Here is a 288,358-nt window from a genome sequence, read left to right on the forward strand (position 1 = left end):
CTTCCACGGTCACTCCACCCTTCTCTTCACAACCCAGCATTATCCCTGTCCACCCACCTTTCCTCTCTGTGATCCAGGCCCATATCCCTTTGCAAGACCATCAACTTGCCTGTTTGAGGGAAGAGACCTTTTGTGTTTCCCTCCCAAAGTGGCCCCTTTCTGGGTTACACATTTGTGGGTTTCATCATTCAAATAGAAGAGACCAGAGTCATACTCTAGAAGGTGTACCTTCTCTTCGTTAACACCAGTACATAGATACCATGGAAAATGATCATACATTCAAGGTTAAGGGCCCAATTGCTCCCATTGATTTCAATGGGAGTTTTGCCACTGACTTATTGGTAACAGGTTGAGGACCCAAATTTTCACAAAGAAGTGGAAGCCCATGTGTCAGATGTACATCTGCAACTCTACATGTTTGCTACAAGCTCAGCAATCATCCCCCAGAAGAAAATCAAGAAGCGCCTCACCATATATTGGAATTACTATCCCGATAGTATATATATTGGAATTACTATCCCGACCATCCCGATGAGTCGAAAGAATAGTAAATATGGCAGGCGACCAGCTTGGCTTAATGGTGAAATCCTAGCGGATCTTAAACATAAAAAAGAAGCTTACAAGAAGTGGAAGGTTGGACATATGACCAGGGAAGAGTATAAAAATATTGCTCGGGCATGTAGGAAAGATATCAGGAGGGCCAAATCGCACCTGGAGCTGCAGCTAGCAAGAGATGTCAAGAGTAACAAGAAGGGTTTCTTCAGGTATGTTGGCAACAAGAAGAAAGCCAAGGAAAGTGTGGGCCCCTTACTGAATGAGGGAGGCAAGCTAGTGACAGAGGATGTGGAAAAAGCTAATGTACTCAATGCTTTTTTTGCCTCTGTTTTCACTAACAAGGTCAGCTCCCAGACTGCTGTGCTGGGCAACACAAAACGGGGAAGAGATGGCCAGCCCTCTGTAGAGATAGAGGTGGTTAGGGACTATTTAGAAAAGCTGGACGTGCACAAGTCCATGGGGCCGGACGAATTGCATCCGAGAGTGCTGAAGGAATTGGCGGCTGTGATTGCAGAGCCCTTGGCCATTATCTTTGAAAACTCGTGGCGAACGGGGGAAGTCCCGGATGACTGGAAAAAGGCTAATGTAGTGCCCATCTTTAAAAAAGGGAAGAAGGAGGATCCTGGGAACTACAGGCCGGTCAGCCTCACCTCAGTCCCTGGAAAAATCATGGAGCAGGTCCTCAAAGAATCAATCCTGAAGCACTTAGAGGAGAGGAAAGTGATCAGGAACAGTCAGCATGGATTCACCAAGGGAAGGTCATGTCTGACTAATCTAATCGCCTTTTATGATGAGATTACTGGTTCTGTGGATGAAGGGAAAGCAGTGGATGTATTGTTCCTTGACTTTAGCAAAGCTTTTGACACGGTCTCCCACAGCATTCTTGTCAGCAAGTTAAGGAAGTATGGGCTGGATGAATGCACTATAAGGTGGGTAGAAAGCTGGCTAGATTGTCGGGCTCAACGGGTAGTGATCAATGGCTCCATGTCTAGTTGGCAGCCGGTGTCAAGTGGAGTGCCCCAGGGGTCGGTCCTGGGGCCCGTTTTGTTCAATATCTTCATAAATGATCTGGAGGATGGTGTGGATTGCACTCTCAGCAAATTTGCGGATGATACTAAACTGGGAGGAGTGGTAGATACGCTGGAGGGGAGGGATAGGATACAGAAGGACCTAGACAAATTGGAGGATTGGGCCAAAAGAAATCTAATGAGGTTCAATAAGGATAAATGCAGGGTCCTGCACTTAGGATGGAAGAATCCAATGCACCGCTACAGACGAGGGACCGAATGGCTCGGCAGCAGTTCTGCGGAAAAGGACCTAGGGGTGACAGTGGACGAGAAGCTGGATATGAGTCAGCAGTGTGCCCTTGTTGCCAAGAAGGCCAATGGCATTTTGGGATGTATAAGTAGGGGCATAGCGAGCAGATCGAGGGACGTGATCGTTCCCCTCTATTCGACACTGGTGAGGCCTCATCTGGAGTACTGTGTCCAGTTTTGGGCCCCACACTACAGGAAGGATGTGGATAAATTGGAAAGAGTACAGCGAAGGGCAACAAAAATGATTAGGGGTCTAGAGCACATGACTTATGAGGAGAGGCTGAGGGAGCTGGGATTGTTTAGTCTGCAGAAGAGAAGAATGAGGGGGGATTTGATAGCTGCTTTCAACTACCTGAAAGGGGGTTTCAAAGAGGATGGCTCTAGACTGTTCTCAATGGTAGCAGATGACAGAACGAGGAGTAATGGTCTCAAGTTGCAATGGGGGAGGTTTAGATTGGATATTAGGAAAAACTTTTTCACTAAGAGGGTGGTGAAACACTGGAATGCGTTACCTAGGGAGGTGGTAGAATCTCCTTCCTTAGAGGTTTTTAAGGTCAGGCTTGACAAAGCCCTGGCTGGGATGATTTAACTGGGACTTGGTCCTGCTTTGAGCAGGGGGTTGGACTAGATGACCTTCTGGGGTCCCTTCCAACCCTGATATTCTATGATTCTATGATTCTATGATACTATGACATTTGCAGTATTTCCACTTCCAGTGGTTAATTTGTTTGTAAAACTTCAGAAAATGTAGAAAGGCAGTTGGAAGTTGGCATGCACATTGTCTGTTTGTACAGTAGGTCTGTACTTTTTTAAAAATGTAGTCCTTAGCAATAAGACTACTTCTACAAGGCATTTCCTTGAGTCAGTGCTTATTAACAATCATGACTGTAGTATGATGTTATCAAAAATTAGGAATTAAATTCACCTTTTTATTAAAACTGGACTGTAATGTCATGTGAGAAACAGCTATCACAGCCTGAGTTTAACTACTAAGAAACTACTTTAAAAGCCCTTTAAAAAAAGTATAATTGCAAAACAGACACTGATTTCCCTTCACTGAGCTCCCGTTTGGAAACAAGAACTCTGGCAAGTCAGACCAGCTTGCTTTTCAGGTTGAAATCTGCCTCATCGGTATGAGATTTGGTGAAACCTAGAAAAAAGGAGAGGAAAAAAAAATAAGTTGGCAAACACACAAACTAGGTGCAAATTAGGTTATTGTAAGCATGTCCCCATTCCCTGATTTCCAACTATGAAACATTGCCGCAGCAGAAGTCCCATTAACAACTTGCTTTTAATATATAAACACAGTTGAGATCTTCCAATGGTTATTGCACTGCCATTACAATATTAACACAAGACTGCCAAGGAATCCTTAGCTAATAAACCCCATTATCCGAAAATACCTCAGCTTGTCCATCAATCCGTCTCAAACAGCTGACAAAACAGAAGTGTCCTGTAATGATGGGCCCATGTAGAACAATTCAAAGATTGGGTTTAAGAAAAATGGTATCCGTGGCTGTGCAGACTGTTTGAATGGGATGTAGTCAGGAAAGACAGAGTATTTTCAGCTAGCATTAATACAGTGCAAGGTTATTTATACTTTCTTACCCTCCATCTCCCAACTTATTCGTCACAAGGATATTTTTATTTGATTGTTTTCTAAGTCATTCATTCCCAGCATATACGGTACTGTACAAAAATTAAAACCAATTAGTAATATAGACTGAGACAGAGCAGCCATCCTAGCCAAACAGAATGGGCAACAGAAAAATAACCCAAAAGGGAGAGTTGATGAAAAAAAGAACGCATGTGTGTGATGGGAAGGGGGGTGAGGAAATTTGCTGGGGGTGGAGAGCAGAAACCGTGCACAAATGACTGATCCAAATTAGTATGGCTATAACTAAGCCCTGAGTACAGAGATAGAGGGACACTGCTGGATAGTCGCAGGAAGGGATCGCCTTCTATTCCCAGCCTCATGAAAAGCAAAGGCAACCTGGATGACATCAGCTATCCTGGAGGAAAGAGAATACCTCCAGTACCTCAGGTCTAGATGATTAATCGGTCTCCGTAAAATCTCACCCACTACATTTCTTCTGCCTCCTTATCCCACCCATTTCACAGTGCTGAACATGCTCACATATTATGTCTTTGCAACTATTAGTGGCCTGTTGCTTTTAGAGGTGCAGGTCTTTATTTCCTAAAGATAATGCGCAGTTTAATTTCTTGAATTATTCTTCCTTGAACCACAATAAATCATCTAATCTCTTGTGGAAGTAGCAGCTGAGAAACCAGGCTTAGTTCACACAGAGTGTATTTTTTGTGCTGGATGTTAATGAGACATCTTGGTGGAATGAGACACTGTACATTGATTTTTCAAAGCTCCATGTAAACTGGGATAATAAATTGCTGCAAGCATGTGCATTGAGCAGTGGGAGAAACTCTCTCAGTGTATGGACCCCTTGGGACTGGTTCCAGGAGGCTTACATTTTCACATCTTAAAATGCATATGCACTGTATTTAGCATGGCGCAATTCTACCAGCCTTGAGCAGTACTTCATTCCATTAGTGGTTCCACTGAAATAAATACAAACACTTGAGTAAGGAACTATTGAAAGTGAGTGAGAATGGCAGACTCTAGCTCTGTATTTTCTGACAACAGTGACAAAATTCAATTATGGTGAGTGGATACTGTTTGTCTGTTGTCATGGTTTTCAGTACCAGTGTGGCTTGGAGTCAGGGCTGGCTCTAGGCACCAGCAAAACAAGCAGGTGCTTGGGGTTGCACATTTCTAGGGGCGGCATTCCGGCGCCGGCCATGCTGACCCTAGAAATGTGCCCCCGCCACCCCAGGTCACGTCCGCTCCATCTCCGCCTGCTTCCCTGAGCATGCCGCTGCTGCTCTGCTTCTCCTCCCTCCCTCCCAGGAAGGGAGGGAGGAGAAGCCGAGCGGTGGCACACTCGGGGGAGGTGGCAGTGGTGGAGCAGAGGTGAGCTGGGGTGGGGAGCGGTTTCTCTACCACCTGTTACTTCCTGCGCTCCCCCCCCCACCCTTGCTCACCTCCACTCTGCCTGCTCCCTTGAACGCGCTGCCTCTCCCTTGCCTGACAGGGAGGGGGGGAGAAGCGGAGCAGCGGCGTGTTCCGGGAGCAGGCGGAGCAGAGGTGAGCTAGGGAGGGGGGTTGCGGGGCGGGGGGAGCCGCAGGAAGCAATGGGAGGGGGAAAAATGCGGCACGCCCGGGGAGGAGGTGGGGCCTGGGATTTGGGGAAGGGATTAGGAAGGGGCGGAGTTGGCGTGGAGCCAGGGGTAGGGCACGAAAAAAAAGCAGGGGCGGCCAAAAATTTTTTTGCTTGGGGCAGCAAAAATCTTAGAGCCAGCCCTGCTTGGAGCGTTTTACATTTGAATGAGTACATTATGTTAAATCTCACGTTTCTCTCATTTGTATTTGCACATCTGACACTACAGCTGTCCCTTGTGTCCTCAGCATCCGCTCCCTCCAAGGGTCTGATCCACTGAAAGTCAACGGGGTTGCACATCCTCAGCACTTTTCAGAATCAGGCCTAGATATAACTGTTTGCTATGAATAAATAAAATTAAATAAGCAGAAAAATGCTTGAGCAGTCCAAGGATGGCTTGTAGCTTAAAATCAGGGAATCATCAAGTTTACAATGCATAGACTCTCCACGGGTCTAAATCCCAACGGGATCCACTCAGTTCCATGTCCCTTTGAGGCACATAAATACCTAGGTTACAGAAAGAAAAGGAGTACTTGTGGCACCTTAGAGAGTAACAAATTTATTTGAGCATAAGCTTTCATGAGCTACAGCTCACTTCATCGGATGCATTCATTTACTTAAAGAGCATATTCTAGCCTCTTTGTACAAAACTCTGTTGGTCAATGCAAGTTCCATGTTGGGAGAGGGGTGACAAGGACAGGAAACAGGCTATGCATTTAAAACATTCTCCATCATATAAACAATCCATTGTTTTTATAAAAAGGAAAGACATCTCTTTGAAATAAAACCACAAGGAAATTGATGATATCCCATACTTCATATTATTTTTCATTCATTGGCTAGGACTTTGACAGTTCAATTTTTTTTTAACCAAACCAACAGCTGCTTGATAGTCAAACATGGGTTGTTTTTTTGGTCTGTTTTGAGCTCCATGTTAGCTTTTAATGTTTTTTTGTATCCCTGACCTAGAATTGAGCTTTCACAGGAAAAAACAAGAAGCTGAATCTTTATGTAGACAGAGTTGCCTTATCAATTTTTATAATGAAACACATCTACAAAAGAATGTTTTCTCATTCTGTTCTCTCATGGTCTCATCAAAACTATAAACTGGTACAAGCCAAAAGAGATTACTCTGCCAAGCTGATCTACAAGCCAGTACCAGATGAGATTTAAGTGTACAAGATAAGCCAATACTTTGTCTTCACAGCCTAGTGAAATCCAGGGTGAATTGTTTATTTTTGATACAATACCAGGTTCCTAATAAAGATTGGTGACTCTAAATCACTTGTCCCTTGGCATGTAGCTGCTGTGGATGTCCTCTGGGAGAGGCTTTTTCAAGCAAGTAACCCAACTGAAAATAACAATGTACAGCCAAATATCTCTCAAAGAAACCATAATATTTCTAAATGGCTTTCCTTGTATATTTTTCTTACAAGAAGCAGTATGGATCCAAAAGCATCTGCATTATGGGCAGCATCCTGTATGGCTCAGTATAAAATTAAGTACGAATTGCGCAGTCATGCATTAAACGTTAAATTGTAACAAACCCAAAAGACAGTTATGTTAGCTAACGTTTTCTGAAGCCATTGAAAAATATTATCAACAGAAATGTTCAACTCCATAATCTATTTTCTTTAGTTCTATACAAAATTGTACTCCTTCTCAGGCAAAAGTACTGTATAAGATGAGAGAATTCTGCTTTTCATTCCTATCGGCACAACGTTATTAAAGTCATTGTTATTGTTCTGGTGTAAACAGCAGCAAAACTTAACTCACTGAAAAGAAATAATAATTTAAGTACAGCAAATGGTATCTTCTAAGATAGACAGGGTCAGCATTTTGGTGTATGAGGAAAAGCAATCACAACGCAGCTCCTCAGGTATTATTCTACCACAGAGTTCAGGGCTTTAGCTGGGTGAAATTTTTTTGATGAATAAACTATTTGCTGAAAAATGCAGTTTCAGTCAACCGGAAACTATTCACAAATTTGTGTAAAGTTCTCCAAATAGTTTCGACTGAACCCAAAAACCCGAAATGTTTCAGTAGCATTGAAATGAAATGCTTCATTTTGACCCAACCCAATATTTTGTTTCAATATTGGACATTTTGACAAAAGTGGACTAAGTTTACAAAACACTGGACGGGGAGGAGGGGGCAAGACTCCTCACTTATAACCTTTAGGCAGTGGTTAGGGCACTCACCTAGGATAGAAGAGACCCAAGGTTCACGTGCCCCCTCTACCTGATAAGAAGGGTCTCCCAAGTTGAAGACAATGTCCCAAGCCACTGGGCTATGGGATATTCTGGGGTGATTCTCCCTCAATCTCCCCGCTTGAAGCTGTTCCAGTTTGTATAAACTATTAAATAGGGGTATCAACACTGGAAAAGAACAACAACAACAACAAAACAATCATGGCAGTGAGTTTTCAGCCCAGCTCAATTGACTTGGGCTCAAACTATGGGGCTAAAAATAGCAATATTGACGTTCCTACCTGGGCTGGAGCCCCCCAACAAAGGAGGAGGATCTGAGAGCCTGGACTCTAGCCTGTGTGGGAACATCTACATTGCTATTTTTAGCCCCATAGCATGATCCCTGTGAGCGCAAGTCAGTTGACTCAGGCTCTGAGTCTCACTGCCATGTTTTGTGGTGGGTTTTTTTTGCAGTGTTTATCTATCATAGTCATTGGAGTGGGTCTTAAACTTGGGTCTACCTAAACGAGTACCCTAGTCACCAGGCTATACAGTCATTCTCACTCTCTTCCCCTGGACCAATGACTATCAGTTGTCATTATGAATGACTGCTACCTGTGCTACTACAGTAGCTTCAGCCATTGGCTCTTTAAATGCTTATCACAAATGACCCATAAAAATATATTAAATACGTTGTGGCTTAATCCCCTTTTTAAACTTCCAGGATTAAAGCAGGGTGGGTACTGAATGCAAAAAAAAGATGAATCTACAAGGTCAATTTTCATATGCTTTAGCATTGACTTTACTGATTGCATGAGAGGCTCTGTCATTGGAGAAAAATAAATCCTGACATTATCAAAGTATGCAAAAAATCAACCCCTTTCCTTAAATCATTACTGGAAGGATGATCAAAACCAGTTCTTTTGTGTAAAGGACTGCTGAATACGGAGGGTTGTTTCAAAAGAGAAATTTTAAAACACAAGGTTAATAGAGTGACTTCAGTAAGGTGTTATGTGGACAATGAATTATGCAGTCAAGCTGTTTTATAGCAATGTGTTATACTCTGCCAGTTGCAGGTCATTTCAACATTAAAAATAGAATTCCTCCCAATTAGCTGAATCTATTTTCAGACGTGACCTGCCTCCTATCTGTCTCTCATTTATTTAAAAAAAATGCAGAACAATAAAACTAACACACAATATTTTGGCACTGTTTAGCAAAATATATTTCTACAGATGCAGATACTGAAGCTTATGAAGTCAAAATATCTGGTTTTACAATTCTCAGCCCCACCCAGCAAGGACTCCACAGGCGGTTGTTGTCCACATTAGTGTATCCCATTGTAGAACTGGAGTCATTCTTTCTTTATTATTTCGTATTTTGGTAGTACAGAATGCACAGTGTACTAGGTACCGCCCTCGCCTGAAGGACAGCACCTGTCCTCACTGTCTCTGCCTCAAAAGGTTTTACCAAATAAGAGGACAAGCACCATATTGTGGATGTGGAAGGAGAATAGTGGGAGGGTGCTACCTCAGAGCACCCCCTTGTGGCACAGCAGTGTCCTGTAGGCACACTTTCCTCAGCTTCCTTTAGTGGGGTTCAGAAATCAATCACTTGCCTCCACAGTCTTTAAACAATATTTCCCTTCCCCTGGGATCTAATTCTCATACTGGGAGTCGGGACACCTCAGGGGATCGTGAGGTTATTACATGAGGGGGTCGCGAGCTGTCAGCCTCCACCCATTAACCTTGCTTTGCCTCTACCATTTATAATGGTGTTAAATATATAAAAAAGTGTTTTTAATTTATGGGGGGGGGTTGCACTCAGAGGCTTGGTATGTGAAAGGGGTCACCAGTACAGAAGTTTGAGAACCACTGATATAATTTATTTAGCTTGTACAACTTCCCTCAAAGAGCTCCCCTTTACATTCAGGAGGCCTTACCTGCCCTCTCTCTTGGGGACTTTGTTTTTTTGTTTTTTTTTAAATAGTCTCAGCCTTTCTGGTCTATAGATTCTACCCTTATGTTCAGGGGTCTTCCTAGCCTTCCTCTTTGGAGTTGGGGATGGGGGGGGGCTTTCTGTCAAACTTCTCCCTCCTTGGCACAGGAGACCCTTGTTGCGCTGTGATCTTTACCTCAGGCCAACTGTGACTTTCAGTCAGCTTCTCCGTGAGTAGACCCCTTTCCCCCTGGACTGGGAGAGGTCAGCAAGTATTAACCTTCCACTGCTGGTGTCTCTAGGCTCTGAGAGAAGAGGCAGCATATATACAGCCCTCTTTCCCAGAGCAGGTGAGGGTTGGTTGGGAGAGAAGAGAGCCCTACCCCACTCTCTGCCAAAGCTCTTGGTCTTGTCCCTTAAGGAAGAGCAGCACAGGTTGTCCCCAGACACAGACTGTTCCCTGGACTGCTTCCTGTCTTCCCATATCTGCCTTTGCCATTTTTCTAGATCCTTGAGTACCAAACCATAAAGGGGCCACGGCATGGTGCAGGGGAGGAAGGACCTGTAGGCCCTACTACTAATAAGCAGACAGATTATCTTGTCACAAGAATACATTCAAAATGTGTTCAATTGTTATATGCACCACATACGGCATCCGTTTTGTTAAATATACATCATTAGTTATACCCCAAAGCCCCTCAAGCCTTTCCACCTTTAATTGGCCCATTTCATGTATGCATCACTAAAGAACTGAGACTCTTGAGAAGGGATATGAAGGATGAGAAAGTAGTGGCCTTATGGATTAGTACAGAGAGAACGTTTCACACATATGGGGCAATTTTAAACTGTGTACTGGAAAATGTAGTAAGAAAAATCAGTACACAAAAGGGGTCTGGGTGAGCTAATTTTTACATCATTGAACAGGCTCTAATATTCGCCCACCATCCTAGTGAAGCTGACCTATCCCCTTCAATGCATTAGCTCAGTTTCACTCCCCAATTGTCCTTGCCAATCCAGTCCCCCTCTCCAGTTCTTCTACTGCACCCATCCAGTCCCCAATCCCAGGCCTGACACCCTCACTCGCTCTCACCTTAGTCAACCTACAGCTTCCTTCCCTGCTCTCATGGCAAGCATCCATATGATCTAAACTTCAGTATCACCCTCCGCCCCAACACAGTCACACACACACACTTTGAAAGGTGAAATCTACTGGATTACAAATAAAAGGCTTATGTGCTTTTCTTATCTGTTAAAATGGCTAGGTCTGGAACCCGATGACTACATTTGTTCATACAATGACTTACTGTAAAGTCACAGCCAGTGCTTTTCTTGATTTCATCTACTGACAGTCCTTCCCAGATTTCAATCAGGGTCAGTCCCTTTTTCTTGTCCACATCAAACACAGCCTGTCAGATTCAAATAAAATATGCGTCATTTTTAGTGTAAGAAGGGATAATAAGGAAATGACTATATATATAATAAAAAATGGTGAGCTGAAATATGTGCATTACCATTAGAATGGTAACAAATTATGCTGTTATTTACATGTGTCAATTTTCTTACGTATAACTGTCCAGTAAATATCAATGTAATATTCATTAGTACATGAAAGAATAAAAACAAACAGGGAGTTAATATTGTAAAAGTATGTATTTGTTATTCTTTGGATTAATTCAGCCATCTTAGACAAATTGGTAGGGATGGGATCTACACCTTACTGGGCAATTCCGGTTGGATTTTATGCTTGTCTGAGAGGTGACAACTGGTGGAGGAAGAGGGGATTGCTTGCTCTCTTTGTTTTTTAGGTTAGGGTCAGAAGTGAAATACATTTGATTGTTTGAAGGGTCCATGGGTGATTTTCTCCACTGTCAATTACACCATCCAATTTTGTCCAATTTGATTATTTTGGGAGTCCAGGGCTGCCAATGAAGCAGAGGTGTTGTTGTTTTTTACAGAACACCTGGGATAAAGTGGCAAAACCTGTGTAAGTGAGCAAGGACAGCACCTTCTGAAGCTTTTTCTGGCACTCTGGTTACTGCTTTGCATTTCCACAGCTCACAGCACATTTAATAATACATAAATACATAATAAAGGCTGTTTCTGTATTTCCACAAATGCAAAATATAGGAATGTGGGATTTAATGGGTGCCAGCCAGAGAGAGTTATACTGGTTGCACGCTAGTAGCCAATAAAACTCATAATATATCTAGACATTTTCCTAGAGAAAGTCAGTTGAAAAAGGTGAAGGTTTAACCTGGAATCAAAGGGAAGTCACAGATTTGACACAGGAGTGGACTGAAGCTCAGATTGAACACTTAATTATCCTTCCCTGTGGTATATCAGGCTACAAATTTGATTTATGAAATTACACAGGGATTTACATCCCTAAATCTGAAGACAGAAACTGGAGGTAAGAAACACCTAATTTAGGATGTTGATTTGGAGATGGTTAGAGTTTCCAGTTGAATTTAAGTGATATTCTGGTGTATACATAAGAGCCATTTCTTATAGGAATATATGATAGGTGCATATATGTACAAAGAAGGATCTGCCCAGGGCTGGTTCTTATAAAAATGCCTATAGGTTACTTGTTTTTTCCCAATCTTTGTTCAACTTTCCTTTTCAACTATACATTTGTATGTTGCCTGTTCCTAGAGTCAGACTTTAAGTAAGTTTCACCTTTCATTCGTTTTCTTCTACCTTGTGGAGAAAGATTTATTTAAGATAACAGTAATATACTCCTGGGAGAAAATGGCATCTAACATGACTGCCTTTGAAGCACACTACTTAGTATGATAAGAGGGCTCCCACAGAGACTACCCTTAGCCCTCAAAATGTAAGCACTTATAATAAAATAAAGGTGGTTCCTGCAATAACTTAATTTTCTCAACCTCTATTGAAAAGGTCCACTGAATTACTCTGTGCAGCAACTTACTGTTTGGGGCTCAGTTCTGCCTCCCTTCCTCACACTGAGTAGTAACTTACTTCACAAGTAGTCCCATGAAAGGCTGATAGCAGACACTCTTCATAATTTTATCACAGGTATTTGAATGTGTTTGAAAACGAGGTCAAGTATGTTTGGGTGCTAAAGGATCGCATTTTTCAATGGAAAACTGTGATCCATCCAAACTCCGTAATCCACCTCCAAGGGGATCTACCATTTTCATTGTTAAGTGATGCTGCACATCATTCATGCTTGCACTAAATTAAATTTAAATATGATCTGGTGACAGTTTCTAGAGTGAAAAAAGACTGGAAAAGGACTAAAGAAATGTACTTTACCTTCTCCGTAATGATACGATTTACACATTGTTTCCCAGTAAGTGGCAAATTACATTTTTCCATAATTTTGTGGACGTTGCCCTGCATTTAACAATAGACAAACATTAGCTTTCAAGAACCAATATTTCTTGTTCAGAATTCAGATAAGGACAAGAAAATAATACACTTAAAGCATCACAGGCATAAGAACTCTGCATGCATGAAACACACACTGTACTCAGACCTCTAACGCTGGAGTCCTTTCCGATGGCAGATTATATCTGATCCCAAACACTTTGTGCTACATCGTGTCTTGGATTACAGACTCATGCGGAGAAATAAAAGGGAATAAGAACTTCTTTACATCCTTATGTGGGCTACACAGACCCTATGCCCAGTGTATTTCTATTTACCGCTTCCTTCCTCCTGGAGCTGGGTGGGGAATGGGTGGAGACTTAGCCAATTAATGCAGCAGCTGATCTGATCTGGGGCTGTCATAATTGGCTGCTGGAATAAGGGGAAGGCAGGAAGGGAACTGTGCCTCAAAGAAATCTCTCTGGAAAACCATGCCTCCGGGGGTGGTGCAATTCATAGAGCTTGACTTGCTTGGGGTTGTGCCTAAAAGAACAATCTAGCTCTTTATTATTAAGGTGAAAGCCCAAATAGTGGTTACTTACTTGGGAGCTCATGGAAACTGTAGGGAACCTCCCATACCCATTCCTTTGTACACTCGGCAGGAAACCAGCTCACTTACGTGATATTTCTACGACATGCTTATCTATGCAGAGTACTTACAGAGAGTCTGATGCACACACGACTGATTCCACAGCCAGGAATAGCTATTCATATAATCAAGTTCAGCCCCTCTACCCAACAGAGACTTCATGCTCACCTAGTACACACCCCTTTCCCGGTGGCTACACACAGCAAAATCAAGAAATGATACTGGCTGGACACAACTGTATCATCCAAAAGTGTTATGTGGAAGCCACATGGTTTCTCTCCTAGACAGAGCATCAGCCTTCAAATATTATCAAAAGGAATCTATTTAATTTCCTTCAGGGACACTATGTGTCAGCTGAACTATGAGACTTCCTATTAAATGAATGTAGGCAGAAACTGCTCTGAATGAACATACAATGGACCGATCATTGCCCTTCGATTACTAGTTGTGAGTATTTTACAGATATAGCTGTAAACGTATACTTTGGTAATATACTCTTGTCATTTTATGTCTAATTATCAGTTTTCTTTTATACTTTTCAAAAAAGATCTAGAGTGTTGCAAGTCTAAATTAATCAGCTGAACTCACTGATGAATTTTCTGTGTTTTACCACTGTCAGCTCTCCTTAAGTCTAATATAGCTTGAGCAGCCAGACCTCAGCAAAATAAATTCCTGGATGCTGACAAAATGAGCAATCTGTGGGTTGTGAAAGAAATTTTTTCTGTGAGGAACTATTGCTTCATTCTAATTATATAAGCAAGATCCACATCTGGTATCAAGGCAACTACTCAGATAAAACTAACAAATTTATTTGAGCATAAGCTTTTGTGAGCTACAGCTCACTTTATCCGATGAAGTGAGCTGTAGCTCATGAAAGCTTATGCTCAAATAAATTTGTTAGTCTCTAAGGTGCCACAAGTACTCCTGTTCTTTTTGCGGATACAGACTAACACAGCTGCTACTCTGAAACCTCATATAAAACTGACTCAGTCTTAATGAAAATAATGACTTGAAACAGACAGCATTACTTTCAAATGATCAGCTTATGTCGTACCTTTCTCAAGGACCTTCTGGCATTCTGTTCTCATAACAGCCAAGATTGATCTGCGCTATTTTAAAAGTTTTCAGTAACACAGCAAGTACACTTTTAAGGTCAAGTAATATCTCCTCTTGGTATCCTGTGGAGACTGAAATGTACAGGCTTGCAGAGGTGATAGCTTGAAGAGAGCCTCAGTGACCCTGAGAACAGATGCATTTCAGCTTCTTGAACAATTCAACTGAAGATTATTTTATTGCTGCTTACTATTTGAGCTGGCTTTTGGAATCCACGTACCTCTACCTATATCTGCAGGGCCACACCAGATTGACAACTCAAATGAGACTGCGGGATCTCTTACCGTCTGTGTTTAAGAGGTGTTGATTGTGTAAAAGAGAGTGTAAGTGTGTGTGTTTGTATGTGTGTGGAGGGGGTGGGATCCAAAATCTGGTCCAACCTGTGCTAAAAATTGTTTTGTTGAGAAACACATTTTGTTATTTGAGAGTGAAAACATCATTAATCTACCACAATGCATCAAAATTAGAACTGTTCACAATGGAGGAGTGGATGACATAGGGTAATGGGATGAGCTTTTCAGCTCTTGATCATCTGGGTGGTTGAGATCAGTTACGATCTCTTTGTTCAATGGTCTGCACTGGAGGCCTCCATCCAACTCCAGCTTCACAAAGTCACTATTACACACTGCTATATACATATTTTTACTATTCTTAGCAAAAAAAAGTCCTCACACCCATTCAGTTCTTGGCCTAACTTGATTTTTATTACTCCTGGGCAAGGGTAGTGCATGTTTCACCAAACTGCCCAACACTGCATGTTCTGTGCCTATTTGGTGGATAAATAAAACATCATTCTCTAGCACTATTGCCTTCCTCGTCTTTATAAGGAAAAAACTCTCTTGGAAAAAATGATAAAAGAATTGCTGACAGCAGTTACTATCTAATCTATGGGAGGGCAAACTGCGGCCCGCGGGCCAGATCCAGTCCATCAGGGCTTTCATTCTGGTCTGCAGGATTGCCAGACCCGTGGCGCAGTGGGGCTAAGGCAGGCTCCCTGCCTGCCCTGGACCCATGCTGCTCCCGGAAGCAGCCAGCACCACGTCCCTGCAGCTCTGGGGGAGGGGCAAAGGGCTCTGTGCCCTGCCCTTGCCTGCAGGCACCGCCCCTGGTCCCATTGGCTGGGAATGGGGAATAGTGGCCAATGGGAGCTTTGGGGGTTGTACCCACAGGCAAGGGCAGTGCACAGCAGAGCCAACTGCCCTACCCCACCTCCAGGAGCCACTCCCAGACATGCTGGCCACTTCTGGGAGCAGTGCGTGGCCATGGTAGGCAGGGAGCCTGCCTTAGCCCTGCTGTCCGCCGCCCCTCAAGGTAAGCAGTGCCAGGCTGCAGCCTGGACTTCAAACCTCTCCTGCACCCCGCATCCCAACCCCCTGCTCCGTGACGCACCCCTCCTGCTCCCTAACCCCCTGCCCTGAGATCCTTCCTGCACTCTGCACCCCCTCCTGCACCCCAACCCCCTGACCTGAGCCCCCTCTCATGCCCCGCACTCCCTCCTGCACCCAACACCTGCCCCAGTCCTACATTCATGACCCTGGACACAATTTCCCCACCCAGATATGGCCCTCGGGCCAAAAAGTTTGCTCACCCTGACCTAATCAAACAGTAAAACATTGGTCTCAATTTTTAAAATATGTGCCCTGATACTGTAAATCAAAGCCCACAGGGAGAAAACCCCTAGCATTCAAGCACTTCTCAAAGTTTAAAGGAAGACGTACAAATAAACAATGGAAGTGCTTGTTGCAACTTCATAATTAACACTGAGTTCTCTCTTACACTTATTGTGGAGATTCAACTTCTTTGTCTGTATGAAAAATATAGCATATCGTCTTCAAAACTATAGCACTTACTCTTGAGTACAGAACAAATTTTCTGAGAATTTACGAGCATATCATAACAACCTGGAGGTTTTGTGAGTCATCACTGTAGCTGAAAATGTAAAAAAATTTAAACTGGTTATAAGATAAAAAGTTTCAAGACTGAGCTAAATAATGTAACAACCATAGAACATACCTGGTGACTCTGCTTGTAACAGATATTAGCATGGTAATGATGAGCCAAAACCACCACACTACATCTAAATCCCCTTGAATTTTGGGAAAGTTCAGACCCAGATGTGAACTCTTGGGCTGATCTCCAATATTAAAGGTTTGCCACTTCTTTCAAATAGAATTAGAAGAGACTATAGAACTAAAAATGATAGCTTCACCTGAAAAATAACTGGATCATCCTGACTCATACCATAATACAAAACGATGTACCTCACAAAAGCTTATGCTCAAATAAATTTGTTAATCTCTAAGGTGCCACTAGTACTCCTTTTCTTTTTGCGAATACAGACTAACACGGCTGCTACTCTGAAACCTACAAATGATGGTTTACCAAATCTCCCAGAATAAGTGTTGTGGTGGAACCGAGGTGATGCCTATTCATCCTAAACTTGCACTTATCACAGAGAGTGCAAACAGCACAAAAGTTATGGTACGAGTAAGTGTAAAGAAAACTACTTTGGTGTTTATGAAGACTGACAAATCCCAAATTCAATATTCTCTGCCAATGCTGAAGTTACTTTGACAGCTCTTGACATTGCAGTAACTTTGGCTGGTATCTAGTTCTTTCACCCTCTAGCTTTTCCCACACTTAATATTTCTTCTGTTTCCCCCTTCCCCCCGCCCTCGACTACTGGCATTCACAGACACCTCAGAAGCCTTAAAGGATCTGATGTCAATCAGTCTTTTTGTTGCAGCTAGATGTCATTTCTCTCTCCCCTGTAGCCTTTCACTACACGTCAATGTCTTACATCTTGATTTCTATTAATCCATCATCAGATCCTAACTCTTTCTGTGAATTATCTTATTACTGTTGTTTATTTTCAGTGCAATGTCTTTGGCTGTTTCTAAACCATTGACTTCTTATCAGTGCAGGTTTGTAATAAAATCCTCTTTTTCAAGAGCATGATTAATGTGTATTCATATATTTGTTTCAGTTGGTAGGAATGTTGGGTTCTGAGGGGGATGAAGGAGCACGCCTCTGTTGAGTTTGAAGTACTTCTTAGATGCAGATGAAACAACAGTTTGCTCTCAGAGAGAAACTCTTTAGAGTAAAGGAATAAGTAGGATTGAACAGAAAATCTGCTCTGGAACAACTAGCTACCCCAAGGGAATGCTACTTGCTTCAGAAGTGGCATTACTGGTGAGGGTTGTGTGCATTTTTGGTTTTGACAGAGCATCTAAAAATCATAACAGCAGCTTTCTATTTCTGAGTTTTAGATTTATATATTTGCAGTTTCTTCACTCTTGGAGCAGCAAGAGCAAAGCAGTATTGAGACCCAAAAGCGAGGGACAAGCTTCTAAAACGTAAGCTCTCCAGGGAGAGCAAAATTCTCAATTTAAAAATAAATTAGTTTGTGAGAATGCCATTTTTCCTGCCCAACTCAAAAATGACAAACAAATAATCACATAGCAGGTTATATGAGCTGCACATCTACCATACATTCTGAATATACAGTACAATAAACCATTCAAAGAGGAGACGATAATTATAGACAGCAATCAATGAAAATACATGTTTTTGGTGTCAGTCTTGACTTTTTTTCTCAGAGAAGATAAAGAAAAATCTGGAGTGGTAGCCCACAAACATCAGGCTCTGTGACCACAAATTTGCTGAAAAATGAAGAATGTACTTTACTTTTGGTAGTATCTTCCCATAGAAAGCAGAGACAGAATAATTAATACAGGGATATCCACAACAGGCTCTCCAAAAGAAATGCACATAGGGCATTTCTCGTTCCTAAAGGCCCAAATTATACATACATGTGCAAGCGCCAGCCCTAGGGAAAATGGCACCTTGGGGAGCTTGCTGCCTGCCCCCTACAGGAAACCCTCTATGACACCTTCCCCGAAGAAGAGCTCGTTCTCCGGGTAGGGCAGGTCGGCGAAGCGAACCCAGGTGGCCTGTTCCCTGCCTGGGCTTCCCGAACAGCACACACAGATTGGATTTTTGCTCATTTTTGCACTTTTGGTTATGTATTTGCACATGCACACACACATTATTTGGTCAACTTAGGGCTCTGTTTTTGAAAGTTTGCATCTTCAGTTCACTGTTTCAGATAAAACGTGAAACTTCTATATTTTTAAATAGGAGTCTTGTTGAACTCTTTATACATGGCGCTGAAAAGTAATCCCTGAAGGCAGGTTTTTAAAAAAAAACATTTAATTTACTTAACTTTCCTAATTACTGCTATTCAAATTCCCTAAGGCATTCCTAATTTTTATAGACCTAGCTATAAATTATAACAAATGGTTTGTATAATAAAAACATAGACGAGACTATAACTTTGTTTTGGTTTCTGCTATCCCAGAGATACAAAAGATTGGCTACAGTTGTAGAAAAAAAAAAGAAGGCAAGACTAATTAGATTATCTGGTCTACTTCCCTAAGAGGATTCTTTGAGTATCTGTACACTCTTGGTGTACATGCACTGGAGAGCTGAATCTTTTACCAGCGGTGTCCACTGGGGCCATGCATGCATCTTGCATGCCTTTGTGTCTTCCCAGTTCCTGAGGGAGGAGCAACCCCAGCTGCCACTCAGTTCCTTCTTACTGTCCATGGCAGTGAGACAGAGTAACTTCAGTGTTCACCCCAATACTGTAGTCTCTCTATTGTTTCATAGTTGTTAGTGAGGTTACTGTACTTGGTTTTTCTTAATTTTTCCAAATATACATATTTGTTGTTAGTCCACCGGCAACACAATACTAATTAAGAGCTTATAATCTAAGGGTTTGATTCTGCAAGTTGGTGAGTACTCCAATCAGATCTGAACCCTCAACTGTTTTCAATTTAAACACATGAGCTGTCTCACTGACATCAACTGAGTGTAAAGAGAAGTCTTCTCAGGCAGCCTGAAAGTATCACAAGGAAATGCATGAATGCAAGTACCAAACTGAGTCTGACGGCATGGTTACACTAGAAACTTTAAAGCGCTGCCGTAGGAGTGCTCCTGTAGCACTTTGAAGTGCAAGTGTGATCGCGCACGAGCGCTGGGAAAGAGTTCTCCCAACGCTCCTGGTAATCCAGCGTTTGGCGCTAAACTCCTTGTGGAGGTGGGAGAGCAACTCCCAGAGCTCGGTGCCCGTCCATACTAGTGCTTTAAAGTGCTCAGACTTGCTGCGCTCAGGGGGGTGATTTTTCACACTCTTGATCCAGCAAGTTAGAGCCAGTGGTGAACTGGAGCCGATTCGCACGAACCTGTTGTTAAATTTTGAAGCTGGTTTAAAACCGGTTGCTAAAGGGGTGGGCAAACTCCGGCCCACGGGACTGTCCTGTCTGAGCTCACAGCTGGGGAGGCTCCCCTGAGAATCCCTTTTTAGTTTTTACTCACACGGTGGCGCTCCAGGTCTTCAGCGACATGTCCCTCACTCGTTCCGGGTCTTTGGCGCCGTTTCGGCAGCGGGTCCCTCACTCGCTCCGGGTCTTTGGTGGCAATTCGGTGGCAGGCCCTTCAGTGCCGCCAAAGACCCGATGCGACTGAAGGACATGCTGCCGAAGTGCTGCCGAAGACTTGGACCGACTGAAGGAACCGGTTCTTCAGCTTTTGGCAGCTCATCACTGGTTAGAGCTATAAAATGTAAGTGTAGACAAGCCCTTACTATGACTACTCTCTTTTAAAGATCTATTGCAGAGCAGTGCAGTGCAGTATAAAACAGTTTATAACACTTTCTAAGATAAAATAAGATTTCTGTTTGTTAATACTTGATATAATTTTCATTGTAAAGCTGAAGTATTCTTTTGCACTATAAACAGCTTTTTCAAAACTACCAGTGCTTATTTTATTTCATTTGCTTGATATTTATGCACCACAATTCTCTTCAAAATATGTACCAGACACTTAAATGTGACATTAGCATAATCATGGGGCCCTCTACAGTACCACTTAGGTGGTCTCATACATAGCACTCATTAGGGAGTTTACAGATTTCAAACACTGAGCCTCTTCACTGGCTCCATGCAGTATGTACTACCTGTACAAAATCTTTTTCTCCCCCCACAAAATAACATTTCTAAGATTAGTTATTTTAGAACAAAATCAATATGAAGTACTTTCATATAGAATCATAGAATCATAGAATCACAGAATATCAGGGTTGGAAGGGACCCCAGAAGGTCATCTAGTCCAACCCCCTGCTCAAAGCAGGACCAAGTCCCAGTTAAATCATCCCAGCCAGGGCTTTGTCAAGCCTGACCTTAAAAACCTCTAAGGAAGGAGATTCTACCACCTCCCTAGGTAACGCATTCCAGTGTTTCACCACCCTCTTAGTGAAAAAGTTTTTCCTAATATCCAATCTAAACCTCCCCCATTGCAACTTGAGACCATTACTCCTCGTTCTGTCATCTGCTACCATTGAGAACAGTCTAGAGCCATCCTCTTTGAAACCCCCTTTCAGGTAGTTGAAAGCAGCTATCAAATCCCCCCTCATTCTTCTCTTCTGCAGACTAAACAATCCCAGCTCCCTCAGCCTCTCCTCATAAGTCATGTGCTCTAGACCCCTAATCATTTTTGTTGCCCTTCGTTGTACTCTTTCCAATTTATCCACATCCTTATATGCAAGATTATTACCTTATGCAATGTTCTTTTTGTTATTTACAAAGTGAAAGAACTCACACAGGTAATTTCTGTATTGAACCTGTTTTGCTGGTACAGTGAGAAAGAGCAACACCTTAATCTGAGTTCCAGGAATCTATTATTTTAGAAGTCTTCACTAGCAAAATATATAACTGACAGTTCATGAAAAATACAAGAAGAAACTCTGGATCTGGTAAATTAATATAAGCTTAATTAATCCCCTAAATACATGCTGTGACACTGCACCCATATTCTTCATAGTGATATTATTATGATATGGTTATAGCATAATTATGATGCATTTTATGCAAGATGGGTCATGTGAGAGGTTATTGAAAGGTTATGATTTTCTGAATATGATTATCCTATTTGCATGCATTTATCGATTTTTGTATCTGAAGTTATAAATACTATGTATCTGTACTTCAAATGTAATCATACTTGGGTAATGCTCACTAGATGAGATGCTTTCAGTCTAAATAGCTAGTTGTAAAGGGCATATTCAGGGTAATGGGCCATTAGAAAGAACAATGTTTTTTTGGAGAAGCTTATCTCCCACCTGGCGAGCCTTCCTGGGAGCACTCCAGACAGTCTGTAAGCAATAGCTGCTATGACTCTACAAGGACATGTGACCAGGCCATGTGATGCTGGACTCCAGCTTGGGATGTCAGTATTTTTCAACAGACTGGTCTGGGAACCAAGCTTTGGAACAAAAGGTTCCTGCCATATACAAAAGCTATATAAGGTAGGAAGTGACATCATCTGGGATTCTTCACTCCCCACACAAGAAGACTCCTGGAAACATCTGAGGAACAAAGACTGAACTGGGGGAAGTGCTGGACACAGGCTACAGGGTTTCTAGCCTGTGTATGTAACACCCGGGGATTCCAAGCTGTAAAGCAAGTGCAGCTTGCCCTTAAAAATCAGCAACCTGCTTGCATCATCTTTTAGGGTGAGAACCTGCTAATTCATATTCAATCTATCTAGAATATTGAGTTTTGTTTGCATTTTTGTTTATTTGCTAGGTAATCTGCTTTGACCTGTTTGCTATCCCTTATAATCACTTAAAATCTATCTTTTGTAGTTTATAAACTTGTTTTTGTTTTAATCTAAGCCAGTGAATTTTGACTGGAATACTTGGGGAAAATCTCAGCTTGGTTACCACAAGTGTGTATGATCTCTTCACATCGAGGGAGAAGTGGACAAGGTATTAAACCCATATACTAGCCAGATTTGACCAGGGCAGGACGGTACTGGTCTGGGGTCCCATACTGGGAAGCTGGTGGTTAGAGAGCCTGCGTGTAACTGGAGCTGGGTGTGTCCCTACCTGTGTGAATGCTGGTGAAAGTGCAGGCAGAAGGTCTTTGAAGCTTGTCACAGCAGTACAGTGTGAGAGAGAGCTCATGCTGGTGGGTCAGGAGGCTCAGTGATACCCAATTCCAGGTGGCACCCTGGGGGGAACCCGTCACACATGCTACTAATGTAAGGTTCAATATTACAAACACTCCCAGCACAGAACGCTCATATGTAAAGTGCTCACAGGTAAAGGCAACTGGGAGAGTTTGGCCCAAATTTTCTGCCAGTATAAATTAACACAGCTCTTTTGACTTCAAGGGAGGAGCACCAATTTATACCAGCAAAAGATTTGGTCTTTTATCCCTGTGACTTGAATAGAGATCATCGTCTTAGCATATTTGCAACATGGCTCAGATGAAACAGGACCAGGATTCATCACCAAATTTGGTCCGCTGGTTGGATCATTACCTTCCCCAGCCAAGACTGAGTACTACGGGGAATGTGACATGAATGCTGATCCACCATTCGTCTGCTTATTTTATACTGTAATGCCTTTAGAACTCATATAAATAACCCTGTAAAGCTTGCAGGGTTTGATACAATTTATTTTTCTTTTAATTAGTGCTTGAGGTGCCAGATTGCCAACTCTATCCTTATCTGAAGGACAGAGGCAACGTGGGCAATGGCTGTAAATGCTTCAGCAATCTGCTTCAACCATTCTGAGGAACAACCCCTGGTGATCGAGTGAGCACACCAACTCATTTCACATAAAGAAAAGGAGTACTTGTGGCACCTTAGAGACTAACAAATTTCACATAGACCCCTGAACTGCTCTGTGATGGTGGTGGTTTTCATTTACTACTGTCCTTCGTTACTTATGAACCAGTGAAAGATTCTATAAACCATTTTCCAGTGCCTTGTTAGTTTTCATTAAAACTACCATTGTTATTTTGTTATAGAGTTTAATGCCTGAAGGGTCCACCAGATCATCTAATCTGACCTCCCCAAACACCACCCAGCATCCGCGCACTAAATCCAACAACAGAAATTAGACCATAGTATTACAGTCCACAGAAGACTAGACAACTATGTGCCCTTGGCAGAGAATAGGAGGGACCAAGGTGCATCAGTGCTCAATGGAAGGGAAATGATTAAGTGAGATATACCCAGATAGTCCTGGCAAGTGACCTGCACTCATGTACTGCAAAGGAAGGTGAAAAAACCCCAAGGTCACTGCCAATCTAACTTGGGAAAAATTCTTTTCTGACCCTACATATGATGATCAGTTAGCATCTAAGCAAGAATTAGTCAGGAAAGCACATGAATGAGAAAACGATCAATGCCACATCAGAAGTTTGGCCCATACCGTCCAATGTGCCATCTTCAGCTGCAGCCATCCCTGATGCTTCTGACGAAGGAGATAAAGAAAACCATCCCAGAATACATTGTGGGGGGAGGGAAGGGGTGTGGAGAGGAGATCCCTTTGTTTTACCATACTTTGTTTTTTTGTTTTTTCTTTCTATATTCTACCACTATCTACAAGTTTAGTTCAAATGTGAATTTAAAAAGGTAGATTTTTAATATTTTAGCAGTTAAAAAACACCACACAACTCTCCTAAGCAATCAAAATGTCCAACCAATATTGCAATGTTTCCCAAAGTGCAGGGTTGCCACTTAGACCCCTGGATTGTTTACTCTAGAGTCTCAGCATTCATTGTTTACCAAAAATGAAAGTCTCTAACTTTGTATTTCTGATGCAGCAATATGAAACAGACTGTATGAAATCAAGCAGATAAGGTTTGTTTCATTGAGCTGTCACTATCAATTTGGACAGCAATTTCAATGGCAAATTTCTTTTCCTCACAGTGAAACGAATGTCCATGGAAAACTTTATTTTTCCAGTCTGCTGTAAGGTGAAGAACAAGTACCATCTATAGCATCTGCTGTAGATCCAGCACTTTGCACACACATTAAAATTATATAAAATCACTAAAGAATGTGTGTGATTTAAAAATACTAATTTTTTTAAGCCACAGATTTGTACCCAAGAAAGAAATAAATGTCTTAAACACCTTTTAGTACATTTATTGCAACTAACAGCAACAGTCTCAAGAATCTCCACAAGGTAGATAAAGTAACTGTTTGTTATAGTGCAAAATATTGGTTTAGATCTTAACATCTAGAAGGATGAGATAAAGCTTTACCTTGGCTGAGTGCTCCATGGTGACGACCACTTTGGTTTGTTCACTAGACACCAAGTCCATAGCACCGCCCATTCCTTTCACCATCTTACCCTAAAACAGAATTTTGAAAAGAAGAGTCAAATGCCTTGATATATTTACTACAAGAGGAACCAGTTTAAAATGAGACAAACATTTTGCTGCACTGAGATTAAATCTTTTCAGAAAGACAAGCATGCGTGCCAGTTTTCTATGCCAAAAAAAGCACTGTATATCGTATCATATTGCCATTGACAGAACAATTTTGTAAGGAAACATGCAGCCAGTTATATTCTGCTGCCCATTCTAAGAATCGACTGCGCTATCTAACGTGATTAGAAAGAAAGTCATGAAAGAAAACACATGGTTAATGTCATCATTGGTGTAACTCAACTGAAGACAAAGGAGATAGGTACCAATTCAGCAAAGGATTTAAGCCAGTGGTGGGCTGCATGCAGCCCATCAGGGTAAGCTGACTGCGAGCTGCAAGACATTTTGCTGAGGTTAAGTGTCTGCAGGCATGGCCCCCCGCAGCTCCCATTGGTCAAGCTGAGGGATGTGCTGGAAGTTTCCTTTTCTTTTGGCAAAAGAAAATTTTGTTAGCTAAAAATTTGCAACAAGAAGATCTGTGCTTGTGCTGATTTGAAAACCATGGGTTTAGCACCACGGCAGCTCAAGCTGCTGTCTCTATTTCACACCAGAGCTCTTTGTTATGTTGTTTTGGAAATAATTAAATAAATAAATATGGATCAATATTGATTTCTCTTTGTTCTTCAGCATGCAATGTTTCCTACTTTTATGATATGCATTATTCCTTTTAAAGTGTGACATAAATTCATAGGCCAGAAGAGACCATTGTGATCATCTGGTCTGATCTCCTGTGACTCAGGCCACAATACTTCCCCAAAATAATTCCTAGAGCATATCTTTTAGAAAAACAGCTAATCTTGGTTTAAAAATTGTCAGTGATGGAGAATCAACCACAACGCTTGGTCAATTGTTCAAATGGTTAATTACTCTCACTGTTAAAATTTTACGCCTTATTCCCAGTCTTATTCCCTTATTTGTCTAGCTTCACCTTTCAGCCGTTAGATCATGATATATCTTTCCCTATAGATTGATGAGCCCATTATTAAATATTCGTTCCCCATGTAGATAATTAAAACTGTAATCAAGTCACCTCTTAACATTCTCTTTCTTGTGCTAAACACATTGAGTTCCTAGAGTTTATCATTAAAAGGCATGTTTTCTAATCCTTTAATCATTTTTGTGGCTCTTCTCTGAACACTCTCCAACTAACCAACATCCTTCTTGAATTGTGGGCACTAGAACTGGACACAGTATTCCAGTAGTGGTCGCACCAGTGCCAAATACAGAGGCAAAATATCTTCTTTACTCCTACTTAAGATTCCCATATATGCATTCCAGGATCACATTAGCTCTTTTGCTCACAGCATCATACTGGGACTTCATGTTCAGCTGATTATCCACCATGACCCCCTAAAATTTTTCAGTCACTCTTTCCCAGAATAGGGTCCCTCATCCTGTAAGGATGGTCTACATTCTTTGTTCCTAAATGTATACATTTAACCACATTAAAACATACATTGTTTACTTTTGGCCAGTTAACCAAGGGATCCAGATTGCTCTGAATCAGTGACCTGTCCTCTTCATGATTTACAACACCCCCAATGTGTGTCTCATTTGAAAACTTTATCAGAGACAATTTTATGTTTGCTTCTAGGTCATTGACAAAAATGTTAAATAACCCAGGACAAAGAACCAATTCCTGTAGGATCCCACTGGAAACAGATCCACTTGATTATGACTCTCCATTTGCAATTAAATTCAGGTAGCTGGTTTTTAATCCATTTAATGTGTGCCATATTAACTTCATATTGTTCTAGCTTTTTTAAAATCAAAATGTTGTGCAGTACCAAGTCAAACACCTTCCAGAAGTCTTAATACATTATGAGCTGTAGCTCACGAAAGCTTATGCTCTAATAAATTTGTTAGTCTCTAAGGTGCCACAAGTACTCCTTTTCTTTTTGCGAATACAGACTAACACGGCTGCTACTCTGAAACCTATGTCAACACTATTACCTTTATCAACTAAACTTGTAATCTCAACAAAAAAAAATCAAATTAGTTTGACTGGATCTATTTTTCCATAAATCCATGTTAAATTTGCAAGAATTCCTTTACCTTCCTTTAGTTCTTTATTAATCGAGTCCCAGGTCAGCAGCTCCATTATCTTGTCGAGGATCTGTGTCATGTTGACAGGCCTATAATTACCAAGGTCATCCCATTTACCCTTTTTAAAAACTGGCACAATAGCTTTCTTTCAGTTTTCTGGAACTTTCCCAGTGCTCCAAGACTTCTTGAAAAATTAATGTTCCAGCAAGCTCCCGAACAAGCTGTTTTAGACCTCTTGGATAAAAGTTATCTGCTAATTTTAAAATGTCTAACTTCAGAAGCTTCTGTTTACATTGTCCTCAGATACTAGTGGAAGAAAAGATTGTTACCATCACCATAGAGCCTATATAATCTGTTTTCCCCCAAATACATAACTGCACGCAATGTTATATTGGATATAAGTGCTTGTAGTGTATATTTAGCTATGGTTTTCTGCCTGCTGCATCATTAAATTAAATGGCTTGTCAATCTCTGCCTCCCTGTGTGCTGTGGATAAGACTGTCAGGCAATTTGAGAGTAAGGGCCTAACAAAGTGAGAAGAGACTGCTTTCTGTCATGAAGGTTTTATCATTGTTCTTCCTTTGATTGGCTGTTTTCTTTTATCGAAAATAAGTAATCTTGACTGAAATACATGTTTTTCTTTTTGTGTATGGAAAACATAACAGTGTTAGGTCAAACAACCTGGAAAGAGACGTACATATGGGGAGCTTTCAAATGCAAAACTTTCCCCTGATAATTCTTTCTTTTCCACTTATTTCCTGCTGTCCCATACTTCAATAAGGCAACGCAGTGCTTACCTATGATCCATGACATAAAGCATACAGTGTATCATGTCATACAGAAAAGAAGCTTATTCTATTACCAATTTGGCCAGCAACTTCAGTGGAAATTTCTTTACCACAGAGAAACAAATATCCATGAAAAATTGCATTTTTCTGCATTTTTTTGTAAGGTGAAAAACAACTGCCAACTGTCAAAGCTTCCCCAGCTCTTTCTACCTACATTAAATAATTTAAAATATGTTCATTGGCCATATTAATAATTTGTATTAAATCAAGAGATTTTCATTCAAAACGTAAATAATTTACTAGCACTTGATTATGATTAGCATCTTTAGTAATTATAAGAAACATTTTGAACCCTCTCCAAAATAAAAAAAAAAAACTTGGGAGACTTTGCTTTAATGATACATTTCAAAATATTTGTTTGAAACTGCAATCCTAGAAGGAGTATCAACATTTACCTTGGGAGAGTGCTGCTCTGTGTCAGCCACTCAGATTTGTGCACTGGACATTAATTGACAGCACTATCCAAACTTTCCCCTGGAAACCCGGAAATACAGAGTTCTGCAGAGGCTGAATTGTCTTCTCAGCAACCTTGCACAGACACTTATCTAGGGCATGGTGCAGAGATAGCTAAATATGTGGCATTGTTTCCTCTTAACCCTGCAAAACTTTCATGGTGGAGTTATCATGGATTATGCCACCCTAGTCATTAACATGCCCACATGATAATGTTGAAGCTCCCTTATAGGGTCCCTGGGTAGTTTTGCTTCCTTTAGTTATCTGGAGAGCCATGTAGATTAAGACTCACTGAGAAAGGATGCTGATGGTGCAGCATGGCAAGTCTGCAGCTGGAGATATTCTCCTCTATGGCCCAGGCAGGAGGATATTGCATCCCTCCATGTATTTGGAGGGAATGTAAGTTGAGCACAGGGGCTTTTGGCCCTTTGCATCAAGCCTTCGCTGCTAATGGGATGCTCTTTTTTTTAATCAATGCTGCAACTGGGGATTTCTTTCCTTCCCTTCATTCACCAGTTTAAGATCCTGATCCAGCAAGGCACTTAAAAAGCATGTGCTAAATTCAAGCTCCTGAGCAGCTTAATGTTTAAATTGCATTTAGAGAAGCATATCATGCCTAAGGACCATATACTGCCCTCCATCCATGTGCAGAACTCCGATTGATTGGCTTTTCCCCACACACTAGTCACGTGGGAAGGGGAAGAAGAGCATTTTAAAGAGGTTGAATAGAAACTGACTGAAAAAACATCATACAACTATTTGAAGTTATATACTCTACAAGAGAAATAGGTTCATATTACTAAAATTGAACATCACTATTTGGGCCAGATACATGTTGCTGCCAATAGGAGTGTGGAAATCAGGTTGTGAATTTCCTCTCTGTGTGGTCCCTACTAGTATCAGATGGGGTCATGCGAGTCTGTATGTGCAAAGTAGGGTTAAGGGCTCCCAAACCCATGATTTCTCAGAAAGTCACTTTAGTTCCTTTATGCTGAAAATGGGCCCTCAGACCAAAGACAAATAAGCAGATCTTGGTCTGTTCTAAGTGAAAACAGAGCTCTCGGTCCCCAGTTATAACTCCTACTATCGCTGCACATTGACAAGGGATTTCTGTTACTTTTAAAGCTCAATGCTAGATTTAATTGCAGTCAACATATACCAGATTGTTCGTTAAATGATTTGAGTGCCTTGTGCGCAAAATTAAGCCTGTCTTAAAAATAAATATTTACTTTTCCTGGAAACTGCCTGCAACAGCAGCCAACAGTTACATGAAATTTCTGCTAAAAGCTAATTAAGGCTGATAGCAGTGGGCATTGAAGGAGGCATTGAGTTGAGAGGCAGAACTACACTGTTTCACTTAACACAGAAGTTAGAGTATTAATTGCTATCTAATTTTCTCTTAAATAGGATAAAATGCAGTAGGTACAATAGGTCACTCTCTGCAACTTGATTAAACACTCTTAATAGAAATGTTGTAATTAAATAACCTGCAGTAAGTAGAGAGACTAACTGCTTTAGTCAACTCCTTGGAAAAACCAAAATTATTTTAAAATTGGCAACAGATAGAAATACACCCTAAAGTTTATTTCAGAGTAGCAGCCGTGTTAGTCTGTATTCGCAAAAAGAAAAGCTGTAGCTCACGAAAGCTTATGCTCTAATAAATTTGTTAGTCTCTAAGGTGCCACAAGTACTCCTTTTCTTTTTGCTAAAGTTTATTATACCCCTTCCCCAGAAGCTTGTATAGGATTCAGGGTTTGTACTTTTTTAGGTGCTGTTTTTCTTTAAATGAGCATTGTAAGCTTCTAAGTACATTAATGGAACTTGTTTGGGAATCCGGAGGAAAGATTTATTTTAGTGCACTGGTTCAAATTCTCCCAAACAACATGCATTATAATAAGAACATTCTTTATCAATCAGAGTTGGGATTAGGAAGAAAGTTTTTCAAATCAGCTCTTCGCCTTCCCTAAAATAGGAATACTTACAAAAGAGGGGGTAGAAAGAGGCTTACTGTTGCTTTCCTTCTCCTTTGTGCCAGTATAACTGCTACAAAAGTGCACAGGGATGGAATGAATTCTCCCTCCTACTGCCACCTTTTCAGCAGTTCAGTTTGAATTTAAAGATACCTTGGGAAGTCACGGACACTATACAGATATTGTAAAGATGCCCTGCATATTTTGCTCCCTCTGAGGTTCATGGTGGCTTGCACCTGCCCAAAGGGACTTTCTAAGAATATCTGTATGGTACAGAGCAGAATCCTGTGCCAGTCATAGGAATAAAGAATACTCCAGAGGGATCCAATGGAAAGAGCTGGGGTTATTAAGCAAATGAAGGAACAGCTCTAATAATTCCCTGTGTGATCAAGAAATGAGGGTTTAAGTGAACACACACCATAACAGGAAACTGAGACCAATTGCTTAGTCCATGCTCATTGCTAGTCATATGCCTCAGGTTTAAACACACTGTAAGTAGTTTATCACCATTGGTGCTGGAACTAGGAGAGCTGGGCATGCGGCAGCACCCCCCGGTTTGAAGTGGTTTCCATCATTTACAGGGTTTACAGTTTAGTTTAATGGCTTTCAGCACCCCCATCTAAAAATTGTTCCAGCACCTAGGCTTATCACATCAGTCAGCTGGATACTATCAGGATATATTAAATCAATATGAAAAGGAGTACTTGTGGCACCTTAGAGACTAACAAATTTATTTGAGCATAAGCTTTCGTGAGCTACAGCTCACTTCATCGCTTATGCTCAAATGAATTTGTTAGTCTCTAAGAAAGAAAAGGAGTACCCGTGGCACCTTAGAGACTAACAAATTTATTAGAGCATAAGCTTTCGTGAGCTACAGCTGTAGCTCACGAAAGTGAGCTGTAGCTCACAAAAGCTTATGCTCTAATAAATTTGTTAGTCTCTAAGGTACCACGGGTACTCCTTTTCTTTTTGCGAATACAGACTAACACGGCTGCTACTCTGAAATTAGTCTCTAAGGTGCCACAAGTACTCCTTTTCTTTTTGCGAATACAGACTAACACGGCTGCTACTCTGAAATTAGTCTCTAAGGTGCCACAAGTACTCCTTTTCTTTTTGCGAATACAGACTAACACGGCTGCTACTCTGAAACCTGTCATTAAATCAATATGAATGTTGTCTGCCTTTCCTTTGTCAACTAGTGATAAGAAACCATATGCTTCACTCTGTGTTCTGGATTAATAAAAGGGTTGCTTCAGAAACTCTTGCATGCCATTGTGAATGCTGTTACTTTGAAGCTGTATCAGCTAAACCACAATTTTCACACCATCTGCACCTAGTGATGCAGGTAGCCATCAAATAACCAGAGTGACTGATTTAACTACTTAATAGTGTTTACAGTTCAAGTTGACCTTTTAAATGATTATCTGGAAGGATTTTGAACAAACTGCCTAGGATGGGGAAAGAAATGAGAATTTGGCATTAATGCTGATTAATTTCCAAGACTCGGATGCTTCTTTCGCCTTCATGACGTGGAGCTAAGGAAAACCTCACAAAACCAACCAGATGGAGAGTAGAGTCAGCATGACTCCCCTACCTTCCTACCCCTACACTTGAAGGAGATCCTGTTTTGGACTCAGCTGGCCTAGTGGAACATGTTGGAGGGCTGGGGGGAGGGGCAGATATGGGTATCAGTTGCTATTTCCAGCCTCCTTGCTAAGCAAAGGGGTTAGATCTTCCAGGAAATAGTGAATGAGAGTAACAGTGATTGGACTAACCTAACTCCTCTGTAGTGCTCTCTCTGCTGGGAGGCACGGGGCCACAAGGAATGGGTCTTGCTTAAAAGGTAAACCTGAAACCTGTACAGAGAGCTTTTTGCTCTGCCTGACTACTTAGTGAGCTTCAATGGTACTCATCGATCCCCAACCTACATTAGCCCTGGAGGCCCCTCCATCTTCCATAAGGCTGCTATCATCACTCGTGTATGTGAAGGATTCAAGTGAGACGCATACAACAAGGAACAATAAGAAAATATAATCTGCATTACATGTTTCTGTAGGAGTTGAAAAAAAATATCAGTATATCAGCAAGCTCCAGGGAAGCCCTGAATTACAATTATAAAGAAAAGCTCTCAGAGGATATAGAATGTTTTGTAAAGAAAATAATTATGTGCCTATATAAATAGTGTAAGTATAACATTGCACATCAATATACTCTGTTCACAAGTGAAATTATGTTTATAGTAGCTTGCTTCCAAAAAAGAAAATCACTCTTCTTCCAGTATTTTATTTTCCATTTCCCCAATGGAGGAAAGATTTTACTGGATAGAGCTTGAAGATGAATTGCTCTAGAATATACTTGCTTTCTCATTTTTTTCAGTAACTGCAGGGCCTCAAATGGCACAATTACAGAATTATTGTAATTATATTGTCATCCCTGACAGCTAGATTAGATTTTACTCAGAAAGACTAACTGAAGGAACATTAGCAAGGAATACTAGGAAGTCATTAATGGTATTTTTGTGGCAGTTGAGTGGGTGAAAGAAATAACGCAGAAGCAAACAGTTAAAGTCCTTGAATGTAATAATTGTGTATGTACATGCTATTAGATATACACATGGCAAAGATTTTTTTAAAAACTGATGTCTAAATTTAACTTCTAGATACATATTTAGCCATTAAATAGGTGGCCTTATTTTCAAAAGTGTTAAACACCCATTTCCCATTGAACTTCCACAACAAAACATGGAAATAAAAGACAGTAGATATAATTTTCAAAAGAGCCTTTCAATGGGATTTAGACACTTCTGAAAATGCAATTTAGGCTCCTAAGTAATTTATGAACTTTTGAAAATTTCACCAAATACCTTTTTCCTAAAATTTAGTATGCTTAAAAATGACTCTTCTGGGGATGTTAAATATTTATTTTCTATAACAGAAGTAATTTAAAATATGACATATGCCTAAAGGAAAGTTAGTCAATTTTTATGAAGTTAGTTTCCCATAAAACTCATTCAAAATGACTGTTGGCACTGAATTAAAACTGCAAAGTGAAATTCAAATGAATGAACTGAAAGTGCATCTCAAGAGCTACTTAAACCAATGTCTTAATGCTGTGCAGCATTCAAATACACGCACTATATGAAGATGTTAATTACTATGACAGGGTTAGAGAGCATAAAGTTAAGCTTTCCATTTAGCTGTACATGGCCCCACCAAAATGTAGTGCATGTTGTACAGTGATTATTAAATGTTAATTCCAAGAACTGCATACATAACATCCGTGCTCACCCAGTGATTATGGTTCCACAGTTAAGTTTGCAAGTGCCATTCCATTCTAGAACTAACTTGGGGATCAAGGATTTTTTGACATATCTTCTTGTCTTTGAAATAGGCAATGAATATTTTTAGTCTGAAAAAGCTGCTCATTGTAGGAAGCTGTGCAAGTCAGATTTCTCATTCCCCCCCAATAAAAATGTCTAGGACAGCACCCATAACCATCCCGATTATGAGCCCTATACTCCCACTACGCTATGAAGTGTGGCAAAGAGCAAATCAAAATAAAATAGGACAGAAAAGCCTCACCTGCAGTGGAAGGAGAAATGGAGCTAATACAACATGCTCTACTCTTCCTTTCACACTGCAGTGGCCTCTTTATGGCAGTAATTATGTGCTATAAGGCTCTGCAGGATTTCCAGGTGTGTATTTGTTGGGAGAGAGGCAGGTGGAACTAGAAAGCTGATCAACATTACATGCTTCATTTACAAAGCAGATGTCTGCAAGGAAGTTAATGCTTTTGCCTATAATTTAAATAATATCATTACTTGGAAACCGTAGAACTCAGATAAGCATGAGAATCCAGGTAACTGCAGGCTCCCCAGTCTTGAGTTAACAGATTGCCCCCACCATATTTTCTGCAACATGCCTAATTTGTTTTCATGCAATCTGGGGTAGCTGCTCGAAAATGCACTGGAAATTAGCAGCACAGCTCCCATGAACATTCAGAGATGTACAAATCTAATGAACGTAATTAGCCCGAATATTTTCTGTTTATATAGCACTTAGTTGCTTACTTGGTAGCAGTAGGTAATCATTCCACTACCTACAATAATGATGAAAGAAGAAGTATGCTTCTCATTGAATGTCTTGCATCTTAATGTATAATTTAAAAGCAAGAAATAAATGTGCAATGTTCGATATTCACAGAACACTAGAAATTATAAATGGGAGAGACTGATCAGGTATGTTATCAAGCCCACCCTCTGCCAGGGAAGGAATGGTCCTTACAACACAATTTCTTCATACTTTTTCCTAGTTTTAAATTTCTTTAAGTGTGGTAGCTTCTGTCACTTCACTTGGGAGGCTACTCTACACACTTGATGAATCTCACCATTGAGCTTTTTCTACAGATATTTCCCCAACTTAATCCCTGCTGTGATTTCACTGACTTCACTGGAGTTGCACCAAGAATGAATCTGTCCCATGATTTAAATGATAAAAGATAAGCCAGAAAGAAGAAAACTTTGAAACATTTTAGTGCTACAGCTAATTCATAAAAAGAAAAGGAGTACTTGTGGCACCTTAGAAACAAATGCATTTATTAGAGCATAAGCTTTCGTGAGCTATATATAGCTCATCGGATGCACACACACACACACACACACACTGTTCGATTTCATATTAAATCCCTGCTTTAACTCTGACAACAGCTTACGTTTCCAGGCAGACTGCAGAAAAATCCAAAATCTACAGGGAAACACAGTAGAATTGGCAGTGTCTCCTATTATTCTTACATTTTCAGTCACATCCTCCCTATCAGTAAGAAGGAGATTCACACTGACCTTGACTGACAGCTACAAAGCCAATGAGATCTGTGTGAAATCTTAATGTCAGCAGCAAAATGGTGGAAAAGTAACGGTTGTTGACTGGTTGAGACAAGAGCAACCTTTCAGAATTTCACTTAGAATTATTTACAGAGAGGAGTTTTGTGGGTGAAAACTACTGTTGTGCCAGGAAAATGGGCTGGTGACTGGTGAAAATAGTGAAGTTTTGTTCTTGGTTAAACAAACGCTTAGGAAAATCCCTGTTTCAAATGTGAACCATCTCAATGGGAAAAGAGTTTCTCTCAGCTCTACAGCGACGGACAGGTCTACACTTAAAACGCTGCATCAGCACAAGAGCACTGATGCAGCTAAGCCACAGTAGTGCTGCAGTGAATATGCTCCTGTGCTGACAGGAGAGACTTCCTGAGAGGTGGTAGCTATGCTGATGAGAGAAGCTCTCCCACTGACATAGCACGGGGGGAGGGAGGGTGCATGCATGTGTGTTAAGACTGGTATAACTACGCCACTCAGGGGTGTGGATTTTTTCACACCCCTGAGCGATGTAGTTATACCAACTTAGGTCCGTATCATAGACCTGGCCTAAGTAACTGTATTATTACTTTTTCGTGTGTGCTGGTAGTGGCTTGAACACTGACTCAAAATGAAGTCAGTTCCTGCTCTGAAAGCTTACAATCTAAGCTCCTGATCCTACAAAGATCTGAGCAGTCCTGGTAAAGGCAGTGGGACTACATACATGCTTAAAGTGAAGCATGTGCGTAAGTCCTTGTACGTTCAGGACCTAAGAGGCAAACATGGAGAAACTACTACATACTGGGAAATCCAAAGGAGGGATTCCCTTTATATTAAATTTTTTCTATTGTTTACTATTAGTGTATCAGCTCACTCAAGCTCTCATCCAAAGCCCACTGAAATAAATAGCAGTCTCTCCACTGACTTGAGTTAGCTTTGGGTCAGGTGCAAACGGAACAGCTATGTTGTTTTTCTAATGCACTGAAGACCAGATTTTCAACTGGTCTCAAAAAAGGATCCTCATTGAAAGCTGTGCACAAATGTTTAAGACTGGGTGAAAAATTACCACTTAATGTATAGCATTACTTTCCTAATGTCCTAGGTTAGACTGACCTCTATAGATAGCAAATTAAAATAAAATGTTATTAAATTGGAACTGGCCTTCTTCATAGCTTCCCTGCAAAGTTAATCTTTGGTAAGAGTCAGTATTTTTGTACTCTGGTTTTCTTTTCATTAGTTGGTTTTCTTTTCATTATTACCCCTTTAATCCTGGCTGTTCCAAGTTAGATCTGGGATTTGATGTACAGCATTAAGATTTTAGGCTGATATTTTAAAATGTCAAGCCAATTTTTTCCAAGTGACTCAGCCTTAGCTATTGGGTGCCCAATTTGAGACCCCATAGACAGGCCTGATTTTCAAAGTGTGTACTCAGCTTTCTGAAAATCAGGCTCCTTTTAGGTGCCTCAAGTTGGGAATCTAAAAAAATGGCATCCAAAATCGCTAGTCACTTTTGAAAATCTTGATCCAAATGTTTCAGATTAAAATCAGTTTTTTAAAAAATGAAAGTGAATTTTGATATTGATCCAATTTTTGTTACAAGCAACCTGCCTTGTCAGCTATATCAACAACGCCACAAGCAGGAGGGGTCAGGGACAAGAAACTCTGCAACATTGTTTGCTACTGCTCCATAAAAAGGAGCAATATGCATTCCCCACAGCACCTGTGTCTGAAGGCAGCATGTGTCTAAGGAGCTGAAGGTCTGATCCACCACTAAGATGGCTGAGCATGCTACCTTAGAGCCATAGAAGGTCTCTGGGTGCATTAGTCAGGCCTCCTCCCTAGTGCTCCAAGATAGTACTAGGTTTGTATCTTGGCCTGCTCTTGTACAGGGAGAGTCCAGAGAATTAAAGGTTCTTTCTGCCTTTTCCCTTTCCCTACCACGTACGCCTGCACAAGATAGCTTGGAATTGCCTACAGCTTGTGAAGCACTTTGGGATCTTTGGGAGCGAAAGGTGCTATAAGCACAACTAAAAATTAATAGCTATCGTGTATGTTTTTGTGTGTGTTAATGTATTCATTTACATGAGCCTTGTCCTCCTAACCCAAAACCCTAAGTGAACAGCTACCACAACATGAGACTTTAGATTACAGCAGAAGAATATGCAGACATAAAGTTAATTCTCTTAGTCATGAGTTGTAATTATTTAAAATTGACTATAGGGAAGACAGCTGCACATAGATATCTTTGATGGTTAGAAAACCTAGTGTTCTATCTCCAGAACTGGTGTGATGATACACAAAAGGAGACACAGCGCTTTTTAAATGCATTGCATCCAATTACTTGCATCCTTACTTAAAGTACCAATTGATAAGGTGTATAACTGGGACACAATATTCTGCATATTTATTAGCCATATTCTGTTGTTCTTATGTACTACAGATCTTCCAAAAGGGTATTTTATTAAATCAGAACCATTATGTAAGACAGAGCATGTTCCCTTCACAGTAGTGATGGTAATACAGCAGGGAAAAGTTTGGAAGAAATTTTTATCTATTGACATGGAACCCACAGAAGTTTTACAAAATTTACTCTATAAGATTTATCAACCTTTAGCCACAGGGCATCTCTGTCACTGGTTCAATGGTTTATTTGCTGTTACATCCTATCAGCAACACCAGTATTTATTATATTAATATTAATGAATCCCTTGGAAGCATAATCCATCACTTTTAATCTTTTTTTCCTCTCCTCTCTTAAAGCTTGATGTTTAATGGCTTGGGGCTATTTTAGCAATGCAAAAGTATCATCAGTCAAAGAAACCCCACCTGCAGGCAATATCAGATCACCTGCTACCTTTTTGTGAAAGGTGCTATAGCTTACTCCAAAACTTACTTCACTATATAGGGAACTTAGAAAAATAGAGAATTAGAAATACTGCAGAAACGTAATATGTCATTATTTTTAACATTCTACTGTGATCTGTAGGAAATGGAACACACACAGGTTTTGCAGCAACAGACTCTTAGACTGATCCGTGCTGTGGATGAGCGAGAGAGAGAGAGAAAGAAAGAACTGGGTGCTGGGCTGTTGAGGGACATGGATAGAGTGTTGCAAGGTGCTGGGCAGTGGAAGAGAGATGATTCCTGGAGGAGAGATAGAGACAGGGGAAAAAAAGGTTAAGAAGAAGGAATGAGATTAAAGCATAGGAAAGAAAAGGATGAGGATGGGGAAAATATTACTGGGCACAAGAAGATTAAGAGTGAGGAAAACAGACTCTGAAATACACAATAGAAAAAGATACACTGGCACAGGTAAAAACAATATGGAGACAAAGTGAAAGGAGACATAGTCCAGTCATTTTTTTATTATTATTTTAACAGAATATATAATCACAAAAGGTTAAAATTTGTGATTGGCGATCTGTCTACCTTCTACTGAGCGGGCAATGAGTTTCATTGAAATTCAATGAAACTTAAGCCCCTAAGTAACCTAGAGTATGTCTACACTACGAAATTAGGTCGAATTTATAGAAGTCGGTTTTGTAGAAAGCGTTTTTATACAGTCGAGTGTGTGTGTCCCCACACAAATGCTCTAAGTGCATGTAGATGAAACCCACCCCCCTTGGTTCACTCTACTTCCCTGTAAGCCAACCACCCTCCCCACGTCCCTTCGATCACCGCTTGCAGAGGCAATAAAGTCATTGTTGCTTCACATTCATGCATTCTTTATTAATTCATCACACAAATAGGGGGATAATTACCAGGGTAGCCCAGGAGGGGTGGTGGAGGAGGGAAGGACAAGGCCTCACAGCACTTTAAAAGTTTAAAACTTTAAAAATTATTGAATGCCAGCCTTTTGTTACTTGGCCAATCCTCTGGGGTGGAGTGGCTGGAGGCCCCCCCACCGCGTTCTTGGGCGTCTGTGTGAGGAGGCTATGGAACTTGGGGACAAGGGTGGTTGGTTACACAGGGGCTGTAGTGGCAGTCTGTGCTCCTGCTGCCTTTCCTGCAGCTCAACCATACGCTGGAGCATATTAGTTTGATCCTCCAGCAGCCTCAGCATTGAATCCTGCCTCCTCTCATCATGCTGCTACCACCTTTCAGCTTCAGCCCTCTCTTCAGCCCGCCACCACTCCTCCCGGTCATTTTGTGCTTTCCTGCACTCTGACATTGTCTGCCTCCACGCATTCGTCTGTGCTCTGTCAGTGTGGGAGGACAGCATGAGGTCAGAGAACATTTCATTGCGAGTGCATTTTTTTCACCTTCTAATCTTCGCTAGCCTCTGGGAAGGAGAAGATCCTGTGATCCTTGAAACACATGCAGCTGGTGGAGAAAAAAAAAGGGACAGTGGTATTTAAAAAGACACATTTTATAGAACAATGGGTACACTCTTTCACGGTAAACCTTGCTTTAACATTACATACATAGCACATGTGCTTTTGTTACAAGGTCGCATTTTGCCTCTCCCCACCGTGTGGCTAACAGTGGAGAACATTTCTGTTCAGCCATAGGCAAACAGCCCAGCACGAACGGGCACCTCTGAATGTCCCCTTAAGAAAAGCACCCTGTTTCAACCAGGTGACCATGAATGATATCACTCTCCTGAGGATAACAGAGAGATAAAGAACAGATGTTGTTTGAATGCCAGCAAACATACACTGCAATGGTTTGTTCTACAATGATTCCCGAGTACGTGCTGCTGGCCTGGAGTGGTAAAGTGTCCTACCATGGTGGATGGAGTAAGGCTGCCCTCCCCAGAAGCCTTTTGCAAAGGCTTTGGGAGTATATCCAGGAGAGCCATGAATGCCAGGGCAAATTAATCATTAAACATGCTGGCTTTTAAACCTTGTACAGTATTTTAAAAGGTATACTCACCAGAGGTCCCTTCTCCGCCTGGCGGGTCCGGGAGGCAGCCTTGGATGGGTTCGGGAGGCACTGGCTCCAGGTCCAGGGTAAGAAACAGTTCCTGGCTGTCGGGAAAACCGGTTTCTCCACCTGTTTGCTGTGAGCTATCTACAACCTCATCATCATCATCTTCCTCATCCCCAAAACCTGCTTCCGTGTTGCCTTCATCTCCATTGAAGGAGTCAAACAACACGGCTGGGGTAGTGGTGGCTGAACCCCCTAAAATGGCATGCAGCTCATCATAGAACCGGCATGTTTGGGGCTCTGCCCCGGAGCGGCCGTTTGCCTCTCTGGTTTTCTGGTAGGCTTGCCTCAACTCCTTAAGTTTCACGCGGCACTGCTTCGGGTCCCTGTTATGGCCTCTGTCCTTCATGCCCTGGGAGATTTTCACAAATGTTTTGGCATTTTGAAAACTGGAACGTAGTTCTGATAGCACGGATTCCTCTCCCCATACAGCGATCAGATCCCGTACCTCCCGTTCGGTCCATGCTGGAGCTCTTTTGCGATTCTGGGACTCCATCATGGTCACTTCTGCTGATGAGCTCTGCATGGTCACAGGCAGCTTGCCACACTGGCCAAACAGGAAACTGAAATTCAAAAGTTCGCGGGACTTTTCCTGTCTACCTGGTCAGTGCATCTGAGTTGAGAGTGCTGTCCAGAGCGGTCACAATGGAGCACTCTGGGATAGTTCACGGAGGCCAATACCATCTAATTGTGTCCACAGTACCTCAAATTCGACCCAGCAAAACCGATTTCAGCGCTAATCCCCCTTGTCGGGGTGGAGTAAGGAAATCGATTTTAAGAGCCCTTTAAGTCGAAAAAAAGGGCTTCATCATGTGGACAGGTGCAGGGTTAAATTGATTTAACGCTGCTAAATTCGACCTCAACCCCTAATGTAGACCAGGGCCTAAGCACTTTTGAAAAGTTTACCCTGAGCTCCTTAGAGGGAGAGGCATTTCCTTTTGTGGCATACAAAAGAAAAAAAACAATTAAAATGAACAAAGAGGGGATTGTGTCCCAGAGTAGGCCTTAAAGAAAGGTAAGTGCCCACTTGTGCCTGGCTTCCTCCCAGATTAGTGGAATTCTGAGGCTTGTGTTCCAGGGGCAAATAGAGTTGTAAGCTTGCCACCAAGGAAGTGAGATAAAGGCAATACATTTTTCCCAGTGAGAAGTAAGTGCTGAGAAGGTTGCAGTGCCAGGGTGTGAGCAAAGACCTCAATGAAGGTCCCAGCTCAGATGTGCTAGGGAAGGAGCCTGGGACGGTGTGAGCTGAAAAAGCTGGAGGAAGGGCTGAGGTGCAACCTTAAGAGGCAAGCAAAGATAGTCAGGGGCCCTGAGGGGAGAATGGAATCAATGTTCGCATGCAAAGGATATAAACATTCATGTTTTATGGAGTCAGCCTGTCATCAAGAACCTGTGATTAAGAACAAGGTCCCCCGCTTCCCAGGAGCAGACCAGTATCCCGAACCTCGCATTTTGTAGGATGTTTAGAATGACATACTGCTCTTCTTACCCCAAAACTCTCATGGGAGTACCACCTCCATTAAAAGTTAATGAAGAAGGGAAGGAGGAGAGGGCTACAATTATTTTAACAATCCTTCCCAGTGGATTTCCTCATTATGAATGTATGCAAATACAAATATAAGCATCAGTGCTTGAGTGATATCAAGCTATTAAGGGAGAGGAAGAATAGTTTCACTATGATACTTATTCAAAACTTGAAGGTTTAGGATTATTACTTGCCTCCAACTGATGGAAATACCACCAAACAGAGACTTATGGCATATAAAAATGATGAAACTATGAAAATAGAAAGCTAAGTGAAAAATGATACAATAAAATGGAACTTTAAGTTCCCCTGATTGTTAGCTTCTTGCAATAAAAAAGTATCTGTATATTATTCAACATAAATCTTGCAACAAAAAAGGATATATAAAGCTCAGTGAAGTCACCTAATAATGATGATATATTGTCTTATTTAAAACAGAAGATAGTAAAAGACTGTGAAACACTAAAATGCCTACTTTTTGGTTAACTTCTTCGGTCACAGCTACTACAGCAACATTTGATAATGTAATTGAAAATGCCTGTTTTTCAGAGGGGATGTACCAGGTACGTGAGGCAACACTGCATGTACATTTTTTGCGTGGGTTGAACAGTACTTTATACAGAGGGAGCAGTTTATCTTTTATTTATGTTTCCATTTATAAAATGTTTCTCTTTTCAACTCCAAGACATATTTACTATAAAAATAATAAAGCAAACAAAACAACAACTTCTAAACAACCACTTCAAACTCCTTTCTAGCAATCCTCTCACAAAAATCTTGAATAAACAAAGGTCTTGCAGTGTGTATGAGCATTAAACTCAGCTTTTTTTGGTCCTAAGGATTGGGGAAGAAGTGAACTCCAGAGAGTCAGGGGACCTCTAACTTGAAGGACATGCCCACAATCCACAGATATGTTAGTATACTGACTGCCCACTTGAAAAGCATCAATAAAGAACATTATTCTAAGATAGACTAATGCTTAGACTTAATTTGGCTAAGGACTCAAACCCTAAAGATGTCTAGATTAAAATCAAAACCTCAAATTGCACCTGCAGCAAAAGCACTATAGCTGGAAACATTGTTGGTCTCCTTGTACCATTACAACAATAGTGTAAGTGAGCAAAGAGAAAAGAATCCTTCCTATGTGGCAATTGTTTGAGTGATCAAATCCAAGCATGCTTTAGAGCATTAAGAAATGTTTGGACAGACTTCTGTTGATAGACTAGATATTGATATAGATATTGATATGTTTCAGAGTAGCAGCCGTGTTAGTCTGTATTCGCAAAAAGAAAAGGAGTACTTGTGGCACCTTAGAGACTAACAAATTTATTAGAGCATAAGCTTTCGTGAGCTACAGCTGTAGCTGTAGCTCACGAAAGTGAGCTGTAGCTCACGAAAGCTTATGCTCTAATAAATTTGTTAGTCTCTAAGGTGCCACAAGTACTCCTTTTCTTTTTTAGATATTGATATAGCTCAATAATAAATAATAAAAATAATAATACCACTACTGAGGTGGCATACGCTAGTAAAAATACTGGAAATATGACCTGGATCCATCATCAGGATTTGCAAGTGCAGAATTCTGTACTCATGGAGTTCTATGGAGTTCTCACTTCATTTGAACTCCATCTGTAACTGTAGTTTGAAGTGGAAACACTGTATATATGTTGCTGTCATTTCTATATACTACACTTTTAGAGCATTTCCGATTCAAATATATATGACCCATGCAATCTCCCATTCGAGGACTGTTTTTACTTAACACTCACACTAAAAAAAAACCACTTCAAAAATTCAGTTGAGCATATCTCCCCCAAGACAAGAAAAATCCCTAGCGTGTGTAACAAAAACTATTTTTTTCAATGATCGACACTGAGGAAAATATTTCAATAAGAAATATAACTTAGGTTTAAACCCCAGAAATTTAGATTGAAAAATGTCTATGTGTATGTCATTTAAACACATTTTGTGATCCAGAATGCAATGATTCAAAATAATTTTTGTAAACAGTAGGTAAGTAATTAGTTCATTCTGCATTATGTAATGAATAGTCACATCCTCTGCAAAACAAAGAAGATGAAGTCTTCTGACAGAACTGTATTAATTTAATCTGAAGAGAAAATAAAAGTGGTTCAAAGATGACATAAAGAGAAAGATATCTTACACAGTCCTCAGGAGACTTGCATCTACAGTATCAGACTGATAATCATTTGCCCATCTAACTGGTATAAGATTTAGATACTAAATTTATTTTAAAAGGAAATCTGAACTCTCTAAAACATAGCTGTAATAAATAAATCACCCATACTCTAATTTTAACTACATTGGGCTTCAGTCCATTAGCTCCTTGATTCTTTTTAGAAACATATTTGGTGACCTCATATTAATCTCATCTTGGTGCAGATCATAAATCATATGAGGGAGTAAAAATATAATTTGATTGTTTCCCTTTTTTCACAGTATTCTTCTCCTTTCCAAAAGAGGCAGAGTTTATTATTTATTTTGGATATTTGTAACTCAAGACACACAAAAAAATACAATATGTTCCAAATTAGGTTCAGTGGCAAGTTACATCAAGATCTAGTACTAATTGGCATCTTAAGAAATACACAGTTGACTTAATGTAAATATTAGGGTCCAAACATGAGAGGTATTGGCCCAACAGATACCTGACCATCCTCCGGGTTCCCTAAACTAGGTTAAGGTATAAAAGACGCCCAATCACCAGTGAAACATTACAGGTTCACAGAGAACGGATATTAATTCTTAGCTCCAATTTTTCATAATAATCAAAGAGTTTTCTGCCTGCAAAAATTTCATCAGATTGTCCTGAAAGCTATTCTTTTTATCCATATGGTACCACTGGAAATGGGTCAAACTCATGCTCCCCCCTCATGGATTAGAATTTCACCATTTTAGCTGTGAAAACCCATAGCTCTTATTGACAATGGCATCAAATTCAAGAAAAAAGTATGTGAATAAGTAACCGTAAATGAAGGCAAAATTGGTAGTTGTACCCATCTTTGCTCAGGGGTTTTTACCAATGAGTTCTGAAACCATCTAACTAGCAACATTAGTCCCTCACATGACAAGTGAATGACTATTAGAAAAAGACAAATGAGTTTAAAACAATCACAGGACAATCACTAGACTGTATTATTTTGGCTTCACTTATATGCAGCCAGAACCAGTGACCTTATATACTTCTGTAAACCTTCTTATGCTCCTCATAGCCCCTTACCAAAACATGTCCAACTTTCTTATTTTTTCAGCCAGGAACATCTTAGAATCTCCAGTTTCCCTACAAGAGGAATTTGCTTTGACTGTTGGTTGTAGGGCTGTCTTCTTTCCTACCAACTTCAAGCCCTATATCATCTCTCTATAGTTAGACATTCTTTGCTTCCTACTGGTATTGATGTTGTGTCGAGAGCTACTGAAAATTCATGCAACAAATCTCTAAACTGCAGGAAACTCAGAAAAGTTTGAAAATGGGAACCCAACAGCTCAAAAACTAGGAGGCAAATAAAAAGACCCCAACATTATTATTTTAAAAATCTCATTCTTTTCAATACAAATTCAGTTTTGCAGGCCTGGCTCAGGATTTATGAATGCTTGGAGCTGGTGATATTGAAGGAAAACAGTATTGACCTTAAAGCTGAACGTGTTCTCTCCTTTTCTCTGCCTCACAGCCCAGTTTCTGCCTAAATTCTTTCCTTTGTGCCTGTCTTCTTGCCACAGATTTAAAGAAACAGTACACATCTTACAATGAAAGTCTTCAGGAACTCAAGATGTTGAACAAAAATTCTATGTCTGGTGCAATGGTTCCACTATCAAATGTCTTCAAAGCTCCTTAAATCTCCAGTTTTTGAACGCTTATTAAAAATAACTAACTGAAGTTAGGCACCTGTGACTGTTCATTTAAAATGTATCCTCCCTTGTCTCAATCTCTCTCCCTCTCTGCTATCAGTTTAGGAACTGCAGTTTCGAAACACAGTTATGAAAGAAGCTAGGAAAAATACATTTGTATTGTTCTAAAGTAAGTGTATTCATGGTACAAGTGTTTACTTACAGGTATCATCCAGTTGGCCAGATCACCATATTTAGACACCTGCATTGCTCCAAGCATTGTCAAATCGACATGACCTCTGGTAAAAGATAGTGTGCAATTAGCATACTGTGTTAAAATAATAGCCCACAAATCCAACCAAGTTATTTGTTCACTGTCTTAATATATCATATAAAGCTCCTAAAAATGGTAGTAAACAACAGAGGAATTGAACAGTTTGTCACTTACACATGTACTTTTTTCCCCTACACATAGTACTAATCTGGATTTCTCTCTTCCTTCTGAGCCTCAAAAACATGATTATTTTTGTCTGGTTTTGGTTAATTGCATTCACAGTAAATCAGCTCTGAACTCACATTTTTAAATGCACTCCTTCACATATTACGTGCACTGATTATCTTTTCAGAGACATTATGGTTTAGTGTTTGTTTGTATCCAACTTCCTCTCCGAAAAAAAAAAACAAAAAACAGGTGCAGATGGTGAATTTCCATCAGGGAGGCAGAATCAGGATTGCAGACACAAGCTGAGTAAAGAGAATATACAGTGTGCAAGTACAGATTAGATTCCTCAGAAAGTGACTAAAAAGTAGCTGTTTAAAACACAGCTACAAATGTTTTAGATGCAGCCAAGTGGTGTTAGATGCAAACATCCTTATAGCATCCATCAGTCATAGTCAGTTGAATATTTCAGTTTCCAGTAGCCTGACCTAATCCTCCTGTAAATTTTCACTGAACATCCACAATAGTTTTATAGGTTGTTAAATGATAATCACATTTCAGAGCATTACTAATTAGTTTAGTTAGTGACTCATCCTATTCTGTTCAGCATTTTCACCAATTAGGAGTTCTGTTACATACCCTCTAATCATTGCAAATGATTCATCACTAGAGAAATAGGAGGAACCTGGAAGAACGGTGACTGTCTCTTTACCTGTAAAAGAAATGGGCTGTTATATTTACAGAACTAGTGTTCTTTACGAAAATCCAATAGGAAGGGATCTTTGTCATTTCAAACTCCACCAGACTCTATCAATATTTATTGGTGTAAGCTTTTTGGAATTATGGGAGCGGGAGGTTATTCTGGAAGAATGGCTTGAGGGAGTTGGGCAGGGGCTGAATTAGGCCATGAATTAAGGAGAGCTTCTCCCACCGACATAACTGTCACTGCTCGTTTAGGTGATTTTATGATGTTGATGGGAGAGCTCTCTCCCGTCAGCATAGAGTGGTTACATAAGCGATCTTACAGCGGCGCAGCTGTATCCGTACAGCTGTGCCAGTGTAAGTGTAGTGTAGACATGGCCTTAGACTGGCACCTGAGTCATACTGATACCATATCAACTGGAATGTGTCACTGGGTAGCGTGAGTAGCAGGAAGTATTTTATAGAATAAGCTGGAGTATGTAGTTCTAGGTGATCAGATAAATCCCACTGCCTCACTGGACTTAGCTTTTCATTCCATTTGTGGGAAAAGTGTGGGGCAATTTTTAGCAGAAAGAAAGTGTCTGGAGAAGAGACAGAAAATGTTACAAAAAGAGGAGGCCAGACTGGGAATTTACTCTAGTGGAAATGCATGACAGAGTTGGTTCACTCTCTTGTCTCCAAGGTGCATGTACAAGAAAATGAATGTTTATGAGCAGCCTCCATGTGCTAAGCAGTCGGTCCCTGAGCTGTTCCTGGTCCTGTGAGTGGAGCACACAAAGCCTTATCCAGCACTCATGTGACAAATCACATGGAAGGCCTGAAGGACCTTAACTCTAGACCTAGCACCGGACCACCTTCCTGCCTCCCAGCACCACTTCTGGTGAGGCACAAGAAGTACTGTTTTTCCTCTCTTACCTAGGAGGTATCTTTAATAGTTAGAGATTGATTTAAAACCTGAAGTATGAGGTTTAATATCCCTTGTAAAATGTGTTATAATTAATTATAACTATGGTACCCATATAAATATCCAATCCCATTTTCCATCTTGCAAGTTCTACCACGTTTTTGAAAGAACACTTCAAAATACCAGATGATCACTGCCAATTTAGGATAAATTATTTTTAAAGAGCAATTTTATGCCGTTTAATTAAAAAAAATTACATTAATCTCAAGGCTTAACTTGTGTGCACGCGCACACACACACACAGAGATTTTCAAAGGTAGATACTTAACTCCTTTTTGTGCCTTGGAAAATCTCCCCATATAAAATATTTCCACAGCCAGCTGTTGGTGAAACTTTGTTAGGTACTGAAATAATACATGAGTAATATTGCAGAGATGGCACTGTTCAAAGTGGGAAAAACAACACTGATAAGAGAAGCAATTAATTAAGCTACGCGGCAAATATTTTTACAAGTCAGAGAGCTGTTGCTGGAGAGTACAGCTAAATTAAATTGTAAACTTGGTTATATGTCAGTGCTTTATCTCATTTGGCTATTCAGTTTAGCTGTACTAGCTAACATGATCTGCTAAAGAGGAGATCTATATTATTATGAAATGCCCTTTCTAAAATACCAGATGTATATACCTGATCCTGCACTGGGATCCACTAGTGTGGGCCTGTGGCCATGCAGTGTCCTGTTAACACCAATGGGAGTCTATATGGGTGTAGGTCTCTGCACTAGCTGATCCCACTGCAGAAGCAAGGCCTGTGTTTAAACTGAATTGGATTAACTGCAAATATTTGCATAACTTTGTATTGTGAGACTAAACTAAAAACTCCTCCCAAACAAACAAAAATAAACAAACAAATCCTAACAAGCTAGTTTTCCCATTTCAAAGCTGTGAGACCACTTTTTCCTGCCAAAAGATGGGGAGGGGTTGTCTGAAGCTGAAATGGGTGAAATACAGGGGGAGGTATCCTAAATTCCCTCTAAGCTGCGCGGCCAGGCAGCCGCCCAGCAGGCTATCAAGTGCCATGGACTTCAGGTGCCCCTCCACCCACTGCCGCACTGTTCCTGCCCACTGCCTTGGAGCCCCTGGCCAGCGGTTCCCAAGAGCCTCCTGCTTACTGTGCAGAGTTGGGGAGGCGAAGGAAGAAGGAGGAGGTGCCATCAAGGTGTCCCTCTCCCCTCAATCCCCCCATCTCCACAGAGTGTGGAGGACGGAAACGACAGGGCTTAGGAGGGAAGGAGCTTGCTGGCAGCTGTTTCTGTGTCTGAACAAGCAGGCTTCAGACTGCTAAGTACAAGGTCAGTATACTTAAAGAGGCAGCGTGTATCTCTCGCTCTCTCTCTCTCACACACACACACACACACACACAGAGTCTATCATGCTTTAAAAAGTGGAAGTGAAATCCTAGTGAGGAAGATAGAAAGGAGCATAAGCTCTGGCAAATGAAGCATAGAATTATAATTAGGAAGGCCAAAAAAGAATTTGAAGAACAGTTAGTCAAAGACTCAAAAAGTAATAGCAAAAATTTTTTAAAGTACATCAGAAACAGGAAGTCTGCTAAACAACCAGTGGGGCCACTGGACGATCGAGATGCTAAAGGAGTACTCAAGGACGATAAGGCCATTGTGGAGAAACTAAATGAATTCTTTGCATCAGTCTTCACGGCTGAGAATGTGAGGGAGATTCCCAAACTTGAGCCATTCTTTTTAGGTGACAAATCTGAGGAACTGTCCCAGTTTGAGGTGTCATTAGAGGAGATTTTGGAACAAACCGATCAACTAAACAGTAATAAGTCACCAGGACCAGATGGTATTCACCCAAGAGTTCTGAAAGAACTCAAATGTGAAATTGCAGAACTACTAACTGTAGTCTGTAACCTATCATTTAAATCAGCTTCTGTACCAAATCACTAGAGGATAGCTAATGTGATGCCAATTTTTAAAAAGGGCTCCAGATGTGATCCCGGCGATTACAGGCCAGTAAGCCCTGACTTCAGTACTGGGCAAACTGGTTGAAACTATAGTAAAGAACAGAATTGTCAGACTCATAGATGAACATAATTTGTTGGGGAAGAGTCAACACAGTTTTTGTAAAGGGAAATCATGCCTCACCAATCTACTAGAATTCTTTGAGGGAGCCAACAAGCATGTGGACAAGGGGGATCCAGTGGATATAGTGTACTTAGATTTTCAGAAAACTTTTGACAAGGTCCCTCATCAAAGGCTCTTAAGCAAAGTAAGCTGTCATGGGATAAGAGGGACGGTCCTCTCATGGATTGGTAACTGGTTAAAAGATAGGAAACAAAGAGCAGGAATAAATGTTCAGTTTTCAGAATGGAGAGAGGTAAATAGTGGTGTCCTCCAGGGGTCTGTACTGGGACCAGTACTATTCAACATATTCATAAATGATCTGGAAAAAGGGGTAAAGAGTGAGGTGGCAAAATATTCAGATGATACAAAATCGCTCAAGATAGTTAAGTCCCAGGCAGAACACAAAGGACTACAAAGGGATCTCTCAAAACTGCATGACTGGGCAACAACATGTCTGATGAACTTCAATGTTGATAAATGCAAAGTAATGCACATTGGAAAACATAATCCCAACTATATAAATAAAATGATGGGATCTAAATTGGCAGTTACCATTCAAGAAAGATCTTAGAGTCATTGTGGATTGGTCTCTGAAAACATCCACTCAATATGCAGCAGTAGTCAAAAAAGTGAACAGAATATTGAGAATCATTAAGAAAGAGAGAGATAATAAAACAGAATATATCATATTGCCTCTATATAAATCCATGGTACGCCCACATCTTGAATAGTGCATGCAGGTGTAGTCGCCTGATCTCAAAAAGGTATATTAGAATTGGAAAAGGCTCAGAAAAGGGCAACAAAAATGATTAGGGGTGTGGAATGGGTGCTGGATGAGGAGAGTTAAATAAGAGTGGGAATTTTCAGCTTGGAAAAGAGACGACTAAGGGGGGATATGATAGACATCTATAAAACCATGACTGGTGTGGAGAAAGTAAATAATGAAGTGTTATTTACTCCTTCTCATAACACAAGAGCTATGGGTCACCAAATGAAATTAACAGGCACCAGGTTTAAAACAAACCAAAGGAAGTATTTTTTCACACAACAGTCAACCTGTGGAACTCCTTGCCAGAGGATGTTGTGAAGGCCAAGACTATATATAACAGGATTCAACAAAGAACTAGATAAATTAATGGAGGAAAGGTCCATCAATGTCTATTAGCCAGGATGGACAGGGATGGTGTCCCTAGCCTCTGTTTGCCAGAAGCTGGGAATGGGAGACAGGGGATGGATCACTTGGCGATGACCTGTTCTGTTCATTCCATCTTGGACACTTGGCATTGGCCACTGTCGGAAGACATGACAATGGGCTAGATGGACCTTAGGTCTAACCCAGTTTGGCCATTCTTATGTTCTTAACACCTCCCAATACATACTTGTATTGTTGTTGTTGTTACTTGATACTTCTTTCAAAGTGTTTTGTTTTAGTTTTTTGACTAGTCTATGCATTTCATAATTTTTATTTTTCTCTTACACATAAATTTAATTCTTTGAGTAGTGGGTTCTAAAATGCCTAACCTGTCATGGCTGGAGTAATTATCCCTTTGGTAACTTTTAAAAAATACATATTATATCTAGGTTTTTTGTTTCTAGTGGTGACACACATCTGCACATTACCTCGATATGGTGTACATAGCAAAATTCATTCCACACATGCATGGAAAAAATTAGGGGGAACACTGGAAGTATCCACTCCGAATATTCAAGTGAGATCTGTGAAAAGTTGCTTAAATTGTTCCTCCAAAGATATAATCCCTCAATAGTGAGAAGCGAAGATATTAAACACACAGTGACTGAAGTCCAGGAATTTTGCCAAACATGCCTGGGATAAGAGTCAATGGGGCCAATTTTTAGCACTTCCAGACATCCCAGGAAAAACAGTGGGAACAAATGCATGTGCGTATAGACATCACAGTGCAAATCTACATGCTGAATTGGGGAATAGGTCTAAGAATCTTTTGCTTAAAAAAAAGTAAAACACAAGCCTTCACTGCTTGAGGAAAAAAAACCCCTCCTTTAACTGTCACTACTAGAAAGTAGTGATGATACATATGCTGACTAGCTAGTATATTAATGGTCACTAATAATCAAAACTCATAGTGACTGAAAATATGTCAGTACTAAAAAAAGGCAAAACAACAAATATTTACAAATAACATTGCACCAGTGTTCTGGATTTAGTATTGAATCAAATGAAGTATGTTAAATCAGTTATGAACAATTTCCAGAAGTTAAGTATGTTAATGATTTTACCTGCATTAATCAGGTCTGGATCTACCTCGTTTTCAAGTGGATAAGGACCCTGATAACAAAACACAGTCTCAATATTTATTGATGATCCAGAATTACACAATATTTTCCTTTATTAATTCTAATGTTTGTGACTCAAAATAAATACATCATACATTTGGATTTTTCTGTGTGTTACACCTCTTTTATTTAGTATGTGCACTGAAACGTATACTAGTCCATGAACAGAGACTGTATGGTAAAGACATTGCTGAAGGCTATTATAATTATTAAACGTATATAGTTTTCCTTGAAGATACAGAATTCTTAAAGTTACAGGCATCCAGGTTCAATTTAAGAAAGCATCACTGTAGTAAAATATGCATACATATTATGTTAGCTTAAAATTATGTATGATGTCACAACTAAAAACCTCTTATAGAGCTTGATCCTGCAAGGTGCTGAGCATTCTGGCACCAATACAGCAAAGCCCTCTACCAAAGTACATGCTTAGCTTTAAGCTTGTTATCTGTCCCATAACTCCAATGGGACTACTAACATCTCTCTCAAGTAAGTATGTGCTTTAAATACATTCCTGGGCTTAAGCAAGAATACATAGCACCTTGCAACATGGCAGCTCTTTGAGCTCAAAGTATAAACAGCTTGTGGAAAAAACAACAAATTAATTTAAGTGCATTACATAAGCCTTCACTGTCTCTATACTTACCAAGCCCAGGACTCCATTTTCACTCTGCAGGTGAACTGAAATGTCTGGACTGATGAAGTTGCTGGCCAACAGTGGAATTCCTATGCCCAGATTAGCTGAAGTAAATTGGTCAAGGCACAACTAGATTATAATTACCGTAAATGAGTAAATTAACAAAATTATATTTTTGCTGTTATCACACACCTTACTTTTTTTTTTGTTTACAATCCGTTCGGCTTTTCAAATATATGCCTCAAAAGTTATGCTGAATTATTTTGTCATTTGGACTGCCTAGTTGCCTTCTCTCAGATGCTAACCCATTAATATAACTGTCCAAGCAAGCTTCATTTAATACAGAGGGTGCTTACAATTTTCAAGAAATATCAATTAATCACTTGACTGCCAATGAACATTCCAGTTATACCCAGGTAGAACATCTCCTACTGTATGCCCTAACATTCCATCTATTTCAATAGGATGTTAATATAATGACAGAGCCACAGGTGCTGAAGTGGACAGTGAAGATGGTAACAAACTTGTGCCAGGAATAACAGCTGCAGCTGCTATTTTATCACAGCAAATCCCATTTCTTTAACCTACAACATAGTTGGAGGATACCGTACATGCCGTCTTCAAACTCTAAAGCTGCTCGTCTGATGATCCTCTCTCTCACATTATCTCCTTCCTTCTTTTGTTTGGCTTTTGAGTCTTCAGGCTTTCGGATGGATAATCGCTATAAAGTAAGACATTGTCAAAAACAAACTGTGGTGTTAAGATTCCTGTTCTGCAAGACATAAAAGTCAGGCTCATGGGTTCAGTGAGATTTTATGCAAAAGTCCTTTAGAATATTATAGGGATGAAACCAATTTTGGCTCTAGAAGAAGTACTGCAAAAAAAAAAAAACAAAAAAAACAAAAAAAACCCCACCAATAGAGTTTAACAAATGAAATCCTTTCTATATGAATTTTTTCAGTAGCCTACTGAGCTTATTAGATAATATTATCCCTGCAGTGGAATTTGATAGCTTGTCTTTACTATTATATAAAAGTTATCATGGTTTTAAATTCTATAAGCCTTTTCCGCAAGGGATGGTTTGCTGTCAAGAACAGCACTATTCTTTTGAGAAAGTGTCTGTCAAAAATATATTTTCTGTAATTTTGTCCTTTACCTTTTCCATATTTCAAGAAAGTAGGTTTATGTGGGCAGAAGGGATTTTCACTGATGGAACAGAAGCCTTTAGTGGGAACATAGTTGTTAAATAAAATCCATATTTAAATTAAAACATTTATTTTGAATGTAATTTAATTTCATTTTTAAAAAGCTTTCTTTTTAACCCTTGGCTGCTTCCCCTATAATGGTGGAGCATTGCTGTCTCTGAATCCCAAACTCATTGTTTCACTTCCTGCAGGAAATGAAAGTGTTCATAGATTGGCTCCTGCCTTGTGTTGGAGGACTCTTCCATGGAAAAAGGAATGCATGATGGACAGTACACCAAAAGCATTCCCACTAGAGGGATCAGATCAGAATCCAATTAGGCAGGAGCAAACTGTACATCTAAGGACAGTAAATGTATGACAAGCTAGCTTCTATTTATTCCTCTCCTTCCTCCCTCTCTGCACTCCACCACCACCACCACCACCAAAAAAAGGTATAGGAGTAGGACTATCATTTCTGTAACATGATTAGAACAACAACATGCCTTCCTTTTCCCAGCACTCTAACTAAAGCTGGTTTATATGGGAATCCTTTCCAAACATTCCACTGGAAACTGTAATATGCCTGATCCAATTTATGCTCAAAATGTAGTAAGTAAAGCTGGCAGAGCTGGCTCCTACACAAACCATTGTCCATACTGCCAGTCAAGGTGGCATGTTGGGACGAGGAGGGATCATGATATAGAAGGGGTATGGTGGAGCTCCACGCCTCAAATTTTATTTTATAGGCTCTGTGTAAGGTAGTAAATAAATAACTTTGTAATTTCATTGCTATATTTCTATTTGATGAGATGCATCACTGCTAGAATTACAAAACTCAATGGACCAAATTTATCCCTGCTGCAATTCTATTGTATATTATATAAAAACATTTTAAAAGGTAATTAAAAAATGGGGTAAGTGGTATGACATGAGGCCTTGTTGTTAAAGTTCTGGTTTAATCTCCTGGTCCTAGGAGGACCACCTCTGTAGTGGGCAAATCAGAGAAGAAAGCCAAGCAGCATTTGTATGTAGTTGCTACACTGGAAAGAAGGGGCAAGCCTCTGAAGCCTAACTGAAAGGAAAACAGCATTTTAAGCAAAGCAAAATCAATACATTTTGAGAAAGATAAATGCTTGTGAGCGGATGTAATAGACCATGTCTTAAAAGGAGGGAACGCGGTATTAGCTGCTGTCTAATACAAAGTGCCCATAGACTAAGAGCTTTGGCACATCTGGCTCCAGTCAGATACCTAGTGACACACCAAGTTTGTGCAGAATAAACTGGTGACTAAGCAAGCTGTGATTTATCAACCTGCTTGAGGTCACAAGGCGGTTTACCCCAGGGAGAGTTTACTCAAGTAAAGGGCCTTATGGCTTTCCAGGCCTTTGGGATTTTATGGTGGTCAAGTGAAGTTTGATTTATAGCAGAACAGTTTCAGGAGGACAACTTTTTAATAACAAAAATGGGCAGAAGTCAGCGTAATCTTTTTTCCTTTCATATTTCCCACTCCCACTAAAATAACCATCAAATATAGCCAAAAAAGTTATTTCCGACTGCAAAGAAATATTAAAGGTGTGTCAGAACATACTGCAAGATTGCTGGCCCATAAAATTTCTAGAGAGCTGTCATGTACTTCTAGAGAGCTGTCATGCCACAAAGTTGAACCCAGAGAGATTGCTCCTTGGAGGGGACATGACAGAACCAAAGCAGGGACAATTTCTTCCAGGTTGGTTCTAAGTCTAGCAATGAAATAGGTGCTTTCTTTGCAGTCAGCTAAAACGCTACCACCATATTCATTAATATTAATTGTAACTTTTTTAATAGATACTGACAATAAAAGGTCTTCCAGTTCTGTAGAGGAATGCAATTAAGTAACAGTTTATGTTAAAAACAAAAAAACCTCCAGGACACTCTGCCATATAAATATGAATATAGGACCAAATTTTCTCTTCTGGGCCCAGTCTGTACCACCTGCATAGCACGAAGGGGCTGGAACTGGCCCTCGCTGCCAAGCCTCCCAGTGGGAGATAACTCTCACCTGCTGTAAAGTTGGCAGAGCTGGCTCTCACACCAACCACTGTCCATGCTGCCAGTGAAGGTGGCATATTGGGAAGAGGATGGATCATGATATAGAAGGGGCAGGCTGGAGCGCGATGCCTCAAATTTTAAGCTGGTATAAGGTTTCTTAGGGATCATAACCAACTGTCCTGAATTAGACAAGTCCAGGGGCTCCTCTATCTTATGCATGAATGGAAGCAGTTACTGAAGCTTGACAATTGGGGATCCATAACCATTCCCTCCCCCACCCTCATCTCCTGCACTAGCTGGAACTTGACACAGTAGAGAATCCATCTCATTTTATCACGGCTACAGTTTAATGGTCAAGCAGAAATTCTGTAATTTATAAAACGTATTCTGGGTCAACATACATAGTGGCTAAGAAGCTGAACTACTTACTTCAATTCTCTTTTCATATTTCTCTCCCTTTATGAGACGATGGACATAGATCTTTGGAATGTGAATATCTTCCGGGGCAAATGATCCTATATCAACAATTTCTTCTACCTGCAGAGAGGAAAAGGAAGAGTGAATATACTCTAAAAAGAAAAGGAGTACTTGTGGCACCTTAGAGACTAACAAATTTATTTGAGCATAAGCTTTCGTGAGCTACAGCTCACTTCATCGGATGCATTCAGTGGAAAATACAGTGGGGAGATGATTTATATACACAGAGAACATGAAACAATGGGTGTTATCATACACACTGGAAGGAGAGTGATCACTTAAGATGAGCTATTACCAGCAAATGGGGGACAGGGGGAAGAAGAAAACCTTTTGTAGTGATAATTAAGGTGGGCCATTTCCAGCAGTTGACAAGAACGTCTGAGGAACAGTGGGGGATACGGAGGGGGGGAAATAACATGGGGAAATAGTTTTACTTTGTGTAATGACCCATCCACTCCCAGTCTCTAGTCAAGCCTAAGTTAATTGTATCCAGTTTGAAAATTAATTCCAATTCAGCAGTCTCTTGTTGGAGTCTGTTTTTGAAGTTTTTTTTGTTGAAGAATAGCCACTCTTAGGTCTGTAATCGAATATACTCTGTTGAACCAGTATACTCTCTCAAGACTTATGAGAGATTTAGTGATGAAACTTCCAGATACTCAAAGCAGAGTAGCTCAGATCTACCCAAGAAAAGACAGCGAGTGGGCCAAAATAGTGGAATGGCCTCAAAATAAGGGTGTCTAAAATTGCATGCCTACTTCTTACACATGGAGGGAACTCCAACATTTTTGTGTAAAGGGTATTTCCACATGCATTTCTGAATAATTATGTTTCTAGCTGCCCAGTTTGCACACACAAATATCTCCTGCACATCCACATGAGAGTTCTTTGCACATACAAAATAATAAGCACAAAATGGAGGGAAACAAAATTTTGGTAGCAAAAGGGGTACAAAGTATACAATTTTAGGCATATAAATCTGGAGATCAGGGACACCACTTTGAAAGTATTTCAAGATGTGCTTTTCTGTAGGACAGTCACTAGAATGCAAGGCTATACAAAACAAGACAGAATATTTATTATGACATGCTGTAGTTCAAAAATGTTAAATTTCACGTTCTAAGAACATATGCAATGTTCATGACGTTAGAAATTCTGTATTCAAAAGGAAATGAAATCATATCAGAGCTAGTCTCCCGAGAAAACGTTACAATAGCAACATTAAACTCAATATAAAGATATTTAAAACAAGTCTAAGGATTCCTAAACAATAAAGGCTTATGCAACAGGATGCATCAAGGGAGTTACACCATTTACCCAATCTTTATGTTGAATAAATCTCAGAGCACTGTCATCACAAATGAAGAAACATTAAATTACTTTAAATCCAGGTTAGCATGCATAATTCTTATATGAAAACAAATCCATATGTTGTATCTGTTGTCTCTGTAAAATCTCATCTATAATAAAATTCATATGGCATCTGTCATACAACCTTTACCCTAATATTCTTTATAGGGTGCCAATAAAAGGCTAAACAAACTAATAATAAAAAGTAGCAAAGGGAAAGAGAAAATAAAAAGGTACAGACAAGGGAGAGAAGATATGTTTTCAGAGGATCTTTAATTCTTTTCAAAGACCTGATGAGACAGGAAAACACAACACTGTTCATATGGCAAGAGCTCTAGGGGAAATGTTCTGGCACAAACAGTGGAAAAACTGTGTGAAGTGACCAGTGCAAGACATTTAGAGGGAGCAATGACAGGAAAAGAGGAAGAAAAGTTCATAAGGTAGGGTGGGCCAAGTCAATTTAGTGTTTTAAAAATAAAAAGATTTTATCAGGAACAAAATGGTGCAACAGAATCCATGCATTATCTTGCTAAATCATTGGTCACATTGTAATCTATATTATGAGACGGCAGAATACCTCTGCGATCAAAAATAGGATAAGATGGAAAAATCCTGAAGAACACAGATGAAGATTCTCTGTCAGAACAGCAGCTACTTTAAGAATCCTGGAACAAAATCAAAAAGGAGGAAAAACAGAAGAGAATTGCAGACAGTTCAATGTAACTATACATAAAACAGATCATCTGCTACTGTCATAAATATAAAGGGAAGGGTAACCACCTTTCTATATACAGTGCTAAAAAATCCCTCCTGGCCAGAGGCAACATCCTGTTACCTGTAAAGGGTTAAGAAGCTCAGCTAACCTGGCTGGCACCTGACCCAGAGGACAAATAAGGGAACAAGATACTTTCAAATCTTGGGGGGGGGGGGGTGAGGGGGGGAAGGCTTTTGTTTGTGCTCTTCGTTTACGTGTTTGTTCTCTCTTGGGACTGAGAGAGGCCAGACAGAAATCCATCTTCTCCAACCCATCCTAATCCAGGTCTCCAATATTGCAACCAGTATAGGGAAGCCAGGCAAGGCGGATTAGTTTATCTTTTGTTTTATGTGAGGGAGGTTTATTCCTGTTTTCTGTAACTAAGGTTTTGCCCAGAGCGGGATCCTCTGTATTTTGAATCTGAAGACCCTGAAAAGTATTTTCCGTCCTCATTTTACAGAGGTGATTCTTTTACCTTTTCTTTAATTAAAATTCTTCTTTTAAGAACCTGATTGATTTTCCATTGTTCTTAAGATCCAAGGGTTTGGGTCTGTGTTCACCTGTACAAATTGGTGAGGATTATTATCAAGCCTTCCCCAGGAAAGGAGATGTAGGGCTTTTGGGGGATACTTTGGGGAAAGACGTCTCCGAGCAGTCTCTTTCCCTGTTCTTTGTTTATAAGGCTTGGTGGTGGCAGCATACTGTTCAAAGCCAAGGCAAAGTTTATACCTTGAGGAAGTTTTTAACCTAAGCTGGTAAGAATAAGCTTAGGGGGTCTTTTATGCGGGTCCCCACATCTGTACCCTAGTGTTCAGAGTGGGGAAGGAACCCTGACAGCTACCATCTAGAATCTGAGTCCTACTTTTCTCATTAGTATTTGTCTTTACTTATTAGGTGAAAAAGTGGGCCCAAGAAATATTAATCGCTATTGATTCAAACTGCTTTTATCCACTCTTATTAAAGGTTAGAATTATTGAACCAAAGTTTTTGTTGGCATAACTCTCTTGACTTCAATGGAGTTATGCCAGCAGAGAATGTGACCCATTGTATTCTTCTTCCTCAGAAGACTTAAAATAAAGTGATTTCTCTAGAGATACCATCTATTGTTATCTATCTCCCCCCACCACTACCCTTATTATTTGGCATTTATTTTTATCCCATATTTCTTTTGATGCAGCAGTCAACATAGCCCAAGAATCATCAACATTATTTATTTTATGTATGTATTGCAATAAATGTGTGGCATGTAGACAATAAAATGAACATATCTGTCCTGAAGAACTTAAAATCAAAGATCCCATTCCTTCAAATGGATTCACCCACAGATTCATGCCCATGCTTGTGTTTCTTTGTGAGTCTAGCCATTACATGTCTACATTAGCCATTTTCTTAAAACTTCCCATTAGTGCAAGCACAAATGTAGACTAGCTGCCAGTTTTTCCACCATCATGTCATCTAACTGCTCTGAGCAGGCTACAGTTTATTTTAAGGCTTTACTTCATCAGATATTAAAAATCACAGGAAACCAAAAGGTTATCAATCTTAGCTATACAGTCGCTCCCTGGGTTACACAAGACTCGACTTATGCAAATCCGCACTTACGGAAAAAGTTCCGTAAACTAGAAATAGGAGGTAGGTTTTTTTAGGGGTTTTTTTTTTTGCATAGTGGTCGAGTATACGTTTCCGACTTACGCAAAATTCGAGTTATGCAAGGCGATCCAGAACGAAATGATTGCATAAGTCAGGGAGCGTCTGTACAGTAAAATCTGAGGAGTAACTTCAATCCTGAAGATGGCAGATGGGCTTGGTCCATTTGAGGAGGCCTTCAATTTGTGGTTTAAAGACCCTAAAATTGGAACATTATCATATCTCCTTTCTGTTAAATAGGCATCTTTATGCCTGTGAGATATGACCACACAGACCCCTGCTTGGATTCAGATTGAACAAGAACTGGAATAACCTGTCTCCCTTTCATGCACTGTAGGATCAAATTATTATAGGTTTGATGGCTCCAGAGTGCCCACAATAACAGCTATGAGACAAGCTTGGTTAAACTTGGCTAGAAAGTTCTACTTCCATCCATTCTTCCAGGTACAGGCAGTCCTATGGAGCAATCCCATCCTTAAACTCGGTGGCAAAACCATGATGTGGAGGGCTTGGTGGACAGAGGAATTATGACTGCATCACAACTAACTGACAATCACGAATTTAAACCATCTGCAGATCTTCAGCAACAATTTGTCCTGCCCTTCTCCGAAGCATGGGCATATCTCCAGTTAAAGCATTTACTTACTAATATATTTGGACTGGGTGTATTGGGAGCTCCAGAACCACCAAAAAAATATTATTTTGGAGGAAATTTCTGAGATTTACTCAACCACTGGTATCCTTTTATGATTTGCTGGGCCAAAAAACTTTGCCAAAGATTGATAATTTTGAAGTTGCTTGACACAAATTTGGATACACAGCTATCTCTGACCCAATGGAATATAATTATAGCTTATGTTAAAAAAGCTATTATAGACCTGAAGCTATAGCTTATTCATCAAAAGACATTTTTTAAAATATACTTGTCCATAGGCTAACAGTAATGGGCCTCATAAATGCTGACCATTGTGGGAAATTAACTCCCTTGGTGCTACATTATCTCATATGACTTACGAGTATTCCTGTATCAAGAATTCCTGGTATGATGTGGGTCGAAGGACCAATTTTGTACTGGATGCTAAATTGGAGTCCTCCCCCTTAAATTTCATTTTGGGATATTTTCCTTATACCTGGAGATTACCAGGTAACAAAGAGGTGTGGTTCCCATGTGCAACTTCGGTCTTTAAAAAAAATAATCCCGCAAAAATGGAAAAGTTGATCCCTGGCTCAGTAATACGGCTGATCTTGCCAATAATAAATGACTGGCATTCCACAGAAAGGGAGTGCTCAAAAATTTCAAAGCAATTTGGGCTGCCTTTTTAGAGGCATAGGATTCACATAGACGCTGAAGATAGATATGTTGTGTCCCATTTACTCTGTGTGTGTGTGTTATGATGAATCTGGTATTTCATTATATTTATTGTATTTGGAAAAATTAATAATAGGTCTGTCAAGAGATTAAAACAATTACTTGTGATTAATCTCACTGAAACAATAACAGACAATTATTTAAATATTTTTGGATGTTTTCTAAATTTTCACGTATGTTGATTTCAATTACAATACAGAATACAAAGTGTACAGTGGTCACTTTATATTTATTTTTGATTGCAATGTCACCTGAAAGTAACAAGTGTTCACATTGCACTGCTGTAGCCAGCGTCACAAGAAATTTACATGCCAGATGTACTAAAGATTCATATGTCCCTTCAGGCTTCAACAATCATTCCAGAGGTCATGCATCCATGCTGATGACAGGTTCTGCTCAATAACGATCCAAAGCAGTGCTGACTGATGCACATTCATTTTAATTATCTGAATCAGATGCCACCAGCAGAAGGTTGATTTTCTTTTTTGATGGTCTGGGTTCTGTAGTTTCCACATTGGAGTGTTGCTCTTTTAAGACTTCTGAAAGCATGTTCAACACCTCGTCCCTTTCAGATTTTGGAAGGCACCTCAGATTCTTAAATCTTGGGTCAAGTGCTGTAGCTATCTTTAGAAATTTCACATTGGTACCTTCTTCGCGTTTTGTCAAATCTGCAGTGAAAGTGTTCTTAAAACGAACAACATATGCTGGGTCATCATCCAAGACTGCTATAATATGAAATGCATGGGAGAATGTCAGTAAAACAGAGCAGGAGACATACTATTCTCCCCCAAGGCGTTCAGTCAAAATTTAATTAATGCGTTATTTTTGTAACAAGCATCATCAGCACAGAAGCATGGCCTCTGAATGGTAGCCGAAGCACGAAGGGGCATAGGAATGTTTAGCATATCTGGCACATAAATACCTTGCAATGCTGGCTATAAAAGTGCCATGCGAAAACCTCTTCTCACTTTCAGGTGACATTGTAAATAAGAAGCTGGCAGCATTATCTCCTGTAAATGTAAACAAACCTGTTTGTCTTAGCGATTGGCTGAATAAGAAGTAAGACTGAGTGGACTTGTTGGCTCTGAAGTTTTACATTGTTTTGTTTTTGAGTGCAGTTATGTAACAAAAAAAATCTACATTTGTAAGATGCACTTTCATGATAAAGAGATTGCACTTCAGTACTTGTATTTCTTTTGTTTATCTTTTTTACAGTGCAAAAATTTGTAATAAAAATAATAAAAAAGTGAGCACTGTACACTTTGTATTCTGTGTTGTACCTTAAATCAATATATATGAAATTGTAAAAAAATCGAAAAATAGTTAATACATGTCAATGGGTATTCTATTGTTTAACGTGTGATTAAAACTGCAATTAATCGTGATTAATTTTTTATCACAATTAATTTTTGAGTTAAATGCATGAGTTAACTGCAATTAATCGACTGTATATCTAATATATACATTTAAAAAACCCTGTTGTCTACCAAAGGAAAATAAAGCCTCCATAAATCATAGCTTCCTCTTTTCCTTTTTAGAATAATTACCCTCCAAGGCCTTTACTAAAGCAGCAAGATTACCCATTGCTCACAACTAGTGGCAAAATGCTGAATACTGTTTAACTGCATGTGTGCCCAAGGTTATAAAGTCCATTTCCTGAAGTGACTCAGTAATGGCTGTAGCACCAATCACAACGTTAACTAATGTCAGAGTATCACTTTCTTCAACGTGTTCAATTTCATTTTTGTTACTTTATTTCAGTTTTTAACAAGGGAATTTCAGTTCTTCCCCTGAAACTGTAGCCACAGCAACCCCAGAATTTCTACAGACTTCCGGCGATGCAGGTACACCATACTGAAGGGAACACTGGGATGTGAAGTCCTGATACTGTTGAACTTTGTAAGGCACTGAATAAGATAACTTCACTGTAAACTGGCAACCCAATTTTAAAATTTTATACTCCTAAATAATACGAGTGCAAAGATCTCACTGGAGAAATAGCCTTTAACTTGCAAACCAAGTTCAATGTTGTAAAAAAGAACCCTGCCCCCACTATTAATTTTCAAAATATACTAAAATCAGAAGACTTTGAGCTGATTAGACTGTAAAATAAATAAATAAAGCTGCTAATGATTAAAATGCATCAAGCGCTTAATAAATTATTACAAATGAGAAAAAATGAGCTTTTAGCTCAGTGAAAGCAACATTTCTCCTAACTGAAATCATGGAAAAGACAAATCAAAATGAATTGAAATAGTTTTCTCACCTTTGCGCAGACCATACATTAAAAAGAGACATGATTTAACCAAAGATGAGAGTTTAGGCATCATTCTACAAATACATTAGAAGCAAGAGGAAGACCAAGGACAGCATATGCCTGATACTCAGGGGGTGGGATGTATTAGTAGGACACAAGAAATAATTCTTCCACTCTATTCCATGCTGATTAGGCCTCAACTGGAGTATTGTGTTCAAATCTGGGCGCCATATTTCAGAAAAAAATGAAGTGTACAAATTGGAAAACATCCAGAGAAGAGCAACAAAAATGATTAAAAGTCTAGAAAACATGATCTATGAGGGAAGACTGAAAAAAATAGTTTGTTTAGTCCGTAAAAAAGAAGACTGAGAGGGGACATGATAACAGTTTTCAAGTACTTCAAAGGTTGTTACAAGGAGGATGGAGAAAACTTGTTCCCCTTAACCTTTGAGGGTAGGACAAGAAGCTATGGGCTTAAATTGCAGCAAGGGCAGTTTAGATTGGACATTAGGAAAAAATTTCCTGTCAGGGTGGTTAAGCACTGGAATAAATTGTCTAGGGAGGTTATGGAATCTTGATCACTGGAGATTTTTAAGAGCATGTTAGACAAACACCTGTCAGGGATGGCCTAGATAATACTTAGTCCTGACATGAGGTCAGGGGACTGGACTAGATGACCTCTCAAGGTCCCTTCCAGTCCTATGATTCTATGACTTCATTTCTTGACATTAATTAAACAAATGTTAAGAAACACTACAGGAAAAGGATGAAATTTTTCACAAAACCTCAACCTCCTAGGCTGCTTTGAAAACCCTCAAAAGGAAAGCTCCAGCTGATTCAAGAAATACATTCAATTAGTGACCTGATTATGGTGAACTTATGAAATTGACATGGTCACGGGCAGAGAATTTATTAACTTATAATGTTACTGATCTTAAGACTTTCAGAAGAAAAAAATAATCAGGCATTTGCCAACTTTTACTGAAAGAGAGAGAATGTATATCAATGCTGTATGGTGATTTGTGTGTGTTAGTCACTCATCTTCTTCTTCGTTTACATGGTGATAGATTTTAAATAAAACATCTACCAGTATTTGCATTTTTCAGAAATTGAATAGCTCATACAGCTGATACATCAATCAAATGAATGGTCTTACTACATTCTTAAAAGTAATATTTTATATTTAAAGAAACATTCTTCCACTGACATGCACAGTAAGAAAGAAGATAGCTGGAAATATTCTTGAAGGTGAAAGTTTGAAAGAAAATAAACAAATTGGGGTGGAGTAAGGGAGAGAAAGGCTGAAATAGTTTCTCAAGGTTCATGACTGAACTGGTGAACCTAACAGTAACCATGGAATATTACTAGCAAATATTAAGAAAATGGAAAGTTCATAATGCATCAAAATTCTGTTTCCTACATGTTGTCAGAGGAAGAGGAAAGCAATAACCACCCATAGGGAAAAATGACAGGAGTCAGGTGTTGTGATAAGCTCACAGCCCAAAAGCACAGTAGCCAAAGCTGCAATTGACTTTAAAATATCTTTCTATTTAAAGAAGGAAGTTTTGTTTACTTGAATCTAATGGAGAAACTCTGCATCCCTTTTGCCTGCAGTAAATGTGAAAAATTACATGACGTTCAAAAAGTCGTAACAAGTAAGAACTCTAATTTTCTGATCATACAAAGTTTTTCTACTTCGTCTGTATCTTAGTTCTATGGGAAATAACAGCTGAACCAAACCATGCTCTTGCTGTCTGGATTCAGTACTGCTGAGTACAGTTGCTAGAATGCCTTTAAGAAAAAAAACCATGTTACTATATATATATATATATATATATATATATTGTAGGTGTCACTGCTCTATCGGCCTAAACTACTATAAGAGAAATGTAGCTCCTACAGAAATCTTTAGTTTCTTTCAGCACCTTTTGTTTTTATTGTAGTATGAAAAGTCTAGACAAGGAGGGCAGCTACCTTCATACATCCCCTTTACTGACAACTTGCTGGCATGCATCTAAAATAGATGGAAGTCAGTTGGCCCAAATCCACCTTCAGGACTCAAAGAAGAGCTCTATGTAGCTCAAAAGTGCATCTCTCTCACCAACAGAAGTTGACCCAATAAAAGATATTACCTCCTCAACCTTGTCTCTTTAATATCCTGGGAGTGACCTGCCTACTACAACTCTGTATATCTCCTTTCATAGGCACATGCTAGCGCTGGACATTTAAATACGTCTCTAGTAGCAAGAATGTGAGTACAATAGAGCCCAGACTAATCTACTTATGACGAGCAAGTGAACAGTCAAAGTCACTATGTAAATGCTCAATTTGAATAACATAAAAAATGTCAAAAACTAATATAGAAAATTGAGATATGGCACAAAAAACAAACAAACCCCCTGCCCCCCCAAACCAGCTGATATTCAAGGTATTTATTGAGGAGTCTTTTCCTCTCTTGTTTGGGCAGTCTGTCGCTATTACTATGATTTCAGATTTTTTCCATAGCTCTCAACAATCTTTAGCTAGCCACAGTATAATTCTCTCCAGAGTATGTCTCACCACATTGCAATAAATTATTACAAATCCTATAGTATCAAGAGAGTCTGCTACTTGTCTCAGCTAGTAAGATTTTTTTCTAGACAGCCTTGTCCTAGAGTGTTATAGAAAAAAGTAAAAAATTGTAGTCCATAGCTGGTGGGTTGCTCATTAGCACATATCAGTGAATGGGAACGTCAGAGCCAAGAAGAGGGGAGAGATGTGAACCGGTTCATTTTAACAGATGTGAAAGTAGCAAGTTGAACTACTGGCCAGTAGATTTCTTTCTTCAGTTTGCAGGGGTTAGGACTGACAGAAAGTCATCAAATACAATACAAAAGGACAAGTTTTCAGCCTATCCTAATCAGGCTTCCATTTTTTTATGCCATCAGTTTTGTTGGAGTAAATTATTGTGGGTATAATTATGTACCTGCAATTATTTTAGTATGAAATTTAGATCACTTAGACACCTAAGTACCTGCTGTGCTTGTCACTTCATTTGGATCTCTTGGTGCTCAGGACCTCTGAAAAAATTAGACACTTTGAGAGTCTAGCGTTAGACACCGAAGTCTGAAAAGGTCGGTTGCTGTTTCCAGATTCTATGTGTACTACACACACCCATAAATTAAAAATGTAGATGTGCAAATTACACCTGTCAGAGACAGAGCATTTGTAACATGCCACTAAAAAAACCCACCTCTAGTCTTTGCTTTTCCTTGCTTCAGTAAAATAAAATAAAATAAAATAAAATAAAATAAAAGAATGTATCCAACACATTTAAGCTATTGCAATCCAATACATTTAAGCTATTTAGCCTGGGCTAAAAAAACATTGAGATATGGCTTGATTGTTGTTGGGTCAATGAATTGTTAAACAGCTTCTTGTAAAGTGGGTGTGTCCCAGTGATTTAATCATAGAAAGTGAACAAAGCAACCCAATATTTGATTCAGAGAAACATATTCATGATTGAAAAGAGCACAATTTCACATTTGGAGGGTGGAAGATTTCTCACAGAGACCCTCAATGTGGGTTTGGGAAATATAGTGGTAGATAGCATTTATTTGAAAATAATGTACAAAAATCCATCATATGGGGTAAAAAGAGAGGAAAGTGAATGGCCTCCTTCCATCTGGGAATATTACTGTGTTTCTACAGTCTCCTACAACAGCAATAAATAGTCTCACTTCAGAAAACCATGATACAAAGCCAAGATGTCCTTAATATTCTAATCCTCTATTCCTTCGTAAACAGTCATTTTCCTCACTCAGTAATTACATTTAAAAAACATTTTTAGGTGAAGGTGGGGAGACAGAAAGATTAAAAGCTAACTGCGATAAGTGCTTATATATTTTAAAATGCTATGCAAGTCTCATAAAATAGTTACTTGGCTGCAGCTTTTCAAATCTTAATATTCTGCCCATCTGAGATTTTGTTTTTTTTTTTTCCATGTCCAAATGCAGTAGTCCACACTATGAACTAATGGTCTGTAAAATTTCAACCTTGAATGCCATGCCTTTCTCAATTTATACTGGAAAACTGCATCTGAAAACACAAAAAAGTTATCATTTATTTTATCCCCTCATTACTTTAACAAAGCGAAGCTGATTTAAACCAAAATAGGTTAAGAAACTCTAGGAATTAGTGACTCTTGAAAGCACATGGCACATTCCTTCCTGGACCATAGTTCTTCATAATATGTGGTTTTATGATGCAGAGAGTGTGTGGACTACTGCCTAATGAATCTTGCTCCCCCTGTCCTGCTTGCTTGTAACTGTCATCAATTCATATGTACATGTTAGCACACATAATGAAATGGTAAATTTTAAAAATCCTTCCCATTTTCAGTGTCTTCCTATAAAAACAACCAAATCTTTTGGCTTATGCACAGCATTGGTACATTTAAGGTAACATATACAATATAAAGTTGATTGTGTAAATGAGATGTCAGTTCAATTCCTGAGAACAACTGAAATTAGCTTTATAAATAATTAATAATTATAGACTTCTCATCATTATGCACGCCATATTTTGGAGTGTGGAATTGTTTTGACCAGTGTGTATTGATCACCCAAAACTTTCCTCTGTAGCTACTTCTTCAGAACCCAATTAGATCTTGGGAAGTTACACCATAGGACTCCCAGGGCTCTTTTTCCTTAGAAGACTGTGTTTACTACATCTGCACATGGATCCCAAAATTAAACATCTGGAGCTTAATGCTCAGAAAGCTCATACTCGGTTCAGAAGGAGTCAATTTAAAGAAAAAAAATCAAAACACACAAGGAGAAACAAAACAAAAAGTTTGAACTCCATTGTCACGTTACACGCAAATGACTCTCACTGAGAGATAGCCAGAAAGGATTTGATTCACTATGAATTTTAACCATATCAGAACATTCAGTGCTCTAGCTGTGAAGTGCTAAATTGGACTCCTGTATTTAAAGGTTACCTTTAAAGAGAGACTGGTTTATTATACCAAACAACAAAATCAAAACAACCCTGACTTTCACTATCCCCCCCCCCCCGCCTTTTTTTTCCTCACTGTAAATTAGAAGCATGTTAAATAAGGTCCCTCTGAAAAATTTATGATTCTAAAGTTCAATAGTTTTAATCTGTAGACAGATTTACTTTACAAATTTGGTAATTTATAAAGTAAATCTGTCTACAGATTAAAACAATTGAACATTACACGTTAATTTAGGCTTTAGGAACATGGCACTAGGGGCCAGGAATTTTGATGCTAGAAAGTGAGACTATTCACATGCGAATAGTTATATTTGTGTATTAGCTTTTTGCAGGATTGCATCATAAAATAATTTTTTCATCTCTCACTATTATCAATAAAAGCAATGCCATGGTTTGGCACAGGCAATATGATATAAATGACTTACTTCAATCAATCTGTTTCTGTCCCTCAGTGCAATGTGGTTCACTGTACCTGCGACAATCAAGCTCACTGACGTTGGTAGAATGTTGTTCCTAAGCAACCAGAGAAACTATGCAGGGTTTAATGATTTTTATTTAATGCATTTTTATGAGAAGAACACTACCTTTTTTTTTTGTATTCTGATGTTTGAGATGGAAATGCCGTTTGCCCTGGGAGCTATATTTAGCAATCCTGCCACAAACCAAACAAAAAAGAACTGAGTACTCTGATGTTAGATATTCAGACAGCTAGTTTATAAACATTTTAAATACATCATCTATTATTATTATTATTATTATTATTATTATTTATATTATGGTAGTAGCCAAAGGCCCTAATATGGATTGGGGCCCCATTGTGCCAGGTATTATAAAAACAAAGAAATAATATAGTTAACCCTTCAGGGCAGGGATAATCTGAATACATACAGAAGAAAATATTGATATCATTTTTGTGCATATAAATCCTTTGCTGCCAGCTCAGTCCTGATGAAGTTTACTGGTACTGTCAACTAACATTACAATTTTTATATTACAATTAACCTTAAAGGTCAAATAATAATAATAGAAAGGTTTTTAAGAGTGGAAGCCTAAAATTAGGCTCCCAAAGCAATATGTGAGAACCTGCCCAATTTTCAGAAGTACCAAGAACCTCAAGTTCCATTGACCTCAGAAGAAGAGAAGAAAATCGTGGCCTGGAAGCACTAACACAAGACTTCATATAAAAACATTAAAGGCTAGGAAAGAAAACTGGAATTGGAGAATGGGGGCCAGATCCTCTGGTGGTGTAAACTGGCAGATGTCTACTGACTTCAGTGGAACTATTCTAATTTACACCACCGAGAGTCTGGCACAGCATTTAGAATAACTAAACATGAGAAGTTTCCACACTCAGTACATTTTAACACTCTGAGGCTTCTAATTCAAACATTCTTATTATTCATATAGCACAGTGGCAAGGAGCGTCAGTCATGGGCCAGAACTCCACTGTGGAAGGTGCTGTAAAAACACAGAACAAAAAGATTGTTCCTGCCTCAAGGACCTTACAATCTAAAAAGAAAAGGAGTACTTGTGGCACCTTAGAGACGTGCCACAAGTACTCCTTTTATTTTTGCGAATACAGACTAACACGGCTGCTACTCTGAAACCTGTCATCTTACAATCTAAGTATAAAACAAGAGACAACAAATGCAGAAAGACAAGGGAGGAAACAAGGAGACAGTATCAGTCAGCATGATAGGCTATGGTCTCAGCACAGCACTAGCCCAGCCAAACTTGGCAAACTTGGAGAGTTCGGAGAAGGAATCTGAAATCAGATAATGAGATAGCTTTGCAGATGTTTACAGTGTGTTCCTCCAAAGCATGAGGGCCAGCACAGAGGAAAGCACAAAGAGATAGTTTGAAAATTTAATACATAGAGGATGGAGGCTGATATTGTAAGTCAATCAAAGGCAGAAACTGACATCTCAATAGCAAATGAGAGAGGTGACAGGTAGGGTGAACATAGGTAGGTTAGAGATAGGCTGCAAAAAGGTCTTGAAAGTGAAGACAGCGTCTTACATTTGATATTATAGAGAAGAGAAAGCCAGAGGAGGGATTCAAAGAGAGGGGTGATGTGGTCAAAGCTACAGGCTGGGTGTATTAACTTTGCAGCAGCATTCTCAATGCATATGAGCAAGGCAAGATTGCATTTGTCAAGGCCAGAAAACAGAATGTTGCAGTAACTGAGACATGAGAAAAGAGTTTGGACAAGAGAGTTTTGGCTGTGTGGATGGATAGGAAAGACCATATTGCCACAAAGTCCGAAAAAGTACAGCTTAGAACCTTAGCTTAATTAACAAACTCACAGGACAAACCCCAGTCTTCTTTCTCATAATACATATGGCATAGTTATTATAATCAATCAGCCCACAACTCCTGATATATAAGTGTATGTTACAGAAACGGGTGAAGATGTTTTGTTTAATACCAAACTCACAAGTGAAAATCTCCAAGGCAAAGTCCATGTAGATTGCTGAGTTTCAACTGATACTGCATCAAAAGCATGAATGTCACATTATTATAACAAAAGACCTTATCAACCAAGAAGTTTCATTAAAAATTTCCTGGTTTTCCATTGCAATTTCCAAAATTATCTCATCATCTCTAGGTTTGACAAGCCACAAATTGGCCAAGTTTCACTCCCAAACTTTGTGAACACATTAAGGACTGAATTCTGTTTCCAATAAACCTTGTGGGGATTTAGATTTTGCAACAATGTGAGTTTCAGATGGCTTAGGGCTTGATTGGGAACATTCAGTTTTGACAGCTGACTACTTCCCCCCCCACTTGAGCTGATATTCTCAGGACAGCAGGCACAAATTGCTGCAGAAGAGTAGGAACTCTTGCATAGAAGCATTTTACCTTGAATGCATGCTCCTGAATGCAATCAACTAATATTGGTTTTAAGAAGTCAAACACACTGTGGGGAAAATGCTTTTAACTATGCACACAACTCTACTCCTCCACTTGCTGCCAGGGTGAACCTTCGAAAAGTTGACCATCACAGGTATATGAAGATGAAAAAAGGAAAGGGAAGCTCAGACAAGTCAGAGGTCTTGGTTTCAAAACATCCTTCAGGTAAAGACAAGTTTTGTTTGTGAATACTGCCATTTTATTGATGTGCAAAGGACAAATAGAACAAATATTTCCAGGTTCGTGAGTGAGTGACATGAACCCAGACTTTTTCCTGTTGGAAACTACCTTGAATATCAGGATCCAGCTCTCTCAGCTGGAGTCCAACTACAAGAGTCAGGCCTTCAGTCCAAGAGCTCTTTTCTCACTGCCAGCCTTCCTTCACTTGGCACAGTCTGTCCCTTGACCTACTTCTATGGCACTGGAAGAGAGTTAGTTCTAAGATGAGCTCTCTCCCACAAAACTGTTCCATGCCTAACCTCATTTTGACTTCTCTTTCCCATTTGCTGTCTGGTAACACAACAGCCAAGGGCTTCCATCCAACAGTCCTCCAATTGCTCCACAACCTACCTTCACAAAGTAAATTTATATTCTTATAGTTGAGGGGAAGAGCTAGAATGCCAAACCCTTGCTACTCCATTCCCTTTCAACAATACGGCAAGTTCCTATCACAGAGGCATATGAAGAAGGGAAAATAAGGATAGGCCCTATGAGAGATGGAAGGAGGTGAGTCAGACACTGTAAGAACAGGAAAAATAATAGTTATAGTAAAAAAAGTCTTCCTCAAAATTTGGTACTGCCCATAACTTTATAAGCAACATTAACATGAGTCCCCAGAGTTTAGCGGTGGGATTTCATCCAAGACAGCTTGGGGAATATATCTATATTAACAATATGATTGTGACTTATATCATCCATTTGTAGCAGGGACTTGGCACACAGCGAACAGACTCTGTTTGCGAAATTGAAACATGGGTATCAACAACTGAATAGCTCTACACTGATAAAACAATGAGGTTGCTACTGATTAACCATTGTCTTTTAATGACTCTTTGCACAGCAAAACCCACGGGGGTGCTGGAGCATGGGGAAATCCCCAGAAGGACAGACAGAGGAAAGTGTCTCAGCCTGTTTTTTAAAAAGAGATATGCCCTCTGAGCAGGGGGAGCCATTTCATAGCCAGAAACAGAGATGGCTGGTGGAGTGGGGGAAAGACTCTCAGGAGTGGTGAGGATACGGGGGGGGGGGGGGAAGAGGAGAATTGTGTTCAGGTTTTTGTTGTTTTGGCTAGATTCATCACTCTCTTATGCTGTTTAAGAGTAAACTGTGTTTAAAAAGTTCCTGAACAAAACCTGTGTTTCTTACTTTACCTGCCACAAATTCCCAGAGAGTTCAACTCTAAACCAGACTGTCCAAAGAAGAGGAGACTCTGACAGAGTGCACATAAGCAACTAGGAAGGCTTGAGCTGTCTCAGCACTCGTCTTGGGAGCCTAGGGGTAGTTGGAGTGTAGAGTCCCCTATCCCAAGGAAGGGTTTCAGAAAGGAAGTCTGCATCTGGGAGTGTGCCCTGGAGACCTAGAGGCAGAAACAGTGACTGGACTCTGCCCAGACCCAGCGGAATCCAAAGGTTGGGTCCTATTAAAACAGCCTGGTGATGATCTGCTAGAGGGACTTGACCTGGACGTAACATCATCATTTGCCTTTTAGATACCCACTACACTATGCTATTATCTGGATTTATAAAACAGGGGAAATGGTCTTGACCTCCCTCATAAAGTTCTTTGCGATCTACTGATGAAACGTGCTATCAGGTCTTGGTATTATTATGCCCGCACACACAATTACGGAAGGATGAATGGCAACTCCAGACCTAAGGTTGCACAGTATTGTGAACTGCACTTAAGGAAAGACTAAAACCCAGTTACACACATTAAAAATTAAATTTAGTCTCCAAACTTGGCACAGTAACTCTTCATTTTTTAGTAAAATATTTCCTAACTCTTGCAGAGGAGACATTTTTAAATGTTCCCTTTCTCAGAATTAGTGAAGTTTTCTGAGTGGGGAATAGATCCACACACAGAGCTATGTATGTAATTACATTGTTACAGTGAATATTTACATGTGAACATAATGAGAAGAAAATGTTAAATACAGAACGTAATGCTTTAGGTGAAAGTATAGCATAGAAACAAATTGAAAGGGAACAGAATAAGCTTTAACCCCTCTGGCATTTTAGTTTCATGGGGGGTGGGGGGAACCAAACTACAAGGAACTGATATTGCCAAAACTTTGATCATTTAATGATTTCCTCTGCTATACCTTAATGTTCATATGATCTATATAAATTATGTAATTTAGTTAATACCTTTTTATGACCTTCAATACTGGTCATGTGAAAGTTGAATTAGAAATGATGCATTCTAACTTTCTGTGCAAGACTGATGCAGATGTGTCTAAGCAAAGATCCCCACAATCACACATGGCATCAGGTTTTATCCACTGATACAGTTTTACACCAAACTGTTCAGAAGAAATTTGTTCAAGCCAGTAAATACCTTGTGTATTTTCCAAGCAGGAACTTAAAGTTAAGACATTTCTGATCCAGTAAAGAAACTGAAATGAAAGGACTGAAGTTGGCCAGAGGATATTTTTGGCAAAAAACATTGCTGAAGGACAATATCTGAAAATTTGCCACCAGGGCTCTGAAGTCAATAGCTCTAGGTTGTGTGTGTTGTTACCAGTTTATATCAGCGATAATCTTAGTTTTCCTTCTCTAAAATCCTCTCTGAAAACAGACAGTTTAATTATTTACAGCTCTTCAGCATTAAACAATACCTATGGGTTTTTTCCCCTTATGCTGCTGCCAAATTCTCTCTCCGCTGAATTTAAAAAAATAATTAAGGGTCTGTTCCTACTCTAGTTGAAGTCAATGTCAAAACTCCCACTACCTTCAACTTGACGGCAGAAGCACCTACATATTAAGGAATAAATTCTGCTTTCACATATTCATGTGCAATGCTCTCTGAAGTCTTCAAAACTCAGCAGGAAATCTTGCAAAGACAGGTTCTCATATGCACTGACTGATTAATTCCTCACACATTTCCTCCATTTGGCCAGGGTGGAAATACCGTGAGAAGAGCATTTCGAGTAGTATGATAGTATTCATGCTCCTAGGAAGTGCAAAGGAATAAGACACCCAACCCTAATTATACGTCAATAAAATGAGAGTTTGTCTTAAAAGTGGCTAAAAGTCAAACATATAAATATAAATACAGAGGGGAAAAAAGCTAAAATTATCTACCGCACCATATACAAAGAACTGTATAAACTTATACAAATTTATAGTTTGTATTCATGAAAAAAATCCCAGTGACTCAAAAAAGAATCTATAAATACACAGAGATGTGCAACTGATTTCTGTCACGGTCACTTGCATCACTCTTTGGTGGTTATGAGTCACATGATCTGCTTCTGGCATTACATGTCTGAATGCACAGAGGAGACAAAGTATCTAATTGTTCTGACTTTGGTTATGATAGTGGAGTCTTTCCCACCCTCCTGTTTATTTTTCTGTAAAATAGCTGAAAAGTAATGCAGATGTGCCATCTTGCATAGAGCACTGTCAGTAGTTGATGGCAGTGCAAGTGTTGAAGGACCCCACGGCAGCTATAGTTTATGACAGATCTAACAGCTAGTCTTAAATGGAATTACAGCAGTGAGAAATTCATATGGTATCTATTTGTTGAGAAGAAAATTCTGCCCCTTCATCTGTGAGCAGAGAAGTTCTCCTGGCAGCAGAAAGAGGGGATGCAATGTGGGAATAGAAGAAAAGTCTCTCTGCTCCATAGCCACTCCCTAAATGCCAGTGCATACCAGGCAGGGACAGAGTAGGCTAGAAAGGACTGAAGAATTCATTGCTACATCCAGCTTCAATTTTAAATTGAAAAACTTTGTAAGTTTTTGTTGAAAACAAATTTTGTTTTCTGATGTTCAAAAACTGATCACTGTGAGTACTCAATAATCAAGCAGTATGACTGGCAAGTGACCGAATATTGTTTGCTTTGATTAAATTGCGTGATCTTTATCCACTATTTCTGCACAAAACAAAAAAGTTTGAGTTCCGGTTCCAAAATTTACTTTCCAGAAATGTTCAGACAGATAAAAATCTTTGCAAAAATCCAAAGGGGTGCAAATATAGTGTGCCACGATGCAGCCCTGTATTCACACCCTCCACACGATCACAATAATCTTTGTACAAAGTATGCCTTATGAGGTATCATTTGAAAACTCATAACTTCCTTATCAGTGATATCATGGTAAAATGTGTATAGCAGCATTGTGTGTGAAGTTTTCAAGTTTTATGAGGTTAAAAATGCATGTTCAAAACTCACGTACCACCAACTTGGTGAAACAGACCAATCTTGTACAAAGATGGGTCTGTTTGCCTTAATTTACATTTAATGAACACTGGAATTCCACTGTAAATTAACAAGCAGGACAGAAAGAAAATACATCACAAAAGTAATCTTTTCATGTATTATGTCAGTTGGGGATTAATTTGAATTATGACAATACTTTATAGCAGACTAGTTAGCATACTGCATTTTAGTTTGTCAAAATAACGAAATCTTAGTCACATAGAGCCCACAATATCGCATCCACAATTAAATCTTGAGAGGTAGGGAGAGATCACTATTGTTTTCTGCAGACTATATGGTTTAGCTCCATGTGGATTACGGAAGTTTTAATGTACGTGCAGTCATTGGTTCCTGAGTTTTTCAAATTACTGTATCAACTGAGCAGACAGGCCCGGATTCTGCATCAGATCTGTTTGCAGGCGTTTCCTTCTGAAGTCAATGCGACTCCACACAGGTGGTTCCAAAATGTAAGATCAGGGACAAAAAGCAAGGTTATATTAGCCATTGCCCACTTGTCTTACATGCATAGATTTACAGATTGCAAGGCTGGAAGGTTCCATTGTGATCATCTAGTCTGACCTCCTATACAACACAAGCTATAGAACTTCCCAAAAATAATTCCTAGAGTATTTCTTTTAGAAAAACGTCCAAGCTTGATTTTAAAATTGCCAGTGATGGTAAATTCACCACGACTCTTGGTAAATTGTTCCAATGGTTACTTACTTGCACCATAAAAAAAAATCTATGCCTCATTTCCAGTCTAAATTTATCTAGCTTCAACTTCCAGCCATTGGATTGCATTACGCCTTTCATTGCTAGTTTGAAGAACTCATTATCAAATATTTGTTCCCCATGTAGATATTTACTGACTGTTATCAAGTCTCCCCTTAACCTTCTGTTTGTTAAGCTAAATCGATAGACTGAAAGAGCTCAATCACTATAAGGCACGTTTGCCAATCCTTCAATCATTCTCATGGGTCTTCTCTGAACTCTCTCCAATTTATTCGCATTCTTCTCAAATTGTGGACACCAGAACTGGACATAGTATTCCAGCAGTGGTGGCAAGCTTGAACCTGCAATGGATCTTGTCTGCAGGTTATATACATATATTATAGAGTGATTAGAAAACTTTTCCCAGCAGTGAAGGCAGAAATGCGTAAGGCACATCTCAAAGCTTACCTAACAAAATAGAAGTTACACTGCAACAGTGAATCTTTCTTTGACCCATTTTTTGTAAATTACTGTATACAATCAAGTGACACATTTCTTAGTTTAGCTTTAGAATTACCTGACAATACAATGATTTTACTCTGGCATAAGCAACAATTACACAGAAAACATTTCTTATGCTTACCTCTATCACAGCTGTTTTGGCAGCTTTGCACATAGGTTGGTTGAAGTTTCTTGCAGTTTTCCTATCACAGGAAAAGAAGGAGAAAAGAGAGAAAATAATTAACGGTAAGAGTAAAATTATAAGCATATCCATTTCAAAACAACATGTTCCTGTAAAATAAATGTTACACTATTTTCTTTCAGATAGCTGTGGATAAAATTGCTAATAGAAAAGTGGAGAAAAGAAACCCATAACAGCATTTTATAAAAGGCATATGAAAATATGTTACATTTTGATAAATCACATGTTCTTTACAGCTTTCCATGACTTTTAATAGCCACATTATTTTTTGCAATTAAATATTCAGCTGATAAACTCACTTATTTAATTCTTCAGAGCTAAAAGCTGTATGCTCTGTGCAACATTCCCCCTGGTTGCAGTAATGCCTGTTGGACGAAATTCACTCCTATGCAGAAGACCAGCAGGCAGCCTATAAACCGCTAGTGTCCCAAGTATGACCTCAAAACATCACTTACATGGCACATGGGAATTGCGCTAGCCCAATTCCACAGGAGTAAATTTCATCCAGTTATTTTAACTAATATCTCTGCCATGCCAATCCCGGGACTCTCTCAAACCAAGCCTGCCAGCTGTGACAATTTTCCCTGGCTATTATTTTTGTAATGTGGAAAAATGGTATCTAGGGAGTAAGACAAACAAATCAACTCTTTTCCTTATGACCTAGCCAGAACTCAAACCCAGATCTTACGAGAAACAAAGAAAAGTCTATTGAGCCACCTCCACACCTACATCTGAGATGCTACTTTTTCAGAAAACTACACTTCCTTTGTAGAATTTTGGGCCACAATATTAAGTACATGCTACTTTCCAGTGCACCTAGTCAACAAAATTCTGCAGAAACTTTTTTCCATCAAAATTAAAGTGTTTCAGTGAACATTTCATCAGGAAAGTTTCTCAGGTCCAGTATGGAATTTCTGGCCAAAATCAGAGACAGAAAGAGTCAGTCAGTCTCCTTCTCTTTGGCCCAATATACCTGTCAGACCCATGTTCAAGTCCCTACTCTGTCCAGTTTAGAGCAGGGACTTGACCCTGAGTGTTTCACATCCTAGCTGACAGCCCTATATACCAAGCTATTGGCTACTCTGGAGTAGGTCTGGGTCTCCGTATGTCCGTCTGTCCCTCTCTCTCTCATGTTTTTGGTGAAAATTTTTGAAAGTTCTTGCTTTTGTTCCACATTTAAATGAAAACAAATTTTGAAACCTTGCAATGTCTGGCAGAAATGGAGTTGTTTTCTGGCCAGACCTATTTTCTAAGTCTTTACTCCTTGTCTCTTCATCCTATTGTTTCATGCACATCACTTGCCTTTACCATGCTTCCACTGCCCCCTCCTGGTTTTTTATGTTATACCAAATGCCTAGATGTAGCATGCACTACACAGTATCTTTCTGGCTTCTAGTGTAGTACAAAAGTGGAGTGAAAACAACTTAACAGTCCAAGGCCAAATACAGAGATGGAAATTGTTTTATTAATATTAACCAGCAACTATAAAATCTCTGGACGAGACTAAGGATACTTCATCTCATAGCACACAGGGGCTGACACACTGGGGCTGTTTCTGGCCAAAAGATCATAAGAGGAGAGGAGCCATCGAAAACAGAATTTACGTGTATATTCCTCTCTCAGTACATAAATATAACATTCATTAATAGTCAGTGAGACTGGAATATACTCTTAAAATAAGACAGGTAGAATAGAAAATCAACCAAGGAAAAATAAGGAGAACTGAAAAAATATGACAGGTTTCAGAGTAGCAGCCGTGTTAGCCTGTATTCGCAAAAAGAAAAGGAGTACTTGTGGCACCTTAGAGACTAACAAATTTATTTGAGCATAAGCTTTCATGAGCTACAGCTCACTTCATCGGATGCATTCAGAGGAATGGGAATTGATATATAGAGAAAAAGAAAAGAGTTAAATGTGAATGTTTCTTCCCAATCACCTATTATTATGGACCTTGGTGTCATATGTCAGAAGTTCTATCATTAAGAAACATATAGACACCCAGATTCAAAAATCAGACTGTTACAAATAAAATCTCTAATCTACGGGGAAAAGAAAAAGGTAGAAATATTTTTCAAGAGTTTGCAAACACTGGAGAAGATAAAATTCCAATTGCAAACTGAAGATATGTCTTCACTTGCAGCAATGTGTAGAGTACAGACACTGCATGCCCAGCTAGCAAGGGTATAAATAGCAGCATAGGCAGTGAGGCATAGTTCAGGTGAATAGAGTGAGTCATGTTCCTGAAACCTCGGAAAACCCTACATTGTTCTCTACATGCCGACGCAGTGTCTTACATTGCTCTCCAGCTGCTGGAGCCTTTCCCTTGTGTCTCCACAATGCCAGAGCTTTTCTCAAACGCAGTGAAATCTACACACTGAAATGAGTGTGGATGCAACAGTGTGTAACTAATGTACTCTACACACCGCTGTAAGTGTAGACAAGGCTTAAGGAAGTTGCCAAACTCATTTATATCTTTTACTGGACCAACTTCTGTTGGTGAGAGAGACAATCTCTAAACAAAAGACGCTGGTCAAATCAAAGATATTTCCTCACCCACCTCGTCTCTGTAAAATACTACAACATTGCATACAATCTCATTTATGTAGTTTTTACACCTGTGAAACTACTGATTTCAATGGCATTACTCCAGATTTATAGCAACATGAAATCAGCACTAGACCAAAAGTCATCTTTCAAAAGGTTCTCTCATTGATCTATTGAAAAACTGAGGTTTTACAATAACTTTCCAAGGCAAAATACCATTGAGATCCTTGGATTTCCAAGGATTTTCTAGAGCTGTAGTTGATTCCCCATTAATTTTATTTAATATTTCCAGATTCTGAACAGCATTCCAGTATCAATGCTTCTATCTGGTTCTATCCATTTGAATAGCACTCTGATAGTAACCTTTGAATCTTCTTGTGATTGGGAGAGATTGATGCCAATAGTTTGGAGACAAAAGGAAAGGTTTGTGATGACAGTAAACTAATCCATATTTTCCTAGATATACCTAGACCCACCCATCTTAGAAGAATAACGTTTACGTAGCAAGAAGAATTCCTTTTATTAGGCTTGAAATTTCAGTCTTTGCCAAACTTTATCCTGTTAATTATGCTAAAAATAATCATGTCTGATAATGGTGAAGTGGTAACATTTTTAAATAGTGAAATTAAGGGAAAAACTTAAATTTGATTTCACCAGAATTTGAATGCTTTTTTGTTTTCAAAATTCTGATCTGGAAAGTAATATTTTTACATAATAACCTTACATCAATAGGAGTCTGATAACATAGGCATTCTTGTGGATTATTTGGTTTAATTTCATTAGAATCTGACTAATGTAAACAGATCAATTTTCGATTAATCTTCTGTATTAAAGCTTTATTATAAACAAACCTTGTACAGCAACACACAACAAATGCACCTCAAGTATTAAGTGTATTATTGTCCAGGTGGTCCTACTGAAGTCAATGGGAGTTTTGACATTAACTTAAAATAGAAGCAAAGTTTCCAGGCAAACAAAAAACAAGCAATATTAAGCACAGACATGGACAGACAATGAGGAAAAGCATCTTAGTTTTAATATGCAGTTATCACATTTAGCAAGTAAAATGTTTATGTGCTAAAATGTACATTACATTTTGGGAGTTTTGTCACAAACATAAAAAGTCAAAGAGAAATTTGAAAATGGTATCTGTGATGTAAAAATGAGATGTAATTCAAAGGTTTCGCTCCAAGAAATCAAAAGTTTTCCAATATTACTGTGGAAAAAAATACATTCACAAAAATAGATGCTGTGTGTTAAAAGCTAACAAAGTCAGGTGTTGCCTATGGGCTTGAACTCTCAACCTCATATCCCCAGCTAGTATGTAGTTTGTAAATTCAGTTACTGCACTTGCATACACATGCACAGTGTCCGATTTTCACTAGACGTGGGGAAATATGCATATACATACAGGAGTGCACGAGTGAGCTTTAAAAAGTGAATTGATAACATGATCTTCTCTTTCAGACAACAGTTTCTGTAGTACATATTCATTTGCATATCTATAGTGGGAGACTCACTGATAATACCAATTTGAAAGTTATGGATTGGATTGGCAGAATTCGATTTTATATATAATTGTTTCAGATAACATCCATGTTTATTTTATACTTTTTTATTTTTATCAATTTAAATTTTCACAGTTGCAGGAAATTGTGGAGAGGGCAGACAATTATTTAACGATAGAAGATACTGAGTTAAAGTTAAAGCTTGATAACTGTTAAAACACAAATTGTCAGCATCATGTGCCAAAATAGACAAAGTCAATATCCTTAAATCAAACTCTAAAATAAGTTCTCAAGAAGAATTGTTCTTATTTTACTTATCTGTACATTTCAGTTATCATCATTAGAAATATATTTTTTTTTCAGTTTGTGGGAGTGTGTATGGTGAAATCCATGATTCCCAACAAAAATGTAATCTTTCCAACACCAGTTATAAGATCCTTATGAGTGACATATTACAATAACTGATCTCTGAAAATGCAGAAGAACCTTAAGGTAGCATTCTCTAGAGGCTTACTGTTATAGGCACAGACCAAAACAATAAATTGTTTGTTACCTTCTGAACTGCCAACTTCCTTAAATATATCAAAGATACAAAGCTTCACAAAGGATGTTGGTAGTGGAAGCATCTTCCTCTCGTAACCTTGTTTATTGCCCATATATCTAAAGCAAACATTTTAAAATGTCCAGGGTAGAGCATAGCTGTTAAAGCCATCTAGATAACAAGCACACTCAACAGGCAAACACATGCCAGCCAGATCAGTAAGTCCATTCTCCTGGAATCTAAGGTAGCCTCAGCGCATGTCAAGAGCAATCATCATGAAAGCAAAAGGCAGCTGAAACCAGTTGCTTATAGCCTATAATGGCCCTAAACAACTTACACAATCTGGACACAACAGTGTTCAAAGTCATGCCATAGGCTAAATTTATAAGTAGCAGAGCTCCCTGAAAAATGGGTCCTTGTGCTGGTGCAAAGCATCGCAGCTCCATGTGCAGGGGTAGGACTGGCATGGGCCAGAACAGCAACAAAACTGAGTGGTACTGGCCGAACAGGAAGCATGACCAGAGCAGCTGGAATATTCACTCATATAGCAGCTCTCTAAGGAAGCTCCAACCAGCAGTGTTCCTGGGATGCACTGGTGAGAACTGAGTTGTCCTTGCTATCCAGAGGGCACATCTACCCAAACCAATGAAATGAAATTCTCCTGTGAGCAACTTGTTGTAGCTGGCACAGGAAAGATTTTTATACTCCTCTGGCTGAATCAGATCCAAAGCTTGGATTAGTTGGTCCTCTTTAAGGCATTAAAACATTTTGGTCGTTATCTTGGTTATGTTGCATTGTAATTGATACCAATATCTATTAGGGAGACTAGGCTTGCTTGGCAAAGGCTGTCTAGAAGTGAGTTTGCTCAGTATAAACATGTTTGGAGACAATGCAGCTACAGTTTGCTGTATTGAACAAAAATGCTGCAGGCTACAAAACAAGACCTTTTGTAGCAATCCCGTCTCATTCCTTCTTCCTGAAAGACATGATGCAGTTCAGCCACACATGGTTGGGCTAAATGCAGGAATCAGTCAGTAAAATAATACAGCCTATATTCAGAAAGTCAGATTAGAAGATCACACTAGTCCTTTCTGGCCTTAAAATCTATTAAATATATCTTAATCCATCTTTTAGAGTGCAACAGAAGAACACTTTCACTTCTGCCTTTAGCCTGAAGGTGAGTGACAACCTGGCTGGGTTAGATCCCATTCCTACTGTGGCGGAAAGGAGGCAAAAGCATAGGGGATCCGCTGTCAAAATGTGGCAAACCCCAAAAAGCAAACAGCTCCGTAGCCAGTGAGTCACAGTCAATTCCAGGAATAGTTCACTTCATTTAGAGTGGAGGTCCAAATCTCAAGGCAATAAGGTGTTTGGAACAGACCCTATTGGTACTGAAAACCTGTCAGAATGGAGCATCAGGTCACACAGTAGGTAAAATAGATTTACTATAGTCTATTGCAATTTCCCCTCTGAAGTGTTCCTGATACGCAACAGGGTTAAAAATCAGAGTGTCTGTAGTAAGATTGCTCTCTACTCTCAGGCTGAGGGGTACGATTAGTTTACAATTAGATTACTTGATCTGGAAATCTGCTAGTTGGACATTTGCAGAAAGGAGTGAAGAAGATCAAATCTTGGCTGTAGGTATCCCAGGCCTGATACCGTTTCCTAAACCAGAGATGTTTCCTCCTCTCCTCAGTAGCTGCCGAATGGGAAAGTAGAGCTTTCAGACCTCCTCTCCAAGTGAAGTATTCCTCATATCAACTGTGCTTCAGGAATGTAGGAGGTATAGAAGTTAGGTGCAGGGGGCAGGAGGGAAAAAGGAACATACAATGGAAAGTGAGTAGCAAGAGAGAGACTGGTATGACGCAGCAGAATGTGGAAAAGAGAGGGAGAATGGGACAGGTATGTGATTGTGGAGAAAGAGAGGAAATGTGGGGGGCAAGCAAATGCTAGGGGGAAGATATGGGATTGGGGGCTGTGTGGAGCATGGAGGGACAGGTAGAAGAGAGAGAATGACAGCTCCCACTGCCCACACCCCAGGGAACAGGAGAAGGCAAGTGAACAGCCAACAAGGTGGCCTACATCTCTTTGTGTGTACACATTTAAAGTTCAGTGCTCAACCAGAAACAAGCTCTCATTTGGAAGCGGGGGAAGAAGGGAAGCTTCCTCCTAGAGCAGGGGCGGGCAAACTTTTTGGCCTAAGGCCACATCGGGTTTCCAAAATTGTATGGAGGGCCGGTTAGGGGAGGCTGTGTCTCCCCAAACAGCCAGGCATGGCCTGGCCCCTGCCTCCTATCCAACCTTCCTGCTTCTCCCCCCCTGAGGCTCCTGACCCAACAACCAACCCCTGCTCCCTGTTCCCGGACCCCCCACCCCTGACTGCCCCCTGCCGCCCATCCAACCCCCCCCCTCATTCCTGACTGCCCCTCTGGGATCCCTGCCCCATCCAACCCTCCTGTTCCCCACCCTGACCCCTATCCACATCCCCAATCCCTGACCACCAACCCTGAACTTCCCTGCTCTCTATCCAACACCCCACCCACACTTACCATGGTGCCTGGAGCACTGGTGACTGGCGGTGCTACAGCCGCGCCATCCAGAGCACTGGGTCAGGCTGCAGCTCTGCAACTGTGCTGCCCGGTGGCGTGGCACGCTGAGGCTGCAGGGAAGGGGAACAGCAGGGGAAGGGCTGGGGACTAGCCTCCCGGGCCAGGAGCTCAGGGGCCGGGCAGGAGCGTCCTTTGGGGTGGATGTGGTCCACAGGCTGTAGTTTGCCCACCTCTGTCCTAGAGGCTCAAAAATCATAAGGCAGGCAAAAAACAATGCCATTGATTTAAATACCAGGATTTTTAAGACAGACCAACAACTGCATGTTTCCTTTGGAAATCTGACTTATGGTTTGTCAACACTTGGGGCTTTTTGCACTCCTTATTTCCTCTAATATTCAAAAGGGCTGGATTACTTGATTTAGCAGTTTACTGTAAGAAAGTGCGCTCGGCTACCACAACACTTACCTCTTCTTCTGTTAGCAGCAAAAAACCAACCAAACAAAAAACTATGTGAAACATAAGCAAATCTCTCCTGTTTAAATGGAAGAGAAACCACAGGAGCAATACAGCTGCCTAGTCATACCTTGGTCTCAGACTGTGGCTAAAGTTGTGTTGCACAGTTCTTTAAGGGGGCCTGGACATAACTCACCACCATACAGATGGGTGATTTTTTCCATCACAAAAGATGATATATAATGACATAAAGTGTCTGATCCTTTACCAGTGAAGTCAACAGGAGTTGAACCACAGACTTCAACAGGTCATAATTAAGCTTATTGGTTGGATTGCAGACTAAATGCAGCTGGCTCTTGTTGACACCTGTGACCCTATCCGATATACTGTCCTTAAAAAAAACTGAACTGACACCTTTATTCAAAAGTTTCAGTCGATACAGAAAGCTGATAATTTTTCCAGGAAATATTAGTAGCTTTTATAAGCCATGCCTCATTTTTATCACTTTTTTAAATTTCACAGCTGTTCTTGTATTCTTGAAAGCCATTAATATAGGCAATTTTTTTTTGACCTTTTATAGGATTATAATTTGACAGTAGGGCAAAGCAAAATGAATAAAAGTGAAGTCAGTAAGATCTCAAACAGGAGACAGGATTCCATTTCCCTTTCATATTGTTCCAAACTATTAAAGGATCTTCCTCCACTGGCAAACGGGCAATACCTGAAGATAACGTTTCCTGCGCGATCAGCCTTCCACGCCTTCACGAGCGCATAATCACCTGTAATTGACTTCTCCATAATATAGTGACGACCATCAAACTCCCTCACCTGTAGGGAACAATAGTGCACTGCTGAGATGCAGGCATCATCAAACAGACTTCTTATATAATACTTATTTTATGTGATTTATTTTACAGACAATTCAATTTAAACCTTCTTTTGTGTCTATGTGTAGTTATGTCTTATAGCTCAAGTGGGTAATAACAGAGGTGCACAGGGAGGCAATAACTTGATTTTATAGTTGCTATAGCCTCCTTGTTTAGAGAAACATAAAACTGGATTTCAGTACCTGTTCCCACTGCACCACCTACTATTCAGCATGCATTCTGCTGTACTTCCAGCAGCTCGCACAAAGTAACAGTGCCTTAGTGCTGCAGCAGTGATATTTACAGAGTTTGTATTCACACTGGGTGAAATTCATCCAGATGCAGAGGACCCACCCAAAGTCTATGTGCCTCTTAAGTCCAATTTTGAGGGTTTAAGTGATACACAGCCCTCATGCAAACACTTGGTACAGGGGTGAATTTTACCCATTGTTCTCAGAAATTATCTTCTTTTGGTGCTGTGTAATTTGAAAATGTAACTCATAAATGGACCAAGAACTAACAATTTTAATAGCTCCATGAAATTAGATGCAACTTGTAGTTAGCTACAAAATGAGTTTCTATACTTATCAAGCTAATAATTCTCCTGAATTATGACCTAGCAGTGCTCTTAAAACTTGTGCTAAATGAAGCAAAGCAAAACATGGGAGGTTCATTAAGGCAGAAACTGAAGTCTGGCGATGGCCTTTCGGTAAAATTATCTCTAGATTTTATAAAACACAATTCTGTTCTCTTCATGATTGTTTACTGATGCTCAAAGCAAAACTGTTGTATAGGGATCAGGAAACTAGACAGAACAGGTTGTCAGTGGAAATCAGGTCAGTCACCAGAGGACAGGTAGTATGGGTAAGTCATCCATCAACATGTTTGGTTTTTTAAATTATTCATTACTGAGGCCCAACAGCAAAGGTCGTGGGCCTTAGAAGAGGGATCTGGATTATCCATGCTGAACTGTGTTAGAGTGTATAGATGAAGAAAATTCAATGATCAAAATTTTGAACAGTTTCTTGCGCATTACCATCAAAGTCAAACCAAACCAAACTGAAATAAATGAGCAAGCCTAGCTCCATGTAGTCTTAAATTATAAACGCACTATATAAGAGCCAGGTATTAATTATTATTATTATTAAATGCAATTTACACCTAAATCTTGCACTTAAAAAAAAAAAGAGTTGTGCTCTCTAACAGAGAAAAGAATCAAGGTGACCAATATGATCCTGGATTCTAATCCTACTTCACGGACTGAATGACCACTGGAGACCATAAATCTACATGAGGGAGAGAAATCTAACCTAGTTGACACTGATGTTTCCTTACCATTCTCTATTCCAGGTCAACGAATCCTGAATGGCTACATAACCTGAACAAAGGGGGATGCTAACCAATTTTCTACCTACAAACTTAATATTGGTTTAGGATTGAGTCCCTGTGCAGTGTTTTACATAGCTACTTATAGTGCAACAACAGGCAAGTGAACAGACTTCCTCTGACCTCAATTATTTAAGTTTAAAAAAAAAATCTCCCTCTGAGTCCTGGGTTAATAGACTGGATTGCTTTTAAGTTTGTAAAAACACAAAAAATAACATTTTGTTTGTATTTAATTACACTGGCACTCAGCGACACCAATCTGATCAAAGAAGTCCATAGTCAATTTTAACTAAAACTTCACAGACATGAATAAATTTCAAGTGAATGTCTTTTATATCTTTGTTGTCACTTAGCCAAGATACATACATCTAGTTCATTTAATTTATAAGGAAAGAATAATCCCTCCCTTCTGAACTCTAATATTTTCATTAGTTCTTAACCTGAAGCTTCTGTGATAGGTCTGATTTGCTGTGACAGTAAAACACCTAATCATAATCTAATTGAAAAAAAATGTTGATTCAGAAACAGCTCAAACAGACATTGTAATTACTGTAATGTTAACAGGAGAAATACCATAGCTATAAGCAAAATAATTAATTTTATTAAATATGTCAAAAGCAACTTTGGTGTATTTTAGACTTAAACTTCTTAAGCCTTCAAATGAAAAGACAAATTATAGTTTAAGAACTTCCTTGGCAATTTTGTTTTTAATCTTACTATCTTTTTATCCTTACAGTTTTGATCAGCTAAACTTTCCTACCCTCTGAATTTCTTTAAATACTGAGGTTTCCTATTAATGTCTTATTTAAACCAGTAAAAGTATCTTCTCTCCCCTGATCTGCAACCCAATTAAGATTAATAGAAATTGTGCACATCCATTGAGAGCTAAACTATGATAGTAATATGTACACACACGTGGTATATAGGGCCAGTTCACAAAGCTGAAAACAATTATGAGCCAAATCAGTTGGGAGGAAGAATTTAATCAGAAAAATGTGAATGAGAATTGGGAATCATTTAACAATACTTTACAAGATGCCCAAAAAGCCACAATTTCACAACTGAGGAAGAAGGTAGGTTAAAAAAAGTGAAGGAAACTATAAAAAAATAGAAGATGGAGTTGATAGTAATGAATATAAATCAGAAGCTAGGAATTGTAGAAAATTGATAATAGAAACAAAAGGAGAAATCTATGGCCAGCAGAGCTAAGGACAGTAAGAAGGTGTTTTTAAAATATATTAGGAACAAAAAAAATCCTCACAATGATATTGATCCGTTCACTAGACGGAAATGGTAGAATGACCAATAATAATGCAAAAAAGCAGAAGTCTTCAATAAATATTTCTGTTTTCTATTTGGGGAAAAACAGATGATATAGGGTCACTGATGGTGAGAACACTCTTTGCATTCCATTAGTATCTCAAGAAGATTTTAAACAGCAGCTACTGATGTTAGACATTTTAAAGTCAGCAGGCCCGGATAACTTGCATACAAGAATCTTGAAAGAGCTGGTTGAGGAGCTCACTGCACCATTACATGTTGATTTTCAATCAATCAGTCTTGGAGCCCTGGGGAAGCTCCAGACAATTGGAAGAAAGCTAAAGTTGTGCCAGTTTTTAAAAAGAGTAAATAGGATGACATGGGCAATTAAAGGCCTGTCAAACTGACATTGATCCTGGGCAAGATAATGGAGCAGCTGATATGGGACTCGATTAATAATTAAAGGAGGATACTATAATTAATGCCAATGAACGTGGGTTTATTGAAAATGTACCTTGTCAAACTAACTTGATATCTTTTTTGGATGAGATTACAAATTTGGTAGATAAAGGTAATACTGTAAGGCATTTGTCTTGGTATCACATAACATTTTGATTAAAAAACCAGAATGATATAAAATGAACATGGCACACAGTAAATGGATTAAAAACTGGCTAACGGATACATCTCAAATTGTAAATAGTGAATCATCATCAAGCAGTTATGTTTCCAGTGAGGACCGGCAGAGATCAGTTCCTGGCCCTAGTCTATTTAGCATTTTTATCAATGACCTGGAAGAAAACAAAGTCATCACTGATCAAGTTTGTAGATGACACAAAAATTGGGGGAATGGTAAGAGTGCAGGTCACTGATTCAGAGCGATCTGGATTACTTGATAAACTGAGCACAAGCAAACAATATGCATTTTAATACAGCTAAATGCAAATGTATACATCTATGAAAAAGGAGTGCAAGTCATACCTCCAGAATGCGGGGCGGGGACACAACTCTGTTCTGGGCGGGGGGTAGGGGGGATACACAGCTAACCATGAGCTCTCAATGTGTCTCTGCGGCCAAAAGAGCTAATGCAATCCTGGGATGCGTAAACAGGGGAATCTTGAATAGGAGTATATTTGGCACCGATGTGACTACTGCTGGAATACTGTCTAGTTCTGGTGTCAAGAAAGACATGGTCAATTGGAGAGGGTTCAGAGAAGACATATGAGGATGATTAAAGGATTAGGAAACATGCCTTACAGTGATTAATTCAAAAAGCCAAATCTATTTATTTTAACAAAGAGAAGGTTATGGGTAACTTGATTATAGTCAATAATTGTCTACTTGGGAACAAATATTTAATCATGCGCTCGTCAATCTAACAGAGAAAGGTATAATATGACCCAGTGGCTGGAAATTGAAACTAGACAAGGTCAGACTGGAAATAAGGTGTACAATTTTTGACAGTGAAGGTCATTTTCCATTGGAAAAATTTACCAAGGTCTGTGGTGGATTTTCCGTCACTGACAATTTTTAAATCAAGATTGGATGCGTTTCTAAAAGATCTGCTCTAGGAATTATTTTGGCCTGTTTTATACAGGAGATCAGACTAAATTATTACAGTGGACCTTCTGGCCTTGGAATTTGTGAACAGTAATTAAGCACAGATGGTAAGCAGAAGACATCTCCCTGCTGAAAGAAGGCGACAGTCTAAAATAGACAAACTAGAATACACCAGGAGAAATGGGATTATGCTAATTTAAAGTTTATAGCATGGTCATACCACACCCAAAAAGTTAGCTAATATATATTCTGATAGCACTCACATATTCCTGTTTATTCACTTAGTGGTTCAACATCAGAGGCCAAATCCTAGCTTTCAGGTACACAAACTCCCAAAATAGCTTCCAAATCTTCATGGAAGAGCATTGAAGTACAGGGCTCAGAGGCAGGGGGCTGGTACATGGGTGAAGCCCTGATACACCCACACTCCATATGAGCAGCCCCCCCGATTTGAATAACTTGTGCTCCTGGCAAGTTTCACCTTCCTGGCTCCTATGCAAAGAAGACTGCTAAGAATCTAAATATAGGTGCAAAACAATTCTATTTTTACAGTATTCTTTTGAACACTTTTACTTAATAAGACCCAATGAGAGATAGGATTTGTTCTCAGATCTGACATACCTGAAATCACAGGCTCAAATCCCAGAAGGGCCAATTAAGCTTAAGATACTGGAGACCTGTCTGTGGACACTAATGGTCCAATGGTACATTCTAGAACAGTAGAGCCTTGCCCTGATGTCGTAGATCAGACTTACCCTCCCTTCTCACTCTTGTTCTGTACGCCAGATGGGTGCCATTTTAGTGGTCTGTATGTACATTATTTGTGATTTATTATACAGAATGATTTCTTTCATGAGGGTGAGAGTGTGACTTAGAGGCAGCAGCACCCCCTCTCCCCCCGCAGTGTACGTTTAACAATTTACAGTGGAAACTCCTGGAATCAGCATCAATGATGCAGGTTAAAATTCCTCCAGGGATTCTGATGGAATACAAGACAGAACATGACAGGGGCTGCTCTTTCTTTCACAGGGCAGAGATTTGCTCTGCCCATGTGGGACTAGCCCAGATATCTGATGCAGAAACAGGTAGGGCTATGGCCTTACCCATCTGCCTCCTTTGGGCAGAACCATCAAGGTATTGTAGCCCTCCCTAACACAGGTACCCATCATAGGTAAAAGGAAACTTGCACTTTCTTCTGCATCTTGCTTTAAATAATGACCCACCAGGTCTGTCTGTTCTTATACAGTGTATAAATTATGCTACAGCTCTTGCTTTTAAGGATTACTTGAAAATTAAATAGAGCTGGAAACCAAACCAACACTTGTTAAATTGCACCAAGATTTTGGTTACATAATAACCTCTTTCTAACCTCTTTGCCAAGTGATCCAATTCTTAACCATCACATTTATTTAGAAATCATTAGAAAAAAAGGAAGACTGAACTATGCAAGAAAGAGCAGAGGAGGGGGAGAGATAGCTCATTGGTCTGAGCATTGTCCTGCTAAACTCAGGGTTCTGAGTTCAATCCTTGAGGGGGCCATTTAGGGATCTACGCCAAAAATTGGGGATTGGTTCTGCTTTGAGCAGGGGGTTGGATTAGATGACCTCCTGAGGTCCCTTCCAACCCTGATCTTCTATGATTCTTAAAACCACCACCATCTGTCTCAAGGACTGTGGTGTCAATATTATTGATTATCGTTCATCTGCAGACAGTGAGGATATAAATCCCGGTGTAGACATGAAAAATGTAATTTCTCACAACAGTGTGGAAGAAGGCTGGAGCATCTAAAAATACTTGAAAGAGCATAAGAAAGAATAATTCTTCTGAAAAAGAAAAAACCCCAAGGAGCCAAAAGTTCAGTTACAGGGCTTCATGAGAAGCTAATTAATAAAATGAAACCTATTCTGAAAATTGACATGGAGGGAGGCAACCAAACAAGAATAGTTAGATTGTTTTGTGGGCAGGGGTTGGGGAGATGGGGAGGAAAGCAGGAGAATGAGTTGATTCTTGCCACACACAGAAAAACCCCTAAGGAGGATATGAAGGGCTTCTACAAATATGTCAAGGGAAAACAGATATGCTAGAGAGAAAGTGGCCCATTTAATAAATGGAGAAGAAAGATTAAGATTAAGTTAGATTAAGTTGATGATTATTCAGTGTCTTCAGATACAGAATTATTATTATAAAATCAATCTTCTTGTAAAAGAAGAGAAGGAAAGTTGTTTGGACAATTAGGAAATTCTTTTAAAAATTACTATCAACAGACAGTAGAGAATACTTGGAAAAAAGCACTGCTTTAGCCCTAATGATGTTGTAACCTTTGATGAGGGCAGTACTGATCTTCAGCAGCTGAGACAGAACATTCATTAGAAATAACATTCTCCATTAGTTTATTATATATAATATAGAGTTAAACACAAATGTTTCCCCTTCTCCAGATTCTGCTCCTTTGATTTCCATATGAAAGTCCTGTTTCTCAATTTGAAGCAGTACCTTTTTCCGCGTCTTTTTAATTTCAAAGCCTTATACTAAACCACATTTCAGCTATCAGTGCCCAAAGTCAGGTCTGCACAACAGATTTATATCAGTATGACTACATTGCTCAGCGGTGTAAAAAAAATCCACACTCCCGAGCACAGTTGCCAACTTTCACATATTAAATAAGCATTATGACTTTCACAATAAGCCAAAAAACAAATTTATCCCATTTCAAAACAAGGCCAAAACAAGCCAATCCCTAAGAACCCCAAACACTCTATGTGACTAGATCCCCCCTGGCATGCAGTCTGGGACTGTCGTGGGCCTGCTGTGCACCCCCGACTCTCTCCCCCACTTCCCCCTTACTCCTGCTTGCCGGGAGCCGATTAAAAAAAAGAAGAAGCAACAAGCTACAATAAGCAACAAGCTACCAACCAAACAAGCAACAAATCAAAAACTAGCCAACAAGCAACTCACAAGACGAATAAGCCAAAAACAAGCCCAATTTCTGCATTTTTTCCACGGGTTTGGCATATTTGCTCCCGAGTGACATAGTTATGTCACTAACCCTAACCCCTGGTGTAGCCAGCGCTGTCAGAGAGAGAGCTTCTCCCAACAATATAGCTACTGCCTCTCATGGAGGTGGATTAACTAGGCCAATAGAAGCTCTGCCGTTGGCACAGGAGCATTGTCACTTCAGTGCTACAGTGGCATGGCTGCCTTGATGCAGCTATGCCAATGCAATGTTTTATGTGTAGACCTGCCCTCAGAGGGGTTTCTGAATATGCTCATGCTAAGTGAGCCTTCTTCTCTTTAACAAGTCAATTTCCTGACCCTTCTGAATTCACATAATTATTAATCTGTAACCTCAAGATTCAGATGGTCTCAGAAGAGGTTACATTGCTGTGAACTGGCAAGGAATTCAGATTCTAAACCTACAGGCTTTAGTACAACAGAATGGCATCTTACCTCTCTTGGCTGACTGGCAATGGCAATGCTGCCATCTTTGTTGTATTTGATAGGCGCTCCTCCTTCTTGTACCAATGTTCCATAGCCCGTGCTTGTGAAAAATGCTGGAATGCCTGCACCTCCTGCACGGACTCGCTCAGCAAGCGTACCCTATAGGAGAACAAGTTCAGAAGCAAACAATGACGACTTGGATTTGATTTTCCTGCAAGAACAGCCACTTCAATAAGAGACACTTTTGTGGGTTTTTTTGTTCCTGTACCTTGGGACTTTTCCTTTTGATCCTACTAGAAACAGTGAAAAATAGTCTATTTCCCCCCTCTTGTTATTTCTCCTTTGTTGAAGTGGCTCAACATTTGACAATAAAACCCTTCTTCTTGGCCATCAGTTACTAAATAGTACACTGTAGCTGAACTCCCCATTCACTCAATATTCAACTTCTTGCCTTTCTCTTTTATAACCCTTTTCTCTAGCTTGTTTACGGGTCTATTACTCAAATCCATGCATTCTTTGTTCTCTTCCTATTCCCCACTTGGCTATCAGCATTAGTACAAACAGCCTTTTTTACCAACCTACATATTTGCCTAATTTCTAGTTCTCATGCTCTGAAGCCTCTAGGGAAACATAACAATGGATGCTATATCAAACAAGCTATAGCAATGCCTATTAGTTTCAGCAGGAGGCTAGCAGTCAGTAATCCTGGGTTCTATTCTTGAGTGCCAAATAAGCGGTGGTGATTGTGAGGCTGGCAAACCAAGTGACAGCTCTTCCCCAGACTTTAGGCCAGCTGAGCACAGACCAGTTCATTGCTGGAAACCAGTTGTTTCACCTGTAGTATTGTTAAGATGGATATTGTACTTATAACAATGTGTTTAGACTTTATGAAAAGCTTGTAAGTTGCTGCATGCATTAATCTCACTTTTAATATTTTAAATATTACCTTAAAGCACATGATAAAGTATTTGCTTTACAACTGTAAAAAATGTTTGACATGAAACTGTCAGCCTGTCAGAAGGAATTGTCTCCTGCTTATTAAGAAGGCTATCAAGACTAAATGGGCCATTGTGAGACATCAGAATGCAAAGACTTAATTGTCCCTTTCCACACATGAAGAGGCTATGTGCAAAAGGGATCATCCCATGAGCTTGAATTCTGGAAGAAAGAAATAAAGGCAGTGAACAATAAAATTTTTCACCTCTTTGGCAGTTTGGAATCTTATAGGGCTGGAGCTACGAAACAGAAGCAGAGATCTCCAAAGTCAACCTGGCATTAGCCCTAAAAGACATTCAGTGCTGACAGGTTGCTACAACTCTGTCACCTCTCGGAACCACTGACTAACTCATTTGTGTATATATGTTTGCCTGCTTTAACTTGTAAGTAACTCTTTCATTTCTTTTTCCTAGTTAATACATCTTTAGTTAGTTTATTACAGGATTGGCTACAAGCATTGTCTTTGGTGAGAGATCCGAGGTACAAACTGACCTGGGGTAAGTGACTGGTCTCTTGGGACTGGAAGCAACCTGAATGTGATACGACTTTTTGTGTATAGCAACCAAGTCCAGCTTGCATGGATGACAACATAGACCAGAATGCCCAAAGGGACTGTCTGTGACTCCATAGTGAGACTATTATAGTGTGCTTCAGGAGTTCACATTTGTTACTGGGTTGGGGAAATCTAATTATAGAACATATAAGCAACTTGGGGTGACCGCCTGGCTTTTTAACAATCTACCTTGAGGATGGCATTCCAGACAGCATGACAGTGATATCCATATGATCTATTTAATTTAATATGTACCTTTATCTATCTCTTTTCACTTTGCAGCTAATCCATCTCCACTACTAGCTTTCAAAAACCTGTATCAGCTACAAACTATAGTTTTTAGTTAGTTTGTTTTAAAAGTAACTTCTGAGAAATGTTTCAGAGTAGCAGCCGTGTTAGTCTGTATTCGCAAAAAGAAAAGGAGGACTTGTGGCACCTTAGAGACTAACAAATTTATTTGAGCATAAGCTTTCGTAGCTCACGAAAGCTTATGCTCAAATAAATTTGTTAGTCTCTAAGGTGCCACAAGTCCTCCTTTTCTTTCTGAGAAATGTATCCTTCTTTCCCTGTCATCTCTCCCAAATTATATCAATAGACTTACAAATTTTAAGGCAAGAATGGATCATTGTTGTGATCACTTAGTCTGACCTCCGGTATTGCACCAGACATTGAATTTCACCCAGTAATGCTTGTGTCAAGCCCAGTAATTTGTGGTTGAACTATAGCATATCTTTTAGAAAGGCATACAATCTTAATTTACATATTTCATGTGATGCAGAATCCACTACACCCCCTGGAAAATTGTTCCACTGATTAATGAATCTTATTGTTAAAAACATGTACCTGGTATACCCAGTATCACATAACTCTCACATTTGAGAAGTTTGTTAGATCTTCAGGTTGGCAGTACTGTCACAAAGTGGGGAGGGGGAAGTGGATTGCCTGACAGTCTGAGTGGGAGGTGTTCAACATCGAGGATAAACAAAGTTTGGTAGCTGAGGAAGTGGCAAGAGCCAGGGCTTTTCTGGGCCAGCCAATAGGGTAGAAACGGATGCTGGGTGCTTCTCCATCTGTAGTGTTTTGACAAGCAGTGTTCTCAGTAGCACAGAGCCAAGAGCAACTGCGCACTCTATATGTACCTGGGGTCAGAGCTGCAAACACAAAGCTGGGACTCCTACTGCAGCCTTACTTAATAACACCCTTTATTCCTTGTGTTATGTCTTACCCTTTGAAATAACACGGCATACGTTAGTGACTAGCTGCATGTGTTAGAATTATGCAGTCAATTTTACAATATTAGATCTAGTAGAGTGTCTTATTGATACCGACATTCTAGTTTACCCTTGTACCCAACATCCCTGATTATCCTTTTGTGCAAGAATTGCTATAGCTGGGTTGGCTGAAGAGCTAGATTGTAAGCATTAAATTCTAACACAGTATATGCACGCTGAGATTTAACACAAAATTATGACTAAATTCAACTAACATGTTATTAATGTTTAAATTTCACACTGTGCAACTTAAAGCTCCAATTTTAATTTTTTTCCACTAGATAGCAGAAGTTACATATTTACTTCTAATCTAATAAACAAAGTCAGAGCAAATACCCCAACTCAGGGGTTCTCTAACTTTTTTGATATCATGAACCACATCTATAGAGAGAGTCTTACGCCCATCTTTCCACTCATTCACGGTTGCACAATATCCCTATACATAACTCCTCCACAAAACACCTTCTTCTCTGATTTTGACATCTGGATCTTCTTCTCTTCACAGTCTCTCACCCTCACGCTTGATTACTTTGTTTGACCCCTTAGCACTCAACTTCTAGTTTGACTTTCAATCCTGGATCAACACCAAAATAGCCATTCACTCATCCGTGTCTTCTCAACACGCTGCTCTTTCTTGGATCTCTCAATATTTTACATTTCCCACCCTCCAACTACCATTTCATCTCTTTCAACATTGCCCAAGAGCCATTACTTTCACCTGACCCTTCCATGACCCCCAATCCATCAATGTCCCTGACTTTATTCCTCACTCTCTATTCCCGCTTAGCAGTTCTTTCCCCAATCACTTCCATAGACTCAGCCGTCTATTCCCTCCACTTCACATCCTTTTACTCTCAACTGTTGGCCCCCTTCTCCTGCCATAAAGTCTGTTCCACTAGCCCTCAATCCCAGCTCACTCCCCAAAGCTGACTCTTCCTCTCCAGGCTGCTCAAAACTTGTCATTTTGTGCTTTTAAGAGTGTAAGTTCTCCTGAGCTAGACCTGTTCCCTCTTGTACGTTTGCCTAGAAGACTGCAGGCACTTCTAGAAACAAACAGTGACCAATACAAATAATATTTAATTTCTTATTAAGAAACCTTTTAAGGTGATAATGGGAAGTTTACATTGCATGATCAGTCAATTCACAACAGATCACCAGCAGTTCACAGGCCACAATTTGAGAACAACTGCCATATGTTACAACACACACCTACCACTATGGAAAATATTAATATTGTAAAACAACAGTTAAAGAGAAAAGACACCTTAAAAAGAAAACAAGATGGGAATCTTGTTACATTATTATAATAATCATTATTACAGATGAAAAAGGAGAATTGACTGATCCCCCTATGGAAAGCAGCTTACCTGAGGTGTAAGCTCAACTTCCAATTCTCCAGATAAGTATTGTCGTTCAAATTCTGCATTTTCCCCAACATAGGATGATACCATCCGTTTTATCTGCTTAGTTTGAAGCAAAAGACCAAGTCCAAAATTGTCAACACTGTGGAGACAAACACCAATAACAGTCAACATCCAAAATACAGAGCATTTTGCCATCTTCAAAACAGTTTATAAAACAGTAATGAATTACAAGGCACTTGTAAGACAGGGAAGTATTATTCTTCCCATTTTACAGATGATAAAATGGAGGCAAAAAAGGAGCAAGACCCAGTCTTTAGAGGAAGAAAATGTCAGTGCCAGAATTAGAATCAGAATTGAGGAGTCACTGACACCTTGTAATCAGACATCACCCTCAGGATGAGAAACTAAGTAAAGCTAAAAACTTTATTTGAAAGCTATAAATGACAGCTTAACAAATAAAATAATCTTAGAAAGCTTCTGCTTCAATTATTGCCTCACCAATAAATAAAAAGACACTAAAGGGCACGACCAAGTCTCTGATGAACAAAGAGTTAATTTCAGATCATTTTGGATTTCCCCTTGCACAGATGCTCGAGGAAAGGACAACAAGAATGGGTATTTGGAAACAGGGGAGAGGCAAGTCTCCATGTCCAAGGTCGTAGAGTGGGTCGTACTCCAAGCAGGGGTGTTTTCCTATTTTATTTTCTGATTATAGTAAACATTTCACTTGCTTGTGAAAGCCACTACTCCTTGAGGAACAGAGACAACTGCAACCGAGGTTTTCTTCAGTGAGTCACTCTGCCAGCTTATGTTGCGAGTTGCATTTTGAACCAGCATATGCTATTTTTTCCATAGAAGTATATAATCATGCTAACGTTCCCGATGTCACTATTTCTATTGCATCCTCTACTGCTGCTGCCATATCACCCTCTCTGCTGGTAGGACAAGGCTATGTGATGAGACTTCCATTACAGAGTGAGCAGACAGAAGGAAGCAGGTTCAGTCTTACAGACACAAAATTAAGATTTAATTTAAAAAATTAGCAATATAGACAGGCAATAGCCAAAGGAAGCTTCCCCCTTATGGCTCCAATCCTGCTTTGTATGGCAGCAGACTGCTCCACACCCCAAGCCCCACTGACTTTTAAACGGGGCTCTCTGTAGGACGTGGACAGACTATTGCACGTGAATGAGGCCCAAACTTTCCCTAAGCCTCAAAGCCCTCCAAGCCCCAGCACTTTCTTCCCACAAAGAAGCAAGTTATAAGAAGTTCTTTCCGCAACTGCCTGTAAAGACAGCATTAAAATTTTAGTATTTGTTTACTGAACATTTGTAACAAGGTGCTTCCCTGTAAGCTAACAACGGACAATATTTGCTGTATGCCCTCAGATTTTAGGGTAAGAAAAAACGGTTACTTACTTTCTCATAACTGTTGTTCTTCGAGATGTGTCGTTCACATCCATTCCACATTAGGTGTGCGCACGTCATGTGCATGAGCGTCTGAAACTTTTTCCCTTAGTGGCTCCCGTCGGGCCAGCGGGCCCCCCAAGAGGTGCTACTGCACCATGCATATATACCCCTGCCAGTCCGACCCCCTCCAGTTCCTTCTTGCCGGCGACTCTGACAGAGGGGTAGGAGGGTGGGTGGTGGAATGGATGTGAACAACACATCTCGCAGAACAACAGTTACGAGAAAGTAAGTAACTGTTTTTTCTTCTTCGAATGCTTGTTTACGTCCATTCCACATTATCTGAATTACAAGCTTACCTCTGGATTAGGATAGGAGTCACAGAACAACTGCTCGGAGGACCGCTCTGCCAACTGCCACGTCCTCTCTGGCCTGCTGGTTGACCTCATAGTGGATCATGAAGGTGTGCACTGAGGACCAGGTGGCTGCTCTGCAGATCTCCTGGATTGGGACCCGTGACAGGAACGCCGTGGAAATCGCCTGCGCCCTGGTCGAGTGGGCCGTGACCGCTGGGGCTGGAACACCTGCAAGCTCATAGCATGCCCTGATGCAGCTTGTAATCCAAGATGAAATCTGCTGCGCCGACACTGGATTTTTATCCTCTTGGCTACAGCCACAAACAGCTGCGCGGATTTGCGAAAGGGCTTGGTGAGCTCCAAATAGAATGCCAGCGCTTGATCCACATCCAGGGTGTGCAAGCTGCGGTGACTCGGGTCCGTATGGAGTTTTGGGAAGTACACCGGCAGACAAATGTCCTGGCCCAAATGGAATTGGGAGACCACCATAGGGAGGAACTTGGGGTGCGGCCGGAGCTGCACCTTGTCCTTGTGAAATACTTTATACGGTGGTTCAGAGGTGAGGGCCCTGAGTTCGGACACCCTTCTGGCTGAGGTAATGGCATCAAGAAATGGCACATTCCAGGAAAGGTGGAGGAGAGAACAGGTAGCAAGGGGCTCAAAAGGGGGTCCCATGAGTTTAGAAAGGACCAGGTTAAGGTTCCATGGAGGGATTGGAGGGGCAGGAGTATGGGAACACCCTCTCCAACCCTTTAAGAAACCATCCCGCCATTGGGTGGGAAAACACCGAGCCGCCCGAGAACCCCGAATGGAAGGTGGAGATGGCTGCAGGTGCACTCTGAGTGAGGATGGGGCTAGCCCTTGCTGCTTGAGGTGCAGAAGGTACTCCAAAATGGCCTGCACCAGGGCCTGGCCCAGCCACACCTGTTGGGGTTCACACCAACACGAGAACCTTTTCCACTTGGTCAATAGGCCACCCTGGTAGATGGCTTTCTACTGCCAAGCAGAATCTGCTGCATGGGAAGGAAGCATTGGCTCTCCAGGGCGTTTAGCAACAGAGCCTCCATGCCATCAGGTGCAGTGACTGTAGATCGGGGTGAAGAAGCTGCCCGCTGTCCTGTGTAATGAGGTCCCGGTGTAGGGGCAGGACTACTGGAGCCTCCACCGACAGCTCTAGGAGTGATGTGTATCAGTGCTGGCGGGCCCAGGCTGGGGAGATGAGGATCACCGCCGCTCTGTCCCTGTGCACCTTGAGCAGGACCTTGTGCACCAAGGGGAGCTAGGGGAAGGCATACATCAAGCCCCCTCTCCACAGGATCACAAACACATCCACGAGTGAGCCCGGGCTGTGGCACTGGAATGAACAGAACCGTGGGCACTGGGCATTGGCCCTGGTGCCAAACAGATCTACCCAGGGAAACCCCCACCTGCGGAAGAGCAAAAGCATGACATCCTCCCTGAGCATCCATTCGTGCATGCGGTCCAACCTCCTGAGGGAGTCCGCTAGCTCGTTCTGCACCCCCGGGAGATAGGACGCCTCGAGGTGAATTGCATGGGCTATGAAAAGGTCCCAGAGGAGGAGAGCCTCGCGACAGAGTGGCGAGGAACAAGCCCCACCCTGCTTGTTTATATAAAACATGGCAGTAGTGTTGTCCATCAGAACTGTCACACTGTGACCACTCAGAGTGGCGTGAAAGGTCTGGCAGGTGAGACGACCCGCCCTGAGCTCCTTCACATTGATATGGAGCAACCGCTCTGCTCCGGACCACAATCCTTGCATCATAAGGTCCCCCAGGTGAGCCCCCCATCCATGGTTTGACACATCCGTCACCAGCGTCAGGTACGGTAGTGGGGCGGCAAAGGGGATGCCTTCGCAAACCAAGACTGGGACTGCCATCACAGCAGGGAGTCCAGCACATCCCTTGGGGCTGTCACCATGAAGTCCAGGGGGTCCCTGCCTGGACAGTACACCCAAGCGAGCCATGCCTGCAAAGTCCTGAGTCTCAGTCTGGCATGCCCCTACGTATGTGCATGCTGCCATGTGGCCCAGAAGCTGCAGGCAGCACCTGGTCATTGGAAACGGGCACAGGGAGGCCACCGCTTGTTGGATAGCCCGGAATTGGGATACAGGAAGGTTTGCCCGGCCTGTACCGCGTCCATGACCGCCTCTATGAATTCCACTCTCTGCATGGGTATGAGCATGGACTTGGGGATGTTGACCAGGAGCCCCAGCTCGCGGAACAATCTCAGGGTCACCTCCACATGGTCCCGCACCTCCGCCTCGGATCGGCCTGCCAGGAGCCAGTTGTCGAGGTATGGGTACACCCGGATTCTCTGCCTCCGTAAGAAGGCCACCACCACCGCCATACACTTTGTGAACACCCTTGGGGGCGCGGCTAGACTGAACAAGAGAACCGTTCGATGTGCTGGGAAGATGGCGACATGAAAGTACGCGTCCTTCATGTTGAGGGTGGTGTACCAGACCCCGGATCCAGGGAAGGGATGACGGTGCCCAGAGAGACCATGCGGAATTGGGCTTTGACCAGGAATTTGTTGAGCCTGCGCAGGTCTAGGATGGGGCGAAGGCCTTGGGGATGTGGAAGTACTCGGAGTAGAGCCCCTTTCCCCTGGGCCATGCGGCACCGCCTCTCCCGCCCCTGCCTCTAGCAGCAAGCAGACTTCCTTCTCTAGGAGATGCTCATGAGAGAGGTCCCTGAAGAGGGACGGGGAAGGGGGATGGGAGGGGGGAAGGGAGGCAAACTGCAGTGAGTACCCGTTCTGCACCGTGTGTAAGACCCAACAGTCTGACATAATGGTGGACCACACACGGGAGAAACGGGATAGGCAGTTCAGGAAACAAAGGGACAGATCCAGTGACTGGTCTGGTACGCTGTCCTTGAGCGCACCTTCAAAAGCCTGGCTTAGTGCCCGGCTGGGGTTTCCGCTGGCCTTGGTTCAGTCCCGGCGCGTTATTGTTATTATTTTTGTTGCGCCACTGCCTGTTATCCCTGCCTCACCTACGGTAAGGCTCATGCCTATGGCAAGGCTGGTACTGGCGTTGAGAGGGAGGCTGCGGCTTAAAGGGCTTCCTCTGAGTCGCCAGGGTGTGCATACTCAGCGACTTGAGTGTAGCTCGCGAGTCCTTGAGGCTATGCAGCCTCACGTCTTTCTGGTCCGAGAAGAGCCCGGACCCTTCGAAGGGAAGGTCCTGGAGTGTATTCTGGACCTTGGGGGCGGGGGGCCAAGCCTGACTCCTGGAGCCAAGCCGAGCGCCTCATGACCACCCCTGATGCGATTGTTCTAGCCGCTGCATCTGCCGAATCCAGGGAGGCCTGGACAGAGGTCTTGGCTACTGCCTTGCCCTCGTCCACCAGGGCCTGCTGTCCATGGCGCTCCCTTTCGTTTACCGCTGAAACCACTAGGGCGCATGGACTTGGGTGGCAGAACAGGAACTCATAGCCCTTAGATGGGACAAAGTATTTACGTTCCACTCCTTTAGTCATTGGAGCGCTGGAGGCCGGGGTCTGCCATATAGTTTTATAGTTGGACTGAATGGTCTTAATGAGCGGGAGCGCTATTCTGGATGGACCTTCGGGGCTCAAAATGTCCACCATGAGGTCCTCCTGCTCAACCGTCTCCTCAGCCTGCAACCCCAAATTTTGGGCGACCCTGCGCAACAATTCCTGGTGGGCTCTATGGTCTATCGGTGGGGGACCGGACACCTCTGTACCTGCCACCACCTCGTCGGGGGAAGACGAGGAGGTTAGCTGCTGCTCGACCCCCTCTGGTTGATCCTCCTGCTTCCCATCTCCCGTGATAGGGGCCTCCAGCTCAGGCTGGGGTGGGAGTCCATGGGACAGCACCGGGCTCAGTGCTGGACTCTCCGGTCTATGCTGGGGGGATGCTGGAGGCCTGGATACTCTTGCCTCCGGCACCGCCTGGTGTCGGTCCGGGGACTGGGACCGAGTAACTTGCCCTGGACGGGGCCCCTTGGCGCACCTGAGAGGCCTGGGGGTCCAGAAGGGCCAATGGCCTGGCAGCCCTCATTGAGGTTACCAGCTCCCCTGAGGGTCCCTGCTGTCCAGGCCCCGGTGTAGGTAGCTATAGCGGTCAGCGCTGGCACCGGACTGCGGCGACACCGATCGCGAAGGCCATGGCGGTGCCAACGATCTGCGCTGGCGGGAGAACTAGTGGCTCCCAGCTGAGCAGTACTGGGAGCGGTACCAGTATCCCTGGGACCGGGACTGGGATCTGGACCGGAACCAGGACCAGTGCCGGCGTTCCCTGGACCAGGACCATGTGCGGGAGTCCTCTGGGGAGGGCTGTCTCAACTCCTCCTGGATTATCACTGGAAAGTATTAAGGGAGACTATGCTAGGCTGGGGAAGACACTTAAGGAAACTGAGGCTCAGGTGATCTTTAGTGGGATCCTTCCTGTTCCTAGAGAAGGGCAACAAAGGTGTGACAAGATTATGACTGTCAACAGATGGCTTAGGCAGTGGTGCTATAAGGAGGGATTTGGGATGTATGGCCACTGGGAGGCATTCACAGACAGAGGACAGTTCTCTCGGGATGGACTTCATCTGAGTAGGGAAGGAAATAGACTTCTAGGATGGAGGCTGGCAGAACTGATAAAGAGAGCTTAAACTAGGAATTTGGGGGAGATGGTTGGGAGATGTCCAGGTAATCTCCACGCCAGATTTTAGCATTGAGAGGGAAGAAGACGAAGTAAGAAAGGATACAGCCGTGCGTAGGAGAATGTATATAAGGAGCGAGGACGGTGTGGATACTAGTCTAATAGGTTATACTGGCCGTAGAATGACTGTGCCTAATAGGGTACAAAATGTGAGCGAGGCCAAACAGCAAAAATTAAGATGTTTGTATACCAATGCGAGGAGCCTAGGTAACAAAATGGAGGAACTAGAGCTACTGGTGCAGGAAGTGAAATCAGATATTATAGGGATAACAGAAACATGGTGGAATAGTAGTCATGACTGGAGTATAGGTATTGAAGGGTATGTGCTGTTTAGGAAAGACAGAAACAAAGGTAAAGGGTAAAGGTGGTGGAATAGCATTGTATATCAATGATGAGGTAGAATGTAAAGAAATAAGAAGCGATGCAATGGATAAGACAGAGTCCGTCTGGGCAAAAATTACATTGGGGAAGATAACTAGTAAAGCCTCTCCTACGATAGTGCTTGGAGTGTGCTAAAGACCTCCAGGATCTAATCTGGATATGGATAGAGCCCCTTTTAATGTTTTTAATAAAGTAAATACTAATGGAAACTGCACGATCATGGGAGACTAACTTCCCAGATATAGACTGGAGGACAAGTGCTAGTAATAATAATAGCTGATGGATTCCTTCATCAAGTAGTTGCTGAACCGACTAGAGGGGATGCCATTTTAGATTTAATTTTGGTGAGTAGTGAGGACCTCATAGAAGAAATGGTTATAGGGGACAATCTTGGCTCAAGTGATCATGAGCTAATTCAGTTCAAACTAAATGGAAGGAGTAGCAAAAATAAATCTGCAACTAGAGTTTTTGATTTCAAAAGGGCTGACTTTCAAAAATTAAGGAAATTAGTTAGGGAAGTGGATTGGACTGAAGAACTTACGGATCTAAAGGTAGAGGAGGTTTGGGATTACTTTAAATCAAAGCTGCAGAAGCTATCGGAAGCCTGTATCCCAAGAAAGGGGAAAAAATTCATAGGAAGGAGTTGTAGACCAAGCTGGATGAGCAAGCATCTTAGAGAGGTGATTAAGAAGAAGCAGAAAGCATACAGGGAGTGGAAGATGGGAGGGATCAGCAAGGAAAGCTACCTTATTGAGGTCAGAACATGTAGGGATAAAGTGAGACAGGCTAAAAGTCAAGTAGAGTTGGACCTTTCAAAGGGAATTAAAACCAACAGTAAAAGGTTCTATAGCCATATAAATAAGAAGAAAACTAAGAAAGAAGAAGTGGGGCCGCTAAACACTGAGGATGGAGTGGAGGTTAAAGATAATCTAGGCATGGCCCAATATCTAAACAAATACTTTGCCTCAGTCTTTAATAAGGCTAAAGAGGATCTTAGGGATAATGGTAGCATGACAGATGGGAATGAGGATATGGAGGTAGATAATACCATATCTGAGGTAGAAGCAAAACTGAAACAGCTTAATGGCACTAAATCGGGGGGCCCAGATAATCTTCATCCAAGAATATTAAAGGAATTGGCACCTGAAATTGCAAGCCTATTAGCAAGAATTTTTAATGAATTTGTAAACTCAGGAGTAGTACCAAATGATTGGAGAATTGCTAATATAGTTTCTATTTTTAAGAAAGGAAAAAAAAGTGATCCGGGTAACTACAGGCCAGTCAGTTTGACATCTGTAGTATGCAAGGTCTTGGAAAAAATTTTGAAGGAGAAATTAGTTAAGGACATTGAAGTCAATGGTAAATGGGACAAAATACAACATGGTTTTACAAAAGGTAGATCATGCCAAACCAACCTAATCTCCTTTTTTGAAAAAGTAACAGATTTTTTAGATAAAGGAAATGCAATGGATCTAATTTACCTAGATTTCAGTAAGGCATTTGATACCGTGCCACATGGGGAATTATTAGTTAAATTGGAGAAGATGGGGATCAATATGAACATCAAAAGGTGGATAAGGAATTGGTTAAAGGGGAGACTGCAACGGGTCCTACTGAAAGGCGAACTGTCAGGTTGGAGGGAGGTTACCAGTGGAGTTCCTCAGGGATCAGTTTTGGGACTAATCTTATTTAATCTTTTTATTACTGACCTCAGCACAAAAAGTGGGAGTGTGCTAATAAAGTTTGCAGATGATACAAAGCTGGGAGGTATTGCCAATTTAGAGAAGGATCGGGATATTATACAGGAGGATCTGGATGACCTTGTAAACTGGAGTAATAGTAATAGGATGAAATTTAATAGTGAGAAGTGTAAGGTTATGCATTTAGGGATTAATAACAAGAATTTTAGTTATAAGTTGGGGACGCATCATTTAGAAGTTACGGAAGAGGAGAAGGACCTTGGAGTATTGGTTGATCATAGGATGACTATGAGCTGCCAATGTGATATGGCTGTGAAAAAAGCTAATGTGGTTTTGGGATGCATCAGGAGAGGCATTTCCAGTAGGGATAAGGAGGTTTTAGTACTGTTATACAAGGCACTGGTGAGACCTCACCTAGAATACTGTGTGGAGTTCTGGTCTCCCATGTTTAAAAAGGATGAATTCAAACTGGAGGAGGTACAGAGAAGGGCTACTAGGATGATCCGAGGAATGGAAAACTTGTCTTATGAAAGGAGACTTAAGGAGCTTGGCTTGTTTAGCCTAACTAAAAGAAGGTTGAGGGGAAATATGATTCTCTCTATAAATATATCAGGGGGATAAATACAGGAGAGGGAGAGGAATTATTTCAGCTCAGCACCAATGTGGACACAAGAACAAATGGGTATAAACTGGCCACCAGGAAGTTTAGACTTGAAATCAGATGAAGGTTTTTAACCATCAGAGGAGTGAAGTTTTTGAATAACCTTCCAAGGGAAGCAGTGGGGGCAAAAGATCTATCTGGTTTTAAGATTCTACTTGATAAGTTTATGGAGGAGATGGTATGATGGGATAATGGGATTTTGGTAAGTAATTGATCTTTAAATATTCAGGGTAAATAGGACTAATCCCCTGAGATGGGATATTAGATGGATGGGATCTGAGTTACTCAGGAAAGAATTTTCTGTAGTATCTGGCTGGTGAATCTTGCCCATACGCTCAGGGTTTAGCTGATTGCCATATTTGGGGTCGGGAAGGAATTTTCCTTCAGGGCAGATTGGAGAGGTCCTGGAGGTTTTTTGCCTGCCTCTGTAGCATGGGGCATGGTTGACTTGAGGGAGGCTTCTCTGCTCCTTGAAGTCTTTAAACCATGATTTAAGGACTTCAATAGCTCAGACATAGGTGAGGTTTTTCGTAGGAGTGGGTGGGTGAGATTCTGTGGAATGTGCTGTGCAGGAGGTCGGACTAGATGATCAGAATGGTCCCTTCTGACCTTAGTATCTATGAAACTCCTCTTGGTGCCGGTCTCTGGGCGGTGCTGGAGAGCAGCGTGTCCTTTCTGGTGCTTCTTCACATCGACCTGCTGCCGGTGCCACAACCTCCTTCTAGGCGGCTGGCAAGTGTGAGTCCGCAGAGTTGGAGCTCGACCGGGACCAACTCCGGGAGCGGTGCCAGGACGGTGTCTTAGAGCGGCACACCATTGCCGGCTTACCCCTCGACAGAACCCGAAGCATGGGTGCCGGAGGGTTCTCCCCATACAGGAGGGGGCTCGCCGCCGACAGCTCAATGAAGTCCTTTGCAGCCTCAAAGGTGCCATGCATAGAGAGCTGATCCGTTATGCCCTTGAGCCCATCGGCCACACTGAGCTCACTTAGGTCTGGGCTCGGTGGGGCTTGTGCTGCCAGGACCGCCTGTGTCAGCGCCGGTACCACAGCCTTCCCGCTCTTATCGGCGCTCGGGGCCTTGGGAGGTGCCAGCCTCCTGTGGGGGAATGACCGCGCCTTCCTTTAGGCTGCGCTGGGAGCCGCACCGGGAAAGACGAGTGGTGCCGGGGCCTTGCCTGACGCTCCAGGGCTGACAGTTTACGGTGCTTAGCCAGTGCCGGGTCTCTGGACAGCTCCGGGGCACTACACACCGAGGAAGCCTGAGCTGGCGTCAGGCGCTCTGGGACCGGCAGCTGCAATGCGGCCTCCATCAACAGCTGCTTTAGGCAAAAGTCTCTTTCCTTATTCTTGACTTAAACGCCTTGCAAATCCTACACCATTCAGTTTGATGTCCGTCCCCCAGGCAACGTAGACATGAGTCCTGGGGGTCACTTCCTGCCATAGATTTGCGGCACGTAGCACAAGCCTTGAAGCCGTGAGCCTGTGGCATGCCCCACAGCCCGGGGGAGGTGATGGAGGCCTCCAAGCACCTAATGACTTAAGTGTCCACAATCTGTATGTAAACGAACTGATAACAGCTACTCTAAAGGCTAAGGGACTGCTCTTCTACGAGAGAGAGAGGTTGTTCCAACGCCACCACGGACCATAAGAAGGAACTGGAGGTGGTCAGGCCAGCAGGGGTATATATGCACGGCACAGTGGCGCCACTCGGGGGGCCCACCGGCCTGACAGGAGCCGCTAAGGGAAAAAGTTTCCAACGCTTGTGCACGTGGCGCGCGCACACCTAATGTGGAATGGATGTGAACAAGCACTTGAAGAAGAAACAGAGAAAACCTATAAAAAGAAACTTTTTATGGGGCAAATCCATATACCAGCACACTATAGCTGAGTCTGCAAGTTCGCAATATACAGAGCCTTATGGAAAACATCAGTATATTTTACATTTTTAACTCAACTGCAACTTAGGGAAAACCAGTTGGAATTATCCATTATTACAGACAAAAAGTAGAACTTTTTAATCCCCTCATAAAATAATAATTGATGCTGGCAATTATGTAATGTAAAAAATTAGGGAACCATTTCAAAGGCAATGGTTAAAACATGCACAATTTATTTGGAGTCAACTTTGCCACTGGTATACCTGTTGACTTGAAAATTAAAACAAATTATTGCTTTTCAGCTACATAAACCTATACCAGTCCCTATCACTGAGTTAAGCTAATTCATTCCCTGGCTAACATTAAAAGTGAATTATCTCTACATTAATTATACCATTAGGAGGAAATATGTTGGACTGCTCTCCCTTCCACTTCTTCCCCTTCTCCTCCCTTCACATTACGGAAATTACTGTTGTAAATAACCCCCAAAGCCAGCTTTAGCTAATGACCATCTGCAAAGAGGTCAAAATGGATGCAAGGGAGATGTTCTGTTGAACAGCAAAAATCAAATGTCTGCTCTACAAAATATATGCTGCAGCTTTCTGAGCTCAGAAAAGAAAAAAAATCCTTAGAGCTAAAGTTATGACGCTAGAATGAATGAAGGGATCAAGAGGGACTCACTTGTTTTGCTAGTTCAGATAACATAAATCAAAGGAGGTAATACCAGACTCTGACCAAACCAGGCTTTATCATCTGTTAATACTGTGCAGTATCAGGTATCTTATCAAACAAGACACATAACTGCTCTCTTTAATGTTGTCACCTGGACATCATATTAAGGAGCCAGATTCCGCAGGGGGTTAACAAATATGGCATTCTCATTTTTGAATTTTAAAGAGTAAATGCCATCTCTTATTTACCAACTTCTGAAATTTAACCAACACTTGCTGTAATTTGTATAATTATAAAACTGATTAATCTTGCTGTGATTGTAATGTTTTATGGAAATATTCTTATGAGTTAAATATGTAACTGGAATATGCTTTATGCAAAAGGTCTCTTGTAAGGTATCATTACAAAGGTTATAACCTATTGAATATATTCATCCTATTTGTACGAATGTATCATTCTTGTTTCTGAAACTAGATTGTCTGGCTATGTAGACTCCCTCCTCAGGCCCTTCGTTACCAGCACTCCCACCTATCTTCGAGACACCACCGATATCCTGAGGAAACTACAGTCCATTGGTGATCTTCCTAAAAACACCATCCTAGCCACTATGGATGTAGAAGCCCTCTACACCAACATTCCACACAAAGATGGACTACGAGCCGTCAGGAACAGTATCCCCGATACTGTCACGGCTAACCTGGTGGCTGAACTTTGTGACTTTGTCCTGACCCATAACTATTTCACATTTGGTGACAATGTATACCTTCAAATCAGCGGCACTGCGATGGGTACTCGCATGGCCCCACAGTATGCCAACATTTTTATGGCTGACTTAGAACAACGCTTCCTCAGCTCTCGTCCCCTAATGCCCCTACTCTACTTGCGCTACATTGATGACATCTTCATCATCTGGACCCATGGAAAAGAAGCTCTTGAGGAATTCCACCATGATTTCAACAATTTCCATCCCACCATCAACCTCAGCCTGGACCAGTCCAAACAAGAGATCCACTTCCTGGACACTACGGTACTAATAAGCGATGGTCACATAACCACCACCCTATATCGGAAACCTACTGACCGCTATTCCTACCTACATGCCTCTAGCTTTCATCCAGATCATACCACTCGATCCATTGTCTACAGCCAAGCGCTACGATATAACCGCATTTGCTCCAACCCCTCAGACAGAGACAAACACCTACAAGATCTCTATCATGCATTCCTACAACTACAATACCCACCTGCTGAAGTGAAGAAACAGATTGACAGAGCCAGAAGAGTACCCAGAAGTCACCTACTACAGGACAGGCCCAACAAAGAAAACAACAGAATGCCACTAGCCATCACCTTCAGCCCCCAACTAAAACCTCTCCAACGCATCATCAAGGATCTACAACCTATCCTGAAGGACGAGCCATCACTCTCACAGATCTTGGGAGACAGACCAGTCCTTGCTTACAGACAGCCCCCCAATCTGAAGCAAATACTCACCAGCAACCACACACCACACAACAGAACCACTAACACATGAACCTATCCTTGCAACAAAGCCCGTTGCCAACTCTGTCCACATATCTGTTCAGGGGATACCATCATAGGGCCTAATCACATCAGCCACACTATCAGAGGCTCGTTCACCTGCGCATCTACCAATGTGATATATGCCATCATGTGCCAGCAATGCCCCTCTGCCATGTACATTGGCCAAACTGGACAGTCTCTACGTAAAAGAATGAATGGACATAAATCAGACGTCAAGAATTATAACATTCAAAAACCAGTTGGAGAACACTTCAATCTCTCTGGTCACTCGATCACAGATCTTAGATTGGCTATACTTCAACAAAAAAGCTTCAAAAACAGACTCCAACGAGAGACTGCTGAATTGGAATTAATTTGCAAACTGGATACAATTAACTTAGGCTTGAATAGAGACTGGGAATGGATGAGTCATTACACAAAGTAAAACTATTTCCCCATGGTATTTCTCCCTCCCACCCCACCCCCCACTGTTCCTCTGATATTCTTGTTAAGTGCTGGAATTAGCCTACCTTGCTTGTCACCATGAAAGGTTTTCCTCCTTTCCCCCCCCTGCTGCTGGTGATGGCTTATCTTAAGTGATCACTCTCCTTACAGTGTGTATGATAAACCCATTGTTTCATGTTCTCTGTGTGTGTGTATATAAATCTCTCCTCTGTTTTTTCCACCAAATGCATCCGATGAAGTGAGCTGTAGCTCACGAAAGCTTATGCTCTAATAAATTTGTTAGTCTCTAAGGTGCCACCGGTACTCCTTTTCTTTTTGCGAATACAGACTAACACGGCTGCTACTCTGAAACCTAGAAATAAGAAGTGTAACTCTGAGGTCCTATTGTAATTATGCAAAGTGTGGACCACTAATGGTGGTTTAGAATCTTGATGGCTCCCAATGACTAGGACAATTGGTTGTAAATGGCTCTTTACTTGCAAACCTTCCAGGGTTCTGTGGACCAGCCCTGGAAGAACGGAGGAGCGTCTTACAGTGACATGTGACCAGGTCACCTGATACTGGAATCCATCTTAAACCTGGTGCTTTTCCATTTAGAAGGAGGGGTGGGGACTCAGAGACAAAAGATTCCCACCTTGTGCCAAAGCTATAAAAGGGGGTAGAACAGAACAAAGGTGGTCCCAATCATGAGAAAGCCCCTGCTTTTCACCCAAGATGCCTGCTGGAACTAACAAGGACTGTACCAGGGGAAAGGAAGGAGTCTAGTCTGTGTAAAAAGGTTATTGGAACATCTCTGAGGGTGAGATTTACCTTTCTTAATGTATTAGGCTTAGTCCTGCGTGTTTTGTTTTATTTTGCTTGGTAACTTACTTTGTTCTGTCTGTTATTACTTGGAACCACTTAAATCCTACTTTTTATGCTCAATACAATCACTTTTGTTTATTAATTAATGCAGAGTAAGTAATTAATAGCTGGGGGAGCAAACAGCTGTGCATATATCTCTCTATCAATGTTATAGAAGGCAGACAATTTATGAGTTTATAAAACTGTGTAAGTTTTATAGAGAGTAAAATGGATTTATTTGCGGTTTGGATCCCATTGGGAGCTGGGTGTCAGCATGCTGGAGATAGGTGACCTACTGAGCAGTTTTTGGTTAAAGTCTGCAGCTTTGGGGGTGTGGTCCAGACCTAGATCTATGTTGCAGCAGGCTAGCGTGTCTGGCTCAACAAGATAGGGTTCTGGAGTCCCAAGCTGACAGGGAAACCAGGCTTAGAGGTAAATTCAGCATGTCAGGTGACGGTCCCAAAGTGGTATCTGTGACCGAACCCCATCACACTTGCATTATGCTATTTTTCTGTATATAAAATCTAAACAATTATAGCTATAACTTTGTATTACATTTTGAAAATAAAAAATGAAGAATCAAGATTATTGCACTATAAGATGTACTTCATGAATTTATTTTGACAAATTTAGTAGCAAGCATTTATATCACACGTCACATTTTCAGAAAGTTGGGCACATCTGGGCTCATTAATCCTCAACACCCTCATATAGAATTGCCCCTATTTTACAAATAGGGAAACGGAGGCAGAGACATTCAGTGACTTGCTCAAACCCACAGAGCAAGTAAGTGGCAGAGCTATACTGTATTGACTTCAAATTTTAGGGCAAAATAATATCCTAGCTTGCACAATTTCTCAAAAGCATAAAAGGGCATACTTCCTTACTCTCTATCACCAGCTACTCATAGCATGGTTGCACTGCAGTAAAAGGAAGCAGGTTCTGCAGAGCTGCTCCAGCCCCCCTCTGTGCAGGTAGACAGGAGGAGCAATGACTGAGCACAGCCTTAGCTCCAGCCCCTCTCCTCCTAACACAGCAGCCAGTGCAACTACATTGGTACAACTCCAATGTATCCTACACACATATGGGGCTGCCACACGATACTGCTCAGAGTGGAAGGAGCCCTGGAAGCAAAACTGTGATACTCCAAGGGACTATTTACACTTGAAATGCTACAGAGGCACAGCTGCAGTGAAATCGCTATAGCGCTTCAAGTGTAGACACTACCTATGCCAAGGGGAGGGGTTCCCCCATTTAGTATAGGTAATCCACCTCCCCAAGAGGTGGTAGCTAGGTCCACAGAAGAATTCTTCCTTTAACCTAGTGCTATCTACACCAGGGGTTAGGTCGGCTTAACTACTTTTCTCAGGGGTGTGGATTTTGCACACCTCTGGGAAACACAACAATGCCAGCGTAAATTTCCAATGTAGACCAGCCCAAACCTGTAGTGCTTTCCCAGGGCTAATCTACACTAGTAAAGAACAGAATTATTAGACACATCGATTAACGTATTTTTCTGGGGAAGAGTCACAGCTGTTGTAAAGGGAAATCATGCCTCGCCAATCTATTAGAATTCTTTGAGGGTGTCAACCAACACATGGACAAGGGTGATCCAGTGAATATAGTAAAAAGAAAAGGAGTACTTGTGGCACCTTAGAGACTAACAAATTTATTTGAGCATAAGCTTTCATGAGCTACAGCTGCATCCGATGAAGTGAGCTGTAGCTCACAAAAGTTTATGCTCAAATAAATTTGTTAGTCTCTAAGGTGCCACAAGTACTCCTTTTCTTTTTGCAAATACAGACTAACACGGCTGCTACTCTGAAACCAGTGAATATAGTGTACTTGGACTTTCAGAAACCCTTTGACAAGGTCCCTTACCAAAGATTCATACACAAAGTAAGCAGTCATGGGATAAGAGGGAAGGTCCTCTCATGGATCAGTACTGGTTAAAAGACAGGAAACAAAGGATAGAAATAAATGGCCCTTTATCATAATGAGAAAGGGGCATAGTGGTGTTCCCCGGGGATCTGTGCTGGGACCAGTGTTGTTCAACATATTCATAAATGATCTAGAAAAAGGGGTAAACAGTGAGGTGGCAAAGTTTGCAGATGATACAAATTTACTTAAGATAGTTAAGTCCCGAACAGACTTACAAAGAGTTACAAAGGAATCTCACAAAACTGGGCAACAAAATGGCAGATGGAAATTCAATGCTGATAAATACAAAGTGATGAACATTGGAAAACATAATCCCAACTATGCATTCAAAATAACGGGGTCTAAATTAGCTGTTACCACTCAAGAAAGAGATCTTGGAGTCATCAGGATAGTTCCCAGAAAACATCCTCTCAATGTGCAGAGGCAGTCAAAAAATCTAACAGAATGTTAGGAATCTTAAGGAAAGGGATAATCATAGAATCATAGGACTGGAAGGGACTTCTAGAGGTCTTCTCGTCCAGTCCTCTCCACTCAAGGCAGGACTAAATATTATCTAGACCATCCCTGACAGGTGTTTGTCTAACCTGCTCTTAAAAATCTCCAATGATGGAGATTCCACAACCTCCCTAGGCAATTTATTCCAGTGCTTAACTATGCTGACAGTGAGGACTTTTGTTCTAAAGTCCAACCTAAACCGCCCTTGCTACAATTTAAGCCCATTGCTTCTTGTCCTGTCCTCAGAGGGTAACAAGAACAATTTTGCTCCCTCCTCCTTGTAACAACCTTTTATGCACCTGAAAACTGCCCCCCATCCAGTCTTCTCTTCTACAGATTAAACAAACCCAATTTTTTCAATCATCCCTCACCGGCCATATTTTCTAGACTTTTAATCATTTTTGTTGCTCTTCTCCAGATGTTCTCCAATTTGTCCACCTTACCTGAAATGTGGTACCAAGAACTGGACACAATTCTCCAGCTGAGGCCTAATCAGGGGCAACAGAACAGAGGGGCCCAGGGAGCCATAGCCCCATCACTTTTTTCCTTAAGGGTGAGCAAGGTGGGAGGGGAGAGAGGAGCGAGCAGTGGATGGGGCTTGTGGGGGGGGAAGCTGAGAGGGAACAGAGCCACTGTTTGGGCGCCAGCTGTCCCACCACTTTTCGAGAGCTTCCTGAGCTCCTGGGCTTAATCAGCACAGAGTAGAGTGGAAGAATTATTTCTTGTGTCTTGCTTATAACACTCTTGCTAATACATCCCAGACAGATGTTTGCTTTTTTTTTGCAATAGTGTTACACTGTTCACTCATATTTAGCTTGTGATCCACTATGACCCCCAGATCTTTTTCCACAGTACTCCTTCCTAGGCAGTGATTTCCCATTTTGTATGTGTGCAACTAATTGTTCCTTCCTAAGTGGAGTACTTTGCATTTGTCCTTATTGAATTTCATCCTATTTACTTCAGGCCATTTCTCCAGTTTGTCCAGATCATTTTAATCATATCCTCCAAAGCACTTGCAACTCCTCCCATCTTGGTATCATCCACAAACTTTATAAGTGTACGCTCTCTGCCATTATCTAAATAATTGATGAAGATATTGAACAGAACCAGACCCAGAACAGATCCCTGCGAGGCCCCACTCCATATGCCTTTCCAGCTTGACTGTGAAACACTGATAACTACTCTCTGGAAACAGTTTTCCAACCAGTTATGAACCCACCTTAGAGTAGCTCCATCTAGGTTGTAATTCCCAAGTTTGTTTATGAGAAGGTCATGTGAGACAATATCAAAAGTCAAGGTATGCCACATCTATTGCTTCCCCCATCCACAAGGCATGTTACCCTGTCAACGAAATCTATGATGTTTGTTTGACACAACTTGTTCTTGACAAAGCCATGCTGTTACTTATCACCTTATTATCTTCTAGGTGTTTGCAAACTGATTGCTTAATTATTCGCTTCGTTCTCTTTCAGGGTATTGAAGTTAAGCTGACTGGTCTGAAATTCCCCAGGTTGTCCTTATTTCCCTTTTTATAGATGGGCATTATATTTGCCCTTTGCCAGTCCTTTGGAATCTTTCCCATCTTCCATGACTTTTCAAAATGTAATCAATAAAGGTTCAGATACCTCCTCTGACAGCTTCTTGAGTACTCTAGGATGTATTTCATCAGGCCCTGGTGACTTGAAGACATCTTACTTGTCTAAGTAATTTTTAATTTGTTCTTTCACAATTTTAGCTTCTGATCCTACCTCATTTTCACTGGCATTTACTATGTTAGATGTCCAATTGCTACAAACTTTTTTGGTGAATACATTCCAAGAACTTGTTGGATAATTTGTGCCTGCTGTATTATTTTTCCAACAGATGTCTGCATAACTGAAATCCCCCATCACCACCAAGTCCAGTGCTTTGGATGATTTTGTTAGCCTGATCCACCTCTTCTTCCTGGTTAGGTAGTCTGTAGTAGATTCCCATCATGATATCATCTTTGTTTTTTTACCTCTTTTATCCTTAGCCAGAGACTTTCAACAAGTCTGTCTGCTGTTTCCATCTCAACCGCAGTCCAAGTATACATACTTTTGATATATAAGGCAACACCTCCTCCCTTTTTTCCCTGTCCTTCCTGAACAAGCTGTGCCCTTCTATACCAATATTTCAGTCATGTGTATTATCTGTGATGCCATCTATGTCAGTTGTGTTTATTAACTAACGTTTCTAGTTCTTCCTGACTATTCACCATGCTTCTTGCATTAGTATACAGCTAAGATACTGATTTGATTTTTCCCGTGTTCTCTCTTGTCTCTCCCTTATCCCTGCTATAACAGCCCATGGTCCCCTCAGATTCCAACCTTTCTTCAAGGTGTCCATGTTTTTGAGTACCTGTGGGCTTTTGTCTCCTGCCTCCATTGGGCCTAGTTTAAAACCTTCCTCACTAGGTTAGCCAGTCTGTATCCAAATATGCTCTTCCCCTTTCTTGATAGGTGGACCCCATCTCTGCTGAGCAGTCCTTCTTCCTGGAACAGCATCCCATGGTCAGGGAAGCCAAAGCCCTCCTTATGACACCACCCTCACAGCCAGGCATTCACCTCCAGGATGCAGCTGTTTCTTCCTGGGCCCTTCCTCTTGACCAGAAGGATCAAAGAGACCACCTGTGCTCCCAACTCCTTCATCCTTACTTCCAGAATCCTGTAGTCATTTCTGATCTGCTCAGTGTCATACCTTACAGTATCATTAGTGCCCACATGGATGAGTAGCATGGGGTAGTAGTCAGAGGGCCAGATGGTCCTTGACAATCCCTCCATAACTTCTTGGATATAGGCCTCTGGCAGGCAGCATACCTCCCAGGATACCATGTCAGGGCGACAGATGGGTGCCACTGTCCCCTTCAGAAGAGAGTCCACCACCACTACCCTACATTTCCTCTTTGGAGAGGTGGCTGAGATTTCCCCAGCCTTGGGGATCGAGAGCTTCTCTTCCTCCACCTTTGGGGGCAATTCCACACCGCTTGTTGCCAGGGCAGCATAACTTTTCTTCATCACTATGGTGGGTGGTTGGGAGTAGGGGTGAAGCACTGCCTGCTGCCAGAAGTAATCAGCAGCCAGTGTCCTCCCTGCGAGAGAGTCATATCATCCTCCCCCAGTGGCATGACAGCAGTCCTAGTCAGCTTCCTCAGCCTTGAATGTCTCCATGTGAATACTCTCAATGAATTCCTCGTGTGCATGGATGCTTCTCAGCCTGGCCACCTCCTCCTGTAGCTCTCCCACCTGCTTCCTGAGAGATTCCACCAGCAGGTACCTTTCACACTGGATGGTCCCCCCAGCCTGGCTTTCTGTGAGTGGGAAATGCAGGCCACAGTCTCTGCAAATCCACACCAGGTTCTGGGTAGACACATCCATGGTTAAGTTCTCTGTCTAGATACAGGTGCAGGTAGAGGAGACAGGAGTAGCACTGGCACTAGCGATGCGGCCCTTCTAACCATAACTCAACTCCCTCTTAAACTTCCCCGCTTAAGGTCCTTTGGTCACTAGCTCCTCTTGGTCACTTAGCCTCTGGCTTTGAAGGCCTTCTCTCCTAGAATAACCTCCCCCCCCCCGTTAATCACACAGGGGGAGGGTGATCACAAGGCCGATCGAGGCTGATCAAAGATGATCCAGGGAACAAAGGCTCAAACAGTCCCCAAATGCACAATCCCAACTGACCCAGTAACTTTAAATAACCTGAAAGAGAAAGAAAAACACAAACAGCCAAAGCCGAAGCTCACTCACCCACAGATTAGTACTCACGACTTGTTCATTCAGCATGGGGATCTCCTTAAGACATAAATATCATAATGCCACTATATAAATCCATGGTGAGCCCACACTTTGAATACTGTGTGCAGTTCTGGTCGCCCCATCTCAGAAAAGATATATCAGAATGAATAATAATAACGCAATTTTGGGATGCATGGACGGGAAAGGCCAGTACTTCCAGTTGACTAAGGTTAACTAAGATAGTCTTCGTCTTAGTCTCTCTCTCTCTTTTTTAATGATTCCGAACATCCTGTTTGCTTTTTTGACTGCTGCTGCTGTAGCTATTTTACACATTAGCCATTAAGGGTTAAACTGAGAGGAATAACAGATGACTATTACCAAGGGGAGATAAGGAACTTCTGCAGGCAGTTACAGAATGCTGACAGAGTACACACATTTCAGAACAGTGGCAAATAGAGGGTCAACAACAGATTTGTAATGATTAGTGAGATTTTTGCCTCATATTACAAGCGCTGTAATCCTAGGTCTGGCTGCCTCAGAAGCAGCTACTGAAGCATATCATCATCAAGCAGGCTTTTACATCTCTGGCTGCAGGATCAACGTGTGCATATATTCTCACTCTCCATTTACCTCGGGACAGTCTCTGCCAAACAAAAGCCCGCAGCCATGAAGGTCATGGGATGCTGAGTCGCATTAAAAGAGTCTCATTTTCACACAAGCTGTTTAATTATTTTTGAAGTAGTTTCTTTCCCTTACATCCAAAACAGTTTATATTTGTTTAAAAGATGTGATCATTTGCATTCTAGGTCATATAGCCCCATTTCCTCAATATACATGACACTAAGCATTTGTTCTGTTGCCAAGAGGCATAATACCTCAGTTGGTCAGCCTACAGCAGATGCTGTTAATTATGTGCCACATTGTCATGGACTCCTATTTTCAGTTTAATATAAAATTTTGCTTTCACTGTATGGTAAGTTTTGTTTGGTCCCTGACACTGATGGCTTTGGATACTTTATTCTAACCCTTGGGAAAGCTTTCAGAGTAGCAGCCGTGTTAGTCTGTATTCGCAAAAAGAAAAGGAGTACTTGTGGCACCTTAGAGACTAACAAATTTATTAGAGCATAAGCTTTCGTGAGCTACAGCTCACTTCATCGGATGCATTTGGTGGAAAAAACAGAGGAGAGATTTATATACACACACACAGAGAACATGAAACAATGGGTTTATCATACACACTGTAAGGAGAGTGATCACTTAAGATAAGCCATCACCAGCAGCAGGGGGGGGGAAAGGAGGAAAACCTTTCATGGTGACAAGCAAGGTAGGCTAATTCCAGCAGTTAACAAGAATATCAGAGGAACAGTGGGGGGTGGGGTGGGAGGGAGAAATACCATGGGGAAATAGTTTTACTTTGTGTAATGACTCATCCATTCCCAGTCTCTATTCAAGCCTAAGTTAATTGTATCCAGTTTGGGAAAGCGTTTCCTATAAAAGCCCTCTTCTATGCAACAGCCACAAAATCTGTTCATGCACACCTTCTATTTTTTGCTTTCTTATTTAAACACCATCCTAAAATATTGGGACACTGAGATTTGTGGCTGGAGAGCTCCCTCCAGTTCTTATTATAATTTTTATTATTACAACTCATTTTTTGTTTTCTCCTTTCCCTCCCCCTCTTTTTTTGTTTGGTAAAGGGGGCAGTCATAGGAACATAAGAACCAAAGGTCCATCCAGCCCAGTATCCTGTCTACCAACAGTGGCCAATGCCAGGTGCCCTAGCGGGAATGAATCTAACAGGTAATGATCAAGTGATCTCTCTCCTGCCATCCATCTCCACCCTCTGACAAACAGAGGCTAGGGACACCATTCCTTACCCATCTTGGCTAATAGCCATTAATGGACTTAACCTCCATGAATTTATCCAGTTCTCTTTGAAACCCTGTTATAGTCCTAGCCTTCACAACCTCCTCAGCCAAGGAGTTCCACAAGTTGACTGTGCGCTGAGCGAAGAAGAACTTCTTTTTATTTGTTTTAAACCTGCTACCCATTAATTTCATTTGGTGGCCCCTAGTTCTTATATTATGGGAACAAGTAAATAACTTTTCCGTATTCACTTTCTCCTCCACACCACTCATGATTTTATACATCTCTATCATATCCCCCCTTAGTCTCCTCTTTTCCAAGCTGAAAAGTCCTAGCCTCTTTAATCTCTCCTCATATGAGACCCATTCCAAACCCCTAATCATTTTAGTTGCCCTTTTCTCAACCCTTTCTAATGCCAGTATATCTTTTTTGAGATGAAGGGACCACATCTGTACGCAGTATTCAAGGTGTGGGCATACCATGGATTTATATAAGGGCAATAAGATATTCTTCGTCTTAGTCTCTCTCTCTCTTTTTTAATGATTCTGAACATCCTGTTTGCTTTTTTGACTGCTGCTGCACACTGCGTGGACATCTTCAGAACTATCCACGCTGACTCCAAGATCTTTCTCCCGATTGGTTGTAGCTACATTAGCCCCCATCATAGTGTATGTATAATTGGGGTTATTTTTTCCAATGTGCATTATTTTACATTTACCCACATAAAATTTCATTTCCCATTTTGTTGCCCAATCACTTAGGGTACGTCTTCACTACCCGTTGGGTTGTGATTGATCTATCGGTGATTGATTTATCGTGTCTCGTCTAGACGTGATAAATTGATCCCCGAATCGATGCCGTATTCCACCTCGGCAGGAGGAGTAAGCAGAGTCAATGGGGGAGCCGCCACGGTAGACTCACCGCCATGAGGACGGCCAGGTAAGTCGACTCAAGATACTTCAAATTCAGCTACACAAATAGCATAGCTGAAGTTGCGTATCTTAGTTCGAAACCACCCCCCCAACCCAGCGTAGCCCAGGGCTTAGTTTTGTGAGATCTTTTTGAAGTTCGTTACAGTCTGCTTTGGTCTTAACTATCTTGAGCAGTTTAATATCATCTGCAAACTTTGCCACCTCACTGTTTACCCCTTTCTCCAGATCATTTATAAATAGGTTGAAAAGGACTGGTCCTAGGACTGACCCTTGGGGAACACCATTAGTTATCCCTCTCCATTCTGAAAATTCACCATTTATTCTCACCCTTTGTTCTTGGTCTTTTAACCAGTTCTCAATCCATGAAAGGATCTTCCCTCTTATCCCATGACAACTAAATTTACGTAAAAGCCTTTGGTGAGGGACCTTGTCAAAGGCTTTCTGGAAATCTAAGTATACTATGTCCCCTGGATCCCCCTTGTCCACATGTTTGTTGACCCCCTTAAAGAACTCTAATAGATTAGTAAGACATGATCTCCCTTTACAGAAACCATGTTGACTTTTGCACAACAATTTATGTTCTTCTATGTGTCTGACAATTTTATTCTTTACTATTGTTTCAACTAATTTGCCCGGTACTCACGTTAGACTTACCGGTCTGTAATTGTCAGGATCACCTCTAGAGCCCTTCTTAAATATTGGCCTTACATTAGCTATCTTCCAGTCACTGGGTACAGTAGCTGACTTAAAGGACAGGTTACAAACCATAGTTAATAGTTCCGCAATTTCACATTTGAGTTCTTTCAGAACTCTTGGGTGAATGCCAACTGGTCCCAGTGACTTGTTACTGTTAAGTTTCTCAATCAATTCCAAAACCTCCTCTAGTGACACTTCAGTCTGTGACAATTCCTCAGATTTGTCACCTACAAAAGACAGCTCAGGTTTGAGAATCTCCCTAACATCCTCAGCTGTGAAGACTGAAGCAAAGAATTCATTTAGTTTCTTTGCGATGACTTTATCATCTTTAAGTGCTCCTTTTGTATCTCGTTCCTCCAGGGACCCCACTGGTTGTTTAGCAGGCTTCCTGCTTCTGATGTACTTAAAAAACATTTTGTTATTACCTTTTGAGATTTTGGCTAGCTGTTCTTCAAACTCCTTTTTGGCTTTTCTTATTACATTTTTACATTTAATTTGGCAGCGTTTATGCTCCTTTCTATTTACCTCACTAGGATTTGACTTCCACTTTTTAAAAGATGCCTTTTTATCTCTCACTGCTTCTTTTAACATGGTTGTTAAGCCACGGTGGCTCTTTTTTAATTCTTTTACTGTGTTTTTTAATTTGGGGTATACATTTAAGTTGAGCCTCTATTATGGTGTCTTTGAAAAGTGTCCATGCAGCTTGCAGGGATTTCACTCTAGTCACTGTACCTTTTAATTTGTTTAACTAACCTCCTCATTTTTGCATAGTTTCCCTTTCTGAAATTAAATGCCACAGCGTTGGGCTATTGAGGTGTTCTTCCCACCACAGGAATGTTAAATGTTATTATATTATGACCCTGTTATAGTTACCTCTTGGACCAGATCCTGCACTCCACTCAGGACTAGATGGAGAGTTGCCTCTCCCCTTGTGGGTTCCTGTACCAGCTGCTCCAAGAAGCAGTCATTTAAAGTATCGAAAAGGAGTATTTGTGGCACCTTAGAGACTAACAAATTTATTAGAGCATGCTCTAATAAATTTGTTAGTCTCTAAGGTGCCACAAGTACTCCTTTTCTTTTTGCGAATACAGACTAACACGGCTGCTACTCTGAAACCTTAAAGTATCGAGAAATTTTGTCTCTGCATTTCATCCTGAGGTGACATGTACCTAGTCAATATGGGGATAACTGAAATCCCCCACTATTATTGAGTTCTTTATTTTGATAGCCTCTCTAATCTCCCTTAGCATTTCATCGTGACTATCCAATTCAGCACTGAAAGTAAAACTCCTCCTGTCATATAGTAAGAGCAGAGAAGTCATGTCAGCATCTGGTGACTGAGGGCAGGGCAAGCTAATTCCCTCAAATATTTTGGAGAGAACTATGGTAATGGGGCAGAAGGTGCATGATACACCTACGCAAACTGCTGCCCCTAATGTAAAGTGCTCCAACAGCTATGGTGGTGCCATGAGAACTAGAAAAGCAGTCAGCGCTCAATCCAACTCCCACTGAAGTTCTGGGAGTCTTTCCATTGATTTTATTGGGAGATGAATCAGACTTTTAGGCCCAAATTGTTAATGCTATTTAGGCGTTGCTGCACTCAGTGTTGCAATGCCTAACTGATTTAGGAGCCTAAATCTCATTTTGAAAAGGAATTTGGGCACTTACGACTAAACACTGTTGTCACCAGCCACCTATGAATACTTGCCCATCAAGACATTGGACCATCAAATCCAGTACCCTGTTTCTGAGGGTGACCAATAAAAGGCAGACACAGTGGTCTTGAAGTTTGAAAAAGGCAAGTGATAAACCTCCTGAAAAAAATCCCTTATGTAAGTGCCCACTCTTACTGCTACTATGAAATTAACTTTAAAAAAAAAGTAAATCCAGTCTTACGTACTTTACTTATATGCAAAATACCTTATGAAATGCATTGAAAACACATTTTCTAGACTCAGAAGGTTAAAGCTGCTCAGACTTATGCTAAGTTCCACCGTTATGCTTCATTGCCTTTAGGCTAGCAGGAAAGTCAGTCGGCTTCCTCCCATTTTACTCTCCACTGCGAAATACTATTCAACATTTCTACTTACAACAAATGAAGGGGTTCATTCCCCTCTTTCATTTCATGTCCCTTCATATACCATATTCTCCTACTGATTAAGATATTTGTAGAATTTGTACTCATCATGTTTGAATCTGCAGTACATGCAACATACTTCAAAGGCCTAGTGAATGAAATATGATAGGTTTCAGAGTAGCAGCCGTGTTAGTCTGTATTCGCAAAAACAAAAGGAGTACTTGTGGCACCTTAGCGACTAACAAATGTATTTGAGCATAAGCTTTCGTGAGCTACACGAAAGCTTATGCTGAAATATGATAGCGACTGAAGGCTAAGGTTAATTTCTGGTGCATGGTGTTAGAGTGACAATGTACTGATACCGTACTACAATTAAGCTTAGATCAGCTCCTGTATTTCCACTCATCATCATCACCATGTAATCAAAATCTGGAAGTCAAGCTGCTCAGTGGTGTATTTGATTTTTTAAAGGCTCCATACTTTAGTAACCTTAGGACAATGTGTACTGCCATCCTGAAATATCTCCTATGATAAAATTGGAAACATGAGTTGTGCAGTCTTCTTCTCGGGTTACAGTTTACGAAGTGTTAGCTATTCAGTAACCGTAATAAACAGTAATAATAAAGAACCTTATAAGTTAAAAACATATAGACCAAACAACTTAACTGATGATATTTATGGATTTATTTATTGCCATTATTATTTTGGCAACCTACTAAGAGCAAGGTTTGCCTAACGCAACTCACTGCAGTGCAAGTTTAGCTTGTAACTTCACTTCCTGGAGGAGTAATGTAGTTAACTTCATATTTTCTGTCTATGTATGCATACATACATCTGTACACATCACACAGAAGTGGCACACTCCACTCACTCTCTCTCACAGTCACAGAGTAGAAACCAGAGACTCAACATGACACAGCCCTTCTCTCCCTCCCCCCAGCTGTTATTTTTCTATTTAAATTATAAAATCTTTGTCTAATTATGCGTCTGTAAAAGCAGAATGAATTAAAGCCTCTCAACACTTCTGAGACATACTGGATGCAAGCGTTCATTTTACAGAGTATTTCTGAAATGTTAAATACACGCAAAACATGTTTCCATTTCTTGTGTGTTCAGAAAGCACCTACCACACAGTGGGACTTCCATAAATAAATAATAATGGGGAAATTAAGACAGAGATCTGGACACTGGATAAGTTACTTCACAGAGGAAGTCACATCAGGAAATCTGACCCAAATTATAGTGGCATGGTAGGACCACTACAGCTAACTAAGGTTGTGTCACAACTCCTGTTTAAAGATGGACAATTCTAAGTCCTCTAAAATCAACATGCTTAGTTAGATTCCTCTGAAAGTTGGTGTGCCTCAGTAGGGTGAAGGGTAGGGTTAGACACACAAATTTGGGGTCATTTGTAACTGCCAGGGTTGCAGAGATATAAATCCTGAAAAAATAACCATTTTTCAAAAAGTTTCTGGGTTGGTGTTTGATTTTTGTTCTTTTTTGCATCCAGAGCCAGAGATCAAACTATTGATGTGATGTGGCTCAAAAATGGTCTCAAGTTGTTGAGTTTTACCCAAGGCAGTGCAGGACCCCCAATAAATCTTTGGGGGACCCAAACTGAGAATGGTATTTAAGACAAGACAACTTCATCTTTTGAAGTGAGCTGTAGCTCACGAAAGCTTATGCTCAAATAAATTTGTTAGTCTCTAAGGTGCCACAAGTACTCCTTTTCTTTTTTGAAATTTGGTGTGTCTCATGGGATAGCGTTCATGATCCAAAATTTAACTGAGGAGTTCTTAAGTTACAGTCCTGTCCCCTTCACCTCCTGTCCCCCCTCCTCCCAAATGGTCTCTTTCCATTGCCTTGTACTGTTAAACTGAGAGGTATTAATGACTGGATGAAACCACAGATCTCATTGAGATTGATGGCTGTGAAGTCACCCTTCAATTAACAAAGAAAAGATCATGACAACCCCCCACCTAAGACAAGTTTTGGACTGAGTGACTGGTGGTTGCTACAATTTGTGAGTGATGAGTGGCAATTTTATTTGGAGGAATGTAATCAAAGCATTTGGAGAGAAAAAACAGACACGAGAATGCTTTCTGGGAGGGATATAGGGGGTGGAGGAGTGCAGGAATAGGGGTAGAGGAGTTATGGGGAAGGGGAGAGGAGTTGGGGGCTCAGGTGAGGGAAGCATTGCACTCCCCAAGTCTGCCAGTGCACCCCAACTACCTTACACCCCCAGCTCTACTGGAGCACCCCAACACTGCACCCTAACTCCCCTACACCCCTCAGCTCTGCCAATGCATCAAACCCTGCACATCCACCAATTCACTGAGAGCTCTGTGGGGTAGGGAATATCTCTTACTTTAACGGCACAGCAGCACCACTATAGTTAAGGTTGCATCATGATTTCTCTTTAAAGGCTGATCCCTGTAAATCCTCTGAAATTGATATGCTTAGTCAGATTCCTCTGAAATTTGGTGTGCCTCAGGGGAGTTGGTTTGCCTCAGGAGGTGCAGGGTAGGGCTAGTGACCCAAGTGGGGGCGGTCATTGGAGCTAAGCTTTATCGTCATATAAGCCCTGAAGAAAAGAAAAAGCCATTTTTTTTTTCAAAAAAAGTTTCTAGGAGTTTTTTGTTTTGTTCTTTTGCATAAAACTAGAGATCAAACGATTCATGTGATGTGGGAAAAAATGGCTTGAGTGCCTCAAAGTTTTACGAAAGGTAGTTGGGGGACCCAAACTGCGAAGGGTATTTAGGAACATGTTCACTTCTACTCTTGCACAGATGTGTAGTCTGGAAAGATTACCGGGGGAGCGGTTACTTTGTGCTCTTGGGGCAAATTAATGTGGTGTGTCCAAAGACTTACAGTGCAAAGATTTGGAACTGACAGCATAGGTACCCTGGCTGCAGAGGGCAAAGAAATCTGCATGCTGTAAGGGTTGCCAACAGGTGGATTCTGGGCGATTCCTGGAACACAAGGTTGCAGAAGTTTGCAGACAGCAAGCAGTACGCCATGACATGGGGATTGCTGGCTACAGGCCAATGTGGGTGGAGAGAGATGGCCTGCATTGGCATCATGTTTGAGGATGTGGTGATTCACTAGGCGGAAATGATCTGGGCCTTAAATCTGGTGTGCACCCCATACAATGTATGAGAGCTGATTTGGAGGGTGTAAGAGATTTTTATTCAGGAGTTGTGACAGTTTTTTCTGATTTGACTGAGCACCTGTATAATTGCTACAAAGTCAGTATGAAAGCTGTTAAGTGCTGGAAGCACATTAGCTGAGAAAGTGGAGGGTTCATGGCTGACCAGAAAATGTACGCAGTATGGCACAAACATTAAAAGCTCTGACACTTCACTGTTTCTCAGAGACAGGGTTCATCGACTAGACAGAAGCTACTGCCAACTCCAGGGAAACAGAGGGAAGACAACATGAGCAATCACCTCCCGGCTTCTTTGTCCCTCAGTATTGTTGGATGGAATCCTGTGGATAAGAATGAACTGGTTGTAGAAGGAGGTGAAGAGCTTGTACATTTCAGGAACAGTGTGGGTTGGCAAAGTCAAGGTATGTTTTAACAACCATGTATTGGGGTAGTGTTAGGAGAGCACAGAGACAAGGCTGAATAGGCAACATTAACTGTGTCTTTCCTGGTTTTCAGAAGTTTGAGTTTTGCTCAGCTTAACAACATTCTGCCACAGGACAACATACCACCTAGCAACAGTAACTCTGCGTTAAGTTTTTTGCCATTGACTTTTAACTTCAGGTCCCATGCATCCATAGAAGTTACATGGCAGATAAAATAGGAAAAACAAAATCTATTTTAGTAAACATAATGTAATGCATATTACTAATGTTTTCATTCCACTATAATTAGTTATTTGTTAAGAGCTGACAGTGTTTCTGGTCCTGTACGAAGTACAATTGTAAACACATTCCTAGATCAAAGAAGCTTGGAATCTAAATTAGAATGCAACATAGTCACAGATGTCTTATCTACCTTGGCTCTCAGCAACAGTAATTAAAGCCTGTAATAAATACTTTCCCATTACATTCAATAACCCTTTCCCACTTCTGTAGCATTTTTGTCTATTCCATTCAGTCCCAAGCCTGCTGTTATAACAAGCAGGTCAAATCCTCACCACAATGTCACAGTTCAACATACTAGAGCAAGTTACCTCCAAAATCAAAGGCATTCCTTCAGAAAGCACACAAATGATGGAGTGCAGTGCGGGTAACAGGTTATCATGCCTTTAAGCAGACAGTTTGAATCAGTGGTAATCTGACAAAAAGAAAATGAATATTTGTCGCAACTTAGAGCCTAACAAATTTATTTGAGCATAAGCTTTCGTGAGTTGTATGCTCAAATAAATTTGTTAGGCTCTAAGGTGCCACAAGTACTCCTTTTCTTTTTGCGAATACAGACTAACACGGCTGCTACTCTGAAACCTGGTAATCTGACAGTATGCCACCAATCTCTTTTTAGAAGATCATCTCAGGGGATTAGGAAATTTAAGTAGCAACCTAGAAGTCTTCTATTGTACTATTTATAGTGAAATATTATTGAATTCCCGGAGCCCAAAATTATGGCCCTGAAAATAAGATAATGTATATTTAAGAGCCACCAATGGAAACGAATGTTGTCAAGAAAAAAACGGTTTTGTGATGTTGGACATCGGGCCACATTTCTCCATGGTATAACTGATGATTTCAGTGGAGTTACAACAGGCATGAATTTGGCCCACTGAGAAGGCACAGAGATACCAAGGAGACCTTGATCCTGTGACTTGGTTTAACTAAAATTATTTTTTCCATTTTTCCACCATATGAATCATGATGACAGTCATTTTAGGGCTAGGTCTGCAGCCCTGATTTTAAGTAGTTCCTTACTTCACAAGTAGAACCACTGAAATTAATTGTTGAAATGAACGGAACTCCTCAAACTGAGTAAGGATAGCAGAAACAGACCCTTTATGAAACTGGCTTTATGAAAAGAAGAAATTGAACTGGCTGTATGTTTTTTTTTAAACCTTACTATAGTATTTATGAGTATATCCCTGCTATATAATTCTACAGAATCATTCCAAAAACCTATAAAAAGATTAGACTCAATTAAAATTCTATAGAGTTTTTAAGAGTAGCTGCAATTACAGAAGGATGATAGTGCTCTAGGAGGATAGTTGCTTGGTGTTCTGTGTTTAACAAGGGCTTCAGTTCTGCAGACTCTTCACCTACTGAGAATCCAAGCATGGGTGAGCTAAAGGCCTCTACCACCAGCCTAAAGGGAGGAGCTACCGGACCCAGATCCCAAGTAATTCTGGGGCACAATTAAGGAAAAACAGGGATGGGAGTGAGGATCTGCAGACACTTCAGGACAAAAGTACCTTTATTTACATGAGTAAACATTTACACTGTTGCTTAAATGATTACAGAACTATAGCCCTGGTATCCCCCAAATAGTTCAAATGAACAGACAATGTACTTCTTTTAATATACCTACTCATTCACAAGAGCTTTCTAATGTAATTGCTTGGCTGGCTGAAATGTCTAACTTTCTCCATCTTTATATCAGTGAATAGTGGTCAGCAGTCTCATTAGTTGGAAGAGATCCCTCTTGTTTCAGTGCAAGGATGTTGTGAAGGTTTTGTGTGGCTAAATAGTGACCTACTTTGAAAATTAGCTGTCTTCTGTTGATAGCCTTTTCCTTAGGATTTCAGGAAGCATTTTTATGCAAATGACCTGTGGTACTATTAGGAAAAAAAATATTAAAAGTAGGCATGGCTTACTATTAATACTGAAGTCAAAACAAGCCAGTACATGTGTAATAATAATTGTTTTCAATTTTCATCTTCCTCAGATGTAACATGCACCATAGGTGGAGGATCACAAGCCTAAAATTCATCTTGAAGGCAAGTCTTTCAATATGCAGTAATTAAAATTTTTCAATTATATCATTGTCCTGAACAGACACAACTTTTAAATAAAGTACACAGAGTTACACACTCATGTCCTACAGAAAAAGGTGGGGGAAATGTTTTATGATCTTGGCAAGGAGTGTTATGGGATTACTGCTGCATTCTTCCTTCAGGGATAGTGGCTGTTTGTAGCCCTATAGAATGGGACGGAGACACAGCCTTCAAACCATTCAGAGCCCAAGAATCTGCAGCATCATGGATTTCTGGGCATTCCTAAGGAAAGCATGCCCCATCACACTGCTCTCTAGAGGCCCTATCTGACTCCCATTAATGTCAGTGGAAAGCCTGGTTTCAATGGGAGCTGAATATGGTCCTGGGTTCCCACTGACAGCCAAGCTCTTTCCAGGATTCCAACCAGCAGAAGTTGCAAAGGAGAGATAGAATCAGAACTGGAAGGGACCTCAAGAGGTCATATAGTCCAGTCCCCTTTACTCAAGGCAGGATTAAGTATTATCTAGACCATTGCTGACAGGTGTTTGTCCAACCTGCTCTTAAAAACCCCCAATGATGGAGATTCCACAACGTCCCCAGGCAATTGATTCCAGTGCTTAACCACTCTGACAGTTAGGAAGTTTTTCCTAATGTCCAACCTAAACCACCCTTGCTGCAATTTAAGCCCATTGCTTCTTGTCCTATCCTCAGATGTTAAGAAGAAGAATTTTTCTCCCTCCTCCTTGAAACAACCTTTTATGTACTTGAAAACTTATGTCCCGTCTCAGTCTTCTCTTCTCCAAACTAAACAAACCCAATTTTTTCAATCTTCTCTCATAAGGAGTGGGGTCCTGTTTTCTAAACCTTTAATCATCTTTTTGCTCCTCTGGACTTTCTCCAATTTGTCCGCATCTTTCCTGAAATGTGGTGCCCAGAACTGGACACAATACTCCAGTTGAGGCCTAATCAGCGTGGAGTACAGTGGAAGAATTACTTCTCGCGTCTTGCTTACAATACTCCTGCTAATATATCCCAGAATAATGTTTGGGTTTTTTGCAATAGTGTTACACTGTTCACTCGTATTTAGCTTGTGATCCACTATGACCCCCAGATCCCTTTCCGCAGTACTCCTTCCTAGGTAGTCATTTCCCATTTTGTATGTGTGCAATTGATTCCTTCCTAAGTGGAACACTTTGCATTTGTCCTTATCGAATTTCATCCTATTTACTTCTCCAGTTTGTCCAGATCATTTTTAATTTTAATCCTATCCTCCAAAGCACTTACAACCCCTCCCAGCTTGGTATCATCCGCAAACTTTATAAATGTACTCTCTATGCCATTATCTAAATCAGGGATTGGCAGCCTTTGACACGCGGCCCACCAGGGTAAGCCCCCTGGTGGGCCAGACCGGTTTGTTTACCAGCTGCGTCCGCAGGTTTGGCCGATCGCAGCTCCCACTGGCCAGGGTTCGCTGTTCCAGGTCAATGGGGCCTGTGGGAAGCGGCGCAGACCGAGGGATGTGCTGGCCGCTGCTTCCCGCAGCCCCCATTGACCTGGAAAGGCGAATCATGGCTAGTGGGAGCTGCGATCAGCTGAACCTGTGGACACGGCAGGTAAACAAACTGGCCTGACCCACGAGGGGGCTTACCCTGGTGGGCCGTGTGCCAAAGGTTGCCGATCCCTGATCTAAATCATTGATGAAGATACTGAACAGGACCAGACCCAGAACAGATCCTAGTAGGACCCCACTCGTTATGCCATTCCAGCATGACTGTGAACCACTGATAACTACTCTCTGGGAAGGATTTTCCAACCAGTTATGCACCCAACTTATAGTAGCTCCATCTAGGTTGTATTTCCCTAGTTTGTTTATGAGAAAGTCATGCGAGACAGTTAACTTTGTTTGGAGCACAGTTAACTCCTGACTAGAATGACCCTGGGGATGGAGGGGGGCATGGAACAAAATGGCTGCTCCTGAGTTCCACCCCACAGCAAAAAAAAAAATTTATTCAGCTGTATGATGATGTTCTCCTCATTTGGAATGGCAAGTGCGGAAGCATATGATAGAGCTATCCCTCTCCTCACCTTTAAATGGTTTCAGGCCTCTTTTCCCTTCCTTTGCTTCATCCCATGGAAACTGGCATTTGGCCCACAGAGCCAAATTCTACCTCAATTCCTTCTATTCAAATCACTCTAAACCAAATCTGTGAAGTTGCACAGGTGTAACTGAGGGTATGATGTGGTCCAAACAATATATGAAAGTAACATTAAGTGTTGGATTTCAACCTAACAAGAAGTACAGACATTTATACACGGACCCAATCTCTAGCCTCAAAAACATAAGTCACCTTTCATTAAAAGCAAAGATAATAATATGTAAAGTTAATAAAATGTCAGTCTGGAGGCATCCTTCAAAGAAGGGAAAGGAAGAGGAGTGGGATGACAGGGCAATGGAGAGAAGCACAAGAGAATTAAACAGGAGGGTGTGGAAAGATGAAAGATATTTGCAAAGGTTCCATCAAGAGCCAAGAGACCTTATATCAAAAGCAGGAAGCTTTCTGATGAGACAGAAGTGCAATGGACTTTGTCAAATTACCATAAACTACACAGTGTCTCCTAAAAATTTACGAATTCTCATACTCACTTCTAAAAAGGAACAGCAGTATTCTGAAATTACATATGCCAGAATAAATGTAAAAATGTGAAGACAGATACAGGTGTTTTGTTGTGAAGAAAAGTACTTTCAGTTTACAATGTCACGCTTTCAACAATCTCAATCAAATTTGCAATGATAAAGGCTAAAAGTGTTTTAAATGATGAATGGATCAGCATTATCTTATCATTCAGTTACACTGTCAATAGAGCAGCAGATTAAAAGAAACTTTGTTAATGTTTAAGCTCCACTTGTAAAGTTAGAGGAAAGAAAGTTAAAGAGTAAAAGCCTGGATCTGGTCTTTCACACTATCAAGTTGCACCCAGCTTCATTATGTATTTTAACTCAAGGAAGCATCCAACTTCATTTTGTAGTTTCACTCAGATGCGTGAATTTTTAAAAATGGCTAAAATTTTGTTAAATGAGAACTCAAGTGTTATACATTAATACTCTGAACCTTTTATAACAGGAAACCTTCCTGGAAGAGGACAGTCACTTTTCAAACAGCTTTTTATTTTTTATTTATTTTTAATATGCTAATGTCTGCACTAGTGCAGAAAATACTTAGAATGACATTCCGTTCTTAACTCACATTAACTCCCTCTGGTAAAATAATGTTAAGAACCCACCTGCAGGGGAAAGGACCTTTCAAGTCTTCTTTTCTACCTACACTCCTGTGTTCCCTCACTGCCCCCAACCAACAAGATGCAAGGTCCCCGATTCATCATCACCCTTCCCCTGGAAGATGTGGATAGGGTCCCACAAACTTCCTTTCTGAGGAAATGATCCATAAGAACCACCAATATTAATCCAGTTCTACTGAAACAATGTGGTATTTTGTCATTGCCTTGATGTGAATGCAGAATATAGAACAAACAAAGTAAGTACAAGTCTGCAGAAATGATAGCACACTGGCATTTCTTTGTTTGCTTGACATTACAAGTGACACTGTGCCAAAAAGAGGTGTGGCGGGTGGGACATGGAGAGAAAAGGTGAAACAAGGGATTTAAGAAACAAACCTACACTACAGTAATGACCTGTAAACACAGTACATTGTGCTGTGATCACAGATTTCACAAGAGGTCAAGTCAGCAAGTCATGGGGAAAGTCCCAGGAAAAAGCATAAATGCTACAAGAAGATGTATTTATGATTTCACATTCTTCCCTCTAAGTCAATAACAAAACATTGTTCTTCAGAGTTACTATGTTGCTGACACTGCCATTTTATCAGATGAGTTATTAAACAAAAGTTAAAACCATTTTTGGTTACTAACCATCCCGTGAGACATTGCAAAGAAGATGGGGTGTTAGCCCCCATGGGCTGGGCAAATTCAAAGATAAGTAAATATATTCTGCACATCTGCATCCTCCCTGCAGTTTCACTCTCTATCCTAACAGTATTGCTGTGCACTGATAAATAGCTATTATGTTCCACCTCAGAAGTAGATGCACTTCAGTGAGTGAAATTTAGGGTGACCAGACAGCAAATGTGAAAAATTAGGACGGGGGTGAGGGGTAATAGAAGCCTATATAAGAAAGACCCAAAAATTGGGACTATCCCTGTAAAATCGGGAAATCTGATCACCCTAGTGAAATTATTTCTATATACAAAGATTATTAAGTGCTCTGAAAATCATGATCAAAGAGTTCTAAAAATACAGAAGATAAATTGTGTGAAGGCTGAGGAATAATATCCATACTCAGAAGTCATTCTCTCCCCCCACTTGCATGAATTTCTTTCTGGTAAGCTTTTTTTTTTTTTTTTTTTTATAAAAGAAGACACACAATCCATGAAGGGTGTCTACATTGCCATAAGAGACCCACAGCATGACTGCAGCTGGCCTGGTCAGCTGGCTTGGGCTTGTGGGGCTCAAGTTGTGGGACTACAAAACTGCAGTGTTAATGTTTGGGCTTGGGCTGGAACCCACCTCTGTACACTGTAAGGGGGAGGTCTTATTGCCTGGGCTTCAGCTCCAGCCCAAAAGTTAATACTGCAATTTTTAGACCCACAGCCCAAGACCAAGTCAGCTGTCCTGGCCTCTGAGACTTGGTGCTGCGGGTTTCTATTGCAGTGTAGACATACCCCAAAACTCACTGAGGAGGATCCCTTCTGCAGTCTTTTGTTGTAACAAAGTTACTGTGTGAATACCAAATGGAGTGTTCAAAAATTCTCTATGACTTAAAAAAAGAAGTAGAGTTGAAATCATGGCTTTTAAAACAGTTTAGCTGAAATATGTATAACCAGGTTTTGTGGTGGCATTCAACAGAATAAATAACTCACCATGTGCCACAGCAGTGACAACGGCTCTCTATGACAAAGCTTGAAAGTCTACTGTACTTCTATAGTCATGCCCAAATAACTGTTCCAAAAATAGCTTAATGAGCAGCCATGGGAATTTGTCCAAATCAAAACAAGATCTTGGCAGCTCAAAGCACATGCACCTCACATCATCCTTTTGGGATAATTTTGGCCATAGAATGTCAAGTCACAAGGATGGCTCTTCCAAGGGAAAATATAACCTCACTTCCAACGTAAGACTTATCCCAGCTGTTAAAATATAATTTATGTAAGCAGGTTTATTAATTCTTTATATATAATATTCCAAAGGTATAGGAACACCTACCCTGCATTGTTGCTGACTGCAGTTAACCCTTTCACTCCAGTCTTCAGTAAGCCTCCTATGAGGTTCTCTGGAATTCCACACAATCCAAAACCTATGCAAAACAAACACAAACAAAGAATGTAACAAGCATTCTAGAGGGAACAACTTCATCATAAGAAATAAATCTGTGCAGCAGATGATAAAAACCACACACATTCTGCACCGAAGAAAATAATCTGGTTATAAATGAATAAGCAGCTCAACACTTGGAGAAAATGTTTCTCAGAATAAGGAACAGGACTTTAATCACACTATTCCCATTACTATGAATGTTGGTTTGGGAGGGTACAATCTCCTTTCCCTTCAGTCCATCCAAAAGTCATCTTCCCTTTCCATTATGTTGGCTATATTTATCTCCATACTGGATCTCTGCTGTGGCTTCCCCACTTCTGCAATATTAAGTTTAAAGCTTCTCCTCTTCAGTTTCACACAATCCACAGTTTGCCTCCACCCACATCTCTACCTTCACTTCCTCCAATATTCTCTCCCTACTTCAATCCAGTCCAGCTTCAGTCCTGAAGACTGTCTAATTCTGATCTCTGCTACCAATCTGTTTAACTAGAGTAACTGCGATCAGAGTTCTCTTTTTCTGTATTCTCATCTTTGTGTCTACCTTTTATGCAGCCCCATAGGCTTGGGGCAGCACCTCTTTTGCCTTAAAAACCCCACCAGCAACTTGTAAAAACCCACGTACTCCATAAAACATTTCAGCTAAGAAGAACACATGCTCTTCTGTATTTGCTAGATGGCAACTGTCCATCATTATGTTTGGACACTTGTATATTTGTATTGGACCCACATGTTTTTTTATTGTAAACTCTGCAACACAAAAATTTTGTTCTTTGTTTGGAACAAAAACTAATACTTCCTCATGTAAATAAAAAAATCGCAGCACTAAGTGTGTATTTCCCTGCAGCCTTACTGTTATGAATTTGTGGTAACTATCAAGAGAGCCCATATGATACATTTTTTAAATGTGATTACCTGATATCTTTAAAAAAATCCAGCTTTCTGTTTACAAAATATATTGCGATTTCACAGCAAAAGTTACATATTTTAACTTCTGAATAGGACACATACAGGACACTTTTTAATGTAGATATAAAGTGTTAACAATTCGCCAGTAAAAGGAAACTGTAGCACAAATACAACCTAGATCAGTCATAATAAGTAACATTTTCAACCTTTGCAGCATTTTTCCACGAGGGAATTTCAAAGTTTTTGTGGGTGTGTGCATGTGTGTGGGTAAAAAAATTTCCTAAGCACCTTAGTGACTCGGGCCTGGTCTACATTACAAAGTTAGGTTGATGCAAGATGCCTTGCGTCAATCTAGTTGTACATATGTCTACTTTTAAATGTGTCTCCCACTGATGTAAATGCCCCATTACAGCAACACACTAATACCAGCTCCCTAAGCAGCACTGAGCCATAGTCGATGTACCGAGGTTGCCGCAGCATGAGCATAAACAATGGTTACTTATGTTGACTCTAACAGTCCTCCAGCAGCTGTCCCACAATGCCTGACACTGACTGCTTTGGTCACAATTTTAACTCCATCATCCAGGGGTCACAGAGACTGGAAGGCCTGTCTCCTCTTTAAAGCCACACACATTTTGGAAATGTCTTTTCCTGTCTTGCTCGGTGAGCACACCTAGCAGCTCTCCATTGAGGAGTTCAACTGCCAAGTTGACCATACTATCTACACACTCCAGGTGCGCTCCTGCTTGGAGAAGACAGGAAATACTGGCTCTCCTGGGCCTATGGGAAAAGGCCGTGCAAGCACAGCTATTGCCCAGCCGTAGAAATATGGACATCTACAAGTAGATCACACAGGGGATGTGAGACACAAGGTACAACAGGGATCAGCAGCAGACCCAAACCCATGGGGAAAAAAAGCAAAAACTGGGCTTGTTTTTGGTTTAACTGGCTTGTGAGTTACTTGTTGGCTAATTTTTAGCTTGTAGCTTGTTGCTTTTGGGGGAGGGGTGGCGGGGATCAGCTCCCAGCAAGTGGCAAGCAGGGGTAAGGGGGAAAGAGAGTCAGGGGTGCACAGTGGCCCCACCGCAGTCCCAGACTGCACGCTGGGGGAGGGGGGGGGAGGAAATCTAATCACCTAGGGTGTTAGGGTTCTTAGGGCTGAGCTTGTTTTGGCCTTGTTTTGAAATGGGATTAGCTTGATTTGGGGTTTATTGTGAAAGTCAGGGTGCTTATTTACCGCACGAAAGGTGGCATCTCTGATCAGCAGCAGTGCTGCATGAAAGCCAAAGAACTGTGTCAGGCTTATCAGAAGACCAACAGTCAATCCAGTGCTGAGCAGCAGACCTGCCTCTTTTGCAAAGAGTTGCATGCCATACTTGGCAGAGACCTCACCACCACACACTGTACGCCATTGTGGATACTTTCAAGGAGCCCAAGCCACAGGCCCCTGGCACGAACAGCGGGGAGGAGGATGGGAGACATGTGGTGTAGTTGGACTCCCCAGTTGCAAGCCAGGACCTGTTTGAGATTCCACTACAGTTCAATCAGTCCCAGCAGTCAAGTATGGGTGAGCCTGTTGCAGGGGGAAGGAACCTCAGGTAAATATGTAATGGTATTTCCCATTACAATGACATACTGATGGCACCCCCAATTTAACAGGATACGGATACTAACTTTTTATTACTTGACTCATACGAGAAAAGGTAGCGGTACAATAAAGAGAGGTAGCATGGTTATCTGCTTCTCACTCCCCTGTACAGTTTTGGGTGAGGAAGCATGCAGAACAGTTTATGAACACAGGGATATCCCTTGAATCCTCCTGAGCGGTCTCCATTAAACTTTCATGAAGATACTCTGCAGTCCGCTCCTGAAGATTTCTAGGGATAGCAGCCTTATTTCTTCCTCTGTCGTAGGTCACTTTTCCATGCCAGTCAGCAATAAATATTGGCAGGTACCTTTGCAGTACACAGGCTAGCAGCATACAGGCCTTGGCAGCTTTGGGATACCAACAGCAGCTGTGTTTTCTGTGCCTTTATTACCCTGAGGCATGAGATACAAGCTAAAAACCACCACCTGTGAAAATGGTGCCAGTATTCATTGCCACTGCCCTTATCGTAGTTCCATGCAACCAAGAAATTACCTCCTCGTTTCCCTCACCTTTGAGGGCCGTAGCTGGTGCCATGAGTGGCACTGTGCACAATCACTTTGAAGCAGAAGTGCAAATAAGCACGTCCTGTTTAAAACTTTAGGAGAGCAAGGGAAAGAAGGTCTGAACCTTAACTTTCCATTGTGACTATATTGACAAAGACAGCTGTATGTGTTTTAATCTGCAGCTTCTGCCTTTGCGGCATTGTGGGGTGTCCCCCACTTCACAAGCGCAGAATGCCTGAGCCTGATAAGGAGGGGAGAAAAGACAATTCAGGGCAATATGTTCGGTGAGATCCTGCAAGCCAGTGCTGCACCAGACCATGAGCAAAGGCCACGTAGGGTGAACAGTGCAGACAGCCTGGAGGAGGAAAGAGCAGACAGGAGAAAGGCTCAGGAGTCCCAGCAGGAAAAAGAGAGGGAGGTGCACTAGGACATAATGGGGCTTCTCCGGCAGCAAATACAGATTCTGCAGACTCTTGGGAGCCTACAGGTTTAATATCACAGGCTTGCCTCTCTTTGCAGTCCACAGACAACTCCATTACAGCACTTCCCTATACCACCCCCTCAACATGTCACATGGCATCAGGGGCTGCATCTCAACCCCTACCACTCCACCCGGGGACATTATGGACAACCACAGATTCACAGGTCAGTGTCTGGGTATGTCACAGTTGCTGTGTGGGTAGGTAAAATAGATGTGAATATTCTTTCCCTTTTTAAGTTTGTTGCATTAATTTGAGTTTTAAATGTATTTGATTTTAAGCTGCAGAGATTTTTCCTTGCACTGACTTTGTTAATGAATAAAATTTTATTATTTGGGAAATAATTCATCTTTATTCTGAAAGTACCTACATACCTGTTACTGTGCAGTGTGACAAACTCATGGGATCTGTGACAGTGTAATAATCAAATTTACAGGAATCACCACAGAATTAATAGGTGCATTGGGAGTATTATATTCATACATGTGTGCCAAGCACCCACACTTCCTAACAGGCCCCAAAACAACAGGGCCAGGGAGAGCACAGTCCACCACAATGCATTACTGTGATTCAACTGCTTAGAGTGCTCTTTCAAATCCTCCCTGAGCCAGATAGCTCTGTGTTGAGCTCTTCTTATAGCTCTCATGTCTGGCTCTTCAAACTCAGATGACGGTCACTACACCTCCACCCCAGCAGCAACTTTTCCCCCTTTGCTTCACATATATTACGCCGGACAGAGCAGGCAGCTTTAACTATTGGGATATTTCCCCCCACCATTGAAATCCATTCTTGTAAGCGAAAACCAGCATCCCTTCCATCTACCAAAGGTACATTCAACTGTCATTCTGCACCTGCTGAGCCTGTAACCGAATCTTTCCTTGGTGTGTTGAGGTGGCCAGCGTATAGCTTCATAAACATGGGGAGCCAGGATAGGCTGCATTCCCCACGGTCATTATTGGCATTTCAACATCACCAATTGTAATCCATCTATTGGGAAAATAAGTCCTTGGTTGCAGTTTTCTGAAGAGTCTTGTGTTCTTAGAGATACAAACATCATGCACCTTCCCTGACCAGTCAATATTGAGGTTGGTGAAGCATCCTGGTGATCCACCAATGCTTGCATAACCATAGAAAAGTATCCCTTTCTGTTGATGTTCTCAGTGGCAAGGTGGTCTGGTGCCAAATAGGGAGATGCATGCAGTATCTTGCTCTACTGCAGTTTGGGAACCCTATTGCTGCAAACCATTCACTATGTCCTGCATGTTGTTAAGAGTCAGAGTCCTCCATAGCAGGAGACAATTAACCCTGTATGCTGCATAAAACAGCCCCCACCCCCACCGGATTTTCCAACTCCAAAATGATTTCCCTCTGACCAATAGCAATCCAGAATTGCAAGTTTCCACAGTGTGATCAACACTCGCTTCTCCACTGTCGGTGCAGCTCTCATTTTGGTGTCCCTGTGCTAGAGTGAGCTCAGCATACAGATCCAGGAATGTGGTCTTGCACGTCTGAAAGTTCTGCAGCCACTGCTGGTCAGCCCAAGCCAGCATTACGATGTGATCCCACCAGTCAGTGCTCATTTCTTGGGCCCAGGAGTGGCGCACCACCATCTGCAGCTTTTATGCGAATGCCACCAACAGCCTTCAATTGGTTTGCACTATGTCCCACAGCAATCTTCCCCTCTACCCATTTGGTTCTTCTTCCAGCTCTACAAATACTGGAGAATTGTGCGTCCTTTGTTTGCAACTCTTCTCACAGTTGACAGAAGCGTGGAGATTGCAGAGTTTTGCACTGAGATGGCAGAAAGCAAGGAGGGCCACGCTGGTTCATAAATTTTTAAAAAGGAGTGAAAATTAAGGGACAGATGTCATTACGGGATGAAGAGTTGCATGCTGGGAAGTTGACCCCATGCTCCCAGTCATCCCTGTGCATCTCACTTCTGCCCCACCAAGCATTGCCAAAACTTCATGAAAGACAGTGTGCTGGAAGGCAACGGGATGCACAGTGGGATACCTACCCCACAATGAACCGCACTATGCATAGACACTAGCACTCCTGGAAAATATGTGCAGCGCTGATGCAAGGAGCCAAGTGTGCATGCGTACAAGCAATGCACTAACTGCAGTGGCTTTATGCCAATGTAACTTGCATCAACCAAAGTTTGTAATATAGACATGGCCTTTGGTGCTCAAGTCCAAAGTTACCCATATTCATTAAGCACAATATAAGTAGGGGGCCACACTCTTTGGTGCTTTTTAGACCAATTTCATTGCACAAATCAGGGGCTCCTTGCATTCCTCCATTCCACGCACAAGCTCCCTGTGTGCCACCCTCCCATCCCCTTCTGTGTCAGAGACTTCCTGCAGCCTTCCTAATGACAAAGACTTTGTGTGCACCCCCATTTTTCCATTACCCCCATTCCTCCCAAACCAGAGTCCCCCAAACTCTCCATCTGCCAGCAATTCTGTGTACCCCCATTCTCCCTCTGTCAGGTCCCTCATTCCTGGGTTGTGCTATATCAGGGGGTCTGTGTACACCCTCATTTCCCCCCCCCCCATCTCCTCTTTCCACAACAGGGTTCCTCATTCCCCTTTGCTATGAGTTCTCTGTTCCTCCCCACTCCCCCATGCCATGTGTGTGTGCCCTCATTCCCACCTTCCACCCCATGCCAGAGGCTCCGTTTGCCCATTCTCCCCGCCATGTCAGGAGCGGTCATTACTCATTCCCCACCCATTCTTAGCATTTCTCATCTTTCTGTCTGGAAAATCAACATGTTTAGCTCTATTGGTAGGGTGGGCAGAGATGAAATAGGGCATTAAATTGATGCCATCAGTCAATTCATTGATATGTAAATAACTGCAGAGTTGCTTGAAGATGTGCGCTAAACAGATGGCAAGAGCTCTGTGTTCCCCAGCCCCCAATTTTTTCCATCTTCCACTTTTCACCAAAATCTGTATTAAATTTTACCAAACTGCAAATTTTTGTCTCACCATTTAAAGGGATACTAGCGACCTGAAAAGGCCATCCACCTGAAAACATTCCACATCAAAGTAACATCCAAGATTTTTGTTACTGACAATTAGAGGGGGAATTTTCTCTGTCTCTCCCCCCTTTTTTTTCTGCTAAGACTCAGTCAGTTTTTTCCTTACTGAAAAGGCCCCTGTAATCATCAATAGGAGAGTAGGAAATGCTATGTGAAAACAAAATATTTCCCCGGTACATGATATTTAAAAGGCGTTCTAACCATTTTTTTTAAAATTAGTCAATTAAAAAATTCAAGCTGAGAATGTCCTACTCATGGAGAAAACCTCTCATCTTCTGAAGGATAGTAAAATTAATACTTACCACCAACAAGTATAGTTGCCCCATTGGGTATGTCTTTTACTGCTTCCACAGCGTCAGTATAGAATTTGGTGTTGCAATGATTGCTGGTAGAGAAATAGCAGCCACAAATCTGGAACAACATTAAAAGAAATCAGTATGCATGAACAAAACAGCTTTATCCTGGGGAGTATCCCATGAACTGTGTAGGAGGAGACTGCATCTGCTAAGTTCAGAGTTTGAATAGCACGAAGTCTTCCAGTGTTTGGAGAGGAAGGGGGATTGAGCTCCAACACCTTTTTGTGAAGCAGGGCCCTTCAAAAGATCACCTCTGGCTGCTCTGCTTCTCCTGGCATTCATGACATATATATATTATGTTACTATGTTTATATGTAATATTGATTCCACTTACGGGTCTCTTTAGATAAGAAATAGCCTACTAAGATGATCTTGTCTACAGATGTCAGTGTATTTTGTAAATATGTCCATAGTTAAATATCAGTATTTGTTCATTTCTTCCAATAAATGCAACTCACTTAACCCAATGTACTGATTTTCAAGTGTCTGACACTAAAATTAATTAAGGGGTTGCAGTTCTAAATAGTACAGGTGGAATATGCTTCTGATTTTACCCATATTGTTTGGCTTAAGTATCTGTATACACACACACACTTTTTTATAAAAGGAAATATATGGATATAAATCCTTAGCTTAGGAAGCCTTGTCAAGGTGAAATGAACTATGTTTTCAGTTGTTAAGTGCTGTTTGTGATTTGTTACACAGAATCATCATCGGTTGTTTGCACTGTACAGAACCATGTGGGGTAAGATTATAGGTCAACCATCCCCAGCTGTGAAAATGCTGAAGCTATACAATGAATAGCATATTTTAAATTGATGAATACATCTTACAAAGTCATCAATATTCCAAATGTTGGGAAAAAAAAAAAAAAAGATTTCAAATTATGAACTACAGGCCCCATCCTGCCAAGATCACTACATGCAAAGCTCCAAATCAAGTTTCAAGCTTGCAGGAGATGGGCCCTACATCTAGAATTCTAGCCCCAGAAATCTTTTCTTGCCCTTTTACTTTTCTAACTGACCCCAAGATCAGACCCCATCTTCCATATCCTATTGTGTGAGACACACCATTTATTAAAACCAAGTAATTTAAAAGCTATCAGAGAGCATGATGAAAGAAGTTCATTTCCCCCTTAATACATTTTAGCTAGCAATATACAGAGACTAGTGGTTTCATCTACATTGCTTAGTAAGAAGACTCTGGCAGCAGAAGAGGCCATTCTGGGGCTGAGGAAATATCCAAGAATTTGTTCACAGGTGTATTAAAAATCCCATCTTGTCTTACCCAAAGACAATAGCACAAGTCCTGAACAACTAGCTTATTATCAGCAAATCATAATGAGCTAGTTATAATAATCATAATCACAACCCTGAGGACTCCCTAGTTTCCATTCTTTTCTGATCCAATACAGTGACCTAGCTGGAGGGAGGACGCTGCATCTTGTAAGACGTTGTTTTGCACTGTGCACGTTATAGACCAAAACAGGCACCCACTTAACGCAAGAACGGGTCCGATGAAGAAACGGGAAGGCCTGAACGCTGGCTACGAAAAGTAAAGAGGGCAGGACCCTAAAGTCAGAGATTTCCCTCCCCAAGGTCAGCCCCACACGCCGCCCTCTGGCTGGGCTGAAGGACTCTCCAGATTCGCTTCTCAGGCCGGGCAGAGCTGAAACGTGCCATTTTGTAGCCGCATCTGACAGCGGCCACCGCGTAGCCAGGGCGAGGCGGCGGCGGCGCGGAGCCCGGGGCTATGCAGCGAGGCGGAAAGCGGGGAACCAGGCCATCCACTCAGGCAATTCACAAGGTCGCTGCAGGGCACGGGCAATGGGGCGCACTCGTGCCGTGGGCAGAGGCCAGCGCAACCGGGACCCGCTCCGAGCTGGGGGGCTTTCTCTGCGCGCCCCTTACCTTGGCTTGGGCTGCCCGCAGCGCCGGGGCGCACCCCCTGCGGGCCCCCCCAGCGGCGGGAGGGGAGATGCCGGGGCTCAGCCCGCGGAGGAGTTTATAAGCCGCCATCTTCGGGCTTCGCAGCGCGCGGGGCGGGAGAGTCTAGACTCCGGGGAGAGGCGGGGAGCTGCCTCGGCCGAGCGGAGCGGAGCGCTGGGGCTGCAGCTGCCCAGCCGGTGCAGGGCGGGAACGCGAGGCGGCTGCAGCGGGGCGTTGCGATCACATGAGAGCGGGGTGGGGCAGGGGCTCGGCGCTGGCTGCCCTTGACGTCTTGCTTTTAACCCTTGCGGAGGAGGTGCGAGCAGCTGGGGGTGGGCGATGATCGGGGGCGGCGTGTGATTGCGGGGGGGGGGGGAGGCTCAGCCCAGCTCCCAGCAGACTGAGCAGGGCGCGGGGCACCCAGCTTCCCTTCCCGGGCTCTGCGACGCGGTGCAGGAGCCCAAGGCCGCTGCCGAGCACTGAAGTGGGAGCAGGGCCGGGGGGACCACACAGGTCAGCGGTGGAAGCAGCGCTGGGTTAGAGCCGCCCCATGGGCGATGTAATTACATGATGACAACTGAAGCCAAGGGGGCACGGCACTGGGCATTGAACTGCTCCCCTCCCCTCCCATTTCCCCGCTTCTCAGCAGCCCCCCTGATTCTGCTCTCCTATGAAATCTTAAAAAGAAAAGGAGTACTTGTGGCACCTTAGAGACTAACAAATTTCGGTGGCGAATGCATCCGATGAAGTGAACTGTAGCTCACGAAAGCTTATGCTCAAATAAATTTGTTAGTCTCTAGGGTGCCACAAGTCCTCCTTTTCTTTTGGCGAATACAGACTATCACAGCTGCTATTCTGAAACCTATGAAATCTTACTTCACTGAGTGACAGGCTTTAGCCCTAGCACACAAGGGGTTATCTGACCTTCAGCACTAGTCGGTGGCCAGTTTCCTTTCCTGGCCCTATAGAGCTGGCTGTTGCGTCCCGGTGATCTGACAGAATTCCAAACCATACAAACGCTCGAAGGAGAAAGACCCCAGTTCTGCAAACAGCTCTCTAATAAACTGATACCTGCAAGAAGTCCCACTAAATTCCCTGGAATTACTCGTGCATAAATGATAGCTAAACCTGGCCCTAAGGGACCTACTGATAACATTTTGGAGTAAGCTGAGGAGTTCTAGCAATGTACAAGTGTCCCATGTTGCTGAGGTTTTGAAAAAAAATGACTGCCATTCTTTTCCTAAAGTACTGTTGATAACTACAAATTCTCTAAAACTAATCTATGGTGGTGTGGGAGCTACTTTGACATCTGAAGTAGGATGACAGGGGATGCCACTGGAAGTGAATTACCTGATTGTGTGAGCTGGCTCTGCTTCAGTCTCACTTCTCTGAATAAGTTCAGACTACACATTGTGCAGTTCCTCATCCCTGCTATTGCCTCTGCAATGGATGAACTCTGCACAGGTTCATTTTTAGCATCTAAAATTCTCAGATTCCATGCCTATCTGTGACAATCTGATAAGCAACCAGCCTTACACCCAGCACTGATATCAAACACTTATCTTGATGTTGGGTAGATAGTGCTTATGAATATTTTATCTTTTAGCTCTTCAGAAAAAAATTAAGAAAACAAATGGGGAGAGAGAACATCTTCAGGAAGAGAGTCACAAAATGAAACACTGAAAGCAAACCACAAAATGGCAAACATGAAACAAAAGCCATGTTTTCTACAATGAATGTTAAAATAACTACTATTGTAATAAGAAAAGGAGTACTTGTGGCACCTTAGAGACTAACAAATTTATTAGAGCATAAGCTTTCGTGAGCTACAGCTATCTCTCCTCTGTTTTTCCACCAAATGCATCCGATGAAGTGAGCTGTAGCTCACGAAAGCTTATGCTCTAATAAATTTGTTAGTCTCTAAGGTGCCACAAGTACTCCTTTTCTTTTTGCGAATACAGACTAACACGGTTGCTACTCTGAAACCTACTATTGTAATGTTTCTTTCTGTTACAATTGCTGCCCACATTCTATAGAGGGGATGCAACTTTGAATTATCCCTCAAGAGAGACATCTGTTCTTGTACATTTCTCATCTAAAACTTTGAACAATGTGTCACATTTGCTATGTTTAAACTTATACTTGTTTCCCTTTTCTTTGGACTGCTATTTATGTATATAATATTTCTACTATGTATACCTACTTGCATACAAATGTAATTTAAAAAAATCTAAAATATTGTAATACAAATTTTTACGATTTTAAATGGTTAAATTTCAGCACTCTCAGCTCAGCCACTACCCATGTACCACATGGTCACTACCAGGCATTTTCAGCTGGGTAGAAGAACAACCCCAGCACAGATGATAGCTTGTTTAAATGATTACATGATACAATGCTTTTGCTGCTGGCATTTCTATGGCTGGGAGAAGAAGAAAAATACAAAGCATCCCTCCACTATTATATATGTTTTCTACAAATAACATGAGGGAGGTTAGTGCTCATGAAAGTAGAAAATCCCCTTACACATTTGTCATTAAACCACAGTTCTGAGCAGTGTCACCCTCTTTGTTCCAGTTCCAAACCACTGGCAACCAAAGACTGCTCAGCATGCTTTATTCAATTATATGTAAATGTAGAAGAGAATAATTTTGACCTACTGAGTCAATTTTTAAAGGAGTATAAAGTGAATGTTATTTATAATTTGTATTACTGGAGCACCTGTGTGAGGTGCTGCACAAACACAGAACAAAAAGACGGTCTTCACCCCAATAGGCTTACAAGAGTGTACCCATGAAGTCATGTGTGTGCAAACTGGATGACTGTAAGTGCAAACAGGCCCATAGGGATACACTTGTCAAATGTTCAGACTTATAGGAGGGTATTGGGAGCGCAAAAGGTATTGTGCTCTTCTTTGAAAAGTTAGCTCCACACTCAGCATCTCATCTTTTAATCTTAAGAAGTTTACTACACAAATGGCAGCATGGCAAATACGCAGTGTTATTTAGTAGCTGAAGCCCAGGACTGCTAAATTCTGTAAAACTGTGTAAAGCTGAATTTGATCAATTCTGCTAAATTGTAGGGCCACAATAGGATGTGAATTGATGGAGACAAGGATGAAAATCCATTCACTAACAATCTGCTTAGAGTATAATGCCATGTCTGCACTACAAAATTAAGTTCTTAATTTACATAATCATACAGCCGCCGTAGTAATTACATCACTTGTGCGTATCTATGCTTTGCTCCTTGTGTCGGCAGTACATGTCCTCACTAGGAGCATTTGTATCAATTGTACTGTCAGTGTCAGGCATTGTGGGATGGCTTCTGAAAGCCAGTAACAGTCGAGGTAAGTAATGCAGTGTCTCCACACTGTGTCAACCTAATTACATTGACATTGAGTCTACGCCTCTCATGGAGGTGGAATTATTAAGTTGGTGTAGCACAGCAGTTATGTTGGTGGAAGCAAAATACATACATAGTTAAGTTGATATAAACTGCCTTGAGTTGACCTAACTGTAGCATAGAGCAGGCCAAAGGCTACAAGTTAGCGGAGAAGCCTGATATCACAGTGTTCACCAGCATCAACATCTTAATTATACACCATGCTGTCATTTTTCAGACAACAGGCAAAAATAAATTCAGGTGGCTACAAGGAGTGCAAAGAATATTAGGACCACATTTTTAAACATACAAGTTCAAATGTCCAGCTAAATTGGTAACCGGCCATCTGCATGTACAACATTGCAGATATGCACGTACTTATGGTAATTTCACAAACACACATGCCAGATACATTTTTGTGCATAGTTATAAAAATCTAGATGTCTATATGATAGAAAAGACTCAAAAAACATAATTCATAATTCTTTGGCAGTAGAAATAGCAAAATTTAAATTTTGCATAAACCAAATATTTAAAGTAGTCGTTTTCCTTCCCCGCTTCTACAGCTAAACTACTCTTGATTTTGATCTCATTATACACTGCAAACTTCAGTACTGATCATGTGACACCACAGGAGAGTAGTTCCACAGTAATTTCCAGGTGCTTTCCATGTCTCTGCCTCTAAAGAATTCAAAATGTATGGAAATGCTGAAGAAGTCTCTGACTAGAATTGTACATTGATTGCATAGTGGCAATCCAAATTCAGTACAATGTCAGTACAAATTGTGCACTGAAGTTTAGAAAAATATTCCATTAATATTCCAATATTCCAATATTCCATTCCACAGACAGCTGCAGCGGCACAGGAGCTAGCAAACAGAGCTCTAAACAGGGGAGTTTGAGTGGGAGTTCTGTTGGAGGAGAAGGTAGTTGTACTTGGTTTTGTATTTTTAGTATTTGTATTTGTGTGTGTGTAGGGGTTTTGTGCTGGGAGAGCAGCTGAGCCTGATTAGGGGGTGGGGCTTCTGACTAGGGGCCCTATAAAGGTAGCCAGCCAGCCAGCGGCACAGACAGCTGTAGCAGCACAGGAGCTAGCAAACAGAGCTCTAAACAGGGGTGTTTGAGTGGGAGTTTGTATTGTGGTGCTTGTTTGGGGTTTGCTTTTGCTGGGGGGTTGTGATCTTTTTGGTGTGGCTTGTGTTTCCCAGATTAACAGGATTTAGGTGGGAAGGAGATGACAGATACAGAAGCAGCTGTGGGAGTGACTCCTGCAGTGAAAGACACATTGAGGATGACTGGATGTGGAAGCTGTGGTATGTACATGATCCTGGAGGGGGGAACCGGTAAGAGTTTTGTCTGCATGAAATGCCGTCTGATAGAGCTGATGGAGGAAAAGATCCGAGGTTTGGAGATGCAGGTGGAAAGTCTGGTTGAGTTTAGGAAGGGGTTTGAGCAGATGATGGAGCAAAGATATGAGGTATCTGAAGGGAAAAGCTCAGACTCACAGATGGAAGCAAGGCTGGGGAATTTTGAGGAGAGACTGGATGAGGAAAGTGGTCAGTGGAAACATGTGACTCAAAGAACCAGGCAGAGAAAAAGAAGGGCTAGTGAAGGAGAAATAGAGCTTAGGAACAGGTTTGCAGAGTTGGAAAATGAAGAAGGGGCTCAGCAGGTACTTGTTGAAGGTGGAAGGGTAAGGAAGAAGAGAAGAGAGGCTAGCCCTATAGAAAAAGGGGAAGAGTCAAGGGAGACTACACCAAATATGAGCCCCAGGAGGATACAGGATGTGTTGAAGAAGATTGTAAGGGAAAATAGGAATGGAAAGAACTTGCAGCCAGAGGGAACAGGGGAGACACTGGAGAATAGCACGGTCACCAGGAAAAGGCAGGTCTATGTGATCGGGGACTCTTTATTGAGAAGAATAGATAGGCCTGTAACTAGAGCTGATCCTGAGAATAGAAGGGTGTGCTGTCTTCCGGGTGCTAAGATACGGGATGTAGACCTGAGGTTGAAAAGGATCCTCAAGGGAGCGGGAAAGAATCCCCTAATTATCCTTCATGTGGGAACAAATGATACGGCTAGATTCTCACTGGAAAGTATTAAGGGAGACTATGCTAGGCTGGGGAAGACACTTAAGGAAATTGAGGCTCAGGTGATCTTTAGCGGGATCCTTCCTCTTCCTAGAGAAGGGCAACAGAGGTCTGACAAGATTATGACTGTCAACAGATGGCTTAGGCAGTGGTGCTATAAGGAGGGCTTTGGGATGTATGGCCACTGGGAGGCATTCACGGACAGAGGACAGTTCTCTCGGGATGGACTTCATCTGAGTAGGGAAGGAAATAGACTTCTAGGATGGAGGCTGGCAGAACTGATAAAGAGAGCTTTAAACTAGGAATTGGGGGGAGATGGATGGGAGATGTCCAGAAAATCTCCACGCCAGATTTTAGCATTGAGAGGGAAGAAGATGAAGTAAGAATGGATACAGCCGTGGGTAGGAGAATGTATATAAGGAGCGAGGGCGGTGTGGATACTAGTCTAATAGGTTATACTGGATGTAGAATGACTGTGCCTAATAGGGTACAAAATGTGAGCGAGGCCAAACAGCAAAAATTAAGATGTTTGTACACCAATGCGAGGAGTCTAGGTAACAAAATGGAGGAACTAGAGCTACTGGTGCAGGAAGTGAAACCAGATATTATAGGGATAACAGAAACATGGTGGAATAGTAGTCATGACTGGACTACAGGTATTGAAGGGTATGTGCTCTTTAGGAAAGACAGAAACAAAGGTAAAGGGGGTGGAGTAGCATTGTATATCAATGATGAGGTAGAATGTAAAGAAATAAGAAGCGATGCAATGGATAAGACAGAGTCTGTCTGGGCAAAAATTACATTGGGGAAGAAAACTAGTAAAGCCTCTCCTACGATAGTGCTTGGGGTGTGCTATAGACCTCCGGGATCTAATTTGGATATGGATAGAGCCCTTTTTAATGTCTTTAATAAAGTAAATACTAATGGAAACTGCGTGATCATGGGAGACTTTAACTTCCCAGATATAGACTGGAGGACCAGTGCTAGTAATAATAATAGGGCTCAGATTTTCCTAGATGCGATAGCTGATGGATTCCTTCATCAAGTAGTTGCTGAACCGACTAGAGGGGATGCCATTTTAGATTTAATTTTGGTGAGTAGCGAGGACCTCATAGAAGAAATGGTTGTAGGGGACAATCTTGGCTCAAGTGATCATGAGCTAATTCAGTTCAAACTAAATGGAAGGATTAACAAAAATAAATCTGCAACTAGGGTTTTTGATTTCAAAAGGGCTGACTTTCAAAAATTAAGGAAATTAGTTAGGGAAGTGGATTGGACTGAAGAACTTATGGATCTAAAGGTAGAGGAGGCCTGGGATTACTTTAAATCAAAACTGCAGAAGCTATCGGAAGCCTGTATCCCAAGAAAGGGGAAAAAATTCATAGGAAGGAGTTGTAGACCAAGCTGGATGAGCAAGCATCTTAGAGAGGTGATTATGAAGAAGCAGAAAGCATACAGGGAGTGGAAGATGGGAGGGATCAGCAAGGAAAGCTACCTAATTGAGGTCAGAACATGTAGGGATCAAGTGAGACAGGCTAAAAGTCGAGTAGAGTTGGACCTTGCAAAGGGAATTAAAACCAATAGTAAAAGGTTCTATAGCCATATAAATAAGAAGAAAACTAAGAAGGAAGAAGTGGGGCCGCTTAACACTGAGGATGGAGTGGAGGTTAAAGATAATCTAGGCATGGCCCAATATCTAAACAAATACTTTGCCTCAGTCTTTAATAAGGCTAAAGAGGATCTTGGGGATAATGGTAGCATGACAAATGGGAAGGAGGATATAGAGGTAGATATTACCATATCAGAGGTAGAAGCGAAACTGAAACAGCTTAATGGGACTAAATCGGGGGGCCCAGATAATCTTCATCCAAGAATATTAAAGGAATTGGCACCTGAAATTGCAAGCCCATTAGCAAGAATTTTTAATGCATCTGTAAACTCAGGAATAGTACCGAATGATTGGAGAATTGCTAATATAGTTCCTATTTTTAAGAAAGGAAAAAAAAGTGATCCGGGTAACTACAGGCCAGTTAGTTTGACATCTGTAGTATGCAAGGTCCTGGAAAAAATGTTGAAGGAGAAATTAGTTAAGGACATTGAAGTCAATGGTAAATGGGACAAAATACAACATGGTTTTACAAAAGGTAGATCGTGCCAAACCAACCTGATCTCCTTTTTTGAAAAAGTAACAGATTTTTTAGATAAAGGAAATGCAGTGGATCTAATTTACCTACATTTCAGTAAGGCATTTGATACCGTGCCACATGGGGAATTATTAGTTAAATTGGAGAAGATGGGGATCAATATGAACATCAAAAGGTGGATAAGGAATTGGTTAAAGGGGAGACTGCAACGGGTCCTACTGAAAGGCGAACTGTCAGGTTGTAGGGAGGTTACCAGTGGAGTTCCTCAGGGATCGGTTTTGGGACCAATCTTATTTAATCTTTTTATTACTGACCTTGGCACAAAAAGTGGGAGTGTGCTAATAAAGTTTGCAGATGATACAAAGCTGGGAGGTATTGCCAATTCGGAGAAGGATTGGGATATTATACAGGAGGATCTGGATTACCTTGTAAACTGGAGTAATAGTAATAGGATGAAATTTAATAGTGAGAAGTGTAAGGTTATGCATTTAGGGATTAATAACAAGAATTTTAGCTATAAGTTGGGGACGCATCAATTAGAAATAACGGAAGAGGAGAAGGACCTTGGAGTATTGGTTGATCATAGGATGACTATGAGCTGCCAATGTGATATGGCTGTGAAAAAAGCTAATGCGGTTTTGGGATGCATCAGGAGAGGCATTTCCAGTAGGGATAAGGAGGTTTTAGTACCGTTATACAAGGCACTGGTGAGACCTCACCTAGAATACTGTGTGCAGTTCTGGTCTCCCATGTTTAAAAAGGATGAATTCAAACTGGAGCAGGTACAGAGAAGGGCTACTAGGATGATCCGAGGAATGGAAAACTTGTCTTATGAAAGGAGACTTAAGGAGCTTGGCTTCGCTTGTTTAGCCTAACTAAAAGAAGGTTGAGGGGAGATATGATTGCTCTCTATAAATATATCAGAGGGATAAATATAGGAGAGGGAGAGGAATTATTTCAGCTCAGCACCAATGTGGACACAAGAACAAATGGGTATAAACTGGCCACCAGGAACTTTAGACTTGAAATCAGACGAAGGTTTTTAACCATCAGAGGAGTGAAGTTTTGGAATAGCCTTCCAAGGGAAGCAGTGGGGGCAAAAGATCTATCTGGCTTTAAGATTCTACTCTAAGTTTATGGAGGAGATGATATGATGGGATAATGGGATTTTGGTAAGTAATTGATCTTTAAATATTCAGGGTAAATAGGCCAAATCCCCTGAGATGGGATATTAGATGGATGGGATCTGAGTTACTATAGAAAATTCTTTCCTGGGTATCTGGCTGGTGAATCTTGCCCATATGCTCAGGGTTTAGCTGATTGCCATGTTTGGGGTCAGGAAGGAATTTTCCTCCAGGGCAGATTGGAGAGGCCCTGGAGGTTTTTCGCCTTCCTCTGTAGTATGGGGCATGGTTGACTTGAGGGAGGCTTCTCTGCTCCTTGAAGTCTTTGAATCATGATTTAAGGACTTCAATAGCTCAGACATGGGTGAGGTTTTTCATAGGAGTGGGTGGGTGAGATTCTGTGGCCTGCGCTGTGCAGGAGGTCGGACTAGATGATCAGAATGGTCCCTTCTGACCTTAGTATCTATGAATCTATTAAGAAGAGACCCAGACACCAAGGGCCTGATCCAAAGTCACATGTCTTTCCTCTGCCGTCAATGGAAATTGGATCCTGCTAGCTCTTCTTCCAGTGATTGTGCACATACAAAGTCCACTACAGGTGTATGTAGGCCCAATGCACTTGAGTTGGAGACTTTTGCCAGCAGCACCACTAGATGGTGCACGGACACCTGCTCTCCTCTTGCTCCATGCAAAGGTATATAAAAGGGGTGGTCTGGAGCCTCCTTCTCAGTTTTCTCATTGTGCATAGTGAGAGTTGGTGCTCTTGATAGCATTTGCTTTGGTTAGCCAGTATTTCAAAACTCTTTAGTTTACAGAGTTATCGTATTTAGTGCAGTGTAGTTACTTATGGCTTTAGTAGTTACCCAGAGGATATTATGAAAAAATCCCCAGGCTTTAAGCAGTGTGCCACAGGAACGGCTGCTATGCCTGTCACGGATAGGTACAAGAGCTACTTGGTTTGTCTTGCTGAGGGCCATGTGAAGGATAATGCTCTGTTTGTACCTTTTCCACCACCAGGACTAAAAAACAGAGGGATGTCCACCTCAAAGTTCACTTCATGAAAGAAGCGATGCATCCTGCATCAGAACTGAGCCCTGCCCATGAAGCAGCAGATTTAGAACTGATGAGGAGTGCCCTCCAGCTGCCCCTCATTTGAAGCACACAGCTGGTAAGTGGTGTCACCCATTGCCCTCATCATCAGCCTCTTTGAAGCACTCTAAGCTTTCCAATGCTAACAAGTCTGTGAAGTCTCAGACATCTCCTAAAAAATCTTCTAGTAATCTTCAAATACCGGTTTGAGACATCACAAATCTAAACACTCACCAGCTCTGACTGAGGCAGCACCATCAACTCTGGCTCCTTCTGCACTTTTTTCCACCTCTGAACCCATTGCTACAACCTCTCTAGCTTTATTATCTATGAAGATAGCATTTTTGGGGCAGTGACTTCCTCAAGGAGGGCTTCAGAACTTCAGACTCTCCTGATTGACCCTCTTTCCACAGTCTTCCATAAAGACAAGGTTTCCCTTAGACCATACCCTAAGTTTATGTCTAAGATTGTGTCAGTTTTCCATCTGAACCAAACTATTAATCTTCTGGTATTTTTCCTAAAACTACATTCTTCCAAAGCTAAAGAAACTTCATATCTTGGATGTTCACAGAGTTTTGTGTACTATCTGGATCATGCTAGGTCCTTCAGAACTCCTTCCAGGCTTTTTGTAGCACACACTGAGAGAATTAAGGGTCAATCAGTATCAGCTCAACATATCTTACATTCGATTTTACTGACAAGGTAGAACCTAGACTTATATATGTTAATAGCAGAACACTGATTTACATAAGAGCTAGTAATTATGGCTCTTTCACTCATTGTGCAAAAATATATCAAGCTAAGTTGCTTAAGAATATAGACTTCATTTTTCTTTGTATTTTCTAATACAGTGGAAATTCAGAATAAAAAGAAGTCACATTTCACCACCTCATCTGGCAATACTGGACTTCAAATGAACTAACTCTTCTTACCCTTTTTGTTTATTTTCAGATGCTCTGTTTGAACTTTTGAACAAATGCATAAAACGTTGTTTAAATTGTAACAGCAAGAAGTGAGGCCAATCAACCAGTATAAACATAGGAATAAGCTCACACCCTTGCACAGCATCAGCTAAGTGGATGCCACCAGTATAACTCAGTAATTAAAGTTTACTAGTTTTGATATTATAACCCACCCTATACCATAGATCAAAAATCTGCCCAAGCATTAAAGTTAGAATACAAACTCTCCGTTTAGGAGCAATAATTTTTAAAAGTGAGAAATATCAGTATGGGCTTTTAAAAAGTTTACTCATGCAAAAAATGATAGGAGTGGGCTCAGTTTAGCAGATATTTTGATTTTACATTCACTTTGCTTAAAACCAGTTAGGTTTTAAGCAATTTGGCATGTTCTGATTAGTCCATTAACTAATCATGATTTCTCAGGGTAATCCTGTGTAGTGTGGCCTCTATCCTGCAAGTTGATGAGCTCCCTCAACTCCCATTGAAGTCTGCAGAAGCACCTCACAAGAGTGCTCAGAACTTTTCAAGAGCAAGCCCTTAGTTAATAAAGTTCTAGTTATCTCTTAGATGTCTATATATACCCCTGTTTTAGGCATCTACATCCCAGTTTTGGCTCTACTGCAATCCACAAAACTCCAGCCAAATCTTGTAGATGCCTAAATTTTTCAAAGTAAAAGTTCCCTGGGGACCAATGTTTCAGCTTCTGGGCATGTACACTGCTGCCTCTCTCTAGGGGGTCCAGATGCCAACAGTGGAGTCACATCTGACACGGAGGTTAGGTTCTAAAGTCAGCACGTAAGGCTACAATTGCGTATAGTCAAAATTACCCTTGAAAGTCCCTTAAATCGCCCAGAAAGTACAGTATACTGTGCATGGTTTTGTGTATACAACCCCGTACAGTAATATATATAAATGTATAATGTATACATTAATGTACAGTATATAATATAATTTTACAGTACTGTATTTTTAATTACAGGAAGTCGTCAGGGCTTAATGTTGATCCAGGAAACGGAGGTGATGGAGAGCTTGGGTGACGGAGAGCGAGTCGTAGACAAAGTGGTTGGCTCTGGTTCAGCTTGAGAAATTGATTGCATAGGCTCATCTGCTGCTGGTTGTTTTTCCTTGAAAAACATGGTGATAGGCAACTGTCACTGTTGTCTCTTGAGCTGCTCAAACATTTCTTGATACGGTCTCAAATCGTCCGTAATACTACGTGTGCTTTTGAGGTTTCGTTCCATAGAGGGATTGTATTCAGAAATTAAATCATTCTTCATTGGCAGATGCAGCTTCATCAGTAGTCTGCATATTTTTGAGGTTGAAGCGGTTCCTAAAACTGTTAAGCCAACCTTGGCTGGCTTTGAATTCCTTCTCATCAGAAGGCTGTCCCTCTTCGGCGGTAGGTTTGAACAGCGAGTAGAGGCTAAGAGCCTTTTCTCGCAAAGTGTTGCCATCGATAGGCACATGTTTACGGTTCATGTCTTCCAGCTGTAAGTTTAATGCCTTTTCAGTCTTCACTAAAGTCTTATCACGCACCTGGCTCGTCACCGTAGCAGTTATTGGAGCACTTGATGCCACAGCTTGACAAATTTCTCTCTCTCTCATCTTGATGGCACAGATGCTAGATTCGTTGTGGCCATATTTACACGCCACATTGGAGACCGACATACCATCTCTCAATAAGCCCAACACAGCCAGTTTTTCCTCCAGTGTTGGAACAAATCACTGTTTCTTTGGTTGAGCACCAGATGAAGTAGTTGGCTTGCATTTAAGGGCCATGTTGTACGAAAAATACATATCTTTAAACACTAGAATCACACTCAGAGCGGTGAGATGCTCACACTATTAGAGGCATGTGGGAACTGAGACTGACTGAGGGAACAGCAGATTCACGTCTCCCATCTCACACTCACTCCAGGGCATACGCTCATTGAGTGGAATGGTGGGTGGAATCGCCCACACTATTTACAGGTATCTTGTTGTTTTTTTTTTTTTTTTTTTTTTTTTTTTTTTTTTGCCGAGCAAGTATAGTCGAATTCACGTAAGTTAAATGCACGTATGATGCAACTCACCTGTATTTCATGACTAAGCTCCAGAGCGATCCATGAACCAGGGGGAAGACAGGCATTCAGCTGCCTAATCTTAAACTTCATGTGAGGCCTAAACCTGTAAGTGTGCTCAGAAGGCACCTACTGGACTGGGTCCCATTCAAGTATCTGGCTGGAGGAGGAGTTGCCCACCTTGTAATTTTTGGCCCAGTGATTAGAGCACTTGCCTGGGATGTGGGACACTAGATTTAATTCCCCCCTCTCTGTCAGAGGGGGAGAAAAGATTTGAACAGGTGACTCCCACCTTTCAGGAGAGTTCTCTAGCCTCTCAGCTGTCGGATATTCTGATGTGGGGCTCCCTGAGTCTCTCCCATTAAAACTGTTCCATTTCGATAAATAGTGAAAGAGTGGTTGGTGCAGGGGTCTGGATCCCAGGTCTCCCCCCACCTCCCTGATGGTGGCTCTAACCACTAGACTTAGGGCTGCCAGGGATCCGGTTTTTGACCAGAACGCCTGGTTGAAAAACAACTCTGGGGTGCTGACCGGGCCATTAAAAGTTCAGTCAGCGGTGCAGTGGGGACCTGGCGCTAAGGCAGGTTCAATGCCTGCCCTACCTTCGCGTGACTCCCAGAAGCAGCCACCAGGTCTTTGTGGCCCCTAGATGCATAGGCAGGCAGGGAAGCTCTGCGCACTGTCCCCACCCTGAGGGCTGGCTCTGCAGCTCTCATTGGCTGGGAACTGTGAACAATGGGAGCTGCAGGGGGGAAGGGGCGCCTGTGGACAAGAAGACAGCGTGTGGATCTTCCCCAGCCACTCATGCGTCTAGGGGCTGCAGGGACCTGGTGGCAGCTTCCCAGGAGCTGCGGTAAGCACCACTGGGACCCCGCTCCCTGAACTCTCTCCTGCACCCCAGCCCAGAGTCCCCTCCCACACCCAAACTCCCTCCCAGAGACCACCCTGTCCCAGCCCCCCCTTCACCCCAACCCCCTCATCCCCTGCTCCATCTTAGAGACCCCTCCTGCACCCCAACCCCCTCATCCCCAGCCCCACCCCAGAGCCCACACCCCCAGTCAGAGCGCAACCCCTCCCCACACTCTGAACCCATCGGGCCCGTCCCAGAGCCTGCACCCCCAGCCAGAGTCTTCACCCCCACACACACCCCAACCCCCAGCCTGGAGCTCCCCCCTGCACCTCAAACCCCTCATCCCCGGCCCCATCCCAGATTCTGCACTCACAGCCAGAGCCCTCACCCCATACACACACCAACCCCCTGCCCCAGCGTGTTGAAAGTGAGTGAGGGTCGGGGAGAGCAAGCGATGGAGGGAGTGAGGGATGGAGTGGGTGGAGGTGGGGCCTTGGAGAAGTGGCAGGAAAGGGGTGTTTGATTTTGTGCAATTAAAAAGTTGGCAACCCTAACTGGGCTATGGAGTCATTCCCGCTCTACTTAACCTGACCCCAACTTGCTCTCCCATCAAAAGTTAGCTCACAGCAAATACGTGACCTTTTCACCACTGTCTACTATTCCGTGCCTCCACATGCCCTACATCTAACATAGGCTTGGGCTGTCATCTCTGCTAGTTCTTAACCTAAGTTAATTTTAGCCTCTCTGCATCTTCCACTACTGCCTACTCTTTACCAAGCTGCTACTCTAGCAAGTTATCTCTCTTTTTTTTTCTCTCCTTGGTTTTGTGACCATAATAGTCCAGTCTCCTAGGGGTTATAATACTTTGATCTAATTTTGGCTGTTAGGCTTAGTGTGTGGTTGCTGCGGGTGTTGGTGCTGTGATATACAGGAGGTCAGACAAGACGATCTGGTAGTCCTTTCCGGTCTTAAACTCTATGATGAAGGATATCTGGATTAATTGGTCCCCATGTGTCACAGAGTCCCCGGGCGATGCTCTGGAACTGCTCCATACGAAGCCAGTCAGGACTCTGGGGAAGTCTTCTTTCTGTGAGCAAACTGTCTGCAGGACACACAGCTTCCACCTTCCTGGGTCTGACCTCGGAGCATTCAGCATTCTCTCTGCCCCTCCGTGCACTTCCCACAGCGAGTCTGCCCAGGCAGGGTCCTGGGGAAGCGAGAGGGTCCTGCACTCCAACTCCGCAGTCAGACATGACTCTCAGCCAGCCAGTAAAACAAAAGGTTTATTAGATGACAGGAACATGGTCTAACACAGAGCTTGTAGGTGCAGAGAACAGGACCCCTCAGCTGGGTCCATTTTGGGGGGCAGTGAGCCAGACCACCACGTCTGCACTTCACTCTATGTCCCCAGCCAGCCCCAAACTGAAACTCTCTCCAGCCCCTCCTCCTCTGGGCTTTGTCCCTTTCCCAGGCCAGGAGATCACCTGATTCCTTTGTTCTCCAACCCTTTAGCTCTCACCTTGCAGGGGGGAAAGGCCCAGGCCATCAGTTGCCAGGAAACAGGGTGTTGGCCATTCTCTGTGTCCAGACTCCTGCACATACCTGCCCTCTAGGGCTCTGCAATGATCATACACCCTTATCCCACCACCTAGATACTTAAGAACTGCATATGGGAAAGTGAGGCACCCCCACACTATTCAGAGGAAACATTAAGAACAGTCCTGCTTTGTCACACCATGTCAACAAGCTCTTGTCTCAGTTCTGCTGCTGTGTTTTCTCAGTTTCCCTTGTGCAACCTAAGTACTGCACCAGCATTCAACGAATGCATAATATTTGCACAGCATCATGAAGTACTGAAGAGAGGCATTGGGATCTAGTGAATAATACACATACAAATCTGTGACACAGGAACTCCAGTTCAACTGCAGCTTGATAATTGCCTGATTTTGTGCCCTGGGCAAGTTACTTAACCTTCCTGTGCATCTGTTTCCCACAGATATAACAGAGATAATACTTAATTCCTCGAGGAGTGTTGTGAAGCTGAATTGGTAATTGTAAAGCTCCCCAAACCGTAAATGCTACTGCTAGCCAGCCACTGTATGAGGTTCTACTAGATAAATCAACAACATACTACAGACCAACCTCAATAATTCTCTGGAACATGTACCTCATTTTAAACTTGTTCCTATTTTTCTTTTCAAAAACGATGACCAGCCACTGTGACATTAGTAGCAAAAAGTCAAACATTATTCACATTTAACAACATTTGTGAGTGAATAGTAGCTGAATTGTGAAACTCTAAGACCAAACAGAAGTCTCTAGCTACAGTTAATGAGAGTAAGGTAACTATTTTAGAGCTGCTTTAGGTTAATCATTACACTTAGCAGTTATAGCACATAATCAAACCTTAACTAAAGAGTTTATATTACATGGCATAAAGCTAACTTAGTTACACTATTAAGGGAAATCTGTCAAAGAAATAGTATTGCAAAGTGCCTACAGTTCATAAAATTGCCCTCCAGAGTAATTCTGTCATAAATTCATAGAGGGTTAGTTACACAAGCAGGGTACCATTGTCCATACAGGTTTCAGAGTAGCAGCCATGTTAGTCTGTATTCGCAAAAAGAAAAGGAGTACTTGTGGCACCTTAGAGACTAACAAATTTATTAGAGCATAAGCTTTCGTGAGCTATAGCTCACTTCGAAGTGAGCTATAGCTCACGAAAGCTTATGCTCTAATAAATTTGTTAGTCTCTAAGGTGCCACAAGTACTCCTTTTCTTATTGTCCATACAGCAGCACTGCTTTACCTTACAGGAGGACTCAAATTGCATGCCTTCTCTACACTTAACTGCATAGGGGAAAAGGCTCTGGCAGTGGGACACTGTAACTCTACTGATAAAAATAGCAGTGTAGATGTGGGATGCGCTGCTCAAGCATAGGAGAACTGTGTAGGGTATATTCCTTAAGGTTCTGATGTGTTTTTACTCTACTCACCTAAGCAGTGCCCTGCCTTTTACATTGCTATTTGTACCTATGCTAGCTGGGAGTGTAGCGCCTGTACTCTACATGTCGCTGTAAGTGTAGACATAGCAAAGCCATTTATTTCTAGACAAATGCATAACATTTTATCCTGTCCTGAGAGAACTAGAACTTTATCATTCTAAAACCATTTTTTCAGGTCCACCTGAATTTGACAAGCAAATGCAGTTCTTGAAGCATGGTTTGGATCAGTAGTGGGCAAACTAGGGCCCGGGAGCTGCATCCAGCCCTCCAGACATTTTAATCTGGCCCTCAAGGTCCTGCTAGGAAGTTGGGTCTGGGACTCCGCATGGCTCCTGGAAGTGGCAAGAGCTCCTGAAAGCTCCGCACGCTGCCCCCGCCCCAAGCTCCGTCCCCACAGCTCCGATTGGCCAGGAACCACGGCCAATGAGAGCTGCAGGGACGGCGCTTGCGGATGGGGCAGCACGAAGAGCTGCCTGGCCACACCTCCACATAGGAGCCAGAGAGGGGACATGCTGCTGCTTCTGGGAGCTTCTTTAGGTAAGCGCCGCCTGCAGCCTGCAACCCGCAACCCTGACCCCCTCCCAAACCCCAACCCCCTGCCTCAGCCCTGATCCCCTTCCTGCCTCCGAACCTCTCAATCCCAGCCCAGAGCACCCTCCTGCACCCTCATCCCCAGCCCCACCCCAGAGCCTGCACCCCCAGACGGAGCCCTCAGCCCCTCCCACACTCCAACCCTCAATTTCATGAGCATTTGTGGCCCGCCATACAATTTCCATACCCAGACGTGGCCCTTGGATCAAAAAGTTTCCCCACCCCTGGTTTGAACAGTGGTAGATTCATTGGCTCATGGGTGCCTGGACTATACATTCATGTACTGCACTTAGCTACAAACACATTTGATAGATGTATAGTGAGTAACTATTTAACTAATAGGGTATTGTTTTCTTGTGCCACCATATAATCAGTCTTTTGAGAAAATGAATCCACCTGAATCCCTTTGGTGTTTAGTAAGGAATTTGGTAGAAAACTGGAGAAAATTATCGCACAGCTTCCTTATATCCCCCCACAAAAAATTATATTACAGAGAAGTCAGGAGAGGGTGAAATCTTCCATACTACTGCATGTTGCAGACACAGAGGCACTAGAAATCTACAAATAAATTCCAGTGGGAGCATGTAAAGTACTGGAAACTGCTGTACAAAGTAATTAAAATGTTCGAGAATATTGTGAACTACACCAAGATATTTATGGAAGGTAAATTTTCTTTATAAAAAATGAACTGCTGGATGTTAGATTTGTAATATAATGGTCAGTGTAAGTAATAAAGGTAAGTCGTGTGAATCTGAATATTTAACAATTTGGTGGTATAACAAGAAATAGACTTGACTTTTAAAGAACAGTGGATATTTGCAGGACTACTAAAATCTGTGCTTGCTAAATGAAGTGGTTGGCACGCAGTGTAAGAACTGAAGTTCATCTAATTAAAAATGCATATCAAAAGATGTGAAGCTAAAATACAAGGGTAAAGAAATGGCAGAAACCAGATCTGTTTGAAATAAATGCAGGGACAATCATAACATGGCACAAATGTATCCAGCACATGAGTTGTAGTGTCATGATACAATAAAAACCGCCATTTTGCATAAGTGTGCTCCATGCAGTATAAATTGTAGAAACACAAAAGCAAAATGACAGGTTTCAGAGTAGCAGCCGTGTTAGTCTGTATTCGCAAAAAGAAAAGGAGTACTTGTGGCACCTTAGAAACTAACAAATTTATTTGAGCATAAGCTTTCGTGAGCTACAGCTCACTTCATTGGATGCATTTGGTTGAAATCCACCAAATGCATCCGATGAAGTGAGCTGTAGCTCACGAAAGCTTATGCTCAAATAAATTTGTTAGTCTCTAAGGTGCCACAAGTACTCCTTTTCTTTTTACAAAAGCAAAAGACATTCACAAGTATATTGCTGCAGGACAAAGCTCTGATGATGATGCAGAAGCAGAGTATTTTGTTTGAGTCCGTTAATAAATTTAAAAGGTTCTACAATAGATTCGTTTGTGGCACAAATAAATTAACAAACTGTGAGTCCCAAAACAGACAATAAAACTGAGGGCAAAGTAATTAGAGCAAGTGTATACAAAATGAATAGTGATCATTTTATGTTAAAATTAAAAAACTAAGTTTGTTTAAAATAGCTCAAACAAATCCATCTGGCAAAGCCATCATGGGATGTCTAGATCGGAAATTTTCAACCTTTTTCTTTCTGAGGCCACCCCGACATGCTGTAAAAACTCCACAGCCCAGCTGTGCCACAGCAACTGTTTTTCTGCATATAAAAACCAGGACCTGTGTTAGGGGATAACAAGGAGGGCACTTGCCCTCACACCATAGGGGGCACTGAGAAGCTAAGCGTGGTGGGACTTCTGCTTTCTGCTCTGGGCCCTAGCAAGTCTAATGCCAGCCATGCTTGGTGGACCCCCTGAAACCTGCTAGTGGCCCCCGCATGGGGGCCCTGGACCCCTGATTGAGAACCATTGGTTTAGATAATGACAGATACCATTCAGAAGAGTTTGAAACTGTGAACAGGAAATTGCATGTGTGCTAAACTGAAGATCCATCTACAAATGTATATGACAAAAATGTGTGTATGACTTGATTACTTAACAAGATGCAAAACAAATTATTTAAAGGTGGGATCAAGTGTTTAACAGATTTGGATGCAGTAAGGTTATAATATATGCACTTGGTCAGTGTGTCACCAAAAATACATACACCAGGTAGAGTCCCATTAACTCTGAGAAATAAGTTAAAAGCTGGCAAAAAACAATGTTATTGAGCAAATACAGAAGCCAGCTGCCAAGGTTAGCACTATAGTCACTACAATAAAACCAAACAAATGAAGGATTTGTATAGACCCAAAAGATGAAAATAAGGTCATCCAAAAATAGCTTTCTTTTTCATAAAAAGAGTTGAAGTTATTTTGAGACTCCAGAATGCAGGATTATGTTTAGTTCTGAATGCAAGTCAAAGGTTTGGGCAGGTCCAACTCAATGGTAATATATTGCGTAATCTCTTCTGTCAATAAGCATGAACTTCTCAACGATTGTTACACTGCATGTTATGATAAACAGCTTTCAGGTTTCAGTTAGACAAATTTTACATAATTGCCATTTCTACACATTTGACATTTTAAAAGTATTGACAATTTCAAAAAGTTAAGAAAAAACTGGAAGGTCATATTTGTTTCCCCTTGAAGTTTACTTTTCTTACATATTTAGTTCTTTTTGCATAAAAACTAAAGTTCAGACTATCTGGCTCACTCTATCAGCTTTGCACTGCTAAAATGGTGCAAAGGACTACAGCACCACCAGATCTCCCTAGCTGACCATTCTTCTGGTACAGGAAGTCCCAGGGGGCAAGAAAGGGGCATAGTCACCTTCTACACCACCCAATCTGCACACCCTGGCATACAAGGTGTACTGAGAACAGAGAGAGTAAAGAAGGTATGTGGCCAAAGGGCACAGATAGGATCCATAACCAGCTGATATATTTTAGAGCAGCATGGCTCTAAACTAGAGTCAATATACATCCAGCCTGAGAATCAGGGACCTGTGCTGGCTCCCTTGCACAGCTGAGAAATTAGGGCCTGAGTCTCCAGCATGATGTATCCCAACACAAGTCATCTGAAGAGCTGCCACAGCAGTTTTCACTGATGTCTGGTGAGGTCTTAGTCCTCTGTCATTATAGATTCACATAGACAAAATGTTGATATTGTAAGTGTGCTTCATTAGACTTTATATTAAATGTTCTGTGACAGTTTGAAAATCTACTGTTTCATACAGTTCAGGCCTCACTGGTTCCACTGAATAGCACATTGGAAATAACTGGTTTCGTTCAAATCCTGCTCCTAAATAGGAGTTGCTCCTTTGCTCTTATTATCATGGATGTTAATTAATGAAGCAAGATAAAACTGAACTATCAGTTTATTATATCCCTGTTTGTGCATGCATTTTGTAAAGCACCTGCTCTTTAAAATTGGACCTTTCGTACCTTTCTACCTTTCTACCTCTGGTAGAAATCATGGTAGTGGTCCTCTAATAAACAGTTTGTGACAACAGCATTCACTATTATGATTGTCTTTGGAGTACTGATAAAAGTACAAGTTACAAAATATCAGTTCAGCCAAATAGATAGGAGCATGCAATGCTGCTACAATGAAACTAGACGACCTGTCTTTCCATTTATTACAGCACTTGGACTTGTTTCAAAATAGGCAAAGCACCAACACCGATAAAAGAAAATTAATCTGTATCAAGAGCATTTCAGTAAATGCAAAATTAAATCACTGCAAATTCAGTCAACACAATGGACCAACTTCATCTCTGATGTTACTCCCTGGGAGGTCAGTGGAGAAACACTATAGACTAATTTGGCTCAGAAACTCATTTCTCCCCGCTCCACCACCCCATCCAATTGTTTTAAGATGCTGTTGAGTTAAAATAATAGAAGTACCCTACATATAAATAAAGCCTATAAATACAGATGCTAGCAAGCCAAGAATACAATCCCACACAATTTTTTCCAGTGAAGTTGAGGAGCAGCTAGTGCAATCCAGTTTAACCTTTTTCAGTATATGAACCCAGTAAAGCCCAAATTCTTCTTGCAGAATTTGTTAAGATACTTAAATTCAGCATTAGATCATATTCTCTGCTTTGGACAAGCTGCTTGCAGAGTAGACCCAGAGGGAAGGAGGGATGGGAGGAAGAGAGGAGTGGCTTTGTGCCACCTTTGCAGCTCCCCAGTCCTTGGCTGGCCTCTGAGCTGGTCTAAATTACACCTGTCTGCCTATGGTAACTTTCCAACAGTTATGAATTCACTGGAGAACTGCAGCAATTTAGCCATGGTGCCAGCCAGTGTGAGCTGAGGGGGCTGGAACCAATCCCTGGGGATTCTGAGGGAGCAGGTTGAGCTAACCTTCTAGCTACTTGGCACCTCTGAGAACAGCATAAAGCAGCTGAATCAAATGAATAAACCAGGGCTGCTCCCTTTTGCAAGCATGAAAATATTTCCATAAATGTGATTTAACTAGGAGCATATCTTACTTTTAATTGCCAAGACTCAGAAGGTAAATTCCTGAGTAGATGTTGAAAATCAAATGATTTCTGAACAATTAGCAAGACACTGAGAATTTTCATCATGATAAAAGTATCTCAGTAGAATTACGAACATGTCCCTGCTCATTTAATAGAGAAACTATGGTGGTATAACAGAATGAGCAGATCCGTATAAAAGAAGATAATATTGAATTGGTTTTTGGTATTCTAATTTCCAGTGCCCTCCTTTTTTTAGTTATATTGCACCTATAAACTAAGGCAACAACCAATTTTGATTAAACAACATGCAGTATATTATATAACATAACCTGAGGAAACTCTATAGTTAGTGCTTTAATAGAGCAAAAGCTAAATTAATGTGCGTGGTAAATTTCACTAGCCTAGGCTGTGTTGATGGAAGTTAACAACCTCTAACAGAGACAGACTGTTCCAACTAATCTTGGAATTAGGATAAGAAGGAATATATTATTTCTTAACATTTGGAATATTCCCTTAAAGAAACAAATAGCCTAATAAGCTGATTTCTACAGATGCCAGCTGCAACAGTGCCATAGTTGTGTGTAGTTTGGAACCTACTGAGACTGCTCTTAATTCTGATTCAGGAAATAAGAGAACTAGTTTCATCTGCTGTGAATCTCTTACTCTTGGGTTTTGGTCAAACCCTTCAGAATGCCACAAGAGAGCAAAGCATTGTCCAGATTGTCTATTTGTCCAAAAAGCAAAGAGACAGATGATATTTTACAGTGCAAACTGATCATGATCTATGTGAATAGTAAGAGATACACCAGGAAAGGCTTGAAAGAACCTGTCCAACAACAACACTATTAAAACATATGCCCTTAAAAGGAAAAATACTGCATGCCAGATCATGGCTGGTAGGGCTACAAAAACAGGCTTTTCTAGACTCTATGTAATGTAACATTCACATCAAATAGCTAAGTAGGATACTTCCAAACATGCCTTGGCAGCGAAGAGAGAGAACTGCATTTTAAACTCCAGTTCTTTACGAGGCAATAGTAATGTATTTCATACACTAAGTTCCTTACCAAGCAAACTGGTAGTATTGTGACTGTTTAGGCAAATCCAGTAATAATTTTGCAGGTAGCAAAGAGAGAGAGAGAGAGCAAGATGCTATGATGATTTCCTGATTTTTCAATTCCACCTGAACAACAGACATCCCACTGATTTCAGAGGGGTTGTAAAGCTGAAAATGAGAGTATAGTTTGCCCCAAATTGCTTATTATATAGTACCTGGCCATCCTCAAAATCCAGAAAGGTTGACACACTGGTCGTGTTTTCCTTATGCTATCTCTCTCTGTATTCAGATTGTATATGCATGCAGTCAGCTTACTGCATACCATTTTTATTTTGTGTACATGTTTAAAAAAGACAAAAGAAAACATGCAAAACCCAATCAACCCAAACAATCAAACAACACCCACATGTACATCATCACTGGCCTGGATGAATGCTGCTCAAAAAACAAAATGAGAAACCAGATCTGACTCCCCTATGTCCACAAATACTACAAATGAATGGACGCTAAAAGGGTCAGCTGATGTGGGTTACATGAATCTAAATCTTCAATATTCAGTTCACATGGATGAGCACAGGGCCTTCAGATTTATTTGGAAGTTTGGTTTCTACTAAAAATTCTATGAATCTGACCTCCAAGAGATAAGATTAATCTCCCACGGCACTCCATCCACTTTTTCACATTTTCTGTCTTTGGAGGAGGAAGGCAGTAAGCCTGTACATCCCTGTGCTTGGGCCAGGTGACCTTCTTCCAAGACTTCTAAGGGTGACATGTGGCTGCATGAATGCAGAAGTGGAGAGCATCAAATACAGACTTCAATACCCTGAAACCAGTCATAGATCTGGGTTGATTGTTGGCAATTTTGGCTAGAATTTTTAAGCTGTTAGCTCTTTGGGGCAGGGCCAGTTGTACAGCACAATGAGCCCCAACCAGGTTAAGTCTCTATATAATGTGACAACAATATAAATAATAACCGTGTGCGCTCATTCAAGGGTCCCTTGGTTCAGTCCTAGTAAATATCTGGTTCCTCTGTGCCCACTACCTGTTTCAGGGATCATAGCATCATAATTTTCTAGAAACCTAAAGAAAATACTTCAGGACAACTCAGAGTTTACAGTTACGTGCAGTTCCCTACCTTTTCTTCAGCCTCAAACCACTTAAAAGGATTACCTGGTAAAACAGAACATCTATGAAACAGAAACTCCTATGCAGCACATAATGAAGTGTGATATTTTAGTGCCCTTTATAACACAAATGAACTGAAAACAGACTCTGCTGCTTACAGTCAACAACTATTGAGGAACCCTGAAAACATCAAAGCAGGGCCCCTCACAGCCTCCAAAAGATTGTGAAGACAACAACCTATTTAATCTGCTTCCACAGAGGCCTCTTAATACTGAGGTTTCCCAGCAGTTTTGGGGTCTCTAGGTGCCTCTGGCGAGCCTCAGTTAAACACTGCAAGGAATCAACAGTACCAGCCACATAGTTAATATTGAGAGACCTGAAAGAAAAGTGAAACAAAAAAGGATTCAACAAAAAAAGAGCTCTGTGAAAAGGAATTTATATTGGCAACACCCAAAATCCTATTAGTTAGCAAGAAGCCCATTGGGGCCATGTTGGAGACCTGACATTTGGATTTATGTGACTTTCATAGATTCATGTTTAATTTCTGCTGAATAAACCCTCACATGCTTAATTTCATTATTCTGCGGGCATTGTCTCCTCCCAGTGCAGGGGGAGAAGGCAGTACTTTTTCCCAACAGAAAGTCTATAAACATTTAAAAAATATTATCCAGGATGCTAACATGAACACTTCACTAACTCAAGTGCAGTTTTAACTCTAGTACTGTATTTTCCCTCTTCACTTTCCAAATCCACACCATAGTCATATGTTAATTATTACCTGACTTGCTCACTAATTACGGACACTTGCACATAGATTATGATCTGAAGGCATTTATGAGAAATCTGGCTTTTGGAAGGTACACACAAACTATAACATCATGCCAATCATCCTCAGACTTTGATCTGAAGACTATTAAACTTCAGGACAAAATGTTCAATAATCCAAACACTCATAAATGGCATTGTGTTTATAGTTACATTTTCCCCAATGGGTATGTCAGTTTTATTTCAAATGCAATAATGTAATTGTAGAGATCATTATTCAAGTTCTACTTGAAAAGTTAAAATAGCAACTTCTTGCTCAACACGTCTGCTCCTTGTGTGTACTCTATTCAAAATCACATTACTTACTTTGGTGACTAAAAGTATTTACTGTTTGTTCCAACACAGCTACAAAAGACTGAGTTAGACTATATTCCTTCTTGTACAATGACAATAGAATTGTTTACATGCCAGCTATACCTGTGTAAAATCCACTGAAGAAAATGAGGCGGCACAAGTAATGTTCAATGCATGATCTAGACTGCAGAAGCTTAATGACAAATGATTGTGAGAAGAAAGAAAACTAGCTTGACTACCATATCCTAGGTAAATTTGCAAAGTTGGCAGCCAGAAATACCATCTTTTTACTTGTAAACTGAACATATTTGATATGCAAATCACTGTCAGAACTAATTGGTAGTGCATTCTACCCTGAACTGTGTACTATCCATAAAGTATTCTGCCTATTATCTCTAGTCTGATCCACTCTCTAAGGAATAACTTGACTTCTTGCAGCTCAGAATTGCTTTACTTTGCAATAGGCAATCTTTTTGTTTTTGAAAACTGAATGACTGTTTAACAGATGAGTCTTCCCTGTGACCTAGAAAAAAGTGTTTAGGAGTCATGCCTGGAACAGAATTTGGCCAAGAACCAAAACCATTGGGCAGGATTCATTGTAACTGAGACAACAAGGAAAGCAGCAGACGTAGCTCTCTCAAATGGCAAAAATCCCATAGCAAGATGTTGACAGTGTGGTTACAGCATGCTCTGAAAATGTGACAATTTTTAATTCCACTATGGAAACACTGCCTAAATTAATCCATCCTCTGCTCTTTTGGCTAATGATGATAGTGCTCTACTGAGGACTCTCAAGGTTGCCTTGAAATACCATTGATATCTCAGTTAATGTTCCCCTCGCTACACTTGATCTGAAAAATATAAATTGATAAGGCAGCTGGCCAATAATGTCCCATAGTATCTCATTTTGCATTGGTAAGCATATAAATTGAAGGGTTATTGCCAGTGAAGATACTAAATTGACTACTATATAAATAATCGTGAAAGTTTCCCACAACAGCCCATTTTAAAGATAAAGATTCTAGCTAATAATCAAGATAATGTTTTCACTTTTCACTAATCCCTTGTTCCTTGCCATAACTCATAGTTGTCTGTCTTACTCTTGATAGAGAGCTACTCCCCATCCTGTAAGTATTCCAGTAGAGCAGTGTTTCCCAAACTTGGAACGCCGCTTGTTCAGGGAAAGCCCTGGCGGGCCAGGCCGGTTTGTTTACCGGCTGCATCCGCAGGTTCGGTCAATCGCAGCTCCCACTGGCCACGGTTCGCCGCTCCAGGCCAATGGGGGCTGCAGGAAGTGGCAGCCAGTATGTCCCTCAGCCCGCGCCGCTTCCCGCAGTCCCCATTGGCCTGCAGCAGCGAACTGCGGCCCGTGGGAGCCGCAATTGGCTGAACCTGCGGACCCAGCAGGTAAACAAACCAGCCTGGCCCGCCAGGGGCTTTCCCTGAACAAGCGGAGGCCCTAGTTTAGGAAACACTGCAGTAAAGGATATATGGCAGTTTTGGATTAGCAGGTACCAAGACAGGTCTTGGGGTTAACTTCTGTTAAGCATTCAAAACCTTCCAGATATTACTTTGTCCATCACTTTTCAAGAAGCTTGTTACAGTCACTTGGGGCTACCTTTTGAGGCCTCTTGTAGTTCTTTCCCTCTATTTTTGGTGGAAGATAGCCCTCTGTCTACTGGTTTAATGGTTAGGTTATCTTTGATATACCCTCAGTAAAGTGGTGATGGCAGCCTGTGAAACCTAAGCAGCATTTCAGTTCTGTACATTTATAGCAGATGGCTATTCTTTCATGGTACCGATCTTATCTATCCAGTAACTATATCCCATCAGGACCCATAATAGGCATAGGTCTGATTCTTCTGGAGACAGTTTCAAGCTATATGCTTTCAGTTTATTTAAGACCTTCAATAGCCTGCTGTTGTATTTCTGTAAAGTTTTGGAAAACATAAGCCAGTAGCCTGGTATAAGAGTATTTCAGTGAAATGCACGTATCCAGGCATTTCTCTATTAAATGCTGGAATGTGCTGGGTGCATTGGTGACACTTTGTAGCAATTTGCTGAACTCTCAAAACCCCAAGAGCAGACAAGAATAGTTCTGTTTATCTTTCTCCCTCACAGTCTGACGGTATCAGTTTTAGAACAACGATTGAAAGTCATTGGGCTCCATTTAGAGAATAAATGGATTCTTCTGTACCAAATTTAATATAAGCACCTCTGATAGCCCTTAGATTCAACTTGCAATTGACAAGTATGACTTGACCATTCTCATTCTCACCTGAGATGCAGAAGGCCTCTCAGATTCCCTTATAATTGAAAATTCCAACAGCATGTGAAGATGCTGCCAGCCACCTTTCCTTTCACAAGGGTGCATGGTTCTAGATCATTGTTTTGACAGTGTCCAATCAGTGAGTTAAATACAGTGCTTAACAGCGGTATTGTGTCTAAACCACAAATCATCTAGGGGGAATGCTTTCAGAATTACATACAGCTTGCAAGTTAGTCACTACTTGTACTCCACAGGACTCAGAGATTCTTCAGTCATAAAGTAAGGTTAGCATTCTTAAATCTTCCCGTATCCCTCTTTCTTTTATCACATACTGTAACTGAAAGCTTGGCTTCCAAAGGCAAGGCATAGTCAGGGTCTGACCCCTCAGTCATTATGCACCTTGGTTGAAGAACTATCCTGTGGCATGAACTGTTTGTCTGAATCATTATAGTCTTGTTTACTTACAGCTTAGAAACAATCAAAAGGGCACTCTCAATAGTCTTGATGCTAGGTAACAGACCTCCAACATGCAGTTCTCATAGAAGGGATGGATTGTGGAAATCCTGAATGATCCCCAAGGTTCCAGAAACATGGACTCTTTGACCTACTGACACAGATTTGTTTCTTTGTCTATATCTACAATATGTAACAGCTGAGTCCAGTTCTCATATACAGTTTCCTTTAAAATAAAAATGCATCCTTTTTTTGTGGTTGTTGCATCTCATAATTCACTGACAATTATATTGATGGCCTATGTGACTCAATTAGATTGGCCCAAGTTTCATCACTGCATATGCAAAAATGCATTTTTACATTTGTGCACAAAATTATCAGGTTTGTGTGTGGAATCACAATTGTGAGTGATGATTATACTCATGCATTTTTGAGCTTAGAACTGCTTGTTCACAATTCTGAAAGTCTGGGCCTTAATCTTCTTCTTTGGGTAAAGGACAGGTACTATTTTTATGGACTCATTACAGTAACTTGTAATTCTATGAATTGTTTTTAAATCTCTACCAGATATATAGAGACAACGTAGTATTCTGCAATCACATCCATATTCATTATTTTATTTAAACAGAGACACAGACAGAAAAGCCACAAAATCCAAAAGTTTCATAGAAAAATAGAGTATCTGACTTTAAGTGATAAGTGAAAGTCTCTTGTCTGGGCTCATCCTCTAGATTGATTTGGCAGGGTAGTCTCTCGGCTAGCTGTCAGCAAACCCTGCTGAGTTTTACTCTCCATCCCCCCAAATGCACTGCACTGGCTCATACTAGCAAATGCTTTAGAAAAATCAGTGAGGAAATTATAAACATTGTCAAATACTCTCAGCTGACCTATATTTGTGTGATGATAATGGCAACTCTCTGGCAGCGTTAAGAGATAGCAAGAAAATAAACATCTAAAAGTTGATGATATAATCAAAGTATTATTTATAGAGGTGATTTTAATATGGATGATTAAAAATACGTGAAGACAGACACTGAGTGATAACTTATAATGCACCACTATTTATGCAATATACAATGAGCCCCCTTATCATGAGGTGGTTATTTTCTCTAAAAACTTCACTTCCAGCAGAGATTCTGACCTTGTCTACACTACAACTTACTTCAGTATAATTTATGTCACTCAGGGTATGAATAATCCACCCCCCTGAGTGACACAAGTTATACCGACCTAAGCACCAGTGTATACAGCGCTATTTCAGTGTGAAAGCTTCTCCTGCTGACATAGCTACCTCCTCTTGTGAGAGGTAGAGTAATTAAGCTAATGGAGAGCTTTCTCCTGTCAGCTTAGAACATCACCACCATGAGCTCTACAGTGGTGCAACTGCCTCGGGGCAGGTGCAATGCTGTAAGTGTTGTAATGTGATGAAGCCTCACCGTAAAAGAAGAAGGATCATCTGGTGAGATTTCTCTTCCTTTTCATCTTAGAGAGAGAATAGTGTATGCTCATTTTGATAATATGCCTGAATCAAATCTCAGATCCAGTTCACTAAACCTTTGTGGGAGTGAGAGGGGGTTCAGAATCCAAACCCACATCTCAACCTGAGTTTTGTGTTTGCCCCTCTTACATTGGGCCAAAACCAAATACCAGACTACAACACTCTCAGACTTCAGAAGTGCTGCAATATGGATTCAGGTTCAAATTTTGCAGCTGATGCCAATGTCTTGTACTTCACTATAAGTTCCTCTTCATTAACAGCTATGAGTAACTGCAGCATGAGCAGGAGTCAGCAATTCCTCCTTACACATCCCCCACACCTTACAAGATAATTTTAACTTCTAGTAATAACTGTTACTTCTAGTAATTGTAACTTCAACTGGAGAAGAGGAGAAAGGTGTGATGATAATCCACTTAAAATGGAGCATTTAATTCCCAATTGGTAGGTAATAAATACTACATTCAAGTGGATTAGCAGGATGAAACCCATATGATAGAGTGAAACTTTACTAGAAGTAAACTAAAGGTTCACTCAAGAGGAGTGAAAGTGCACTGAAATACACTGAATACAGGACTTTCAGTCTCCTTCATTATTAATTGAGTTTAACTACATCATTAAGGGAAGATTCTGCTGAATACACTATACAGTTGTGGCTATCCCTCGATACAAGGATGTCTGCTGGGAGGAAAAGGTCATTGATGAGACTTAAGAAGGCTGAGGAGTCCAATCCGTGCTCTACCAGTTTTTCCACATATATGACAGGTGGCTGCTTGATGAGAGCATAACTGATGGCCAGGATGCTGTATACTTTTCTTCCTCCTCTGCCATTTCATAGCCTCTCGATCAAGGCAATTTTCTTCAAAATGGGGTGAGGCATGATGTATGATGCTATTGCCAGCCAGCTCTTCCCAATTTGTGGGGTCAATGCCTCCCTTCTTAAGATATGTTTTTAAGGTTGTCCTTGTAGCATTTCCTCTTTCCCCATGGGTACTCTTACTATGACTAAGTTGAGAAAAGAGGACTTGCTTTGGAAGATGAGTATCAGCCATTCACACACAATGGCCAGCCCAGCGAAGTTGATGTTTCATAATCATCACTGCAACACTGGTGATGTTAGCTGCAGAGAAAACGCTGGCATTGGTGCAATGTTCTTCTCATCTGATACAGAGACTCTTCCTAAGGCAGTGCTCAGGTGTTCTTAGGCTACATCATGATGGAATGACCGCCACCATCCTCTCTAATGGTTTGGAGATGGACCCGTTCACCATCCGTACTGCTGTTAAGCAGGGCTATGTTATTGCCCCAACCCTTTTTGCTGTGATCTTGATTCATGACCGCCTTTCCTCTGGAATTAGGACTGAGTATCTCATGGATGGCCAGCTCTTCAACCTGCAGCATCTTCATTGTAAAACTAAAGTCACCAGGATTGTTATTACTGACCTCAGTATGCTGACGACTGTGCTATACTCGTGCACAATGAGGCTGACTTGCAATCCACCCTAGATCTTTTCTCAGGCACCTATCAGAGCCTGGGACTTGCCTTCAACATTGGGAAGACTAAGGTGCTCCACCAGCCTACCCCAGCACAATTTGCCCCCCTTCTCCCACAAATTGTCGTGGTGAAATGTTGAGTATTTCCCTTACCTTGGTAGCCACCTCTCCCAGATGGCCAATTTTCATGTGGAGATTGAATATAGGATCTGTTGTGACAGCACAGGATCTGAATGAGCTCTCCCCTGACATCTAGTGATGAGCTGGGGGAAAAGACTTCAGGAACTTTATGTATGGAGAGAAAGCCAAGATTCCACACCAGGCTAAACTCAAAATCCACAGAAAGAGAATTTTAAAGACAGGAACAAGGACAAGTAATAAACACCAAAGAATTTGGTATCTTTGCAGAAATTTAAACCCACTGGCCCAAATTCAACGTAAGTGGATGCAACTCCCACTGACATCAATAAGAGTTTTCCCGCTTAGTTAAGAGCTGATTTTTTTCCACTGATTTTAAACTGTTAGAAGCTTGTTGGCCAAAAGATGAAGCTCGTGACATATTTCTTCAGTCTGGTCTGGTCCAGTCCCCAGTCTCTCTCTCTCTCTCTCTCTCTCTCTGATCTCTTCTAGATTGCCTGAGATCCAATCTCTCCAGTCAGGGGCAGGACGTTTGTATAACTTTTGGTGGTGCCCAGAACGGGTCCAAGTCCCGCCCTTCCCCACACCTTCCTAAGGATCTGGGAGGATGTTTGGGTGTGGGAGGGGTCTGGGCGCTGGGAGGGAGTTTGGAAGCTGAGTGGGCTCTGGGCTGGGACAGGTGTAGTAGTAGGATTTTATGTTTGTATTTTATATAATTTTTTAAAAAATAATGTAGCATGCATTAATATATTTTAAAATAAAAATAATAATGTTGCATATATTAAATGTATTGTTGTATGATTTGATTATATTTTGCCAGCCATTTTTTTTAAATAATAGAAAGGAATGGCCTAATGGGCCAATGGATAAAAATACATCAGCCAGAATCTGTGTCTGGACTGATTTTAAAGCCGTAACACACCTTTAAGGGTCACCAATTTGTTGTAGGTTTAGCATTTTAAAATAAGTAAAAGAATGCTATAATTTTTAATTGTATTTATTTATTTATTTATTTTGCAAAAACAACGAGTCTTTGTGGCAGCTTAGAGACTAACAAATTTATTTGGGCATAAGCTTTCATGGGCTAGGACTCGCTTCATCAGATGCATGGAGTGGAAAATACAGTAGCAATACAGTATCAAGTAGCAAGTATGTATATATATAGGGATTTGCCTTACCAAGTGGGGAGGTCAGTCTAACGAGACAATTCAATTAACAGTAGAATACCAAGGGAGGAAAAGTCACTTTTGTAGTGGTAATGAGGGTGGCTCATTTCAAACAGTTGACAAGAAGGTGTGAGTAACAGTAGGGAAAAATTAGTATGGTAAAATTAGGTTTTGTAATGATCCATCTACTCCCAGTCTTTATTCAGGCCTAATTTGATAGTGTCAGTTTGCAAATGAATTCCAGTTCTGCAGTTTTAGGTTGGAGTCTGTTTTTGAAGTTTTTTTTTGTTGAAGAATTGCCACTTTTAAGTCTGTTATTGAGTGACTAGGGAGGCTGCAGTGTTCTCCTACTGGTTTTTGAATGTTGTAATTCCTGATGTCAGATTTGTGTCCATTTATTCTTTTGCGTAGAGACTGTCTGGTTTGGCCAATGTACATGGCAGAGGGGCATTGCTGGCACCATGATGGCATATATCACATTGGTAGCTTTTTTTGCATTGCAATTTGATGTTTCTGTTTAAAATGTTTTGTGTAAATTAATTTTGTTTTGTGTGTGAATAAGGAATGTGTACATTAAGAACTAAGTATGAAGGCCATTGCTAAGCCAGGGAGGAACTGTACAAGGGAGGAACTGGAGACAGATGCAAGGGCGCCAGGAGGCTGCAACACGCCCCTATTAGGAAATTATTCTATGCTCATTTTAATTACGCTATTTTGTTCCAATTAATAGGTGCCTGTCTTATTTTTAGAATAGTCAATTTGCCCTCCTCTGAAGACTGTGGGTGGTCCGATGTTGCCTTTGCAGCCCTGTTTTTCAACCTCTTAGCCACAACAATTACTAGTGAAGAAAGCCAGTAAGTCTCGCTCTTTCACTTACTTTCTACACAATTATAAGCACATAATTAAGTTTTTCAGTTTGCTCTGACCTGACAAAAACTTTCTTCCACACTGTAACACAATTCTAATATTTCCCTGAAGCTATGATTTCATTACTACCTGCTTTATTAATGTCCACTTCCCATAGTGCAAGAAAGGTGTCAATTTTAAATACATGAAAAGATTAAAGTTCCTGAAGGTGCTAGGAATAGCAATACTACAATTTTTTTCTCCAAATCCCAAATCTGATTACCCATGCTCAGAAAGGGGTCCAAGAACTTCCTCAGCAAAATAATGGAGGGATGCCTTAAAGGTACAAGACACAAAGTGCTATATTTCATTCCAAAGACAATATTCTCTGGTCTCACATATGGCTATGATGTCATGAAAATTTTGGTATTAATATACCTGTTTCTTGAATGCTGACCTCCACTAGTATTCTAGATGTGGTTTATAGATGGAGTAACCAGGCCTTACTTTGGCGGGGGGGAATAATTTAAAAACATATTTTTAAAACAGTCCAATGTTCTTTCTTAACATAAAAGAGATAAATGTCAATACATACACACTAAAATATTAAAGGATACTTCATGGTACCCAGACTTCCAAAAGTGGCTTAACTGGGGTTTGTCTTGTAGATTTTGCTTTTTTGTTTTGAATTTAAAACCAATCCTTGCTCTACTTGAGAATTCGTAAGCAAAGCAGATTATGTACATGATTAACGGTAAAAAATTGGTGTCTGGGAGCAGAGTGCCTGGTTTCTCAGGTGTCTGTGAGAGGAGTGCCTGTTTTCTGATTTTAACAATAAATCACATTTCTGCTTTTTAAAAAAAATCTTAATCGAGCACTGATTGATTGATTGATTGATAAAATAAAAATATTAGTAGACTCTGGAAAGTAAAGCTTTTTGATGTCAAGGTAAGATGGTTTTAGTTCAACTGCTCCTTGAAACATGTGACTTAAACTAACAAAAGACAGAATACTCAGTTAATTCATCCCATATTAGACATAAAATATAAATCTGTGCATTATCTTGTTCATGCAAATACTAAACCCAATTTTTTTAAAAAAAATATTTATTTAAAAGATCACCCACTTCAGATATAAAAAGTGACATTTTCTCCATGAACATTGTGTGAAGTGACAGTCCCGCCTTCCTAGCAGCTTTGCTATACTGTAGAGAGAACATTGTGCTTCCAAAAGCTGATGCTTGCAAATTTCATTCTAAAGCAGCAACGGTTTACAGAAAACTCTATAAGAGGATATCGGATGCTTTCTGAGCTATGTAACTCCTGTAGGATACACATGCTGCTTCAGAGTAGGGAGTTGTAAATCAGCTGAACAAGCAAATGAAATAGGGTCTGCATTTTCTTACAGTCTACCTCTGCCCCAGCAAGGGTTGCCAACACTGTATTTCAAAAGTAAGGGAGTGTTTTCTTAGCACCCCCACCTCACTCTCCTCTGATATTACTATTATTAATAATAATTAATAAGCAATACTCACATTTACTAGCGGTATTTCTTGACGCTTTTTGCAGCACTCAGCAACTCCTGATCTTTCTGTACAGAGATAAAAAATAAGGGGTTTCTCTCATAATGAGAGACTGTGAGTTTTGCTTCTTTCAGGGTACCTTCCAGGACTCCCTTTTTAGAGCTGGTATTCTCCTACCAGAGGACCAAAGTCTCTAACTCCATCTGGAAACTGATCTTGATAATACAATTTAAAAGGATAAGATAGAGTGCTCTGGTCCTTTAGCTCCTTGTACTAAATCAATTCATCTTAGGAAACTAATATTATAGTTAAAAGAACGAGGAGTACTTGTGGCACCTTAGAGACTAACAAATTTATTTGGGCATAAGCTTTGGGGGCTAAAACCCACTTCATCAGATACATGCAGTGGAAAATACAGTAAGAAGTTATAGATATAGATATAGATATTTACACTCAGAGAACATGAAAAAACGGGAGTTGCCATACCAACTCTAACAAGGCTAATCAATTAAGGTGGGCTATTATCAGCAGGAGAAAAAAACTTTTGTAGTGATGATCAGGATGGCCCATTTCAAACAGTTGACAAGAAGGTGTGAGTAATAGTGAGGGAAAATTAGCATGGGAAAATAGGACAAAGGAGGTGCTGTCATCATCATGAATAGGTCAGAATATGAACAAGAGGCTGCTAGGCAGTTCTCTAACACCACATTCTACAGGTCATTACCCTCTAATCCCACTGAGGGTTACCAAAAGAAACTACAGTATTTGCTCAAGAAACTCCCTGAAAAAGCACAGGAACAAATTGCACAGACACACGACCAGGGGTATTCTATCTGCTACCCAAGATCCATAAACCTGGGAATCCTGGATGCCCCATCATCTCAGGCATTGGCACCTTGACAGCAGGATTGTCTGGCTATGTAGACTCTCTCCTCAGGCCCTATGCTACCAGCACTCCTAGCTATCTTGGAGACACCACTGACTTCCTGAGGAAACTACAATTCATTGGTGATCTTCCAGAAAACACCACCTTAGCCACTATGGATGTAGAAGCCCCCTACACCAACATTCCACACAAAGATGGACTACAAGCCGTCAGGAACAGTATCTCCGATAATGTCACTGCAAACCTGGTGGCTGAACTCTGTGACTTTGTCCTCATCCACAACTATTTCACATTTGGGGACAATGTATACCTTCAAGTCAACGGCACTGCTATGGGTACCCACATGGCCCCACAGTATGCCAACATTTTTATGGCTGACTTAGAACAATGCTTCCTCAGCTCTCATCCTCTAGTGCCCCTACTCTACTTGTGCTACATTGATGACATCTTCATCATCTGGACCAAGGAAAAGAAGCCCTTGAGGAATTCCACCATGATTTCAACAATTTCCATCCCATCATCAACCTCAGCTTGGACCAGTCCACACAAGAGATCCATTTCCCAGACACTACAGTGCTAATAATCAATGGTCACATAAACACCACCCTATACTGGAAACCTACTGACAGCTATACTTACCTACATGTATCTAGCTTCCATTCAGACCACATCACACGATCCATTGTCTACAGCCACGCTCTAAGATACAACTGCATTTGCTCCAATCCCTCAGACAGAGACAAACACCTACAAGAACTCTATCAAGAGTTCTTAAAACTAAAATACCCACCTGCTGAAGTGAAGAAACAGATTGACAGGTCCAGAAGAGTACCCAGAAGTCACCTACTGCAGGACAGGCCCAACAAAGAAAGTAACAGAACGCCACTAGCCATCTCCTTCAGCCCCCAACTAAAACCTTTATAGTGCATCATCAAGTATCTACAACCTATACTGAATGACGATCCCTCACTCTCACAGATCTTGGGAGACAGGCCAGTCCTCACTTACAGGCAGCCCCCCAACCTGAAGCAAATACTCACCAACAACAACACAGCACACAACAAAAACACTAACCCAGGAACCTATCCTTGCAACAAAGCCCGTTGCCAACTCTGTCCACATATCTGTTCAAAGGACACCATCATAGGACCTAATCACACAGCCACACCATCAGGGGCTCGATCACCTCCACATCTACCAATGTGATATATGCCATCATGTGCCAGCAATGCCCCTCTGCCATGTACATTGGCCAAATCGGACAGTATCTACGCAAAAGAATAAATGGACACAAATCAGACATCAAGAATTATAACATTCAAAAACCTGTCGGAGAACACTTCAACCTCTTTGGACATTCAATTACAAAGGTAAAAGTCGCAATTCTTCAACAAAAAAACTTCAAAAACAGACTCCAACAAGAAACTGCAGAACTGGAATTAATTTGCAAACTGGACACCATTGCATTAGGCTTGAATAAAGACTGGGAGTGGATGGGTCATTACACAAACTAAATACTATTTCCCCATGCTAATTTTTCCCCTACTGTTACTCACACCTTCTTGTCAACTTAAAATTGGCCATCCTGATTATCACTACAAAAGTTTTTTTTCTCCTGCTGATAATAGCCCACCTTAATTGATTAGCCTTGTTAGAGTTGGTATGGCAACCCCCATTTTTTCAAATTCTCTGTATATATATGTATATATATATATGTGTGCATGTGTGTGTATCTTCCTACTGTATTTTCCACTGCATGCATCTGATGAAGTGGGTTTTAGCCCAAGAAAGCTTATGCCCAAATAAATTTGTTAGTCTCTAAGGTGCCACAAGTACTCCTCGTTCTTTTTGCTGATACAGGCTAACACGGCTACCACTCTGAAACCTGTCACCATTATAGTTAAAGGCACTTTAGAAATACAGTTGTTATACCAATGAAACATGATGGTAACAATCTATGGTGTGCTAGCAGCTTGTTGTTGAGGGGAAAGAGAAATATCTTTTCATAGCAGCAGCCTCTGCAGAACTTCTGGAGGTCATCACCTGCAGGTGGTATTTTAGGCCGGATAGGAACCAAGACATGGAGAAGCAGCAGCTTGTCTCCAAAACAAGTATAGATGTAGATTTACTTTTGTCTAGTTTTCAGTTTTATCGGGTGTGCCCCAATACTAAAATGTTATCCCTCAGAATCAGCAGTGAAGCAGTTGGAATTGGGGCAACGCTCAGTTTAAAATCTGAAAAATTCTGCCTTTTTGTCATTCTGCCTGCAGTTTAAGTCAATGTTGCTTACAATTATTTTAATGCCAAGCATCATTTTACATCAGGTCTGGACTGCATCCTGATTTATAAACAATTAACTGATTCTAGTGGAGATGCTCCCCAAAGGCTTTGAAGCTGCATAGCAGGAAGGAGAACAGCATTCAAGTATGGATGATAAGAGTCAGTAGAAGATATTCACCCATCTCCTCAGTATCCCAGTTCCTTTCTGAAGGATTTTTGTTTGTTTACATTCTGTCCCCTCTGGTGAATAAAAACTTTCCAAGAATGACCCAGCTGCTGTACCATCTCAGAGACATGAGCTGCCCCCTTCTGACTCACGCGTTAACTCTGAAGCCTAATGGCAGCAACTTCTGATTTACTATGAAACTGTTTGCCTTTGACCCCAGAGAAACGAGACAATTCTACCAAGCTAGGTACCCCCAAGACCACCCCCGGCCCCCTAGGGCCAGCACCTTCGGGGGGTGAACGTGGGATACACCTAACAATGACCTGACCCCACCCCAGCTGCTAAGGGGAGGGACTAAGGAACGAGGGGGTCAGCCCTGCCCTGGGTAAGAAGCGTAGCAGCAGGACAGAGAACAATGGGTTAAACCCCGCTCACGCGGGAGGCGGTTGCCTCGTCCAGGGAGCGACCAAAGAGACTCGCAAAGGGGGAAAGACGGAAAGACACATATGCAATCTCTATGGCGCATGCGCAGGGACTGAGTTTCTCCCCCCCCCCCCGCACCTAGTTGGCTGGTCCCGTCACTCCCATGCCAGCGCATCCGTGTTCATCAGCTGGGACGCCTGCTCCCTCACCCCCCCGTGTCACGTGATTTCGGCGGCGGGTCGGTGATGAGGTCACGTGAGAAGGCTGGTCGAGTCACGTGATCCGGGGAGGCGTGGTTGCTGTTATGGCTGCGACGGTGGTGGTTGCGCTGCAGCCGCGGTTGACGGGGCTGGGGCGGAGGCTGGAGCGGCTGAGAGAAGCGGGCGGAGATGGTGAGCGGGGGTTACCCCAGCCCCGCCGGCGTGAAGGCGCTCCTTCTCCCCGTGGATCGTCTTGGCCTCCTGCCCCATGTACAGCCGAGCCCTGCAGGGACGGCAGCGCCTTCCCACGGGGCAGCCAAACAAGAGCTCTGTCCCGGGTTCCTCACGGAGACTTGTTCCCACCGAGCCTCTGCCTGTCACTGTGGCATGGGCTCATCTAGGCCAAAGAGAGACTCTTTCAAATAAAAGTAGGATTCTAGTGTGTAGCCTCTTCCTAAAGCATCAGACCGTGAACGTAAAAAATAGGGGAGGTCAAACTTTGGCACAAAAGCAGTAGGCTGTCAAGAAAACGCGCCTCTGGCTTGTTTCAGTATTTTACTATTCGGCCGTTTGAGGGACAAAACGTTTTAGAGAGTAGGTTTTCCCGGTTACTGAGCTAGTGTTTCTGTCGCTGCAGATACTGTTATGATGGATACAAACGTGTAATGATAAAGTCAGGCAAGCCAGGCTGTTGAAAGACACTGATTGTAGGTCATTGCCAGACATTTTTCTGGCTTTCTAAGGAGGTCTTTTTTCCCCCCATCCTCTTACAGATGCTTTTTTAGTGAAGGGTGCTATCTCGCTGGAGAAGCTGAAAGATCTTTGTAAAGAAGATAAAGAAATGGTAAATCCTTCAAATCTTCTGCAGCTTTACACACAGGTATGGTATTTCAATGAGTCATGCTTTAAGAAACAATTACATTTATAATTTAAAATTAAAGAAAAGGTGGCATAGCATGAAAAGATTCCTTGATGTTCTTAGATGCCTGTAGTGTATTTTATGGTGGCTGCAAGCATTTTCAGAAAATTCTGGTCACCTTATGCTCTGGATCAGAGACAAGCAGAATTAATGGGAGTTGAACTAGTGTTAGAGGATGACAACACTGAGTGCTGTCTATTATGTAGATTTAAATTATTGTAAGAATTTTTACTTTGTGATTTGTGAACTCTAAAGTGAGTTTTTCTAAATTAAATGTTATAAAATTAACTTTCAAATCATAACATTAACAAGCTCATATTTTACTGTATATAATGTTTGTTTAATTTGTTGAATGTTTTGTTTATAGTATGTTTTCCCTTTTTTTAGATAGTCTTGGACATCACATATTTTGAGGAGAACCAACTTGTAGATGAAGATTTTCCAGAAGATTCTTCCTCACAGAGAGTTAAAGAACTTATCAGTATTCTTTCAGAACCAGAGGTTCTAGTTAAAGAAAGCAACATGCATCAAGAAGTGAGTACTGAATTATGGCAAACAACCTTACTTCAAATGGCTGGGGTTTTTAATAGAGAATGACACTTATTTTTAATTTTGATGGGTAAACCACAAAATATTCTGAGGTCTCTTTAAAAGGTTCTGATTCTTATCTGTCTATAAGCACTGATTCTTGAATGATGGTCTACAGACCACTTTTAGAAGCAGCTCACTAGACCCTCACCGTGGTGGTTCTTGCTAGTTGTAGTACAGTCCAGGACTCATTAGAGTTTCAAGAGACCTCTTTGGCTGCCTAATCTAAAAACAATAAACTCTGTGACCTTCAGAGTTCTCATGTATTTCTTTGATTTCCTAGGGCTAAAACAACAGTTTTGGTTCAGCTTTTGAGTTTTATTTCAGCTATGTGGTGTTCTTGGTATGGAATTGTTAGAATGTCTATCCTGGAGACGAGGAGCTCTACTCTACATGTATTGTCACACTGTAAAAGAGAGAGGATGCTGGCTAACAGAAAACACTGACTTGTTTAAAAAGGTAAAGCCCCTTTTCTTCACAAGCAGGCATTTTAAAATTTGTTGTAATTCTAACAAGCTGGTGATCATGGGAAAACTGTGATCCTCAGACAAGCTGTTTGCTTGATTGGAGTTTTGACAAAATCACAACAGCCACAAAGTATATTAGATTTGTAATCTGTCCACAGTTTTCTCTTCTGTCATTGAACTGGCTCAGTTTGGATCACAGTTGGAAACTTGGAGTAAAATTTTCAGAAGCACCTAAGTGACTTTTAGGACTTGTCTACATCAGAAAATTTTACCAGTTAAGCTGTTATAGCTAAACAGATATAGTTATACTCATATAAACCCCCTTGTGGATATTCTTTTTCAGTTGTCATGAATTCCTTCCAAAGGTTTTTCTTTTGTTTTTGTTTTTTTATATAAAAAAGGTGCTCTTAAATGTAATAACTGAATTGATGAAATTTAAACTTTAATTTATAATGGTATAACTTTTCCATGTAGACAGACCCTTAGAATACCAAATCCTATTGATTTTTTGAGATTTAAGTCTATATCTAAATATGTATATTGCACTTGAAAATAGGATTTAGGCTCCTAAATCACATAAGCACTTTTAAAAATTTTACTGTTGGACACTGTCTACTTAAAATAATAATTTATTGAACTTTTAATCTGTTCAGCAGCCATTTGAAAAGTTACCTGAAAATACTTCTCTTGTGTTACCAATTAGTACATTAAATTTAGTTTGAGCTAAAATTTTAAATATAATCTCCCTAAAATAGCAATTTTAAAATAGTCTTAACTAAAATCATAAATATAGCAATCTAATATGGTTTATGTTGCATATCTGAACACAGGAAGATGGGGGGGGAAGTTAATTTCATGGATTTATGACTCTCCATAAATTAAATAATTACTTTTGCCTTTAAAATTATATTCATCTTACTATTTTTCCTTCATATAAGTACTTGAGAAACATTTTAATTTAAAATAATTCTGACTAGAATTGATTACATTGCAGTTGATCTAATTTGTTGTCTGCTGTTCTAACACTTTTTTTTTTTTTATTTTCTGTGGTAATTTATATTCAGTGTCTTAACAATGGAATCCATTACTTACTGAAGATGCTAAGGTTTAGATACCCTCCTCGGCTAAATGATGTCTCATTTCAGGATAAAGACACAGCTAGACTGCTCAGTGAAGGTAAATTGTTCTTCACCTGTTCCCTCTCCTTTATAAGATCCTGTACCACATAATTTTTAAAAATGCAGGTTGAACTTCACGCAGATTTGAATTCTGTCCCCTTTTAAGAACAATGAATCATAGAAACAGGCAAGAACAAATTGTCCTGTTTTCCTGTTCTGAATTGTGGACATGGGCGCGGAGAGAGAGAGAATAAGACAATTAGCTGAACTATAAATTCATCTCAGAAAAATGGACAGCTGAATGATCTAGTTATGGGTTACAAAGCCTTTGACATCTAGGTCATTGGTTCAAATTCTGGTCCAGATCATCAGTGCCCAAAAGTTATTAGCATCTGAAGACAGTTTGGTGCCAGTATGTTTTGTGATCTGTCCATTTTTCAGTAGGCAAGAGTCAACATAATTGGCACTAAGTGGTACCTTGCTGGCAGTCTTTGCAGTCATGCCTAGGATTAAATGGACATGGTCGATTAACTGTATTCACAGTGCTAGAGATCGTACTTCCAGAATTGGGTTGAGTCACATTAGATAGAATTGAGACATTTTTACTATCACTGCCTATGCTGTACCTGTTCTATGGTTATCTATATATATATCACTATTGCTATTACTGTTTTTCATCTGAGGATCTTAAAGTACTTTAAAAAAACTGAATTTAGCTTCCCCCCCCCCCCCATGCACCATCTGTATATAACATTTTAGTCAAATGTTTAAAAAAAAAAGTCACTGTTCAACAAATTCTTTTGAGGTGGCACTGTACATTTATATAAATGATGAAAATCGAAGCACAGGCTGGTTAAATGAATTAAACAAATTCAAATAGGAAGTGTTTTGGAGCCAGGATTAAGACAGGTTTCAGAGTAGCAGCCGTGTTAGTCTGCATTCGCAAAAAGAAAAGGAGTACTTGTGGCACCTTAGAGACCAACAAATTTATTTGAGCATAAGTTTTTGTGAGCTACTGTAGCTCACGAAAGCTTATGCTCAAATAAATTTGTTGGTCTCTAAGGTGCCACAAGTACTCCTTTTCTTTTTTAGGATTAAGACAGTCACTGGGGCTTTCAATCTAGCCTTGTCATAAGTATACAATTCACTTTAAGAAGTGTTAATAGGACTTTTTTTTATTATCTTATAGTCATTGTCTCTTCATTTCTTTAGCGATGTTTTTTCTTTGTAAAAGACCATGGATATCTACTATATGGCATTGTCCAAATACTAAAGCTACTAATACTACTGGGGAGCTGCTTTTTAAACTCGGTGCATGCAGCTGAGGAAGTGCAGAAAGTTTGTTTACCTATTTTAAAAAAACCTCTGCCTCTATAGTGACATTCTGTATTTTTATAAACCATTGCAGTAAACACTGATATTTGTCAGACAATTGTATATGGCAAAGTCAGTATTAAAACCCATCTTTTACTGGAAGACAGAGTGCCCAAAGTAATGAGCTAGGACATAGACTTGGAGTCTTTTTTTGCGGCTTTGCCACTGGCCTACTAGGTGACCTTGACTTCACTTCTCTGTGCTTTCATGTATTCTTCTGTAAAATGAGGATAATGATACTTACTGCCTTCTGTAAAATTCTTGATCTGTTGAAAAGCTCTAAGTTAATGATTATTATTTTTGTTAAACAGAATAAGAGGGGAGAAATAAGTGTTGTGTCACCTGGAGTCTTGAATTCTAAATTGTTTTTGCAGGTATATTTAGTGATACCCATGTACTGGCCATGATGTATATTGGAGAAATGTGTTACTGGGGACTGAAGCACTGTGGAGAAGAAAAGCCTGGACCCCATGAAATGGATTCTGAATCTAATACTGAACTGCATTGCAGCTTACATAGTGCAGTGCTGGATTTCCGAGAAGTAGGAGAAAAGATGTTAATGAAATATGTAACTATGTGTGAGGGACTCTTAAAAGGACAAGACTGGAATACGACAAATGCAAAACTAATCTTGGACTACTTCAAGAAATTCCATAGCTAGCTTAATTAACCAGTTGCTGTTATCCATTCTTTACAAGAAAGTTGCAATATATGAAGAACACAAGTAGAAAGATCAACATTAAACTGAGACGAAACACTATTAAAACCTCAGTAGTGTGACTATTTTTCTTGTGCTATTGGAAATTTTACAGCTACAATTCTGAAAGTGACGGGGGAGAATTGCTATTTATTTGCTTTAAAAACAGCTTACAATTTAGTGAGCCTCCAGTCAGGCAAACTGCCTGCCTTCTCAGTATTTAAATTCTGAAGAGGGTAGGTGTGTACACAGGTGTACGTGACACACATTCTTTTGGCACTTCGGTTTAGTCGTCCTAGGACAGCGGGTTCTATCAACGGCGGAGGATAACACAGCCATGAATAAGGAGGACGTGGGGCACCTTAGAGACTAACAAATTTATTAGAGCATAAGCTTTCGTGAGCTACTGCTCACTTCAGCGGATGCATTCATCGAATCCCAGTCCTCCTTTTTCTTTTTGCCACTACAGACTAACACGGCTGCTACTCTGACACAGTCATGAATAACAGTGATGGCAGAGAACTTGTTTATGGGGGATTTTGTCATGTGGACAGCTGTGACCCCCTACCACCTCAGAAGCCAACAGTGGAAGTGAGAGTCTATTATTATGGCTTGAGGGGCTGTGGTTATAATGTAAATATCCTCCCTCTCCCGGTGCAGAGCGTAGGTAAAAGCCCTTTCTCGTGCGGGGGAGCCGGCTTGAGGTTGTTTCTAAAGCAGCCCTGCCCTTCGTTCCAACCTTTCCTGCTGCAGGGCTGCCGTAGCCAGCTGCTCCGCTACTTAAGCCCCTGTCAACCGCGCAGCAGCCTGCGTCGCTGCTCTCGCCGTTGCACGGGGGCCACGGGCCGCTGAGCTGCGGCCGGGGTCCCTGTTATCGTTCCGCGGGGGCGGGGCTCCCGCCCGGGCTCTGCAGCACCCGCAGGCGCGCGTGGGGCCCCCGGCTGGCCTCCGCCCGGGGCGCCGCGCGGAGCGGCCCGGCACCGCAGCTGGGAGGCGGCCGGGGCGCGGCGTGGGTTTTCGGTGACCCGGTAGCGCTCCCCGCCCCGCTCGCAGCCGGCTGGCGCCCTCCCCCCCCCCCCCGCGAGCTGGAGGCCGGGATCTCCGAGCCGCGCCCGGGCCTGGCACCGCCTGCCGAGAGCGAGCAGCGCCCCGGGGGCTCTCGGCCGCAGCCGGTGGGCGAGGCAATGGCAGCGGGCAACGCTGGGGACTGGGGCCGCCTGGAGTCCGCCCTGCGCGACGGCCTCCGCCTCCTCAGGGACCGGTGGGCCCGGGGGCCGAGGCAGCGCAGCGGGCAGGCGGCGGCCGCAGAGCGGTCGAGCAGCGGCCTAGAGGAGGCCGGCGAAGAGGTTTACGCCCTGCAGACGCTGCCGGTGAGTGAGGGACCCGGGTCCTGCCTCCCCTCCGCCCAGCCCAGCCCAGCCATCTGCCTCCCTCCGTCTCTAGCCCACCCACCCCGGGCTCTCCCCCTCGTCTCTCTGACCACTCCGGCCATCCGGTTCCCATCCTGTTTGCAGCACTTGGGTGCGCCCATACTTCAAAGGCACGATCAGATCATTCTGCCCTACCCTCAGAAATTACCACCTGGGGGTTCATGTCTGACACGACAAGGCTCTTTTTCACCCGGGTTCTCGCAACAAAATTTTTGGTGGCCTCCAACTCTTGCTGGTGGTCGCACTCACCCTTTTCCCTACAACAAGAAAAGGAGGACTTGTGGCACCGTAGAGACTAACAAATTTATCTGAGCATAAGCTTTCGTGAGCTACAGCTCCCTTCATCGGATGCATTCAGTGGAAAATACAGAGGGGAGATTTATATACACACACAGAACATGAGACAATGGGTGTTATCATACACACTGTAACGAGACTGATCAGGTAAGGTGAGCTATTACCAGCAGGAGAGGAAAAAAACCTTTTGAAGTGATAATCAAGGTGGGCCATTTAGAGCAGTTGATAAGAACATGTGAGGAACGGGCGGAGGGGGGGGGAGAAACGTGGGGAAAGGGGTGAGGAACAGTAGGGGGGGAATAAATATGAGTTTATTTCCCCATGTTTATTCCTTTCCCTACCTCCCCGCCCCCGGTTCCTCACGCGTTCTTGTCAGCTGCTGGAAGTGGCCCACCTTGATTATCACCACAAAAGGTTTTTTTTCTCTCCGTCTGGTAATAGCTCACCTTACCTGATCATTCTCGTTACAATGTGTATGGTAACACCCATTGTTTCATGTTCTCTGTGTATATAAAATCTCCCTGCTGTATTTTCCACTGCATGCATCTGATGACGTGAGCTGTAGCTCACAAAAGCTTATGCTCAAATAAATTTGTTACTCTCTAAGGTGCTTTAAGTACTCTTTTTGCACATATAGACTAACACAGCTGTTACTTTGAAACCTTTCCTACAACACTTAATTAACTTTAGGAAAAACAAATAAATATGTGTATATACATGTCCAAATCACTGTAACTTATTTATGTGTGGCTTTTTTTGCAGACACAGTAATAAAAATAATGCTGTTAAAAGTGATATTTGTATGTTTGTTAATATCACTTTTCACAGCAAGTCCTGGCAAATTAAGACCTGGTTGGAGGGTGAGGCAGCGGGGGCCAGGGAGGATGGATGTAGGGCTGGGGGAGGCTGCAGAGGCCAGAGGCGATGGATCGGAGGACCCCATCACTGCGTGGTCGGGGATGAGGGTTGGCGCTGGGGGTTGGTGCCCACTGCTGTGTGGTCAGGGCTGGGGATTGGGGGTGTCGGCACCCAGAGCCAGCACTTGCTGCCACAAGACCGGGGCCTTGGGTCAGCACCAAGGGTCAGCACTTGGGGTCCATGCCCACTGCCATGCGACCGCGGCAAGGCAGTGGCATCCGCATCCAGGGCCAGCACCTGCCGGAGCCCAGGGTTGGTGCCCGCTCTATGTGACCAAGGCTGGGGATCGGCGCCCATGGCCAGCACCCCCCGGAGCATAGGGTCGACATCCAGGAGTAGTGTCTGGGGTCAGCAACTAGGGCTGGGGGTAAGAGCATGTGGCCGGGGTTGACCCACTGGGGCAAGCAGCCACTGCTGGGGTTGGCGCTTGGGGTCCAAACCTGCTGCCATGTGGCCAAGGCTAGGGGTCAGCATCCAGAGCCAGCAAACCGCCGGAGCCCAAGGTGAGGGATCTGAACCCAGGGCCAGCACCCAGGGCTGGGGATCTGCATCCAGGGCTAGCAGCCACTGGAGCCCAGGGTTGGCGCCCAGGGTTAGTGACCATGGCTGGGGGTCAGAGTGTGCTGCCAGGGATCAGCGCCTGAGGCCTGCGGCTGCCACCGGGGTTGGGGGTTGGCACCATGTGGCAAGAGCCGGGGATCGGAGTCTGCGGCTGCACAGCCAGGGGTTGGAGCCTGAAGACCCGTGGCTGAAGGCCAGGGCTGCATGGCCAGAGCTGGGTCTGAAACCCTGCGGCTAGAGCCAGATGTTGGCACCTGAAGCCCCATGGCTGCAGCAGGTGATCTGCAGTCAAGCTCCCCAAGTCCCCATCCCAGGGCTAAAACGTGAGCCCCATTAAGCCACTCTTCCTCCCAGGTAGAGAACTCATCTTGCTCCTTCAGCATTGTTCTCCTCCTGTTTCCAGAGATGGTGCAGGGCGGCGCGTACAAGAGCAACAGGGAGGGAAGGGGAAGGCCTATGCTTTGCCCTCCCTCCCCACCAGTCACCACCCAGGAGGCTGTTGTGGCCACAGGGAAACCCCCTAGTGGCCGCATTCAGCCACGGTGGCCTCATTTGATAAGCGCTGATTCTAGCAAATAAAGGCATAACAAGATTCAGTGGCTGGAAGCTGAAATTATCAAAATTCAGTCTGGAGATAAAATGTATATTTTTTAACAATGAGTATAATCAAACATTTGGAGTCTAAATCCAGACTGGACATTTTTCTAAAAACTATGCTCTTATTCAGCCACAAATTGTTGGTCTAGATGCAGGGATTGCAGATAATCTATGGGCTGTGTTATGCAGGAAGTCAAGCATGGTCCCTTTTTGACTTTATAATGTAGTGATCTGTTTCATGTTTATACTTTTGCATGTGAAGTAATATTATTTTTGCTCTTATTTTTCCCTCCTAATCTCTTCTATTTGCATTAGTGAGGTCCTCGATCATTAAAACTGCTCTTCTTTAACGTTTTCAGATTGTTGTGCAGTTATACATTATGTCATTTCTCTCACCCCAAGACCTATGCCATTTGGGAAGCACAAATCAGTACTGGAGTTTAGCTGTGCGGGATCCATTGTTATGGCGATATTTTCTCTTGCGGGATCTCCCTTCTTGGTCTTCTGTTGACTGGAAATCACTTCCAGATGTGGAAATCTTTAATAAATCCTTTTCTGAGCTAAATAATAATGCATTGTATGACTATATGACAATGTAAGTATTTTACGTTTCTCCAATGTGTATAAAGCAGTATAATTCACCCCAAATCCAGATTTTAAAACCACAACTCTGCTAGTCTAATTACAGGAAAAATATTACTTGACTCTTGAAGTGGTTTTGCAGATAAAATGCATTTCTGGTTCCTTGAAAGGAAGTTTCTATTTATGTAACAATTCTGTCAGTTCTTTCTGTTTGCAATTTTCATACATACCTATTTAATTCCAAAGGATTTCAAAGCATTTTGCAAATGATACACATACAACGCCACAGAAATGCAGCCACCTCAGAATAGGAGTTAGAGAGCCAGCCACAGCATGCTATACAAAAACTGTGGTAGTAACATTTTTGCCCAGAAGACAAAGCAAACTCCTACTCTTACCAAAAGTACTATGTAGAGCAAATGGGATTTTAGTTTTTAAGGTCTTATCTGACAGACTCAGGTACAGAAAATTGCATGAAAAATCTATCTCTACAGTCGATCAATTACATTAAAAGAATATTAATTGTTACAAAGTCGAGCACTCATCGAATAAACCAGAGGTTATTTGGAAAAAAATAGTATTTCATGTAATAAGCATAATACTGTCCAGGCAACCTTAATTTTGGCATTTCCTAACTTTTGCATCTTGACTTAGGAACCTTAATGTTCTTTTAACATAGCTTTTTTTTTTGGATACAACTTCCTAATTTAAAAAAAAATGGGAAAAAAATCAGTTACTTGGAACAATATTGGCAATAATTGGTGTTCTCCAATATGTGGATCAGCTACTAGAGAGGAATGAGACACATGCTTTGCCAGTGCTGTGCTTTCACAATTATTTGCTGACAACAGAGAAATGTAGATGTTCAGGATTCCCGGGTTCAATTCTAGGTTCTGTGTTCAAGAGGGCACAGACCCTTATATCCCTGTGCTCCAAGCCTGTTCTTGTTCCCCTTTCTTTTATCCACCTCCTGGTTCCTGCCTCTCTCCCACTCTACTCTTGTTCAACTCCCTGCTTCTGCCCTCTGCACATCTATGTACATTCCTCTATTCCCCGCCTCTGCAGCTCTCCACCCACCTACTCTTCTGGTGCTCCCCATCCTCTGGCTCTTGTATCCCGCTGCTCTCCTGAGTACCAATCCAGTGCCTTAACCACAAAAACATTTCTCACTGGACCGAGACTTCTAATTTATTTACATAGGCTACATAACAACCATCAGTTAACAACTCTGTCACTACTGACCTCATTGATATGAATCAGCAACCTACAAGTCACAAGTAAAATACATTTGGGACCGAATTTGGTTGACAGTAATTAATATCGCCTCTGTATTTTGTGTTTAATTTCTAATTATATCTATTTTACCCAGATACAAAAAGAGCTGTCCTCCGAGTAGACATTTGAAATCAAGCCGTCACACATACGGAACTGTGACTTCATTTTTACAATCACTTGTCACGCAAGCAGAACCTCGCTTTGCCCTTTTTGGACCAGGTTTAGAAGAATTGGATGAATCTTTGGTGCGAAGAATGATGACTTGCCCAGACATTTTGCCTGTAGCTGGCTTACCTCAAAGACAAATCCATGGTAATAGTCAGTTGTTTCTTTAAAAACATGTTCTACAAGAGAAAAGGTGCTTTTTATACCTCCCTTTAAAACGAATATTAGTTTTATAGACTGTGTTATACAGGAGACTAGACTATATGATTGCAAAGACCCCTTTTGGCCTTAGGTTCTATGAATCTATACTAAAACTGGATTTTTTTTCTCTCTTTGGCTGATTAGAGGAATAAAATGCCATTGTAGAACAAAAAGCATTTGGGGTGAAATCTTGGGATCTTGAAGTCCGTGGGAAAACTCATATTGAAATCAATTTGGACGGGGAGGGGTGGGGAGGGAGAGGAGGTGTGTGTCAAGATTTTACCCTGTGGTTTTGGTCCAGAACTTAAAGTCAAACCTGCTGTTGATCATGGATAAGTCTTGAGCACAGTTTTCTTTAGCTGACATTAATACTATGTCCTTTTTTTAAAAAAAATTACTTTTGCTTGATTGCCTGCACTTTATACAAAAAAAGGAAAAGTGGATGACGGACCCCATTTCCTGCTATAATATCCTACTTAAATCTAAATTATATATGAGATTGGTAATAAAAAGCCTTTATTAAAAAGAACAGTGACCTAGGAAAATATAGGAAGTTGTTAAATGATTAATCAACAGGATTTTACATAAAATATAGTTCTAAACATCTGCAGTTTCCCCTCACTCTAAACCACAATAAAAAAAACTCAAAAATTATTTGGTTGGGAGCCACTGATATTTATTTATTCATAACTGATTTGGAACAATGAAGTTGTACTCACAGGTAGCATATGCAAATATGCATTTTGAGTGCTGTTTTCCTGCTGTTATATGTCACACTTGTTGATTCTTCTTTTAAATTAGGTGTAAGACATTTTGGATAGAACTTAACATGTAATTTAAGAACAGGAAGCGCAGTAGAACTTGATCCTGATTGGGGTGTCTAGGTGCTTCTGCAGTACAAATTTTAAATAACTTACTTATGTACTTGAAATATTTGCAAGTGCCATCCAATCTTTTATAGCAATACTTAATTAAATTACCAGCATCTCAATGTAATCAATTTAGTGTGTGTCTAAAGTCACATTCTGATGTAATGAATATATTTTCTTGTAATATAGAGACACACTTGATTAAATGTGTCCAATTTATGATCCCTATGGATTTTTCAGCCTTTGGCGTTAGCTGTCTTCAGCAACTGAATATTTTTATATCCTAAATTAATTTTGTTCCTCTTGTAGGGATTGGATCAGGAGTCAGTTTTCAATTTAATAACCATCAAAATTTCAATATTCTGACATTGTATTCAACTACCAGGTAAGGCTTGTTCTCTGCAAAAATAAAGCTGAATGGTCTCAGTTATTTTAGCTTTTTCTCCTGGTCTCAACCACGGATATAATTTGGGTATCACAGCATTTGATTGTTTCTGTAAATCAGGTGAATGGACATCTCCTGTAAATTACATCAATTGCCACTGCCACTCACAAATTGTGTGGCAGAGGGTAGGCCTAGTTTTTTAAATCTGGCCCAAAGAATCTTTGATCAGCATGAGTATGTGTGTGTGTGATGCATAAAGAGCAGTGCCTTTCCTTTTTGTGTCTCTAATTTTATTTTTGAAATTTATAAGCATGAATCTACCCATTGGTGCATATTAGTATGGATCTTGCAAAACTGGAAAACTATGCATGCAAATTATAAAAAGCTGTTTCAGGGATGAAACTGTTCTGCATGTTTTAGCCATTCCCCTCTTCCCTCTTTGTGGTGTCTCTCCCTTTTCCTATTCTGCTTCCAAATTAGTCAGGATAATTTTGTTAAATGTTTGGGTTGTTTTCATATTTTTCAGCATGGAAAGGAAGAGAGCAAGAACAGAGCAAACTGTTACAGTCAATAAGATGTTTTACCAGGAAAACAGCACAGGGGGGGATCAACAGGCAGTACACTACAGTGTAATTGCTCAGGTTAAAAAGGTGTGCCAAGTAGTTGATGGATTCATCTATGTTGCTAATGCGGAAGCTCATAAAAGTAAGGAATGTTTATTTTAACTATGTTGACTCATATTTTGTGGATGGTTGAGATGCTACTAGTACATGAGAATACATTTATACTTTGAAGGCCACATTCTGATTTTATTATTCACCTTCAGAAGTACAGAGAAAGATACTAATCAATACGAGTAAGAATTCTGAGTCCAAATGAAGTTAGTGTGGTTTCAGGACAGTTCTTACTAACGATTGACTACTGAATCTGCTATATAACTGGAGGAATTTAATTTTACAAGAACTCTAATAAGTGGGCTATATGCAGTTTTGCTATAATATAAAAGCAAGGTATGGTCAGTTATCCCTTTTGTGTAAATAATTGTTTGGTATGAATTCTTAATAATCTGAGCTAAAGATCAGAGCAAATGAGATGGGGATTTAAAAAATGTCAATTGGAAAGATTTAGTTTTGTTAATGGCTTTCTTGTTTAAGGAGACTAAGTAAAGTCCTCTTATTCATGTCTGAATACTAGTGACATCACAGCAGAATTTTTTGGAAGCCTTTGTGATCCATCACTAACTTTGCGCACACAGCAGCTGACTTCCCCTTGATCTGCCACACACCATCTGTCCTTCTGCTCACTGGTCATCATCTACTATGGTAGCCCACCACCATTCCTTCCATGATAACTCTCTAAAGGATATTTCCATCTTTATGCCAAATGTGACCAAAGTATATAAGTTTGCACCTGTTGACTTCCAAGAGCAGAGTTCACTTCTCTCCAATAATATTTCTAACATAAGCATGCATTGTCTTCTCCATCCAGGAGATATGCAAGAGTCTTTTCCAGCACCACATCTCTTCTTTTTTCTTCTTGTCAACTGTATTAGTTTTCCAGGATTCACATAAGTTGCTGTGGAAAAAATTAAGCTTTTGAGCAATCTAACCGTAATACATTTTGAGATACCATGGCTTTTCCACAGTTTCATGAGGGAGGCCTTGGCTGAGCAAGCCATCCCTAGTTGTATTCAGATTTCTTTGGAGCAGCCTCCTTGGTTGAATATGTATGATCCCAGATAATTAAATTAATCTATTGCCTCTACAGCTTCACTGCTGATCATGATATTTGCTTGCATCCTGTTGTTATTAATCATGTCAACATATGTGAATGTCATTTTTGCCACATTCAGGAATAGTCCATATTCCTCACTAACTGTTTTTTCAGATTTCAACATTTATTGCATTGCATCGATTGGTTTCACCAAAGAGCATCATATCATCAGCATATCTGAGGTTGGTTAAGAAGTGTCCATCAATGGAAGTCCCAGTTCCTTCCACCTTATCAAAATCTTCCAGGGCTTGTCTTATGATAAATTCTGCATATATGTTGAAAAGACCTGGGGACAGAATACACTCATGTCTCGTACTCTCCCCAATGGAAAACCACTCACTGTTGCTCACTGCTGTTCACACCATGGTCTGTTGTGAACAGTAGAGACTTGCAGTGAGTTCAGTGAGATGCTTTGGAGTAATCTACGAAACGCATTATCAATGGGTGATTATACTCCCTGCATTTTTCATTATATGACTGATATTTGCAATTTGATCACGTGCCTCACCCCTCTCTGAAACCAGCTTCTTGTGATGCTACTTCTGCTTGTGTCAATTGCTTCATGCAATCCTGAATTACGCAGAGCAATGCTTTAATTGTATGTGATATCAGGGAGATGGTTTGATAGTTACTGCACTCTGTTATATCCCCTTTCTTTGTAAAAGCCGAAAGATTCCTTTCATCCAGTCTTCCCGCCAATTTCAAATCATCCACGCATCGTTGCAAATTTTCCACATGAAAGCAATACCACAGTCACCAATTGCTTCTAGTAATTCTGCTGGTACATTATTTACCTCTGCTTCTTTTCCAAACTTCATTTTCCTAATAACATGTACCACTTCTTCTTGCCTCTGGCTCTGTACTCTCTTTTCTGTCATCCTGCATTGTAAGTGGCTCTGATGAGACATACAGGTTGGCACTGTAATCTGAATCACCTTCAGTAAGAACTGTGCCGTCATGATCTTTTATAATGCTCGGTCATGAGGAAAACTTTTTGGTAAGAAATGTGACCACTGTGAATATACTTTTTTATATTATTAGTCTCTTTATAATTCTCAAATTCCTCACATTTTGCCCTGATGTATTCACTTTTGTCTAGTCTGCCTTTGAATCTGTGTGCTCAGTTCCTTGTATTCTCTCCAGTGTTCTTCAGTTTCCAATCCACTCTTTCATTCTGTCATTTTTTCATTAGCTCAAACACCTTCTCCATTAACCATGGTGTGGTCCAACTCTGACTTCTCAGAAAGTGTGCTTAGATGGTTTTGAGCATGATAGTTTTCATTTTATTCCAGAGTTCATTCGGGTTGTTTCTTTTCTTTAAGGAGACTGTCCATTATCAAATGGTTGGTGAAGTTTCTACAGTTTCTCCTAATGTATGCACTGAAATATTGCATTAGTTTATCATATGTCTGGCACTGCACTGAAACAGAGTTCTGCTATCATCTAAAGTTCTTTCCTTGCTTATTTTCATGTCATGATGGTATAACTCTCCTTCTTTGACCTAGTCTTAAACAGTTGTGTGTTTTTTGATTTACCAGTCCATTAACGGGAAGTTGAATCAAACAGGTTACCTGTTGATTTTTAAAATTTGTTTCAGCTGGGAGTATTTAAACTAGAGCATGTATTTACATTTAGGATTGTTTCTAGCATCTCATTTTATTTATAGAAGATGTAAAACTATAATGAAGAAACATGTCCTGAATATCTTTTAATACTGAAGGTGTGTTTACTTTTTGTTTCTTCAACCATACTAGATTGTCTTCAAATCATTGCCTTTGAAAAGGAGGAAAAAGTTAAATCAGGAAGGGAGAGGTGGAAGGAAGAGGAAGGTGGGGCAACTTATTGCCCCAACTGCCTCTGTGAAAGTTAGGAAAATGGCCTATTGTGACTTTGGTTATTATCACTTGGAAGGTACTCCAATAACTACAATGATGTGTATCTTCCTAAGAACCAAGATAGAAGAAAATGGAATAAAGATGAGTTTAATTATATATAGCTGGGTTTGTATATAATCTAATACTCATATTTCAAACTGTTTTCTAGAACACGACCGTCAAGATGAATTTGCTCATATTTTGGCAATGATAGATCCAACTCTTGGGCCTCCAAACAGACCTGTACTGATTTTGTCCTGCACCTCTGAAGTTGGCATTAAAAGAATCCCTTGTGTTTACATGGCACATCAACTGCAATTAAATTTGCTAAGCCAACCATGGATGGTATCTTCACTTCTTAAAATATTTGTTTTCTCTTTATATTGTCTCGTGAGTGAGCAGTAATGTTTGAAGTGGACTTTAATATAAATGTTAGTGGCACTCTGTAGCTAAAGGAGAACTGCTAGGCAGAAAAGGCTAAATACAGATTTTAGGTAAAATATTTTCCTTTGCGTTCATAAGGATAATGTTGGAAAACTTTGTGTATTTTTAAAACATACCACTGTTATTTAGAAGACTACATAATTTGAATTAAAATATACTAGAAATTATAGAATTCATAATCTATGTGAAATTCTAAAGTTTGAAACTGTTCCTCCAAGAGTTATAAAAAGGAATTTCAAATAACCTGTGATTCCAACTGATACTGTGAAGGAAATAAGATGTCACAAAACAGCAGAGGGGAGGATTAAGAGAGAACTCTATAGGAAGTCAAAAATGTACAGCTTTTCTAATGTTTCAGAGTAGCAGCCGTGTTAGTCTGTATTCGCAAAAAGAAAAGGAGTACTTGTGGCACCTTAGAGACTAACAAATTTATTAGAGCATAAGCTTTCGTGAGCTACAGCTCACTTCATCGGATGCATTTGGTGGAAAAAACAGAGGAGAGATTTATATACACACACACAGAGAACATGAAACAATGGGTTTATCATACACACTGTAAGGAGAGTGATCACTTAAGATAAGCCATCACCAGCAGCGGGGGGGGGAAAGGAGGAAAACCTTTCATGGTGACAAGCAGGTAGGCTAATTCCAGCAGTTAACAAGAATATCAGAGGAACAGTGGGGGGTGGGGTGGGAGGGAGAAATACCATGGGGAAATAGTTTTACTTTGTGTAATGACTCATCCATTCCCAGTCTCTATTCAAGCCTAAGTTAATTGTATCCAGTTTGCAAATTAATTCCAATTCAGCAGTCTCTCGTTGGAGTCTGTTTTTGAAGCTTTTTTGTTGAAGGATAGCCACTGTTAGGTCTGTGATCGAGTGACCAGAGAGATTGAAGTGTTCTCCAATTGGTTTAGGAATAGGAATAGCGGTCAGTAGGTTTCCGATATAGGGTGGTGTTTATGTGACCATCGCTTATTAGCACCGTAGTGTCCAGGAAGTGGATCTCTTGTGTGGACTGGTCCAGGCTGAGGTTGATGGTGGGATGGAAATTGTTGAAATCATGGTGAAACCTACTGACCGCTATTCCTACCTACATGCCTCTAGCTTTCATCCAGATCATACCACTCGATCCATTGTCTACAGCCAAGCGCTACGATATAACCGCATTTGCTCCAACCCCTCAGACAGAGACAAACACCTACAAGATCTCTATCATGCATTCCTACAACTACAGTACCCACCTGCTGAAGTGAAGAAACAGATTGACAGAGCCAGAAGAGTACCCAGAAGTCACCTACTACAGGACAGGCCCAACAAAGAAAACAACAGAACGCCACTAGCCATCACCTTCAGCCCCCAACTAAAACCCCTCCAACGCATCATCAAAGATCTACAACCTATCCTGAAGGACGAGCCATCGCTCTCTCAGATCTTGGGAGACAGACCAGTCCTTGCTTACAGACAGCCCCCCAATCTGAAGCAAATACTCACCAGCAACCACACACCACACAACAGAACCACTAACCCAGGAACCTATCCTTGCAACAAAGCCCGTTGCCAACTCTGTCCACATATCTATTCAGGGGATACCATCATAGGGCCTAATCACATCAGCCACACTATCAGAGGCTCGTTCACCTGCGCATCTACCAATGTGATATATGCCATCATGTGCCAGCAATGCCCCTCTGCCATGTACATTGGCCAAACTGGACAGTCTCTACGTAAAAGAATGAATGGACACAAATCAGACGTCAAGAATTATAACATTCAAAAACCAATTGGAGAACACTTCAATCTCTCTGGTCACTCGATCACAGACCTAAGAGTGGCTATCCTTCAACAAAAAAGCTTCAAAAACAGACTCCAATGAGAGACTGCTGAATTGGAATTAATTTGCAAACTGGATACAATTAACTTAGGCTTGAATAGAGACTGGGAATGGATGAGTCATTACACAAAGTAAAACTATTTCCCCATGGTATTTCTCCCTCCCACCCCACCCCCCACTGTTCCTCTGATATTCTTGTTAACTGCTGGAATTAGCCTACCTGCTTGTCACCATGAAAGGTTTTCCTCCTTTCCCCCCCCTGCTGCTGGTGATGGCTTATCTTAAGTGATCACTCTCCTTACAGTGTGTATGATAAACCCATTGTTTCATGTTCTCTGTGTGTGTGTATATAAATCTCTCCTCTGTTTTTTCCACCAAATGCATCCGATGAAGTGAGCTGTAGCTCACGAAAGCTTATGCTCTAATAAATTTGTTAGTCTCTAAGGTGCCACAAGTACAGCTTTTCTAATGACTCTCTTTATTCATCCTCTGAACAGTACTGTTTCCTTTCCCCTAATTTACTCTAAGAAACATGTTCTGTTTGAGGGACCTGGAAGCCAGTGACAAAACAGACAGATTTGACAATATTTTTAAGAACAAATATGGAATGTTAATCTAGTATCTGTACACCAAGTATGTATATCCATATACCACATTAACATCTGCCATTATTGGTTTTACAGGTGCAAGATTCTGTAGCTGCTACTTTAAGTGGACTGTTAAATGGAATTGAGTGGATCCTGGGAGAGGTTGAATGTAAAAATGCACAATGATCAAACTTGTTTAGTCATACTGTATGGACTTTGTCATTTGCAAAGAGTATGAAGTGAATATTTTGCCCTGATGTTGTACTGACAGATAAGAGATTTAAAAGGCAGCCCTCCGTGATTACAAATATTTTAATAATAAATATTCTTCCAAATATAGACTTGAATTATAACTGAAAGCAAGTTTGACTAGATACCAACATTTGACAAAGAAATGGGTTTGATTTTTTTTTTAATTTGCGGTTTTTATAATGCTTTTCATTCTCAGCATATTCTGTAATATAAAACATTCTGCAAACCTTGACCCCCAATTAGTTTAATGCCAGAACAACCCTCTCACCTAGGTATATGTCATACCAGATTTACGAAGCATACTACATGGAGATTCCTGATGACATAGGCAGCCATCTCCTATATAGTGTATTCCTTAAATGGCCAGCAAGACAAGAGACATGCCATGTACCACAATGTGCACTTAACTGATCATCTACTGTGCCATGTCTCCCGAAAGGGGCACATCGTATTTGACATTTGTTTCTCTCAGGGTTCCTTCTCCACTCTGAACTCTAGGGTACAGATTTGGGGACCCCCATGAAAGACCCCCCTAAGATTATTCTTACCAGCTTAGGTTAAAAACTTCCCCAAGGTACAAACTTTGCCTTGTCCTTGAACCGTATGCTGCCACCACCAAGCGTTTTAAACAAAGAACAGGGAAACAGACCACTTGGAAACATCTTCCCCCAGCAAAATATCCCCCCAAGCCCTACACATCCCCTTTCCTGGGGAGCTTGAGAATAATATCCTAACCAATTGGTAAAAAAAATCATCAAAGACCCAGATCCCTGGATCTTGGAACTATGGAAAAATCAGTCAGGTTCTTAAAAGAAGGATTTTATTAAAAAAAAGAAAGGTAAAAATAATCTCTGTAAAATCAGGATGGAAAATACTTTACAGGGTATTCAGATTCAATACACAGAGGATCCCCCTCTGGGCAAAACCTTAAAGTTACAGAAAACAGGAATAAACCTCCCTCTTAACACAGGGAAAATTCACATAAAACAAAAGATAAACTAATCTGCCTTGCCTGGCTTACCTATATTGGTTGCAATATTGGAGACTGGATTAGGATGGTTTGGCGAAGATGGAGTTCTGTCTTGTTCTCTCTTGGGACTGAGAGAGGCCAGACAGAAATCCATTTTCTCCAACCCATCTTAATCCAAGTCTCCAATATTGCAACCAGTATAGGAAAGCCAGGCAAGGCGGATTAGTTTATCTTTTGTTTTATGTGAATTTTCTCTATGTTAAGAGGGAGGTTTATTCCTGTTTTCTGTAACTTTAAGGTTTTGCCCAGAGTGGGATCCTCTGTGTTTTGAATCTGAATACCCAGTAAAAGTATTTTTCATCCTGATTTTACAGAAATGATTTTTACCTTTCTTTTAAGAACCTGACTGATTTTTCCATTGTTTCAAGATCCAGGAGTTTGGGTCTTTGATGATTTTGTAACCAGTTGGTTAGGATATTATTCTCAAGCCTCCCCAGGAAAGGGGGTGTGTAGGGTTTGGGGGGATATTTTGAGGGGAAAACGTCTCCAAGTGGTCTCTTTCCCTGTTCTTTGTTTAAAACGCTTGGTGGTGGCAGCATACTGTTCAAGGACAAGGCAAAGTTTGTACCTTGGGGAGGTTTTTAACCTAAGCTGGTAAGAATAAGCTTAGGGGGTCTTCATACGGGTCCCCACATCTGTACTCCAGAGTTCAGAGTGGGGAAGGAACCCTGACAGTTCCAAACACTGATCCTGGACTAGCTCCCGAAAAGGATAAAACAATTCTCTCCAGCACCATTGTTTAGGGAAAAGAGGTCAACATAAATGGGAATTGTTAGCTTAGACCAAAATTTTAAAAAATGAACATTTGATTGACTTTTTTCCTACATGTTCTTCATGACTATCAAGAGACATTAATAAAATTGAGCTGCGTCTGCTTTCTGCTGCAGTAATATTATCTTAAATTTCACATCCACCTGTCACCATGGGAACAACTGTCCTATTTCTTCATTAGAACATCCTGACATTATCTACTAGGCAGAGACATTATCTGCTAGGCTCTCAACTGGCAAACCTTCATACAAATACTTTTGGCAGCTAGAAAATATATGAAATGTAAATGTCTTGGTTCTACATTTTCTGTGGAGCTGAAATATTTTTATAAAATGGAAATAATATACCTAGAATTGGAATTGCAGTTTACATATTGCAGTGCTAGGGAACAAAATGGGCTTTTTCTCCTACTTTAAGTTAGTACTGTAGTTCCCACTCTCTCTTTGTTGCTTTTCACTGAATTATTGGATGGATACTACATACTTTTCCTTGGCTTTTGTTGACTTTCTGTGTATTTATTTTTTAATCTTCTTGCATTTTTTACTGTATATTTTTTTCTCTCTTATCTCAGTAAAACCTTCCTACTGACCAGAAAAGTACATGCAGCTCTGAGGATGGTGGCATGGGCCATACATAGGTCAAAGGGCAGCTCTGGGGAGCTAGGCCACATGTGTTTTCATGGAACTAAGGGCTGTGGGAAAAAAGAGAAAGTTGAGCCTGCAGCCCTGTGTGAGTAGCTCCAACAGCTGGCTGCAAGAGGGGCTACTATGGGATCAGAGTAGGAAAATAGGCAGTTTTCATGGAGCCAGTCGTCTCTGCTTTACCTGCACCTCCATTCATGGCACTTGGATACTACAGTGGTGAGGATCATACAAGTACCTGTATAGAACAATGTTATAATTCTGTATTCATAGGCGTAACAGCCCTCTACCTCTGACATATTTCGGGTGAACGTTCTATCAATAGTATAAAAGGAAGCTAGTGTCTCTAGTTTTACTATTAAGATCTCTGTGAGAAATGAGGGCACTTAATATTTGGGAGGCCTGGGTCCTCAAGCAGAACTGTCCAGAGTGAGGCCTATGAAGAGAAAATACAAACACGTTTAGATGCCAGAGCATGCACAGCAAATTTTCCAGAATAACTTCATCATTCCTGCTATCAGAATACAGAGGACTTTACAAGTGGCCCTTACTCCCATTATCACTGAATGGAAGGTTGAATTGGTCTCACTCCTGCAAAATATCTATTTCAAAACATTCCATTTGCAAAGTTCCTTTTTTAAAAACTTTCCAGTGATTGATATTTAGGCCGGGGGTAGAAATAAAGGAAATTCAAAAACATTTCTTGTTTCTATAGCCTCAGGTAGCCAAGGCCTCCTAACTGTTGTTGTATCAGCGCTCATAAGGGACAATTTGGAGTTCTAAGATTAACCCTGGGAACACCAATATGCCTATTCTAGCTTTTATTTTTTAATAGTGTGTATGTGTGTATAGTCCTCTCGTAAGATACTCTATAGAACAGAAGAGATAAAACACATGTATAATGCAATCAATATTTTGGATAAATACCGTAAATACATATGAATCTCAATACTTTGTAATATGGCTTCATGTGAACTGCTGGTTGTAAAAAAATAATAATAAAAAAATGCTACTATAGTCTAATAGCCATTCTGCTCTCTAGAGAGAGAATGCAACTGTCTCTGGTCCACTGCAGCTCCTACTGTTTCATACACTGGGAAGGAGGATTCATTAATGCAATGATCGCTATTGTAATAGCACTCTCTTTTCTCCTTTCAAAAATGTGTAATAAATTGTTTTTTAAAGATGTTTCTTATTTGTGTGGGCACCATAAACATCTGTGCTGTCCAGTAACGGTTAACAAAAATACCTCTTCCATGATGCAATTGTTAAACATATTGGTGCAGAAATATGGTCATAGACCAAAACAATGATGTTATTTTCAAGAGTATGGGAAGGTAACAAGTTTCAGGTAGAAAAAGGAGAAAATAGATACAGGGAATTTTTTTTTCTTTTACTTTTTCAGAAGGTAACATGAACAATGGGGAGAGTTAAAGAGAATTTGAAAAAAAAAAGTTCTTCATATTGTCTTGTATAACATTTTTATTTAAGGGATGTGTAACAGTAACAGCTGCTTTGCATAATCAAGTCAGTTACCATACTCAAGTGTTTGATACATAGAAACTGTTAGTGATATACTTGGGCTCCAATGACTGTTGGTGTTTGCAAACATCTCAAACTAAATGGCAATGTTTCGAAAACCAGACTTTCCTTCTGGTGAGAAGGAATAGAAGAACATTTATTTCAAGGCACAATAATACTGTTTTAATTAATTAGGCCACATGTTAGCAAATACTGCATTAAACCAAAATAACTGTGATTTTTCTTACGATATCTCTTTCCTAACATTTCCCAGTTGGCTCTGATCTTGGTTTCTACAAGTTACTTTCAAAGGTGTGATTTAATCTGAATATTTGTTACTCAATGATTTTTTTAAAGAAAAGGAAGTAGGGAAGGTACTATGGGGAATACCCTTTTTTGTGAGCTTAGAGAACACAGAGCAACTGCAATATGCACAATGTATCAAAACAATGGTAAACCACATTAGAAAAAAGCATGGAGAAAGATTAGATGGTCTCAAGTTGCAATGGGGGAGGTTTAGGTTGGATTTTGGGAAACACTATTTCACGAGGAGGGTGGTGAAGCACTGGAAATGGGTTCCCTAGAGAGGTGGCAGAATCGCCTTCTTTTGAGGTTTTTAAGGTCAGGCTTGACCAAGCCCTAGCTGGGATTTAGTTGGGGATTGGTCCTGCTTTGAGCGGGGGTTGAACTAGATGACCTCCTGAGGTCCCTTCCAACCCTAATCTTCTATGATTAGAGCTAGAAGTCATCTCGCCTAATACTTCTTACTTTTGTTTCAAATACTATTGGTTCCCAAAGTTTTAGAGTGAGCAATGTACCCCCTTCTTAGCTTCACATGTGCTCATTTAATTATGGGTGCTTTAGTAAGTTCAAGGCATGTATTGTGGGATTGGTCATAAATGCAGTAGCTCCACTGAATTCTGCGGTTTTAAAGCCATCTTTTGACGTATGTACTACACAAGCAGGTGCCTGCTTAAATCCCACATCTGGAAAATGGAAGCACTCTGCTGTTAAATTACCAGCTATTGCATGGAAATGGGATTTAGATACATTTATTGGATTACATTTTATAGTTTATCTAAGGCAGGACAGAGCTCCAAGAGTGAAATCCTGGCCCTATTGAACTGGATTGCAAAACTCTCACTGAGCACAAATGGGGCGAGGATTCCACCCCAGCTGTTCTGAAGGTGGAGCTGTCACTGATAAATACATGAATGATCATTAGTACTTGTGGGACAATGTCCGGGGCCAGAGGTTCTGAGGCTTCACCCATGACCCAAAATCCACCCAAAATATTTTCCACTGTTCTAGCTCCTAAAATGTTGTGAAATATAATATGCAGTGTTGTTATAGCCACGTTGGTCCCAGGATGTTAGAGAGAAAAGGTGGGCAACAGTTTCTGTTGGTGAGAGAGACAATCTTTCGAACTTGCACTGAGCTCTCTTCAGGACCTGTGTAAGCTCAAAAGCTTGTTTCTCTCACCAACAGAAGTTGGTCCAATAAAAGATATTACCTCACCCACCCTGTGAAATATAATGCAAGTTTATTGTGCCATACATGGCCAAAGTCAGCATTTATATTCAGTATCCACAAGTTCACATTAAAAAAATAATTCAAACATTCTTTTTGACATTTTCATGAATTGCATCTTCTGCATAACTATTGAATATGTGCTAAATATTCAATAAACCTAATTGCTGTGGCTATTTACAAATGATTGGTTATCTCCACAACCAGAATGGCCACAAACTTCTTTTTTAATGAAAGCTTGATTCTGTAGACAAAGTTTGTATACCTCATCTCACCACTCTCCAAAAGATGTTTTGGGGATTCACTTCCAAGTCTCTATCCCAGCATTGAGAATTCCTCTAGAAGAACAAACAACAAACAATCTCAAGAGTATAGGGGGTGCTGTGGTTTTTTGAGCTGAGAACCAGTTCCTGACATTTAAGTACAACCATTTTGCTTTGTTACACTACACAAAGTGGATTCTCCTCAAATGACAGTTTCTGGTTTAGCAAGCAGACCTAAGGGGCTTGCTTCCAAATTTGCCTATTGTAGACATCTTTCAGCATGAGTGCAGCTCTGCCAGTGTTAGTAATAATGAGTGCTGTAGACAGAGAAGAGGTGATTTTATCACTGTCATCTAAACCCATGGATTTAGTCAGCATGGTGGTAAAAAAATCTGTTCCCTAGCCACACTAGCTCTTCCAGTGTCACTATCTTTGGTGGAACATTTTCCCAATATAGATGTGCCCAATTATCATTTTCTTTGTTAAGCACATTGATTAGTCCGTGGCTGTTTATAACTGCTTGGTTTTCTTAAGTATTTAAGGGAGGGTCAGCAGCCAAATGGCATCATGTTCTACAAACAATGGGAAAGTTTTAGAGGGTTTTTTTGGAGGGGGGCGGGAGAGATGTGAAGGGTTGGAAATAAGACGAGTCAATTTAAATGAACATTTTTGACATATTCCTTTTGATTTTCCTATTTTTATAAAGAATTAGAAAACTTGCAAAGAAGTATACGTTTTTCTGTCTAGAAAAAAAATGTGTGTGTTTCTGGAAGACAAGGAGGAATTCAAGGTAAGAGCCTATTTTTTTTCTTCTTTTTATACGGTTTCATCAGTGGTGAACACAGGAATGCTGAACTGCACATGGGACTCCTAAATGACATCTAAGTCCTTTTCTCCTTCCCCATGAATAGTCTGACTGAGGATTAAAAACCCCTCTGTATAGATGACTGATAATCAGACACACTTAACAGCTGAAGGCATAAATGTGGCATGGGTCAAGAATGAGTCAGAGTCATTCATATGATAGCTCTTTATGCTTGGTGAGATGAGCTGATCTTAGTCCAATTCCTGCTGGAGATGTGTCCATATTACAAAATCCACCAGCACAATTGGCCCCCTTCTTGGGTAGTCTCAGCAGGAGTGTGAAGGAATCAAATGCTATGGAAAATGAACTACCCCATGATCCCTCCAGCTGGACTCCAACATCAGCAATGAGGAACATCAGTAGATCAGTGTAGGGAAGCCCAGCTTGTGCCTTTTCTATGGGCAAAGAAACATTTTACTTTTACTGATGTCACGCTCACATCTTTCACTAGTTCGGAATTCACTTGTGTAGTGTTGCTATTATATATCAAGCACTGAGTATGTTCTCAGCACTGTACAGGACTTAGAGATGTGGTCAGAGCCCTGACCTTGTAGTCTAAATACAGAGCAGTAAAACCGTGTTACATGGTTGTTTACTTTGAACGCTTGCTATAAGTGGAAGGAAGGATGAGAAAAAAACAAAGGGGAGGGGCAGGTGGCAAGGAAGGGACAGAAAGCTTGGACAGCAGATCTCAGTGCTGTATTTAGTGGGGAAAATTGTGATTGGGCAATGTTCTTGCAAATGTGTGTGAAGACAAGGTAACAGTTCAAAGATCTGTGCATGAGGGTCCTGAAAGTTTATAAAATGGCTACAGGGAAAGGTTAGAGGGAAGATGTTGACCTAGAAGGAATGGATAACTCAGTTGATATTAGTAGGAAATTGTCTTTCATCTTTAGGTTTAACTTCAGGCCAGATCTCATCCCTATCAAGGCAACACACTCATCCAGCAACACTCCATAATTCAATACAAGTGGGAGTCATGAGGAGTTTTGACAGACTTCTGTGGAAACAGGAGCTGGCCCTTAGGAGTAAATGACCTTTCATGGCTATCGTGTATCAGAGTTATGTCCATTGGTGTGACAGAGCACAGAAGAGTTCACATTGTTGCTGCCAGGTTTGTATTTTATTTTGTAAGCACACATAGGACCAATTCCTACTTCTTTTACACACTACAGTAGTGCCTATCAGTGTGGACTGAGTTAAATCAAAGTGATATTAATCATGATTTAAATCAGCAAGCAGGTATCCTGGATTTATATAATCAATTTTAATCTTATTTTGCATTTGCACTTTAATTATTTTCCTAAAGAAAGGTTCATTCTCATTGGATGGTACAACCATTAAAACATGGTATCTTAGGGCTTGACTACATTACGGGAGGGCAAGAGGGGTGGGGATGGCGGGGATCGATCTAAGTTATACAACTTCAGCTACATGAATAACGTAGCTGAAGTTGACGTACTTAGATCTACTTATCACGATGTCTTCACTGCGGTGTGTCAATGGAAGATGCTCTCTGGTTGATTCCCCTTGCGCTTTTCATTGAGGTGGAATACCGGAGTTGACGCTAGAGCAACTGGCAGTCGATTTATCGCATCTATACTAGACACGATAAATCGACCCCTGCTGGATCGATCACTGCTCATCAATACAGCCGGTAGTGTAGACAAGCTCATAGAAATGTAGGGCAGGAAGGGACTTTGAGAAGTCATCAAGTCCAGCCCTCTGCACTGTGTTCAGACTAAGTAAACCTAGACCATCCCTGACAGGTGTTTGTCCCACTTATTTTTTAAAGTTTCCAATGATGGGGACTCCACAATCTCCCTTGGAAATCTATTCCAGATCTTACCTATTCTTATACTTAGAAAGGTTTTCCTAATATCTAGTCTAAATCTCTATTGCTGCAAATTAAGTCCTTTACAGCTTGTCCTACTTTCAGTGGGCATAGAGAACAATTGATCCCCATTGTCTTTATAATAGCCCTTAACATATTGGAAGGCTGTTATCAGGTCTGTCCCTCCCCTCCTGCCCTCCCCCGTTTTCTTTTATCAAATCTAAACACGCCCAGGTTTTTTTAAAACTTTCCTCACAGGTCAGGTTTTCTGAACCTTTTATCATTTTTGTTTTTGTTCTCTGGACACTTTCCAATTTGTCCACATCTTTCCTAAATTGTAGTGCCCAGAATGGGACACAGTATACCAGCTGGGGCCTCACCAGTGCCAAATACAATGGGGCAATTACCTCCTGGGTCTCACATACAACACTCCTGTTAATACACCCCAGAATCATATATGCCTTTTTTGCAGCTGCATCACATTGACAACTCACATTCAGTTTGTGTTCAACTATAATCCCAGCTCCTTTTCAGCAGTTGTACCATCTAGACAGTTATTCCCCATTTTGTAGTTGTGCATTTGATTTTTCCTTCCTAAATGAAATACTTGGCACTTGTCTTTATTAAATTTCATTTTGCTGAATTCAGACCAATTCTTCAATTTGTCAAGGTCATTTTGAATTTTAAACCTGTGCTCCAAAGTGCTTGCAATCCCTCCCATCTTGGTGTCATTTGCACATTTTTTAAACATCTCTACTTCATTATCCAAGTCATTAAATAGTACCAGGACTGACCCTCCTGGGATCCCACTAGATACACCCTCCCAATTTGACAGCAAACCATTAATAACTACTCTGTGAGTACAGTCTTTCAACCAGTTGTCACCCAGCTTATAATAATTTCATCTAGACCAAGTTTCCCTAGTTTGCTTATGAGAATGTCATGCAGAACTGTGTCAAAAGCCTTACTAGAATCCAGGTATATCACATCTACTGTCCCCTACCCCTCCATCCACTATGTCAGTAATCCTATCAAAGTAGGAAAATGGTGTGGCATGATTTCTTCTTACACTGACTATTCCTTATAACCCTTTTCAGAGTAGCAGCCGTGTTAGTCTATATTCGCAAAAAAGAAAAGGAGTACTTGTGGCACCTTAGAGACTAACAAATTTATTTGAGCATAAGCTTTTGTGAGCTACAGCTCACTTCATCAGATGCATTCAGTGGAAAATACAGTGGGGAGATTTATATACACACACACACAGAGAACATGAAACAATGGGTTTTATCAGACACACTATTTCCCCATGTTATTTCCCCCCCCCCCCAACCTTCCACCATTCCCCAGACGCTCCTATCAACTGCTGGAAATGGCCCATCCTGACCACCACCACAAAAGGTTTTCCTCCCTCCCCCCTCACCTGCTGGCAATAGCTCATCCCGAGAGATCACTCAGTTGCCTTAGTAGCTGCCGAATTGCACCCCTCTCTCAGTCCAGGTGCCAGATGACCATCTAACTACCACCACCTAGTGGCAGATTCATGGCTAAGGACTGCCAGATTCACTAATCCTGTCCCCATCACCACTAGTCCATCACCGCAGAGCTTAGAAGGTTAGACAGATGTTATTTCCCATGGTAGAAGCCTGCGTGTGATTTCTTTTAATGTGGGGAAGCTGGTGTGCCTACAGTGACCACATGATCATGACAAGTTGGAGGTCTGGGGCCCAGTGGCAGGGAAAGTCCAAGACAACTGGAGATCTCCACTTGCTACCCCTTCATCCGCTTTCACAGCCATTGAGATCCGAGGACCCTCTTCTGCCTGATCCACCATTGAGGACTTGGGGGATTGGACCTCCAGACCAGTATGGAGTGAAAGTCACTGAGAATGACCTTCAGTCCATATTGGATTTTCTTGCACTTTCTTTCCGAAGCCTAGGACTCTCATTCAATATTGAGAAGACTAAAGTGCTCTATCAGCCTGCTTCAGGCCTTGCACTTGACCCACCACAAATCACCATCAAGGGTCAGACTTTGGAGACAGTTGAGTACTTTTGCTACCTCGGTAGCCAACTTTCTCAAAATGCAAAAATCGACGGTGAGATCCAGCACATGATCTAGTGCGCAAGTGCTTCCTTTGGGAAATTGCTTCGAAGCATTTTCACAGACCATGACCTATGGCAGAACACCAAGATCCAGGTCTGTAAGACAATTGTTGTTCCTACACTGCTCTATGGATGCAAAACCTGGATGACCTATCAACAGCACCTCAAGAGTTTGGAGAGGTATCACCAACAATGCCTCCGGAAGATCCTTCACATCAAGTGACAAGATCGTCACACTAACACCAGCATCCTCGCTGAAGCAATGTCACCAGAATTGAAGCAATGATCCTCATGCACCAATTTCACTGGGCCGGACATTGTGTGAGGATGCCAGACTCTCATCTCCCAAAACAAGTCCTCTACCCTCAGTTCACCCATGGTCAGAGATCCTGTGGTGGTCAGAGAAAACGTTACAAAGACACACTGAAAGCGTATCTTAAGAAAACTGATGTGGACATCACAAGCTGGGAAGAGCAAGCCATCAACCGACCCCAGTGGTGCCAGATCCTCCATCAGGCTGTGGCCCACTTCAAGGAGAAGCACCTTGCCCTTGAAGCTGGAAATAGAGAGAGGAGGAAGGAAAAAGAAATAACTTTCTACCAGAATGCTGCTGGCCTACTACAAAATTTGCTAATTTTCGTACCTACTGTGGGCGGATTTGTGGTTCCAGGATTGGACACCTGAGTCATCTCAGCACCCATATGTAAATCCATAGTAGAGATCATCCTCAAATCAAGAGATCACCAATCATCATAATTTCAAATTTATTTTTAACACTTTTTTTAAAGCATTTAATTTAAATTAACCCAACTAAAACAAGAATAAAATCATTAATTGCCTAAGAAGATAAGAATGGCCATATTGGGTCAGACCAAAGGTCCATCAATTCCAATATCCTGTCTTCCAACCGTGACCAATGCCAGATGCCCCAGTTGGAATGAACAGAACAGATAATCATCAAGTGATCCATTTCCTTTAGCCAGTTCCCAGCTTCTGGCAAATAGATGCTAGGGATACCATCTCTGCCCATCCTGGCTAATAGCTACTGATTGACCTATCCTCCATGAATCTATCTAGTTCTTTTTTGAACCTCATTATAGTCTTGGCCTTCACAACATTCTCTGGCAAGGAGTTCCACAGGTTGACTGTGCATTGTGTGAAAAAATACTTCCTTTTGTTTGTTTTAATCCTGCTGCTTATTAATTTCATTTGGTGACACCTAGTTCGTGTGTTATGAGAAGGAGTAAATAACACTTCCTTATTTACTGTCTCCACACCCTTCATGGCTTTATAGATCTCTATCATATCCCCCCTTAGTCGTCTTTTTTCCAAGCTGAAAAGTCCCAATCTTATTAATCTCTCCTCATACAGAAACTGTTCCATACCCCTAGTCATTTTTGTTGCCCTTTTCTGAGCCTTTTCCAATTCCAATAGATCTTTTATGAGATGGGGCAACCACATCTGCAGACAGTATTCAAGATGTGAGTGTACCATGGATTTATACAGGGGCAATATGATATTTTCTGTCTTCTTATCTATCCCTTTCTTAATGATTCCCAACATTATGTTCGCTTTTTTGGCTGCCGCTGCACATTGAGTGGATGTTTTCAGAGAACTGTCAACCTTGGTTCCCATTGCTGTAAGTTAGAATAAGGCCAGCAGGATTGAGCCTCTCAGCACAGAGGATTCCAAAGTTCTTTAAAAATCATACAGAGGAATTGCTTCTCCCACTGCTGATTTATACCCTCTGGAGTGAAATATGGTTACAAAATAGTTGAGTAGCAAGTAAAAAAGAACACCTCATTCCATTTAAAGAAAATAAAGATAAAAAAAGCTGCAGGATAAAGAAGAAATTGGTATAAGAATGATTATATAATTCATCACATGTCCCTTCACTGGAACTGCCTGTGGCTGTGGTACAGAAAGAGTTAGAACTTAAATATGAAGCCTGGAACACTGCACATCTCAATTCAAAGGAATTGTGACTTTCCCATCCAGCCAGTGGATGTCACCATTGTTACATGAGACAAGGTGAGTGTGGTAATAAGTTTTATTGGACTAGCTGCTCTTGGCAAGGGACAAGCTTTCGAGTTTACAGAGAACTCTTCTTCAGGACTGGGAAATGTACTCAGAATGTCACAGCTAAGTACAAGGTGGAACAGATTGTTTAGCATAATTAGTTAACACATATTGCAAGGCATCATTTGAGGTGTAGTGGCCCATTATCACCCCTCCAATCATGGGGAGAAAGGAAGGGAGTGGGAAGGAAAGGCAGCTGGGGGTGAATGTTGTTAGTTATAGATCATTGTAATAAACCATAAATCCAGTGTCTATTCCGTCCATGATTTTTAGTGTCTAGCAAAGTTAAAACATGCAAGTGACACATAGTAAGTGTATAGATGAATGAACCTTTAGACAATTGGGCATGTTTTATTTTAAGAAATCAGCTAGACTGTTGGTTTCTCAGATACTATAGCAAATAGATGCTATGCTGTAGAAAACCCAAAGAGAAAATGAATTTCTGTGAATTGGACATTATCTTTTTTGTGGGCATCTGTGACAGGGCAGAGAGGCCCCACACTGGTATCACAGGGATTAACCCTTCCTTCCTAGCAGAGGAAGCCCCACCCTGGAAGCTCTGCTGGGCATGCTCCAACTGGAGAACTGGTATAAAAGCCTGCAGAACTGCTCAGTCTGGGGGGACTGCTGTCCCCAAGGAGGGACAGCCTGCGCACCAAGATCCAGAGGCCAGCCAGGCCGGGATGCACCCTGATGCCCAGACGGAGTACGTCACTATAAGGGAACAGACTGGAGGACCCCCTGAAGTGGAGAACCCAGCCTTTATGGTAGGAAGTGACCCAGGGGAACTTTAGAGGCAAATGGTATTAGAACCACACAGACACTTGGCATGTTGCGGGAGGATTCCCACCGAGCTGGTGGCAAGGGGAACTTGACACTGCCTGAATCAGGACCTGGTGGAGAGGGTGGGCCTGGGTCACCCTACTCCCCCCCCCCCACACACACACTGCAGGAATCCTACGGACTCTGGCCGCTAGGCCATGCTACCCTGTCTGAGAGGGGGGTTATATGGATACTAGCCTTTGGGCCACACTGCCCTGATACATGGGGCGAATTACAAGGACTACAGCCACTAGGCCGCACTACCCCGCTTGCGAAAAGGATTGTATGGACTCTGGCCATTAGGCCGCACTGCTCCAACATAGGGAGTGATTTATGTGGACCCTGGCCATTGGACCACACTGCCCTGACACTTGGGGTGAGTTATCTGGACTACGGCCGCTAGGCCACACTACCCCGACCAAGGGGTGATTGTGTGGAAGGAAGCCATTAGACTGCAACCAGCCACCTACAGAGAGACGGGCATGTGAACTTGGGAGTGGTGAGGTTCCGACACCCCATCCCACCCCTGCCACAAAGGGGTGGTGAGGTGCCAAGCCTGCCACAGCATCTTTCTACTGCTTCTGCCCATTTGATGGGTCTTGTTCTCCTTCCTTTCATTCTAGTAGGCATCTGCATGGACTTGCAATGATGAGGCAGAGACGCTGGTGCTGGAGGATAGGTCTGGAGTCAGTATCTAGGGTAAAGTACCTAATGAGGAGCAGGACCCAAAGTAAGCATGTCCTGCATTATTACCAAGGCTACTGTTTGCTCCTCAGGTTTCAGAGTGGTAGCCGTGTTAGTCTGTATCAACAAAAAGAACAAGAAGTACTTATGGCACCTTAGAGACTAACAAATTTATAAAAGCATAAGCTTTTGTGGGTTAAAACCCACTTCATAGAATCATAGAATATGAAGGTTGGAAGGGATCTCAGGAGGTCATCTAGTCCAACCCCCTGTTCAAAGCAGGACCAATCCCCAATTTTTGTCCCAGATCCCTAAATGGCTCCCTCAAGGATTGAGCTCACAACCCTGAGTTTAGCAGGCCAATGCTCAAACCACTGAACTATCCCTCCCCCAAAGGGATACATTGGATGCATGTAGTGGAAAATACAGTATGAAGATATATATATATACACACAGAGAACATGAAAAAATGGGTGTTGCCATACACACTATAATGAGAGTGATCAATTAAGCTGAGCTATTATCAGCAGAAGAAAAAAATCTTTTGCGTTATAATCAGGATGGACCATTTCCAACAGTTGACAAGAAGATGAGAGTAACAGTAGGAGGAGGAAATAAGCATGGGGGAATAGTTTTACTTTGTGTAATGACCCATCCACTCCCAGTCTTTATTCAAGCGTAATTTAATGGTGTCTGTTTAAAGGACTGTCCGGTCCTATGATGGTGTCCAGCTTTCATCCAAACCACACCACACGATCCATTGTCTACAGCCAAGCTCTACGATATAACCACATTTGCTCCGACTCCTCAAACAGAGACAGACACCTACAAGATCTCTATCATGCATTCTTACAACTACAATACCCACCTGCTGAAGTGAAGAAACAGATTGACAGAGCCAGAAGAGTACCCAGAAGTCACCTACTACAGGACAGGCCCAACAAAGAAAGTAACACAATGCCACTAGCCGTCACCTTCAGCCCCCAACTAAAACCTCTCCCGCGCATCATCAAGGATCTACAACCTATCCTGAAGGACGATCCTTCACTCTTACAGATCTTGGGAGACAGGCCAGTCCTTGCTTACAGACAGCCCCCCAACCTGAAGCAGATTGTGTGGTGTGGTTTGGATGAAAGCTGGACACCATCACAGGACCTAATCACCTCATCCACACTATCAGAGATTCATTCACCTGCACATCTACCAATGTGATATATGCCATCATGTGCCAGCAATGCCCCTCTGCCATGTACATGGGCCAAACCGGACAGTCTCTATGTAAAAGAATAAATGGACACAAATCAGACGTCAAGAATTGTAACATTCAAAAACCAGTTGGAGAACACTTCAATCTCTTTGGTCACTTGATTACAGACCTGAAAGTCGCAATATTACACAAAACAAACTTCAGAAACAGACTCCAATGAGAGATTGCTGAATTGGAATTAATTTGCAAAACCAGACACCATTAAATTAGGCTTGAATAAAGACTGGGAGTGGATGGGTCATTACACAAAGTAAAACTATTCCCCCATGCTTATTTCCTCCCGCTACTGATACTCTCATATTCTTGTCAACTGTTGGAAATGGTCCATCCTGATTATCACTACAAAAGATTTTTTTCTCCTGCTGATAATAGCTCACCTTAATTGATCACTCTCATTATAGTATGGCAACACCCATTTTTTCATGTTCTCTATGTGTATATATATATATCTTCCTACTGTATTTTCCACTGCATGCATCCGATGAAGTGGGTTTTAGCCCATGAAAGCTTATGCTCAAATAAATGTGTTAGTCTCTAAGGTGCCACAAGTACTCCTCGTTCTTTTTCTTTGGTCCTCAGTGTCACTTTGATTTAGCCAGCACTAGTGGTTCTGGGTAAGGAACTTGCCTCCAGGATAAGAATGAGGAGATTCCAGCCTCAGGCCTGTGATATAAGGCAGTGCTGAAGCTGTAGCAGCAAGATACATCTTGGATCCTGTGTTGTATCAGATGATCTTGGTCCAACGGCTGGTCTGAGTACCCTCAATGGGCCTGTAGGTATATCAGACTGTAGGCACTGAGAAGCCAGAGGAGCCTGGAACCTCAAGAGTCTCTCTCTTCTTGTGTGTGGAGTGAAAGCACAACAAACTGTCAGCTGAGCAGATCTCACCCAGACAGGCACTAGATGTGGTGTCAGTCTCCAGTATGATTGCTGGGCTGCCTGCAGGTACATCTCTTGAAGCCCTTACAAGGTTTGCGGGCTGATATGAACTGAGAGTCCAAAGGCTCCTGGGCATGCTATGTGTGCTATATTACTCCACACATAAGGGCATGCTATGTGTGCTATATTACTCTACACATAAGGGCATGCTAAACAAAAAAACTTCAAAAACAGACTCCAGCGAGAGACTGCTGAATTGGAATTAATTTGCAAACTGGATACAATTAACTTAGGCTTGAATAGAGACTGGGAGTGCATGGGTCATTACATAAAGTAAAACTATTTCCCCATGTTATTTCTCCCCCCACCCCATCCCCTACTGTTCCTCAGACTTTCTTGTTAACTGCTGGAAATGGCCCACCTTGATTATCACCACAAAAGGTTTTCCTCCTTTCCCCCCCCTGCTCCTGGTGATGGCTTATTTTAAGTGATCACTCTCCTTACAGTGTGTATGATAAAACCCATTGTTTCATGTTCTCTGTGTGTGTATATAAATCTCCCCAATGTATTTTCCACTGAATGCATCTGATGAAGTGAACTGTAGCTCACGAAAGCTTATGCTCAAATAAATTTGTTAGTCTCTAAGGTGCCACAAGTACTCCTTTTCTTTTTTGCAAATACAGACTAACACGGCTGCTACTCTGAAAGACTATGGAAAGAAAATTACTAACTCATGTACGCTCTTTGTGTCTATCTTCCTTTCTCTTCTTGCTTCCAAATAAGACAATAGGATGTTAATCATGGAGATGCTGTTCTGACTCCGTAATTATAATTAAGGTTGAGTTGAATTTTGCATTAAAAAAAATAAGTAACAAAATACTTTCATCAGCTTTACTCCTATTGTTGAAAATCCCTGCTGGTGAGGGAATATCAACAGCCCAGTTGAAAAGAAGGTTCCCTAAAATTTCTGCAGACTCCTCCAGAAAAACAAAGATTGCTATATAGCACTGTGGTGGTGTGTTCAAACCATGGAGTGGAAAGGGTTTACAGAGTCCCTTTGGGCCCTAGCCGCCATACCTGTAAAGCATGTATGGGCTGGAGGAGGAGCTTAGAGAGCAGAGCAGTTCAGCACCAGGCAGCTGGGGGAGGTATACAGACCTACTCCTCAGAGGGAGCACTAGGAGGAGCCCAGCTGCCTGGGGCCCCTGACTATTGAGAATCTATCTGACTTGCTGAGGGACAGAGGTTTCTGGACAACTGCAAGGTCTGCAATTTAGCCTTTGATTTATTTTGTTGATGTGTTTTTGCTTTGCCCTTTTGAGTAAAGAGACTGGTAGGAAGCAATCCAGGGGAGCAGCAGTGCTGCACCTTTTGGGGGTGCAAAAACTCTGCCCCCCCACAGGACCCTGCTTAAGGTGAAAAGCCTCCCCTGGAAACAGTGGAATCTGGATGAGGAAGATCCTACAACCTGGAGGGTCACAAACCAGGGACATTGGCGTGGAACTCCTTGCCTGACAGCGAGGCTATCCTTTCTTAGACTCTCTGTGTCCCCCAAAAGGGGTAGATACAACTCATGGCCTGGCCAAAGACCCGTATCACAGAAGGGGCAGATCACTGCAGGGTCAGAGTATCTGTTAACAAGGGGAACCAGTAAGAAGAAAACCTTCTACACCCTCCCCTGACCACTAGTAAGCACCTGTAGTGAGTGATCCCCTTCACAGACTCTTACAGTTTAAATCACATTTCATCAATTATAAGCAAGACAATGTAAAATCTGTACATGATTACCATATTTGGTTCCTTTGGTGGATCTCCTCCTCACCCCCAGATATTGTAGAATAGCTTCTTTAAATTTATAGATTGCTAGTAATTTCTAAGTGAGTTTAAAATAGAAATAAATAAAAATAAAATGAGTACAACTACAATACCCACCTGCTGAAGTGAAGAAACAGATTGACAGAGCCAGAAGAGTACTCAGAAGTCACCTACTACAGGACAGGCCCAACAAAGAAAATAACAGAACGCCACTAGCCATCACCTTCAGCCCCCAACTAAAACCTCTCCAACGCATCATCAAGGATCTACAACCTATCCTGAAGGACGACCCATCACTCTCACAGATCTTGGGAGACAGGCCAGTCCTTGCTTACAGACAGCCCCCCAACCTGAAGGAAATACTCACCAGCAACCACACACCATACAACGGAACCACTAACCCAGGAACCTATTCTTGCAACAAAGCCCGTTGCCAACTCTGTCCACATATCTATTCAGGGGACACCATCATAGGGCCTAATCACATCAGCCACACTATCAGAGGCTCGTTCACCTGCGCATCTACCAATGTGATATATGCCATCATGTGCCAGCAATACCCCTCTGCCATGTACATTGGTCAAACTGGACAGTCTCTACGTAAAAGAATAAATGGACACAAATCAGACGTCAAGAATTATAACATTCAAAAACCAGTCGGAGAACACTTCAATCTCTCCAGTCACTCGATTACAGACCTGAGAGTGGCTATCCTTCAACAAAAAAGCTTCAAAAACAGACTCCAACGAGAGACTGCTGAATTGGAATTAATTTGCAAACTGGATACAATTAACTTAGGCTTGAATAGAGACTGGGAATGGATGAGTCATTACACAAAGTAAAACTATTTCCCCATGTTATTTCTCCCCCCCACTGTTCCTCAGATATTCTTCTTAACTGCTGGAAATAGCCTACCTTGCTAGTCACCATGAAAGGTTTTCCTCCTTCCCCCTCCCCCCCCCGTCCTGCTGGTGATGGCTCATCTTAAGTGATCACTCTCCTTATAGTGTGTATGATAAAACCCATTGTTTCATGTTCTCTGTGTGTGTATATAAATCTCCCCACTGTATTTTCCACCAAATGCATCCGATGAAGTGAGCTGTAGCTCATGAAAGCTTATGCTCAAATAAATTTGTTAGTCTCTAAGGTGCCACGAGTACTCCTTTTCTTTTTGCGAATACAGACTAACACGGCTGCTACTCTGAAATAAAAATAAGTATCTGGAGTGAGATTTTCAAGGGTGATTTTGCATGCTCCAATTTTTCAGTGTCCAATATGAGATATAATAGGGAACAGACTTTCAGAAAGTGCTGAGGACCCACTCTGAATATCAGGGCCCTTTTAAGGTGTCTCAAATTTGGCATCCAACCCCCTCTCCCCCACAGTTTATTTTTAAAACTTTGGGCAACATACTTAAATTAATATTAACATCTTCACAATGCCTGTCTGTGGATATAAGGGATTTATACTGCCACCAATCACTGTGGTATCTGATTGCCATCCATAGAAAATAAATAGCAATAGCAAAGTTTATAGTGAACCCGTTGGTGTCTCAGGCTCTCCTCCTTTTTTGGGAAAAGTCTCTGTTTGCTGTGTGTGTGTCAATAATGTGTATATTCATAAGGTTTATGGATTTGTTTATGTAACAAGTTTTTATTCATTTTTTTTTTTTGGATAGGGGTGCTTACGTAGATGGGTGTCATTCCTTTGTGAGTGCCTTTCTTGTTGTTGTATCGCCTCCCTGAGGTGTGGCTCAAGTCTCTTCCAACTCGGGGGTTACACCCTGGGAAAAAGACCTTTTTCAAAGAGGAAGCTTTACAACATTTTCTAGAGATAGTCAGGTCCCATCTTTGTCTAATCTCCTCTGGAAGTTTGTTCCATAGCCAGAGCCCTTCCACCAAGAATGGATACCTTTCATCTGACACCTCTGTGAAATTGTCTGAGCACACGTCCTTGGAAGATACAACAATATTGTACCACAAAAGCATTAATACACTGAATATTGTAAGTGAGCTATGAGCTAAGCATACCTGAAGTCTTCTCATGTCTCCCTGTCTACTCTTTGACATACTGCAGCCAGTCACTGCCAGGTTTTTAAATGTATTTAGGTGCTTGACTCCCATTGAAATCAGTGCAAGTCTGGTGCCTAAATGCCTTTAAAATCTGGGCCTAAGAGCTTGATCCAAAGCCCACTGAAGTCAATGTAATGATTCCCATGGATTCTAGTGAGGGCAAGAGCAGGACCATGACTTTTTTTTCAAGATCATCCACGTTAAGGGTGATCAAGTACTCCATATTATTCTTTAAGGTTGTTAAACCTGAGCTTTTGTCACTAAATATGTATTGTTTATTTATATAGAACCCATAATTTAGCATGTTACAGTCTTGATGATTGTATAATCTCTCCTGAAGGTCTTGTTTTATTATATTTAATTCCTCATTTTTTCTTTGTGAGACAAAAATATTGAAGCTCTCTAAATTAATATTCTGCTCTTTTCTGGATGCCTATAAATATCCTATCTTGTTCCTGGATATAAGCCACATGGAAGGTCATACTGCCACCCCTGCTTTGGGGTTATCAGGTTGTTTGAGCAATGGAATACAATAACAGTTTTCTATATAGAGTAGAGCTATAAAAAGGTCTAAGACATTAGATAAAATGTCTTCCATAAATATGATAGGGCCAGCACTTCCGTTTGTTTAGTATGCTGAGTTCTTGGATATTCTGGTATCTGAATATGGGCTCTGATCCTGCACACTCTCACATACTTAGTTTAAACATCTGAGCAGTCTCATCAAACTCAATAAGACCACTTAATTCATTAAAGTTAAAATGTGCTTGTTTACAAGATTGGTTATCCTCCAGAAATAATGAAAGATTTAGTTTGATATTTTTGTCTGCCATAATTTCTGACATAGCTTCTCAGTAGCCTGCAGTACTTTCAGACTGGCTTCTTAGAAGGCTGATGTTATAGACCAGGTTTGTTTGTTATGCAGACCTACATTCCCATTTGACTTCACTACCAGAGACTGAACACTGCAATTTATCTAGTTTTGTGTTTGCCAGCTCCCATGTGTATTGAGCAAGGTCTTTTCTTTGCTGAGTCCTGGCTAGCTGAACAGTAGAGCTGGTCAATAATTTTCTGTTGGAAAATGAAGATTCACTGAACTGAAACTGTTCAGAGGAACATACCAGATTTGATGAAACTTCCACTGAGGTCCAGAATGGAATGTCTGCTCAAAATGAGAGACAAAGAGGGGGCAGGTAGATTTTTTTTAAGTGGTTTTTTTTTTAAGTAGGGTTAGCTAACTCAGATTAACGGAAATAAAGACTGGGCAATTCAGTTTTTTAACTCAGGTTAGCAGTTCAAACCCCAGGCTCTCTGAGTGGCTTTAACTCAAACGCAAGTCCCTCCAGAGCAGGGATTCAAACCTGGATCCCTTACAGCTCACATGACTGCCCTAACCACTAGGCTATTGATTATTGTCTGTCTGCTGCTGTCTGTCTTCCCCCACCCCCAGCTCTCAGTTTCATCCTGATGTGGAGTGGGGACAGTTTCTGAACTCTTGAAAACATTCACGAGACAGGAAAGCCATTTCCTGCCTCGTTCTGCGGCGTTCTCCTCCTTCATCGAACAAAGTGCCCCTGGCCAGTTGTCTGGTGGGTTACTGACATGACATTTTTCAGAGTAGCAGCCGTGTTAGTCTGTAAATACTCACCAGCAACCACACACCACACAACAGAACCACTAACCCAGGAACCTATCCTTGCAACAAAGCCCGTTGCCAACTCTGTCCACATATCTATTCAGGGGATACCATCATAGGGCCTAATCACATCAGCCACACTATCAGAGGCTCGTTCACCTGCGCATCTACCAATGTGATATATGCCATCATGTGCCAGCAATGCCCCTCTGCCATGTACATTGGCCAAACTGGACAGTCTCTACGTAAAAGAATGAATGGACACAAATCAGACGTCAAGAATTATAACATTCAAAAACCAGTTGGAGAACACTTCAATCTCTCTGGTCACTCGATCACAGACCTAAGAGTGGCTATACTTCAACAAAAAAGCTTCAAAAACAGACTCCAACAGGAGACTGCTGAATTGGAATTAATTTGCAAACTGGATACAATTAACTTAGGCTTGAATAGAGACTGGGAATGGATGAGTCATTACACAAAGTAAAACTATTTCCCCATGGTATTTCTCCCTCCCACCCCACCCCCCACTGTTCCTCTGATATTCTTGTTAACTGCTGGAATTAGCCTACCTTGCTTGTCACCATGAAAGGTTTTCCTCCTTTCCCCCCCCTGCTGCTGGTGATGGCTTATCTTAAGTGATCACTCTCCTTACAGTGTGTATGATAAACCCATTGTTTCATGTTCTCTGTGTGTGTGTATATAAATCTCTCCTCTGTTTTTTCCACCAAATGCATCCGATGAAGTGAGCTGTAGCTCACGAAAGCTTATGCTCTAATAAATTTGTTAGTCTCTAAGGTGCCACAAGTACTCCTTTTCTTTTTGACATGATATTGTTATGTTTTTATCAGTATTTCAGTCCTAGTTAAGAATTCAGTTCTGCGGCTTCTAATCTTGTGCCCTCCTGCCTCTCCCTACAGAGTACTGTGACCTTTCAAACAGAAGGTTCTGAAGGTGAAATCCAACAGGACCTGTCCCACCACTCCCGGCTCACTTTCTCCTCTTGCTCTCCTGTCACTAACATTTAGGATTCTTGTCACCTTTCCTCTTCTAATCACTTTTTCTTCCTTAGAGAAAACATTCCCTGTCTCCTAGTGACCCCCTTTGGCTCCACACTCTCTTCTTAACTTCTCACTCTCAGCATGCTCCTTCCCCTCACAATGCAAACAGATTACATTCGAAATAATGAGGAGTGCTTGTGGCACCTCAGAGACTAAGGTTCAGGGAAACCCCATTGAGTTGACCGTGGGTGGGCGTAGTTCCTAAACTCCCATATCCTGTAGTCATTAGGAGGGACTATCCAGCGTTTGATAATTTACTCCCCCCGGAGAGGCTGGAGGGAGGTGGGGACCCTGAGGACAGCAAATTGTCACTGGGGGAATGTCAACCCCCGATGTTCGCTGAGATTTCTCAGGATCTGTTCTCAGCCCCCCAAAAGACCCGGAAGACAAAAAAAGAGAGGAAGGCCGCGAAGGCCTTGGGAACCCGGATCCTGACCCAGTGCCAGAAGACCTCCCTAGTAGGCAGATGGACGCGAGCAGCCAACAGAGAAACTTCCACCACAGAAGGTGAGCCAGAAGCTGCCCCCAGCCATGATGGCGGCGAGCCCTTGGAAGAACCAGAAGCCAGCCCCTGGGAGCTTGGGCAGGTTAGTCCCGGGAGAGAGACTTTTGGGCGGGACCAGGTGGAGGACCCCAGATATGATAACACCAGGAAAGAGGTGGCCGAGATCGATGGGATACCCGTGGATGGGAAGGTCCGGGGTCCCAGACCTTACTTTATAGTGAAGAAAGATCTCCTGTACCGTGTGGTGCAAATGCAGGAGCAAGAGATACAACAACTTCTGGTTCCATGAAAACATCAAAAAGCCATATTGAGTCTCACCCACAGTCACCTGTTCGGAGGACATCTAGGGGTAGAGAAAACCCAGGCACAGATCCTGCGGAGGTCCTTCTGACCAGGAGTACATGAAGATGTCCGGCGATACTGCACCTCTTGTCCGGAGTGTCAGTTACATAGCCCTTGCCCGCACTTGCAGGCTCCTTTGATACCTCTTCCAATAATAGAGGTTCCTTTCGAACGGATAGCCGTGGATCTGGTAGGGCCCCTAAAGAAGACAGCTCAGGGCCACCAACATGTGCTTGTTGTACTGGACTATGCAACCTGGTACCCGGAAGCTGTTCCCCTGCGCAACATAGCTTCCAAGACAATAGCTAAGGAGCTAGTACAGATCTTTGCCCAGGGTTGGGCTACCCAAGGAGATATTGACTGATCAAGGGACACCTTTCATGTCCAAGTTAATGAAAGATCTCTGTTCATTGCTCCATGTACAAGCCCTACGGACCTCTGTATGACACCCGCAAACAGATGGCCTTGTGGAAAGGTTCAATAGGACCCTGAAGGCCATGATCAGGAAAGTAGTGAGCCGGGATGGGAAAGATTGGGATACCCTATTGCCTTACCTCATGTCCGCCATCCGGGAGGTTCCGCAAGCCTCCACGGGTTTCTCTCCATTCGAACTACTATATGGGCACCACCCTCGGGGCATATTGGATATAGCCAGAGAAGCCCGAGGAAGAGGAGCCAAATCCCGGAAGGAACATAGTTGAGCATGTACTGCAGATGAGAGATCGGATAGCCCGAGTTGCGTCCATTGTACAGGAACACTTGGAGAGAGCACAGGAGACCCAACGAACCCATTTTAACCACCAAGCGAAGCTTCGACGTTTTCAACCAGGGGATCGGGTGATGGTACTGGCGCCCACAGCAGAAAGTAAACTGTTGGCCCAGTGGCAGGGACCCTACGAAATAATCGAAGCCGTGGGAGAGGTGAACTATAAGGTGCGGCAGCCAGGCCGCCAGAAATCAGAGCAAATTTAGCACATCAATCTTCTAAAACCTTGGCACAATCGAGAGGCATGCCTAGTCATGCAGGAGACCCTTCCCCAGGATATCATCCGACTTGACACCGATCCAAAAGATCGAGGCAGCTGACATGATTAATTGCAACAGAGATGTGTTCTCTACAAAACCAGGGTGGATGACTGAGACCTATCACCATATCACCATATCCGCACGATCTCTGGAGCCAAGGTAACATTGAGACCCAACCAAATCCCAGCAGCCAAAAGAGACGAAATCAAGGCCGAAGTAAAGAAAATGTTAGAATTAGGGGTTATTGAAGAATCTTACAGTCACTGGTCTAGTCCAATTGTTCTAGTGCCTAAACCTGACAGTACCATGAGATTCTGTAATGACTTTCGCCGACTGAATGAAATATCCCAGTTTGATGCATACCCCATACCACGCATCGATGAACTGGTTGACCGACTGGGTAGTGCCCGATTCTTGACTACACTGGATCTGACAAAAGGGTACTGGCAGATTCCTCTGACCAAAGAAGCTAAAGAAAAGACAGCATTCTCCATCCCGGATGGGCTATTCCAGTACACTGTCCTCCCTTTTGGGCTACATGGGGCCCCAGCCACATTCCAGCACCTCATGGATAATCTGCTGCGCTCCCATACTAGTTATGCAGCTGCATACCTAGATGATGTCATCATGCATATGCCAGACTGGGGAATCCACTTGGAGAAAGTTGAGGCAGTACTGCGCACCTTAAGGCGGGCTGGCCTCACTGCTAATCCCGCTAAATGCGCCATAGGGCTAGCAGAGGCTAGGTACCTGGAATATATTGTGGGAAGGGGCATAGTGAAGCCCCAAATGAATAAGCTAGAGGCAATTCAAAACTGGCCCCGGCTGACCCAAAAGAAGCAGGTCCATGCGTTCCTAGGCGTGGTAGGCTACTACCAATGGTTTATTCCCCACTTTGCCACTAGGGCAAGTCCCCTAACAGACCTGGTGAAGGCCCAAGGTCCAGACATGGTAAAGTGGACCGACACAGCAGAGGGGCCAATTACAGACCTTCGGACAGCCCTCTGTAATGACCCCGTACTCATAGCCCCAGACTTTAACAGGAAATTTATTTTACAAACAGACGCTTCTGAGTTGGGGTTGGGAGCAGTTCTGTCGCAAATGGTGGGAGAAGAGGAACACCCGATCATCTACCTAAGCAGAAAGCTTCTCCCAAGAGAACAGAAATATGCAATAGTCGAGAGAGAATGCCTTGCTGTCAAATGGGCTATGGAGACACTGTGTTATTACCTCTTAGGGTGGTGATTTACTCTTGTGACGGACCATGCACCCCTCCAGTGGATGCAGCGGAATAAGGAAAAGAATGCAAGGGTCACCAGGTGGTTCTTATCCCTCCAACCATTCCAGTTCCGCATATGGCACAGGGCTGGATGCCACCTTGGCAACGCTGATGATCTGTCACGAGCATACTGCCTGGAGTCCCAAGTTGCCCAACTCTATGGTGTTGAGCGGGGTGGGGGGAGGGATATGTGATGCTGCAAGGCCAGATGGCTATAGAAAAATAGTGGGAGATAGATATATTAGCTCCAGGCTAATCAAATCCCTGGTACCAGGTTAAGGGAAATGGAAGTTGCTCCAGGTCAATTAAGACACCTGGGGCCAATTAAGAACTTTCCAGAAGGCAGGGAGAATACTATGTTGATTGGGACACCTGAAGCCAATCAGGGGCTGGCTGAAACTAGTTAAAAGCCTCCCAGCCAGTCAGGTGGGTGTGCATGTCAGGAGCTGTGGGAAGAAGTTGTGTGGTTGGAGAGGCTGAGTAGTACACACTGTATCAGGTACAAGGAAGGAGGCCCTGAGGTAAGAGTGAAGTGGAGCTTGAGGAAGTAAGGGCTGCTGTGGGGGAAGTAGCCCAGGGAATTGTACATGTCATGTTTCTAAAAGGTCAGCTACCATAGCTGATACTATTAGAGTCCCTGGGCTGGAGCCCAGAGTAGAGGGTGGGCCTGGGCTCCCCCCCCCACCTTTGCCCCCTGTTTAATCACTGAGACTGGGAGACAACAGAGACTGTGCAAGGAAGGATAACTTCTCCTCACCTCCCTCGCTGGCTTATGATGAAAATGGCTCAGTAGACTGTGACCCTTGTCTCTAGAGAAAGAAGGGTTATGTGGAGGGTCACAGTGAGCCTCTGAGGCTAGCGAAATCCGCCAGGAAACGCGGGACCCAATTGTTTTAATGTAATTTAGATGAATGTGAGGATGTGGCTGTCTACTTCTTAGGTAGGTTCCCAACTTTTTAATCACACAAAACTGAACACCCTTGCCCTGCCCCCTTTCCTGCCCCTTCTCTGAAGCCATGCCCCTTCCCTCCCCTTTCTCCGAGGCCCCAGCCCCTGCTCACTCCATTCCTGTTCCCTCCGTCACTCGCTCTCCCGCACATGCACTCACTTTCACCAGGCTGGGGCAGGGGATTGGGGTGAATGAGGAGGTGACGGCTCCAGGTGGGGGTGTGGGCTCCAGGTTGGGGCTGGGATGAGATGTTTGGGGTGCAGCAGGGGGCTCTGGCCTGGGGCCGAGGGGTTTGGATGGGGGAGGGGGTTCAGGGTTGGGGCAATGGTTTGGGGTGTGGGAGCGGGTGATGGGTGCAAGCTCCGGCTGGGTGGTGCTTACCTCAGGTGGCTCCCGGAAGCAACTGGCATGTCATAGATTCATAGATACTAAGGTCAGAAGGGACCATTCTGATCATCTAGTCCGACCTCCTGCACAGCGCAGGCCACAGAATCTCACCCACCCACTCCTATGAAAAACCTCACCCATGTCTGAGCTATTGAAGTCCTTAAATCATGATTCAAAGACTTCAAGGAGCAGAGAAGCCTCCCTCAAGTCAACCATGCCCCATACTACAGAGGAAGGCGAAAAACCTCCAGGGCCTCTCCAATCTGCCCTGGAGGAAAATTCCTTCCTGACCCCAAACATGGCAATCAGCTAAACCCTGAGCATATGGGCAAGATTCACCAGCCAGATACCCAGGAAAGAATTTTCTATAGTAACTCAGATCCCATCCATCTAATATCCCATCTCAGGGGATTTGGCCTATTTACCCTGAATATTTAAAGATCAATTACTTACCAAAATCCCATTATCCCATCATATCATCTCCTCCATAAACTTATCGAGTAGAATCTTAAAGCCAGATAGATCTTTTGCCCCCACTGCTTCCCTTGGAAGGCTATTCCAAAACTTCACTCCTCTGATGGTTAAAAACCTTTGTCTGATTTCAAGTCTAAAGTTCCTGGTGGCCAGTTTATACCCATTTGTTCTTGTGTCCACATTGGTGCTGAGCTGAAATAATTCCTCTCCCTCTCCTATATTTATCCCTCTGATATATTTATAGAGAGCAATCATATCTCCCCTCAACCTTCTTTTAGTTAGGCTAAACAAGCGAAGCCAAGCTCCTTAAGTCTCCTTTCATAAGACAAGTTTTCCATTCCTCGGATCATCCTAGTAGCCCTTCTCTGTACCTGCTCCAGTTTGAATTCATCCTTTTTAAACATGGGAGACCAGAACTGCACACAGTATTCTAGGTGAGGTCTCACCAGTGCCTTGTATAACGGTACTAAAACCTCCTTATCCCTACTGGAAATGCCTCTCCTGATGCATCCCAAAACCGCATTAGCTTTTTTCACAGCCATATCACATTGGCAGCTCATAGTCATCCTATGATCAACCAATACTCCAAGGTTCTTCTCCTCTTCCGTTATTTCTAATTGATGCGTCCCCAACTTATAGCTAAAATTCTTGTTACTAATCCCTAAATGCATAACCTTACACTTCTCACTATTAAATTTCATCCTATTACTATTACTCCAGTTTACAAGGTAATCCAGATCCTCCTGTATAATATCCCAATCCTTCTCCGAATTGGCAATACCTCCCAGCTTTGTATCATCTGCAAACTTTATTAGCACACTCCCACTTTTTGTGCCAAGGTCAGTAATAAAAAGATTAAATAAGATTGGTCCCAAAACCGATCCCTGAGGAACTCCACTGGTAACCTCCCTACAACCTGACAGTTCGCCTTTCAGTAGGACCCGTTGCAGTCTCCCCTTTAACCAATTCCTTATCCACCTTTTGATGTTCATATTGATCCCCATCTTCTCCAATTTAACTAATAATTCCCCATGTGGCACGGTATCAAATGCCTTACTGAAATCTAGGTAAATTAGATCCACTGCATTTCCTTTATCTAAAAAATCTGTTACTTTTTCAAAAAAGGAGATCAGGTTGGTTTGGCACGATCTACCTTTTGTAAAACCATGTTGTATTTTGTCCCATTTACCATTGACTTCAATGTCCTTAACTAATTTCTCCTTCAACATTTTTTCCAGGACCTTGCATACTACAGATGTCAAACTAACTGGCCTGTAGTTACCCGGATCACTTTTTTTTCCTTTCTTAAAAATAGGAACTATATTAGCAATTCTCCAATCATTCGGTACTATTCCTGAGTTTACAGATGCATTAAAAATTCTTGCTAATGGGCTTGCAATTTCAGGTGCCAATTCCTTTAATATTCTTGGATGAAGATTATCTGGGCCCCCCGATTTAGTCCCATTAAGCTGTTTCAGTTTCGCTTCTACCTCTGATATGGTAATATCTACCTCTATATCCTCCTTCCCATTTGTCATGCTACCATTATCCCCAAGATCCTCTTTAGCCTTATTAAAGACTGAGGCAAAGTATTTGTTTAGATATTGGGCCATGCCTAGATTATCTTTAACCTCCACTCCATCCTCAGTGTTAAGCGGCCCCACTTCTTCCTTCTTAGTTTTCTTCTTATTTATATGGCTATAGAACCTTTTACTATTGGTTTTAATTCCCTTTGCAAGGTCCAACTCTACTCGACTTTTAGCCTGTCTCACTTGATCCCTACATGTTCTGACCTCAATTAGGTAGCTTTCCTTGCTGATCCCTCCCATCTTCCACTCCCTGTATGCTTTCTGCTTCTTCATAATCACCTCTCTAAGATGCTTGCTCATCCAGCTTGGTCTACAACTCCTTCCTATGAATTTTTTCCCCTTTCTTGGGATACAGGCTTCCGATAGCTTCTGCAGTTTTGATTTAAAGTAATCCCAGGCCTCCTCTACCTTTAGATCCATAAGTTCTTCAGTCCAATCCACTTCCCTAACTAATTTCCTTAATTTTTGAAAGTCAGCCCTTTTGAAATCAAAAACCCTAGTTGCAGATTTATTTTTGTTAATCCTTCCATTTAGTTTGAACTGAATTAGCTCATGATCACTTGAGCCAAGATTGTCCCCTACAACCATTTCTTCTATGAGGTCCTCGCTACTCACCAAAATTAAATCTAAAATGGCATCCCCTCTAGTCGGTTCAGCAACTACTTGATGAAGGAATCCATCAGCTATCGCATCTAGGAAAATCTGAGCCCTATTATTATTACTAGCACTGGTCCTCCAGTCTATATCTGGGAAGTTAAAGTCTCCCATGATCACGCAGTTTCCATTAGTATTTACTTTATTAAAGACATTAAAAAGGGCTCTATCCATATCCAAATTAGATCCCGGAGGTCTATAGCACACCCCAAGCACTATCGTAGGAGAGGCTTTACTAGTTTTCTTCCCCAATGTAATTTTTGCCCAGACAGACTCTGTCTTATCCATTGCATCGCTTCTTATTTCTTTACATTCTACCTCATCATTGATATACAATGCTACTCCACCCCCTTTACCTTTGTTTCTGTCTTTCCTAAAGAGCACATACCCTTCAATACCTGTAGTCCAGTCATGACTACTATTCCACCATGTTTCTGTTATCCCTATGATATCTGGTTTCACTTCCTGCACCAGTAGCTCTAGTTCCTCCATTTTGTTACCTAGACTCCTCGCATTGGTGTACAAACATCTTAATTTTTGCTGTTTGGCCTCGCTCACATTTTGTACCCTATTAGGCACAGTCATTCTACATCCAGTATAACCTATTAGACTAGTATCCACACCGCCCTCACTCCTTATATACATTCTCCTACCCACGGCTGTATCCATTCTTACTTCATCTTCTTCCCTCTCAATGCTAAAATCTGGCGTGGAGATTTTCTGGACATCTCCCATCCATCTCCCCCCAATTCCTAGTTTAAAGCTCTCTTTATCAGTTGTGCCAGCCTCGATCCTAGAAGTCTGTTTCCTTCCCTACTGAGATGAAGTCCATCCCGAGAGAACTGACCTCTGTCCGTGAATGCCTCCCAGTGGTCATACATCCCAAAGCCCTCCTTATAGCACCACTGCCTAAGCCATCTGTTGACAGTCATAATCTTGTCAGACCTTTGTTGCCCTTCTCTAGGAACAGGAAGGATCCCGCTAAAGATCACCTGAGCCTCAATTTCCTTAAGCGTCTTCCCCAGCCTAGCATAGTCTCCCTTAATACTTTCCAGTGAGAATCTAGCCGTATCATTTGTTCCCACATGAAGGATAATTAGGGGATTCTTTCCCGCTCCCTTTAAGATCCTTTTCAACCTCAGGTCTACATCCCGTATCTTAGCACCCGGAAGACAGCACACCCTTCTATTCTCAGGATCAGCTCTAGTTACAGGCCTATCTATTCTTCTCAATAAAGAGTCCCCGATCACATAGACCTGCCTTTTCCTGGTGACCGTGCTATTCTCCAGTGTCTCCCCTGTTCCCTCTGGCTGCAAGTTCTTTCCATTCCTATTTTCCCTTACAATCTTCTTCAACACATCCTGTATCCTCCTGGGGCTCATATTTGGTGTAGTCTCCCTTGACTCTTCCCCTTTTTCTATAGGGCTAGCCTCTCTTCTCTTCTTCCTTACCCTTCCACCTTCAACAAGTACCTGCTGAGCCCCTTCTTCATTTTCCAACTCTGCAAACCTGTTCCTAAGCTCTATTTCTCCTTCACTAGCCCTTCTTTTTCTCTGCCTGGTTCTTTGAGTCACATGTTTCCACTGACCACTTTCCTCATCCAGTCTCTCCTCAAAATTCCCCAGCCCTGGTTCCATCTGTGAGTCTGAGCTTTTCCCTTCAGATACCTCATATCTTTGCTCCATCATCTGCTCAAACCCCTTCCTAAACTCAACCAGACTTTCCACCTGCATCTCCAAACCTCGGATCTTTTCCTCCATCAGCTCTATCAGACGGCATTTCATGCAGACAAAACTCTTACCGGTTCCCCCCTCCAGGATCATGTACATACCACAGCTTCCACATCCAGTCATCCTCAATGTGTCTTTCACTGCAGGAGTCACTCCCACAGCTGCTTCTGTATCTGTCATCTCCTTCCCACCTAAATCCTGTTAATCTGGGAAACACAAGCCACACAAAAAAGACCACAACCCCCCAGCAAAAGCAAACCCCAAACAAGCACCACAATCCAAACTCCCCTTGCCAACCCCCCCCCTCAAACTCCCCTGTTTAGAACTCTGTTTGCTAGCTCCTGTGCCGCTGCAGCTGTCTGTGACAGCTTCTAGGTTGTCCTTCCAGTTTCTAGGTTCAGGGGTGTCCAGGTGGCTCCATGCGCTGCCCCTGCCTGCAGGCACCACCCCCTGCAGCTCCCATTAGCTGCGGTTCCCAGCCAATGGGAACTGTGGAGTTGGCACTCTGGGCAGGGACAGTGTAGAGAGAGCCCCTGGCCACCCTTGTGCTTAGGAGCTGGATCTGCCAGTCACTTCTAGGAGCTGCGCGAAGCCAGGGCAGGTAGATAGCCTGCCTTAGCCCCGCCACGCTGCTGACTGGACTTTTAGCGGCCCATTAATATCTCCCAGATTGCTTTCAATAGTCACCAGTAGATTGATGCCAATTCCGGTAGACTCCCGGTCAATCTGGAAGGTTTGGCAACCCTATTCTTAGCTCATAGCTGCTGCTCTCCTAATAGGACAAAGGCCTCAGACCTTACAATATGGCTCCAGGAAAAGGCCTTATCCTTACACATGTTGAGGGGCAGCATGGGAGAAAGACAAGCACCTTTGCACTGAAAGTTTAACAAGTGGGAAGCTGGTATCTCTGGCAGAATAGAGGCATCTGAGCTTTTGTTTCTGTGTCTGCATGTCTCACCATCAACTTAAATTTGATGCCAAAATATCATCCCTTCCTGTTCTCCCCTTTCTCTGTTGTTGTGGATCCATCTCCACGCCATTCAAATCTATTAATCTTGCTTTTGTTTTTGATTGTGCCCTCTCTTGACCTGCATATCTAGACTGTGTTTAAATTTTACTGCTTCTTCCTTCATTCCATTTGTAGGATCCCAGCCTTTAATCTCTTTGTGCACACAGATAAAACTATGGTACAGATGAAGGAAGATGGCCTTCTTAGCAGAGTGGAAGAACTAAGAAATAACATTCAAGGCTAGCTAAGAAGGGATGGGGTCCAAGGTAACTATAAAAGCCAAGATTCTAGGCTGAGAATTAAAAATAAGAGAGAAACCACCCAGGAGAGGTTTACATGTTATTAAAATGCTTTGCATAAAGAAACCCCACCAACTCGAAAATTACACTTCTGTCTGAAATTTTGTACTTAATATTTCAAGTAACCCACTAAGATTACTAAAGATAAAAGGAAAAATATTTTTCACTTAATTTTGTACATTTGACAACACCTGTGTGTGTGTGTAAGTGTACATACAATCTCTCTGTTTTGGATATAAATCTCTCTGTTTCATGCTCTAGCATGATAAAATTGTTTGCATGCACTTCTCTGGGCAGGACTCATGAGTTTGCTCTTCCCCAAGTCTTCCAGGAGGATGTTTGCCAGTGGCAGCAAAGTAGAGGCTGCAAGTAAGCATCCACACAGGAGGAAGATGGGTAGGGAGGGTAGTTGGCCCTGTGTGTGCTATGTGGTGTTGCTCTTGGAGCTACCAAATCCCTTGCAATTTAATCCTTAAAGTAATTTAAAAAAAATCATTGCCATATATTTCCAAGAGTGCGCTTTGTATTCTTTTGAAATTCACCCATATAAAAAAAGTGCAATATCCTGTTACTGCAATTTGTTTTATGTTTAACCATGCCATGAAACCATTTTTCATATTTAGAAGGAGCTGCAGGCCACTTTAACAAAAATAGGACCTTATATTTACTGAACATTTTTTCTTTTCATATCAAAAGAAAACTTACATTTCTATTAATATTTTGATTGGAAAAAGTACAATTAAACTAAAATGTAATATTAATTCTTCATTGAAAATTGATTATACTATAACAGAAATGCTGTAGAAATTTATTATAGTTTCCTTCACAGGTGAAAGTAAGCAATTTTATTGATCTTGTGCTTTGGAGAATAATTTCCCTTCCATTTTGTTGCATAAAGAAAGGAATAAATTAACTAATAATTCCTGTCATGGGTTTTTTTTTTCAAAGCAGAAAATAGGAAGAAGGTGCAGGAAAGGTATGCTGTGTATATGGGTAACAATTTGTGCAGCATCTAAAGATGACCTGAAGGAATGAACGTGATGCTTTCACAGCTAATAAGAGAGGATAAGTACTATAATAATCTAAAGAAGAAGAAGAGAATAGGTTAAGAAACAGGGAGCATATCCAGCATTCACAGGCCTCCTCTGCATTGACAATAAACATGCTGGGTGAGCCAGTTTCAAACATGCTTTTTCCAAAATAAAGGACTAAGCAGAGCACTAAAGAAAAAGTACAGGGAGAAAAATGCATCTAAATTTCTGTCGTGGCTAAAGCTCCTTTAAAAAAATGGTATTCTTAACACAAAGACATTGTTTCTGGACTTTCTGCTTTATAAAGTCAGAGAGAAACGACTGTGACTATAAAAACTTGTCTGTATCAAATGGAGAAATGATCGTGGATGAGCCTGTAGCTGAGAGAGCCACAGAAATAGCTTTGAGAAACCAGTAAACCAGCTGCAGCACAGACCCATGCTGCAAAGTGATTGCTAATGAGAGAAAATTGTACTCTTTTGTGCTGTAAAGGCTTCATTTGTATTTTATAATATACTGCAAAAGCAGGCCCAGCACTTCAGTGGGACTGCTAGCAATATGATAAGAGTGCCACAGTGCTGAATAACCAGGCTATGATTTTCATTCATTTGTATAGTGCTCAAAAGGAAACTTAAATGGGTTAAAACAAAGCCACTCAGTTACTAAGCAGAAGGAGGTTCCCTGTCCTTTTAATGTTTTAAAGCATTTTTCTACACATGTGCAACTCCACCAGTGCTACTAAGGGTAGAATCTAGTGCAGAAAGGCAAAGGGATTTAAACTACTGAATTATTTCATATTTATTGCTGCTGGTTTAAAAATATGTCTGAATTCTGTGCCAAGCTTCCCTTAATGGCAGCACTAGCAGAGCTCCAGCAGTGATTCCACTTATATATCGCTAGGATAGACAAGGCTATAATGTGTAACAAAGCAATGTAATAATTTGGTCCAGTGAATGGAATGCTAGTTCTAGTCACATTATTTATTGCTGTAAAATGGTATGAAGCACAGACCTGTAGAGATGGATTCAGTAGAAAGTAGAATACACAAGGTTTTTTTTAAATCCTATTAACAAAAAATAAAGCAAGAGTTTTTTTAAAAATTCTTTTTCATACAGTCATATAAATTGGTCAATATATTAGATTTATTAACTATGATGGAATATTTAAGAAGGTTGGGAAGGAGACAGAGAGAAAAGATGGAAAAAGAAGAACATGGAAGAGAGAGAGCTAAGTTTATCAACTTCTCCCAGGTTCTGTCTCAAGGAAACATTCCAGTTGACATGGATGGTTGGTTGTTTTGGATGCGTAGGTGTATTGCCCTCTCCTCCCACACTGGATGTTTTGGGGAACTTCTAGATGTGCAGTTCCCCTGCCGTCTTATTGATGTGACTGGACGGAAGACACATTCATCACTAGCCAAGTGGTTTTAATAAGGGCTGGTGTAGGCTTGGTGTATACCTCAAATGTGTATAAGCATAACTACACCAGTCAGGGCTGTGAAAAATCACACCCCTTGCCAACACAGCTATGCCGACTTAACCCCCACTGTAGATACAGCTGTTCCAACAGAAAAGAACTTCTGTTGGCATAGCTCCCTTCGTTCAGCGATGTGGTGTTCCTAAACTGGCAGAAAAAACTCCTGTTGATGTTCACTGCATCTACACTAATGGACTATGCTGGCGTAGCTGTGCTAACGTAGGCTCTGCAGTGTAGACATAGCCTTAGTCTCATACATCTTCGGGGCTGCAAGGAAACTTATTTTGCATAAGGCGTGTTAAAATTACCCACTGATACCCTCAGTTGCAGGGTATGCCTGCACTGCAGCTGGGAGTGTGCTTTCCAGTGTGGGTAGACAGACTTACACTAATTCTGCTTGAGCTAGTGTGCAAAAAATAGCAGAATGGCTGGGGTGGCTCAGTTAGACGTCGGGATACAGACCCAGGTTTGTACCTGGGCAGCCAGCCTGAGCTGCCCGTGCTACTTGTGGCCAGGCTACTTTTGTTAGGTGCTAGCTCAGTGAAGCATGTTCCCATCTGCAATGTAGACATACCCTTAGTTTCACATAAACTTCAACATTCCTCTTTGTTGCACTAGGGTGACCAGACAACAAATGTGAAAAATCGGGACAGGAGGTGGGGGGTAATAGGAGCCTATATAAGAAAAAGACCCAAAAATCGGGACTGTCCCTATAAAATCGGGACATCTGGTCACCCTATGTTGCACATGCAGTTTTTCCTTTTCCAACCCTAACTATCATTCTTTCCTCTGTCTCTGTGATAAGGAGCTGTGATGTGACAAATGTAGAATCTGCTAGTACAGGCAGAATACTATCCAGCTCACTCCTCTGTCTAACTAATGTCATACCTGCTGAATGCTCTGCTGTCATGCCACTATAACACATTAATTCCAGCACTGTAAATAGGCTGTTTGGCTGGCAAATAATGCCTTCAAATCCACACACAGGTTCTTCTTCGAGGGATTGCTCATGTTGATTCTAATTAGGTGTGCGCGCGTTGCATGCACAGTTGTCGGAAAGTTTTTCCTGTCGGGTTGGCTGTGGAGCCCCCTGGAGTGGTGCCTTCATGGTGCTGAATATATGCCCCTGCTGACCCGGCCCCTCCTCAGTTCCTTCTTATTGCCAGTGATGGTCGTTGAAACTGCAAGTGCTTGCATAGGAAGTGCTTCCCTTAGCGTATATAGTAGCTGTTAGTTTGTAATTAGTTATAGTTTGTATATATAGTTGTAGTTTGTAGATAAGGTATTGGGGCTGGGGTTACCCCCCAATCCCTTCCTCTGTGTTCTGGGGCATGCTTCGGTCCCAAGGGTTTAAGCCCTGTGGATCCTGCAGGAAGCCTATGTCCATGACTCATGCCTAAAGTCTCTGGGGGAGACACACCAGACAAAGAAGTGCAAGATCCATAAGGCATTCCACCCCAGGACTAAGACCGAGTGAGACTTCCGTCTTAAACAGCTCTTGATGGACTCCGCTCTTTGCCCCCAGCCTACCGTGGACAATCAGGACCCGGCACTGAGTGCGTCCGTGCAGAGTGCCCCAGCCTCCGTATGCGACACAGCGCCAAGGAAGGACTCTGGCCTAAGAGACTCTTGGCACCAGCGCTCCCCGGCACTGCGGGCTGTGGAGACAACCCAGCACTGCTCCCACTCCTCAGTGGCAAGCAGTACAGGAAGACTGATAGGGGTTGCTCCCCTGTACCAAAGACAGTGTGCTGGCAGGATAGCTCACATGATGCCAGTTTTTTAAAAGGTCTCCGGAGGTGACCCAGGTAATTACAGGCTGGTAAGCCTAACTTCAGTACTGGGTAAACTGGTCTGGTTGAAACTATAGGAAAGAACAAAATTGTCAGACCCATAGATGAACATAATTTGTTGGGGAAGAGTCAACATGGTTTTTGTAAAGGGAAATCATGCCTCACCAATCTACTAGAATTCTTTGAGGGGGTCAACAAGCATGTGGACAAGGGGGAATCCAGTGGATATAGTGTATTTAGATTTTCAGAAAGCCATTGACAAGCTCCCTCACCAAAGGCTCTTAAGCAAAGTAAGCAGTCAGGGGATAAGAGAGAAGGTCCTCTCATGGCCTGGTAACTGGTTAAAAGATAGGAAATAAAGGGTAGGAATAAATGGTCAGTTTTCAGAATGGAGAGAGGTAAATAGTGGTGTCCCGCAGGGGTCTATACTGGGCCCAGTCCTATTCAACATATTCATAAATGATCTGAAAAAAGGGGTAAAGAGCGAGGTGGAAAAATTTCCAGATGATACAAAACTGTTCAAGATAGTTAAGTCCCAGGCAGACTGCGAAGAGCTACAAAAGGACCTCTCAAACCTGGGTGACTAGGCAACATGAAGATGAAATTCAATGTTGATAAATGAAAAGTAATACACATTGGAAAACATAATCCCAACCATACATATAAAATGATGGGGTCTAAATTAGCTGTTACCACTCATGAAAGAGATCTTGGAGTCATTGCGGATTGTTCTCTGAAAACATCCATTCAACGTGCAGTGGCAGTCAAAAAAGGGAACAGAATGTTGGGAATCATTAAGAAAGGGATAGATAATAAGATAGAAAATATCGTATTGCCTCTCTATAAATCCATGGTACACCGACATCTTGAACACTGCATGCAGATGTGGTCACCCTATCTCAAAAAAGATATATTGGAATTGGAAAAGGTTCAGAAAAAGGCAACAAAAATGATTAGGGGTATGGAACAGCTGCCATATGAAGAGAGATTAATAAGACTGGGACTTTTCAGCTTGGAAAAAAGACGACTAAAGGGGATATGATAGAGGTCTATAAAATTATGACTGGTGTGGAGAAAGTAAATAAGGAAGTGTTATTTACTCCTTCTCATAACACAAGAACTAGGGGTCACCAAATGAAATTAATAGGCAGCATGTTTAAAACAAACAAAAGGAAGTATTTTTTCACACAATGCACAGACAACCCATGGAACTCCTTTCCAAACGATGTGGTGGAAGCCAAGACTATAACAGGGTTCAAAAAATAACTAGATAAATTCATGGAGGATGGTCCATCAATGGCTATCAGATACGATGAGCAGGGATGGTGGGAATGGGCGACGGGATGGATCATTGAATGATTACCTGTTCTGTTCATTCCCTCCCGGGCACCTGGCATTGGCCACTGTCGGAAGACAGGATATTGGGGTAGATGGACCTTTGGTTTGACCCAGTATGGCTCTTCTTATGTTCTATGCAGGAGCACTGAGCACCAAGAGCGCAGGAGTTAGCACCATCAAGTTCGGTCCTGTTAAGGGGACCGTCGCGTGCGGTGCCCAGCAACACTCCTGAAAGGCTGTCCCAGGTAGAGGAGTTGGAGCTGCCTTCCGTCCCGGAGTTGAAGCTGCCAGGGATCTGATTGCCATGATGGCTCCTCAGCCCCTGGCAGTCCGAGACAAGCCTCTGGTGCCGCAACGACTGGCACCATCTAGAGACAAGCCATCCATGATGAGGCGGTTACCCTCCCCAGTTTGGTACTGCTCCTCACGACACTGCTCCCAGTCTCCCGCACCATGGCACCTTTCGCTGGCACTGGGTTCCAGGTAAGGCTCCCTGACACCAACGGGGTGGCAATCACACTTTTTGACATTGAGGATGGAGTGGCACTGGTCTTCTGCACCTGCTCCTCGGCACTTATCCCCGGCACCAGATCCTCGGCACCAATCCCCCACACTGGACCCTCGGCACTGGTCCTTGTTGCAATACCCACTGGTGCTGCTGTTGTCCTCATGGTTGAGGTCGGCTTCATCGGACTCAGATGTGAAATCCCTATACTCGTGAGGCACAAGTCAGACAGGCACTGACATGTTGCAGGTGCGGTGCCTTGGCACCCCCAGTGGCAGCCATTTGCACAGTGGCCCTTTTGGACCCCTTGGGCTTCTCACCAAGCCCAGGGGTCTTTTTCCAGGGGGTCCGGGTCGGTGGCCCCTGAAAGTCGAGCTCCCCCACCCCCCAGAGACTGACCTATGCCTCAGGGCTCTGAGAGGATGCCAGCACAAGTTCTGCCACCCAACCAGGCCCATGCCATTGCTACAATGGTCACCGCCGAGGTCCTCGGCACTGGATAGGAGGAAGCAAGAGAGCTGGAGGGTCCCCAGACGAGGTGGTGGCAGGGGCTTCGGCCTCGGGGACCCCCTCCCCTGATCGACCACAAGGCCCACCAAGACTTGCTGCGCAGGATTGCCCACAACATGGGGTTGCAGGCAGAAGAGGTGGTTGAACTGGAGGACCCCATGGAGGACATCTTGGGACATCTAGGGTAGCTCTGCCACTGATAAAAAAAGATCCAGAGCAACATTAAGACTCTATGGCAGACCCCTGTATCTATCCCACCTACCACTAAAGGAGTTGAGTGGAAGTACTTCGTACCCTCTAAAGGTTACGAATATCTCTTCTTGCACCCACAGCCCTGCTCCTTCGTCGTGACCATGGTTAACGAGAAGGAGATACAGGGGCAGCAGGGACCGACTCCCAAATCAAAGGAGTCAAAACAGATGGACCTTTTCAGTAGAAAGATCTACTCAGCGGGAGGCCTGCAACTGAGGATAGCTAACCAGCAAGCTATCCTCAGGAGATATAACTTCAACTCTTGGTTCTCCGTGTTGAAGTTTAAGGAGCTGGTTCCATCGGACTCCAGAGTCAAATTTGCAGCTATAGTTGACAAAGGAAAGGCAGTGGCATGGACCTCTTTACAGGCCTCCCTGGATGCTGTGGAGTCAGCCACATGAACCCTTTCCTCTGGGATAGCCATGAGGAGGGGCTCAGGGTTACAGGCATCCAGGTTACCCCCAGAAGTGCAGCAAACCCTGCAGGACCCCCCATTTGACGGAGCAGGCCTGTTCTTGGAGTGAACAGACTTGAGGCTGCACAGCCTAAAAGACTCCCAGGTGATCATGAAATCGTTGGGCATGCACATCTCGGCAACCCAACAGAAACATTTTAAGCTGCAACAACAGCACCAATGCCCCTATCCTCAGGGCTGTCCTTAGGATTTATGGGGCCCTATGCAGTATTATTAAACTGGTGCACCTATGCCCGAAGGCAGCCCGGGCTTGCATGTGTATTTTAGATAAGGGTGGTCTTTTGAAGGATTAATTTAAAAAACGATATGTCTGAAGATTCAAGCATTTAAGATTAAAGATGAATACCCAGATTGTGCATCTAAAAATCTATGCAAGGATTTTTTAGAGATGTGATTTTATTATCTTCAGCAACACACTAATGAAATATTTTTAAAGCAAATTTTAAACTAAGGTCCTGTAGACTAACATGTTCTGAGTAAATATTACAGTAATGCACAACTGTTTTTATCAGTAAATTCAGAAACCTACAGTATATGCCTAGGGGTTGGCAAATACCTGTTAAATGGCTTCATTACCACATGAATGGCTCTTTAACAGTTTCAATGTTGTGCTAATAGGTCTGGCAGGCTGGAAGGTTTTTTCACTCTTAAGTACTAGATCCCCTTCGAAGGAAGACTCATCAGGCTGCAGCAGCCAGCTGTGGTGGGAGCCTGCAGGAAGGGTCAGAACAGGGATAGGAAGACGCGGAAGGGTGGAAACTAAGACCCAGGGGTGCCCCAAATTTTCAGGTGCCCAACAGAGCCGTGTATGCTGTGTATGCCTAGGGACAGCCCTGCCTATCCTCCCTGGCCAAGGCAGGACTTCTACAGGAGGAGGGGTAGGAATGGCAGGCGCAAGCCTTCCCATCCCTTGCCCAAGCAGGGCCAGGGCCCTACCAAGCCATCTTCGGGCTCAAAACAGACCTTTTGAAGGTGCATCCGCCACGACACCGGATCCTTCCCCTTGTCTCTTCAATCGTCTATCCCACTTCTTCCGTACTTGGTCCCAAATAGCATCGGACTGCTGGGTTCTTTGCACAGTAGAAGTGGGATATTCTCTCCAGTTCTGCTCCCCCGTCCCTCCCCTTCCCCATCCCTCTTCAGGGACCCTTCGCATGAGCAACTCGTTATCCACAAGGTGCAGGCGCTCCTTGCCATAGGAGCAGTGGAGGAGGTTCCTCAGGGGCAAAAGATTGTATTCCCGTTATTTCCTAATCCCCAAAGCCAAGGGGGGTCTCAGACCCATTCTAGACCTGTGTGGACTCAACAAGTTCATGGAAAAGATGAAGTTCCACATGATCTCCCTGAGTGCTATTATCCCTTCTCTGGATCCAGGAGACTGGTACGCCACCCTCAACATGAAATATGCATACTTTCACATAGCTATACAGCCTGCACACAGACAATTCCTCAGGTTTGTTGTTGACCACAACCATTATCAGTTCACGATCCTCCCCTTTGGCCTGTTGAAAGCCCCGTGAGTGTTCACCAAGTGCATGTTGGTCATAGCAGCTTTCCTCCAAAGGAGGCAGGTGCAGGTATACCCCTACCTCGACGACTGGCTGCTCAGGGGGCGCTCCAGGGAACAGGTGGAGTCTCAAGTCTAATTGGTCAGATCTACTTTCGAGAATCTGGGCCTCCTCCTCAATGTGAACAAGTCGACTTCGTTACCGACCCAAAGAATAGAGGTCATCGGGGCAGTATTGGATTCGATACAGGCAAGAGCATTTCTGCCAGATGCCTGCTTCCAAGTGATGGCAGACATTATTCAAGGCTTCAGGTGGTACCAGGCCACTTCAGCAAGGGGATGCCTGAGTCTCCTCAGTCACATGGAAGCCTGCACTTACGTGGTCCGGGATGCCAGACTGAGTCTCAGACCCCTCCAAGCGTGGCTCGCTTTGGTCTACCACCTGGGGCGCAACAGCCTGGACTCAGTGGTCACTGTGCCAGAGCAAGTACTCGAGTCTCTCCAATGGTGGCTCGACCCTCAGGCAGCATGCAAGGGAGTCCCCTTCTACAGCTCCCAGCCCTCCTTGTGCCTGGTAATGGACACGTCAGCTCTGGGATGGGGTGCGCATTTGGGAGACCTCCCAACACAGGGCCTATGGTTGCAGGACAAGCTCTCTCTCCGTATCAATATCAAGGAGTTGAGGGCTGTACAACTAGCACACCAAACCTTTCAGGCCCGGCTACAAGGTCAGTGTGTGGCAGTTATGACGGACAACACCACAGCCATGTTTTACATCAACAAGGCCATGTTTTACATCAACAAGGAAGGTGAAGCCCATTCCTCTCCCCTATGTTGGGAAGCCCTCCAGCTCTGGGAGTTATACATAGCCCACTCCATTCGCCTGGAAGTGCCCTATCTCCCAGGAGTGCAGAATGAACTAGCAGACCATCTCAGCAGATCCTTCCATAATTACAAGTGGTCCATCCACCCGGATATCATACACTCCATCTTCCAAAGGTGGGGGTTTCCCCAGGTCAATCTGTTCACCACCCGGAGCAACAGAAAGTGCCCACAATTCCATTCCTTCCAGAAACACAGCCTGGGCTCACTTGAGGATGCTCTGTTCCTGCTCCCCTTGGCGGGACGTCTGTTGTACACTTTTCTGCCGATCCCTCTGATACACAAGGTCCTACTCCAGGTCTGCAGAAACAGGGCAGAGATGATTCTGGTGGCACTGGTGTGGCCTCGCCAACATTGGTACACCACACTCCTGGAGATGTCAGTGGATGCCCCGATCCCATTGCCACTACTTCTGGACCTGATCACAGGACCACGGTCACCTTCATCACCCCAACCTCCAGTCCCTCCATCTCGCAGCCTGGAAGCTTCATGGCTAAACTTCATGGGGTTTAGCCATGAAGTTCTTACCTATGCTTGGAACTGGTAAGACAAGTCCTATGCAGAAGCAGTAAACCCTCCACTAGGGCCACATACCTACCAAGGTGGAAAAGGTTTACATTGAGGTGTAACTGAATGGTGCCCATACCATTCATCCTGAAGTACCTACTGCACCTGAAACAGCAGAGTCTCAAAGCATCATCCATCAAGGCGCACCTTGCAGCCATTTCAGCCTTCCACCTTCGTCTGGGGGTTCTGTCTTCACCAACTCCATGGTTGCCCGTTTTCTCAAGGGCCTGGAATGGTTATAACCACAAATTAGACAATCGGTCCCTGCGTGGGTCCTTAACCCGGTTCTCTTCAGACTCAGGGGGCCCCTTTTTGAACCGCTGGCAATTTGCTCCCTTTTCTACCTGTCGTGGAAGGTTGCCTTTCTGGTCGCCATTACTTCATCAAGGAGAATGTCTGAGGTAAAGGCCCTCACTTCCGACTCCCCCTACATGGTTTTCTATAAGGACAAGGTACAACTCAGACCTCACCCAGCCTTCCTTCCAAACGTGGTGTCACATTTTCACACCAACCAGGACATTTTTCTGCCTGTCTTCTTCCCTAAGCCTCATGCTAATATCCAAGAGCAGAGGCTCCACACATTGGATATTCAGCAGGGGCTAGCCTTTTACATCGAGTGCACAAAGCCATTCCGGAAGTCGAACCAGCTCCTTCATGGCAGTTGCAGACCAGATGAAAGGGCTCCTGGTCTCATCTCAGAGAATCTCACCATGGATTACGTTCTGCATCCGGACGTGCTACTAGCTAGCCAAGGTTCCAGCCCCATCCCTTACAGCACACTCCACAAGTGCAGGCTTCACTGGTGGCATTCCTGGCCCAGGTCCCGATACAAGAAATCTGCAGGGCAGTAATGTGGTCCTCGGTGCATATTTTCACCTCTCATTATGCCATCATCCAGCACACCAGAGATGATGCAGCATTTGACAGAGTAGTGCTCCAGTCAGTGATTCTATAACTCAGATTCCACCGCCTAGGTAGGGCTTGGGAGTCACCTAATTGGAATCAATATGAGCAATCACTCGAAGAAGAAAAAATGGTTACTCACCTTCTCATAACTGTTGTTCTTTAAGATGTGTTGCTCATATCCATTCCAAACCCACCCCGCTTCTCCTCTGTCGGAGTAGCTGGCAAGAAGGAACTGAGGACGGGCCTGGTCGGCAGGGTCATATATTCAGTTCCATGAAGGCGCCACTCCAGGGGGCTCCACAGTCAACCCGACGGGAGCTGCTAAGGGAAAAACTTTCCAATGACTGTGCATGCAGCGCGCACACACCTAATTGGAATGGATATGAGCAACACATCTCAAAGAATGAGAAGATAGGTAACCGTTTTTTTTTTCCCTTAAGTACGGATGTGCCAAACAAGCTTAACAGTATTTTGAACAATACAAATCTTGTTTCAACCTCCACTCTGCAAACTAGCAGATATTGACTCCGTTTGTTCCTGTGGAAAAGCCTGCTGATAACTAGCATGGAGAAAAAGGGGGGCATTAAACAAAAATGGTGGTGTTTATCTTCAAAACAGTTGAGATTCCCCACTCTGAAAGTTGTTCTCCTGTCGTGCACTACAGGATTTACCTGCAAAATGAAACAGCACCTACAGAGGAAAATGTAACTCAGTCAAATCTTTCATTTGGAGAAACGAGGCAGACGTTGGCTTCCCAGCTGGAGAATAACAGGTAAATAGCACAAATGATGGAGTCAAAGTCAGCTGTCAAAGCTCAACACTTCTAATAGTCATAATTCTGATTTTTCTCTAACCGTTAGACAAAAGTAAAGGTGAAACAGTTAGCTTGTGAAATATGATGGCTGACATAATAAGGCATTGTACAGCAGGATTGAAGTGCGCGGACAGAGGGATATCGGAAAGACTGCAAGATATCTGCCTCCCTTAAGCGGTATAAGCCAATGGTATTATTCCCTCACTTTTATTAACACTGAAAGTAACTGCAAAAGTTTTTGTAGCGAGAGAGAGTGAGAGACTGGATGATGGCTCAACAGATGTGATGTATAATAACTGCTTTTTTTTTTAATAGGCCCCTTTTTTTTGTTTATATAGATCTGAGTGTCTTTCAGCAGGATACTTCACTAACAATTGTAATGGAGCAGCAAAGACAGTGGGGAATGGGGAAAGACCTCTAATTGGGAATAAGCAGCTGGAGCAAATGGACTTCAAAGCAAATTTTTGGGGCCTGATTCTTAATTACACTAAGTCCCCTTTATGTCCATTCTGGCAGTGTAAAGGGGCATTAAAGAAAGCATGATGAAATTTAAACAGCCAGAGTGGTGTAAATGGGCTTTGTTGTAATTGAAAATCAAGTCCTCAATGTTTATACAAACATCTCCGTAAGAAGGGTGTGTAAGAGCAGCTGAAAAGAATTTACTAACTTTTCACCCAGTGTATTTGCAATTTTATTGTTCATTAAAAAGTAGTATATTGGGTTATGCAAGTCAAGTGAGGATCATACTTCCATATGACAGCTCCATACTTCCAAGACAGTTATTGAGACCAAATGGTTAGGAGCACTTACCAGAATAGTGTTTTCTGGTTTTGATCCTTTTTATAGCTAAGGGCATGGCTACACTTGCAGATGTAGAGCACTTTGAGTTAAACCCGCCTTCGGAGAGCACAGTAGGGAAAGCGCTGCAGTCTGTCCACACTGACAGAAACAAGTGCACTGGCGTGGCCACATTTGCAGCACTTGCAGCGGCATTGGGACCAGTGCATTATGGGCAGCTATCCCACAGAGCACCTCTTCCCATTCTGGTGCTGTGGCTTGTGGGAAGGGAGCAGGGAGTATGGGGCATTCTGGGTCCTGTCCCAATGCCCCGTGATGCATTGGTTCACATCCCAGCAATCCCTGTGCTTCCATCCACATTTGGCACCATCTTTCAATGTTTTTTGTACTGCACGCTCTGTCTTCCCTTTCCGTGTGCGGGAACGGAGCCCGAACTGCTGAGGAGTATGCTGACAAGTCTCACCAGCACATCAAGTTTGGCGGTTGAGTTATTCCTTATGATCCAACATGACAGTGAGGGCTTCAATGATATCGACTTGAGTAACGCATATGACATGAGTTTGCTTGTGGCATTCACGGACATGCTCACCACCATGGCACGCCGCTTTTGGGCTTGGGAAACAAGCACTTAGTGGTGGTATCACATTGTCATGCAATCTGGGATGACAAGCAGTGGCTGCAGAACTTTTGGATGAGAAAAGCCACTTTCATGGGACTGTGTGAGGAGCTCGACCCCACCCTGTGGTGCAAGGACATGAGATTGAGAGCTGCCCTGACGTTGGAGAAGCAGGTGGCTATTGCAATCTGGAAGCTGACAACTCCAGACAGCTACCAATCGCTCGTTAACCAGTTTGGAGTGGGGAAGTCGACTGTTGGAATCATGTTGATGGAAGTTTGCAGGGTCATTAATCACATCCTGCTCAGAAGAACCGTGACTCCGGGTAACGTGCATGACATTGTGGATGGCTTTGCACAAATGGGTTTCCCTAACTGTGGAGGGGCAATAGATGGCACACATATTCCAATTCTGGCACCAGCCCACCTAACCTCCAAGTACGTTAATCGGAAGGGGTATTTCTCTATGGTTTTCCAGGTGCTTGTGGATCACTGTGAGTATTTCACTGACATTAATGCAGGCTGGCCCGGAAAGGTGCATGACGCACACATCTTTTGGAACACTGGCCTGTTCAGGAAGCTGCAAGATGGGACTTTTTTCCCAGACCAGAAGATCACCGTAGGAGAAGTCAAAATGCCCATTGTGATCCTTGGAGACCCCGCTTACCCTTTAATGCCATGGCTCATGAAACCCTGCACAGGGAGCCTTGACAGCAGCAAGGACTGTTTCAACAGGCTGAGCCGGTGCAGAATGACTGTGGAGTGTGCTTTTGGCCGTTTAAAGGGCCGCTGGTGCTCTCTGTATGAGAAGCTGGACCTGGCCGATAACAGCATCCCCGTGGCTATAGCCGTGTGCTGTATCCTCCATAACATTTGTGAAGGGAAGAGTGAATGATTCACTCAGGCATGGAACTTGGAGGTTCAACACCTGGAGGCTGAATTTGAACAGCCAGAGAGCAGGGCTATTAGAGGGGCCCAGCGCGTGGCTGCAAGGATTAGGGATGCCTCGAGGGAGAAATTTGAGGCTGAAATCCATCAGTAATGTCTGGTGCCCTGCATGGGAGTGAAGTGCAGTGGTTTCAATATTAGTAGGAATCTGTGTTTGCTACGCTGACTTGCAGTGCCTGTTTCTTTCCTGGGATAAGGTATCTTTTACTTTATACAATAATAAAGAATGTTTTCAAAGCCAAAAAATCCATTTATTGAAAAGAAAATTCATTTATTGAAAAGAAACACAACTGCTTGGGAAACAGAAAGGGCAAGGCGGTGAGGTGGGGAACAATACAATCACAGATTTGCACATGTTCTGTTATCATACTCAGCCTTCCTGTCTGGAGTGCTGTGCAATGAGTGCTGCACTTCAGGATGTCTATACTGCATGGTGATGGGGGTTGACTGCAGTGGGTAAGGGTCATAGTTTTCAGGGCTGGGTGGTGAAGCTACAGATGTTGGAGGCAGCTAGTGGCAGTAAGAACTTGGATGTTGGGGAAAGTGGGTTGGAGATGACATGGGGGCACAAGGGAAAGAGTATTGGGACAAGCGATGCAGCTGGGGGTGGGCACGGTAGTGTTCCACCTGCATGACTACGAGCGCCTGGATCAAGTCCACTTGGCACTCCATTATGCTTATCAGCTGATCTGTGCTTTGTTGCCGGAGCATCACGCTTTTGTGCCAGCACTTCTCATTCTGCTGGCGGATCCTTCTTTCACTGTCCCGCCACTCCTGCACTTTTCCGATTTTCATTACTTGAATGCTGCATTACTTCATGCAACACGTCTTCCTTGCTTCTATGTGGCCTCTTTCTGATTCTTTGGAGTCTTTCAGCCAGTGATAACACAGACAGCTGAGATATCAAGGTTGTAAAGACAAAATGCAACACTTAACAGAGGCAGCATTGTTCGCACCAGACAGAGCAATGATTCCCCCGTACTTAAGGGCAAGCACAGTCTACACAATAGCATAATTTGTCCATCCCAAAGTGAGCGCACATAACCCACGGGAGCCCCAAAATAGTGAGTAAGCACAGGGTCAAGCGTGACTGATTGTTTCACGGCTGTACTGTCCTTTCAGTTTCTGTGCCTTCGGGAGAGCCAACAGCTGCAGGGGGCCCCTATACTGAACACTCTCCCCACATTTTCCACAGGAGTCCGTCCTGGAAGATATCTCGCTGCTGAGGGTGACCTGGGAAACAAGGGAGGGTCTTCTTCTACAATGCGGCTTCTGCCTTGGCCCATATGCAGCTTGCCTGTGTGCAGCAATGGTCCCCCTGCCCCTCACAGCACAGTGGCGCGGACATGTTAGCCTTAATGGGACAAGGAACACAGTGGCTCTCCCGAGAAATCTGCACAAGCGCATTGCCCAAGTTCTGGATGAGACCTTTGAAGAGATCACTGAGGCCGATTACCATGATGTGAGGGAGCACATCAATTCCGCATCTAGGCATGCAGGCAGCCCATACCCTCCTCGCCCCAAGAGCCCGCACCGAATAACTTCCTTCCCAAAATAAAAGCCGCTTACCGGGAACCTCCTCTGGTGTTTGTCCTTCCCCAAGCACCGGCCACCGTGACTGGCTACCTTCCTCCTGGCTTGAGAACAGCTCCTGGCTGCATGCATTTAGGGATTCTGGGGTGCCTTCCTCTGCTTCAGCACCCTCGCTACCACTTTGCTGCTCCTCCTCCTCTTCCCGCTTTGTTGAACTGGGCTCTGAAGTGTCCATGGTGGTATTCAGAGTGGAGGTGGGGTCAACCCCAAGTATCGTGTCCAGCTCTTTGTAAAAATGGCAGGTCACAGGGGCAGCACCAGAGCAGTTGTTTGCCTCAGGCTTTGCGGTAGGCATTCCACAGCTCCTTCACTTTAATCCTGCACTGCAGTGCGTCCTGGTCATGGCCCCTTTCCATCATGTCCCTTGATATCTACCCAAAAGTGTCGTAATTCCTACGGCTGGAGCGCAGCTGGACAGCTTCCTCCCCCCAAACACTGATGAGGTCCAGCACCTCGCCATTGCTCCATACTGGGGATCGCCTGGCACATGGAGGCATGGTCACCTGGAAAGATTCGCTGAGAGCACTCCACGCCTGGCTGAGCAAACAGGAAGGGGATTTTCAAAATTCCCAGAGAATTTAAAGGACAGGTCTGATGGTTGGTCACCTGAAGGCAGGGCAGTAGAGTTCAAAGTGATGACCAGAGTGGCTAGAACAGGCATTGTAGGACACTTCTGGAGGCCACTCAGAGTGCACTAACAGACCAGGGTATCCACACTGGCGCCACGGGTCTCCAGCAGGGGCGCACAAAACATTATTCTACTCGCCGAGGTGGAGTACCAGGAGCGCTCTAGCCGTGGTGTCAGAGCATTCTACGTGCCTTGCCAGTGTGGATGGATAGTGAGCTAGGGTGCCCGGGGCTCCTTTAATGCACTGTAACTCGCAAGTGTAGCCAAGCCCTAAGTTAAGTGTGTAGATACCAGCAGAGGTTAGTGGCCTTCTGAACACTGTCTCTCAGGGAGTCACCACTGTACTCAGTGAGGTATTAGACTGTCTAAGGTAGGAGACTCTTCACTAGAGAAGTAGGAAAGTGACACTGTTTCTTTGGAAACTTTTTAAAGCATTCATCTTTAGTTCCGTTCTCTTTTTAATATACTGAATATTGATTCTATGCTTCATCTTCCATTGCAATCCTGTTTCAGGAACAACAAATTATGTTTCAGGAATAAACAAATATAGCAAATGTGCTCTTTCATGGACCCTCTTTTTTGCCAGTTGCACTGCATTCTTTTGCTTTTTGTCTGTTGCTTGGCTAGGATGGTGACAAAGCTTGAGGACGTGATATAAGGTTTCTGATGTTTAATTAAGGTGCTTGGAAAATTGCATAATAAAGCAAATTAGGATGCTGCTGCTGCAGCAGAAAAAACCTCTACTGTATGATTCACAGCTAACCAATCCCCCATTCTGAACTGACAAAGATTGGCTTCATGGTTATTCTGTCATTTGAAGACCAACCGATCTGTTCAGTGCTCTGAATAACGTGAGCACTTATAATGTAGTTCACATTGCCTCAGTTTGTATCTTCAGTGCAACTAGAAAAGTTTCATTATGAGCTGAAAGCGGCTTTTCCTACCATGAATAAGTACAGTGTATCACTTAAATTTCTACCAAAACATTGTCTCCGAGTGTTCTGAGTCATTACCATGCATAACATACAAGTTAATGATAGAAGGTGCCCAGATATCCCTTTCTGTTGATAATTTAAAGCTATCATTGAAGAGCTAAATAATTAGGCTGGGTTCAATTCCACACTCTGCCACAGATTTGCTGTGTGACCTTGGGCAAGTCACTTAGCCTCTTTGGCCTCAGTTCCCCATCTGTAAAATGAGGATAATAGCAGTGCCTTGCCTCACAGGGGTGCTGTGAGGATAACTGTGTTAGATTATGAGGCACTCAGATACTATGATAAGGGGTGCATATACGCATCTAAGATAGTTTATTCTATCTTCTGTCCAGTTGAAAGGGAGCACAAGCCAATGTAGGCTGAAATTGTTAAGCAGATTTCATAATACTGTTTGCTGATCACACAAGGAGTACTAAGAAGTCTGTTTATATCAGCATAAATCTATCTCAGGTTGCTATGCAGTCCCAATATATTCTCTCAATCACACCTGTAGCCATACAGTTCCAGAGACACTCGGGCATTGGCTGCACTGCAAATTTTTTTGCACCACATGCACAACTCCACTGGCCAAACTCCACCGTTTCCTGCTACTAGGTGGCAAAGCTGCTGCTGAGCATTCAGTAACAGTTGGGGAATATCTCCCACTGTCTTCAGAGGTCTGTGCAGGAGAATTCTGTCCCAGGTGAAGTAAATCCTGTTTATCCATGCATTGAACAGAACAAAGGGTTTGGTCCTAGGTAATTAAAAAAAATTAACTCAAAGAAATCCTGTGCATTTATATTAAAACAAAATATTGTGCAGACTCCGATGATGTCAAGTAATTATCAATAATGATTAAGAACCTGATGTGGTTTTCCACAGGTTAGTACTGTGTGATGTTATTCACAAACTGCTTTTAAGGCTGCTTATTTGTGCAGGAAAAGGAAGAATGACAAAGGTGTTAAGTTGCTTTAGCCTAGTGTCAGAGCAGTATCGTCTGCGGCCTCTGAGCCATGTGAGGCTTTTTGCACCTTTCATCTTGTAGAAATTTCTCTTATATAGTCTGGTCGCAGGTGAGGCTGTGGGATTGGGTTGGGTTGGGGTGAGGCAGCAAATGGATCAGAATTCCCTGTCCTTCTCAGTAACCAGCAAGGGAGGAAGGGGTAGAAAATAGGGGTGGGGAGAGAGTGGATTCAAGAAGATAAAAATGAAATGGACATAGGACTTATCTACATGGGAACTTAGCATGACAAGTTCAGGAGTGACTGAACTGTGCACCAGTTTGCCAAACTCTAACAGGCCATGTGGACCTGGCCCCATTCTCTAAAAAGTTCTGTAGTGTACTTTGATGTACTGCTGTTTGTTGGATGCGACTATAAAATAAGTATAAAATAGATGACATCTGGAATAATGAAAACCACATAAGCTTAGCTTGGTGTTCACAACCTTGATGCGACCTTATCTGGAGCTGTCCATGAATTTGTAGGACCCTGGTAATTTGTCTTTCTAACAGAAAAAACAAGGTCTGAATAACAGATTCCTTTAAGCATCTGTGCAAATAACACCAGTTCTTTTACGAACTCTTCCTACAGTAACCAAGGTGAATTATCCTCACATGACATTTAATACCATAGCTTTGCTAATAGTGTTGAATTCTCTGGTGCACTAAGGCCATTTTGTCCTTACATGTGTAAAAAGCACCCAGAAATAGCTAACAGAGAATTCCCGCCGTGCAGGGGGGACTCTTCACCAATGTGAAGCTGGAGGCTGATAGCTCTGCTACCTCCTGTGTCAGCCACCCCCAGAAACCTTACCAGTCTCAGCATGAGAGCAGAGAGTTGTGTTTCAGGGCATTCTGAGGATGTGTTCAGGACAGTGAGAGTGCCAACTTCTGCTACACCTGCTCCTCTACTGTTCAAATGACCCTCAAGGATATTATGCCCATGGAGTAAGATGAGGATGCTTTTGTTCTAACTTGCTCCAGGGCCAGATGGCTGAGGATTATGGAGCAGCAACCAGTTCCCTATTGTGGTCTGAGCAGACCTTGGCTGGGTTAGAGAATCTGCTCCTTGATTTAAGAACCATTAACATGTTTACTCATGTGACTAACAGGTATTGTATGATTGATTGCAAATCTGTTACGTGTCGCTAAGTGAACTCTGCCATCTATTGGTGGGTGGGGTAAGAATTCTGCTAGAATGAGTTTAGGTGTGAGGAACTACATTATTGCTTGTACCATTCCACTTAATTTGGATGTGGTGTTCAGCATGCAACCATCTTTGAAAGGTGTGGATGAAACCAAATCCTATCCTATACAATCTGACGGGGCAACCTGGTGAGGTTACCAGTGGTGTAAACAGAACAAAACATGGCCCTTAAGCTGTTGTTGCAGGACACAGAGAAGGGACCAGCGCCTCAGAATTCAGAATGGAATCCAGATCCTGTTTTCCCCAGTGTTGGGCTGAGGTTTCAGTTCAGCCCACTGTAAAGAAAGGGGTTACCTGTGAAGTTTAGCTCTGGTTCTGAACTTTCCCAGTGCTCGGGTATCTTTAGATCTAGTGTATTGGTTCAGGCCTTTCTTCAGTAAGAACCTAATAGTAAAGAAACAAAATGTTTTATATATTTGTATCATTTGGATTGTATTTCAGAAAAACAGATGTGAGAGTGAAAGAGGTTATACATCAGCTTTTCATTCTTCACAACTTCATAAAATGACATTATGCTGGAAGGTGTTAATGGCTGCCATCAATCACAGACCTGGTTAAAGTTGATGGGTGTACAAAGCACCCTTCATTCAGGCTGAATGGAAAGAGCAATTAACTATGCCTTTGTGTAGTGAGAGTTGAAACAATAGATGCCATGGCCCAGCCCTGGCCAGCATGACAAGGTCTGAGCTGTCTGGAATCATGGCCTGCAGCAGAGCTAGTCTCTGGGCTAATGATTGCAGCTGGCCTGTAGTAGGCTGCCAAATTGGTGACATTACCTGATTGGCTGGAAGAGTTAACAGGCTGGCACAACTGATTAAGAGAGTTTTAAACTAGGAATTTGGGGGAGATGGATGGGAGATGTCCAGGTAATCTCCACGCCGGATTTTAGCATTGAGAGGGAAGAAAACTAAATAAGAAAGGATACAGCCGTGGGTAGGAAAATGTATATAAGGAGGAAGGGCAGTGTGGATACCAGTCTAATAGGTTATACTGGCTGTAGAATGACCGTGCCTAATTGGGTACAAAATGTGAGCGAGGCCAAAGAGAAAAAATTAAGATGTTTGTACACCAACGCGAGGAGCCTAGGTAACAAAATGGAGGAACTAGAGCTACTGGTGCAGGAAGTGAAACCAGATATTATAGGGATAACAGAAACATGGTGGAATAGTAGTCATGACTGGAGTATAGGTATTGAAGAGTATGTGCTGTTTAGCAAAGACAGAAACAAAGGTAAAGGTGGTGGAGTAGCATTGTATATCAATGATGAGGTAGAAAGTAAAGAAATAAGAAGTGATGCAATGGATAAGACAGAGTCCGTCTGTACAAAAATTACATTGGGGAAGAAAACTAGTAGAGCCTCCCCTAGGATAGTGCTTGGGGTGTGCTATAGACCGCCAGGATCTAATTTGGAAATGGATAGAGCCCTTTTTAATGTCTTTAATCAAGTAAATACTAATGGAAACTGCGTGATCATGGGAGACTTTAACTTCCCAGATATAGATGGGAGGACCAGTGCTAGTAATAATAATAGGGCTCAGATTTTCCTAGATGCGATAGCTGATGGATTCCTTCATCAAGTAGTTGTTAAACCGACTAGAGGGGATGCCATTTTAGATTTGGTTTTGGTGAATAGAGAGGACCTCAGAAGAAATGGTTGTAGGGGATAATCTTGGTTCAAGTGATCATGAGCTAATTCAGTTCAAACTGAATGGAAGGATTAACAAAAATAAATCTGCAACTAGGGTTTTTGATTTCAAAAGGGCTGACTTTCAAAAATTAAGGAAATTAGTTAGGGAAGTGGATTGGACTGAAGAATTTATGGATCTATAGGCAGAGGAGGCCTGGGATTACTTTAAGTCAAAGCTGCAGAAGGTATTGGAAGCCTGCATCCCAAGAAAGGGGAAAAAATTCTTAGGCAGGAGTTGTAGACCAAGCTGGATGAGCAAGCATCTCAGAGAGGTGATTAAGAAAAAGCAGAAAGCATACAAGGAGTGGAAGATGGGAGGGATCAGCAAGGAAAGTTACCTTATTGAGGTCAGAACATGTAGGGATAAAGTGAGACAGGCTAAAAGTCGAGTAGAGTTGGACCTTGCAAAGGGAATTAAAACCAATAATAAAAGGTTCTATAGCCATATAAATAAGAAGAAGTGGGACTGCTAAACACTGAGGATGGAGTGGAGGTTAAGGATAATCTAGGCATGGCCCAATATCTAAACAAATACTTTGCCTCAGTCTTTAATAAGGCTAAAGAGGATCTTAAGGATAATGTTAGCATGACAAATGGGAATGAGGATATGGAGGTAGATATTACCATATCTGAGGTAGAAGCAAAACTGAAACAGCTTAATGGGACTAAATCGGGGGGGCCCAGATAATCTTCATCCAAGAATATTAAAGGAATTGGCACCCAAAATTGCAAGCCCATTAGCAAGAATTTTTAATGAATCTGTAAACTCAGGAGTTGTACTGTATGATTGGAGAATTGCTAATATAGTTCCTATTTTTAAGAAAGGGAAAAAAAGTGATCCGGGTACCTACAGGTCTGTTAGTTTGACATCTGTAGTATGCAAGGTCTTGGAAAAAATTTTGAAGGAGAAAGTAGTTAAGGACATTGAAGTCAGTGGTAAATGGGACAAAATACAACATGGTTTTACAAAAGGTAGATTGTGCCAAACCAACCTGATCTCCTTCTTTTGGAAAGTAACAGATTTTTTAGACAAAGGAAACGCAGTGGATCTAATTTACCTAGATTTCAGTAAGGCATTTGATACCGTGCCACATGGGGAATTATTAGTTAAATTGGAAAAGATGGGGATCAATATGAACATTGAAAGGTGGATAAGGAATTGGTTAAAGGGGAGACTACAACAGGTCCTACTGAAAGGTGAACTGTCAGGCTGGAGGGAGGTTACCAGTGGAGTTCCTCAGGGATCAGTTTTGGGACCAATCTTATTTAATCTTTTTATTACTGACCTCGGCACAAAAAGTGGGAGTGTGCTAATAAAGTTTGCAGATGATACAAAGCTGTGAGGTATTGCCAATTTAGAGAAGGACGGGAATATCATACAGGAGGATCTGGATGACCTTGTAAACTGGAGTAATAGTAATAGGATGAAATTTAATAGTGAGAAGTGTAAGGTTATGCATTTAGGGATTAATAATAAGAATTTTAGTTATAAGCTAGGGACGCATCAATGAGAAGTAATGGAGGAGGAGAAGGACCTTGGAGTATTGGTTGATCATAGAATGACTATGAGCTGCCGATGTGATATGGCTGTGAAAAAAGCTAATGCGGTCTTGGAATGCATCAGGAGAGGTATTTCCAGTAGGGATAAGGAGGTTTTAGTACCGTTATACAAGGCACTGGTGAGACCTCACCTGGAATACTGTGTGCAGTTCTGGTCTCCCATGTTTAAAAAGGATGAATTCAAACTGGAACAGGTACAAAGAAGGGCTATAAGATGACTCGAGGAATGGAAAACTTGTCTTATGAAAGGAGACTCAAGGAGCTTGGCTTCTTTAGTCTAACTAAAAGAAGGTTGAGGGGAGATATGATTGCTCTCTATAAATATATCAGAGGGATAAATACCGGAGAGGGAGAGGAATTATTTAAGCTCAGTACCAATGTGGACACAAGAACAAATGGATATAAACTAGCCACAAGGAAATTTAGACTTGAAATTAGACGAAGGTTTCTAACCATCAGAGGAGTGAAGTTTTGGAATAGCCTTCCAAGGGAAGCAGTGGGAGCAAAAGATCTATCTGGCTTTAAGATTAAACTCGATAAGTTTATGGAGGAGATGGTATGATGGGATAATCAGTGTCTTCAGAGTCTGCAGTACCTCCTGTGGACAGCTACATTTAGGGTTTTTGTTTTGTGTATTTTGTTGTGTGTTTAGTGTTTTTGGTTTTTTTTAATTTTTAAAGGGCGAGATTGGCAGCATTGGGAACTAAATTCCTTCATTTCTCCCCAAGAATTGCTAGCATACAGGCAGCAGCTGGAGGAACTTCTGCACAGGAGCCTGCCAATGTGCCTCTCCTCTGATCTGGAGGAACCCTTTAAAAGTGAAGGGTTCTCAAAACTGGATTTAGAGGAAATTAATCTCAGTTCTTTAAGTATGAGTAGGAGTGAGCCAGTATGAGTGTGTGCCCACTGCAACTCCAAAAGTACGATTCAACATGTGTAGCTTGCGGGAGAAATAATTAATTTGCTTTATTTCCTCTATCTCCTATTTCCTTTCACTGTACTGATGCTTCTAAATAATTAAATAAAAGCTATACAAAATGAACCTGGTAGTGAGGCATCCAAGTAAAAACGTGATCCACTAGATGAAATTCATGAAGTAAAAATAGGTGGTGTTTTGAAATAATGGACAGAAGGTAGAAGCATTAACTAAAAAAATGCAATGGACTCAACAGTGGGAAATATAAAAGATGAGATAAACAGTATCAGAGTGGAAGTTGTTGTGAAGAAAGTCCAAGATAAAATCATTTTTAAAACAATCTTTTCTGACTCTAATATTCCTAATTATAACTGCAAACAAAATTGAGGCTTTAGGGTCTATGTTTAATTGCTCACAGCCAATAAGCACATATGAAGGCTTTTTAAACCTAAAATCATCATATTTAGAGAGCTCCAAAAGTTCTCAAAATAAGTATAATTTCCATCATTGTCTAGGATAGCTTGCAACAACTGGAATGGTAGCACAAATCTGGCACTTTTTTTGTCGATTTGACCTCCTCCATCACGTACCTAGAAATTGTTATATTCTAATCCATTTATCCTTTGTGAATTCCTGAATCAGAGTTTGAATAGAATCATAAGACTGAAAGGGACCTTGAGAAGCCATCTAGTCCAGTTCCCTGCACTCATGGCAGGACTAAGTATTATCTAGACCATCCCTAACGAAGTGGAAGTTTTGTTGCTATCTTCTACTATAAGGAATGTATTTCTCATTGAATAGCTGGTTTTAGTGATGTAAGGCTTCTGAACTAGCTCAACCATACATATGTGAATTTTTCTTTCCTTTTGGATTTGACTTTTTTTAAATTGTAATTATTTGCTTTAGAAAAGTGGGAAGAGTTTATTTATAATTGCTTTGCTAGGGGAAAGTTTGTTTTGAAATTTGAATAGAAACAGAGGCTTTGCAAGATAAAGTAGACACCTGCACCACCAATCCACATACTCCTTGGTTACAATTGTGGGAATGCATATGTGTTTAGGCCCCATAGGAGGATTCCAATACCAAATCTATTTCAAAAGTGTGCACCCATCAAACTGCAGATTTGTACTCACCCATTTTGCCCATGCAATGTGAGATTTAGGACTGGGATTGAATTAATGCTAGCACTTATGCCCTCTTTTAAAAATTTGGCTCACAAAGTTCAACATGTGTTGGCTGCAATACACCAAGCCCTACATACATGCACCACTTAATGAGCGCATGATCTAAAGTCCCATTGAAGTCGGTGGAAAGGGTCCCATTGACTTCAATAGGCTTTGGTTTAGTCCTTTGCCTCTAGGGCAGGAGCAGGCAAACTTTTTGGCCTGAGGGCTGTATCGGGTTTCTGAAATTGTATGGAGGGCTGGTTAGGGGAGGCTGTGCCTCTCCAAACAGCCAGGCGTGCCTGGCCCCTGCCCCCCTGCTTCTCGCCCCCTGACCACCCCCGGTGACTCCTGACCCATCCAACCCCCCCTGTCCCTGACAGCCCCCTGGGGACCCCGTCCCATCCACCCACCCCCTGCTCCCTGTCCCCTGACCACCCTGGAACCCCCGCCCCTGACTCCCCATCCAACTCCTTCTCTCATTCCTGATTGCCCCCCTGGGACCCCTGCCCCATGCAACCACACCTTCTCCCTGACCGTCCCCGGAACCCCTGCCCCTGATTGCCCCCTGCCACCCCATCCAACCCCTCCTCTCATTCCTGACTTCCCCCTGGGACCCCTGCCCCCATTCAACCCCCCAGTTCCCTGCCCTCACCCCATCCATACCCCCGCCCCCTGACCAGCACCCCGATCTCCCCTGCCCTCTATCCAACACCTCCCTGCCCCCTTACCACGTTGCCTGGAGCACCAGTGGCTGGCAGCGTGGCTGCACCAGGACAGGCAGCCACGCCGCGCAGCACAGAGCACTGGGTCAAGCCGTGCTCTGCAGCTGCGCTGCCCCAGGAGCTGGCAGCCTCGCAGCCCCGCCACCCAGAGCATTGCACCAGCAGCGCAGTGAGCTGAGGCTGCGGGGGAGGAGGAACAGCAGGGGAGGGGCCGGGGACTAGCCTCCCTGGCCAAGAGCTCAGGGGCCGGGCAGGAGGGTCCCGTGGACCGGATGTGGCCCACGGGCCATAGTTTACCCACTGCTGCTTTAGGGTGACCCGAGAGAAAGTGTGAAAAATCAGGATGGGGGTGGGGGGGTAATAGGTGCCTATATAGACAAAGCCCCAAATATCAGAACTGTCCCTATCAAATCAGGACTTTTAGTCACCCTATTTGGATTTGATCTGTCTGTGACCTTCCGGCATGCCTCCCACCGACTCTGTGGAGTAGAGAGAATTTCTCTGCACACCCATGAGCCAGGCAGGAGTCTCCTTCTCTGCATGTGCGGTACCTGAATACACCTGGTACCATGGTTACTGGGTTCTGGAACTACTGTCAACGTGTAAGAATTTCCTTACATTTCAAGTTGGTGAAAACCACTTCACTCACATTTTTCTTTGCCCCACCACTCTACTCCCTCTCACCTTTTGAAAATCCACCAAAACGTATACCGGACTATCTAGTGAACCCTGAGAGGCCCCTCAGACCTCTGGCTTCTTTGGAACATTGTCCCCGGCAAAAATGTTCACCTATTAGTAACTACAGGGAAACTTGTCAATAGGCAGAGTGCAGCGATGCGGTTGAGCTACCTGTGGCTGTCATTCATGTTGGCTCCACAGGGAATCAGACTGGGGACAGCCAAGACTTGCTCCAGTGAAGTGCTTCCCCCAAAAGCACTTGCCATGTGAGAGTAAAGAAGGGCCTGATTCTGCTCTGTTACAACTCAGTTTCATTTCATTAGCATCATTCTCTACTTACACTCATTTCACTGAGAGCAGAAATGGGCCTGAAGTATTCTACAGCTGTTACAGGCACCAGCCCAGTGGTTGTGACCCCCCCTTTTTCTGCAGAGCAGATGGGCATAAAGATGAGCTCATATAGCAAGGAATATTTTTTTTTCACAATCTATAGAAGCTGCTGAAGAAGAGTTGAGTTGAAACACACAAGATGAAAAAGAAAACATTTTCTACTGGGTACAAATGAGCCCAGGAAACTGCAGCAGAATTTATCGAGTAGCTCCCTGCTGAAGTTCTCTGCCAGAGCCTATTCATCTGACTTTTCAGTGAAATAATATTTCATTTGAGTCCAGAGGAAATCATCCAAGCATGTCTTTCCCAAGCTAACAGCAGGTTATTGGAAATATGTATTAATGTGATACTGCAAATAGCAGCCTAAGACAGTTATGTTATCAACAAAGAAATGACAAAATTGCCAGGCAGTTTACATTTGCCTAAAGATGTAATGTGTACATCACCTCTCCATTTTTTCTAGCAGAACAAACAATGCAATCCTAGTTTATTCTGCAAAATGGGAAGTTAAATTGTTCTGATCAGAGGAACTATCATAATGGAAAGAGAATCTATTAGAGGTGTGTGAAAAGTTTTACACTGTATGGGCAACCTCAGCTGAAAACTGGAAAACATACTCAAGCAGAATTAATGCAGCCAAGTCAATGAATGCAGCTGTGAATTGGGCTATAGTGGCCTATGCAGCCCATAAACCAGCCTAAAAGAATGTAAACAATTTCTTCATAGTTCCTGCTAAGTCCCCTGGCTATTTCTGGAGTGCATGCAGATGTCCCAGAATGCAGCATTATGGGATGTCACAGATACTGCAAAACTATGCTATTGAACTGAGTTAGTCCAAAAAACCCCATTTAAGTTGAATTTTCTGTTCTGAATATGGCATCATTTTCAATGTTACCTTTAGGCTTAATTTAAAAAAAAACATTGAAAACAGTTACCATATATATAAACTGTGGAACTCATTGCCACAGGAACCCACCAAGGCCAAGAACATAACAAGATGCTTAAAGGGATTGGAAATTGATATGAATTTCTAGAGTTGTTATAATTGAAAACAAACATTTTGGAAGGAATAGTAAACTTCATGCTTTAAGGCTTACGCCAATCTCCAGCCACCAGAGCTCAGGATGAGACTTGTCTGAGGTACCACATCTGGTGCTGGCCACTGATGGAGATAGGATACAGGACTAGATGAACTTTGGATCTGATCCAGTCTGGCAGTGTGTGTGTGTGTGTGTGTGTGTGTGCGCGCGCGCGCACACATATGTGCATACAGGGAGAAAAAAGTCTTTCCTTGGTTAGGACATAGACTTGGAGCTTCTAGCTAATGACGTCCTGCTACAGGTAGGAGGAAAGTGCCAGTGAGTAAGCTAGACCTTGAGCAGCCTATAAAAGTGTTAGCAGCCTCATTGAAAAACACATGCAACCTGTGAATGGAACACTGCATAGGTAAATTAGACCTAAATGAAAGTTGGCCAGGGCATACACATGGCAACAACAGATGTGGCAGCAAATTCTCTAACCCAACCATGGCCGATGGTCTAGAAACTGCAGGACAATGTGGGATCAGCGAGAAGGCTAAAAGAGAAACCAAGAGAGACTTTAACTTCAAGATGAGAACAGAGCTTGTATAACTCAAGATTCCAACCAAAGCAACACAAGGAAGATTTAAAAAAAAAAAAAAAGCAAGAGAGATTTTTAACTCACTCTCCCCCCCCCCCCCCATCACTTTGGTTGGAATCTTGAGTTTCCCCAGGTTTTGTTCCCATCTTGAAGGTGGAAAGTCTCTTGTTTTTCTCTTTTATCAGTCTGGGTTCCAAGCAGGGAGGAAATACTACCTCACAGTGCCATTCCACTTTTGCTTAAGCTTTTAGAAACAGTGTCAGAAAAACGTCCTTCAGCTCTAATTGTGAGCTTATAAAGTGTGGGGGATGACTACATTCTATTTGAAACAGTGGATAGGCAACTGGAAAAATACAGTTTCCTCAGTAGTTATTTACAATTATTAAAGGACGTTGTGTGCTCATGAGCTAGGTAAAAAGAATGCCCACAATGTAGGAGTTTAATATATCTGTGTCTTCTGAAAATAAAAGCAGTTAAATACTATTGTTTAACATTCTGAGCATTAAGGAATATAGTCGTGTGCATAAGAGTATAAATCAGTGTAATTGCACAAGGTCTGAACTCTTTGTTTTATTATTTTTATTTGTATTACAGTAGCACATAGAGACCATAACTGAAATTTGAGTTCAATTTTACTAGGCACTGTGCCATTTCTTGTCCGTCGCCCCATCTCAAAAAAGATATATTGGAATTGGAAAAGGTATGGAAAAGGGCAACAAAAATTATTAAGGGTATGGAACGGCTTCTGTATGAGGAGAGATTAATAAGACTGGGACTTTTCAGCTTGGAAAGAGATGATTAAGGGGGGATGCGATAGAGGTCTATAAAGTCATGACTGGTGTGGAGAAGGTAAATAAGGAAGCATTATTTACTCCTTCTCATAACACAAGAACTAGGGGTCACCAAATGAAATTAATAGGCAGCAGGTTTAAAACAAACAAAAGGAAGTATTGCTTCACACAACACACAGTCAACCTGTGGAACGCTTTGCCAGAGGATGTTGTGAAGCCCAAGACTTCACAGGGTTCAAAAATGAACTAGACAAGTTCATGGAGAATGGGTCCATCAATGGCTATTAGCCAGGATGGGAAGAGATGCAAAGCCATGCTCTGAAGTGTCCCTAGCCTCTGTTTGCCAGAAGCTGGGAATGGGCAACACGGGATGGATCACTTGATTATCTGTTCTGTTCATTCCCTCTGAAGCACCTAGCATTGGCCACTGTTGGAAGTCAGGATAGTAGGCTAAACACAGTGTGGCCATTCTTATGTTCTTATTAACAAGCACACAGACAAAAAATTGAAGAAAGGAAGTATTATCTCAGCAGCCTCTGTGTGCGCTTTGATCATTAATATTTGTCAGACTTAAACATTTATTTTGCTAATAAAATAAACTGTGGTGCGCATTATAATGTCTATTGCCAATCTGCTACTATCACATAAGAAATGATACTAGAGACTTAAGTAATAGTAAACATCTAATTTGTTGCTGAGAACTGTACAGACAGGTGTTCCTGGCTTACCTGCCTTGCTCCAAGCACCAGAGCAACATGCTTCCACTAATAAGGGTCACTACTTAATAATTCCCCCCAGACAAACACTATAGGTAACTTTGGTTCCTACTTCAAAGTTCCTATTATCATTACAGCTCCCTTTTTTTTAGATACATACAATTTAACTAAATATCAACTTTTTTACTTTATTGTATCATCTTAATTTAGCATCCATAACTGTAATCTGAACCCTTAAGGAGTCTAGAACCATTAGTTTCTGTATCTAGCAGATTTTATCATTCTGCCTTTAGAGGTAGAAACAGCAGCATCCCAGGTCCCATATCTTTTTTCTTCTGTATTTGAACTGACCACTTGAGACTCAGTTTCAATAGACTAGTCTGGTCTCGCTTGCATTTCTGAGCTGTATGTTGACACAGTTTCTTTGTTCCATATTGTCATTCCTCATCAAATCCTTTCTGTTTCTTCTACGGACATCTCCTTCCTCTGTCTCAACAAGATCATATACTAGGAGCAGTGTGTGTTGGTCAACCACCGTTGTGGGTTCCCATGCTCCTTTTTGACAAATACAGTCTCTCCATTTTCCACTGGTAAAAGCTTTGCATCTTTGTCAAAGTAATATTTCTGATTTGCTTGTCTCAATTTTAGGATAGTTTGCAGCGTTGGCAAGGAGTTGGTGCTCGCGCCGAGTGAGGTGATCATTCATCCAGGTTTGCACAAGGTAGCTCAGGCCTCCTGGATGGGAGCTTGTCCATTAAGAAGTCTGTGGCTTGGGACTAAACTGATAAATAGTCAATGGCTGAAGCCTTCTGGGCGTGGGCTGAGCAAACAAGCAGTCAATAGCTCAGGTTTCTTGAGAGTGTGGGCTGAGCCATAAGCAGTTAATAGCTCAGGTCCCTTTGCTTAGTTAGTACTTGGTTAGTGCTTGTCCAGCCCTGAGTGTGGGGCCAGAGATAGGGGGACCCAGGCTCACACTGGTCCACTAGGTCCCAGCCCAGGGCCCTAGAAGCAATAGGTGATCCCATCGCAGGGGAAATGTGAGGTTGCTGCCTCACCTCCCGGCAACACAATAGGTCCAATGTCTCATTTCCCTGGGCTGTTTCCTACCAGCATTTGTTGGGTTGTTCTGCAGCCGCAGAGGCCTGGTTTCCCATCTCTGCACTGAGTGGCTCCCTCTGCACTTCCTCTCTGGGTTCCTCTGTCTCCTGGGGCTGCGGCTTCCCTTTTCTCCAGGCCAGCTTAGAAGCGTTGCTGCCCACCACAGCCAACCATGGGCTCTGCAGCTAGTTTGGCTCCCTGGAAAGGACATCTGGCTCCTTCCTTGATCTGACCCCAACTCAGCTGCAAGGCCTGGTCCTTCTACTTCCTGCCCTGCCCCCGCACTTCCTGCAAGGGGGAAAGGGCGGAGCTAACTTCATCCAACAGAGTGAATTAACCCCCTCTGTGCCGAAATGAGGCCACTCCACCTCATTACAGTCTCCTTGTATCAGTGAGTTGCAACAACTGGGAGGAGTCTCCTTTGTGTCTTCCCATGAGAAGTTGAGCGTGTAATTTTGAATCTCCCATAATTGTATTCTGATAGACCAACAGTTCAAGATAGGGATCTGTTATCCAAGCTAGATGTTTTTTTAAAAGAATCCTTTGAACAGTTTGAACTGCTCTCTCAACCATTACATTTGGTTGTGGGAACAACGACCTTGATGTTTTGGGTATAAAGTCTCATTACATTGCAAAATTTTTGAAGTCTCTAGAGCAAAATTGGGGTCCATTGGCACCAATGAGTTCTTAGGCATGCAATGTCTTTCTATCATCAGACTCTGCAAGTCTATATTTGCAAGACGTATGGTATCCCGAAGCAAGCAGACTTCTAAGAATTTAAAATAATAATCAACCAGAAAAAGATAATCTGCACCTTAAAACTCAGACAGGTCTATGACAAGTTTCTGCCAAGGTCTATTTGGGACCTCATGTGGTAGCATTGGCTCGGTTTGATTTTTTTGTTTCTGAAGGTTTGACAGGTGTTGCAAGACTGTGCTCAATTTGACTATACATGCCTGCCCAATAGACAGCATTTTCACACCACTGCTTCCAGATGACTTTCATAAATAATAGCGAAGATTTCTTTTCTGAGACTTTCTGGTACTTTGATTCTGTCTCTTTAAAAGACAAGTCCATTTTGCACATTAGTTCCTCTTTATATGACCAATAAGCATGGATAAGCTCTGGTATTTCAGGTCTCTAGTCTGGCCAACCTTGCAAAATAATTCATCTTAAGGTTTTGCAGGACAATATCAGTTGCAGTAGGTGATTGAAATTCCTTCAATTTCTCTCCTAAAATAGACAAATAAGACATCATGAGTTGTATTGCCACATCAGCTTCCTCTGGAATTTACTCCTTCACCATACAACATGTACACTCTGAATAAAACATCAGCATTTGCTAATCCTTTCCCTGGTCTGTATCCAACTTAACAGTTGATATTTCTGGAGTGTTACCAACCATCTTTGAATCCTTGATGGAGTACTGTGCAAAGATTTTCTGAAAATGGCCTTAAGAGGCTTGTGGTCTGTTTCCACAGCTACTTTTCCCCCCATAGCTAAACTAATGAAATCAACTACAGCCAAATAGCATTGCCAACATTTCTTTTTCTATTTCGGCATAGTTTTGTTGTGTAGTTGTCAGATCTTTAGAGACATAAGCAACAGTTGTCCTATTTGCCAGCAACACAGGCCCATATCTGGTAGAACTTGTATCCGCTGATACAGGAACTGGTTCTTTGACATCCAGGTGGGTACCTTTGCAAGCAATTCTGTCAAGTGTTCATATGCCACCTAATGCATTGGCATCCAGGCAAACTTAACATTTTTTCCCAACAGTTGTCATAAAAGAATTGTTACTGTTGACATGTGCGGGATAAATTTTCCAAGGTAAGTAACTTTTGCAATTCAGCCTAGCAGGTCAGTGTGGCCTTTTCAGTTATTGCTACAATTTTTGAGTTGTCCGGTTTTAGCCATTCTATTGTCAAGTGATGCCCCAAATATTTTATTTCTCTCAGAGCCAATCTGCATTTGTTCTTGCTTAGTCACAGGCTCCTTTCACAATATCTGTCTTGAGCCAGTCATCATGTTCTCGTCTAGTATTTCCTCACACCAGTATATCAACTATATAACATTCAACTCCTTCCAGACCTTCAGTGTTTGTTGGATCACTCCTTAGTTCACTCCAGGAGTTGAAGAGATGCCAAAAGGAAGTCTGGCAAATCTGCCAAATGGTGTGTTGAAAGTAGAGTTTACAACTTCTCATCCAGCTGTTTTTGACAAAATCCAGTACTGGCATCTAAGACAGTGAAAACTGGAACTTTGCTAACTTGCTGTGATTTCTGCTGCTATAGGTAATTAAAAATGTTCCCTTCATAGTGCTTTATTCATATGTCTTGGGTCCAGGCATAGTCTTATTTCATCTCAACCTGATTTGTCTACAGTTACTATAGAATTAACCCATTTTGTAGGTTCTTGCACTAGCAACTGTTCCATACAGTATAATTATTTATTTTGTCCCTTAATGCCACTGGAATTTTACAAGGTACATGAATTACAGGTGGTACTTGTGAGTTCATCTTTATGGTTGGCTTACTTGGCAAGCACCCTAAACCTTCAAATGTAAGTTTAAACTTGTCACAGCCTGGAAGACAAGAATGGCTTGCAAGTCAAATTCCACCACCTGACATTCCAGCTATGCTTTCTTAACCCGATACTCACAGTTCAAGTTGAGTTCACCACAAATGTGCAGTTTCTCCCCTAAGTACGCTGTCAGCTGGATACTTGAGCTCCGAAGTAGTTTGTCCCTTAAAGTGTTGTATAATTTTACAGACATCATCTTGGCCTGTGCCTGAATATTGCCAACTGGAACCAGGAAGAACTGACTGAAAGTTTTCAGTTGGAATTCCCAGTAGGGAAGGGGAACACCAGTGTTCTACTCATTTCACACACAGAAAGGGGGACATACTGAAGGGACCTGGTTGAAGGACACACTAGGTTGTCTAGGTGCAATTGATTCAACTTGTCCATTGTGAATCTACCTGTATAGTTTTAAAGCTGTGGTTGAGACAACTATACCGACAATAGTTCATGTGACTAAATGTAGCAGTTGTGTAGTCCAGAAGGCATCCTCTGTGGCCAACCACACACACAGAGTGATCATGGTCTTTTGCAGAGAACTTAAATATGTGGTCTGTGGAACAGTTGCTGGTGATTTGTGGAGAAATGGTTTGTCACATGATGCTGGCTCTCCTTCTTATTTCCAGCTGCTAAACTGCATTAAGAGACAGCTACCAATAGACAAATACTTCCCTAACATCCTCGTACAAAATCCATGAATACTTTCTTAGCATTACGTTACTAAATAAGCAGTTACTGAAGTTGCCACATGCATGGTATGCAATCTCAAATGGGTAGGAGGTCCATAGGAATCTCTCTGAGTGTGGTTCGTACTATGCAAATATTTGAGAACCCTTGTTCTACTGCATATTTTAATGAAGAATAGAAACTACTAGTATAGCATTAGTGGCTATATAGAGTGGGAGTCAGACAGCTGAGGACTACCTGGTAGAGTTCTGGACAAGAGACAGAGTGGTCAACTGGCCTAACAGCCTGCAGGATGAGGTTCTAGTCCTGTGCTTCTACTTCAGTTTTTTGTCTAACTTGTCTATTAAGATTATAAGATCTTCAGGCCAGGGACTATAGGGTCTCACTATATGTCTGTACAGTGCCTAGCACACTGATCCTAGCTGAGGGCTTTAGGCATTTCTTAATATACATAATAATCATGAAGACAAAAAATAATGTCTATGATGGCTGCAGTTGAGTGACTTCTATGAAGTGGCCAAATAAGTGTTTGTGACAGGCCAACAAGTGCAGTTGGTTTGGAATGCATTTATGGAGACATGGGATCAAAATTAAGCTCTGGAATACACAGTAACAGCTACCACTGCAAAGCCAAAGGCTTTGTTGTGCTTGTTCACCACAGTACTGGATTTTAACTATTGTGTTCTCTTCCTGTGCATGCAGTCTGACCCTTATGAAATACGTATTTTGCTATAAAATACTTCTCTAAAGCAGAAGCATGTTCCAAATAAAAGACAGTAGCAATGGGGTATCTTGAACACCACCAAACATCATGATCTGAAATTAATCTAGTGTATCAAGTGAATGGAGACTACAATCAACATTTTTTTAAGCAAAATCATCCAAGAAATAGCTTTAGCTTTATCTCCTGTATAAGTGATCTCAGAAATAACTTTGGTGTTCTTCTCTTCTGCAGTGGGCATCATTTAAAAAATGTAATGAGTTAGCTCATGCATATAATGGAGACTCAAGGCAAAGATAAGTATTAATGATCTAGGGGAAGATCACTTCCTGGAGATTAATTAGCAGTAAGGGGGAGTGGAGGAGTCTCCACTGCACTTGGGACCATGGTATTTATTTAGTTAGTTAGTTAGTTATGGGGGGAGAGGTGACTTAAGTGCATGGCTTTTGTTTTCACGTTCTGTGCATTAGTCACAGAGATTACTTGAGTCATCTTCATAGTATAATGATGTGCACCATCGGGCACTTTTTGTGACTTTGGAAAACTATTAAAGTGATATTGTTGTTTTCAGAAAGAAAGGGTCATGTTGACAGTTACCTTTACTGTATTTATCCTACAACACTGAGGAGAGAGAGTGAGCTAGTTAGAACAGGCATCATATTTTTCATTTGTGACATCTAATGAAACCTTGGTGAAAATCCTATACGTGCATCTTTTTACTTGTAATAAAAATGTATGATTTGGAAAATAAATTAAAAAAATGAAAACAGAGTTATGGAATTATTGCCAATTAATTTATAGAAGGCTATATCCCTTCCACCTCCCCTTGCTGCCCAGTGCAGGAGTTAGTCCTACAATTCAATGATTGATTCCTGAAAAGTTGCCTCTATGGGTCCAATTCTGCATTCACTGACCTCAGTGAGAACTGGTCATGTATCAGAGGGCAGCAGTAGGCCTCATGTTTGGTTCCATGAAACTGTTTAATAAAATACGTCATATTAAATAGAGCTAGGGGAAGTTGGTTGTGTTCTCACCTGCCAAAGTGGGGGGCTTGTCAAGTGTAGGGGGTCCAGCTTTTTTTTTTTTTTTTTTTTTTTTTTTTAAACTGTTCACCCGTGCATTCCTCTCCAGGATGCCCGTGGCCCTGCTTGGGCCTTTACTTTCAGCCAGGAGAACAAAAAATATGCCCCAATTCCTTCACCCTCACTCCAAGAGCCCTGTAGTCACTGTCGAGCTGTTCAGGATCCTATCTGGCAGAATCATTAATGCCCACAGGAGTAGTGGTCAGAGCGACAGATTAACCTTAGCAATCTTTCTGTAATAGAGACAGTGGTTGTTTATGCCCAAACCTATGAGAAAGTAGGAGAACAATAAGATTTTTTTTAAAAGTTAAGCAGATAAAGCAAAGGCACCATTATAATAAATGAACAATAAAAATGACAGAAGTAGTAGCCCCTTAACTTGTGACAGCTTCTAATTTGGGACAGGTGGACTAGTTTCTCTCATTTCCAACCCATTTGAATATGGATGAAGGCAAATTGGCTTAACTTAAATGTTATTGGGTTCAAGTTCCAACTTGAAGAAAATGTAAAGAGTAAATAAAATTAATGAAAACATAAATACAATCTACAATCTAGGGGACCCATTTTTCATCACCAAGCTTTTAATGAGATTCCTTTTAGCTCTGAATACTCAGTGCAGCCTTCCCTATTACTAGGAAAACCTAATTTGTTTTGTTTCAGAGTAGCAGCCGTGTTAGTCTGTATTCGCAAAAAGAAAAGGAGTACCCGTGGCACCTTAGAGACTAACAAATTTATTTGAGCATAAGCTTTCGTGAGCTACAGCTCACTTCATTGGATGCATTCAGTGGAAAATACAGTGGGGAGATTTATATACACACACAGAGAACATGAAACACTGGGTTTTATCATACACACTCTAAGGAGAGTGATCACTTAAGATGAGCTATTACCAGCAGGAAGGAGGGGGGAAGGAGGAAAACATTTTGTGGTGATAATCAAGGTGAGCCATTTCCAGCAGTTAACAAGAACATCTGAGGAATAGTGGAGGGTGGGGAGGGGGGAGGAGAAATAACATGGGGAAATAGTTTTACTTTATGTAATGACTCATCCACTCCCAGTCTCTATTCAAGCCTAAGTTAATTGTATCCAGTTTGCAAATTAATTCCAATTCAGCAGTCTCTCATTGGAGTCTGTTTTTGAAGTTTTTTTGTTGAAGGATAGCCACTCTCAGGTCTGTAATCGTGTGACCGGAGAGATTGAAGTGTTCTCCGACTGGTTTTTGAATGTTATAATTCTTGACGTCTGATTTGTGTCCATTTATTCCTTTACGTAGAGACTGTCCAGTTTGACCAATGTACATGGCAGAGGGGCATTGCTGGCACATATCACATTGGTAAATGTGCAGGTGAACGGGCCTCTGATATTGTGACTGATGTGATTAGGCCCTATGATCACATCAGCCACAATATCAGAGGCTCATTCACCTGCACATCTACCAATGTGAGATATGCCATCATGTGCCAGCAATGCCCCTCTGCCACGTACATTGGTCAAACTGGACAGTCTCTACATAAAAGAATAAATAGACACAAATCAGACGTCAAGAAGGAAAACATAATGTAAATCCTTAAGAATTCTACTGTCATGCTAACAAAACCAACTGTATGACAAAATTTCCTTACAATGCAAATGATTGTGTTTTATTTACATTATTTCCTGTTTAGTGTGCTGCAGCAATCCTGCAGCAATTCAGCAAGAACAAAATGTTCCCAAGTTTAAATCTATTTAGTTTCAATGCTTAAAGTCAGTTCAGATGCAAGTAAACACATTTAACTTAACCAGAAATATAAAACATGAAGTGGTTTGTTTATGTTTATTCAGTAAGAGAAATATAATGTGACTTCTGAAGTGAGCTAAAAACTGCATGACTCTAACCTGTCAAAGAGCACTTAAGCTTCAATTTGTTTCATTACTGATAATCTACTGGATTAATGGAGCAAGGGTACATAGACGATCCAAAAAACCCTTCCACATCCCCTTGCTGCCCAGTGCAGGAGCTAGTCATGGTCAGAGTCCTTGTGCTCTCAGTGTACGGCAATAGAGCTAGGAAAATTTTTTTTGAATAGTAATTTTTTTAAGGCACCAAAATATTTATGAATTTGGGTCAAAGTTGACAAATAAGTGAGGCCAAAAAAGTTGGGTTTTTTTTCATGAAATTGTTCCATTTTGACATCTTTCTGAAATGAAACATTTCAACATTTCATTTGAAATGAAATTTTGTAAAAAAAAGTTTGATTCAGAATCGCATTGTTCCATTTGAATCAACATTTAGTTTTACGAAGTTGTTTCAAAATGACATTTGAAACGTTTTGCTGGATTCAAACAAAATTGTGTCAATTTCTTCGGTTCTATGAACAAAGCTGAAAATGAATGACTTTTTTTTTTTAATATTTTGGTCTGGCCACCAAACTGAGAAATCAGTTATTCACTCAGTTTTGTACAGCAACTGCAGGAGCTAAGTAGCATGACCTTCTCTGAAAGGGAGAAGGGCAGAGCTATGGGTACTTCCCACCCCAACATGCATTGGTCAGCAGAGCTAGATCAGCATAGGGAGCCATGCTGCAGCAGGTTAGAGACTGCTCTGGCTTGCACTTTGCACTAGTGCTTGAGTAAGAAAATATAGTTCTAGGAGCACTGGCAATGTGTCTCCACTGCAGGATGTGACTTATGAGAGTTCATATCCCACCCATGCCACCATATTGTCACAGTTTCAGGGTAGCTACACCTGTATCCCCACCTCTAAGGGCTTGTCTACATTACCTGTTGGATCGACGGGCAGCGATTGATCCAGTGGGGGTCAATTTATCGTATAGATGCAATAAATCGACCACCAAGCACTCTACCGTTGACTCCCGTACTCCACCGGAGTGAGGGGTGCAGGTGGAGTCGACGGGGGAGTGTCAGCAGTTGACTCACTGCAGTGAAGACACCACGGTGAGTAGATCTAAGTATGTTGACTTCAGCTATGTTATTCACGTAGCTGAAGTTGCGTAACTTAGATCGATTCCCCGCCTCCCCCCACACCCAGTGTAGACCAGACCTAAGAGTGCCTCCTCCAGTTTCAGGTTTCACCTGCCTCTGGGGAGGGACCCTTGTCCCTCTCTCTTCTGTCTGGGTTTTAGGGCTGCACAGCTCTCTGCCTTATACTGTGATATCCCAAGCAAGCCTGTCTGCCTCAAAGCCAGCACCTCTCCTTTACTCTGTGTCCAAGGGCTACGAACAGTGTATTGCCAGCAGTTACAAGTTACCACGTGGCTCTTGCTAAGCAAGCACCTTATTCTTAAGGTAAAAGCATTAGAGTGAGAACATAATCAAAACAACAAACAAATTTCAACATACCAGCAGTCACCATAGTAGTCCAAAGTCTTTTCAATCCTCCCACAAGGGTTGGAAGGGCCCCCTTGGACAGAAGCTCCTCTCCATTTGTTGGATCAGAAAAAAGGCCCCAAAGCAGTTTAAACCCAGCTCTTTTATGTTAAAAACCTTTTCTTTCTCTATTGGTCTCTGGACACCTCCTTTTGAATCAGTATGTGTGAGTCTCTCCAGGGGGAGGTATCTCTCTGGAGGTGTTTACAATCTACGTGATTGACCTTACGCACCCTTCACTGTTTTTGGTTCCTGGAGGAGCTGTGTAACCACCCGCCAGAGTTGCATACAATTCCTGATCCACAGTGATACATAAGCTTAGTACAAGATGGTCCCCAAAGATATTGCATGCAGTTGCCGTATCTGTCACAATGACTCATTCAGTGAGTCCTCTTCCTCAGTTCCCCTTGGATGCTGTAGTTTAATAATAATAGACTACTCTGCCCACACACACACTTTAAACATTTAAAGTCTCCTCCTTGCCAGGGTGACTCATTTACAAACAAAACAAATTCTCACAGATCTTGGGAGACAGGCCAGTCCTTACTTATAGACAGCCCTGCAACCTGAAGCAAATACTCACCAGCAACCACACACCACACAACAGAACCACTAACCCAGGAACCTATCCTTGCAACAAAGCCCGCATATCTGTCCACATATCTATTCAGGGGACACCATCATAGGGCCTAATCACATCAACCACACTATCAGAGGCTTGTTCATCTGCGCATCTACCAATGTGATATATGCCATCATGTGCCAGCAATACCCCTCTGCCATGTACATTGGTCAAACTGGACAGTCTCGACGTAAAAGAATAAATGGACACAAATCAGATGTCAAGAATTATAACATTCAAAAACCAGTCGGAGAACACTTCAATCTCTCCGGTCACACGATTACAGACCTGAGAGTGGCTATCCTTCAACAAAAAAACTTCAAAAACAGACTCCAACGAGAGACTGCTGAATTGGAATTAATTTGCAAACTGGATACAATTAACTTAGGCTTGAAAAGAGACTGGGAGTGGATGGGTCATTACATAAAGTAAAGCTATTTCCCCATGTTATTTCTCCCCCCACCCCACCCCACCCCACCGTTCCTCAGATGTTCTTGTTAACTGCTGGAAATGGCTCACCTTGATTATCACCACAAAATGTTTTCCTCCTTCCCCCCTCCTTCCTGCTGGTAATAGCTCATCTTAAGTGATCACTCTCCTTAGAGTGTGTATGATAAAACCCATTGTTTCATGATCTCTGTATGTGTATATAAATCTCCCCACTGTATTTTCCACTGAATGCATCCAATGAAGTGAGCTGTAGCTCACGAAAGCTTATGCTCAAATAAATTTGTTAGTCTCTAAGGTGCCACAAGTACTCCTTTTCTTTTTGCGAATACAGACTAACATCGCTGCTACTCTGAAACAAAACAAACTAGGTTTTCCTAGTAATAGGGAAGGTTGTACTGAGTATTCAGAGCTAAAAGGAATCTCATTAAAAGCTTGGTGATGAAAAATGGGTCCCCTAGATTGTAGATTGTAATTATGTTTTCATTAATTTTATTTACTCTTTACATATTCTTCAGATTGGAACTTGAACCCAATAACATTTAAGTTAAGCAAATTTACCTATCATCCATATTCAAATGGGTTGGAAATGAGAAGAAACTAGTCCACCTGTCCCAAATTAGAAGCTGTTACAAGTTAAGGGGCTACTACTTCTGTCATTTTTATTGTTCATTTATTATAATGGTGCCTTTGCTTTATCTGCTTAACTTTTAAAAAAAATCTTATTGTTCTCCTACTTTCTCATAGGTTTGGGCATAAACAACCACTGTCTCTATTACAGAAAGATTGCTAAGGTTAATCTGTCGCTCTGACCACTACTCCTGTGGGCATTAATGATTCTGCCAGATAGGACCCTGAGCAGCTCGACAGTGACTACAGGGCTCTTGGAGTGAGGGTGAAGGAATTGGGGCATATTTTGTGTTCTCCTGGCTGAAAGTAAGGGCCCAAGCAGGGACACGGGCATCCTGGAGAGGAATGCATGGGTGAACAGATGGTATTGACAGGAGGGTTTTGTCTTCCTCATTCATGGGATGCTGTTCTAGAAAGAAGGTCTTCTGAGAACAAATGGGTCCACCTGACTAAGAAGGGGAAAAGGATCTTTATGCACTTACTTGCCAACCTAGTGAGGAGGGCTTTAAACTAGGTTCAAAGGTGGGAGGTGACAAAAGCCCACAGGAAAGCATAACAAAAGGTGACCTTAACAGAGGGTTAGATGTTGGCAGGGGATATGTAAAATTACAGTAGCATCATAAGAGCAATCAGTGGGGGAATCTACTCAACATCTTAGATGTCTGTACACAAATGCAAGAAGTATGGGGAAGAAACATGAAGAACTGGAAGTATTAGTACATAAGCTAAATTATGAAATAATTGCTTTCACAGAAATTTGATGGGATAACTTCCTGACTGGAATATTGGCCTTGAGGGGTATAGCTTTTTCAGAAAGGACAGGCAGGGGGAGAAAAGGAGGCTGTGTTGCATTATACATCAAGACTATATACGCTTTTTCTAATGTCCAGAATGAGGTGAGAGGCAGAGTAGTTGAAAGTCTCCAGGTAAAGATAGAAGGGAAAAAAATTGAAGAGATGTCATGGCAGGGTCTACTTTAGACTACCAAATCAGGAAGAGGAGTTGAATGAAGCAGTTCTAGAACAAATAATACTAATGGGTAGTAATTGGAGACATTAATTACCCAGACATCTGTTGGAAGAGTAATGCAGTAAAACTCAACATTTCCAGTAAGTTCTTGGAATGTATTGGGAAAACCTTTTGTTCCAGATTGTGGAGGACGTAACCAGGAGACAACAATTTTAGACTTATTTCTGACCAACAGGGAGCAATTGATTGCAAATCTGAAGGTGGAAAGCAATTTGAGTGAAAAATATCATGAAATGATAAATCTCATTACTTCCTTTCCTTACAATCATGATAGCAGCAGAATAAGGACAATGGGCTTCAAAAAAGCAGACTTTAACAAACTCAGAAAGCAGTAGGTAAGGTCCCATGGGAAGAAATTTATGGGATAGGAGTTCAAGAGAGCTGGCAATTTCTCCAGGAGACACCATTAAAGGCACAATTGCTAACTATCCTGCTGTGAAGGAGAGAGAGGAAGAATAGTACAAGGCCAATATGGCTACTTGGCTACTCAGGAGCTCTTTAATGACCTGAAAATCAGAAAGGAATCCTATAAAAAGTGGAAACATGGATGAATCGCTAAGGAGGAGTACAAGAGAATAGCACAAGCATGTAGGAACAAAATCAGAAAGGCTAAGGCACAAAATGAGTTGCATCTAGTAGACCTGGGGGGATTCTATGCCAATGCAGGGGTGCAGAATTCATATGGCCTTCATTTTTCTGTGCATCCCGCGCAGAAAAATGCAAAAAAAAAAAATCTGCTGGGGGACTCGTGCCTCTTCCCCGGCAGCGCGTCTGTCCAGCAGGCCTGGAGCAGCCCCAGAGGCGGGGGAGGGGGGCTGGGCATGCATGCCTGCATGATCATCATGGCGGGGGGTGCTGAGCATAGATGCATGCCAGTGATTTACTCCTGGGGGGAATCTGCAGGACTGTGCACCTGCAGCAGAAAATGCCGCTCCCCCCCGCACATTTCCTGCTTTTCCCTGAAGAAAACAGCAGGGAAGCCATGGAGGGCGGGATTGACAACCATGAGTGCAGTTTTTTGGGGGGCAATTGCCCCCCAAACAGGTGAGGGAGGGGGGCACACAGGGTTACGTGCCACTGTCCCCCTCCCTCCTCATTTCTGTAAATGCAGACCTGCCCGGCTCGGAGGCTGCGTCCTGTCTAGGGCTCCACTGACTCTGCAGCTGAACACAGCCTCCTAGTGCCCATTGCGTTCCCCTTCTGTGTTCTGGGAGCCTTCCTGTTTTCTGTGGAACAGTGAGTTTCCCTGGTGGGGCTGGGTAAGCAGGGGTGGGGAAATGAGAAAAGGAGGTGAGGGGAAGAGGCAGTGGGGAAGGAAGGGGGGGAATAGGCCAGGGGGAGGGAAATGTGGGAGTGAGGGGAGGGGGATAGAGAAGAAAAGGGGATAGGGGAATCACAAGGGGAAGCAGGATCCTGGCATGTGGCATCCCCTCTGCAGCAGCTGGGGCTGCCCCATTAAACAGGCCCATTGAACCCTCATCCTGACAAGCCCTATCCCCTACACCTGGACCCCTCCGACAAGCCCCCCACACCGAAACCCCTACCCCACTGAGCCCCAACTAGCTGCATCTGGACCCTCACCCCATCAAGCCCCACTCCCCCAGCACCTGGACCCCCCAAACCCTCACACCCAGACCCCCCCACCCCACTGAGCCCAGACACAATCACCTGGATCCCCTGAAGAGTCCCATTGCCTCTGCACCTGGAATCCCACCATGAGCCCTTGTGCATCAAGATCTCTCACTGAGTGGCTCACACCCAGATTGCCCGACACAGAAACCTCTCACCCAACCCCTGGGTCCCCCCACACTAAGCCCCTCCATGCTTGGATCCTGCTGGGCTTAGCCTGCCTACCCACACCTGGTGTGCCTGGCACAAAGGAGCAGGGTCATGGGGTTTTCTGAGGCAGGCCCAGCCATTGCGTGGTGTCAGGGTCAGGTGCAGCCTCACTTCTGAATCCCTGTATTGGGGGAGGTGGGGGCTTCAGGGTGATCTCCCACCTCAATACAGCCATCGGCCTGTGCTCCCCACTGCCATGCTGGAGCCACATTTATTTATTGACAAATAAAATTTTCAGAATTTTGTAGAATTTTAAAATTGTGTGCATAATTTTTAATTTTTGGTGAATAATTCCCTCAGGAGTAATCTAGAAAGGGACATAAAAGGCAATAAGAAGAGATTCTTTAAATACATTAGGAGAAAAAGAAAGATGAAGAAAAATGTAAGTCTTTTACTTAGTGGGGAAGGAGAACTAATAACTGATGATATCAAGAAGGCTGAGGTGTTTAATGTCTATTTTGTTTCAGTCTTCACCAAAAAGATTAATGGTGATCAGAAATTCAACGTAATTAATATTAACAATTAGGGGGAAGGAACACAACCCAGAACAGGGAAAGAACAGGATAAAAACATTTAGATAAGTTAGATGTATTCAAATCAGCAGTGCCTGGCAAAATTGATCCTAGGGTATTTAAGGAACTAGTTTAAGCAATCTTGGAATTGTTAGCAATTATCTTCAAGAACTCCTGGAGGACATCAGGACATCAGAGGACTGGAAAAAGACAAACATAGTACTCATCCTTAAAAAAGAGAACAAAGAGGATCTAGGGAATTATAGCCCAGTCAGCCTAATTTCGATTCCTGGACAGTTAGTGGAACAAATTATTAAATAATCAATTTGTAAGCACCTGGAGGATAACTGGATTATAAGGAATAGCTTGCATGGATTTGTCTAGAACACATCATGCTAAACCAACCTAATCTCCTTGTTTGACAGGGTTACTAGGCTAGTGCATGTGAAGGAAGCAATAGACGTGATGTACCTTGATTTTAAGTAAGGCTTTTGACAGAATCCCACATGAAATTCTTGTAAGTAAACTAGAAATGTGGTCTTGATGAAATTACAATAAGGTGGTGCACAACTGGTTGGAAGACTGTACTCACAGTCACAGCCCAGTCACAGAGTAGTCACAGATTGGATGTTAAACTGGAAGGGCATATCTAGTGGGGCCCCAGAGGGGTCAGTCCTGGGTCCTGAACTAGTCAATATTTCCATTAATAACTTGGATAATGGAGTGGAGAGAATGATTATAAAGTTTCCAGGTGACACCAAGCACTTTGGAGGACAGGATTAGAATTCAAAACAGCCTTGAGAAATTGAAGAATTGGTCTGAAGTTAACAAGATGAAATTCACTAGGGACAAGTGCAAAGGACTACATTTAGAAAGGTAAAAATCAAATGCATAACTACAAAATGGGGAATAACTGTCTAGGTGATAGTACTGCTGAAAAGGAGCTGGGGTTGGAGGAGAGTGGCATGTACTCAGTTAGAGTACTGTGTCCAATATAGAGTGTCACACTTTAGGAAATGTGGACAAATTGGAAAGACTCCAGAGGAGAGCAACAACAATGATGAAAGGTTTAGAAAACCTGACATATGAGGAAAGGTTAAAAATCTGGGCATGTGTATTCTTGAGAAAAGAAGACTGAGGGAGGGACTTGATATCAGTCTTCAAATATGTTAAGGGCTCTAATAAAGGGGGCTGTAATCTATTGTTCTCCATATCCATTGGAGGTAGGACCAGAAGTAATGGGCTTAATCTGTAACAAGGGAGATTTAAATTAGATATTAGGAAAACCTTTTAAACTATAAGGGCAGTTAAGATCTGTAATAGGCTTCCGAGGGAGGTTGTGGAATCCCCATCAATGGACTTTTTTAAGAACAGGTTAGACAAATACCCGTTAGCAGTGGTGAAAGTAAGCCGTTACGCCCCGGTACAGCGTATCGGTAAGAGCCGGTGCGCCATACCAGGACCAGCTTTCCGAGAGGGCAATTTAAAGCCCTGGGGTAGCGGCGGCGGGGCTGCGGCAGGGATTTAAAGGGCCCCGGAGTTCCAGCCGCTGCTACTCCCCACTCCCCGGGACCCTTTAATCCTGGCCTGAGCCCTGCTGCCCGAGCCCCGGGTAGCGGTGGCAGGGCTCTGGCGGGGATTTAAAGGGTCCCAGAGCTCCAGCCGCCGCTACTGCCACGGGGCCCTTTAAATCCCCACCTGAGCCCTGATGCTCAAGCCCCTGGGTAGCAGTGGCAGGGGTCTGGCAGGGATTTAAAGGGCCTTGGAGCTCCAGCCACTGCTACTGCCCTGGAGCCCTTTAAATCCCCGCCTAAGCCCTGCTGCATGAGCCTGGGGGCTCTGGCAGGGATTTAAAGGCCCTGGGGCTCCAGCCCCTGCTACCCTCCCGGGGCCCTTTAAATCCCAGCCTGAGCCCTGCTGCCCAAGCCCTGGGGTAGCAGTGGCAGGGCTCTGGCAGGGATTTAAAGGGCCTTGGAGCTCCAGCCGCCACTACTGCCCCGGGGCCCTTTAAATCCCCGCCTGAGCCCTGCTGCCCAAGCCCCAGGGTAGCGGTGGCGGGGCTCTGGCAGGGAGTTAATGGGCCCCAGAGCTCCAGCCACCATTACTGCCCCGGCCCTTTAAATCCCTGTCGGAGCCCGGCTGCCAAAGTCCTGAGGTAACAGTGGTGGGGCTCTGGCGGGCATTTAAAGGGCCTGGGCGGTAGTAGCAGCTGGAGCCCCGGGGCCCTTTAAATCCCACCAGAGCCCCACCACCGCTACCCCAGGGCTCGGGCAGCAGGGCTCAGGCGGGGATTTAAAGGGCCCAGGGATTTAAGGCCCTGCCTCTTCTGGTTGAGGCCACGCCCCCTGCTCAGGACTCCAGCATACCAGTAAGTCCTCTAACTTACTTTCACCCCTGCCTGTCAGGGAATGGATAGTTTATTTCATCCTGCCTCAGTGCAGGGGGCTGGACTTGATGATTTCTTGGGGTCCCTGCCAGCCCTAAATTTCTATGATGTCTTGCTGCTTATAGAGTGGGAAAATCAGGCCAGGAGTTCCCCACAATGCTGCTATCTTTAGCAATCTTGTTGCAGAAGATCAGAATGGCAAATACTCCCTCATTGGGGCTTGTTTTGTCTGAGTTCAAGTTTTTCCATGTCTAGTTATGAGTTACTGATATCACATATCACTGATACTGTTTCATTGTGTTCCAGGTACATTCTCTCCCTAGATTTTATGTATTTTATTTCTTTCCGCTCTTTTGTACACACACTTGATAAATGCAGCAAATTGCCTGGGTACAGCACCTGGCATTCTCCTGCACCAAGGTTGTCTCCTTCGTTATGGGAACGATTTTTTTTCCCCAAGGAAGGCATTTCTCACCCACTTTAACTGTGTGCAGAGCTTTTGTATAGCCTTTCGTTTGTTTTCTATAGCTAGTTGCTTGTTTGTTGAGGGCATGGTGAGAGAGAGAAAAAGAGCAATTAAATCTTTTATTTTATTATCTCTGTGAGGTTCAAGACGAACATGTAAATCTACTTCTCAAGTGCAGAGTCCAATATTAGCCCAAAAAGAAAAGGAGTACTTGTGGCACCTTAGAGACTAACAAATTTCTTTTTGCGAATACAGACTAACACGGCTGCTACTCTGAAACGTGTCAATATTAGCCCAGTTTCTCTGCCTTATGTCTAACAATTAAACATAATTTGATAAAGAAAATCACACGGTGATGTGGCTCTATTATGACCTGCAGAACCATAAGCTAGGAGAAATTGCCTTTGTTTGAGCATTTACTTCTATTAAAGTGCAAAGCATATTAGCCTTTCACCTACCCACATTTTGGAGACTCTAAAGAGAGCATGTTATTTTGAAAAAAAGGCCCAGAAAACAGGAAAAACTTCAGTGTCTCATCAGTTCTTTCTTGCTCCCAGTTCATACATTTATTATTAGAATTAACTTATAAGAAAACCTCATTAGGCCTGATCTCTTTACTAAGGAAAAAGCTCACAGGGACAGGAAGCATGGTTTTCAATGGAAAACAGTTTCATTAATGAGGTTAGCAACAGCAGGAACACGATAATTTGAGCGTGATACGCTCAAAAATGAAACAACAAAAACAGGTTTGGATGTAGGTTAAGTGGAGGATACTCTTAGCCCAGTCACGCAATTTGATATGACAGGAAGAAGTGCTGTCCAAAAAACTGGAAATCAAATTGAATAGTCTCTACAATCACTCTGTTACTTTAACAGGGCAGCCAATACATGCCCACATGAGTAGTTCATTAACATATACATGCAAATGAATGTTCTAATTCAGTTGTCCCCAAACGATGGAGCGTACCCCCCTAGGGCATGGAAGAACATTCAAGAGGTGGGGGGGCAGCCCCCACTAGGGAACTGGGGAGGGAGTGCCGCTCTGCCCCCAGCTTCACTCTGGCTCCAGCCCCCAGTTGAGGCTTCAGCTCCCGGCCCCAGCCGTGGCCTGGCCCCAGCCCCCATGCTCCCAGCCATGGCTCCTGCTCCCAGCTGCAGCGCCTAGCCCTGGCTACTGCTCCACTGTATGTCAGTGTGCCTGTAAGGTCTAAGGCTGTTTTCTTTAGTAAGCAGCCATGGCTAAGAAGCAGAAAGTCACATCTTCATATTCCATCTAAATTACATTAAAAAAATGTAATACTGGGCTGTGAAGAAGACACCCCCAGTCCTAATAGTACCTACCAGCACCAGATAAAGAAACAAATCTTAAAATGTTTACAGAAAACTTTTTTTGATTTCATTCTGTCTGGCAAGAAATCATTTATCAACAGTTGTGATTGTGAAATCAATACTTTATTATTTTGCCTTTATAGTCCCTACTTCTCTATTGTTTATCTGAATGGTCTCTGGTTCTTTGATTGTTTCCGTCTGCTGTGTAACTAATTTTGCAAGATTTAAATCAACTACGGTGGTGAGGTCTGATTGGTTAAAGAATTGTTTTGTAGTGGGCTAGGATTGGTGAAAAACGCTGTTTTGTAGTACTTTAGTTTACAATGACTGGTGAAGGTAGAGCTAAGCAGCACTCAAAGTTTAACTACATAAACGGGGGCCAAAAGGAAGTTCTTTGGAACCTAACTCTAGGACACAGTCCAAGATCAGAGCTGCCAGACCCCAGCATCATGCCAATCTCACCCATGCAGGAAGCTGGAGTCCCCGGACAACCTGATCCTGACTGGCCACTAGGACAAGTTCATCTGCCTTATTGGGAGTGGTGAGTATTGTATGCCTAGCGTGTGCATTCTGTTTTGGTAACTGTTAATAAACAGAGGTTAGGATATTACTGTGTAAGGCTCTTTCACTGGTAAAAGGCCCTGCAAACCCACAGAAGATTATGCCCTGATTACGCCTGCCCTTCCCGCCAGAAGTTAAGGGGTGGGATAGGAAATATAAAGGGTGGGTCCTGGAGTTTAGTTGGGCTGCAGTCGCCAGAGGAGACAGACACCTTCTGTCCGGTCCTGAGCCTAAACCCTTTCGCAACCCTGATGTGGCCCTCAGGCCAAAAGTTTGCCCACCCTGCATTAGGCATACAAACATTAACTTCTTTCACTGAATGCACATATTCAAATAAATTTGTCCTGCAGTGAACAAACAGCTACCACCTCTGTCTCACTATACTAAATTGTTCTTGCTAAATCACTGGGGTGCAACTTCTTCTTGAGAAATCATCACTGGATAATTATCATCCAGTCTCTGCCCCTTTACCTCATTTTGGCTGCACAAGGGGCTACATACACAGCATACCTAGCCACCTGGGAATACCCCTGAAATAAGGAGGTTCCTTAAAAGGCATAGAGCTGGCTGCCCTGCCTCTTAGTCCCATAGCATAGGGACCATATAGGGGATGTGTCTGAGAAGAGGAAGGGCCTGATTAGAAGCAGAATTTCATTGTGCTCTTGCTTATTCTCAGCTGATGCAAGAGACAGTAGGGGGCCATTGCAACTGAACATACATTATTGCAGCCCTCTAGTTTACACCAGCGAGGCACTTGGCGGTGCTGAGACTATGGGATGCACAACGGTGAATTAAAATCACTCCGCCATTCCCCCTCACCCACTCCATTCCTGCACAGCATGTAGCTTGGCTAGAAAGGAACAGGCCCAGTAAGCGGAAAGAGTACACTAGAACTTGAGCAAAGCAAGTGCCAAGGCATAAAGCTGCATCAAATATGTACTCTTTTTGTGAGATCTTACTAACTGGCAATTAGGGTTCTTTCTTCCAGGAAACACGTCAGAGCCAGGTGGTAGCCCACAGAAGATAAAGACATTAAGCAATTAGTGTGTTCAGGAACAGAGTGACATGCCATCCAAGATATGCAAATCGATGGCTATTTCTCTCAGAAAAGTGACCAGTTATCAGTTTCTTGCTTGACTGATGTTTTATGTGCAATACAGAGCTCAGAGGGATGCCATGTTATGTAAGACCTGTTTGTTGTTTGACCCTCATATTCCACTGTGTTTACACTGTTTGTTTGTGAAACTTCTTGGGGTCAATCAATTAAACTGCACTCTTTGTGGTATCTTTGAACTTCATGTACTGCAGTGTAAATATGTCTCCAATTAACTTGAATTATACAGGTTTAAAGATTTTTAAAAAAACTTGTTTTCATACTATTAAAATATGAGCTATGGTTTTCTCTCTTCTGTTTCCTACTTAGTCCCCCTCTGAATGGCTCTGGATATAGTCTTGGTGCCTTGCAAACAGAATATTGTTAGTGTTTGCTCCCTCCTTCCCCAAATTAAAGTGATTCACTGATCTCTTTCTCTATCCCTTTCTCTGCGTCCTTTCATCTCCTTTATTTCCCCATTCCTCTGGTCATCCCCATCTCTCTTCTTCTCCACTCCCCCCTCCTCCCAACAGTCTCCTCTTTGCCACTAAGCTGAGGAACCTGTCTTCTAGCTCCTAATTCTTCTGCAGCTAAGCTGGATCTCTTAACTCTCTCGTTAAACTGGAATATGGGATCTTCTGATTGGACACCTTCTTCCTACAAGGAAAATCCTTCCAGATTCCTCCATTGTCCTCTCCCTCCAAGGCCCCCTAAACAGCTGGTTTATGTAGGTAATCTGACACCCAGAGGAGTGATAGTCCTTCTCCATACTCTGTCCTTCCTACCCTCCAAAATGCCTTTTTTTAAACAAATACTTCAAAGCAAAACCCGATTCAAGCTGTAAAAGAATTTTTAACAAAGTCATAATGATTATTTGTCCCCTGGGTCCAAAGGTGCAATGCTGACTCAGTGGTTTCTATGAGCAAGAAGACTTTCTTTAGCTGAATTTCTGCAACAGCAGCTGGTTTCTGATCTTTTCAAAAGAACTCCCCTTTATTGTTATCTTACTGTTATTTGTCTTAGTGAGCCACCATAAAACAGATTGTTTGTATTTGCAGTTGCAATCACCTCTAGACATGCTGTCAACATTTCCCCAGACTGTTTGTTTTGTTGTCTCTGATTTGTCAATGTACCACTCATTCAAAAGTAAATAAACCTTTACCCTGCTTGTCCAACTCATCAGTGGTCTATTTAATGACATTTCCAGAGTGAGTTCTCTACTAATTAAAAAAATATTAAATATGTTTGCACTTTCTCTCCTGTTAAAAGGAAATATTAACAGAAAAGCATAATGCTCTTTTTTTCCATTCTTTGATTATTTGCATTAACAACAATAACCTCTGTTTTGTAGTACACTCTTAGTAAATGGGTTTTGAGACTGATTAAATACTTTGCTTTCGCTTCACCATTTGATCTGAAGGATATGATAGCTGCATATAGATGAGAAACTTTGGCATTCAGATATTACAGGGCTAGGCACCACATGACTACACAGAGAGAACCAAGGAAATATTTTTACAAACACATCACATGGAAAAAGAAATACACAGGAAGAGGGGAAAGAAGCTATGAAATGATTCAGTGAAGAAGCATGTACAGTCAGCAAAATGTGAGCCTTTGGGGTGAGACTAAAGCACATTAAGTTTCCCTAAGCACTAAGCAAATAGAAAATCACCACAGCCTCTGGTTCATCCCAATCTTGTGGGTACAGAGCCCTACTTTATCAAAACTATTTTCACCCCTGACTTCCAAGCAGCCACTCTTATATCCCTTACTCTTAAATGGGAGAAGTGACAGGGGAAGCCGAGTTGCAGTTAATACCAGGTCCTGATGCACAAAGGGTTATCCGTGTACCCCAGGAGCTTTAGCTTTGCAAAGTTAGTACCAATATCAATGGGACTACAGGTGAGCTTAAGGTAGGCATGTGCTTAAATACATTACTGAATCAGGGCCTGTGACAAGGATAGCTACACAATATAACTATCATGATATTTAGGAAATGCAGACAACAGAACACACACAGAAACCAATTTTCATAAACAGTGAAAAGCAATTTTAAAAAATAATCACATTAAGAAGCACACTGCTTTGAGAAACAATTTTCATTAGATAGCTGACTCAAGATTCCTCTGGTTTTTGCGGTTCCTTAACATGAGTGTAATAACTCTGGTGCTAGCACGAGTATCTGCTGCAGTTTTGACCAAGAGTGGTTGTGTTAGGGCCTGGAGCTGTGATGCAGCAGCACAGAATGCCGTCCAGGGGGAGAGACAGCCAATGAGAGGGCACCTCGAGCTGGGGAGGTGGCTCAGAGTCTGCCAGAGAGGAGGCAGTTGGAAGTGGTGAAAGAAGGAGATGAAAAGAGGCAGCGCTGGGCTAAAAAGGGATTTGTAGAGGAAGCAAGAACTTGAGGGGCCGTGTGCAAGAAGCTCAGCCATGAGGGGCACAGACAGCACGATCAGTGAGGTTGACCGCTGGGACATTGACAGACAGAATACAGTCTGGGCACTGGGGGAACAGATCTGGCCCTCTGGGTGAAGGGCTGTTGTTCCCAAGTGAACCCGCTGGAAACCAGGCAGTCATCACAGCATTGAATTGAAGGAGCATTGCAAGCTGGAGAGAGGCAAAAGGCGGGACAGCAGGAGTGAAACTAGACTTTGCCACCAGGGACAGGAGAAGCTTATTTCCTGACTCCCACAGCTTGTTGCTCACAAATTTCTTTTATTGTGATGGTAAATTATGGCTAAAAGGCCACCTACAGGATTGGGACCAATTCAAAGTGAGTGGTGGTGGCAGCATCAGTGGCCTCCTTACAATTTTTAGCCCAGTGGTTAAAGCACTCACCTGCAATGTGGGAGACCCAACTCCAATTCCTCCCTCTGCCTGGGTGAGGGGGGTGGAGAAGAAGAATTTGAACAGGGTCTCCCAGAAGACTGCTCCAACCACTAAACTATGGGACAGTCTGACACTTGCCTGGGTAAAAAGCTCTATGCCACTTCCACAGGCATTTAGGTACCACAGTGATGGGTCCAGTATTAAACAAGTAGCCATCCCAAGCCTACATCTGAAAGGGAAAAAACAAAAACAAAAACAGGTCTTCCAGAATTAAACAGTTGAGGACATTTCGAGCAGAAGAAGGTTCAGAGCAAATTGGTGGAAAATATTTAATGAGTTTTATTCTGTTCCTCCTCTAATTTCTGTTATTATTTTAAGTAAATATTCTTTAAGTGTATGGTCCAACCCCTAAAACCTGGTACACGATTCCTTTTGGTGAACC

The 288,358-nt window shown here is 42.1% G+C and overlaps 3 protein-coding genes and 1 long non-coding RNA gene across 7 annotated transcripts; 2 read left to right on the forward strand and 2 right to left on the reverse strand.

Moving 5' to 3' along the window:
- Positions 1-2,561: 2,561 nt before the first annotated feature.
- Positions 2,562-145,424, reverse strand: OXCT1 (3-oxoacid CoA-transferase 1). Of its 2 annotated transcripts, XM_038401717.2 has the most exons (18): positions 144,675-145,424; positions 143,795-144,480; positions 141,831-141,939; positions 134,839-134,929; positions 97,316-97,451; positions 93,138-93,287; positions 85,340-85,446; positions 76,964-77,024; positions 55,858-55,965; positions 52,823-52,937; positions 52,226-52,320; positions 51,523-51,571; positions 46,160-46,232; positions 45,305-45,380; positions 24,451-24,540; positions 12,514-12,594; positions 10,536-10,637; positions 2,562-3,021 (listed from the first exon to the last, which is right to left on the reverse strand). In XM_038401717.2, exons 2-18 carry the CDS (start codon positions 143,900-143,902, stop codon positions 2,980-2,982), a joined length of 1,593 nt encoding a protein of 530 aa, XP_038257645.1. In that variant the 5' UTR covers positions 143,903-144,480; positions 144,675-145,424; the 3' UTR covers positions 2,562-2,979. The 2 variants fall into 2 exon arrangements, with proteins under 2 accessions (XP_038257645.1, XP_043370199.1); XM_043514264.1 differs by lacking the exons at positions 134,839-134,929; positions 141,831-141,939; positions 143,795-144,480; positions 144,675-145,424 and adding an exon at positions 100,692-100,696.
- On the reverse strand, positions 126,132-134,811 carry LOC122460150. The gene is made up of 2 exons (XR_006281254.1): positions 132,844-134,811; positions 126,132-127,141 (listed from the first exon to the last, which is right to left on the reverse strand). It is a non-coding gene; the product is annotated as an uncharacterized LOC122460150 (long non-coding RNA).
- Positions 145,425-182,125: 36,701 nt separating the features above from the next.
- On the forward strand, positions 182,126-187,482 carry C5H5orf51 (chromosome 5 C5orf51 homolog). Its single transcript, XM_038402994.2, has 6 exons — positions 182,126-182,442; positions 183,024-183,130; positions 183,557-183,703; positions 184,085-184,216; positions 185,289-185,400; positions 187,091-187,482. Exons 1-6 carry the CDS (start codon positions 182,355-182,357, stop codon positions 187,375-187,377), a joined length of 873 nt encoding a protein of 290 aa, XP_038258922.1. The 5' UTR covers positions 182,126-182,354; the 3' UTR covers positions 187,378-187,482.
- A 908-nt stretch (positions 187,483-188,390) lies between these two features.
- On the forward strand, positions 188,391-201,541 carry FBXO4 (F-box protein 4). Of its 3 annotated transcripts, none has more exons than XM_038402991.2 (7): positions 188,391-188,783; positions 191,576-191,811; positions 193,168-193,385; positions 194,618-194,693; positions 195,220-195,398; positions 196,581-196,648; positions 198,510-198,685. In XM_038402991.2, exons 1-7 carry the CDS (start codon positions 188,598-188,600, stop codon positions 198,549-198,551), a joined length of 1,005 nt encoding a protein of 334 aa, XP_038258919.1. In that variant the 5' UTR covers positions 188,391-188,597; the 3' UTR covers positions 198,552-198,685. The 3 variants fall into 3 exon arrangements, with proteins under 3 accessions (XP_038258919.1, XP_043370647.1, XP_038258918.1); XM_038402990.2 differs by lacking the exon at positions 196,581-196,648 and adding an exon at positions 201,301-201,541 and having other exon boundaries at positions 188,424-188,783; XM_043514712.1 differs by lacking the exons at positions 196,581-196,648; positions 198,510-198,685 and adding an exon at positions 201,301-201,541 and having other exon boundaries at positions 188,400-188,783.
- Positions 201,542-288,358: the final 86,817 nt, after the last annotated feature.

Source organism: Dermochelys coriacea, chromosome 5 (assembly GCF_009764565.3).
Source record: "Dermochelys coriacea isolate rDerCor1 chromosome 5, rDerCor1.pri.v4, whole genome shotgun sequence".
Lineage (NCBI taxonomy): Eukaryota > Metazoa > Chordata > Testudines > Dermochelyidae > Dermochelys > Dermochelys coriacea.

Excerpts from the sequence above, each read along its gene's own strand:
- FBXO4 (XM_038402990.2), top strand. The coding sequence starts at position 188,598 with ATGGCAGCGGGCAACGCTGGGGACTGGGGCCGCCTGGAGTCCGCCCTG. Across the intron at positions 191,812-193,167 it reads TTGTATGACTATATGACAAT|ATACAAAAAGAGCTGTCCTC; the intron begins GTAAGTATTTTA and ends TATTTTACCCAG. Across the intron at positions 193,386-194,617 it reads ACCTCAAAGACAAATCCATG|GGATTGGATCAGGAGTCAGT; the intron begins GTAATAGTCAGT and ends TTCCTCTTGTAG.
- C5H5orf51 (XM_038402994.2), top strand. The coding sequence starts at position 182,355 with ATGGCTGCGACGGTGGTGGTTGCGCTGCAGCCGCGGTTGACGGGGCTG. Across the intron at positions 183,131-183,556 it reads TTCTGCAGCTTTACACACAG|ATAGTCTTGGACATCACATA; the intron begins GTATGGTATTTC and ends CCCTTTTTTTAG. Across the intron at positions 184,217-185,288 it reads ACACTGACTTGTTTAAAAAG|TGTCTTAACAATGGAATCCA; the intron begins GTAAAGCCCCTT and ends ATTTATATTCAG.
- OXCT1 (XM_038401717.2), bottom strand. The coding sequence starts at position 143,902 with ATGGCGGCTTATAAACTCCTCCGCGGGCTGAGCCCCGGCATCTCCCCT. Across the intron at positions 77,025-85,339 it reads GCAGGAAACGTTATCTTCAG|GAAAACTGCAAGAAACTTCA; the intron begins GTATTGCCCGTT and ends TTCCTGTGATAG. Across the intron at positions 10,638-12,513 it reads ATCGTATCATTACGGAGAAG|GCTGTGTTTGATGTGGACAA; the intron begins GTAAAGTACATT and ends TGAATCTGACAG.